The 270,728-nt window shown below is 42.4% G+C and overlaps 1 protein-coding gene across 3 annotated transcripts; it reads left to right on the top strand.

The window, feature by feature from the left end:
- The first annotated feature begins 30,787 nt into the window (after positions 1–30,787).
- vipr2 (vasoactive intestinal peptide receptor 2) lies at positions 30,788–179,418 on the top strand. 3 transcript variants are annotated; one of them, XM_072576200.1, is made up of 13 exons: positions 30,788–31,079; positions 32,705–32,810; positions 57,240–57,344; positions 65,313–65,410; positions 104,109–104,206; positions 112,873–113,002; positions 122,693–122,843; positions 122,948–123,008; positions 135,777–135,846; positions 160,288–160,379; positions 162,283–162,412; positions 162,497–162,538; positions 178,817–179,418. In XM_072576200.1, exons 1-13 carry the CDS (start codon positions 31,029–31,031, stop codon positions 178,868–178,870), a joined length of 1,188 nt encoding a protein of 395 aa, XP_072432301.1. In that variant the 5' UTR covers positions 30,788–31,028; the 3' UTR covers positions 178,871–179,418. The 3 variants fall into 3 exon arrangements, with proteins under 3 accessions (XP_072432301.1, XP_072432300.1, XP_072432299.1); XM_072576199.1 differs by lacking the exon at positions 178,817–179,418 and adding an exon at positions 164,670–166,534; XM_072576198.1 differs by lacking the exon at positions 178,817–179,418 and adding an exon at positions 163,359–164,770.
- The last annotated feature ends 91,310 nt before the right edge of the window (positions 179,419–270,728 follow it).

Here is a 270,728-nt window from a genome sequence, read left to right on the forward strand (position 1 = left end):
TCCAGCTCAGACAGTCAAAGAGGACAAGGTAGAAGACTAGTCAGCTGAATGTACCTCACTCTCGAACTGGTTTTCAGTTCTGAACATATGAAGTTGATACTTCCTGCTTGGGAGGAGGCCCAGCCAGAATCAAGTCCACAAAAGCACAGCAGGCTGTAGAAACAGAAAGGTCTGGAAAACATGACTGATAGGAGCATCAACAGTTGGGAAACCAGATAGACATTACTGTGGCTGCAGCAGTGAACCTAGGATTTTGTTACATTCCTAGTGCCAGGGTCAAGGGTGTCACTGAGTGAGTGGCTGCTGCACAGCACCAAATAGACAATGGTGGGGTGGGGTTTTGGTTAGTGGTCGAGGTCCATGTTAGAACAAGGCTGACAGAGGAATGTGGTCCTGTGGGGCAAATTTTAGGGAGCCAGCCAGGAAACCAGTGAGTAGGGCATCAAAGGTACTGATCTCCTGCAGTCAGCAGGAACAAAAGGACAGAACTGATCAGTGGATGTGAATGCATTTGACAGTGCAGAAGCGAAAGGTTCCAGGGATGGCGATCTTCATTTATGTTGTCCTCGGAGACAAGGCAGCTGAGGGAAGATCTGATGGGGTTTTCAAAATCATGAACTATCTGGATAGAGTAGACATAGAGGCGCTTCTGATCATAAAAGAATCAGGAAGGAGATGGCATAGATTTAAAATGACCTGCAAAATCAGCAAATGGAAGATGGGAAAAATATTTTTCACACAGTGAGTGGAATGCACTGCCTGGAAGCAGGTTCCATTGAGGCATTCAAGAAGTCACTGGATAATTACCTGGATAAAAAAAATGTGCAGAGAAAGGGAGGAAAGGGGAGCAGAGTGGCACTAGCTAATGATGGTTGTTTGAAGAACATGATGGGCCCAGTGGCCTTCTGCGCCATAACACTTCTGCAATTCTGCGACTGTGTGGCTGGGGAGATGGTGGAATAGGGAAAGTTTTGATTGCTGAGACACTTAGATCAGTTCCAGTGGAGATGAGGCCTGTACACATTGGGTAGGCTGTACATGAATGGAATCAGGACAAACGCCGTTGAGGGGCAATTTGCAAGCAACGTAAGGGAAGGTTAGCAAGGAGGCACATAGTGTCCAAAGTCTGGGAGAGACAGATAGCACTCACATAAGAAATATCACAGAATTGGGTGAGGTCTGAGGAAATGGAATAAAGCTTAAATTGGACTGACTATACATGTACGTAATTTTGGTTAAATAAGATTGGTGAGCTGCAGGCACAGCTAGCAATTAGAGAATATGTTGCTGTGGCAATAACAGAGACCTGGCTTCAAAAACAGGACAGGGTTGGTACAAACAATGCCTGCATATGAGGTGCCAAATTTTTGTCTGGGCTCAGGTAAACCCAACTGTGCATTTTTGTGGCTTGTGAAGTGCACAACAAACTCACATTATGACATTACAAGCGATTCTTTCTTTCTTGAGATTAGGTTTGCAGTGCATTTTGTCAGACGTGATGGGTTGTGTAAGGGGTTGAGCCAGTTAGAAGGCTTGCCTCAGCTTTCCAACATGGCAGCCCACCTCTAGACACTATTTAAAGGCCCCTTGATACTCTCACTTTACCTCCTCATCACCAACTGTACCCCCTCTCTCCAAAATACATAAGCCTGTACAGCACCAGGGCCAAATTCTCTTGGGCGAAATCAGCACCCCCGATGCCACCCATCCAGATTCACCCACACCATTTCACATTCCCCAAATCACTCTATTGTCCCTTACCTACCTCCATACCACCCTAGATCCTCTCAAATCCTTAGGCAAAAGTGAGGACTGCAGATGCTGGAAATCAGAGTCTAGATTAGAGTGGTGCTGGAAAAGCACAGCAGGTCAGGCAGCATCCGAGGAGCAGGAAAATTGACATTTCGGGCAAAAGACCATCAGGAATGAAGGCTGGGAGCCTCCAGGGTGGAGAGATAAATGGGAGGGGGCGGGGCCAAGGAGAAGGTAGCAAAGAGTACAATAGTTGGATGGGGTGGGGATGAAAGTGATAGGTCAGAGAGGAGAGTGGAGTGGATAGATGGGAAGGAAGATTTGCAGGTAGGACAGGTCATGAGGGTTGTGCTGACCTGGAAGATTGGAACTGGGGTAAGGTGGGGGGATGGGAAATGAGGAAACTGGTGAAGTCTACATTGATGCCCTGGGATTGAAGTGTTCCGAGGTGGAAGATAAGGCGTTCTTCCTCCAGGCGTCTGGTGGTGAGGGAGTGGCGGTGGAGGAGGGCCAGGACCTCCATGTCTTCAGCAGAGTGGGAGGCGGAGTTGAAATGTTGGGCCACAGGGCGGTGGGGTTGATTGGTGCAGGTGTCCTGGAGATGTTCCCTAAAGCACTTTGTGAGGAGGTATCCAGTCTCCCCAATGTAAAGGAGACCGCATCGGGAGCAATGGATACAAAAAAATGACATTGGTGGATGTGCAGGTAAAACCTTGACAGATGTAGAAGGCTCCTTTTGTGCCTTGGATGGAGGTGAGGGAGGAGGTGTGGGCGCAGGTTTTGTAATTCCTGCAGTGGCAGGTGAAGGTGCCAGGATTGGAGGGTGGGTTGTTGGAGGGCATGGACCTGACCACATAGTCACAGAGGGAACAGTCTTTGCGGAAAGCAGAAAGGGGTGGGGAGGGAAATATATCCCTGGTGGTGTGGTCCGTTTGGAGGTGACGGAAATGTCGGCGGATGATGCGGTTTATGCAATGGTTGGTAGGGTGGAAGGTGAGCACCAGGGGCGTTCTGTCCTTGTTACAGTTGGAGGGGTGGGGTTTGAGGACAGAGGTGCGGGACGTGGATGAGATGCGTTGGAGGGCATCTTCAACCATGTGAGAAGGGAAATTGCGGTCTCTAAAGAAGGAGGCCATCTGGTGTGTTCGGTGGTGGAACTGGTCCTCCTGGGAGCAGACTGGGTGGAGGAGGAGGAATTAGGAATACGGGATGACATTTTTGCAGGAGGTAGGGTGGGAAGAGGTGTAATCCAGGTAGCTGTGGGAGTCAGTGGGTTTGTAAAAAATGTCAGTGTCAAGTCGGTCGTCATTGATGGAGATGGAGAGGTCCAGAAAGGGGAGGGAGGTGTCCAGGATGGTCCAGGTAAATTGAAGGTCAGGGTGGAATGTGTTGGTGAAGTTGATGAATTGCTCAACCTCCTTGCAGGAGCACAAGGCGGCGCCGATGCAGTCATCAATGTAGCGGAGGAAGAGGTGGGGAGTGGTACCGGTGTAACTACGGAAGATCAACTGCTCTACATAGCCAACAAAGAGACAGACATAGCTGGGGCCCATACGTGTGCCCATGGCTACTCCTTTGGTCTGGAGGAAGTGGAAGGATTCGAAGGAGAAATTGTTAAGGGTGAGGACCAGTTTGGCCAAACGAATGAGAATGTCGGTGGAAGGGTACCGTTTGGGATGTCGGGAGAGGAAGAAACTGAGGGCTTGGAGGTCCTGGTCATAGCGGAAGGTGGTGTAGAGGGATTGGATATCCATGGCGAAGATGAGGCGTTGGGGGCCGGGGAAACGGAAGTCTTGGAGGAGGTGGAGGGCGTGGGTCGTGTCTCGAACGTATGTGGGGAGTTCCAGGACTAGAGGGGATAGCACAGTGTCAAAGTATGTAGAAATGAGTTCAGTGGGGCAGGAGCATGCTGAGACAATGGGTTGGCCAGGGTGGTCAGGCTTGTGGATCTTGGGAAGGACGTAGAATCGGGCGGTGCGGGGTTCCAGGACTACGAGGTTGGAAGCTGTGGGTGGGAGATCTCCTGAGGTGACGAGGTTCTGTATGGTCTTGGAGATGATGGTTTGGTGATGGGGGGTGGGGTCATGGTCGAGGGGGCAGTAGGAGGAGATGTCTTCAAGTTGGCGTTGGGCCCTCTCAAATCCTTCCACTCTACAGTATGCCCCCTCACAGTGCTCAATACCCTCACTAACAATATCCACGTCCTTTCCATGTATTTTCTAATAACCCTCACCCAGTTTGCACTCAGTACAACTCTCCACAGTAATTCAATAACAATAGGAATTCTGTTAAATCCACTGGAAAAATAATAAGGCTCTAACCATTGTTTGTGCCATCCTCTGTCATTTACATAAATGATTTGGATGTGAGCATAAGAGGTACAGTTAGTAAGTTTGCAGATGACACCAAAATTAGAGGTGTAGTGGACAGCGAAGAGGGTTACCTCAGATTACAACAGGATCTGGACCAGATGGGCCAATGGGCTGAGAAGTGGCAGATGAAGTTTAATTCAGATAAATGTGAGGTGCTGCATTTTGGGAAAGCAAATCTTAGCAGGACATATACACTTAATGGTAAGGTCCTAGGAAGTGTTGCTGAACAAAGAGACCTTGGAGTGCAGGTTCATAGTTCCTTAAAAGTGGAGTCGCAGGTAGATGGGATAGTGAAGGAGGCATTTGGTATGCTTTCCTTTATTGGTCAGAGTATTGAGTACAGGAGTTGGAAGGTCATGTTGCAGTTGTACAGGACATTGGTTAGGCCACTATTGGAATATTGCGTGCAATGCTGGTCTCCTTCCTCCTTTAAGGGCGGCATGGTGGCACAGTGGTTAGCACTGCTGCCTCACTGCTGCCAGAGACCTGGGTTCAATTCCCGCCTCAGGCGACTGACTGTGTGGAGTTTGCACATTCTCTCCGTGTCTGTGTGGGTTTCCTTCGGGTGCTCCAGTTTCCTCCCACAGTCCAAAGATGTGCAGGTCAGGTGAATTGGCCATGCTAAATTGCCCGTAGTGTTAGGTAAGGGGTAAATGTAGGGGTATGGGTGGGTTGTGCTTCGGCGGGGTGGTGTGGACTTGTTGGGCCAAAGGGCCTGTTTCCACACTGTAAAGATCTAATCTATTGGAAAGATGTTGTGAAACTTGAAAGGGTTCAGAAAAGGTTTACAAGGATGTTTCCAGGGTTGGAGGATCTGAGCTACAGGAAGAGGTTGAACAGGCTGGGACTGTTTTCCCTGGAGCATCGGAGGCTGAGGGGTGACCTTATAGAGGTTTGCAAAATTATGAGGGGCATGTATAGGATAAATAGACAAAGTCTTTTCCCTGGGGTTGGGGAGTCCAGAACTAGAGGGCATAGGTTTAGAGTGAGAGGGGAAAGATATAAAAGAGACCTAAGGGACAACTTTTTCACACAGAGGATGGTACGTGTATAGAATGAGCTACCAGAGGATATGGTGGAGGCTGGTAGAATTGCAACATTTAAGAGGCATTTGGATGGGTATATGAATAGGAAGGGTTTGGAGGGTTATGGGCTGGGGGTGCTGGCAGGTGGGACTAGATTGGGTTGGGATATCTGGGCGGCATGGACGGGTTGGACCGAAGAGTCTGTTTCCATGCTGTACATCTCTATGACTCTATGACTCAGGTTCAAATCATAGAATCCCTACAGTGTGGAAGCAGGCCATTCAGTGCATTGAGTCCACACTGACCTTTCAAAGAGCATCCCACCCAGACCCACCCCCATCTATCCCTATTACCCTGCATTTTCCATTGCTAATCCACCTAACCTGCGCATCTTTGGACTGTGGGAGGGAACCAAGGGAAAAGTTGCAATCATTTAAGTACCTATTGAATTCAAATAAGGAACAACATCAAATAAATATGTAATGACTATAGGCATGCACACATTTCAATTGTTCTTGGAGTTATAAGATCATCTACTGAGCTGAAGATTTTGAAACCCAGCCAAGCATTCCTAATGGAACTTGTTATAACTGCAGCTGAATTTAGACAGGGTTGTAAAATGGGATAATAAAACACAAATACTGTCAGTTTATACGCATTTAAACTGACATTTTCCTCAATTCTGAGGAAGGGTCACCAGACCTGAATATCTGATTTATCTTCACAGATGCTGTCAGATCTGTCCAGCTTTTCCAGCATCTTCTGGTTTTGTACATAAGAACAAAGAAAAAAGAACAAAGAAAATTACAGCATAGGAACAGGCCCTTTGGCCCTCCAAGCCTGTGCTGATACAAATCCTCTATATAAACCTGTCACCTGTTTTCTAAGGATCTGTATCTCTTTGTTCCGTGCCCATTTATGTATCTGTCTGGATACATCTTAAATGATGCTCTTGCACTCACCTCTACCGCCTCCGTTGGCAACATGTTCCAGGCACCCACCACCCTCTGCATAAAGAACTTTCCATGCATATCTCCTTTAAACCTTTCCCCTCTCACATTGAAATTGTGATCCCTAGTAATTGACTCACCCACTCTGGGAAAAAGCTTCTTGCTATCCACCCCGTCTATTCCTCTCATGAATTTGCAGACCTCATTCTGGTCCCCCCCCTCAATCTCCAACTTTTGAATGAAAATAAGCCTAATCTAATCAATCTCTCTTCATAGCTAACACCCTCCATACGAGGCAACATCCAGGTGAACTTCCTCTGCACCCTCTCCAAGGCATTCACATCCTTTTGGTAATGATGTGACCAGAATGGTACGCAGTATTCCAAATGTGGCTGAACCAAAGTCTTGTACAGCTGTAACATGACCTGCCAACTCTTGAACTCAGTACCCTGGCTGAAAGCTTGTCATTTGCCTTCTTGACCACTTTATTGACTTGTGTTGCCGCCTTCAGGATACAATGGACCTGAACTCCCAGATCTCTCTGTATATCAATTTTCCCCACGGTATTTCCATTTACCGTATAGTTCGCTCTTGAATTGGATCTTCCAAAATGCATCACCTTGCACTTGCCTGGATTGAACTCCAGCTGCCATTTCTCCACCCAGCTCTCCAAACTATCTATATTCTGCTGCATTTTCTGACAGTCCCCTTCAGGATCTGCTGCCCTACCTATCTTAGTGCCATTTGCAAACTTACTAATCAGACAACCTGTACCTTCCTCCAGACCATTTATGTGTATCACAACCAACCATGGTCCCAACACAGATCCCTGTGGAACATCACTGGTCACATGTCTCCATTTTGAGAAACTCTCTTCCCCTACTACTCACCGTCTCCTGCTGCTCAGCCAGTTTTCTGTCCATTTTGCTAGTACAGAGGAACCTCAATTATCCAATGGCGATGGTTTTTGTTTGGATAATTGATTATTCGTATAATTGATTTGACCTTAAACAAAGGAAGCCAAATGAGCACAATTGCATTAAAAAGCATGTTTATGGACTTGGCAAGATGGCAGCGATTCTGTAGAACTGATATGGACAGCACTGCCTAACAGCCAAGGCATACTGGTGTTTCTTGCCATCCCTGGCCAACTTATGTGGTGGAATTATTATTTTAAAACCTTACAGGACACATATTTGTTAATATTTGAGAGCGGGAAGGATGCCAAAGGGAAAAGGAACAACCAAACAGCAGCAGGGAGGACACTCCCCTGTAGCACCTACAACACCAGAGACTGCAGCAGCAGCAGCCTCTCCTTAACCCCCCGGGGATCTGACAGACTCACAGGAATTGGCTGCGACGATGGACAGACTTACCTTGAAAGTTGGGGCTGCAATTGAGGAGATCCGTGGGGATGTTCGTGCCCAGGTCCAACCTATCGCATCCATGCTGCAGAAGCATGAGCAGGAGATCCAGGGCCTCAGGGAGAGGCTGGAGGAGGTGGAGGGTCGGACTAAGGCCTCGGAAGCTGTGATGGAGTCCTCATCCAGTCGGATCCAGGTGCTGGAGTGAGAGGTGCGGGCCTTGCAAGACCATATCGACGACCTCAAAAATCGAGGTCAGAGGGATAAATCTCCAAATTGTCGGGCTCCCTGAAGGTGAGGAAGGTGAGCAGCCAGTGAGCTTCTTTGAAAACTGGCTGCTGAAGTTTTTGGACCTTCATATCGAGTCCAGCAGGCTACAGATTGAAAGGGCTTATTGGGTTACAGTGCACAGGTCAGGGCTGGCGCAGCATCCCTGCTCGGTCCTAGTGCACGTCCATTCATATAAGGACAAGCCAAAAGTCACAGAAGCTTCCAGATCCCTGGGAAAAGATCCACAGGCGCTGCTGTACAAGGGGTCAAAAATCATGTTTTTCCAGGATTTTTCAGCAGCTTTAATTCGAAAGAGGAAGTCCTTCGATGAAGTTAAAAAGAGGCTGAGGAACCTGGGCATCCAGTACTCCTTGAGATACCCCACAGTACTCCATTTCAGCAACGAGGACTCAGTTTATAAATTTGACTCAGCGGATAAAGCTAAAAACTTTGTAGACACTTTAAAATAGACAGACTGGCCTGAAGAATAGTGTTAATGTTTGTTCTCTTTTCTATCTTTCCCCATGTTTTCCCTTCCTTTTTTTTAAATTCCTTTCTTTCTCCCTAATAATTTCCTTTTTGGAAAAAGTGGAAAAGACCTTGGAATAAGTTGTTCCTTTTTTTTAACAACTGGATTTTCTGATGGGAAATTTTGTGGATGTTGTTTGTTGTCTCTCCCCTTTTTTTGTTTCTTCTGTTCCTCTTTTATTCACAAGTAGGGGTGACTTGAAGCCAGTGATGGGTGGAGTGCTCATCCTGACTTGGTCTTTTTTCTGTTGATTTAAGGATCATCTCCTTGTTTTTTTTCTGGCCTAAGACTGGGGCACAGTCTGGGTTTAAAGGAGCTGTGAAGGAGCGGATGGGTAGGGTGAGTGCCCCCCTATGGGCAGGTGGAAGAGTCTTCCATTCAAGGTTATATAGTTGGGTTTTTTTGTAGTGTTTTTGGTAGTAATAGTTGTTTATAGTTATGATAGAGTAGTTTTTGTATATATAGTTCTTCGACTCTATGAGTCTTTATTTACTTATGCCCAGTGCTTTGTAAGCAGGTTTCTCCCTTCCAGGGGTTCAAGGGCCTCTGAAAGGGGATATGGCTACGTGTCTTATTAAATGGTGCACCTGGAACATTAAGGGAAGTCATTCACCTGTTAAAAGGAAAAAAGTGCTTTCTAGCCTTAAGAGGAAAAGGATTGATATCGCTTTGTCGCAGGAAACCCATCTTGATGATGGGGAAAACCTGAAATTACAACAGGGGAGTTATGACCGGGTATTCTTTTCATCCCTTACTACTAAAAGTAGGAGAGTGGCAGTATGTATCAGAAAAATCTTCCGTTTACATTATTAGAGCAGGGGCGGTTTTTAATACTTAAAGCCCTGATACATGGGGAGGAATATGGCATTTTAAATGTCTACTGTCTTCCAGCACATCCCCTCAAATTTTTGATTAGTCCTTTCTCTAAGTTGAGTGCTTTTGGAACATGGCACATTATTATAGGGAGGGGATTTTAATTGTCTTTTGGATCTGACAATGGACAGGATACCTTGTGGGTCCCCAACTATTTCTTCGCAGGCCAAGCAGGTGGTTGACTTATGCGAGGAGTTGGGGCTGGTGGATGTTTGGAGATGTCTTCACCCTACTGGCAGGGACTTTACCTTTTTTTCAAATCCACATAAATGTCACACAAGGATCGACTTCTTTCTGGCTCCCTTGGCCATTCTGGATTCTATTATGGGTTGTAAAATTGGGAATATAGCTATCTCTGATTATGCGGCAGTATATTTGGAGGTTATGGCCAAGAGTGAGGGGCTAGGTTTGCAACACTGGTGTTTGGACCCTTTTCTCCTTAAGGATTCCAAATTTGTGGAATACTATTCAAAGGAGTTTCAGGAATTCTTGACTATCAATTCAGGCACGGCTAATAGTCCATCTATGCTATGGGAGACTGCTAAGGCCTTTGCTAGGGGATTAGCTATTTCCTATTCTGCTAGCCAAAAACGACAGAAGAATGAACAGCAGCGTCTACTTGAGACATGGTTGAAAGTCGCCAAGGCGGCACGTTTTGCACAGCCTTCAGTGACTAAGCTACAGTGGATCACGGCCCTCCGGGCTGCCGTGAATTCAATACAGACACAAAACACAAAGAAAGAATTTGCTTTTGCTAGACAAAGGCTGTTCGAATATGGGGATAAGCCAGGGAAGTATTTAGCGTACTTGACTAGGGAAAAGCGTGCTCCCCAATCCATTACTGCAATCAAAGACAGCGCAGGGTCCTTACATACGATGTTAAAAAAATTAATGAGACTTTTCAGAGCTTTTACTCTGAATTGTATTGGTCTGACAGTTGCGAGGACAGGACAGGAGGGCTAAAATGGAGACCTTTTTTAAGAACCTAGGCCTCCCAAGGGTAACCTTGGAACAGGCCTCTCTCCTTAATACTCCCTTGACAGTTCAGGAAATACAGGAGGCAGCTAGGCAACTTCAGAGTGGGAAAACGCCTGGCCCTGATGGTTTCCCAGGTGAGTTTTATAAGGAATTTATAGGGATTCTGTCAGGGCCGATGTTGGAGATGAACAGTCACTCCTATATGCATGAATGCCTACCACCATCTTTGAGAGAAGTTAATATTTCCCAAATTCTTAAGAAGGGGAATGTTCCTGAGGATTGTGCCTCATACAGGCCCATCCCTCTATCAAATTCAGATTTCAAGATTCTGTCCAAGATCCTGGCACTGAGATTGGAAAGGGTGTTGCCCCATATTATTAAAGAGAACCAGACAGGCTTTATAAGGGGCCTTAGGTCCTCTAATAATATTAGAAGGTTACTAAATATGATCCAAGTTTGTCAGCAATGATTTCCTTAGATGCAGAGAAAGCATTTGGCCAGGTGAATGGCCATATATGTTTAATGTCTGAGAACAGTTTGGGTTGGGTGGGGTCTTTGCTAGGTGAGTAGAGGTTTTATATTGCCACCCTCTGGCCGTGGTCATCACCAATGGGGTGAAACCTGGGTAGTCAGCAAGGCTGCCCCCTCTCACTGCTGTTGTTTATGTTGGTGATAGAATGTCCACATAACCGCTCCGGAAGTGGGATCGAGGGCACACAAGATTACACTGTATGCGGATGATGTCCTTCTGTTTTTATGGAACCTGATGACCTCCGTACCCCATTTGGTACAATGTATCAATTCATTTGGGGCTATCTCAGGATATAAGGTTAACTTTGCAAAATCGGAGGCTATGTCTTTGGGGAACCTTAAGGATGTGCCAGACGTTGAATGTAGCCCTAAGTTCCCTTTTAAGTGGTCACGGGCAGGGTTCCGATACCTAGGCATTTTTATTACCCCCAAGTTTGACCTGTTATTTCGGACTAACTTTGCTCACTTACTCGACAATATTAGGCAAGATCTCCAGAGATGAGAGGCTCTTCCAATTTCATGGCTGGGCTGACTTTTCTCTCATTAAGATGAATGTTCTTCCACGTTTAATTTATCCCATGTGTATGCTCCCTCTAATGTTTCCCAGGTCAACACTGCAGAAGCTTATGGGGTGGTTTGGTTCCTTTGTCTGGCATCGTGGGCGACCCCTCATCAAACTTACTAAATTGCAGTTGCCTCATGGAGGGGGAGGAGTTGATTTCCCAGACATCAGGAGGTATCAATTGAGTTCCCTGCTGTCCTTTGTCTGTGATTGGGCAGGTAACGATCCAAACTCAATATGGCTGGATATCGAGGCCTCCCAAGCAAAGTGCCCTCTTATTAACCTGTTGTTCATGGATAAGAGGAGTTTCTAGTTTGGGAGACTTGTTTGAGGGAGAGGTTATGATGTCTTTTGAGCAACTGAGCCGCAAATATGGGTTGCTCAGCAGAGATCTTTTCCATTTTTTTCAGGTTAGGGATTTCATCCAGAAGAAGACTACACTTCTCACTAAACCTTATAAGCCCAATACAGAGAGGTTGTTGCTATGTTCTACAAGTACCCTTTCAGTTATTGCCCTCTATTGCCTGCTGATGGGCAGGGCCTGGCAGGATATTAACCAGTTATGTGAGGTCTGGGACCAAGAGCTGGGAGTGGAGTTCTCTTCTGAAACATGGGAGAACATATGGGAGAATACTTGAAAGATCTCAATCTGTAATAGGACATGCGCTACACAGTTAAAAGTTCTGCACAGGGCTCATCTGGCACCAGACCTCCTGGCGAAGTTTAAAACAGGGGCATCTTCACTGTGCCCCAAATGTAAATAAGTGTAGGTACTCTTACCCATTGCTTCTGGACATGCCACAGGCTCCATGTTTATTGGAGCACTGTGACGGGAGCGATAGGGAGGGTATTGAGGACTGAAGTCAAGGTAGACCCGATATCTCTCCTCTTAGGTCTACTGAATTTACCATCTTTAGGCGGGCATGGGAAGAAACTATTTAATATTCTTGCATACTGTGCACAGAAGAATGTTCTGATGAATTGAGTGTCTGAGAACCCTCCAGGCTTGCTGGGATGACAGAAATTAATTACAGAGCACATTCCCTTGGGCCTTTTTACAAATATGGTGCACCACACAACAGACCATTTTTATAAGATATGGCAGCCCTACTTCAGTTTTTTGGATATAAATTTGTCAGTTATCTTAACTAGGGTGTTTGTTTAACCAGGATGATTAGATTTGTCGAGCCCTGGGCCCTGGAAGGGGTCTCCCGAGTTAATATGGGTATATATACAATGCTCCTGTTCCTTTGTTTGGGAGCTTTGCATCGAGCATAGCTGTTCTGTATTTTGTGTTTTTTTTGGTTTTTCTTTGCATTTTTTTGGTGCTGCTTTGCACAGTGTTAGGGTTTGCTTTGTATTATAGGGTAGGTTAGTAGTTAGTAGATAGTAGTTGTATTGTCATTTGTGGTTTTTTTTAATTATACTGATATTTGCTATTGATTGTTTTTTCAATAATTTTATATGTTTGTAAAGTTAAAAAAAATTGCGAATAAATATATTTACAAAAAAAAAGCATGTTTACACTGTTTTTATTTCATTTAATTGCTAAAATTTGTACAAACACTGGGTATTGCCTCGAAATTCATAATATTTTACAAATCAAAGCACTTTTTGTCTAAAATAAATTCATTGAGGTGGCGGTTGGTTTTTATTTTTCGAAAAAATAAATCCAACCGCGGTTGCTTGAGGTGCTGTTGCCTCTTTTCTTTTGCGGATGATAACATTTGGCGAAGACACATCAACTTAACAGCAGTGACTGCATCTTGTGCTTCATATCACCCCATGAAAAGTTGCAAACTGTCGATAGCTTCATTAATGGGGACTGCAGGCGATGTCGGTTTCTGATTTTCCTTACCATCCACAGCATCCGTACTTTCCTGCTGTTCTTCTGTTACTACATTGATCATCTGACCATCGCCGAATGTCTCTGTTCCAATGTCGTTGTCACAGTTTACCCAAACATCAATCTCAGCCTCTACGAAGTCTCCTAATCCCAGCTGTCTGCAGTTCTCGGTGATGTCAGTGGTTAGCCTTGGATCTGGATGGGTGTCCTCTTCATTGTCACAGCTACCAATCATACCAATACTCTGTGACTGTCAATGGCTTAATGTAGTCCCAAGCTTCAGCAATCATGAACAAAGCATCCTTGACCGTGAATGCTTTCATAACTTCCGGCACTGCTTTGCATTGTCTTCACCGATGACAGCACGCAACATGTTCTGGCGATAATGCTTCTTCCTTATTGCGATGATTCCCTGATCGAGCAACTGTAACTTTGAAATGGCGCTTGGTGGTAAAAACAAACACTTGACAACTCCATCTGGTGATTCTAATTGGCTGCCTTTCATAGTGTGTGCCCCCGCACTGTCAACAAGCAGAAGGTCACGTCGCTTAAATCCAGCGCTTGTTAAATGTAATCTGACAGAAAATGCAAATTCTTCCTGAAACCAGAATGAGAAACATGGATATGTCATCCATGCCTTCTTTTGTGATTTGTACTTCACGGGAAATGAGTTCTTGAGGTAATATGGATTAGCATAACGCCTGATGCAAACAAGCAGTAATTTATGAGTGCTGATAGTGTTGACACAAGGGAAAATCGTAATGGAATCCTTCTGCACTTTATGTCCTGAAACCTGCTTTTCCGCGGTAGACACAAATGTTTCTTTCGGCAGTGCATGCCAAAACAATCCACTTTCATCAGCATTGTACAATTGCTCAGTTCATAGTTTCTTTCATGAATGATGGATTGTAGTTTCTGTCAGTATCCTTCCACAGTGTTGACATCCATGGACTTTTACTATCCAAGAACGCTGAGTTGCCTAACGCTGTGACGATGTTTGAAGTGCTGTAACCAGCCCAATGATACGCTGTGATCGGCCTCACTGGCTTGGAGTCATTCATGGAAACTAGCAGCTTTTTGAATTGAATTGAATTTATTGTCATGTGCACCGAGGCACAGTGAAAAGCTTTGTCTGGTGAGCAATACAGGCAGTTCATAGAGTTAAGTGGCATAGATAAGTAAATAATAGGTAAACAGCAGCAAAAACAAAAACATGGGTACAGGTAAATGTTAAGAGTTTATGAGTCTATTCAGTATTCTAACAACAGTAGGATAGAAACTGTTTCAAAACCAGCTAGTGCGTGTGTCCAGGCTTCTGTACCTTCTTCCCAATGGGAAAGGTTGTAGAAAAATATTGCCAGGGCGAGAATGAATCTTTGAGAATGCTGGCGGCCTTTCCTTGACAACAGGCCTTTTTCTAGTATTATCGGGCCAGATACGGGAATCCCCTTTTCACGCTGCTGTGAAAACCACACAGATACAGCTTGGTCAAGTTGCTCATCTTTTGCTGGCTTCATGGAGTTTCTTTTTCATACATTTGAAGTATCAGTTTGGTCGATGAATTTCTCAATCATTGCTCTTGCTTTCCTGTTGTCGGACACTGTTGCTATTTCAATGTTGTACTCTTGTGCAATCTTTGATACCTTTTCACCACAATCCAGACACTGTAAAATCTCCCTTTTCTGTTCAATCGTCACTGCTGTCTGCTTTCTCTTCACAGACATGGTAAGTACAACAAACTCGATCACTTATAACAGACGCCTACTCGGAGCAAAGTCGTAGAGGGAATGAAGACACGACTGACTTTGTCATGCATTTTAAGCAGAGGAACCTCGATTATCCGAATACCAGTTATCCGAAAATTGGATTATCCGAAGGAGATCTCGAGGTCCCAATAGAAACATTACATCAAAGATGCATTTCCGACAGTGATCCTGTCTTTTGTTTACAGCAATTAAACAGGCACTGTCTCCAAATGACTGACCTCCCACCCCTCTCTCCCCACACTTTCCCTGGAGTTCTACAGAGGGGTGTATCCTAAAACCCTCTCCCCCCCCAACTTCCCCAGATAATCTGACCAACATTGTCCTGCACAGGGCAGAGGTGGAATCTGTCAAAGTTGCAGTAAAAAATTGTGTGTGTCTTTGTGGCTGTGTGTGTGTGGCTGTGTGCGTGGCTGTGTGTGTCTGTGACTGTGTGTGTGTGTGTGTGCGTGTGTGTGCATGTGTGTGTCTGTAGCGGTGTGTGTCTGTGGCTGTGTGTGTCTGTGGCTGTGTTTGTGGGTCTGTACCTGTGTGTGTGTGTGTGTGAGTTGTGTGTGTGTGTGTGTGTGTGTATATGTCTGTGCTTGTGTGTGTGAGTGTGTCTGTGGCTGTGTGTGTGTGTGTGTGTGTATGTATGTGTGTCTGTGGCTCTGTGTGTGTGTGTCTGTGTCTGTGGCTCTGTGTGTGTGTGTGTCTGTGCCCGTGTGTGAGTGTGTGTGTCTGTGTCTGTGGCTTTGTGTGAGAGTGTGTGTGTGTGTCTGTGGCTGTGTGTGTGTCTGTGGCTGTGTATGTGTGTGTGTGTGTGTGTGTGTCTCTGTGGCTCTGTGTGTGTATGTGTGTGTGTGTCTGTGGTTGTGTGTGTGTGCGTGTCTGTGTGTCTGTGTGTGTGGCTGTGTGTGTGTGCGCGCGTGTCTGTGGCTGTGTGTGTGTCTGTGTGTCTGTGTGTGTGGCTGTGTGTCTGTGTGTGTGGCTGTGTGTGTGTGCGCGCGTGTCTGTGGCTGTGTGTGTGTGTGTGCGCATGTCTGTGGCTCTGTGTGTGTGTGTGTGTGTGTGTGTGTCTGTGGCTGTATGTAATTACCTGGGTTATCCCTGATACTCTTCTTAAACAAGGGACAACATTAGCAATTCTCCAGTCCTCTGGGACCTCACCCATGTTCAAGGCACTTGTCAGATCACAGCTGGAAAGATGTGAACTGTTTTGGGCTACAAATCTATAGAAAAGTACATTGGCGTAGGAGGCAGTCTGGAGAAGGCTCACTAGGTTAATCCTGAACATGGAAGGGTTTTATTATGAGGACAAGTTGAGTAGATTGGGTTTGGAGTTTAGAAGAATGAGAGGAACCCTTAAAGGAACAAACAAGTTCCTCAGGGAACTTCACAGGGTAGATGCAAAGAGGTTGTTTCCTCTTGTGGGAGAGAAGAGCAGGGAAAATAGTTTCAGAATAAGGAGACACCCATTTAAAACAATGATGAGCAGGATTTCTTTCTTAATAACTCAGCCCTCTGCAGTAAATGATTCCAGAACCCTCTGAATCTGCAGAATCATTTACCATAGAGGACTGTAGAGGCTAGGCCATTAAGTATACTTAATTGAAGTAGACAGGTTTCCAATTATTAAGGTTGATGGGAGTAAAGCTACAAAGTGGAATTGAAGATTATCAGATTAGTTTGATCTCATTGGATGGCACAGTGGTTCCAATGGGCAAATGGCCTATGTCTACTCCTACATCTTATGGTCTTATGATCTATCCCCAGAATTTGGGGCAGCATGGTGGCTCAGTGGTTAGCACTGCTGCCTCACAGCACTAGGGACCTGGGTTTGATTCCCGCTTCAGGTGACTGTGTGGAGTTTGCACATTCTCCCCGTATCTGTGTGGGTTTGCTCCGGTTTCCTCCCATAGTCCAAAGATGTGCAGGTCAGGTGAATTGGCCATGCTAAATTGACCATAGTGTTTGGTGCATTAGTCAGAGGGAATGGGTCTGGGTGGATTACTCTTTGGAGGGTTGGTGTAGACTTGTTGGGTCAAAGGGCCTGTTTCCAGACTGTAGAGAATCTAATCTCATTTGCTCTCTGAACCTTCCTTCTCTCTCCTCAACATTTACCTTTTGAACAAGGTTTTAATCTCATTCTATAGCTGTTTTCTGCCTCTCAGTCTAATAATTTGTTTTTTATAGTGAACGGTCCTGTGAAGTATTTTGGGATGATTTGCTGCATTAAAGGAGCTATATAAATGCAAGTTGTAAACTGTAAACTCTAGCTTTCAAGAAGGCAATGAATGACTGCTGATGGTTATCCTGATGGCATGCCCAACCCGAGGCTGTCATGAAAGTACAAGCTGCAATCTAAACACCACCCATAACGATTTCTCCAGTCTGTCAGCTCGCGCGATTACATTACCTCATCTGTCACATACCCTCATTTTTGTAACAAAGTTGTGAAAAATAATACCGAATGCCTTCTGAAATTCCATGTGCAAAATATTAGTCCCTTTATCTGTCCAGCTCACTGCTTCTTCAAAATAAATCAACTCAAACCCAAAATGTTAACTCCATTTCATTCTCCACAGATGATGCCAGAATTTTCTGCTTCCAGATTTCCAGCGTCTGTAATGATTTGCATTTACAGTAATAGTTATTCACAAGTGGATTAGGTGGTCAAAAAGGCATATGACATGCTTCCTTCATTGGTTGGGGCACAGGGTATAAAAATTGGCAAGTCATTTTGCAGCTGTGTAAAATTTTCATTAGGCCACATTTGGAATATTGTGTACAGTTCCTATCTCCATGCTGCCAGAAGGATGTGGAGGTTTTGTAGAGGGTACAGAAATGGTTTACCAGGATGTTGCCTGGTTTGGAGGGTATTAGCTACGAGGACAGACTGGATGAACTTAGCTTGTTTTTGTTTGAGTGTTGAACTACGGGATTGGGGGGGGGGGGGGGGTGGGGGGGGGGGGGGTGGCGCGACCTGATAGATGTTTTCAAAATAATGGAAAGAATGGATAGTATTTTTCCCAGGATACAAATGTCAATTATTAGCAAACATAGACTTAAGATAAAAGGGAGTAAGTTTAAAGGAGATGAGAGAGGCAGTTTTTTTACACAGAGAGTAGTAGATGCCTGGAACGCACTGCTACAGAAGCTGATGGAGACAGATACAATAGCAATGTTTAAGAGGCATCTTGACAGAAATATGAATATGGGATATGGACAGTGTTTTTAGTCCAGAAAGGCGTCATCTACTGGCACAGTCTTTCTGAGCCAAAGGGCTTGTTCCTGCGCTGTTCTGTTCTTTGTTAAAATAGTACAATTGGAACTATAATTAGTTTAAGTACAACCTGCCCCTGTTCTTTGCAAGCGAGATCTGTATTTGTCATTCTTCTCCTCCCCTCCATCCACCCTACAAAACAATTGTTGACATGGATTAAATATTTTATTTCCTGGTTGTATTCCCAGAATTTTCTGTTTGCACACCTCCAATTCCTCATAAATTGTTCACCTCTGTAACAAAGGACAGGAAGGAATGGTGGAGGCACACACATTAGTATCTGATAACCAAAGAGTAATTACGTATTGTATTCAGGTGAAGAAGCTGTATTCGGTGGTGAAGGAGGCCCAGGACCTCCATGTCATCGGCAGAGTGGGAGGGGGAGTTGAAATGTTGAGCCACAGGGCGGTGTGGTTGATTGGTGAGGGTGTCCCGGTGATGTTCCCTAAAGCGCTCTGCTAGGAGGCGTCCAGTCTCCCCAATGTAGAGGAGACCGCATCGGGAGCAACGGATACAATAAATGATATTGGTGGATGTGCAGGTAAAACTTAGATGGATGTGGAAGGCTCCTTTAGGGCCTTGGATGGAGGTGTGGGAGGAGGTGTGGGCACAGGTTTTGCAATTCCTGCTGTGGCAGGGGAAGGCGTTTGACCAACTGTATGACCATCAAGCCAGCAGATAAAGGGGGCGCAGTGGTAGTCTGGCGCACTGACTTCTACACCGCTGAAGCTAAATGCCAACTCGAGGACACCTCTTCCTACCGCCCCCTCGACCATGACCCCACCCCCCATCATCAAACCATCATCTCCAAGACCATACAGAACCTCATCACCTCAGAAGATCTCCCACCCACAGCTTCCAACCTCATAGTCCGGGAACCCCGCACTGCCCGGTTCTACCTTCTTCCCAAGATCCACAAGCCTGACCACCCTGGCCGACCCATTGTCTCAGCATGCTCCTGCCCCACTGAACTCATCTCTACCTACCTCGACACTGTTTTATCCCCCCTAGTCCAGGAACTCCCCACATACGTTCGAGACACCACCCACGCCCTCCACCTCCTCCAAGACTTCCGTTTCCCAGGCCCCCAATGCCTCATCTTCACCATGGATATCCAATCTCTCTACACCTCCATCCGCCATGACCAGGGCCTCCAAGCCCTCCATTTTTTCCTCTCCAGACGTCCCCAACAGTACCCTTCCACCGACACTCTCATTTATTTGGCCGAACTGGTCCTCACCCTTAACAATTTCTCCTTTGAATCCTCCCATTTCCTCCAGACTAAAGGGGTAGCCCTGGGCACACGTAGGGGCCCCAGCTATGCCTGTCTCTTTGTTGGCTATGTAGAACAGTTGATCTTCCGTAATTTCACCGGCACCACTCCCCACCTCTTCCTCCGCTACATTGATGACTGCATTGGCGCCACTTCGTGCTCCCGCGAGGAGGTTGAGCAATTCATCAATTTCACCAACACATTCCACCCTGGCCTTAAATTCCCTGGACCATCTCTGACACCTCCCTCCCCTTCCTGGACATTTCCATCTCCATTAATGACAACCGACTTGACACTAACATTTTTTACAAACCCACCGACTCCCACAGCTACCTGGATTACACCTTTCCCACCCTACCTCTTGCAAAAATGCCATCCCATATTCCCAATTCCTCCGCCACCGCCGTATCTGCTCCCAGGAGGACCAGCTCCACCACAGAACACACCAGATGGCCTCCTTCTTTAGAGATCGCAATTTCCCTTCCCACGTGGTTAAATATGCCCTCCAATGCATCTCGTCCACATCCCGCACGTCCGCCCTCAGACCCTATTCCTCCAACCGTTACAAGGACAGAACACCCCTGGTGCTCACCTTCCACCCTACCAACCTTCGCATAAACCAAATCATCCGCCGACATTTCCGCCACCTCCAAAAAGACCCAGGGATATATTCCCCTCCCCACCCTTTCCGCCTTCTGCAAAGACTGTTCCCTCCATGACTACCTAGTCAGGTCCACGCCCCCCTACAACCCACCCTCCCATCCTGGCACCTTCTCCTGCCATCACAGGAATTGCAAAACCTGCGCCCACACCTCCTCCTTCACCTCCATCCAAGGCCCTAAAGGAGCCTTCCACATCCATCAAAGTTTTACCTGCTCATTTATTGTATCCGTTGCTCCCGATGCGGTCTCCTCTACATTGGGGAGACTGGACGCCTCCTAGCAGAGCGCTTTAGGGAACATCTCTGGGACACCCGCACCAATCAACCACACCGCCTTGTGGCCCAACATTTCAACTCCCCCTCCCACTCTGCTGAGGACATGGAGGTCCTGGCCCTCCTCCACCGCCACGCCCTCACCACCAGACGCCTGGAGGAAGAACGCCTCATCTTCCGCCTCAGAACACTTCAACCCCAGGGCATCAATGTGGACTTCAACAGTTTCCTCATTTCCCCTTCCCCCACCTCATCCTAATTCCAAACTTCCAGCTCAGCACTGTCCCCATGCCTTGTCCTACCTGCCTATCTTCTTTTCCACCTATCCACTCCACCTTCCTCCTTGACCTATCACCTTCATCCCCTCCCCCACTCACCTATTGTACTCTATGCTGCTTTCTCCCCACCCCCAACCTCCTCTAGCTTATCTCTCCACCCTTCAGGCTCTCTGCCTTTATGCCTGATGAAGGGCTTTTGCCCGAAATGTCAATTTTACTGCTCCTCGGATGCTGCCTGAACTGCTGAGCTTTTCCAGCACCACTCTAATCCAGACAATGGTGATAAGCAGAGAATGAGAGTCAGCCACAATTCTATGTGTATGAAGTCACTATGGTGTTTGATTAAGCTATCAGACCACAGATCCTTATACAGTGACTTGACTGCTTTCGTCTTTGGAACTAGTGAGTCAATCAACTGAGTGCCCACTCTAAGAGAAAATTCTAGAACTGTGGCAAACTGCACCTAGCTATAATGACACAAATATAGAAAATTCTGTAAAGCTCTGAATTGTGTAAAGAAATAGAAGATAGAAACATCTCGACATGAAACAAAACATTCAGCAACTTGATCCAAACATTAGTATAAGTTCCTGAAGAAGGGCTTCTGCCCGAAACGTCGATTCTCCTGTCCCTTGGATGCTGCCTGACCTGCTGCGCTTTTCCAGCAACACATTTTCAGCCCCAAACATAAGTTATGTCCAGGTAACACCAGGGAATCACAGATTAGTATGGTTCAGAAGAAGGCCATTCAGGCCATGATACCTGGCCTGGCTCTACCATCAAGTGCCGACTTCCAGTTGTGTCTTTTTTCTGTTTATCCCTGCAGACCAATAGCATACAAAAAACACATCTAATGTCCACCTTGAAAGTATCAATTAAACCTGCCTGCTTTACATTTCCAGACAGTACACTCCATAGCCTTACTATTCTCTCTGTGAAAACATTTTTTTTCACATCATTATTGGTTCATTTGTACATCACTTTAAATTTGTGTTTTCTTGTCGTTGTTTCTTTTCGAAGCATACTCAGCTTCTCCCTGTCTATTCTGTCAGACCAGCTCATGATTTTGAAAACCTCAATCAGATCTCCTCTCAGCAAGGAGAACAATCCCAACTTTTTCAATCTATCCTTGTTGCTAACATTTCCCATCCCCAGAACCATTGTAGTAAATCACTTCTGCGCTCTCTCCAATGCACTCACATCTTTCCAATAATGTGGCATCCACAACTGGACACAATGCTGCACCAGAGGTCAGAGTCGAAAAGTGTGGCACTGGAAAAGCACAGTTGAACAGGCAACACTGAGGAGCTGGAGAGTCGATGTTTCAGGCATAAACTCTGCTGCCTCATTGGCTGGGCTTTTCTGGTGCCACACTTTTCGACTCTGATCTACAGCATCAGCAGTCCTCATTTTCTCCTGGATCTGAGGTCAAACAAGTGTCGAGTACAAGTTCAACATCACTTCTTGCTCTTGTACTCTATGCCCCTTTTAAAAAAGGTGAGAACACTGCATGTTTTATTTACTGCTCTCTCCGAATGTACTATACCTTCAATGGTCTGTGCACATGTGCACCCAGGTCCCTCAGATCTTGCACTCCCCTTTAGAATTGTACCCCCCATTTTATGTTGTCCTTCAGTGTTCTTCTGACCAAAGTGCATGACCTTACACTTCTCGGCATGGATGAGAAAGTGAGGACTGCAGATGCTGGAGATCAGAGTCGAAATGTGTGGCATTGGAAAGGCACATGTTATAAACGTGTAGAGGTGTACCTTTAAGAGTGTGAAGGACTTAGAGAGACTCAGAGTGCTGGAGAATTTACAATATAACATGTGCTCCAACAGCTAGAATAGCTGGTTGCCTGGAAAAAAAAACAAATTTGAATGCGGCCAATCAGTTTAAATTATACCCCAAAAAACCAAACTATAGTCAAGTTTGATTTCGTATATTGACAATGTTAAAAGCCAATGACACAATCTGATGCTTTGGGTATCAGACTGGGGAAACTTGAACAGTTGGGATCAGAACTGCTAAGCCACCAGACTGCCAGGAAAATGAGCTCTCTTAAAGGTACATTTATCTATCAATGACCGGTGAAAGAGAAATCCTAAGAAGAAGAAAATCTAGAGGAAGGTACAAAGGGATGATTCGACAGCTGCCTGGTTTGGAAATTTGAATTTTGGTAAATCTTAATCAGAGGCTTTTATTGGACTAGTATTATATAAGGGAAAATAAACAATAGGTTAGAGGAAGGAGTTGTAAATAATTGTTAGTTAATTAATCTTTGCTAGACTTTAAGAAGTAAAGTTGTTCCTTTTTACTTTAAATAGTTCTTGAACTCTCAAATCTTCATAGATTACTGTACGGAATAAATATTTCTGTGCTGCTGGTTTAAATTAACAAGAATGACTTACCCAATGTTGTAACAGGTTTGGAGGCTCATTGTCGGGAATTGAATGGTTTGGGGGCTTTTGTCCACGATTTGAACAGTTTGGGCCTTGGATTTCTGATTTGAACTACTTTAGACAGATTTGAATAGATTTGGGGGTATGAAAAGTCCAAGCAGTTTTAAACACTTGCAAGTTAGTGTCCTAGATCTTCAAATAATATGTAGGTGAGACAATTTGTTTAATTTCAGTGACTTATGGTTAACTAAAAGTGAGAGAAGTGGCCCTCAAAATTGCTAAGGAGATTCTGGGATTTGAAGATGATTCTCAAATTTGCCAAGAAAGTTCAGAAAGACTGAAAAAGGCCATACTTTTAGAATTAGAAAATAAATTAGATTTGGGTTTAACCAAGGACAAAAGTAAAGCTGAAATTGTAAGGGAATTACTCAAACACGTAGGTGTGTCAGAGAAACAAGACAAGTGCAGTGGTGGTAGAAAAACAAATTACAATTGAGGAAAATGGAGTTAGAAGATAAACAAAGAGAGAGAGGAAAGAGAGAAAGAGAGAGAGAAGAGATAGAGGAAAGAGAAAGAGAGAGAAGGTTCTTAGCTGAGCAGAAAGAGAGAGAATTTGAACCTGAGAGGTTGTGAATTAGTCAGCAAAGTGAAGTTAACAGGATGGAGATTAAAAGAGAAGATAGTGATATATACAAATATGTCAAAACTCTGCCACATTTTAATGAGAAAGATATTGATGCCTTCTTTATTTTATTGAAAAATTGGCTAGGCAGATGGAGTGGTCCAAGGATTTATGGGTCATGATAGTCCAGACTAAACTAGTTGGCAGACCTAGTGAGGTATTTGCCGCACTGTCAGATGAGGGGTCAAGAGATTATGTAGTTAAACAAGCTAGTTTAAATGCTTGTAAATTAGTACAATAAGCGTAAAGACAATGGTTCAGAAACAAAAAGAAGGAACCAGGTCAGACTTAAGTTGAGCTCAAAAGAAATAAACATAGTCATTTTGAAAGATGGGTGCATGCTTTAAAAGTAGATAGGACCTTTAAAGCACCAAGAGAAATTATTCTGCTGGAGAAGTTTAAAAACTCACTTCCAGAGATGGTAAAAATTCACGTGGAGGAACAGAAAGTTCAGGAAGTGAGATTTGGCAGCAGAATTAGCAGATGAATATATGCTGATGCATAAGACAAGCACCTGGCCAGAATTTTGACCTATGAGGGATAGAAGTTGGGAGAAGGGGAGATCCTACACTACAAAAGAGAGTACGTAACATGGAAAAGACGTGGTAAAAGAAGCTAAGCCAGTGGCATTAGTGCAGGAGAATGTACAGTCTAAGCAGGGGCTTGGGTATGGAATTAGTACCTGATCTCTACAGAAGAATTTGCCTCTGTGCGTAAAGTTTACTTAGAAAGAACAGGGGGAGAAAGACAAGAAGTTATAATTTTGAGAGATACAGGGTCTAACCAGTCACTGATAGTGAGAGATAAGCAGATATGCACACTTTCTGATCTACTACCCGAGAGTGTGATAATTTGTGGGATAGATGGACAGAAATTTAGTGCTCTCCTATGTAAGATCCGATTGGGGTGCTAACTCAAGACTGGGGAAGTTACAGTGGGAGTGATTGACAGAGTGTCAGTTCCAGGAATTCAGTTTGTTCTTGAGAATGATTTGGCAGGATCCAAGGTGGGAGCAACATCCCTTGTTGTGGAGAAGCGCAAGGAAGACCAAGAAACTGAGGAGTTAAAACAGAAATATCCTGGTATTTTCCCAGACTGTGTGGTACCCAGATCCCACTATCATAAGTCACTGGACAAAGCGAAAAGTAAAGAGAAAGGTGAAGGAGTTGAGGTTCAGTTAACGGACACCCTGTTTGATGTAATGGTGCAGGAAAAATCTGAACAGGCAGAGGGTCAGACACAAGTGTTTAGTCCTGTAAAGCTAAGAGACTTGCAACAGCAAGACAAGATGATAGAAGATATTTATGTGGATGCATACTCCAAAAAAGGAGGCAGAGAATTCCAGAGTGTTATGATCTGAAAGCTAGAATCCTAAGATGGCAATGGAAACCACGGCAGGTTAGTGCAGAGGACAAATGGGCTGAAGTGCACCAGATTATGTTGCCAGTAGCATACAGACAGGAAATGTTATGGGTAGCACATGAACTACCTGTAAGAGGTCACCAAGGGGTACGAAAGACTCAGGCTAAGGGTCAAAACATTTTTATTGGCCTGGAATGCACAAGTGGTTAACTTTTGACATACATGTCAAACATGCCAAATGGTAGGTAAGCCACAGACGGTAATAAAACCAGCACCTCTGATGCCAATTCTGGCATTTGAAGAACCTTTCACACGGGTTATTATTGATTTTGTAGGTCCCTTCCTGAGAACTGGAAGTGGGAACCAGTACTTGTTAATCGTAATGGATGTGTCTACTAGATGTCTGGAGGCAATTCCATTATAGAGCATTAAGGCAAAAAAGGTGGTAGAGGAGTTAGTAGCTTTCTTTACACAGTATGGGCTATGCAGACAGATTCATTCGGACCAAGGGTCAAACTTTACTGCTAGGCTGTTTAAGGAGGTTATGGATAGCTTAGGGATACAGCACTTTAAATCCAATGAAAATCATCCTGAATCCTGAGAGCTTTAGAAAGGTAGAATCAGACCTCAAAGACCATGTCAGAATTAGCCGAATGATTGGGATAAAGGTATCCCATTCATATTGTTTGCCATTAGAGATGCCCCAAATGAATCTATTCAGTTCACTCCCTTCAAGTTAATATTTGGGCATGAAGTGAGAGGCCCTTTGAAATTAATTAAAGAAAAATTGACAGGATCAAAGTTGGAGATTTCACACTTAGAATATGGATCGGAGATGAGGGAGAGATTAAATTGAGTAGGTGAGTTAGCTAAACAGCACCTAAAAAGGGCAGAGCTTAGAATGAAGTAGGTGGCAGATAAAAGCTCTAAGAATGACATTTTCCCAAGGGGATGACATGTTAGTACTGCTACCAGCGATAGGAGATCCCTTCAAAGCTAGATTTAGTGGTCCCGATCAAATTAAGACAATGTTGAGTCAGGTGAACTATCTAGTAAAGATCTGGATTAGTGGTGCTGGAAGAGCACAGCAGTTCAGGCAGCATCCAATGAGCAGCGAAATCGATGTTTCGGGCAAAAGCCCTTCATCAGGAATAAAGGCTGTGAGCCTGAAACGTGGAGAGATAAACTAGAGGAGGGTGGGGGTGGGGAGAGAGTAGCACAGAGTACAATGGGGGAGTGGGGGAGGAGATGAAGGTGATAGGTCAAGGAGGAGAGGGTGGAGTGGATAGGTGGAAAAGGAGATAGGCAGGTTCGACAAGTCCGGACAAGTCAAGGAGACAGTTACTGAGCTGGAAGTTTGAAACTAGGATGAGGTTGGGGAAGGGGAAATGAGGAAGCTGTTGAAGTCCACATTGATGCCCTGGGGTTGAAGTGTTCTGAGGTGGAAGATGAGGCGTTCTTCCTCCAGGCGTCTGGTGGTGAGGGAGCGGCGGTGAAGGAGGCCCAGGACCTCCATGTCCTCGGCAGAGTGGGAGGGGGAGGTGAAATGTTGGGCCACGGGGCGGTTTGGTTGATTGGTGCAGGTGTCTCTGAGATGTTCCCTAAAGCGCTCTGCTAGGAGGCGCCCAGTGTCCCCAATGTAGAGGAGACCGCATCGGGAGCAACGGATACAATAAATGATATTAGTGGATGTGCAGGTGAAACTTTGATGGATGTGGAAGGCTCCTTTAGGGCCTTGGATAGAGGTGAGGGAGGAGGTGTGGGCACAGGTTTTACAGTTCCTGCGGTGGCAGGGGAAAGTGCCAGAATGGGAGGGTGGGTCGTAGGGGGTGTGGACCTGACCTTACCTGATAAAGTTTAGATGATTTAACTGATAAAGTTTAGATGAGATTGGTATTTATTTAATGTTTTACATATGTGTGGGAAGATGTTAAGGTTGGAAGACATGGAAAGACATCCACAAACGAAGCTGCATCAGAGCATTATTTCAATGAGCAAACACACACTGCAGCACAGAGGGACTACGCAGAGCAGAGGAAAATCACCTGTACAGTATATTCAAAAAGAATGGGTACCCAGTGAACACAGTCTACCAAGCAAGCAGACATAATGCATCCAGAAACCCTGCCACTCTCCTCTACATCAAAGACATCTCGGAAATGACTGCCAGACTACTCAGACCCCTTGGCATCATGGTAGCCCACAAACCCACCAACACACCAAAACAGCAGCTAATGAACTTGAAAGACCCTATACAGACAACAAACAAAACTAATGTCATTTACAAAATACCATGCAAGAACTGTAATAAACACTACACTGGAAAAACAGGCTGAAAACTAGCCACAAGATGACATGACCTCTCTCATTAGTATCCTTACATACAGATAAGGAAGGTCACCACTTCAACTGGGACAACACATCCATCCTATGACAAGCAAAACAGAGTCACAGATGAGAATTCTTAAAAGCATGGCATTCCAACTGGAACTCTATCAACAAACACATTGACTTGGACCCCATTTACCACCCCCTGAGAAACGTAACAGGAAATTACATCACCACAGGAATTGACATCACCAACCCAAAGAAACGCAATCATAAATAGAAGGCAGGAATCATCAGTAGTTCTCCATCCGGAGGCTCACTGAAGATGTTACCTAGTATGGTGATGAAACGTCTGAAAATGAACCTTCCAGTTCAGCAAGCAAACCTACATCTAGAACCTCAAACCCAGCTACAAATCTTCTCAAAACTTGATAACATTAAGGTGAACTTAAATTAAAGGTATCTGTATCTTCGGGTAATGTTTTTAAAGAGTGAAAAAAATCTTTTCATTATGATGGTTCATTTTTTTTCTTAAGGGTGGAGGTGTTATGAAGGTGTAGAAGTGTACTATACCTTTTAGAGTATAAAGGACTTAGAGAGACTCACAGACTGCTGGAGAATTCTCAATGTAACATGGGCTCCAGCAGCTAGAGTAGCTGGTTGCCTAGATACAAAAACAAATTTGAATGCCACCAATCAGTTTAAATTATACCCCAAAAAATACCAAACTCCAGCAAGTTTGAATATAGTACATTGACAATATTAAAGCCAATGACACAATCCGATGCTTTAGGGTATAAGACTGGGAAGACTTGAACAGTTGAGAGAGGACTGCCAAGCCACCAACATTTGCAGACTGCCTGGAAAATTAGCTCTCTTAATTTATCTATCAATGACCAATGAAAGAGAAATCCTAAGAAGAAGAAAATCTACAGAGGAAGATACAAAAGGAAGATTTAACAGCTGCCTGGTTTTGAAATTTGAATTTTGGTTAATCTTAATTGGGGTGTTTTATCGGAATAATATTATATAAGGTAAAATAAATGATAAGTTACAGGAAGGAGTTGTAAATAGTTGTTAGTTAATTAATCTCTGTTATACTTTAAGAAATAAAGTTATTACATTTTACTTTAAATAGTTCTTGGCCTCTCGCATTTTCACAGATTACCGCAAGGGGTAAATCTTTTCTATGTTGCTGGTTTAAAATTAGCAAGAAGGTTTTATCCATGTCATAACACGCAGCAGGTCAGGCAGCTCCTCAGATGCTGCCTGAGTTGCTGTGCCTTTCCAATGCTACACTTTTCGACTTCTCAGCATTGAATTTCATCCATCATCTATCTACCCATTTCACTAACTTGTCAATGTCCTTTTTGAGTTCCACACTGTGCTTGTCACAATTTACAATCATTATAAGTTTAGTGTCATTTGCAAACTTGGAAATTATCCCATGCACACCAAGATTCAGATCAAATCAAAGTGAGGGTCCCATACTGATCCCTGGGGAACACCACTACTAATTCCCCTCCCCCCCACCCCCCATCGCCACTTGAAAATAATCCATTGACCATTATTCTGTTTTACAGAATAAACCAAATTTGTATCCATGTTTTATACCATGACCTACAACTGTCCTCACAAGTCTGTTGTGTTGCATTGTGTTAAACACATTTTAGAAATCCATGTTTATCACATCAACAGCATTATCCTCACCAACCCTCACCATTATCTCTTAAAAAAACTCTAACAAGTTAGTTATGATTTGCACTTCAAAAACCCATGCTGACTTTTCCTAATCAAGCCTAAGGTGCACAATGGCTAGCATTACTGCCTTACACTATTAGGGATTCAGGTTCAATTCTCAGCCTTGGGTGACCGTGTGTGTGGAGTTTGCACATTCTCTCTGTGTCTGCATGGGTTTCTACCAGGTGCTTTGGTTTCCTCCCACAGTCCAAAGATATGCAGAGTCGGTGGATTAGCCATGGGAAATGCAGGAATAAGGTGGGAAAGTTAGTGTTAACCCGATGGGCTGAATAGCCTCTTTCCACACTGTCGAACTATGAACCCACATTTTCAATGTGATCACTAATTTTATCTCAAACAATTGCTTCCAAAAGCTTCCCCATTATTGAAGTTGCACAAACTGCTCTGTCATTACTGGGATTAGTCTGACAACCTTTTTGGATAAGGCACATTGTTGGCAATTCTCCAGACTCTGGCCCCTGCCCAGCATCCAGGGAAGATTGAAAGATTCTGACCAGTGCCTCTGCAAGCTTTACCCTCATTCCCTTCAATACTCTTAGATACATTTCATCCGTTCCCAGTGCCTTGTCAACTTTAAGTGTCAGAATGCTGGCAGATTTCCTCATTATTGAACCAGACAATACTTTTTAAATGGAAATCTGATTGTTTCAAATCGACCTCGATATTCATGTTGTAAATCTGACAAAACAACAGAAAACTCTGAAAATGCTCAGCAGGTCACACTGCATCTGTGGAGTGCAAACAAGATTTCCTTTCAAATCAGAGACCTGTCCTCAACCCAAATGAAGTCAAATCAGAAACGGAAAACATGTCAGTCTGACTCTGAAAAAGGAGGTGACAGTTCCTTCACTAAATAATGTTGCCAGATCTGTTGGGCATTTCCAGTCTTTATTTAATATCAATGGTACATTTTTTTGTTGATTGAAATAGGGAAGGAGGACAGAGAGAAAGGAGGAGGGGAGGGGAGGGAAGGGAAGAAGAGGGGAAAGAGAGAGAGAGAATGTAAAGGGGTGCTGAAGGAAGGAGATGGAGTGGGAGGAGAACAAGAGAGATAGATGGCGTGAAAGACGAGTCTGATGAAAGAGAAAGGGAGAGGCAGGAAGAAGTGCGAGTGGAGGAAGGAGTAGCAGAAAAAGGGACAAGGAGTGGCAGAGAAAGAAGAGTAAGAGAGGGAGGAGAAGGAGGCAAGGGAGGGGAAGGAGTGGGAGAGGGATGAAGAAGTCGAGGAGAGCGAGAGATGAAAGAGTGGGAGAGAGAAAGCTGAAGGAATCGGGGAGATAGGCGAAGCAGTGGGACAAAGAGGAACAGAGGGGGTGGAGGAGTGGGAGAGTGAGACAGGGAGAGAGGGAGGAGTGGGAGGGAGGAGTGAAGGAGCAAGAGAGGGAGGAGGGGTGGGGAGAGGGGGTGAAGGAGTGAGGAGGAGAGAGAGTGGTGACTGAGGACAAGTGGGAGAGAGAAAGGAGAAATGGACAGAGAAATAGGAGACTAAGAGAGAGGGGAGGAGAAAAGGGAATGGAGAGAGAGGGGGAGGGAGAGAGTGGTGAAGGAGGGGACTGAGGGTGAAGGAGAGGGAGGGAGGGTGAAGGAGAAAAGGGGGGGATGAGAATTGGGAGAGTGGGAGGAGGTTTGAGAGAGTGGGAGGAGGAGAGGGGGAGAGTGAGAGGTGGAGTGGAGGAGGGAGAAAAAACGGGAAGGAGTGAGAGAGTTGAATAACATTTTCCTGAGGAATCTCTGGGAAGTGAAGTCGCAGTCAGTGCCAGTTAGTGGGAGAGCGTGTCTGAGTAGAGGTGGATGTGAACGGGCAGCCTGTACACTTTGCTCATTCCCATCTGGAAGGATCGGGGTGGGGAGGTGTGTGTGAGTGAGCTGATGGTGTTACCGACTGGAAGGAATAGCCCTCATTGGAAAGAACCGAAGAAGGCGTCGCCATGAGGGAGATCCTGTTCAAAATCTCCTTCACCTTCTGCTCCTTGTTTTCGGTAAGTGCTCGGGGCAAGTCTCTCATGTTCAAAACAAAGCCGGGAGTTTGCAAAGGGAGAGAATCCTGACCAGGAGTGTCAGGCAACTCCGCCAGAAAGAAATGAGATTCTCTCACCTTAGCGCGAATCAATTTACATTTGGACACGACCTGAAGCCTGTGTCAGGGGCTTCTTGGGGAGGGAAATCACTGGGAAAAAGAGGATTAGGAAAATTACCACCTTTAACTGTTTAAAAATTGTTTCATACCTTGGTGCTTTGTGTGATTGTGATCGAAATGACAGTTTATTCTTAGTGCACTTTTGTTGCACAGATTCAGGGCAGTGTCCCTGCAGGCTTCAGAGGTAAGATAGACCCCCAGCTTTGTTACAGAAGCCGCATGGATTCTGAGGCTGTCACCTTTTTGTTTTTTTTTAACTGCAGCTGCTGGGTCCCTGGACCATAAATCAGAAAAAAAAAGGCAGAGGCTGCGTTTACATAGCGCCGCCGCCTTCCCGCTCGCGAATTACTTGCGTTGGAGATAAACAGATGGGCTACTGACGGCTGCCAACCAGCCATGCAGTTTTAGCAACCACAGAGTGTGAGGCTTTCCGGGAGAAGGGAGGGAAATATTGGGGATTTTTCTCAGGGAGGACCGTTCTTTGGAGATCGTTCAAATTGTGTGCCCCGATATGTGTGAAATCCGACTCCCAGAGATAAATTTACAGGGCAGGGAGCCACTGAGCTAAATTATCCCTGTTGTATAATAATATTTATACCATCCTGAACAAAGCAGCCATTTTTTTGGCACCACATCCACAAACATTAAGTCACTCCACTACCTAAGTGTGCACTATCTGCTCGATGCACTGCCAGTAATTCACCAAAGGGTCTTCAGACAGCACCTTCCAAACCCACGACCACTTCCATCTTGAGCGACAAGAGCAGCAGATGCATGGGAACGCCACCATCCGCAAGCTCCCCGCCAAGCTCCCCGCCACCCTAACTTGGAAATTTATTGCTGTTCCTTCAGTGTCATTGGAGCAAAATCCTGGAATTCTTTCCCTCACAACATGTGAGTCCACCTACAGCAGGTGGACTGCAGTGATTCAAGAAGACAGCTCACCACCCCCTTCTCAAGGGCAACTAGAGATGGGTAATAAATTCTGTCCCTGCCAGCGGTGCTCATGTCTCATGAGTGAAGAGTGAGAATAAAACTTGACATATCGGACATTTATGATGGTTCCCATTGGTTCACAGTGAGCTTACTGTACTGTTTCATTGTTAGTCAAAAAGTGGGGCACTGGAAAAGCATAACAATCAGGCAGCATCCGAGGAGCAGGAAAGTCGACGTTTTGCGCAGGAGCCCTTCATCAGGAGTGCGCCTCGGATGCTGCTTGACCTGCTGTGCTTTTCCACGGACACAGTTTTCAACTCTGACCTGCAGCATCTGCAGTCCTCACTTTCTCCTGATTCACTGTTAGCCAATGGCACTCTGTGTGTCTGCGAGTGAGTGCATGTGTGTGTGTGTGCGCACTGTGCATGTGTATTTGTGTGGTGTGTGTGTGTGTGTTCACATAGTAGACAGTATGTGTTGTGGCTGTAAAATGAATTATATTAACTTATTGCTCCCTGTCATGGCTTTTAGGTAAATGGCATCCACCCCAACTGCCGTCTGTATCTGGAAATACAGCGGGAGGAACTCCGCTGCTTGACTCGGTTGAACAAACCCAACAACACAGGACTGTCAAAAGGTGAGGACATTGTGTGTCTGGCACTGGAGGCGAGCGTAGGGGAGGACCATGATGGTGGCAGTGGTGGTGGTGGGAACAGAGTTGATCAATGTATTTATCAAATCAAACTTGAGGGTGCTGCTAACGTGGACTTACCAAACATTGTTCCTTTAAAGTTGTCAGCCATCTTAAGCATTCAGTTCGAAGGAGCCACTGCAATGTTCCAAAAGAGTACACCATGATATATAGTGAGTACACCTACAATAGGAGAAGGAAGAGATCGTACAGAACTTTGAACCTGTTCCATCACTCATTATCATTGTGGCTGATCCTGGAGTTTAGCTCCACTTTCTCAGCTGCTCCCCCATATCCCTTGAGAGATCATAAATCTTTCTATCCTAGCCTTAAATGTAATCAACAATGAAGCATTGCTACCTTCTGATTGGAGTATTCTAAAGATTCACAATCCTTTCAACATAGGACAACTCTTTCCTCCCCGGAACCAATTTAGTGAACCTCCACTATCCTCCCTCCAATGTAACTGTAGCTGTTTTGATTCATTTTGACGAAGTTGGTTAGCTACCTCTGGAGCAGATCGGACTTGAACCACGGCTTTCCAGCCCAGGGTGGTCACAAGAGCCCTGTATTCATTGGCAAGATTTTTTAATGAACCTGTTCAAAAATTTGTTATGATACATCTTTGGAGGAAGTGGGACTGGAACCTACGGCTTTTTAAACATATCATTGATGGGATGTGAGGTGTCCGAAGCTGAACCAGCATTAATTTTAATTATTTATCTCCTTCCTAATATAAGGAGACCAAAAGTGCACACAATCCTCAGAGTGTGTTATCATCTTTATCATCTTTCTGAAATTTAAGAATTTCAGAAGACATTTCTGTTCTTATACTACAGTCTCCTTGCAATAAAGACCAACATATCATTTATCTTCCTAATTGTTCTCTGTAACTGCGGGCTAGCTTTGTCTAATAAAAGTAAAATATTGCAGATCTTGAAGAGCTGAAGTAAATACAGAAATTGCTAAAAGGTTCAATAGATCTGGTAGTATCTGTGGAGAGAGAAACAGAGTTCATGTTTTAAGTCCCATAACCCTGCTTCAGAACTTAAACGTTCCAAAACAGTTTCATATTGTACTTGGAACATTAATTCTCTTTCCACAGATGCTGCCAGGGCTGCTGATTTCTCCAGCACTTTCTGTTTTCATTGCTAACTGTTTGTGTTCCTTGTATGATCTTACTTAAGTCTCTCTGCACATCAACATTTCAAGTTCCACACTTTTTAGAAAACATTCTGTTTTTTTGACCTTATAGCCAAAGTAAATAACTTCACCTGACCCATTTTATACCTCATCTGCTACTTCACTTGTTTATATCCTTTTATAGCCTCTCTGTGTCCTCCTCAAAACTTACATGCCCAATTTCCTAACCAAACTGCTCAGAGCCATCATTACATACCTGTGGAGCGAGGAGAGATTTGAGCCCAGGCCCAGACACTAACACTGCCCACTGTGCCAGAAATGCCCCTCAATGTGCCGGGTTTTCTCAGCAAATTTAGATCGTGCTACTCTCAAAATCTTTGTCCAAGCCATTAATGTCGATTGCAAAAGAGCTGAGGCCCCAGCACTGACCCTTACAGCATGTGACCCTTACAGTCACATCTGCCAACTTCAGAATGTCCCAGCTTCTGTCCCATTCTTTACTTTCTGTCCAAGAAGCAATCCATTATCTGGGCTCATATATTACTTCCTAGTCCATAGGGCCTTATCTGGCTGATGCACCTTTTGTGTGGCATCTCATTGAATGACTTTTGGAATGCCAGGTGTACAAACACGTACTGCTTCCCCTATATTTACCTGACCAACTACATCCTCAACAAAAACTTTTAATAAGTTTGTCAAACACAATTTTTCTTTCATAAAAACCATGTTGACTCGACCTGATCAAGCTATAATTTTCTAAGTGCATTGTTATCACTTCCTTAATAATAAATTCCATCATTTTCCCAACAACACTATCAGGCTAATTGCCCTGTATTCCATTTTCTCACCTTCCTCTCTTGAACACTAGTGCTATTGTTTTCCAATCTGTGGGGATGATTCCTGAATTTAGGAAGTTTTAGAGAGTTATTGCCAGAGCATCCATTATCCCTTTCTGACAATCTCATTGACAACACTAAGATGTAGGCCATTAGGTCCTTGGGACCTGCTGGATTGTAATTCTGCTAATATTTAATATTTTTACTCTTTTAATACCTAGCTTTCCCTTTGTTACTAGTGCAACTTCTGTCTTCTACTGTGAAGACAAATACATAATACAGAAAACAGAAAGATAACTAAATGTTGACGAATAAAGTATGTGGCAATGAAAGAATGACATGTATTTATATAAAACACCTCACAATCACAGCAGGTCCCAAAGTGCTTTCCAGGAATGAATTACTTTTGTAATCACTGTTTCAATGTTGGAAAAATGTTTTGCTTTTAAAAAGTTAACTTGACAGCTTTAGTTCAAATTGTTTTAATTAAATCAAACAAAAAAGATGATTATCTCAATCCCGTCATTAAATGAAGGCTTAGCCCATACCTTTGTGCACTTTTGAAACTTTACCATGTTTATGATGACGTCTGTGATTGACTCAGTTTACGAAGCAAAAACACCAAGAACCTTCAATGGCAGTTACAGTCTGCAGGCAACTGATGACAATTTAGCAAATGATGGAATTGTTACAGTCACGCATTTTCCTTCAGTATATATTGCTTTGCTAACTACTTTAAAATGATATCTGTTTGGGTGGAGTTTTCATGAAGACTTTGTGTGCATCTAACTAATACATGTGTGAGGGGCACGCAAAGTGTCTTCTTGACACCTGGTGGGTAAAGAGGTGACCAAGTTTCATTTGTAAGAAATGCAAGCAGATGCAGCTTCTATTCTTGGTAAAGATTTCCACTTCACTGTGTGGAATTCTTCTGGCACTGTAGTTACAATGCAGATGCTTTTTTAGAAAGGTATCTTCTGTTTCGCATTTTGACAAAAAGTAAACTAACTAGAAATACCAAACTGTAGCTGGCTCATGTTCCTGGAACTCCCTCCCCAGACAACATTGTGGGTCTACCCACACCTGTAGTCATTCAAGGGGGCAGCTCCCAACTGCCTTCTCCAGTGAAACCCTGAATGAATTGAAAATTAAACGCATGTCTAGAAGTTCAATTGTGCAGCTTTTAATTCTCTGTGGCGTGGACAGTGAAAGTCCAGTATGATCTGTATAGCCTGACGGACAGGAATTGCATTCAGGGCAGCTGTAGATCTGATGTGGGCATGCACTGTGCAGTTTATGGGCGTTTTTTTGGGAGGATAGCATCTAAACCGAGACTACCACCAAAAGGTTAACCATAATCATTTATCTACTGTGGAATATTCTCCCTGACTCCACAATCCGACTGGGAATTACGGGCCGGCATTGACACTCATCCCCTTCTGCACACATTGTTGAGAAGTTGAAATTGCTCCCAGGGTGTTGTGAGTGAAGGAGAAAAGGACATTATTACATTGTTACTATCTGAACATTCTAAAATAAATAACCTTGAATAATTCCTAAAGATGGATTTCTTAAAAATTTTTTCCTAAGATGTAGGCATCATTGCCTAGGCCAGCATTTTTTACCCATTCTTAATTGTCCAGATGGCAGTTAAGATTGCAGTAGGTCTAGAGTTACATGTAGGCCAGACCAGTTAAGGACAACAGATTTCCCTCCGTAAAGGAAATTAGTGAATCAGATGAGTTTTACTTCACCAGATGTGATGAAGAGTCAATAAACTCAAAATATCAACTCTGTTTTCTTCCCACAGATGGTGCCAGACCTGATGAGTTTCTCTAGAAATTTTTGTTTTTGTTTTTGTTTCAGATCTTCAGCATCTACAATTCTTTGCCTTACTATACTTTAGTAGATTGCTCTAGACTGCTGTGATTAGTCATCTGCTTCTGTAGTATTAAATTAAGGCCATAAGACCATAAGACATAGGAGTGGAAGTAAGGCCATTCGGCCCATCGAGTCCACTCCGCCATTCAATCATGGCTGATGGGCACTTCAACTCCACTTACCCGCATTCTCCCCGTAGCCCTTAATTCCCCGAGACAACAAGAATCTATCAATCTCTGCCTTGAAGACATTTAGCGTCCCGGCCTCCACTGCACTCTGCAGCAATGAATTCCACAGGCCCACCACTCTCTGGCTGAAGAAATGTCTCCGCATTTCTGTTCTGAATTTACCCCCTCTAATTCTAAGGCTGTGTCCACGGGTCCTAGTCTCCTCACCTAATGGAAACAATTTCCTAGCATCCACCCTTTCCAAGCCATGTATTATCTTGTACGTCTCTATTAAGTCTCCCCTTAATCTTCTAAACTCCAATGAATACAATCCCAAGATCCTCAGCCGTTCCTCATATGTTAGACCTACCATTCCAGGGATCATACGTGTGAATCTCCGCTGGACATGTTCCAGTGCCAGTATGTCCTTCCTGAGGTGTGGGAACCAAAACTGGACACAGTACTCCAAATGGGGCCTAACCAGAGCTTTATAAAGTCTCAGTAGCACAATGGTGTTTTTATATTCCAAACCTCTTGAGATAAGTGACAACATTGCATTCGCTTTCTTAATCACAGACTCAACCTGCATGTTGACCTTTAGAGAATCCTCGACTAGCACTCCCATTAAATTCATTATGTACTTGTTCATACGCCTGAGTCTACAATGAAAGTCTATCTATAATTTAGAAGTTGTTTTGCAGCTATATATTTAGTTTGATGGAGATATATCAGTGCTGGCAGTGGAAGATTGCAATGTTTGATTCAGCTAAGTAAGAGCTTGGACTAAGATAAGGAAATAAGTAAGTGAAATAACACGAAAGGGCAAACAAGGGAGCTTCCATATAGGACTGAGTGAACCAAAGACACAAGAGGGAAGCAATAGGCCAAGGTAACTAAAAACAGCACAGAAGTGAATGAGTGGGCTTAAGGATTAGAATACACTTTTAATAATCAAATTGAGAAAGGCAGAAAATATGAAAGTTCTTTCAATCTAAAGTGAGATGGCCAAGCTGCTTTCCAAATTACTTTACAACTCATTAATTTAAAGGTCTTTACTTTCCATCAAGTTTTGTGAGTAGAAGAGTTCAAGTTCAGTAAATCTTTACAAATGTTTTAATTAATCTATCATTCCATAAGACCATGTCCAATGTTAATATTTGGAAAGGTAATTGTGTGTTCTATACGGTAAAAGAGGTGAATTCATATTTGAAAATATTAACAGATTATTTAATTAATAAATGACAATGAACATCCTTAAAAAGTCTCCAGCCCTTAGATTTTTTTGCACTTATTAACTGTTTGAGTCCATGCATTATTTTCACATTTTCAGAAAGTCTATACTCTTATCAGACTGCTGCCTCTATTTCCCTTTACCACTACGCACTAATTGATTTCCCCTTCATTACAGACGTCAGCTTTTGGAAATAGTGCATGCAAATGTATGCAATAGGAGCAGATGTGGACCATTCAGCACCTGGAACCTCCTCTGCATGCAATAAGATTAAGACCAATAAGATAAGAGCAATAATATGCTCTACAGAATCGTAGCCTGAATGAGCTGTTAACCGTTGAAAATGCTTCTTAAATATTCATCCAAAAAGGACCCTGTCAGTCCATGTACAATTCCTGAGCCCCCTTGATTAAGTAAGAAATGGCATTCTAGGCAAGGAGGCCTTTTTCTTGGATTCCTGTCCATTCTTCTCCTCAATAAACTTCGAACCCCCTTATCCAACATGTGCTTCTTCTGAACATGTTGAAAGTAACATTTGGGATGATGCATGCAAGCGTTGCTGTATATACATAAAATTCTAACACTTACCTTGCTGCATTGTTTGCATCAAATGGAATAAATGACGAACCTGTCCTAATTCTGTGTCATTGGGGCCAAAAGCAACTTTTTGATCCTAAATATAGTATCACCTCACATCTTTAAGACTTGGCTGAGTTTCAAACTTCAAAGTTTCCTTCAGGTTTGACATCATTGGTAATAAACTGTCTATAACAATATATCATCCTGAAAATACCAAAGTAATTCTACATTCAGTAACTGAGTGTAAACATTGCTGTTTTCACTTGATTCCCTTCATTTCATGTCTGGTTTCTCTGAAAGAACATTCAAATCCAGGGCATATAACTCTCAGCAACGCACATTGTCTTCTTCAGTACATTCTTGCTGGAACTCACAAAACCTGATTCCCAGCAGCCAAGAAGTGACAAAGCAAGCCCAGGCTCCAGTCTGATGTTGATTTGACATTAGACTTCAATATTCTCAAACGTAAATGCAGCTATCGCAATGACTAATCACATAGTGTGAGATAATGTTGTGACCATGGAAATCATGATGTAAAATGTTATATTTAGTCAACATAGGCACCCACAAGTATGTCGCAATGTGGCGGCATGCTAACCTTCTCCTTCAATTAAAAGACAAATTTAACATTGATTTCCTTGGTAGCTTTTCTTAAAAGAGCAAGTGAGGTGTAAACCTTTTAAAGATATGTCTCCATCAGTGAATAAAAGTATAAAGAAATTAATGAGTAAGTATTGAAAGATGTGAATATTGGATATTTGAAATTCTGATAATCATGAAGCTATCATGCCTAAGCCTGGGGAGTGATAGGTTGTGCCACTTTGTAAATCTAAAGAATACCAGTTGGAAATATGGGCCAGACTTTAATACTCAATGTTTGTGCAATCTTGAGTTCCAGCAAGAATGTACTGAAGAAGACAATGTGCGTTGCTGAGAGTTATATGCCCTGGATTGGAATGTTCTTTCAGAGAATCCAGACATGAAATGAAGGGAATCAAGTGAAAACAGCAATGTTTACACTCAGTTACTGAATGTAGAATTACTTTGGTATTTTCAGGATGATATATTGTTATAGACAGTTTATTACCAATGATGTCAAACCTGAAGGAAACTTTGAGGTTTGAAACTCAGCCAAGTCTTAAAGATGTGAGGTGATACTATATTTAGGATCAAAAAGTTGCTTTTGGCCCCAATGACACAGAATTAGGACAGGTTAATCATTTACTCCATTTGAGATATAAAGCCATTTACTTAAATACTCTTAAGTTCAAAATTCTTAATTTATAACAATATGATCTTCAGCTGTACCTGTCCTAGCCAGGTATAAATAGTGAGAATTTCTGATTAAATGTTTATATAAATGATTTGGATATGAACATAAAGGTATGGTTAGTAATTTTGCAGATGACACCAAAATAGGTGATGTAGTTGTCAGCGAAGAAGGTTACCTCAGATTACAATGTGACCGTAATCAGATGGGCCAATGGGACAAGGAGTGGCAAATGGAGTTTAATTTAAATAAATGCAAGCTGTGGCATTTTCGTAAGACAAACCATGGCGGGTCTTGTATAGTTAAGGGTAAGGTCCTGAGGAGTGTTGCTGAATAAAGAGATCTAGGAATGCGGGTGCATAGTTCCTTGAAAGTGGAGTTGCAGGGGATAGGATGGTGAAGAAGGCGTTTGGTATGCTTGCCTTTGTCAGTCAGAGCATTGAGTATTGGAGTTGGGACTTCATGTTGTGGCCTTATATGATTTTGGTTAGGCCACTTTTCATACCCTGCAATCAATTCTGGTCTCACTGCTATAGGAAGGATGTTGTTAAACTTGAAAGGATTCAGAACAGATTTACAAGGCTGTTGCTGGGATTGGAAAGTTTAAGCTATAGGGAAAGGCGAATAGGCTGGGGTTATTTCCCTGGAGCATCGGAGATTGAGGGATGTCCTTATAGCTATTTATAAAGTCATGATGGGCATGGATAGGCTGAATAGCCAAGGTCTTTTCCCCAAGGTAGGGAAGTCCCAAACCAGAGGGCACAGGTTTACGTTGAGAAGGGTAAGATTTAAAAGGGATCTAAGGGGCAACTTTTTCACGCTGAAGGTGGTGCATATACGGAACAAGTTGTCAGAAGAGGCAATAGAGGCTGGTAAAGTTACAACATTTAAACGTCATCTGGATGGGTACATGAATAGGAAGGATTTAGAGGGATATGCTGGCAAATGGGACTAGATGAGGTTAGGATATCTGGTCAGCATGGACTGATGTTTCTGAGCTGTACAACTGTGACTCTATGACTCTCTATAAATAAGAGTTTGTCAATACTTAACTAAAAGCTATGAAGACAACAGAAATATCTTATCCTTCAAGATCCTTCAGGACTGTTTGAGTGCTGACACTACAGGCAATGCCTTTCTTGCTCTGTCTTTGAAGTGATGTTACGTTGAGCTGTGTCTCAGAAGAATTAAACCACAGAAGTCATTGTAAACTGTGCCAAAAGATACTCTTGGAGTTTCTAACTTTTATTCCTAATTCCAAATGTTCCTCATCCCTTATTAGGAAATATTTTGAATTCAGTCCTCCCGTGGACTGAAGGTAATGACCATCAGGTGTCTCCCCATCTCTGTAATTGGGACCATGTTGGCTGAGAAACATGTCCAGTTCATATTTTCTTCGCCCACAGCAGTTATATTCCGCTGTGATAGAGATGGTACATCTTTGTAGATACACAGAACTTGTCCAAACAATGTTGCATTTGCTTATCAATAATATCAGATATTGTTAACAATTTGCGTAAACAATCCCATGAGTACTAAGGCAACTAGGAACAATAGTTCCTTGCAGAATATGAGGCAAGAATGTATTATTTTCAAAAAAGACAAATTTCTGTCAATCACATGTAGTTAATGGATTAAGATAATAAACTAAAACCTAGATTAGATTACTTACAGTGTAGAAACAGGCCCTTCGGCCCAACAAGTCCACACCGACCCGCCGAAGCGCAACCCACCCATTCCCCTACATTTACCCAACACTACGGGCAATTTAGCATGGCCAATTCACCTGACCTGCACGTCTTTGGACTGTGGGAGGAAACCGGAGCACCCGGAGGAAACCCACGCAGACACAGGGAGAACGTGCAAACTCCACACAGTCAGTCACCCGAGTCGGGAATTGAACCCGGGTCTCTGGCGCTGTGAGGCAGCAGTGCTAACCACTGTGCCACCGTGCCGCCCTCTGCACAAACGAGAGGAGTATAGTACATGAACTTGAACATGTACTTGAAGTACATGGTTCATTTTAAAATAAGTTCATACTAAGTTCAAGCTAACGAAGACATCAAATTGTGATGACTTTAAAAGCAAAGAAAATGCTGAAGCTTCCCAGCTAGCAAACCCCAAACCCTTATCTGGGCAATTAAAACAAATGCGCTTTGAAGTAGACAAACTGACGCCGAGACAGTGGCTGTGACTGTTGTCAGCGCGCTCTGAACTGTTTAATTACCTCACTTAGCAATAATCTGAACTGAAGTGTTTAAAAAAAATAGGAATGGCAAATCATAAAATGTTGCTCCAAACCAACAAAGAATCCTAAAAACAAAGCAGTAGTATCAAAATCTTACACCTGTAGTGGTAGGGACCGTTCAATCAGATGCTAGAGTAGCAGTTGGGGATCCCATCATCTTCCACCTCTGCCCTGATTAAGTCTATGCTGGGTAGGCCCGCGAACCAGCCGAGAGAGAGAAATGGATGAGGAAGTCCTGCATTTGGATTAGAAGGGCATCCTGATCCTTGGGATTCCCAGTATTCTGCGTAGTGTGACTATGCTCTGGCTTAGCAGCCTACTCCTTGTAAATTCTGAGGCCTCTTTTCTCTACTTTCCATTTCTAATTCTGTCTGGATATCTTTTATCAACCTGTTCAGGAATGATACGTTGAAAGGAGGTGGGACTTGAACCCAGGCCGTCTGGCCTAAAGGTAGGGATCCCTAATAACCTGCTTCATGAAGATTCCTGCCAGTGACACAGCCATGGCTCAGGAGAGCTCAGCAGAAAGCCTTCCCCATCTTGTTCAGATCTCTGAAAGGAATATCAGGCTCACATTTTTGTGGAATGTTAAAAGTACATGTTCTTTTGTGAAAAGTTGTTCTGACAGGTTCTATGATTCTATGACAAGAGCGTTTGCGTTTTCTTCTCTGCAGAACAACATCCCTCTGTGAATCAACATTACCAACTAAGCCTGTTGGGATGTCATGTTGCGGCTGTACAGGCCACTTCTGGAACATTCTGGTCAATTCTGGTCACCCTACTATAGGAAAGATGCGAAAATTGAAAGGGCTCAGAAAAGATTTACAAGGATGTTGCCAAGGTTTGAGTTGGGAGAGGTTGAATAGGCTGGGGCTATTTTCCCTGGAACATCAGAGGCTGAGGGGTAACTTATAGAGGTTTATAAAATCATGAGGACATGGATAGGGTAAATAGACACAGTCTTCTTTCCCAAGGGTAGGGGAGTCCAAAACTAGAGGAAATATGTTTAAGGTGAGAGAGGAAAGATCTTAAAGGGACTGGAGGGGCAGGTTTTTCAAACAGAGGGTGGTGCATGTATGGAATGAGCTGCCAGAGGATGTGGTGGAGGCTGGTACAATTACAACGATTAAAAAGCTTCTGGATGGGTATATGAATAAGAAAGGTTTAGAAGGATGTAGCCAAATGCTGGCCAATTGGACTAGATCAGTTTAGAATATCTGGTCAGCACAGATGAGTTGAACTGTTTGTTTTGGTGAGATTTGTAGTTGTCAGCGCCTGTGTAAAATTCTTGTTGATGTCTATCTTAAAACTGCCATTTACAACCTTGAACATTTTCCCACTGGCCTTTTTGAACCGACGTACTCGGTTCCAGGGTATTATGCTTTGAGCTGTTAATGAATATTCAGAGCTCTTATCAAATGACAGCATTAAATCAGAGTCACTCCCTGAGTACTAAAGATTATTTTCAGCACTGAAACAGCAAACGCACACAATATGTGCCAGAAATACACTGATATGCATCACAATAAACCCACACACATCAAATACACCCAAATGCACAAGCTACAAGTGTACACCTATAAACACACCCAAATGCATGCAGATACACACACACACACAATTATCGGATGGAGCTTTTAAAGTTAGGGCACTGTGCCTTTAAAGCAGTTAATTGACATTATGGCATGTGATATTCTGGTATAAAGACTCACACTTCCCCTTTAATCGTCTCAATAGAATAGAGTCCATGCAATGCATTGTCAGCTAGCCATGTATAGTGTCACCATCAGATAACATAGCTGGAACATCAATAAGCACAGAAATCAAATTATATATAAATCTGAGATCTTACAACAGTGCTAATAATGTTGTTAATCAACTTCAAGACATCTGCCTCAATAAGAGCCCAGTCTTCATGGTGTATGTTACATGGACTAACATATAGGGAAGCACGAGTCAATAAAGTGTCATGCTGGAAAAAGCACAGCAGATCAGACAGCTTTTGAAGAGCAAGAGAGTCAATGTTTCAGGCAAAACCCTTCCTCAGGACTGGGGAGGGGGAAGGGGCTGAGAAATAAATAAGGGGAGGGGGGTGGGGCTAGGGGAAAGGTATGTGGGATGCACTAGCTATTACTGGTCTACAAGTGCACACAGAGCTACATATTGTTATGACCAGCAAGGTAAGATATTAATCAATTATAATGCCAAAGATTCCAGAATACAAATCAGTTCCGCTCACAAATATCCACTCCCTCCTACCGCTAACATTTAGTAGCCGGTGTGCACAAGATACATTGCAAAAATTCACCAAAGATCCTCAGACAGCATGTTCCAAACCTACAACAGCTTCCATGTATAAGGACAAAAATCAGCAGATGCATGGAAACACCACCACCTGCAAGTGCCTCTCCAAGACACTCACCATCCTGACTTGGAAATATATCGCTAATCCTTCACTGTTGCTGGGTCAAAATCCTGGAACTCCTCCCGAACAGCATTCTGGATCTCCCTACACCACATGGACTGAAGTGGTTCAAGAAACAGCTCACCACAGCCTTCTCCAGGGCAATTAGGAATGGGCAGTAAATGCTGACCTGGCCAATATTCTGTGATTGAATATGAATAGCGACCAACATGTACACAGATAGGTTTGATTCTATCGTTAATGTGAAAGGTGATGCAGTATTGACCCTCCTGGTCAATGCAGCCTTCACATTCAGCATCAACTCAAACTAGAATTGGACTTTATCACACAAAACAACACTATCTGCAAAGTTAAACATAATGCTGATTGATGCGTCCCCTTTTACCTATGTTTTGAAGAAATGTGGCACTATACGTGTCTATTAAGGTTTAATATGTTTAAATTTCACACAAAAGAAATGTTAACATAAGATTCCTAATCCAGAAGACCTTAACCCCAAGTTTTTAGTGTCAAGCACTTTTCAAGTCAAGGGTAGATGTTGATCCATACATCTTTCCTTAGAATGTAAAGAATGGACAACTTTTAGAACATCGTCAGGTAGAGAACTAGTGTACTGGCATACACTGAATGCTGTCCATGCCTTTTGAGACTTATCTCTTGAATACAGGAAAGGCTTCAGCTTTTCTGACTATAAGATATAAGAACAGAGTTAGGCCATTCGGCCTATCAAGTCTGCTTGGCTGTTTGATATGTTTCTCAACCTTAGTCCCCTGCCTTCTCTCCATAACCCTTGATCCCCTTGCCAATCAAGAACCTGATGGTGTTTATGTGATGTCTCAGACTGACCACACATACTGCCTGACTGTAAGTTATAACATTGCAATTATCTCTTGAACTTTGTTGACGTAAGTGCGTGCCACGGATGGGATTGGGAAATGTTTTTGATGTAATTGCTTGGTTGGCTCCTCTTCACATGTTGTGGAACATTGTGTTGCAGTTCAGGTTTCTCCCAAAGCACTTGCATTTTCTGCCCATTTTTGGTCAATATCCTCTTGTAGAACATAGCTCTCACCTGTCTCAAAGTACAACCTCAGTAGATCACACCATGCACGTCCTGTTGAAAATTTGGATATTCCATTCACCATGTTGATGACTGCAATCCTTGTTGCAAACTCATGTAAATACTGCCATAATTCTTCTGAGCTTGCATTCTTCACCTAGTAGTGCAATGATGGTACATTCTTTAGGTTCGTCTCGAAGTGCCTTTACGAAGGATTTGATGAGTTTAGATGCTTTTCAATAAGTAAGCTTTGTGAAACCATATTTTGTACCTGTGGACCAACTTCCATCTATGAATTGATCAACTGTTTCACCTGGCTGTTAGAAAGCTGACATGAACTTGAGCCTGCGCGTCGTGAAGTTGGATTGAACCTTAAGCTTGCTTACTAAACACTGCAACATTCTGTCAGCATCTATGCAGGCATCAAAAGGGAAACAGGGGAAGATTTTATTCTTTGCAATGTTCTGTTTCCCAAAGCAGTAAGAAGGTAGACTGCCTGTCTTTCTTTATCAGCCATTTGTTGATCAATAAAATAACGATTCATTCTTTCTTTCAATTACTGAAATTCTGCCGGAATGTCAATGTAGTTCCAGTCCATGATCAGATGTTTGTTTTCCATCATTACTGTGTAGGTTTGTACTGCCTGAAAATGCCATTTTACAGAACCTGTATTGTGGTGTAATTCTTCCCTTGTTTTTGTGGCCTCTCTTTGTTGCTGCTTCACATGTTGCTGCTGTTTCACTTTTATAAATAAAGTTGAGCAATGCTACCATGTGCTGTTCATGCCAAAAGATGTTTTGGAGTGATATTAAGCAACATTTGTTTATGCTTTTGCGTTTTTTTATTGAAGTGAACAAAATAGCAGAGTAAGACTGATGGCTGTGCACATATAAGGCCTTAACCATATGCAGAATGATTTTCTCCAGTGGTCGGACTGTACTTAGTTTTAGTATCACACTAAAAAAAATCAGGGCTGTTTTGGGCCTCTTTACATTGAAAAAAAAAATCAGCTACACCATGGCCTATCTTTTAAAGAGTGAGTTTACTAATACGCCTTCCTCCTTTGTGATTCAGTGTTTCTGTGCTGGTTGTTAGATGTGAACTTCAGCTCAAAATCAGGTGAGTGATGACAGACAGTGAAGAAAAGAACTCTTCACAAACTCCACTGCTGTTATCACCTGTACAACCTTTAGCACCAATCTGTTATGACAAACTCTCAGTATCAACTTACTGGCACCAGTTTCTAGTGCCCATTTTCTGCCACCGTGATATGATTTTGTCAGTGTGGTATGGTCTGAGTGCTTTCCTATATGTCAGCCCATGTCACATGTACCAAAAGAACTAGATCCTTGTTGAGACAAGAGACTTGAAGTTTATTACTAACCCTAACCAAGTACATTGACGTGATATTGAAAATTTATATACAGTCTAGTTTCGATGCTTACTTAGACTTCTGTTGTATTATAGACAGAGCTAACTGGTTGATGGTACTAAACTGATTGTATTGCTCTGGACTGTATATACTAAAGTATCAAATGCCATGATATGACCTAGCTGTCTTAAGGTACCTTTCTGAGATCTGTGTAGTACATATAAAGGGTGGACTGCAGCAGTTCAGGAAAACAGTTTGCCACCATCTTCTCCAGGGCAGTTAGGACTTGGATAATAAATGCCACTTTTGGGCAGTGTCATCCATATCCCATTAATGACTAAGAACAAAAATCATAAATGCATCTGAATGCACTTCTTATACACACCACAAACACACTCCATATCTCTTTTCTATTTCACAGAGGTGACTAAATAATTGACACTATGCATGAATCTGTAGCCTGAGCTGTTACATTATAGAATTGTTGAAATTAATGGAATCCAACCAAGGATGTGACCATACAAATACTATCCAAAATAAGGAAACTGAAGCCTACTTCTCCTTTATTATTGTTGGAGCAGATGCTGCTGTAAAAGCAGTGATGCTTGAGGCTGGTTTTACCATTTGCTTCCATTCGTAGCGGAGCCCTCTCAGGGCTGAATTATTTCTTTCTGCACATAGATTCTTCGCATTGGACCTTGGCAAATGCGTTGCACAGAAATTGCGATTGTTCATTTTGTCTGTAGAAGTCAGTAGTGACATGAATACAGCACTCCATTAAAATTAGGCTTTGTTTGTGTTCGATGTAAGAGAACATGTCATCCATTTCTTTCCCTCCAAAACAGGAATTTGGAGCTATTGAGTGTATCTTGTTTGCAGTCAAACATCATCTCGTATACTTGTTAGATAATAGTCTGAATGATCACAAACAGACAATTGCCATGTCTATGCCCCCATTATACTCATAGCTTCCAGTCACTGTGAAGGAGCTTCAGATGTTCATCAAGGAATTGACCAACAGATTTAGACAGTACTTTTGGATCGGCTCAGGCTTGGAGGGCCGAAGGGCCTGTTCCTGGGCTGTAAATTTTCTTTATTCTTTGTTCTAAGATGGCGTTGTGACCTGAGAGCCAGGCTGCTGATAAAGTAAGAATCATAAGTAGTTTCTCATCTCTTGACTACATTTGGACAGGGTGCAATACATTTTGAGCTGCCAGCAACACCATATTCCAAAGCTCATGGACCCTCCTGTGTTCTCATTGCTGAGTAGTTCTCACCCCTGTAGTGTCCCGGAAGTTAGATCTGTCTGTTTAGAACACCAGTGTTATTTGTCAACATTGGGGTAAAAACAATGACTGCAGATACTGGAAACCAGATTCTGGATTAGTGGTGCTGGAAGAGCACAGCAGTTCAGGCAGCATCCAACGAGCAGCGAAATCGACGTTTCGGGCAAAAGCTCTTCATCAGGAACAAAGCTTGTTTGCAGATCATCCCGACTTCAGTGCCACTTGTCCAATTTGTAGATAAATTAAATTGAGAAAGTATTCCACGTTGTGTTCAAAGCATATGCTGGAGCAAATTATCATGAGGTAAAAGTGCCTCATTTATGATTTGGAATACATTGATCTAGAAGTCATTTCAACTGTTTCAAGAAAGAATTTGATATTTTATTTAAAAGAAACCTGTTGTAGCAGAGAGGGACACATTGGGCTGTGGCGCATTGGCCACTAAGATCTAACCAACCTCTTCTAGCCAAGCTTGATGTCTAAATTAGTGCTGTTCTCTTCAGAGTTTATCCATTATCATATGACCATGACATCATCATTGTCACAGCTTTGTATGTACATGTACAAGAGTTAACCCTTTACCCTACATAAGAGACAGGACTTCAGTTGAATATGTTAGAAGGGGACAAAAGAAAACCTTGTTGGCTTCAGTAAATCACTTCAATATTGATTTAAATTCACACTGGGGACAAGGTACTGTGCGTTATTTGAAAGCTACTCAGTGAGCAGGACTTACTCCTCCCTGGAAAGGCTGAGGATGTTGTGGGAACGGCAAATAATAGGACAAGTGGTCATCAGAGAGATACCTGCCCCCTTCACACTGCCCCAGGAGTTAGGTTCTATACTGGAAGGTCCACAAGTGATCCTCCTTACTTGCCACTAATTAATGCCTTAAGTTATCAATTCAACCACTGAGAGCCATCCTGGCAGCTGAGAGAAATAGCTGGTTTCCGACAGAAAATGGGCAGTGTGCCTGCTGCATTGGGGGATCCAAGACTCCATTTTGCCCATCTGCCATCAATACAGGTAAGGCACGGGTCTCTTCCGCTGATCTCAGTCATCATGGCTATGGCCCAAGCCTCTGACCAAACACTACAGCTCCCAATGGCTTCCAGCCTGTGTGATGGGATTTCTTGCCCATGGCTCTCAATAGGCTGAGAAACCTGTCAGGTCATTAGCAATGATTAGCATTTGGTTTGGCAAGATAAGAGTTCCTCACTTTTAAAGGCACCAGTCCCAGCTCATGTCTGTGGAAACTGAAGCCCTAAGTGCTAACCATCCCTCTCCAAAATGTTTTTAACCTCTCTCCTATTTTCTCCTCCTTTAATGCATTTTTTGATTCCAAGGTCTTGTCTATTCCAATGTCTTTTACATTGGTCTGTCAAATTTATTTGAAAACTTTTGATTAAAGCAATTGGGGCATTTCTCGACATTAAAGACTTGTAAACGATCGAAGGTGAAGAAAATGGAAAGTTACATCCCTATTTTCCTAAAGCGTCTAGCAGTTTCCTATTTCAATCCCAGTGCCCAGGAATTACAAACATCAACTAAACAGTCAGAGAAAGATATTGAAACAATAAATCCCCATAACAATGTTCATTATGCAACACTGCCTATCAAAATATTTATTGGAAGTCGTTAGCTATTCATAATATAATAATAGTTCTGAGTAATCATCTTCAAAAGATTGTTAACATTATGATTACCAACTACAAGTATAGATAATTCCAAGTATTTTGATTACCTATTTATAAACATGCATGTTTATCTCTGCTTTTGAGTGTACATTAATGCATGTTCAATTTATTCACAAACTTTTTGACCTCACTCCACTGTCTGATCTTTATTTGATTACTGCTGTCGTTTAATATTCTGCCCTTATATAATCACTGACTGGAAGTGCTTTGGAAGTGTCTTACACACAAGCCTGCATAGCTATGTCATTTTGTCAGATGGTTTTACATCTCAGATCACTCTGTGTCACAGATGTGTGTCACACACCAGGCTCTGAAATGTGTTGGATTTTCTAAATATTTCCATCAGTATCTCTTTGTGCGTAGTACATTTTCATGACAGCAAACAAAAGCGAAATATTTTCTTCAAAGTTAAATGGAACAAAATTCTTCCTTTAGGCGTGGTGTGACTTTGGGAACTCCAAAATCAATTCAACGGATTTATTGGTTCTGTAATTTTTCCACTCCACTCACGGTTGCATGTATGTTAGACCAGAGGTCAGAACTTCATCAGCATGGAAAGTTCAGAAGACCGAAAGGAGGAAAAAAGCGGCAAATTGGTGAATTACTCGTGTGTCAGAGGCTGATTCTTCCTCAGTTTCTCAAAATGATGCTCGTAGCTCACTGAGAAATGTAAATAATTTTAAAATGGAGCTCAGTCTTCCCTATTGATTGTGTGCTGAAGAGGAATTGGAAAGTGAGAAACATAGATAACAGGAGCAGGAGTAGGCCGTTCAGCCCTTTGAGCTTGCTCTGTTATTCATCATGCTCATGGCAGATCATCCAACTCAATAGCCCTGAACATGCTTTAACCCCATACCCTTTGATCCTTTTATCCTCAAAGTGCTTGCTATATCCAACTCTTTCCAAAAATTGAGGGAAGAAGGATTAGGTATGAGGATATTGTGATGTTCAATGGTTACAGCCCATTGCTCACCAGAATTGGGGATTCCAGTAGTTGGCCAGCACCATCTCGTCCATTGAGGTCAAGATTTGGAAACACTACCCTTGCCCTTGAGCAAACTCCCATTGCCTTCTGGGGTGAGGCACCTTGTTGTGCACAAGAGAGCAAAGTGAGTGAGTGTGATTCAGTGTCTCACATCAAGGAGGCAGCCTGGAGAATGTTCCGACAATCATGTCCCAGGATGAGATCAACATCTTTTCAAGAGGATACAAGGAGCAATTTATTCTGGGCTGAGGGGTTGTACAGTAAATAAATTGAAGGGTAAAGCAAGTGCACTTTGAATAATGAACAACCTCTGCATCTTTTAAACTGCTATTACTTTTCAATTGAAAGTTTACCATCCGCATTTAATATATTTCCTTGGCAAAACCAGCTATAGGAAGGATGTTGTAAAACCTGAAAGGGTTCAAAAAAGATTTACAAGGATGTTGCCAGGGTTGGAGGGTTTGAACAAAGAGAGATGCGGAACAGACTGGGGCTATTTTCCCTGGAGCATCAGAGGCTGAGGAGTGACCTTATAGAGGTTTATAAAATCATGAGGGGCATGGATAGGGTAAATAGACAAGGTCTTTTCCCCAGGGTCGGGGAGTCCAAAACTAGAGAACATAGGTTTAGGGTGAGAGGGGAAAGACTTAAACGGACCTAAGGGGCAACCTTTACACGCAGAGGGTGGTGCGTGTATGGAATGAGGTGCCAGAGGAAGTGGTGGATGCTGGTACAATTACAACATTTAAACAGCTTCTGGATGGGTACATGAATAGGAAGGATTTAGAGGAATGTGGGCCAAATGCTGGCAAATGGGATTAGATTAATTTAGGATATCTGGTCGGTATGGGCAAGTTGGACCAAAGGGTTGGTTTCTGTGTTATACATCTCTATGACTCTATCATTAGGGCAACATGCACATTTACGAAAGATTACTTTATAATATTCTCTCTTTCAACGTAAATTAGTGGTGCCTGGAGTTAGGTTTTTGTTTTGTAAGTTTCCGCAGATGTGAGATTTTTCTTTGCATGATGAAAGTCAAATGCTGGATCCCGGTGCGAAGGTTAAGTATGAATTGTTGGGGTCAGTTGCCTTTGTCCAAAGCAAGTGGTGGGGAACAGACTCCAAGTGACAGCCTTGCTGCTGTGCTAACGGACTTGGGCAGAGTAAACAGGGAGAAACGCATGAAAGAATCGCAAACAAGAGGTTAAAAGTAATTGACAAAATTAGGAGAAGTGATATGAGGGGAAAAGATCCTTTCTCATGCAGCAAGTGGGTAGGATTTGGAATGTATTGCCTGAAAGTGTGGTAGAGGCAGATTCAATTGAGCCATTCAAAAGGGACATTAAAATTAAACAAAGAATCGTAGATGCTACACATCTGAGAGAAAAAGCCAAAACTGCTGCTGACACACAGCATTTCTGGGGTAATGGCAAAGTTGGTGTTTTAAAATATTAACCCTGAGTTTTCAGCACAACTGCTACCAGACCTGCTGAGATTCTCCAGCAATTTCTGTTTTTGAGTCCAAGGGAGTTATTCTGGTACTTGAAAAGGAACAATGTACAGAGTTGCAAGGTGGCACGGTGGCTGAGTGGCTAGCACTACTGCCTCACACCACCAGGGACCTGGGTTCAGTTCCAGCCTTGAGCTACCATCTGTATGAAATTTGAGGAAAGACATTCTGGCTATTGTGGGAGTGCAGCGTAGGTTCACGAGGTCAATTCCTGGAATGGCGGGACTATCTTACGTTGAAAGATTGGAGCGACTGGGCTTGTATACCCTTGAGTTTAGAAGACTGAGAGGGGATCTGATTGAGACATAAGATTATTAAAGGATTGGACACTCTGGAGGCAGGAAACATGTTTCCGCTGATGTGTGAGTCCCGAACCAGAGGACACAGCTTAAAAATAAGGGGTAGGCCATTTAGGACAGAGATGAGGAGGAGAAACTTCTTCACCCAGAGAATGGTGGGTGTGTGGAATGATCTGCCTCAGAAGGCAGTGGAGGTCCAGTCTCTGGATTCGTTTAAGAAAGAGTTGGACAGAGCTCTCAAGGATAGTGGAATCAAGTGTTATGGAAATAAGGCAGGAACAGGATACTGATTGAGGATGATCAGCCATGATCATAATGAATGGTGGTGCAGGCTCGAAGGGCAGAATGGCCTACTCCTGCACCTATTGTCTATTGTCTATTGTCATTCTCCCTGTGTCTGTAGGGCTTTGTCCAGCTGCTCTGATGGCTTCCCATAGTCCAAGGCTGTAGGTGGATTGACCATGGGAAATGCAGGGTTACAAGGATGTGGTAAGAGGGGTGGGTCTGGATGGGATGTTTTTTGGAGAGCCAGCTTGGATAGATTGCTTCTACACTGTAGGGATCCTATACAGGAGAATGGCATTAAGTGAATTGTTTATTTGGAGAGCTAGTATGAAACATGAAGGAACAAGGGGTCATCTTCTATACTGTGATATTTCTGTGATTTTGTATTCACTGCCTTAATATGTAAGTTGAGCTCCCATAGCATGAAAAGGACCCTCATTGTTTTTCAGGTTAAGTCACAAAACTGGCAACGTCAGGATATGGAATCAGTTTTCCAGGAATTACAAGTTCGGAGCAAGCAGGGAGAGTCCTTGGAGATCAGATATTCAATTATACAGATTATTTCTTTGGAGAAGTCATTGGAATATGTGAACTTTTAATCCACCTCTTCTCCCTTCTTTGGATTTTTGGGGCAAAGCTACTTTCTAATTATTCCACACCTCTGGAGAAGGTGAGATTTGAACCCAGATCTCCCAGCTCAGTGGGATGACACTACCACTAAAGCCTTGAAATAAGTGCAACGAAAGCATTTCCCTTTCACAGATTTCAACATTTAAGCTTTTTAAAATCTTTCTCTCAGTCGTTGCTTGGACCGTTGGTGGAGTGAGTAGCTGACTGGCCCTTTCATTATCAATATGATAAAGATAAGTGGAAAAAGGGTGGAACCAATGTTCATCTCAAGTTGCAATCAACCTGCTCAGAGATGTTATGATATTTTTCAGTGACAGTTAGGACTTGACCCCAGGCCTTCTGGCTTAGAGGTGGATACATTGCCACTGTTCCATGAGAGCTCTTTCCAATTAGCTTAATGTTTTAGTTTAAATGTCTAATACCTGGACAAGGTATCCTTTTTTTGCGAAAAATAACATTTTCTTTGTATTTGTCAAAATGTGGAGGTGCAGGTGTTGGACTGGGCTGGACAAGGTCAGAAGTCCAGGTTATAGTCCAACAGGTTTATTTGAAACCACATGCTTTCGAAGCGCTGCTCCCTCTTCAGGGTAAAGTGTTCACCCGACGAAGGAGCAGCACTCAGAACGCTTGGACTATAACCTGGTGTCGTGTGACTTCTGACTTCATATTTGTCAAATTCCACTGAAGGTTTTGAATGGCTGGCTTGCAAACTGAGACCATAAACCTTATTAAAGTCAGCAGATCAGTAACTGAAATATATATAAATGAAGCAATGCTGAACTGAAATAATGAACTTTGACAAGCCCTTTAAAGTTAGAACTATCATTGTGAGTTAGGTTTTCAAGTTTTTGATAAACTTGTAATACATTAGAAATGTACATGAAGCCATCATCTGATTAAAAACATCTTGAAGCCTCCACAACCCAATCAATCAACTGATGCGTGAGATGCCACCAAGCCATGAATGTTAAGTCTTGTCAAACTAATTATCCCCTCAGTATGTCCTGTGGTGTGCTCTTGTTGCCATGTGCTGTGCATCCTAGAATTACATAAAGCACAAAAACAGGCTGTTGTGCCACATGGTTCATTCTAGCATTGTGCTCCACATGAATGGGGATATGACAGTCTATTATTGCTAGACTACTAATCCAGAGATCCAGGTACTCTGGTGCAACAGTGGATATTCAATTCAATAAAAATCTGGAATCAAGAGCCAAAATGATGACCATAAGACTGATTGTTTGTACAAAGTCCCATCTGGTTCACTTATGGGAAGGAAATCTGCCACCTTTACCTGATCTGGCTAATATGTGACTCCAGACCTATAGCAATGTGGTTGACTCTGAACTGTCCTCTGTGCATTTGGGATGGGCAATAAATGCTGGCTTGGCCAGTGATGCCCACATGAAATGAATGAATTTTAAAAACATGAATCTTTTCAAATCCTTGTGTACACCACACCATCAGTTTGATAATAAACCTGCTGGCGACCTCTTTAAAGTTTGCAAACATCAGTGATAAGGTTCATGGTTCTTCCAGCAGAAATTTGAAGATCACTTGATGCCAGTTGTATAACTGAAGACTGATCAAACTAGCAAAACCACAAACAAAATTCATATGATTCAAAAATATAAGAGGAGCTGAAAGAAGTGGATCTCAGGAACCCAGTAATAAATGCTTTAAGTGATTTTTTTAAAGGGGAATACTGCTGGTAGGAGGTGATATGTCAGCAAGTGAATACAAACAATAAAGTTTTACCATCGGCATCGACGCGTCAGACCAATACAGATCTCACCCACTGGTCAGCAAACTGGGGAGAAGCCTTTGTCAGTTCCAATGTAAGATCCAACAGAATGTGACAAAGTAGTGGAATGGGGGCATGGAGCTTGGGGAGGGCGGGGGTGTAGTTGAGAAAGATGTGTGAGAGACCTCACAAGCAGTGGTGGAGGTGAAGAGAGCGCTTACAGAAACCATACCCTGCCCAATGCCACTCCCCTTCAACCAGACGCAGGAGAACCCCTCCCCTCAACTCCCCAGGTAGTAACAGTCCCACTTCATCCCTGAGCCTCCATAAAATTACATTGGGTTCAGTATAATGAGGCCAGTCAATGTTCTGCAGGCAGCAGCTAGGAATCCTGGGTCAGCTCCTCTGCCCTAGATCTTAATCAGGGGAGGTTTTTGCCTGCAGCAGGAGGCTAATGTAGGCTCTCTCTACCATGTTGGCATCTGAGAGTGGCTGCATTAAACCTATCCCTGATGTTGTCTTCTGTCTCACAGTCTATATCGCAGTAAGCCTCTAAGAGACGTGCTCATGCTATTATCACTGTATCACAACACGCGAACTAAGGAGACAAAGGTCTCATATTCCAGCTTCCCTTAGCTCACTAGAACCATGACACTTTACCGGGACCTTGCTACTCTGTTACAAGCTTGTAGCTTAAAATAGTCCACGCACCTGCGTGCCTGAGAAATTTGCACATAACAGTTATTTGTAATAAATACTTTTGCATAGTTAAAAATCACACAATGTTGGGTTATAGTCCAACAGGTTTATTTGGAAGCACTTATTTTTGGAGCACTGCTCCTTCATCAGGTGGTTGGAGCAGTGCTCTGAAAGCTAGTGCTTCCAAATGCACCTGTTGGACTATAACTTGGTGTTGTGTGATTTTTAACTTTGTACACCCCAGTCCAACACCGGCATCTCCAAATTGTTCTTATACATAAGCCAATTGCAGTAAATGTCTGTTGGATTCTGCAAGCTCACAATATCCCTATCCAATTTCTTATGTTACGAGAGATGTCAAAACATGAGGCAAAACGCTCAGATGGGGGTAAACTCATTCTGATTTATAACCCAACTGTGTCCCAGATTAATCTCAAGTTCTTGTTGTGTGGTGCTTAATAATGCTGTAGAGGTGGGTTCAATCCCCATTTGGGTTTTGGGCTTGCCTCTTCTACTTGGCCCTTGTGACACCGCAGTGTAGAGATGTGTGGGGAGCCATTATTAACAACATTCACTTACTGTGGGTGTTAGATGAAGAGACAAAGCTAACATTGAGGTTGTGGTAGTGATGATACATCAGCATTGTTGATGGAGGGACAGAGAGAAACATGAACCATTTCTGCTAATTAGTGCAATGATCAACTCTGGACAGAATTCGACTTGTGAGGGTGAAGCCAACCAATTGATCTCCCAACTTACTATTAGCAATTCTTTGTTCATTCCTTCGCTGCCTTCCAAACTGCACCTCTCCCTCACTTCTGCCATGGAGTACAGCGGTTCAAGAAGGCACATTCAGCAGATGCATTTGGGAAAAGAAAAGCAATGAACTGAATCCATTAGTAAAAAAAACTTAAGTAAAGGCCCTTGCTTTTGTGAATTACAATGAATGATTATTGAAATGATTGAGGAGTTTGAAGTAAAAATGATGAATCTGAAGGTGTGTTTGTTTCTCTTCTTGTTGCCAGGATGCCCTGGGGTTTGGGATAATGTTACCTGCTGGATGCCAGCCGAGGTTGGAGAAACAGTCAGCATGCCCTGTCCAAGATCGCTTGGTTTCATCAATAAACCAGGTCTTTATTCTTTCCACATTGTTTGTTGATTTGATTTATTATTGTCACATTTCCTGAAGGTACAGTGAAAAGCTTTGTTTTGCATCCAGTACAGGCAGATTATAACACACCAAGCTAATAGTGTGATTGAACAGAGCGAGGCATTCAATGTTATGTCTGCAGAGAAATTGCACAAAAAGCAAGATCAACATTAGATTTGAAATTTGAGAGGGTCATTCAGAAGTCTAATAATAACAGGGAAGAAGTGTGGTACATGTGATTAAGCATGTGTATCTTCTGCCTGATGGAAGAGGTTGGAAGGTCTTAAAACGGGCTGGGAGGGGTCTTTGATGATGTTGGCTGATTTTCCACGGCAACGAGAAGTATAGATGGAGTCAATGAACAGAAGGTTGGCTTGAGGGATGTCCTGGGCTGTGGACATACCCTTCTGCAGTTTCTTACAGTCCCGGGCAGAGCAGCTGCTATACCAGGCTATGATAATCCAGATAGAATGCTTTCTATGGTGCAACCAAAGAAGTTACAGTGAAAAGTGCCAGAAGACTGGAGGATAGCAAATGTGGTTCCCTTGTTCAAGAAGGGGAGCAGGGACAGCCCGAGTAACTATAGGCCGGTGAGCCTCACTTCTATTGTGGGCAAAGTCTTAGAGAGAATTGTAAGGGATAGGATTTATGAACATTTGGATAGGAATAATGTGATCAAGGATGGTCAGCATGGTTTTGTGAAGGGCAGGTCGTGCCTCACAAACGTTATTGAATTCTTTGAGAAGGTGACTAAGGAGGTGGACGAGGGTAAAGCGGTAGATGTGGTGTATATGGATTTTAGTAAGGCGTTTGATAAGGTTCTCCATGGTAGGCTACTGCAAAAAATACGGAGGTATGGCATTAAGCGTGAGTTGGAGGTTTGGATTAGGAATTGGCTGGCTGGAAGAAGACAGAGGGTAGTAGTTGATGGTAAAGGTTCATCTTGGAGTGCAGTTACTAGCGGTGTTCTGCAAGGATCTGTTTTGGGACCATTGCTGTTTGCCATTTTTATAAATGACCTGGAGGAGGGGCTAGAAGGTTGGATGAGCATGTTTGTGGATGATACGAAAGTCGGTGGAGTTGTTGACAGTGAGGAAGGATGTGGCAGGTTACAGCGGAATATAGATAAGCTGCAGAGCTGGGCAGAAAGGTGGCAAATGGAGTTCAATGTAGGTGAGTGTGAGGTGATTCACTTTGGTATGAGTAACAAAAAGATGGATTACTGGGCTAATGGTTGGATACTTGGTAGTGTAGATAAGCAGAGGGATCTTGGTGTCCATGTACACAGATCTCTGAAACTTGCCACCCAGGTAAATAGTGCGGTGAAGAAGGCATATGGTGTACTGGCTTTTATTGGTAGAGGAATTGAGTTCCGGAGTCCTGAGGTCATGTTGCAGTTGTATAAGACTCTGGTGCGGCCGCATCTGGAGTATTGTGTGCAGTTTTGGTCACCATACTATAGGAAGGATGTGGAGGCACTGGAACGGGTGCAGAAGAGGTTTACCAGGATGTTGCCTGGTATGGTAGGAAGATCGTATGAGGAAAGGCTGAGGCACTTGGGGTTGTTTTCATTGGAGAAAAGAAGGTTTAGGGGTGACTTGATAGAGGTGTACAAGATGATTAGGGGTTTAGATAGGGTTGACCATGAGAACCTTTTTCCACGTATGGAGTCAGCTATTATGAGGGGGCATAGCTTTAAATTAAGGGGTGGTAGGTATAGGACAGATGTTAGAGGTAGATTCTTTACTCAGCGAGTCGTGAGTTCATGGAATGCCCTGCCAGTAGCAGTGGTGGACTCTCCCTCTTTATGGGCATTTAAACGGGCATTGGATAGGCATATGGAGGATAGTGGGCTAGTGTAGGTTAGGTGGGCTTGGATCGGCACAACATCGAGGGCCAAAGGGCCTGTACTGTGCTGTATTTTCCTATGTTCTATGTTCTAAGTTGGTCCTAGTTGGCTAAATTTCCTTAGCCACCTGAGAAAGACGAGGTGGTGAAAGATCTGGTGTTGTCAGGGCTGAGATCCTTAAGAATTTGATTGTGGTTGGGGTAAGGAATTCTCTATGGGTTGTACAAGGCATTTTTTGAGTGTTGAAAATGTGTTGCTGGAAAAGCGCAGCAGGTCAGGCAGCATCCAAGGAGCAGGAAAATCGACGTTTCGGGCATGAGCCCTTCCTGAAGAAGGGCTCATGCCCAAAATGTCGATTCTCCTGCTCCTTGGATGTTGCCTAACCTGCTGCGCTTTTCCAGCAACACATTTTCAGCTCTGATCTCCAGCATCTGCAGTCCTCACTTTCTCCTAGAAGATTTTTTGAGTGTTCATAGAATCCCTACAATGTGGAAAGAGGGTGTTCGGTCCATCGGGTCTGCACTGACCCTCCAAAGAGCATCCCACCTAACCTCTACCCTACCCCCACATTTAGTATGGCCAATCCATCTGACCTGCACAGCTTTGGACAGTGGGAGGAAACCTGAGCACCCGGAGGAAACCCACGCAGACACGGGGAGAATGTGCAAACTCCACACAGATAGTCACCTGAGGGTGGAATCAAACCTGGGTCAGTGGCGCTGTGAGGCCGCAGTACTAACCACTGAGCCACTATGCCACCCTTCAAAGTGAGAGACCCCAACTGCCCAGCCGCCCTGGTTTGCAGGGCAGCTGCCAGTTTTTACAATGGCCTCCTCACCTGGGGAACTGCAACCTGCCCATACCAGCCTTGGTTCAAATATGGAAAAAAAGAGCTGAATTACAGAGGTGAGGTGAGAGTGAACAGCCATTGATATCAAGGCTGCACTTGACTGGGTGTGGCATCAAGCAGCCCAGGAAAAACTGGAATCAATGGGTATGCTGGTTGGAGTCATACCTGACACATCGGAAGATGGTTGTGGTTGTTGGAGGTCAGTCATTTCAGCTCGAGGACATCTCTGCAGGAGTTCCTCAGGGTAGTATCATTGGTTCAACCATCTTCAGCTACTTCATCAATGACCTTCCCTCCATCATAAGGTCAAAAGTGGGGATGTTCACCAATGATTGCACATTGTTCAGAACTACTTGCGATTCCTCAGACACTGAAGCAGTCCATGTCCAAATACAACAAGATCTGGACAATATTCAGCCTTGGGCTGACAAGTGGCAAGTAACATTTGCACCACACAAATGCCAGGCAATGACCATCACCAATAAGAAATAATCTAACCACAGTTCCTTGGCATTCAGTGGTGTTACCATCACTGAATCCCCACTGTCAACATTGTGGGGATGTTGATAACAAATTGAGGTATTGATTTGGTGATTGATTACGGTCTCATGGAAGAGATTGAGAAAGATATCCTAGAACAAATTGGACTCATGGACTCAGTGTGTCAAAGAGCTACTGACGTATGAAGTGATCTTCACAGGGCAACCAAGTTTACAGGTACTAAGTACAAACTCAGTAGTTGACATAGTCACTAGAATATCCAAACTCAGCAATGAATTTTGAAAGGGGTGTGGCAGAAAAGTGTACTGGGGCAAAGGCTGAGGCAGCTACAAAGATATGCACTGATCCAAATGGACCTTGGACAATCATATCTTCCACTTATTATAAAAGATTGTCCGTTATCCCAGCAGAGGCCTATCGATGAAGCGACTGGCAAGCCAGATTCTGATGATGTATACTACAAGGTACATGTCCACGAATGTAAAACAATCAGTCTACAATGGGTTCACCAATTCCATGACAAGGATCAATAGTACTGGAATACAAGTACAGACCCTCTACCTGGATGAGGTAGATGCTTTAGATCATGGATACTGCTGGACCTGCATTCACGGGTATAGCACCATGTAGTGACCAAAGATAGCAATAAAATCTGAAACCGACAAGTGGATGATCCCTGTCAGCCTCCTCCCGGGATCCTCAGCATGGTAGATGTCTTCATCCATTTTTCTTTCCTTTCATTCATTCACAGAATGTGGATGTTGCTGGCTCAGCCAACATTTGTTGCCTGTCCTTACTTGCCTAGAGGGCGGTGAAGAGTTAACCACTTGATATCATAGCATTTGGTTGGCACCACATCCACAAACATTCACTTTCTCCAACAATGATGCTCAGTATCAATAGTGTGGACTATCTACAAGATGTATTGCAGAAATTCACCAGGTTTCCTTGGTAGCATCTTTCTGACCCACCGGCTCTGTCATCTCAAAGGACAAGGGCAGCAGATACCTTGGAACACAGTCACCTGCAATTTCTTTACTAAGCCACTCATCCTGACTTGGATATATCTTGCGGTTCCTTCACAGGATTTTGTATTTGTCAAAATCCTGGAATTCCCTCCCTAACAGCATTGCAGCAATGGACTACAATGATTTAAGAAAGCAAGTCACTACAACTTTCTCAAGGGCAATTAGGGACAGGCAAGAAATGTTGGCATGACCAGCCAAGCCAATATCCCATAAGTGAACAAAAAAGGCCATTCAAGAAACACATTCAAAACTGAATATCAAAGAAGAACAAGCCACCTCACTTTCCCCTGATTTAGTTGAGCTAACATCCTCAACTGTCTGGCATAGAGGGAAAAACTAAATGTTAAGAGAAAAATGCTAAACATCTAGATCAGGAAAACCAAATGTTAAAAAAAAGCATGAGATGTTGAAGTCTTTAGAAGATGCCTCCACTCACCTCACAAAGAGGAACAAAGAGGTGAACGAGAAAGAAATGAAGCTGGCAGTGTGTCATCAATCCAATGAAAAGAGTGTCCTTTTACGGACAGATCTGGACCATGCCACACATGAAACAGATCAAGCTCAGCCGGGACAGCTACAGAAACATTGGCCTGAGCTGAAAGCCATGCTGGAGAAAGTGACAGACCTACAAAAACAGGGGGAGATATGTCATACATACAACAAGGAGCTGCAAATCACTCAAGACTTTCAGAAATAAATGCCAACACTGATTCTGCCAGTCAGGACATAGGTAAAACTAAACAACCACTGAAGCAGCCATTGGGCTAGGCTTCAAAGTGAACAAAACAAAACTAAAGAGAAAATCTGAAGCACACAGAGAAACTATATTGTGCCAATAGAAGGCTAATACTTTGTTGGAATTAGAAGAATCCAGCATTTATAACTAGAAGCTTCAAAATGTTCTGGAAGCTCTTCAGGAACAAAACATTAAATGTTAAGTAGAGTTAAGTAGAGTTGAACCACAGCTTGAGGAGTGAGAGGAGTCAGGGGCTAATCTGGAGCAAAACCTGACTGAAGAACACCAGGAAAAGCAAATTCTGGCAAAACAAAACACCGTGCAGTCCATGAACTATAAACGTGACAACACAAAGAGTAATGACAGAAAATATCGTTGGTGATTATGGAAATCAACAGCACTTTGAGACAAATTCAGTAGATTTGGATTTCAGCAGGTTACTTACATGTAATAGAGACTCACAAGCAGACCATTCATTTATTGGTTTTTTAAAATTCATTCACTGGATGTGGATGTTGCTGGCTGGGCCAGGATTTATTGCCTGTCTCTAATTGCCCAGAGAGCAGTTAAGAGTTAATCATACTGCTGTGGGTCTGGAGTCACATGTAAACCGGACCAGTTAATGATGGCAGTTTCCTTCCCTCAAGGACATTATTGAACCAGATGGGTTTTTCCAACCTCGACAATGGATTCATGATTTCATTAAACTCTTAATTCCAGATTTTTATTGAATTCAAATTTCTATCATCTGCTGTGGCGGGATTCGAACTCAAGTACAAAAATATTACTGAGGTCGTGAATTAATAGTTGACTGATAAAACCTCTAGGTCATTGCCTGTCCGAAATACTTAAACTAAAAGGAAGGTATGCTGTATAGGTACATTACCTTTAGGCAAATTTAAAACAAAACCAACCCACAGAGTGAACAAGCAATTATTAGATCATTACCGTGAAAATGGCAGTCTTTACGTCTTCCTTCAAGCTTCTTACTATGACAGCAACAGCCATTACTTCTTTCTAGAAACCAACTTAGATTCATCAATAGATCTCTCAAGTGGGAATTCCTGTCCCTGATGGTGGTAGAAGTCCAAGTTTGCAATAACCCAATTTCTGGTCAAAGGACAGGGAATGTGAGTCCTACTATCCACCTGACCAATTTGCCTATTCAATTTCTTTGAGCTAGTCTTGCCAGAGCAATCATTCAGATTCAGTATGAATTGTGAAATTTCAAGAATAGCTTAATGCGTTGCCTGCTGGCTACTTAAGGGGAACCTGTCATTATTGAAATAACTGGGGCAGTTCATGCTGTTTTCAACCTTCACATGAATGTAGTAAGTTTGCAAGGAGTTATGAAAATATAATTGTACCCTAATCCATTGGAAAACTCATAGTTTACTGCTAAAAAATGTTTTCTTTTAGATTAGGCGATGATTGGAATTGTGTAAAGTAAACGTTATGGTCATAGGTCCTCAGAGTAAAACCAGGCTCATCACTGGAATGAGCAATTCTATCTAAAATGTTCTTGGACTATACTAAACCAAATCCTATAACACAGAAGTAATCAAGATTCAGCTGAATTCATAATTGAATTCTTAGCTACTGAAGGAAAGGGAAATAGAATCATTTTATTTATTCAGTAACGATGCATCCTATTAGGGAGGCAAGATCTTTGTGAAATTTGGAGGTATTTTGAATTCTCCAGTGAAGTGAAGAGGGAGGAGAAGCTATTCAGCTTTTAGTTGTAATACAGTCTTATGAAACAAGCTTAATGTGGCTTAATGCATGCTGTAAACATTGGGCTAAGCTTAAAGGTACTGGCACCTTAACTTACTTGATCTTCATATGAGATTATTTGTCACTGATACTGTAGGGTCAATGTTATGATGTGAGTCTTCCAGTCTAGATCTTCACCCCTGGGAAAGCACAGATTGGAGAATTGGACTTAGGAGGAGGAGAAAGGTTGCACGTACTTTGTTATGAAAAGCGTACACAATCCCATATCCAAGTTTAACTAAATAGTTAAATAATATAAAGAAAATTGGAAGAGAATAATGTTAGTTGTATTCACCATGGATGTAGGTTTGCTCGTTGAGCTGCAAGGTTCATTTCCAGACGTTTTGTCACCTTACTAGTAACGTCAGGTGAAGCAATGCTGAAAATTCCTACTTTTAATTTATATGTTTGGGTTTCTTTGGATTGGTAATGTCATTTCCTGTGGTGAAGTCACTTCCTGTTCGTTTTCTCAGGGGTTGGTAGATAGGGTCTAACTCGATGTGTTTGTTGACAGAGTTCCGGTTGGAATGCCATGCTTCTAGGAATTCTCGTGCATGTCTTTGTTTGGCTTGTCCTAGGAGGAATTTATTGTCCCAGTCGAAGTGGTGTCCTTCCTCATCCATATGTGAGGATACTAGTGAGAGAGGGTTATGTCTTTTTGTGGCTAGTTGGTGTTCATGTATCCTGGTGGCTAGTTTTCTGCCTGTTTGTCTAATGTAGTGTTTGTTACAGTCCTGGCACGGCACTTTGTAAATGATGCTAGTTTTGCTGATTGTCTGTATAGGGTCTTTCAAGTTCATTAGCTGCTGTCTTAGTGTATTGATGAGTTTGTGGGCTACCATGATGCCTAGGGGTCTGAGTAGTCTGGCAGTCATTTCCAAGATGTCTTTGATGCAGGGGAGAGTGGCTAGGGTTTATGGACGTGTTTTGTCTGCTTGCTTGGGTTTGTTGCTGAGAAATCAGCGGACTGTGTTCATTGGGTACCCATTCTTTTTGAATGAGGCCCACTGAAGATGTTACCTAGTGGGGTAAGGAAATGTCTGGAAATGAACCTTGCAGCTCAGTGAGCAAACCTACATCCAGAACCTCAGCCTGAGCTACAAATCTTCTCAAAACTCTTTGTATTCACCAGGTTTAAAGTAGCATTCTTTTGAAATTGAAGTGGCAATCAATATGATCTTTATTAAATTCCATTAATTTTTTTCTTGTAGCAAATGTCAGCAAGAATTGCACAGTTGAAGGTTGGACAGACACCTTTCCAGCATATACTAATGCCTGTCTATACTCCACCAATGAAGCTGATAAAAATGTGAGTACACAAGAACGGATGTCTTTTTGCAGCTATGTTTGAGCACCATGCTATTTCCATCACTTCACAATGTTTCATAGAGTCGTAGAGTCAAACAGCATGGAAACAGATCTTTTGATCCAACCAGTCCATGCCAAACATGATCCCAAACTAAACTAGTCCCATCTTCCTGCTCCTGGCCTATATCCCTCCAAATGTTTCCTATTCATGTACATATCCAAATATCTTTTGAACATTATAATGGTGCCCACATCTACACTTCATCAGGAAGTTCATTCCACACATGAACCATCCTCTGTGTAAAAGCATCCCCCCCGGCTTATTTATATCTTTCTCCTCTCACCTTAAAATTATGCCCCCAGTTTTGAAATCCCACATCCTACGGAAAAGATAACTACCATGAACTCTATCTATACCTCTCATTATTTTATGAACTTCTATCAAATCACCTACTAATCTCCTACGTCTCCTACAACTCAAAGCTTCCATACCCAGCAACATCTTGGTAAATCCAATTAATAATATCATTCCTATAACTGGGTGACCAGAACTGGACACAATATTCCCGAAGAGGCCTCACCAATGTCCTGTACAACCTCAACATGACATCCCAACTCCTATTCTTAAAGGACTGAGCAATGAATGTTGTAATAATGTAGGATTAATTAATGACCTCAGTCTAGAGGATCCTGCAGGTGAGATCATAAGGCAAACTTTCAGTGTGAAAATTGTGCGTCAAAAGCCAGTGTCTGAACCCTGAAAATAGTTATGATGGTACAAGTTTGTAAAGATGCTATGAAAATGCAAGATTTATTTCCTTAAATATAGAATCAAGTATAGAACAGTATGGCACAGGAGCAGGCCCTTCGGCCCACTGTGGCTGTGCCATTCATGATGCCAATCTACACTAATCCCATCTGTCTCCACATGTTTTATATTGCTGTAGACTGCATCTGCAGTGTACTGGGTAAATGCAGCTCCGATAGAGCTAGACTGTGTCACAGAGTAATTTCCAGTGTAAGCAATTCCCTTATTTCTAGGGATATCCATTTGGAATTGAAATACTAGAAAAAAGATTTGAGAAGTGAATCAGCGATGAAAATGACCACCACACAAATGGTTCCTCACTCAGAAGAATGTAGGGATGGCTTACAGGTTCCTTGTTGTGAGGTATCCATGGCCTAATCAAAGGTTCTGGAGTTGGGAAGAGTTGGGATGGGGGTGGGAATTGGCAATGAACCTCCCCTATCTCACTCTCCTTTCTGAAACATTGCACCCCTCAGCAAGTGACTGCCCCCCTTCTCTTCACTGTGACCCCAATCCTGCCCTCACACGCTTGTGGCCCGGCTCTTCACCGATCCAGGGCCTCAGGTGAGTAAATTACTTACAACTACCACCATGTGCCGTTGATCCTGATGGCAAAGAGGAGTTTCCTGACTTCAATTGGCTGGGGGGGGGGGGGGTGGAGGCAGGGGGATGTGGGAAAGGGGGAAGGATTTCCAATGCCAACCCTTCCCCCACCTTCCCCAAATACTTTGAAATGCTGGTGCCTAAGCTAGGAGCTAATATAGTGGACCTTCCCCAAAAGGGAGGAAGCAAGGCACTCGCAGAATCTCTGGTCAGCAAACGAGGCCTTTGTCACTTGGATTAAATTCCACCCTCTCAAATTAAAACAAAACTAATGAGAAATAAAGCAGAGATATACATTTGAAATTAGTCATGCACTGGTAAATGCAGTGCGAAGTGTTGCTTTGAGGTACAGCCATCGAGGTTGTAATGTCAGAGCTTTATTATCATACTGGCTGATGCCTTGCTCAAATCACCAGAAGGTTGGCAAAAAGCAGCAGAGGGTTCCTGGGTGTCTCTGAGGCTGAGGGTGAGGGTGGGAGCCCCAGGATAAGAAGGCTTTTGTAAATTAAGAAGTGGGTTTCTAGGCAGGGAAGCTCAGACATTCTTTGTTGGGCCTTTAGTCCTGAAGGGGGCGATATTCACTTCCTTCACTAGGCCCCTCCTCTCAAGGCTTAGCTTGTTCCAGTGCACTTGGGTAAAGGATCACCCTCTTCAGGACAGTCACAGCCTGGGACCTAGTCTCAGGGTGAAAGATTGATCATTTCGGATTGAGATAGGAGAAATGTCTTCAATCAGCAGGTTGCCATTCTTAAGAATTCTCTGTCGTGAGTTTGCCTCCAAATGTTTGCCTTTACCTAATGCGGGAAAACGTATATCATTTCCTGTAATGAGAGATAGTGTGAGGATACTGAGGCATCAAACAGACCACTGATTGTTATTTACAAACATTACATTCTTCAGTCGTGTAAATGTCTGTGCTAATGTTGCCATAGAGACAATTCATTAGGCAGACTGTCCTATGAGGAGAGATTGGTTCAACTGGGCATATATTCGCTCGTATTTAGAAAGATGAAAGGGATCTGATTGAAATGTATAAAATTCTAAAAGGACTAGACAGTCTAGATGCAGGGAAAGTTTCTCCTGGTTCTGAGTCTAGGACCATGGATATAGTTTCAGGATTCAGGATAGACTATTTAGGGCCGAGATGAGGAAATATTTCCTCAGAGGTAGTGAGCCTTAAATTCTGTACCACAGAAGGCCATAGAGGCCAAATCACTGAAAAACTCGAGAAGGAGGTAGAAAATTAGATTTTAAAGGTGCTGAGAGGTTTGGGGAGAAGCAATATTGGGACAAAGGATAAACCATGATCATATTGAATGGCACAGCAGGCCTGAAGGGCCGAATGACCTACGCCTGGATTCTGGATGGATTCCAACAGATTAGAAAACCACTGATGTGATACTACTGTTCAAGAAGGAAGGGAGAGAAAAAAACAGGACACTATAAGCCAAATCGCCTAATATCTTTCATTGGGAAAATGCTAAAGTCCATGATTAAGGAAGAAATAGCAGGACATTTACAGAAGCTTAACACAAAGCCCACAAACCTACCAACACACTTATACAGTGACTAATGAACCTAAAGGATCCATTAGATACAACCAGCAAAATTAATATCATTTACAAGATACCTTGCAAGAACTGTAAAAACGCTATATCGGACAAGCTAGCAGGAAACTTGCCACCAGGATACAGGTACACCAACTGGCCACCAAACAACACGACTCGCTATCACTAGTTTCTATACATACAGACAAAGAAAGATACCACTTTGACTGGGACAACACACACATCCTAGGACAGGCGAAACAAAGACACGCATGAGAATTCTTAGAGGCATGGCATTCTAACCGGAACTCCATTAATAAACACATTGATTTAGACTGTATCTGCCTTCCCTTGAAAAGAAAAGAACCAGAAATGACATCACCGACCTTAAGAAATTAAGACCTATAAGTAGAGAGGAGGGGCATACCACCAGCGCTTCACCAGAAACACTCATGGGTTACCAGGTATGGTGACGAAACGTATGAAACAAATCTTCCAGCTCAGCAAGCTAACTTACTTACTTACAGCCAAAAAGAGTCAACATGGTTCTGTGAAAAGTAAATTAAGTTTGACAAATTTGTTTGAGTTCTTTGAGGATATAAAAACAGATTTGATAAAGATGTAGTGTACTTGAACTTTCTAAAGACCTTCTGTAAGGTGCCATGTAAAATCTTAAAACTGTATTACAAAAGATGGGAGTTCATGATATTGGGGGCAATATGTTCGCATGGATTAAGATTAGTTAACATACAGAAGGCAGAGCGTTGGGATAAATGGCTCTTCTTCAGCTTGAAAAGCTATAACTAATGGATTACCAGAAGGATCAGTCTTAGGACCTCAATGATATACTAACCATATTAAGGAGAGGGCCGAGTGAAATGTATGCAAATTTGCTGATGATATAAAATAGATAGGAGGGCATGCTTTGATAAAGACATAAAGAATTTTCAAGTGGGATAGATTGGGTGAGTGGGCAAAAACTTAACAGATGGAGTTAAATGTAGGAAAATGTGAGGCTCTGCACTTTCATAAGAAGAGTAAAAGGCAGACTATTTAAGTGGAGAGAAACACCAAAAAGTGCAGGGACCTTGGTGTTTTTGTATATGAAACACAGAAAGTTAGCATATTGGTACAGTAAGTAATTAAGAAGGCGAGTGGAATTTTGTTCTTAATTCCTCAGAGTTTAAAAATGGGGAAGTCTTGTTATATTTGTAAACAATGGTGAGACTGCACCAGGAGTACTATGTACAAGTTTAGTCACTGTATTTAAAGGAGACATTGATAGTGGAGGGTGTTCAAAGGAGGTTCACCAGTCTGATTCCTGGCATAAAGGGGTTGACATTGAGAATGGCTAGGCAGCTTGGGCATCTATTTGTTAAGAGTTTAGAAGGATGATGGGTATCACATTTAATCAGGCGACTTGACAGGTTAGTTGTTAAGAAGATGTTTCCACTTGTGGGGGAATCTCGAACTCGGGAGTCATAATTGCAGAATTATATCATTTTAAACTGAGATGCGAAGGATTTTTTTTCTTTGAGAATAGCACATGCGTGAATTCTCTAACCCTCAGAGAGTTGTAGAGGCTAGATCACTGAAAGTGTAACGATTGGAGCAAGGTCATTCAGGTGGACCTCATAGAATATGAATTCCCTGATTGGGGCTGTTAATCTGGCTCAGTCAGGGAGACCTGGTTAATGAACAGGAGTGTCAAGGGTTTTGCTCACTTTAGGAGCCAGCTCTGAGCTATCTGGGTCAGTGTTAAGGACTATGCAGATGTAAATAAAGAGTGACTTGGTGATGGAGTACCAACCTTTGTGGAGTTGTTTCGGAAAGTATTTAAAGAGGAGCTCAGTAGATTTTAGAAATATTGAGACATGGAGGGGTATAAAGAGCTGACATGAACCAGGAGTTTAGCAGGGGGCAGATCAGCCTTGTTCTTTAGGCTTGAATGGCCTACTCCTGCTGACATTTATTCTCTTGTGTTCTTAAGGGAGATGGCTTTCAGTCAAGGGGTTCCCTGCAGCATAAGTCAGGGGCACCCTCCGATACCAGCCCAGAGGCTCGAACATGGTCAGACAGTCACTCGGGAAGGTCAGAGTCAGGATCCCCTCCTCGTAATGGGTGAGGGCCTGAATATCAGAACAACCCATCTTGCCTGTTGACTCTTTTCACCATATTGTGGGCCAGGTATCCCCTGTCTGTCATATCCGGGGCAAAAGTCAGGAACCATGCAGGACAGTTCCAGACTAACAGTGCTCACCTCGATACACAACAATCTCTTAAAGCTAATGCCAGGGATTTCGGTTAACACTGGGATATGCAGCAGTGGCAATTTGTTCTGGGAATGATGACCTGGTAAGATGGGGCTAGAATTGGGCAAGAGGGCCACCATAGGGATCGGGTAGACATTTAATGAGACACATTTCATAAAATACAATGTGATCTCCTACGAGGTCTCAGAACAAGAAACCCTCCAAGAAACCTGACAAAATTGAAGCTTAGCCAAAAATAAACCCATATGATTTAGCTGTTTCTCCACCAGAACAGCAGAAGTGCTGATATGGTTGTCAGTTTTATTTGATAAAAGATGCAATAATGATGGTAAGGTTGTATTCAACATCAGAGGACAATATTTTATTTTCGTAATAAAATTTATTGATGCTTTAGGAGCATAGCAGAATTTAGGGACCACTGCATGAACTCAAATGAACAACTTAGAATCATACACTCATACAAATGTACAGCATGGAAACAAATCCTGGAGTCCAACTCATCCATGCCAACCAGAATTCCTAAATTAAGCTAGTTCCATTTGCCAGCACTTGGCCCATATCCCTCTAAACCCTCCCTTTACATGTTCCCATCCAGATCATTTTTAAATGCTCTGGCAGCTCATTCCATACAGGCTCTGTGTGTTAAAGTTGCCCCTTAGGTCGCTTTTAAATCTTTCCCCTCTCACCTTAGACCTATGCCCTCTAGTTTTGGACTCCCCTACCCTAGGGAAAAGACCTTGACAATTCACCCTATCTATGCCCCTCATGATTTTATAAACTTTTGAGGTCACCCTGATGCTCCAGGGAAAACAGCCTCAGCCTATTCAGCCTCTCCCAGCAGCACAAACCTTGGCAAAGTCCTTGTAAATCTTTTCTGAACCCTTTCAAGTTTCACAACATCCTTCCAATGGCAGGGAGACCAGAATTGCATGCAATATTCCAAAAGTGACCTAAACATTGTCCTTTACAGCCACAACATGACCTCCCAACTCCTGGACTCGGTGCACTGACCGATAAATTAAACATACTAATTAGCGCTGGCAATAAAACTCAGAGCAAATTAACCTGTGGTTTCATCTAAATGCTTGGGTTAAAAGTCCATTCATGGAGAAAAAGCCACGATCCAAGATGTTGAAGAGACTTTTATTTTAAAGTGATGAAGCAAACAGATGTAGTTCCTGGTCATTATAATGGACCTCCAAATGGGAGCCTGTCTTTTCCAGTGCTTCTAAAAGCTTGACAACTAAGCACAGAACAAAAAAAGGCTGCAGGCAGTCTGTGTCATTCCAGTTAAAATTAGCAGCTACTAAGTATGGACATGAAGCCAATGCTGCTTAAGAGAAAATTAAAGCCTGCTTTGTATAATAAAGTGTGTTAATGGGATCTTACTATAAACAAAATTGACAAAACAAATTTGACAGAATGTAAGAGAGAACAGGAATCACCCAACTGAAAATGATGTGTGTAATGGGATGGGGGTTATCTTCACTGTAAAAATCTTTCATCTGCTGCACAACTTATTGAAAATGTCTTACACCAGACTTTCATTCCTCATTCTCAAACCGAATGGCAATCCAGAGTTATGTTGCATGTAATTTGTAATTGGCTGAAGCACTGTCATTAAAAGTGCTCTCCTCAAACAAGCAGAAGCTCTAGCCAGTGATGAATTGATGGTGAGGAGGTCCCAGATGTCACTCCCCTTATCTCCAGGCAGACATCGCTGGCTAATTTTGACCCCACTGTGAGGCTGGTGAATACAGGTGTATCCTGAAAAGGCTTTTTTATTCTGTCGCCACTTAAGCATGAGCAATTCTTGATCTTCTATTTCTGAGATGTAAGCCTCACTCGCAAGGCCAGTACTTACTGCACATCCCAGTTTGCTTCTGAGAAGGGGCTAGGAAGCCCCTTTCCTGAACTGACACAGTCCATCTGGTGTAGGGCCCACCCACTGTGCTGTTAGGGAGGAAATTCAGGATTTCGACCGAGCAACGGTGAAGGAAAATCGATATAGTTTCAAATTAGATGGTGTGTCTTATTCACAGGTTCATAGAAAAGCCCCTTCGGCCCATCGATTCTGCACTGACATAACTACCATTAAAGGTGTGCTAATCCCAATTTCCTGCACTTGTCCCATATCCTTCAATGTTATGATATTTGAAGAACCCATCCATGTATCTTTTAAAGGTTGTAAGGTTTCCAGTCTCCACTACCTTCCCAAGCAGTGCATTCTGGATCCCCAGCACCCACTGAGTGAAAAGGTTTCTCCCCAATCCATTCTGAATCTCCTACCCCTTTCCGAAAACTGAACCCTCTTCAGTGTCTTGGAGTGACACGTTCTCGAACTTCTGCTGTCCTAACCCTGTTAACTCTTAGATGTTGCATGTTTGAAAGGTGCTGCCGAAGGAGTGTTGGTGAATTGCTGTGGTTCATGTTGTATATAGTGCACACCATACCCTGGATAAAGTACCGGCCAGATATTCTTCATCCACACATCTGAAAACCGAAAAACTGAAGGTCTTTTTGAAAGCAGACTTGTAGATACAGTGAGATTGAGCCCTTTGGGAAAAACATTGCTTTTTAGGTCCATTCGCCTGAGCAAAGTGTTTTTTCCAAAGAGCTGACATAGACTTAAATGGAGTCAAGATTAGAGTGGTGCTGGAAAAGCACAGCAGGTCAGGCAGCATCTGAGGAGCAGGAAAATCGATGTTTTGGGCAAAAGCCCTTCATCAGGAAAGAGACCTAAATGGACCCTAATGATAATTCCAGCATCAAATAGGGACAAAGATAATGAAAAAAAAGAGTTTATGGATACCAACAGATTTTTTATAAAGATTGAACCTATCTCTCAATAGTCTAGGGTATAATGAGTTCCCAAGTTAAATGAATATTTTGCTTTTAGTTGTGAAATAATTAGTAAACGATCTTAAAGGGTCAGGCAGGCGCACCTGAAAAATCAAAATATCCCTTCATCTGAAAAGCAGTCGGTCTTGAGATTTATACATAAAGGAGTCCCACCCTGCATAAACTGCTGCCATTGTGTATGATTTAACGTGGTGAAAAGGTGGATTACCAACCAAATAGGCTGTTTCTCCTCAATAACTTGAGGAGTTTTGTTAAAACTGCACTCATCCAGTCAAGTAGAAAGTACTCCATCAGACTTCCACCCTGTTGACTAGAGAGTCAGGAGGTATGTTACTCACTGCAGAACTCTGAGTCTGGGCTACTCTTGCCGTCATTGTATTTATGTGGCTAGACTAGTTTCTGATCAGTGATTACCTCAAGATGTTCATGTTAGTGCTTCAGCAATGTCATTGAATGTCAAGAGAAGATGGTTAGATTCTCTCCTGTTGGACATAGTCATTGCCTAGTGCTCGTGTGGCATGAATGTTGCTTTCCACTTTAGCAGGCTAATCCTGAATATCGTCTAAATGATGCTGCATATTGGCACAGACTGCTCCTGTGGCTTAGGAGTTGCAAATGATATTGAACACTGTGTTGACATCAGTGAACATCCCCATTTCTGACTTGATGTTGGAGGGAAGGTCATTGATGAGGTAGCTGTAAATGGTTGGGCCTAGGACACTCCCCTGAGAAACTTGTCCTAGGACTGAAATGATTGATCTCCTCCAACTGCAACCATTTTCTTTTGTGTTAGTGGAGAGCTTTCCCCCAGTTCTTGCAAGGGCTTCTTCATGGTGCTGTAGGGCAAATGCAGCCTTGATGTCAAGGATAGTCTCTCTCACCTCACCATCAGAACTCAGCTCCTTTGTCCGCACTTGAACTAAGTCTGCAGTGAGGTGTGAAACTGAAACCCAAACTGAGCATGGTTGAGCAGGTTATTGCTGTTTCAGTGTCATTTAATGGCACTGTCAATGACACCTTCGATCAGTTTGCCGATGATTGAAAGCAGACTGATGACGTTAATCCATTTTGTCATTATTGTTTGCAGCATGTTTGTACTCTGAACAGGATAAACACTTGGCTTTCAAATCTGGCAGGAAGTTTAAGCTCATTACTTTCTCGGACTGGCCAACACTAAAGTCCTGGCTCTGGTTGCACCTTTGTTCAACAGCTGGTGAATTTCTTTGCTCATTCGTTGTTAGAGCCCAGTTAGTACAGAGACAGAAAACCCAGCTCCAAGCCTGTTGCTTTTATGTTTCTGTCACTTCCACCATAACATATCAAAATATCCAAAGTTGAAAATTTGTCTCTTCTCTGATCTTCAAGTTAGGTTTTTTTTATGAACAGTTCAGTCATTCCATTCATCTGCTTGTTACTGGTACCAACAAAATATCAGAGAACACAGTTACATTTCTGATGAAGGGCTTTTGCCTGAAACGTTAATTCTCCTGCTCCTTGGATGCTGCCTGACCTGCTGCGCTTTTCCAGCAACACACTCTTGACAGTTACATTGGCATTTCAGTGTAGTGGTACGATGAATGGCCTTGTAATGGAGGCTGTGTTGCAAGTGAAACAGCATCAGACAGAATGAGGGGCTCAGGCTTGAGTTTGACCATTACAATTAAACTCCATTCAATATCAGCAGCTGAGTGACTGTACTCACTGTTGACTATTAACTGTAAGAACCTTTTTGGGACCTGCAACTGAGATTTTCTCAGATAGGAATCCACAGGTCACACCATGACTTGGGACAAAGTGCTGAGCCAGCAAGTAAAGAGATGGAATGAATGCAGATCGCACATTGTTATATCATGTTAACAAAAGCAAAATACCACAAACACTGGAAATCTCAAATAGAAACAGCAGGGGCTGGGAATGCTTAGTGGCCTAGGAAGTATCGATGGAGACAAGGAGAGTTAATATTTTAGGTCTGTGACCATCAGAACACTTTTGATGAAAGGTCACGATCCTGCAATATTAGCTCTATTTTATTTCCACCACTGTAGGAAGGATGTTATTAAACTGGAGAGGGTTCGGAAAAGATTTCCCAGGATGTTTCCATGCTATATGACTCAGGAAGAAAATGCTTCCTGATCTGCTGGATATTTCCAGCATGTTTGTTTGCTTCCCTAATATGTATTGGCTGAACCTTTAATACACGTAGCTAACTCACCCAGTCTCCTTGGCGCCACGTAGGGTCAACCACTTCAACAATTTAAGAACATTTATAATATTTTAATTTCCAGATGTGTTTAGTAGAAGTTGGTGGTGATCTTTTGGGTAAATGTAATTACCCAATTGCTGTGCGATTTTATAGAACCCCTGGAAATGTCCTTTCTTTATCCTTTACTCAGCAAATTAGACACGTATTTACTACCTCCCAATCACCACAAGTGCCAATGAACATACACTGTGAAGATTCATGTCCAGGTCTTTTTCTCCTCCAGTCTACATAGATCACCAAATAGGTTTATAAATAATTCAATGTCCTTAAGGGAAGGAAAGCTGCCTTCCTTACCTGGTCTGGCCTACACATAACTCCAGACCATAGCAATGTGGCTGACTGTTAACTGTCCTCTGAAATGGCTGAGCATGCCACCCAGTCCAATCAATGACCACCTCATATGAAAAAGTAAACAATATAAATAAATGCCATTGAAACATCATTAATGCCCACCTTCATGAGCATGAAGATTATCAAAACAAGTGGAAAGAAATATATCCTTCTCCTTTGAAGAATGATAGTGCCACCCCTGTATTTTGGACTCTTTAGGCTTGGGGTTTCCAACCCTTGGCAGCCTGACCTAGCCATCACAGGCAACATTTACCCATTTCCCTAGGTTTTATAATTCTTTTTCTCTGGTTTGTCTTTTATTGAATGATGTGTGTCTATACGTTATTCTTGGCACTATTGTGAAGATCCTGATCTGAAGCATCAATTCTGCTGCTTGACCTGCTGTGCTTTTCCAGCTCCACACTTTATTGACTCAGCTACATCTTAATATCTCCTTGTCAGTCGCAACTCATGCGGTGCTGGTGCCTCTGAATCACAAGGTCATGGTTTCCAGTCTCACTCTGAGCTTGAGTACAAACATCAAGGCTGACAGATTAGTGCAGTACTGAGGAAGAGCTGCGCTGATGGAGCAGTGACTACACTTCCAAAGTACTGCATTGGCTGTAAAGCATTCCTGGGATGTTCCAAGGTTGTGAAAGGTGCGATGGAAGTGCAAGTTTCTTCTGTCTTCCAGCTTCAGTTGCACTTTCTGACTTATGGCCAGTAATTATATTAAAATGCCAAAGGCTTTCTCCTCCAATGTGATGTTGACTTTATTCAAGAATGTGTTAAGTAATCTCAGTTAAAAGCATTTACTGAGACTGAGCAGCTGACAGGAAGTGAAGGGCTGTTCTCCCAGCTGGCTGCTCCCAGTCAGGCACCAAACTGCAGCAATGAGGAATATAAAGTCGGAGCAGCAAAGGGAAAGGCCCCTTTTCCATACAATACAATCTCAGATATCCTTCTGTCTCTACTCTATGTTCCCACCTGCTCCCTGCATCCCTTCACCCCCAGAGAGGCCAGAATCTATCTCAGCCTTAAATATATACCATGGTGGAGTATCCATAATCCTCTGGGATAGACAGTCCCAAAGATATATAAGCCTTTGAATGAAAGTTTTCTCAGTCCTAACTTATTGTCTCTTTCACTGAGACCATGCCCTGTGTTCTACATTCCCCAACAGGGTGACAGTAGCCACCCGACAAGTCTTTGCTGAGCAGTGTGAGCTGAATCGAGCTACGCTCGTCCTTGTGTCCATTGTTCCCTTTAACACATCCTTGACCATGATTAAACCACATCATCCCTCTCATAGATACCAACCTACCTCCATAAAGCAGAAGGTACCTCAACTAAATTGAAAGACTTACTGCCAAAATATTTCCCTGACTTAAGTAACTACTTACACAGATGCCAAAGATTACATTGTAATATTTGAAAGTGATCTCTAACATAAACGACATGAGCACTTTTGTTCAGCCTCAACACTTGATCGAACCATATATAGATGTGACTTTTTTTAATAGTTCTGACATACAGACTATGTAAGCAAGGGGTGGGTGTAATACTTTTCAAATGAAGTTGGGAAAGCCAATGAGTCAATGTAGGACATAACTCTGTAAAGTTCAATAAGTTTATTTTACTAACTGTTGTTAGCTTAAATAGCGAGTTCAACAAAAAGATGTTTCTATATGGATAAAGGAAAGTGTGTCCCTATAAAAGCTGTGACTGAGTTTATTTTGAAGGTGTAGCAAGAATCTATAATCTTGCATTGGGTTCAGTTTATTTCACAATAATTTAATGTTCAGGAAGTGCATATGGGAGCATTCATACACTCTTAAACATTTAAACGGGTACTGGGTAGGTCTCCAAAACTACCAGAGACCCAACAAGTCAAAGTCTTCTGAAAAATGCTACAGTGACAAGACTGTGGAGGAGTTGTCTCCTCATGGGAGCTCAGTACCACTTGTCTTGGAGTCAGGTCAAGTCTAAATCCTGGATTTGTACTGAATGTTCACACCACCTTGAACAATGGAGCACTCGGTGGCAGCAGCACTAATGCTGCAGCGTGAACATGATCCTAATTTTAGTAGCTTTGGTCAGATGCTGCCCTTATTATCTCTATACTTCAAAGTCTGTATTAGACTAAGTGGACATATCTGGACTATCTCAGAGGCTCATTCAAGTTGGCAGCTTGAGTCTAATTTGCCTGCATCAGCAGATTTAAACATACACGCACAGCGCTGTTCTCACTGGCCTCGAGCTGCGGCAGAAATTTCTAACGTTCAGGAAAAGCTGTCGATGGAAGAGTTACTTCGTTTCAATCCTGGAAGTGAGGAGGGCTCAACGTGAAACCCCTCACACTCAATTCAACTTCACAGCAGTTGGATGAAGAAAGCGGGGCAGACTGCAGAAGGCATGTTGTAACACAAAGCTCTCGATAAAATGTTCATTACAGTACATATTAGATAAGGTGTAACATATTGCACAGTCTAGCTGTGAGATGTGCAGCGCTACTGAGTCATTGACTGCAACTAACGCAATGATTTTGTTAAATAAAAACATTGACAAATCTGGAGAGCTGAAATAGAAACAAAAATGCACAAAGACCAAGTTGTTCCACTGTGGGTTATAGATCTGTGATGGTCACGTCACTGGACTTGTAGTCTAGATATATAGAAATACAGGAAAAGCAGAAGACCATTCAGGTCTGTTCCACCCTTCAGATAGATCATGATTTAGTTTGTGCACTGAATCCACCTAAAGTTCTCACTTGTGCAACTTTTAATAATGCAGTTAGAATGTGTCATTCATGTAAGTCTTTAAGTCAGAGCAATTTTTCATGGTATGTCATTAGTTTGTATGTTTCTGAAGAAGTTTGTGGACCAGATTTTTGCTACTGAGGTGGATGCTCAGAACAACTCCTCGACCTCCTCATCCAGCTGCCCACTGTTGGTTAAAAGCCAGATTTCTAGTCTGACACCCAATACTGGCTGAACAGAAACTCCCCCAAATTAAATATGGAGAAGATCAAACCTACTGAAATATCAGCCCCTTGCAACCAACTCCATCTCTCTTAGTCAAGACAAAGGTACGGATTTTTCATCAGGATGGAGATCAGAGGTTACGGGGACAACTCAAGAAAGTAGACTTGAGGAGTAACAAATCAGCCATGATCTCATTAAATTGTGGAGCTGACTCAATGGGCCAAATGACCTGTTACTGCGCCTATGTCTTACTGTGTATAATCAGTAAATTTTACAAATGAAGTTTACTGATGCAACCAAGACCTTCCCTTTATTTTTTCAACTTTGAAATCCATAAAACCATCTCTTTTCAAGTTGAAAACAATTTTGAATCTTTCCAGAATTCAGACGTATCTTCACACACACAGAGAACAACAAACTACAATTGGAAATAAAGTCAGACTAACGATATGAATCTGAGGGATTATATGCATTTCCTCAACTAAACCACAAACTAGAAAGCTGCTTGCTTTTATTAAGTAGGACCATAAACATATCTTAGTGTGGAATCTTATCCAGGTCTGAGTGATGAGGGCTATTGTGAGATGTATGACAGCGAGGCCTATTTCAACTTCAGCCATTGCATCAGCAGGTGCCTTGGCTGTTCAGTCTCCAGGATTGAGGCCTGCAAGCTCTGAGCAATTATAAAGGAGGGCAGCAAGATTTGCAAGGTGGGTGGATGCTATAAAGAATGGCTGGGGAGAGGGTCATCCACATCAGGAGCACCCTGGCTTCCAGGAGGGAGGGAGAGGGGGCCAGCGTATAACCACACTAGGCATGGTCACCTGATTTCCAAGGATCTAGGTGGGAAGGGTAGACACATGTAAACAAAAAGGTTTGGATTTGGGGAGGTCTGAAGCCTGTGGGATTAATGGGACAGGCTACAAGGAAGGGATTGTGGATATTTGGGGCCTGCTCACTGACAGGTTCAGACTGAGGCTGGAAACTGCCGCAAGAGGAGCACTCACTGTCACCTTCCATTGCCATGCAAATGGAGAGTGTGCAACGGAGAGGAAAGTGGCTGTGAGTGCACTCGGAATGGGTGCGACAATTGACCTGCCTTGTGAGGGAGGGGCCTGCAGCAACCACCAATCAGAGGGCGTTTAAAAGATAAGGGCTTTGGTCACAGGCCCATGCAATGGACAGCTCACAGGCTGCTTACTCCCTGGCCATCCCAGAGCATTGGTCCTCTCTGTGTGTTGTCCATTGCTGGACAGCCCTGACAGCTCCAGCTTTGTGCACAGAGGGAACCAATCCATTTGGGGTATGATCAAGAAGGGGGGTCTCCAGTCCCCTTGTGAGGAAAGGAGCACCTGCATTGGGGAAGATATATACACTCATTTGACAGCACATGAATGGCTTGGCATCCCCACAAGGCAAGAGAGATCCCGGTCTTCTCCTGCAAGAACCGGGATTTTTTGCTCATCAGGAGTGAGGTCATGGATGTTGGGCATCCTTCGCCCATACAGATTCTCTCTGCCCTGGTAGGGGGTTGCCATGCCCAGAAACAAGGGAAAGGGAATGAGTGGGCTCACGTTAGTGCTGGTGGTTGTAGGGCCAAGAAGATCTAAGGAGGCAGAGTAGAGGGCATGCAGGGTTCACGGTCTCAGAGGGCAAGAGTGGGTGAGTTAGTCATGGGAGTAGTGGGGCAAGAGCCGAGGTGGGAGGTGTGCGTGGTGGCATTGAGAGATTGAGTGCAAAGTGGCAGGGAGACGTCTGTGGCATTTATGTTAGCAGAGCAGAGAGAATCATTGATCTTCCTGGATAGCTGGCCTTTCCTCTGCACCCTGGGGTTAGCACTGACCCAGGTGGTGACCTCAGACTAAGCTGGCATGGTCTGGTGCCACAGCCTGACTTTGACAGTCCTGCGGGAAGAGGGCATCTCTACTGCACCATCTCCCCTCAACCAGCACCTCCTGGTCCCTGTCAAGAGAAATGTGGTACCCCTCCCCCAACATCTTGTGCAAACACCCTCAAGTGAGCAGGGCAGCTTCAGAATGCCAGTGCTCATCCAGATGCTTTGATAACTTTTAAAGGTGGCATTAGCACAGGGGGATGCTGGTCTTTTGGTGGATATCTGCTCAGTAATGAGTTGTTTGGGAAGGGTCTCCAGTAAGATGGGGCGGATTTCAGATGTGAGAGAAACCATGGCGTGGGGGGTGTAATTAATGCAGTGAGTTTGGTAAAGAAATGGTAAGAAAACTCGCTAGGTCTCCAGGCTTCCAAAAAACTCAATGCAAATTGGGCTTAGCCAAAAAGAAGATTCAACCCTTAATTACGGTTCAACTATCAAAATCCATTTCACACTCTACACAATAAAGATAAATTATCGGTCAGGCTCAAAGGCGGTATAAAAGCAAAAGGTTGCAATGGGTCCCTTATGATATAAAAATGATCAGCTCTTAATGAGTTAGAGTTAGGTTTTATTGTTCTGTGTACTCAGTTACTGACGTACAGTGAAACGTATAAAGTCACCATTCCCGGTGCCATCTTAGGACAAAGTTACCTTGATACAAAAATAGAAAAATAAAGAAATAAGTTGAAAAGTTCATTACTACTTAATATAAAATAGAAATATAAAGAAATAAAGTTAAAAGTTAAACATTACAGTCCTTTCTTAAGCAACGGGCCTACAGACACTCCACACTGGGCTTTCCTCATGAGGGCTTGCTCTATCCCACGCTTGGCACACTTTCACCCGCGCTGGGCTCACCAACCACTACACTGTTGAGAGTGGTACTCAAATGAGACAGCACTGAGGGAGCGCCGCAATGTCAGAGGGTCAGCGCTGAGGGAACGCCACACTGTCAGAGGGTCAGGTGCCACACTATGGGAAGGTCAGCACTGAGGGAACGCCACTGTGGGAAGGTCAGCGCTGAGGGAGCACTGCACTGTCAGAACACCAGCACTGAGAGAGAGTTGCACTGTCGGAGGGTCAATGCTGATGGAGTGCCACACTGTCGGACGGTCAGTGCTGAGGGAACGCTGCACTATCGGAGGGTGAGGTGCCGCACTGTCAGAGGATCAGTGCTGAGGGAACGCTGCACTGTCGGAGAGTTAGGTGCCACACTGTCAGAGGGTCAGTGCTGAGGGAACGCTGCACTGTCGGAGGGTGGGATGCCGCACTGTCGGAGGGTCAGTGCTGAGGGAGTGGGCACTCTTGGACGGTCAGTGCTGTTCAAAATTCAGTGTAATTTAAGTTATTCAGTTCATCTGGAAGGATACCAGGAGGACATTTCCTCTTGGAGGAGAGACTAGAACTAGGGGATACTTTAAAGAATAAAAGGTTTTTAAGACAGTTAGCAAGATATTAAAATAAAGCTGACGCTGAAAATCTGAAACAAAATCAGAAATTGCGGGAGAAACTCAACAAGTCTGGCAGCATGTGTGGAGAGAAAGCAGAGTTAACATTTCAATTTCAGTGATTGATGTCTAGTTCTGAAGAATGGTAACTAGACCTGAAATGTTAACTCTGCTTTCTCTTCTCAGATGCTGCCAGAACTGCTGGGTTTTCCCAGCAATTTCTGTAGTGATCAGGAGAAATTGTTTTCTGTCAGATGATTGTTAGCCTGTGGAACTCTCTTGACCAGAAAATAGCTGAAGCTGTGTCATTGAATTAATTCAAGACAATTTTGATGAATTTTTGGTAGACTAAGGAGAGACGGGATTTGAGGGTGGTGGAGGAGGGGATGGTGCAGTTCAGACTACACTCAGATCAGTCATGTATCAATGAGGGGCAGAATATGGGCAGCACGGTAGCACAGTGGTTAGCACTGCTGCCTCACAGCACCTGAGACCCGGGTTCAATTCCCGCCTCAGGCGATTGACTGTGTGGAGTTTGCACATTCTCCCTGTGTCTGCGTGGGTTTCCTCCGGGTGCTCCAGTTTCCTCCCACAGTCCAAAGATGTGCAGGTTAGGTGAATTGGCCATGCTAAATTGCCCGTAGTGTAAGGTAAGGGGTAAAATGTAGGGGTATGGGTGGGTTGCGCTTCGGTGGGTCGGTGTGGACTTGTTGGGCCGAAGGGCCAGTTTCCACACTGTAATCTAATCTAACAGGACCATATGGCCTAAATCCAATGTGTCTACGTTAAGCTAAATGTCAGTATTTGCATGTGAACCTGCAATGGAAAAACTGAGGTTATCTAAGCTTCTTCTGGTGAGCTGTAAACAAAGAGATTGTATCTGTGGTAGTATTGTATAAATATTTGTGTTCTTTACTGTAAAACACAATTAATTACTTCAGCTAGCATCTTTTTTACTACTGGAGAGTCCAATTTATCTGTCAGAGATTAAGCTCAGGTCAAACGATACATGCATCACTCTCAACACGAAAGCTGCATCTTCTCAGCTGAAATGATTTCACTGGCACATTCCTAGTTGGAGTAAAGTGTTAATATTTACAAAATCTTATCTGAAAACCATGAATCACCCCTTTCAATCAACTACCACCACAATAAATGGTTGCACATTACGGACTCAAATCACAAATTTAGGGCAAAAGCTCTAAACATTTTAAATTCATAGTGTTCAAAGAACATCCAGAAGGCTGTTTTTGAACACTTGAAGGCAATGTAATGTCGTGGAATGCAGGCAGAAATGAATTTCTTCTCACAGAAAGTGGACAGAATGATGCTTGCAATCACATCGATTTTAAAGCCAGGAGCACTCCATTCTTGCCTTTCTGACTGTTATCATTTCGGCCCCACTTTATCAAACTTTTGCCCTGTAATTCACTCATAATCATCTGTTACTGTCCACTGTTATGCTCCCAAATAATGTTACTAATTTCCAACTCAGATCCCAGTCTGAAAGCTGACTTGATTCATTGAGTCATACAGCACAGAAACAGGCCCTTCAGTCCAACTCGTCTTTGCTGACCAAGTTTCCCAAACTAGTCCCATTTGGCCCATATCCCTCTAAACTTCTCCTATTCACGTACCTGTCCAAATGTCTTTTAAATGTTGTAACTGTACTTGCTTCTACCACATCCTCTGGCAGTTCGTTCCACACATGAACCACACTCTATGTGAAAAAGTTGCCCTTTGGGTCCCTTTTATGTCTTTCTCTTCTTACCTTAAAATTATGCCTTTTAGCTTTGAACTTTCCAACCCTAGGGAAAAGACCTTTGCTTTTCATCTGATTTTATCATGATTTTATAAACCTTTATAAGTCACCCTCAACCTCCTAAACTCCAGTGAAAAGAGTCTCATATTATCCAACAGCTCCCTATAACTCAAACACTCTAGTTCTGCTAACATCCTTATAAATCTTTTCTGTGCCTTCTCCAATTTAATAATAGACATCCTCTAACAGGGTGACCAGAACTGTACACCGTACTCGAAAAGTGACCTCATCAATGTCATGTAGAATTACAAGATGACATCCCAACTCCTATCTGAGCAATAAAGACAAGCATTTCAACCACCTTCTTTATCACTCTGTCTAGATGTGAAGCAACTTTCAATGAACTATGTAACTGAACTCCTAGATTTCTCTGTTTGACAACACTATCCCGGGCCCTACCATTAACTGTGTAAATCCTGTCCTTGTTTGTTTTACCAAAATGCGTCACCTTACATTTATCCAAATTAAAATCCATTGGCCACTCCTCATCCCATTGGCCCTATTGATCAAGATCCCGATGTAGTCGTGAGATAAACTTCTTCACTGTTGACTATACCACCAACTTTGGTGTCATCCACAAACTTAGTAACAATGTTTCCAATATTCTCATCCATATCATTTATATAAATGACAAACGACAGTGTCTGATTCTACCTTCATCATGCCACAGCCCATGCCACTCTCAGCCAGGTAAGATTCCACCTGATAACTTTTTTTTTATTTGACAAAGTGGTCTTTCACTGAAACACAGGCAATTAGTGATCTTAGCAACACAACAGATGTTTATTACATAGAATCATGAGATCATAAACTTATACAGTGCAGAAGGAGGTTATTCAACCAGCTCCCGAAAGATCTAACCAGCTAGGCTCATTTTCTGCCCTTTCTCTATTGTTCTCTAAATTCATCACCTTTGAATATACATCCAGCTCTCTTTTCTAACCTTGTATGAAATCCACTTCCACCACTCTCCCAGACAGGTCATTCCAAATCCTAATAGCCCTTGAGGAAAAATGTTTCTACTCATCTCACTCCTAGCTCTCTTCCTGACAATCTTGAAAGTGTGACCCCTACACAAAAGAAATGAAGATAGAATGGAACAAATCAAACAACTTATATTGAATACGAATTGGAAATATTTCAAAATATGCAGTCAAATAAAATCAAGCCTATTCCTAATGCCATCACTTCACAGTATTTAAACAGCAGAGAGTGGTCTTTTCTATCACATTTATAGATTTGACTCAATGGCTTATTTTAATTCATGGCTTTGTGGGCTTTTCCTTGATTACTCATACAATTGTGCTTAAACTTTCTTAGATTAAAAAAAACCCATTCAGGCTTCTAACCAAACCACTTCTGGTCTAGAATTTTCAAACTAAAACCCGTATACTGCTTCTGAATTATTCTGAATTAACTTCCTTTTTCACAAGAAATTATTCTCATATGTAATCTCAAGCAGATCTTTTGCCCTAATCAAAAATACAAAATGAATTCCTGATTCTCTGAAACCAAAGGCAAACAAATGCAATTCAATGTTGACTCTCATCAATCATAAAACTCTCACAATGCAAACAAATTCGTATTATGACTCCACAAGCTGCCCTGAAACACACACTGATTTAATAATCTCATTTCAGGAAAGACTGACAAGTTAATTACTAAATCCCTCATGTACATGGACCAAAACCCACATGCCACTAGTTCAAAATCCAAACTCTAAAATAAATATTAACTTATTTAAATCACACTGCATATTGCAGCTGGTATGCCTAATGAGTGTGCAGTTTTGCTATGACCATTATTGGTGTGGATTATTAACTCCAGTTCGGTCAACTCTTAGACAACCCAATATGAGTAAGTATTTGTACAATGTTAATGTAACCAAATGGCATTGGAACGATAAAGACTGAAATACCACCAGACAATGGTAGTGCACAGGCAATTAGTACAATGTGCATTTTCTTAGTCCACGATCTTAAAAAGGAAATAACCTGTTCAAAGTAAACATTAAATATCTTTATTAAAGTAATGAAGAAAGGAATGTCACCCATACACACATTGTCATAACCCCACTGCAGTAGTATATTAAAAATCATGTCCCATTATTGCCAGAGTCATCACAAGTATGAAGATATTCAGTCAAGTTACCAAAATCCCCAATTTACCTAATTGCCAAACTCAGATTCAAAACAAGTATTCACTGGCTTTCTGTACTTAACAAAGAAATAACTACCCATTGTGAACAATTTGACTTAAACAATGACAAAAAGGAAATATAAATTGCAAACTTGTATCTCCATAACTCTACCCTTTCCTAAACTCCTCCTTCATAAGCAGATGGACATGCACAGAGAGACAAGGCTTGGACATTTGGGATAGAAAAGGGAAAAACTAAGGTCAGGGAACACAGTTCAATAGCACCAGTCTGGACCATAGGATTCAATGACCTATTTACTTCCAGTTCCTTTCAATCTTTGATGTTGACACAAGGTTATTTAGGATCATAGAGATGTATGGCACAGAAATAGACTCTTCGATCCAACTCATCCATGCTGACCAGATATCCTAAATTAATCTAGACCTATTTGCCAGCATTTGGCCCATATCCCTTTAAACCCTTCCTATTCTTCCTAAAGATATATATACCCCCCCCATGCCTCTTAAATGTTGTAATTGTACCAGCCTTCACCACAAATCGTTTCTCTCTCATCTTAAACCTATGCCCTGTAGTTTTGGACACCCCTACCCTGGGAAAAAGACCTTGTCTATTTACCATGTCCATGCTCCTCATGATTTTATAACCCTCGATAAGGTCACCCATCAGCCTCTGACAATCCACAGTAAACAGCTCCAGCATATTCAGCCACTCCCTACTGTTCTAACCCTCCAACTCTGGCAACATCCTTGTAAATCTTTTCTGAATCCTTTCAAATTTCACAACATCTTTCTGATAGCAGAGAGACCAGAATTGAACACAGTATTCCAAAAGTGGACTAACCAATGTCCTGTCCAGCCACAATATGACCTCCCAACTCCTTTACTCAATGCACTGATCAATAAAGGAAAGCATACTAAACACTTACTTCACTATACTATCTGCCTGTGACTCCACTTTCAAGGAGCAATGAACCTGCACTCCAAGGTCTCTTTGTTCAGCAACACTCCTCAGGACCTTACCATTAAGCGTATAAGTCCTGTCCTGCTTTGCCTTTCCAAATTGCAATACCTCACATTTATCTAAATTAAACTCCATCTGACACTCCTCAGTCCATTGGCCCATCTAATCAAGATCCCATTATACTCTGAGATAACCTTCTTCACTGTCCACTACACCTCCAATTTTGGGGCCCTTTGCAAACTTACTAACTATACCTTCTATGTTCACATCCAAATCATTTATTTGGCACATCAATGTTCACTTTTTCACTCAGTGGTTGAGAATTCATCCTTTCAACATCTCTGATTTGTCCTTCAACAGAAGATTAGCAGAGAAAATGAGTGGGAGCCAGCCAGCTGTTACCTGTGACTTTCTGGAACCTTCACACTGGAGAGAGAGACAGAGTGTGAGAGAGAGAGAGAGAGATTTTTGATGCTTTCTGTTTGCAGGCGAGATGTTTCTCCTGTATTAGCCCCACACAAGCAAAGATCACTGGGTCACAAGCCAATAAAAATGTTGTTGTAACATTAATGTCTTCTAGTTCAAAGACTTCAGCTCTGTCCTGTCTGCCTCATTCTCACTGTTCCAGGAGAAGGCAACCAATCTATACAACTCACAACGTGGTCCACTCGCATGATTTCCAAAACTGCAGCCATCTCTTTCTACAGTTTCCTTCATTTAAAGCAGTCTCTTCCTTTTTTAACCAATAGTCCAATAAAAAAAAGGAACATAGAATATATGCTATGTTCTATATAATAAAAGGAATAAAGAAATAAAATGGTGATCTTTCATTAATTACAGATTTTGTGCACTGTGCTATCAATGTGAAAAGTTTCAAAACCATCATCAGTAACAAATAAAGTTGACATTGACAAAATCCTCTGGCTGAGATGCTGAATGGAAACTTTGTGATTTGTTGGACTTGATCCCAGGAACAGGAAGCCACTACTTAATGAGCAATGTTTGGTAAAATTTCACAAGAGCAATCATTCATCAAAAGATGAACGATCGTAAAGCTTGTTTGTCTGTCAGGCTAGCAAACAAAACCATACCTAGATCTAGGGGCAAGAATAGACTCTTTCCACGTGTCCTCAATGACTCACACTTAGCGTGAGCAAGAACCAAAATAATCTCAGATGAAAAGGTTGAAAATTGTTGATAAATCTAAACCTGATTTGTAGTTTAGTAACTGGCAGTTTACTGTTTAGATATTTTACCACATTGCATACTGCAAGCAGGAATGAAAGAAATAGGAAACAATTTTAATATGGGGTAATTATAGAATCATGCACAGGAATGCAACCAGCATGTCAAATGTTTTAGTTTGAATCATTTGCTTCAGTTGTTAAAGTATGTCAACAAAGTTACTTGAGCAACAAAGTAACACCCTATATCAGAACTATTAAATAGTCAGTGCTTTGCAAAATCTGCCTGGTTTTGTTAAATACTTTACATAGGGAGTCTGTTCGGTGGTTTCTGAGCTCATCAGAATTACCCATGTCTTATAGACTTGTGCCAGCCTTCAACCTCAGTGTAACTTCAGACCACAAACTTGGAACTGTCTTGGAATTATATCACTGCTCTTTTACTGCCACAGGGTCAAACTCATGGAATTCTCTTCCTCACCACATATGGGTGTACCTACACTGAGGTGATTGAAAAAAAGCAGCTCACCACCACCTTCTCAAGGGCAATTGACTGAATGACAATATATGCCAGTCAGGGGACAAAACGGGAGAATGGTGTTGAAAAATGCTGCCATGATTGAATGGCGGAGCACAATTGATGGGCTGAATCGCTTAATTTCTGCTCCTATGTCTTATGGTCTCATGGGCTTGGTGAAGCACACTTCCCGTCAATGAATAAAAAAAACTCTCTGTACTTCCAGTAAAAGGCAGGAAGGGGATAATATGTACTTATAACAGGAAAACAGTACTTTTCACTATGTTGGTACATGTGACAATAATAAATTGAAACAATAAGTGCAGCTAATCTCAATCTGAACGCAAGGTATTTGGATTGGGAGAGAGAAACATTGGGGAGAAGTATTATTCAACTGGACATAACGTTTAGGTCATTTCTAGGGATTGTCAGGCAGAGTCCAATGGAGAAAGCACAATGTTAAGATTAGAGCTGAGCCATTCAATGTTCAGAAAGTCTTGTTCACACGAACGATATTTTCCCGAATTGTTGAAGCAGAGACAATTGAAAATCTCAGAACTGGAGTTGTTGAGATATTAGTTAGGCAATAGTATTAAAGATTATGGAATCAGAGCAGGTGCATGAAGACACAAAGCAGCCATGATTGATTTGAATGGTGGGGCACGCTCCAGGGCTGAATGGCCTGCCTCTGCTGTGGTCCTGTTCTTCTCACAGATCATTCAGAATTTTGTGCTGTCGTTAGGGAAACTGGGGAGGGAGTGTTTTAGACAGCAAGAGAATAGGCTTTGTTTGGTCTGTAACTGTATAGAAAGTGAAGTGTTTCGAGATGTTCCTGAGAACTGCAACAGAATTGTAAGGCAGACTTGTAAAACAAGAAAATAGGTAGCAAGGTTTTAAGGCATAGTCTGTATGGAATTAAATCATGTTTACATCAACAAATCATTCCAATTGTATACATCAGCAGCTGGGCACATTTCATAAGAACAAAAGTAGGTTGGATCACATGCAGCTTTCCTTCTCTCAGAGAGCAATTAACCTTATCAAACACATCTGCAGGTGTACAGTAAATGCCAATTCAATAGTCACTGTCCAAAGCCAAATTCAGGGGTTGAGGATCATATTGCTTTGACGGCTGTTGTGGTGCAGTGGTAGTGTCCGTGTCCCTGAGCCAGAACGTCTGGTTTCAATTCCCAATTGCTTTGGAGATGTGTAGTTACATCTCTGAGCAGATTGATTAGAAAGCCTAGCTGTTGAAGATATGCAAAAGGTTAGGGTCCAAGTGACTTCTTAACTAGTTTGGACGACAGAAAGGGCCTCGTGAGAAACTTTGTAGATTTTACGTCCTCAATGATTCTGTAGTGTTATCTGTTTGTTTTGACTCTTCCAGAGGGTTGCATGGTTTTCTGGTGTGACTGTCTCTATCATGGTATATTCTAGCTGTTCAGGACAAAGCTGAATGGTCTGTCAGACCGTGAGCTGCCCCCAGCATTGTCGTGTTTACACATGAACATCCTCTAACTTTGTTCACCTTTGGGGATAGTTCGTTTACCAAAATATTAGGCATAAAGCATTGTCATGATGTCCTAGAAGTGAACAAGTTCATCACAAGGGCTATTATCTTTCTTTTCTAAATGAATTGCTCCAATAATAAAGATGCAAGAAGATTAATTTGATTCCTATAGAATATGAATGAAATCAGTAATTTGCATGTTGTACATCTTCCACTTAGTAGTTAATTAAGGCTAATGTCAATTCCACAGGGGGTGATAACCTCATGTCAATATCATTAATTCAGCAAATCAGGTCATGTTCTGACTAGAGTCCTCAGAACACCATGGCAGGTGGTGGAATTTGAATTCAATAAAAATCTGAAAGTAAAGGTCTAGTGGTGATCATGAAATCGTTGTTGATTGTTGGGGGTCAGGGAAGGCCCCTCTGATTCACCAATGCCTTTAGGGAAGGAAACTGGTCTACATGTGACTCCAGAACCATAGCAATGTGGTTGGCTCTTAATGGCTCTCTGGGCAAATTATTGATGGACAATAAATACTGGCCTGACCAATGATAACCGAATCTGTAAATGAAGAAAAAGCACTGCTGCCTCACAGCGCCAGAGACCCGGGTTCAATTCCCACCTCAGGCGACTGACTGTGTGGAGTTTGCACGTTCTCCCCGTGTCTGCGTGGGTTTCCTCCGGGTGCTCCGGTTTCCTCCCACAGTCCAAAGATGTGCAGGTTAGGTGAATTGGCCATGCTAAATTGCCCGTAGTGTTAGGTAAGGGGTAGATGTAGGGGTATGGGTGGGTTGCGCTTCAGCGGGGCGGTGTGGACTTGTTGGGCCGAAGGGCCTGTTTCCATACTGTAAGTAATCTAATCTAATCTAATCTAATCTAATCTAATCAAACACTGTTAACAGAGTTTCTTATGGTATTTCTTTCATAAGTCAGATGATTTTCTTTGTGTTCGGTGTATCAAACCGGGACTATACTCATTGGAGTTTAGAAGAATGAGAGGGAATCGTATGAAAACATAAAAAATCATGAAGAGAATAGAAAAGTTGGAGGTTATTTCCAATGGTGGGTGAAACTTGACCTAGGGGGCGTAGCCTCACAATAAGGGGGAGCAGATTTAGGACTGAGTTGAGGGGGAACTTCTTCAGCAACAGAGTTGTGAATCTGTGGAATTCCCTGCCCAGTGAAATAGTTCAGGCTACCTCACTGAATGTTTTTAAGGTAAAGATAGATAGATTTTTGAACAGTAAAGAAATTATGGGTTTTGGTGAGCTGGCCGGTAAGTGGAGCTGAGTCCATGAATAGATCAGCCATGGTCTTATTGAATGGCAGAGCAGGTTCAGTGGGCCTGATGGCCTACTCCTGCCCCTATTCCTGTGTTCTTATGTTCTTCCTCTGCTACTTAGGCATTGCTGTTTTATACTTGGCCTTTTCCTTTAAGTTTACAAATCCACCCATCCAGACAAACAGAGACTATTCCAGTATATTGTTGTCATGCCTTGTAGACAGTGGGCAAGATTGGTAGAGTCAGGAAATAAGTTACTGCAGAATTTCTATCCTCTAACCTGCTTTTTTCACATCTGTAATTATCAATAGGTCTGGTCCAGTTAGGTTTCTGGTCAGTGGTAACACCTAAGATGTTGATAGTGGGAGATTCAACTATGGTAATACCATTGAATGTCAACAGGTTGGTCTTTTTAAAATGGAGTTGTTACTTGTGTGGCATAAATACTATTTGCCACTTATTCGTCAGAGCCTGAACATTGACCAGATTTTGCTGTATGTGGACTTGGACTGCCTCAGTGTCGGTTCTGCTACAATTGATGCTGATCATTGTGCAATCGGTAATGAGCACCCCCATTTCTGACCTCATGTGGTGTTACAATTAGGTGAGGTAAAGTATTTGGCTCTCTTCTATTAACTCGCTTGATCACAACAAATACTTTTTTAACACACCGATCCCAGGTTCATTAAAACTTAATTAAATAGATCAAAACAGAGCGGGGAGATCTGGGAGTGCAGGTCCATTGTACCCTGAATGTTGCTGCACTGGTGTGGTCAAGAAGGCATATAGTATGCTTGCCTTCATTGGATGGGGTATTGAGTATAAGTGAGGGCAGGTCATGTTAAAATTGTATAAGACATTGGTTCGGCCGCATTTAGAATACTGTGTACAGTTCTGGTCGCCACATTACCAAAAGGTTCTGGATGCTTTGGAGAGGGTGCAGAGAAGGATTACAAGGATGTTGCCTGGTATGGAAGGTACTAGCTATGAAGAGAGGTTGAGTAGGTTAGGTTTATTTTCACTAGAAAAAGGAAGATTGAGGGGGGTCCTGACTGAGGTTTACAAAATCATGAAGGGTATAGACAGGGTGGATAGAGACAAGCTTTTTCCTAGGGTGAAGGGTTCAATAATGAGAGGTCACGCTTTCAAGGTGAGAGGTGGAAAGTTTAAGGGGGATACACGCAGTAAGTACTTCACAGAGAGGGTGGTTAGCGTTTGGAACACGTTGCCAGCAGAGGTGGGAGAGGCAGGCACAGTAGATTCATTTAAGATGCGTCTGGATAAATGCATGAGTAGGTGGGGAGTAGAGAGATACAGATGCTGAATTGACCGACAGGTTTAGACAGTACATTTGGATCGGCTCAGGCTTGGAGGGCCAAAGGGCCTGTTCCTGGGCTGTAAATTTTCTTTGTTCTTTGTTCTAGATCACAGTCAAAAAGTGTGGTGGTAGAAAAGCACTGCAGGTCAGGCAGCAACCAAGGAGCAGGAGAGTCGACATTTCGGCCGTAATCTCTTCATCAGGACACATTCCTGATGAAGGGCTTATGCCTGAAACGTCAACTCTCCTGCTGTTCGGATGCTGCCTGACCTGCTGTGCTTTTCCACCACCACACTTTTCAACAAAGTAAAGGAGAGCTGATTCCAAACTTTGGGCTCCTCCATGATTCAGATTCGAGCAGAATACCTGGCTTGATCTGAGTTAGTTAATACTGTAGTTCATCTGTGTGACATATTCACACAAGGATACAGATTTTCTCTAACAATAGAACAGAAGAAGTAAATAAACAAGTAAGCTATCTAAATGCAGAGAGTGTAAGAAAAATCTCTAAAATCACAGAAACACACAGTTCCAGTGTCTTTACTCAGTACTCGACCAATGAAGGCAAGCATGCCGATTGCCTTCTTTAACACTTTATCCACCTGTGTTGCTGCTTTCAGGAAGATGTGGGCTTGGACCCCAATGCTCCTATGAATACTGCCACTTATTGAATACTTTCCTTTTATATTTGACCTCCCAAAATGCACCACCTCACACTTGTCCATAGAGTCATAGAGATGTACAGCATGGAAACAGACCCTTCGGTCCAACCGTCCATGCTGACCAGATATCCCAACCCAATCTAGTCCCACCTGCCAGCACCCGGCCCATATCCCTCCAAACCCTTCCTATTCATATACCCGTCCAAATGCCTTTTAAATGTTGCAATTGTATCAGCCTCCACCACTTTCTCTTGCAGCTCATTTCATACACATACCACCCTCTGTGTGAAAAAGTTGCCCCTTAGCTCTCTTTTATATCTTTCCCCTCTCACCCTAAACCTATGCCCTCTAGTTCTGGACTCCCCAACACCAGGGAAAAAAACTTTGTCTATTCATCCTACCCATGCCCCTCATAATTTTGTAAACCTCTATAAGGTCACCCCTCAGCCTCTGACGCTCCAGGGAAAACAGCCCCAGCCTGTTCAGCCTCTCCCTATAGCTCAAATCTTCCAACCCTGGCAACATCCTTGTATATCTTTTCTGAACCCTTTCAAGTTTCACAACATCTTTCCGATAGGAAGGAGACCAGAATTGCACGCAATATTTAGGTTAAACTCCATTTGCCACTTTTCCACCGAACTTTCCAAATGATCTGTATCCTACTGTATCATTTGACAAGCTTTCTCACTATTCATAAACACTATTAATATCCTCTAGTTTCTTAAGCAAACTCTTCTGGTTTGGGAATATGCACAAATTAACCTCTTTTGCGGGGATGACTGATTCCCTGAACTACCTTGAAAAGTTCCTTTCAAGGAGAGAAACAATACTGTTATGAAGACGTGGGTGTACTTTATCTTTAAGAGAGTTAAAAACTAGCAGTGATAGCACCAAGTGTTCTCAATAAGATACAATATAACCTATACTCCTGTTACTGGGGTAGTTAGGGTAGCTGGTTGCCTGGAAACAACAAAACAGATTTAAATTAGGCCAATCAGTTTAAATTATAACCCGAAAAATACCAAACTCAAGTCCAGTTTGAATTTAGTATATTGCCAATCTTAAAAGCCAATGACACAATCTGATGTTTTGGGGTTATAAGACTGGGGAAAATTGAACAGTTGGGAGGAGAACTGCCAAGCCACTAGCATGTAAAGACTTCCTGAAAAAATACCTCTCTCAAAAGTCCCTTATCGATCAGTAACCTGTGAAACAGAATCCCCAAGAAGAAAAGAAGACAAGAATACAGAGAAAACAGAAAGTTCTGGTTTTGAGATAAAAAGTTTTGTTCTGTGAATCTTAATCGGTGGTTTTATTGGACTAGTGTGGTAGAAAGGGAAGATAAAAGATAGGTTCGAGGAAAGAGTTGTAAATAGTTGTTAGTTAATCATTCTCTGTTATACTTTAAGAAATAGAGTTGTTTATTTTTACTTTAAATTGTTCTTGGCCTCTCGAATTTTCACAGATTACTGCACGGGATAAATCTTTTCTGTGTTGCTGGTTTGCATTAAGCAGGAAAGTTTACCCCATGTCATAACTGTTTGGGGGCTCGGGTCTGTGATTTGAACTGTTTTAGACAGATTTAATAGATTTGGGGGTACGAAAAATCCCAGCAGATTTAAACACTTACAGGTTAGTGTCCTAGATCTTTCAATAAAACATAGGTGTGACAAGGACTGTAACAAACACTACATTGGACAAACAGGCAGAAAACTAGCCACCAGGATACATGAACACCAACTATCCACAAAAGGATATGACCCTCTCTCACTCGTATCCTCACATACGGATGAGGAAGGACACCACTTCGACTGGGACAATACATCCATCCTAGAACAAGCCAAACAAAGACATGCACGAGAATTCTTAGAAGCATGGCATTCCAACCGAAACTCTACCAACAAACACATCGAGTTAGACCCCATCTACCACCCCCTGAGAAAAGGAACAGGAAGTGACTTCACCACAGGAAATAAAATCACCACAGGACGTGACATCACCAACCCAAAGAAACCCAAACATATAAATAGAAAGCAGGAATTTTCAGTATTGCTTTGCATGGGGTCCACTGAAGATGTTACCTAGTAAGGTAATGAAATGTCTGGAGATGAACCTTTCAGCTCAGTGAGCAAACCTATATACAATAGGTGTGGCAATTTGTTTAATTTCAGTGACTTGTGGTTGATTAAATTAAAAGTGAGAGAAATGGCTCTTCAAATTGCTAAAGAGGTTCTGGGATTTGAAGATGATTCTCAAATTTGCCAAGGAAATTTAGAAGGAAAGAAAAAGGCCATACTTTTAGAATTAGTAAATAAGTTAGATTTGGGTTTAACCAAGGACAAAAGTAAAGCAGAAATTGTAAGGGAATTATTCAAACGCTTAGGTGTATCAGGGAAACAGAAAAATGCAGTAGAGGTAGAAAAAGTTAAATTACAACTGAGGAAAATGGATTTAGAAGATAAACAAAGAGAGAGAGAGGAAGCGAGAAAGAGAAAGAGAGAGGAGAGAAAGAGAGGGGAAAAAGAGAGACAGAGAAGGTTCTTGGCTGAGCAAAGAGAGAGAGAAGAAAGGGAGAGAGAAAGAGAGAGAGGAAAAAGAGAGAAAGTTCTTAGCTGAGCAAAAAGAGAGAGAATTTGAACTTGAGAAGTTGTGAATTAATCAGCAAAGTCAAGTTAATAGGATGGACATTAAATGAGAAAGATATTCAAGCCTTCTTTATTTCATTTGAAAAATTGGCTTGGCAGATGGAGTGGTCCAAGGATTTATGGGTAATGTTAGTTCAGACTAAACGAGTTGGCAGAGCTAGTGAGGTATTTGCTGCACTGTCAGGTGAGGTGTCAAGAGATTATGAAGAGGTTAAACAGGCTATTTTAAGTGCTTATGAATTGGTACCAGAAGCATATAGACGGTGGTTCGGTAACTCAAAGAAGGAACCAGGACAGACTTATGTTGGGTTCGAAAGAATTAAAAGTAGTCATTTTGATACATGGGTGCATGATTTGAAAATAGATAAGACATTTGAGGCTCTAAGAGAGATTATTCTGCTGGAGAAGTTTGAAAACTCGCTTCCAGAGATGGTAAGAATTTACGTGGAGAATCAGAAAGTTCAGTAAGTGAGAAGGGTAGCAGAATTAGCCGATGAATATATTTTGATGCATAAGACAAGCTTCCACCCAGAATTTCATCCCGTGAGGGACAGAAGTTGGGAGAAGGGGTGATCCTACTTTACTAAACGAAGAGTAGAGAGCACTGGTAAGAATCTACCACAGGAAAAAAAAGAATCCCAAGAGGGTGGACAGGAGGCGAAAGGCCTTCGGAGTTTTGACTGTAATGGAGTGGGAGAAAATTACAGTGCCGATGATTTCAGGAGGGCACTGGGAAAAGGTGTTTCCACTGTGGTAAATTGGGACAGGTAAAGTCACGGTGCTGGTCGTTAAAGAAAGCCGCTGTGGGAAAAGATGTGGTAAAAGAAGCTAAGCCAGTGGCATTACTGAAGGTAGTAAAGGAGACCCAAAGAAGAGCCGAGGAGCTGCAGGAGAGAGCACAGTCTAGGCAGGGGCTGGCTATGGAGTTAGTGCCTGATCTCTACAAAGAATTCGCCTCTGTGGGTAAAGTTTACTCAGAAAGACCAGGGAGAGAAGGACAAGAAGTTATACTTTTGAGAGATGCAGGATCTAACCAGTCGCTGATAGTAAAGATGAGTGAAAATGCTCTCTTTCTGATCTGTTACCCGACACTGTGATAATTTATGGGATGGATGGACAGAAATTTAGCGTTCCCCTATGTAAGAGCCGGTTGGAGTGCCAACAAAAGACCGAGGATGTTAGAGTGGAAGTGATTGACAGAGTGTCAGTTCCAGGAATTCAGTTTGTTCTTGGGAATGATTTGACAGGATTCAAGGTGAGAGTGACACCCCTTGTTGTGGAGAAGCCCTGAGGAAGACCAAGAAACTGAGGAGTTAAAACAGAAATATCCTGGTATTTTCCCAGTGTGGCAACCAGATCCCACTATCATATGTCACAGCACAAAGCAAAAAGTAAAGAGAAAGATGAAGGAGTTGAGGTTTAATTAGCAGACACCCTGTTTGACGTAATGGTGCAGTAAAACCCTGAACAGGCAGAGGGTCAGACAGAAGTGTTTAGTCCTGAAAGGCTAAGGGACTTGCAACAGCAAGACAAGACAACAGAGGAGAAATGGGCCAAAGTGCAGCAGATTGTGTTACCGAGAGCATACAGACAGGAGGTGTTGTGTAGTACATGAATACCAGTAGGAGGTCACCTAGGGGTACAAAAGACTCAGGCTAAGGTTCAAAAACATTTTTATTGGCCTGGAAGGCACAAGGATGTGGTTAACATTTGCTGGACTTGTCATGCGTGCCTAATGGCAGGTAACCCACAGGCGATAATAAAACCAGTACTTTTGTTGCCAACTCCCGCAATTGAAGAACCTTTCATGCAGGTTATAATTGATTGTGTAGGTCCCCTCCCGAGAACTAAAAGTGGGAACCAGTACTTGTTAATCATAATGGATGTGTCTACCAGATTTCCGGAGGCAACTCTATAACAGAGTTTCAAGGCAAAATAAGGTAATAGAGGAGTTAGTAGCTTTCTTCACACAGTATGGGCTACCCAGACAGATTCAGTCGGACCAAGGGTCAAATTTTACTGCTGGATTGTTTAAGGAGGTTATGGATAGGTTAGATATACAGCACTTTAAATCCAGTGCATGTCATCCTGAATCCCAGGGAGGTTTAGCAAGGTGGCATCAGACTTTGAAGACCATGTCGAGAGTATACAGTCAGGATTAGCCAAATGATTGGGATAAAGGTATCCCATTTGTATTGTTTGCCCTTAGAGATGCCCCAAACAAATCTACGCAGTTCACTCCCTCCAAGTTAATATTCGGTCATGAAGTGAGAGACCCTTTGAAATTAATGAAAGAAAAATTGACAGGACCAAAGTTGGAGATCTCACACTTGGATTCTGTATTGGAGATGAGGGAGAGATTAAATAGAGTAGGTGAGTTAGCTAAACAGCATCTAAAAAGGGCACAGTATAGAATGAAGCAGGTGGCAGATAAAAGCCCCGAGAGGATAATATGTTAGTATTGTTACCAGTGACAGGAGATCCTTCAAAGCCAGGTTTAGTAGTCCCGATCAAATTGAGAAAAAGTTGAGAAACTATCTAGTAAAGAAGCCAGATAGAAGAAAAAGGTATCAAAAGGTATTGGGTATATCATGTGAGCATGTTGAAACCATATTATACTAGAGAGAAAGAACTGGAGAAACAGGTGTTACTTACTGCCCTGCAGAGTGAATAATCAAATCCAGATGATATGGATTTTGATGTCCCTCAAAATAGATTAAAGATGAAGAAGTCCTTGAGGAGTGGGTTGGTTCGTAAATGATCTGTCTCAGGAGCATAGAATGCAATTGAAAGATTTGTCACTGTAGTATACGAACATATGTATGAATCAGTTAGAGAGGAGTAATGCTATTGTACATGAAGTAGATGTTGGGAATGCTACTGTGATAAAACAACAGTCCTATCGCCTTAATCCTTTCAAAGCCAGACAGGTCTATGTGGAGGTGGAGGAGGCCATGCTTAACCAGGACATCGTCGAACCAAGCCAGAGCGAGTGGAGTTCGCCGATTGTCTTAATTCCCAAACCATACAGGACTCAATGATTCTTCATGGATTATCGGAAGGTCAATGCCATTACAAAATCGGACTCATATCCAATTCCTAGATTGGAGGACTATATCGAGAAAGTTGGACAAGCCAGTTAAACATCAAGTTGTGGTTACCTTTATCAGAGACGGCGAAATGATTTATGTGTTTGTAACCCCAAGTGGGCTATATCAGTTTAAAGTGTTGCCCTTTGGAATGAAGGATGCACTTGCAATATTCCAAAGATTCATGAACAGAGTTGTAGCTGGGTTAACAAACTGCACAGTCTATTTGGATGATGGAGTGATCTTTAGTATGTCCTGTAAAGATCACATGGTACAGTGGGTAGAGCACTTTGAATGACTATGAGAAGCAAAACTGGTGATAAACTTAAATAAAACTCTTGCAGAGGTGACATTCTTGGGACATAACATCAGTTCCAGAAGGTTGACCCCATGGAATGCAAAGAAGAAGGCCATCGAGAAATTTCCACGACCAATCTTGAAGAAAGAGGTGCTTTGATTCTTCGGACTCAGCAGATTCTATCGGAAATTTGTTCCAAACTACAGCAATATAGTAGCACCGTTAACCAATTTGCTGAAGAAGAACATCAAAGTTTCGGTGGACAGAACAATACCAGGAGGCATTCGACCATTTGAAAGCAATACTAACCACCAAAGCAATTTTAGCTACACCAACTTTTCAAAACTTTTAAAGTCACCATTGATGCTAGTGACGTAGGAGTTGGAGCTATACTCCTAACGGAAGATGCGAATGAGATTGAACTGCCAGTTGGTTACTTTGCAAAAAAGATCAACATTCACTAGAGGAAATACTCCAGAATTGAAAAAGAATTTGAGTTTGGTATTGGCCTTACAACATTTTAATGTGTATGTCACGAACAATGTGTCGGAGATGGTTGTGCAAACGGATCACAATCCACTTACACTCTGAGAATGCTTGAAAGACAAGAATATGAGACTATTTCTTTGGAGTCTTATGCTGCAGACGTTTAATTTACAAATCCTACATGTTGTGGGTCATAAGAATGTAATCGCAGATGTGTTATCGCAGATTTAACAGATAGAGTTTAGATGAGATTTGTATATATTTAATGTTTTATATATATACAAGTATATGGGAAGAAGTTAAGGTGAACTTATATTAAAGTTATCTGCATGTTACGCTAATGTGCTTAAAAATAGAAAAAGAAATGAAGCCATCTTTTCATTATGATGGTTTAATTTTTCTTAATGGGAGAGGTGTTATGAAGATGTGGGTGTACTGTACCTTTTAGAGAGTTAAAGGATAATAGTGACAGCACCAAGTGTTCTCAATATGATACAATATAACATGTGCTCCAGCTGGTTGCATGGAGACAAAACAGATTCAAATTAAGCCAATCGGTTTAAATTGTACCCCGAAAAATACCAAACTCCAGTCCAGTTTGAATTGACAATGTTAAACACCAATGACACAATCTAATGCTTTGGGAGTATAAGACAGGGGAAAATTGAACAGTTGAGGGGAGAACTGCCAATCTACCAGCATGTAGACTGCCTAAAAAACAGCTCTCTCAAAAGGTACCTTCATCAATCAGTAACCTGTGAAGCAGAATCCCCAAGAAGAAGAAAAGAAGACAGGAATACAGAGAAAACTGAAAACTGCCTGGTTTTGAGATAAGAAGTTTTTTGTTTTGTAAATCTTGGGGGTTTTATTGGACAAATATGGTAGAAGGGGAAGGTAAACGACAGGTTAGAGGAAAGAGTTGTAAATAGTTGTTAGTTCAATATTCTCTGTTATACTTAAAGTAAAAATTAACAACTTTATTTCTTAAAGTTGTCCTTGAATTTTCACAGATTACTGCACGGGATAAATCTCTTCTGTGTTGCTGGTTTACATTAAGCGGGAGAGTTTACCCCCGTGTCGTAACAGTACATGCTTCTGACTATCACTTAATGTTTTCTGAACTGACCTGAAAACAAAGCATTCTTATGAGCTGAATACAAAGTGCATGGCCATATATCTTTACGTGTCATAAAACCACGCAATATAAACATCTTTTTCCATTAACAATTTGGCAATTCCCAATGACTTGATTTCAGTCATTTGCTGTCTTAACACATATTGAATAAGATTACCATTCTGGTAGGACTGCGTGACCTTTTCTATAAAGGGAACCCTTCGCAAAAGTTATCAATATTCATCTACCACTATATTGAGGTCCAACTTCCAAAATTGATAATGTGTATATAAGTTAAACACAAGGTTTTCTTGAATGAAATGGAATGGAGTTTCATCATTTATTAAACCCAAAACAATAACAAAAGTGACATCACTTGTAACAGTTAAGAAAGTTTTAAAAAGAAGTGAGGGTGGGTGGCTATACAGACAGGAAGGTAAAGGCAATTACAGTTTAAAATTTTAATGTCCTTCAGTTTTGAGAGTGAAATCTGACTCCCAGCAGTTTAACTGTTCTCCTGTTGCCTCAGAAGTGGCAAGAAACCAGTGCTATCGAAAAAAGTAACATCACCATCAACTTAGGAAACAAGGTTAGCTGTAAACCTTGCCAGTTCTGAGGAAATGAGAGATCAGTTACACTGTTCAGAGTCAGATTTCACTCTCAAAACTGAAGGGCACTAGAATTTTAAACTGTAATTGCCTCTGCCTTCCCAACGGTATAGCCACCCACCCTCACTTCTTTTTAAAATTGAATAAAAGAAAGAGAGCAAGCGAGAGAGAGAGAGAGAGAGAGAAGAGCTTTCAGTACACTTGGTGTTATCAGTCCATGTTGCTTTCTCTCTGTTATTGCTCTAAGGCAGGTGTTGACATTCAGTTTCTGAGCAGATTTTGATATCTGTGTCATTCCAAATGGGCTAGTTGTAGACATTCTTTCATCTCTCAATATGTGAATTTACAATGCAAATGTGAGTAAAAGAAGTGATGCATATTTCTTGAAGCTTCAGTAATTCTTAATTAAAATGGTAATTCTGATCCAGTTAGTTTTTTATATTTGGTCTGCGTTGCCTAGGCTTGACAGTTGAGCACAGCAGCCATATTAGGTCAGTAGTCTTCTTTTGAAAAGCTGCTTTTAGTCTGTGAATGTCTTGATATGGAGTGAATTGCAATGACTGAAGACTGGATCTGTGATGTTGGGAATTCAGGAGGAGGCTGAGATAGATCATCCACTCTGCTGGCTAAAGATAAATACAAATTCCGCAACTTTGCATTCCTCCATTGTTGAGTATGGGAATGTTCTACAGCCTCCTCCTCTTCCTGTTAGTTGTCAACAATCATTCACGGCTGGATGTGGCAGAACTGCAGAGTTTAGGTCCAATCAGTTGATTGTGGGATAAATTAGCTCTGTCATGTGTTGTAGCTTCACTGGATTAGATTAGATTAGATTACTTATAGTGTGGAAACAGGCCCTTCGGCCCAACAAGTCCACAACAACCCTCCGCCGAGGACATGGAGGTCCTGGGCCTCCTTCACCGCCGCTCCCTCACCACCAGACGCCTGGAGGAAGAACGCCTCATCTTCCGCCTCGGAACACTTCAACCCCAGGGCATCAATGTGGACTTCAACAGTTTCCTCATTTCCCCTTCCCCCACCTCACCCTAGTTCTAAATTTCCAGCTCAGTAACTGTCCCCTTGACTTGTCCGGACTTGTCCTACCTGCCTATCTTCTTTTCCACCTATCCACTCCACCCTCTCCTCCTTGACCTATCACCTTCATCCCCTCCCACTCACCCATTGTACTCTATGCTACTTTCTCCCCACCCCCACCCTCCTCTAGCTTATCTCTCCACGCTTCAGGCTCACTGCCTTTATTCCTGATGAAGGGCTTTTGCCCGAAACGTCTAAAAGATTTCGAAGCTACTTGGATGCTGCCTGAACTGCTGTGCTCTTCCAGCACCACTAATCCAGAATCTGGTTTCCAGCATCTGCAGTCATTGTTTTTACCTCCAAAAAGCAACCCACCCGGACCCATACTCCTACATTTACTCCTTCACCTAACACTACGGGCAATTTAGCATGGCCAATTCACCTAACTTGCACATCTTTGGACTGTGGGAGGAAACAGAAGCAGACATGGGGAAAATGTGCAAACTCCACACAGACGGTTGTCATCTTATTTTCAGTCTTTGCTCCTGGCCTGTCCTCCTGCACTTTGTACTGAAACAGAGTTAATCTCCTAGCTTGATGGTGATCATACAGTGGGGTTTGCCTGGAGCATATTAACGCTGTGTGACTGGCAGTCACCCGTTAAGTTGCCGGCCCTTAGGCTGCAAAATGGAAATTCTTGGCTTCAATAGAGGGAATAGTGTGGAGACGATTTGAAGTGATTCAGTGACACAAGAGAAACAAGTTGGTTTACATTCAATGTTTTGATGTACAATAGGGCTAAGTAAACCTAGTAATGATATTGCACTGAGATCAAACGGACAGTTGCAGCAGTGGGAACTGGTCATTTTGCACATAATCTCATGGTAAGACTAGAGTATCTAGTGTTCAATTCTACTGAATTACTTTTGTTGTCTGTGCAGAATAATTGATGCTACTTTGTTTGGCTAACTGCTATGTTATGTTGTCTCCAAGGTTGCCTTTTTCGTGCTGGTGAAGGCTATTTATACGCTGGGACACAGTATCTCCTTAGTTGCTCTCACGACTGGATCAGCGATGCTTTGCTTCTTTAGGTGAGAAACAATAATATAAATAAAAGCAGAAGTACCTCAGACGCTAGAAATCTGAACAATAAACAGAAAGTGCTGGCAGCATCTGTGGGAAGTGGAACAAAGTCGGTATTTCGAGTCTGATATGATTTTTCCTCGAAAGCGGAAAAGGACTCAAAACATTGACTTTGCTTCTTCTCCCCAGATGCTGCCAGACTTGCTGAGTTTCTCCATCAATTTCTCTTTGTACTTGATCTTTACATTCACTGTGATTGTCTTTCATGGTTCTTGGGTGGAGACGGATAGAGGCCGATATATATGGCTGATGGGAGTCCTGCTTGGTGAATCAATTGACCTTTTCAGCTTACTGACATTTACACTGAAACACTCCCGACTGCTTCATATAAAAATTCCTGCTGCGTCTCAACATTTTTTAGGTCTAGCATGTAGGAAGGTGCATCCATACTTTGAATAATTTTAAATGATTCCAAGAACATTGTAAGTATAGGTCAGATTAGTTGGCCATTTATTGTCAACAGGTAAGAGATGCCGACCATAAGACTATCGGCAACTCAATGCCAAAGGCTTTAATGTCCTGACTTCAGACAAAGGTTGCTTTTTTTTTCATTTTATTAGAAAACTGTAAGGAAATGAGAAGCTATAATTAGACTGAATAGGAAAAACCCACATTCCCATGTCTAGCATCTCAAAAGATAAATGCTTAGATATGTGCCAGATGCACATTTGCATGTGGAATGTATGGCTATTATACAAGGTAGTGTTCAAAATCCTCATAATGCTCAAGGAGTACATGGATATAAACCTGAAGAGATATAGCTGACAATGTCAAACTACTCAAAACCAGGAAGTGGGATTAGGCTGGATGGCTACCTGTTGAGTAGCACATGTACAATAGGTCAAAAGGCCTCCTTCCATGCTATAGTTGTATAAGATTCAGTGATACGCTAGACTGTGGTGGAAGTGTGGTTCAGGATTGTATGAGGCGTATAATTGCTGTTAAGTATTCTTGGAGCCCCACCCCATTAGAGAGGCTCAGGCAGGGTGGAGGTGGAGGCCACTACTGTCTTTACAGTGTCCTGAGTGGAGGCTTCTGAGGGGCTTGCGTGTGGTTTCTCCTCCGACTGGGATCTTCTTAACTTTGCCCTGTCTCCTCATGAGGAAGAGGCACCTGGAGTGTTTGCAGGTTCCCTATTCCCCAAGGCTTTGGTCCTGAAGCTGAATGGGGGATTGAGGTGCTGTTTTCACCTTCCCAGCAGCCCGTGAGACTGCAGTTTCTGGAGCAATGAGGGCCATTCTTCCTCACATCCATGTCCACAGGTCCTATCTCTCCTTGTGCATTTGGACAAAGACCCCGATGTCTGACACCACTGTGTCCTCGCCCATCCAGGGCTGATAAAGGGCCTGGTCTCTGGTGGCCTCCCGTGTGCCAGCATTCTGGGTTATTGTTTTCACCTTGGCCAGCTGCAGAGCTGTCCTGATAAGCTGCCCACCAGATTATGCTCGCACACTCTCAAAAGCCTGATGTTCCCACCGGGATGCCATCATCAGAGCTGGTGCAGGGTGCAGGAGGCAGTATTGTCAATGGGTCACCTGAAGCCTCAGTACTCCTGTTCTCAAGGAGGTGGCCTGGAGATATTGGCAAGCGAAACAAGAGAGTGGGACTTTGCAACCAATGGTTAGAAGTGATGTGTAATGAACATGACTGACAGTGCTGTTATTGGGAGACGTACATTGGAATGAAGAATGGTACTTTCTCAGTTGGTGGGATATGAATCTTTCAGTATCCCCACAGGAGCAGTCTGGCTCTTCTCCCATACATATGAGGATTCTCTCCTTGAAAGGGGTGAGGACCCAGATGTCAGACACCCATTTGCCTGGGTGCAGTGGAAGGAAAGTGAGAGGCTCTTGTATCACAGGGTGCTGGTAAGGCCACACCTGAAGTACTGTGTACAGTTTTGGTCTCCTTAATTTAGAAAGTACGTACTAGCCACTGGAGGGGGTGCAGAGGAGGTTCAATGGGTTGAGTCTGGAGTTGAGGGGGTTAGTTTATGAGGAGAGAATAAGTAGACTGGGACTATGCTCATTGGAATTTAGAAGAATGGGGGAGGGAATCTTGTAGAAACTTATGAAGAGAATAGATAAGTTAGAATCAGGGAGATTGTTCCCACTGGTGGGTGAAACTAGAATTAGGGGGCATTGTCTCAAAATAAGGGGGAGTGGATTTAGGACTAAGTTGAGGAGGAACTTTGTCACTCAAAAGGTTTGTGAATCTGTGGAATTCCATGCCCATTAAAGCAGTTGAGGCTACCTCACTGAATATTTTTACAAGAAAGTTAGATTTTTCAACAGTAAAGGAATTCAGGTTTATGGTGAATAGGCAGGTAAGTGGTGCTGAGTCCATGAAAAGAGCAGCCATGATCTTATTGAATGGCGGAGCAGGCTCCATGGGCCAGATGGCCTACTCCTGCTCCTAGTTCTTATGTTGTTATTCCTGGGGCTTAGTTTACCAAGACACTCAGTGATACGCGAGACTATGAGCTCGCATTGAACTCTAACCCAGTGGAGAATCATCACCTTCAGACTTACATCAATAAACCTGGATAGTTTTCTTCCCAATTTTAAAAGGAATCTGCTGGGATTCTGAGGGCAGACTGATGACAGACAAAGATGCTTTTTTTCATGCCTAGTTTGCCAATCCTGCAAAACCCTTTGAGATAAACTGGGCCTTATGTTATTTATTTTCAGTGAGCAATCTCCCAGACACCAATAATACTACCCCAAGTCTGGGACAAACCACCTGGAGCTGCCAACCCAGAGGTATATCGTCAGGTAGGGAGATCCCACTTTGTGAGACCCCACAAAGTCTCATCAGCCCTCAGCAAGGGAACCCACGCTTATTACAACCACCATCCAGTTTCGGCTGATCAGTAAGTGCTCATCCATGTTGAACATCACTTGGAATCCGCAGTGCAGAAAGAGGCCATTCAACCCATGAATCTGGACCAACCCTCCAAAGGGCATCCAGCCCAGATATACCTACCTCACCATATTCCTCTAACCCCACATTTCCCATGGTTAATCCACCAACCCTGCACATCCCTGGACACTATGGGCAATATAACTTGGCCAATCCACCTAACCTGCATATCTTTGGACTATGGGAGGAAACTGGAGTAACCATTGGATACCCACACAGACATAGGGAGAATATGCAAACTTTGCACAGACACCCAAGGCTGCAATTGAACCCAGGTCCCTGGTGCTGTGGGGCTAACCACTGAGCCACTGTCCTAATAAAGGAAGCATTGAGGATGGAAAGGGCACATAATTTACTCTGGGTGGGGGACTTCAATATCCATCTTTAAGAGTGGCTTGGCAGTAGCACCACCAATGATGGGTCTTACAGGGTATAGCTGCTAGATTGAGTCTGCAGTAGACAGTGAGGGAACCAACAAGAGGGAAAGACATTCTTGATCTCATCCTTACCAATCTACCTTTTGCAGTTGAAATCTATAACAGTATCAGTAAGAGCGACCATCACACGGTCCCTGTGGAGACCAAGACTCATCTTTACATTGAGAATAAGCCCCATTGTGTTGTGCGGCACTATCACCATGCTAAATGAGATAGACTTCAAACAGATGTAACAACTCAAGACTGGGGATCCATGAGGCACTATGGGCCATCAACAGCAGCAGCATTGTACTCCAGCACAATCTGTAACCTCATGGCTCAGTATATCCCCCACTCTACCATTACCATCAAGCCAGCGGATCAACCCTGGTTCAATGGTGAGTACAGGAGGGCATGCCAGGGGCAGCACCAGGCATACCTGAAAATGAGGTGTCAACTTTGCAAAGCAGCCAAATGGTAATTGCAGGAAGTGATAGATAGGAGAGTTAAATGCTTCCACAGCCGATGGGTCAGATCTAAGCTCTGCAGTCCTACCACATCCAGTTATATTGGTAGTGGACAATTAAAAAACTGACTGGAGGAGCAGGCTACACAAATATCTCCATCCTCAATGATGCAAGAGCCCAGTACATCAGGGCAAAGGATAAAGCTGAAGCTTTTGCAGTAATCTTCAGCGAGAACTGCCAGTTGGTGATCCACCTCAGCCTCCAGTGGTCCCCGGTATTGCAGTTACCAGTCTTCAGCCAATTTGATTCACTCTATTTGATATTTAAAAAACAATTACTGCGAAGTCATAGGCCCCAGACAGCATTCCGGCAATAGTACTAAAGACCTGTGCTCCAGACCTTGCCGCTCCTCTAGCCAAGCTCTTCCAGTACAGTTGCAACACTGATTCTCATTGATCCCAGTTTGCCCAGGGCTCCTTGATGCACCACTTGTCGAATGCTGCCTTGATGTCAAGGGCTGTCACACTCACCTCACCTCTGGAATTCTGCTCTTTTGTCCATGTTTGAACCAAAGCTGTAATGAGGTCAGGAGCTGAGTGGCCCTGGCAGAACCCAAACTGGGTGTCACTGAGCAGGGTTATAACTGAGCAGGTGCTGCTTGATAGCGCTGTCGATGACACCTTCCATCAGTTTACTCATGATCGAGAGAAAACTGATGGGGCAGTAATTGGCTGGATTGGATTTGTCTTGTTTTTTTAATGTACAGGACATACCTGGATAAATTTCCACATTGTTTGGTAGACCCTAGTGTTGTAACAGTACTGGAAGAGCCTGGCTGGGGTAGGGTCACTTCTGGAGCACAAGTCTTCAATACTATTGCGGGAATGTTGTCAGGGCCCATAGCCTTTGCAGTATCTAGTGTCTCTAACAGTTTCTTGATATCACATGGAGTGAATCAAATTGGCAAAGACTGGCATCTATGATGCTGGGGACCACTGGATGAGGCTGAGATGGATCATCTACTCAGCACTTCTGAATGAAGATTGCTGTGAAAGTTTCAGCTTTATCTTTTGCACTAATGTGCAGGGCTTTTCCATCATTGAGGACGGAGATATTTGTGGAGTCTCCTCCTCCAGTGAGTTATTTAATTGTTCACCACCATTCACGACTGGATGTGGCAGGAATGCAGAGCTTAGATTTGATCCATTGGTTGTGGGATCTCTTAGCTCTCTCACTTGCTGCTTATGTTGTTTGGCATGCAACTGGTCCTCTTTGGTGGCTTCACCAGGTTAACACCTTGTTTTTAGGTATGCCTGCTGCTGTGCCTGGCATGCCCTCCTGCATTCTCCATTGAACCAGAATTTTCTTTTTGTCCCTTCATTTTTTTACTGGGATCTGGGCATTGTTGGCTGGGCCAGTATTTATTCCCAGTCCCTAGTTGCCCTTGCGAAGGTGGTGGTGAGCTGCCTCCTTGAACCGCTGCAGTCCACCTGCTATGGGTTGACCCAAATGCCATTAGGAAGGGATTTCCAGGATTTTGAACCAGCGACAGTGAAGGAACGGTGATATATTTCCAAGTCAGGGTGGTGAGTGGCTTGGAGGGGAATTTGAATGTGGTGGTGTTCCCATATATCTGCTGCCCTTGTCCTTCAAGATGGAAGTGGTCATGGGTTTGGAAGGCGCTGAATGAGGATCTTTGATGAATTTCTCCAGAGCATCTTGTAAATAGTACATACTGCTGTTACTGAGTGTCAGTGCTGGAGGGAGTGGATGTTTGTGGATGCAGTGCCAATTAAGCGGACTGCTTTATCCTGGATGGTTTCAAGCTTTTTGAGTGTTGTTGGGGCTGCACTCATCCAGGCAAGTGGGAAGTATTCCATCACACTGCTGACTTGTGCCTTGTAGATCCCCTAACAATGGTCATGGTTGAGAGAGGGATATCCCTGGCCAAGAGATTACAGATTGTGCTGGAGTACAATTCTGCTGTTGTTGATGGGCCACAGAATCTCATGGAATCCCAGTCTTGAGTTACTAGATCTGTTCAAAGTATGTCCCATTTAGCACAGTGATCGTGCCACACAGCATATGTTCTCAATATGAAGGCGGGACTTTGATTGTGGAGACAATGTGTGGTGGTCTCTCTTATCCATACTGTCGTGGTCAGACGTATCTGCAGCTGGCAGATTGGTAAAGATGAGGTCAAGAATGATTTTCCCTCTAGTTGGTTCCCTCACCATCTGCCGCAGAGCCAGTCTAGCAGCTATATCCTTTGGGACCCAACTGGCTCAATTAATATTACTGCTGCTTAGTCATTCTTGGTGGCGGACATTGAAATCCCACCACCCAGAGTATATTGTGTGCCTGTGTCACTCTCAGTGCGTTGTTAAACATGGAAGAGTATCAATTCATCAGCAAAGGCACATGATAATTACCAGGATGTTGCTTTCCCATGTTCAACATGAAGCCATGAGACTTCATGGGGTCAGGAGTCAATGTTGAGGACTTCCAGAGCAACTCCCTTCTGACTGTATACCACTGTGCTGCCACTTCTACTGGTGAGACAAGACATATCCAGGGATGGTGATGATGGTGTCTGGGATATTGTCTGTAAGGCATGCTTCTGTGAGTATGACTATGTCAGGGTGTGGCTTGACAGGTCTGTGAGACAGTTCTCCCAATTTTGGCATTACCCCCCAGATGTTAGTGAGGAGGACTTTTCAGGGTCAACAGGACTGTTTCTGTCTTTACTGGTGCCTGGGTTGATGCCAGGTGATCCGTCCAGTTTCATTTCTTTTTTGAGACTTTAAAGCCACTGTTACAACGAAGTAGCTTGCTAAGCCATTTCAGAGAGCGGTTGAGAGTCATCCACATGGATTGGGTCACATGTAGGCCAGACCAGTCATGTTGAGGTTCTATGGGACATTGGTGAGCCCTCTTCTGGAGTACTGTGTGCAGTTCTGGTCACGTTGCTATAACAAGGATATTATTAAATTGGAGAGGGTTCAGAAAAGATTTACTGGGATGTTGCTTGGAATGGAGGGTTTTGGTTATATAGATAGGTTGGATAGGTGGAGACATTTTTTACTGGGGTGTAGGAGGTTGAGGGGTTAGCTCATAGAGTTTTAAAAAATCGTGACTGGTATAGACAAGGTGAATAGCAAGGATCTTTTCCCTAGAGTGGGGGTGTTTAAAACTAGGGGTTTTTTTTAAGGAGAGAGGAGAAAGATTTAAAAAGTATGAGGGGCAACATTTTACATAGAGTGGTTAGTATGTGGAATGAACTGCCAGAGGAAGTGGTGGATGAATGTACAGTTATAACATTTAAAAGACATGTGGTTAAGTACATGAATAGGAAAGGCTTGGAGGGATATGGGCCAAATGCAGACAGGTGGAAAATGTTTAGTTAGGGAACATGGTTGACATGGACTAGTTGAACTGAAGGGTCTGTTTCCATGCTGAATGACCATATGACAATGATTCTTTCAGGACATTACTGAACCAGATGGTTTTTTCTGACAATCGACAGTGGTTTCATGGTCATCATTACACTCTTTACTTCAGATGTTTATTAAATTCAAAGTCTACCATCCGCTGTGGCAGGATTTTAATTTGGGTCTTCAAACCTGAGTTTCTGATTAATTGTCTGGGGATATACCATGGCCTTAATGTCAAAGGGAATAGTGTATAACAATAGGGAGTTCTTGCTAAAGCAAGGCATTGGTTAGACCATGGCTGAAATAATCTGAGGGATTCTAATTGATGGTGTCAGAGGTCATGTTTTTGATGGATTGAGGATTGGCTCATGAGTAGAAGACAGAGTCACAAGAGGCTAGCATCTTAGTTCAGAAGGCAATAAAGAAGGCAAAGGGAATAGAAAATAAAAGCATGGAGGTTTTGCCAAAGCTATACAAGGACCTAGTCAGACCACAGGTGAACTATAGTGAACAGTTTTGGGCTACACTGTGCTGATACTGGGTATGGAGGGACTGTCTCATGAGGAGAAGTTGAGTCAGTTGGGCCTGGACTCTTTGGAATTTAGAAGAGTGAAAAGTGAAAGATTCATAAAGGAGAGCCTTAGAACAAAGGGCATGATCTCAGAATAAGGGACCACTCTCTAAAACGGAGATGAGGAGAATTCTTTTTCACTCTGAGAGTAATGAATCCATGGAATTCTTTGCGGCAGAGGGCTGTTGAGGCTGAGTCATTTAGTCTATTGAAACCTGAGGCAGACAGATTTTTAATTAGCAAGGAAATCAAAGGAGCAGGGGTAAAATAGTGTTGAGGATGATCAGATCAGCCATGATCTTATTGAACAGACTCAGTGGACTGACTGGCCTAATTCTGTTCCTGCGTGTTATGGTCTAATCAAACATACAATATTCTTAGCAGGCTTGACAGGGTAGATGTGGAAGGATAGTTTTCCTTTGGCTACTGTGTTGCTTACGTTAAAGGAACAACTACATATCAAAAGTGCCTAACTGGTTATAAACTGCTTTGGCAAATCCTAAAGTCCAGGTTACTTTGTAACATTCGATTTGAAAAATTACTGAAGCAATTTTGTTTCTTAATGCTCAAATTAAATACTAACACAAAGCAAGAAGAATTCTTATTGTGGGCAAGAGTTCATCAAGAAATGCAAAAGATGACAGTTTAGTTCTTATCGTGTTTTAAGGAACATAAGCAGTTTTAGTAAAGCTAGCTTTAGTACTGATAGGAATCAATATAAAATTGATGATAGGAAATGCTAGGTTTAAACCGATATTATTCAGACAGACTAATTTCTGTTGTTATTTTTTTTCCTGCGCACAGAAAACTTCATTGCACGCGGAACTACATCCACCTGAACCTGTTTTTCTCTTTCATTTTGCGTGCAATATCTGTTTTACTGAAAGATGACATTTTGTATTCAGAACATCATCAGTGTACTGAAGCAGCACAGGTGAGTCACTGTTACATTCTTCCTAGTGCAATGAAGTAATACAGTCCACTGATTACTAACAAATAGAATGATCAGAGAATTATTGCTGTTAATAAAATTTGTATTGATAAAGCACTTCAGCATATCCATCTTAATTTAAAATGAGAGGTCCCCGTGTAAACATGACCTGTACTGAGAAATAAGCCTCCTGCACTGAATTGGAGCCCATGTCTCACAACCAAGGTGGAATTTAAGCCCTCCTGTGGGCAGGTTTGGATGTGCGGAGAGGGTTGCTGGCTGACCGATGGAGGTGCTGCTCCCTCTGATTATGATGCAGGCAGTCGTGCCCATCCCGTTGCCCTGGAGGCTAGCTGAGGCTCTGTAAGAGGTGCCTGCAACCTACTGCAATGATGATTGGACGAGAGAGACCCTCATTCATAATCATTCTTCTCCTAATCAAGAGATCCGTCATCAATAGAGGAGCCCCTTTGTTTCTGACTTGTTAACTCTACTCACCAACCTCAGTGGCAACCACGCCCCAAAGACCATCTCCTTCTTCACGTTCACCTCTCCCTCGGGATCCATGCATAATCCCTGGTGATAGTCCCACTGTAATAGCAACAGCGACCCCTGGTGGTAGAGAGCCAATGGTCTGTTCCCAGAGCTGCAAATTGCTCAGGGTTTAATTGGAAAAAAGACCCAAATCTGACCAGGTAAGTGTCTGATTCTCCTATGATAAGTTTCTAAAATTTTCTTGAGAGTATTTCCAGATAGGATCTAGCATTTTTTCTTAAATCATCTTGAACATTCAGGAAATTGTGTCTCAGACTGTGAGCTGTGCTGCGATAGCTCTTTAGCTCGGTGAGGTTGTGTTTTAAGGCTGCTACCCTTAGCCAGCTCAGTCAGCCCACTGTGATGTTGTGGGTAAATCATCACAAGTTACCTTTAATTTGGCCAATTATTAAGAAATCTCACAGACCATCAAATACTGAAACAATGATTTAAATGTTATTGCATGTCACAACCAAAATAAGCCCCCTCAACTAAGCAAGTTAAGGCCCACAACTCAACTTGGCTATCACCCAGTTAGTGGTGGAATTTAGCTCTGATTCTAATCTATCTGTGGAAGTGTTCCAGGGTTTGATCCTTGTGCAGTGTTGTTCTTCGAAGTTCTGCTGCTGAAGTGTTGTGGAGTTGGATTCTTATACAATTTTCTCTCTTTCATGTGTGTGGTGAGGAATTATTGATGATCCTTTAGATTCTTTCATCCCCAACACTGATGACACTTCTAGAGTCCTCAAGTCTTTCTTTTCAGAAGTAGCTCCCCAGTTCCTTGTTACATTCAGGGTTAGCTGTCTGTTTGAAACAGCCCATCTTGCTTTTATCCTTTAACCTCAGGACATCCTTCTGTAGACAGGTCTTAAATACTCACTTGTCAGGAGGCAGCAGATTAATGTGCAGTGTTATTTCTTCTGTCCCAGGGAACAGCTTGTCCATGTTGCTTCAAATCCTTCTTTCCAGGGATAACTAATGAGCATGTTGCTTTTAATTCCTTTATCAGTGTTTCTCCATATCCCTTTCATCTTGGGAAACGGTTTATTCCAGAAAGATTTATTGCTGCTTCTTTCCCTGGGTAACCGTTTATCTTTGTTGATTGTTTCAATCCATGAAGCTATTAAAGTTCTGAAGTCTAGGGGTATCACATTCTCGATTGTTGACAAAAGATAGTGCACACCCACCTCAGTGATCACAGCACCCTTTAATCACAGTAACTTCATGCAAGAGATAGAAAGAGAGAGAATATCTCTGGAAGCCTACTCTGGGGTTCCAGTGACTTATGATCTGATGTCTTATTACAGCTATTATTACAGTAAAGTATGGTTAACCCTTTAATCCACAACTTGCCCCCAAGTTCAATCTTCCCACAAAGTATTAACCTCATTAAATGTTTATAGTTTTCAACCGTTCTTACGTCCATCCCTCCCATCATTTCCCTCAAGCCTTTTCTGTCCAAGGCATCAATTTCCAAATGTATTTCCTGGTTCTCTTGGAGGACGCAGAGGAGATGTGGGCTTCCTTATTGTCTCTGTGGGAGGTGAGCATATTGGTGGAGTGGGATGACAGCTTCCCTAGACTGCTGGTTCCTGGGCTGTGACACTTGTGAATGTAACAGCCATGAAAAGCACTCAAGGAAGCATTAAATCAGGAGAGAACACCACAGTCCCTCAGAAAGGAAGACAGGGAACTGAAGATCACCCTGTCAGCTCCTAATCCATTGGACTTTCATCCAGGGTTGAAGCTGGCAGATGAATGGAAGAGTAAAGAGCACACTGACGGAGATTCTGGAGATAAAGAGATGAAGACTTTTTGTTTTGCCTCAGGCAGAGATTTATCTTTGTGTGAACCGTGATATCGTTTCTGTACCAGGTTCAACATGAGGTTGCTTTGCTAATGGTAATCACACCTCAGGAGCTTCTTCAAAAAGTAGGAGTGCACTATCATCTGCAACAGAACCAACTTCTGGACCAGGATCCATCAGAAGCTCCTATCCTCCAAGTATAGTACATCCACTATTCCCTTATATCCACAGGACTTTTACTTCCTCAAAGAACTCCAATATATGCAATTTCTTGTTCATACTGTGTTGGCTCTATCTGATTCCCTTACATTTTTCTAACCACGCTGCTATAACATCTCTAATAGTAAGTTCGATCATCACCCTGACAACAGATGCTAAATATCCGAAACGTCAACTCCCCTGCTTGTCAGATGCTGCCTGACCTGCTGTGCTTTTCCAGCACCGCACTTTTTGACCAGCATCTGCGGTCCTCACTTTTTCCCGGTAGCCTCCTGTTTCTTTTTGAACAAAGGAGTTACAACTGCTGTTTCTCAATCTAGTGGAATCTTCCCAAATCTAGGGAATTTAGATAAGTTAGAATTGATGAGTGAACATGTATGAGCTTATGAATTAGGAGCAAGAGTAAGCCACCCACCTTCAATCTGTTGCATGTTCAATAAGATCATTTCTGATCTGAGTACTCCACACTCCTGCTCGGTCTCAGTAACCTTTATGCCCTTCCTTATCAAGAGTCCAACTGTCTGTGGCTTAAAAATGTTTAAAGAATGCTTCTACCAGCTTTTCAGGGAGAGTTCCAAAAACTCATGAATTTCAATGAGAAACAATATCCTCATCATCTCAGCCTTAAATAGGAGACCCTTTATTTTTAAACATTAACTCCTCCTTCTAGGTTCTCCCACAAGAGGAAACATCCTTTCTACATTCATCCTGTCAAGGCCCTCAGGATTTTTTATGTTTCAATCAAGTTACCTCTTGGTCTTCTAAGCCAGCCTCTCCAAACCTTCCTCACAAGAGAACTCGTCGTTCCAGGATTCAGTCTAACAAACCTTCTGTGAATTTCTTCCAATGTATTTGCATCTTAAATAGTGAGACTTACACCTGTCATCTAGTCCAGAGGCTCCAGTAAAGGCAAAGGCTGTTCCATCATGGGCTTTTTGTTTCTTAGAGCTATGGCATCTTGGAGATTTTATTTCCCCCTCACTGTGAAGACCTCTAATCCGCAGTAATCTCTTACTCACTGTGGTCAACTGATCCATTCAACTTCCCATGTTCCCTACTTTGATCGTTTGCTGAGTTTTGTCAATGTCGCATGAGGCTATGTGCTTCGTTGCTGTAGTGGTCCTTGCATTCCTTTGTCTGTTGCTCCCTGTTGCTGCTGGACTTGTCTTTGGGCTTTTTCTCTTCTTCTACAATTGTTTTGCTGAGCAGGCCACTGTACAGCGCTGATTGGGGTGAGGTTTCACTTTTGTGGCTCTCTTGCTGCTTGTTGTATGGGTCCAGCCATAGCTTAACAGCTAATGGCCTGAGCTGTCAGTATGTGCAGTTCACCCCCATGACAGTGAATGCCAAGAACCTTTACTCACTTCAATGATGCACAATGCACGATATGACAGGATACCACTGGAAACATACACACTCAGGTTCTAGTTTCATGTCATCTCACATCACATTGACATTGCTCCTTACGCACATGCTCAGTCACTGTCATTTGGGAACCTCTGCTATTGGCAAACACAGCCATTCAACTTATGCACAGCAAGATCCTGTGAACAGCAGAAATCCTGAGGTACAGGGTGTACATGCATTTGGAAAGGCAAGGACTGATTAGTGATAGTAAACATGGCTTTGTGCATGGGATATCATGTCTCTCAAACTTGATTGAGTTTTTTGAAGAAGTAATGAAGAGGATTGATGAGGGAAGAGTAGTGGATGTGATCTATATGGACTTCAATAAGGCGTGCAACAAGGTTCCCCATGGGAGACTGGTTAGCAAGGTTGGATCTCATGGAATTCAAGAAGAACTAACCATTTGGATACAGAACTAGCTCAAAAGTAGAAGGGTGGTGGTGGAGGGTTATTTTTCAGACTGGAGGCCTGTGACCAGTGGAGTGCCACAAGGATCAGTGCTGGGTCCACTACTTTACAACATTTATAGGAATGATTTGAATGTGAGCATAAGAGGTACAGTTAGTAAGTTTGCAGATGACACCAAAATTGGAGGTGTAGTGGATAGTGAAGAGGGTTACCTCAGATTACAATGGGATTTTGATCAGATGCGCCAAAGGGCTGAGAAGTGGCAGATGGAGTTTAATTTAGATAAATGCGAGGTGCTGCATTTTGGAAAAGCAAATCTTAGCAGGACTTATACACTTAATGGTAAGGTCTCAGGGAGTGTTGCTGAACAAAGAGACCTTGGAGTGCAGGTTCATAGCTCCTTGAAAGTAGAGTTGCAGGCAGATAGGATAGTGAAGAAGAAGTTTGGTATGCTTTCCTTTATTGGTCAGAGTATTGAGTACAGAAGTTGGGAGGTCATGTTGCGGCTGTACAGGACATTGGTTAGGCCACTGTTGGAATATTGCATGCAATTCTGATCTCCTTCCTATCAGAAAGATATTGTGAAACTTGAAAGGGTTCAGAAAAGACTTAAAGGGATGTTGCCACGGTTGGAGGATTTGAGCTACAAGGAGAGGTTGAACAGGCTGGGGCTGTTTTCTCTGGAGCATCAGAGGCTGAGGAGTGACCTTATAGAGGTTAATAAAATTATGAGGGGCATGGATAGGGTAAATAGACAGTCTCTTCCCTGGGGTGGGAGAGTACTGAACTAGAGGGCATAGGATTAGGGTGAGAGGGGAAAGATATAAAAGAGAGCTAAGGGGCAACTTTTTCACACAGAGGGTGGTACGGGTATAGAATGAGCTGCCAGAAGAAGTGGTGGAGGCTGGTACAATTACAACATTTAAAAGGCATTTGGATGGGTATATGAAGAGGAAGGGTTTGGAGGGATACTGGCCTGGTGGTGGCAAGTGGATCTAGATTGGTTGGGATATCTGGTCGGCATGAAGCATCTGGTTCCATGCTGTACATCTCTGTGACTCTCTGATTGTATAGCGCGGTTGAACAGTTCATCTGTTGTCGTGGTGGTGGTGTTTGAAGGAGAAATGCGAGGGAACTAGCAGCAAATCACCTCAGAAAATCAACAGAAGAGGCGCCCATGGTTTATCAACTCATCTGGAAGGCAGAAGGCTACGGCCAAACCAGATGGAAACAGTGTTGTCACTTCATTATACAGAGCACAGATTGTAAAAACAATAAAGTCTGCGCCAATGCTCTGAATAGGCAGTTCACTTAATGTCATTCTCCCTGTAACCCTGCACATGTTCCTTTTCAAATAACAGTCTAAATCCCTTTGAAAGACTTGAGTTGAACTGGCCTCCACCAGAGTCTGCATTCCAGATTTCAGTCAGCTATTGTGTGTAGAAGTTTTCTCTCATCTCACTTGTGCCAATTACTTTAAATCAGAACCCTCTCGTTCTTGATTCTTTCATGAGTTGGAGCAGTTTTTTTTCCTAACCTAATCTGTCCAGACCACTCGTGGTCAAACACCCCCGTCAAATCTCTCCCCACTTTTTTGTTTCTCCAAGGGAAATAGTCCCCACTTTTCCAATCTATCTTCACGACTGATGTTCCTTATGCCTTGTGCAATTCCCATGAACCTTTTTGAACCTTAGTGCTCCTAAAATGTGGCATCCAGAACGACACATAATACCCCACCTGAGGGCAAACTAGTGTTTTATACAAGTCCAACATGACCTCCTTGTTCTTGTATTCTATGCCCCATTAACATGCCAAGGATGTTTTATTAACAGTAGTCTCAAGCTGTAGTGCCACCTTCAATGCTTTATGCACATGTGGGCCCTGCGGGCTCTGCTCCTTCATACTGATGAGAATGCTTTTTTTTGTAGTGCCTCTCCATATTATAGTCATAGAGATGTACAGCACAGAAGCAGACCCTTCGGTGCAACTCATTCATGCTGACCAGAAATCCTAAATTAATCTAGTCCCATTTTCCAGCACTTGGCCCATATCCCTCTAAACCTTCCTAATCATCACTTTCCTGATGAAGGGCTTTTGCCCGAAATGTCGATTTTCCTGCTGCCTGACCTGCTGTGCTTTTCCAGCATTATTTCAATCTTGACTCTTCCCGATCATGTCCCCATCCGGATGCCTTTTAAATGGTGTAATTGTACCAGCCTCCAGCACTTCCTCTAGCAGCTCATTCCATACATGCACCACACCCTGTGTGAAAAAGTTGCCCCTTTAAATCTTTGCCCTCACACCTTAAACCTATGCCCTCTTGTTTTGGATTCCCCTACCCTCGGAAAAAGACCTTGACTATTCACCGTATCCATGCCCCTCATGATTTTTTTAAAGCTCTACAAGGTCACCCCTCAGCCTCTACTCTGCAGGGAAAATAGCCCCAGCCTATTCAGCCTCTCCTTTATAGCTCAAACCTGCTAACCCTGGCACCATCCTTGTAAATCTTTTCTGAATCATTTCAAGTTTCACAACATCTTCCTGCCAAAATGTATCATTTTTCATAGAATCCTACAGTGTGAAATCAGGCCCTTCAGCCCAACAAGTCCACACCGACCCTCCAAAGAGTAACCCACCTAGACCCATTCCCCTATTACTCTACATTTTATTCCTGACCAATGCACCTAACCATACATCCCTGAACACTGTGGGCAATTTAGCATGGCCAGTTTACCTAACCTGCACGTCATCTCCATTTAATTTGTCCACCAACTTGTCCATATACTTTTAAACTTTGAAACTACCCTCCTGATGGTTCATCATGCATCCCAGCTTTGTATCATCCATAAACTTTGAACTCATCCCCTGTGCACAAGATTTAGATGATTAATATATATTAGAAAAAGCAAGGATACTAACAATGACACCCAGTTATGAAAGCTGGAGACACAAGAGCTTTTTCATTCAAAGTAAGCACGTGAAAGGCTATGACAATATAAGTTATGATCATTTGCATTGACGGTAACAAGGGACACCCTGGGAGAATTAAAAAGAACCTGTGATCAAGGGGAGCCAGAAAAATCAAGCTTCCCGAAAAAGCAATTAAACCTACACGAGTTAATTAATATAAATGAGACAGTGCCAAGAAACATGGGTGGTACATCTACACTGCCAAATAACTGACCATTGGCTGCAAATTTAGGAATTTGAAGAGAGAAGTTTACATTTACATAAAATCTTTTGGGTATATTTGCTAGCAAGCAAATATCACATACTAACTGGCTTAACCGGGAATGTAGTATTCCATTATACAACATCCTCTCATCCTATTTCTTATTTATTTATATAGAGTCATGGCCTGAGTTAATGTCATTTGATTACACTGGGCTTAGAAATCCAAATGAATTCTTACTTTCTGGTCCCCTGTCCTTTAATGTGCACAAACTACTTGGGGATTAAGATATGCACCAGGCGTTTGAGATGGATTTATGCAACATTCAATTCAAAGCCAAATTGAGCACTAACCTAACTGAATGAAAATTAAAAAGTCACTGCACTTGGATACAATGTTCATAAAGAAATATATAAACAGTTTTTTGTGATTAATTATTGTTTAAGTGGAACAGTATACACTCCACATAAAGGATGCTGATTGCCCTAAAGATTACCACTCTATCTTTAAATAGTTTGAATAGTTCCCACGTGCCCGCCTACGTTAACCTCTGTATCACAGATGGTTTATTAGCTATGCCACATGAATAATAGCCAATTACAGCAGATGCTGGAAATCCAAAACAAACACAGAAAGATGCTCGAGGAACTCAGCAGGTCTGGGAACATGTGTGGAGAGCAAAATGCAGTTAATGTTTCAAGTCTGATATGACTTCTTCAGAACTGAAAGGTGTTGAAAATATTTTCTTTTTATACTTTTGATAGAGGCAGAGGCCTAATGCAGAAGGCAAAGGGGTTGTTAATAATGGAGGAAGAGGAAAGGTGATGATAAAATGGGTGTAAATTATTTTGTGAAGGGGAGAGAATGGGGTCCTAAGTATATAAAAATATTTTGAACACTTTTCAATTTTGAAGCTGTGTCATACCAGATGCAAAACACTAATTTTGTTTCTCTCGACAGATTGGGTCAGACCTGCTGAATTTCTCCAGCATTTTCTTTACTTGTTTGTGTCAGTTACATCATTTTCTCCCTTTTATGCATGTTTTAAACTGAATTTTCGCCACGTGCCAGGATGAAAACAACCTTTCACTAAAACATCAATGAGTCACCCACGATGCATGTCTCAACCATGCCCTTGTTATCTCTAAACTTCACTTTTCTAATGTTCCCATGAATGGCCTTCGATTTTCCATCCAAGCTCAGTTTCTGTGTCTTATTTCATACTATTACACCCATATGCTGTCTGATGGTTTCCAGTCTGCTAATATCTTGGTTTTAAAATTCTCATCCTTGTTTTCAGATTTCTCCATGGTCTCTTTCTTTCCCTATTTCTGTAATTTTATCGGGTCCTACACCCCTCTGAGATCTCTATGCTTGCCAGTCATGGCCTCAACCTTTTGGTCGTCTGTCCCAAGTTCTCCTGTTATGACGCAATGTAAAGTCATACTTGCTATGTCCCTGTGAATGGCTTGAGATAGTACCCAACTTAAAGATATTATATAAGTGAAAGTTGTCATTTGTAACCTTTCATGGCCCAACTCAAAAATATAATGAATTTTGATGTGGTACAGATATAAGCAACAAAGCGGTTCCCAAACACTGTATTAAGTATCATGATCACGAGAAAAGTTAAGAGATCAAACTTATATTTAAAATACAAACATCACAGTGACGCAAGTAGCTAAGCTCAAGATTATAAAGAAAAGTGAAATTATTTACGATCCAGATAATTTATTTATGTGGTAAAGTGAGAACATCAAGGATCCATCTAACAAGTTGGGTTGTGATGTGTTAAATATGATAGACATGTCTACGTAACCTATTCCTATATAAACACTGATGTCTTCACTTCATAAATTACGTCAGCGTCACTGAATTGATGAACAGGGTACCAGACAGATTTCTTAATGTCATGTAAAGGAGTTGCAAGATGGTTGTAGGTCTTCCTGTAAGATTGCTTTCTGCTGAGATGAATATTTGGAGTGGCAGTTATTGTGCGGATGAGGTTCATTATCTTTGGTGACGGAAATAACGTTGGAAAATACACACTCTTCTGCATTTTCCATGCTATTTTTAGCCAATTTGTTTACACAGTCTCTTCTTTTGATCACAGTCGAACTCTATTCCTCTCATTGTTTCTCTCTAGATTGCCTGTAAAACGATTTTGGTCTTCTTCCAGTATTTCATCATTGCCAACTTCTACTGGCTGTTGGTGGAAGGTTTGTACCTGCACACCCTCCTTATGATCTTTTTCTCGGAAAATAAATACTTTGTCCTCTACATGCTGATTGGCTGGGGTAAGCCCTTTTTTTTGATGATCAGAAAATGTTCTTAACAGATTCCAGATGAAATCCAGCCAACTTCCTTATGATTTGAATTAACCTGCTAAAATTTCCTACAGGAATTCCAGCAATCATTGCAATTGTCTGGACTATTACAAGAATCTATTTTGAAGATATCGAGTGAGTATGAGCAATATTAGCAATAATTGTAATGTCTTTTTCATGGCAGTTTTCTGGTTGGGTCTCAAACCCTCCCTTTGATTGGAGTAAAATGAGTAATATTAGATGAATACAAACACAGCTATTAATTCCCCTTCTTCTTTGACCTCTTTATTTTGTGGTGCTATTAACGAGTTCTGTTTTCAATTATCAATACTGACACACACCTGGGTAGCTGGGGAGAGTAAATACTGGATTAGTGGTGCTGGAAACAGGGAGGAGAGGTTAGAGTAAATGCCCTTAGACCTTTTGACAGGATTCCCAAGTGGAGAAGGGAACACTTTGTGTTTATATACCACCTTTCCTGAGCAGGGGACATCGCAAAATGTTTTGCAGTAAGTTGAAGTGGGTTTGAAATAAAGCCATTGTTCCAATGTAGGAAATAAAGCAGCAAATTTGCAAACATAAATTTCCCACTGACAGCGATGCGATAATACAAATAGTTCTGCTTACAAGGCCATCGACCTGGTAAATTATGTCTGCTTTTCTCCCCACATATATTGCCAGATCTGCAAGATATTTCCAACTTTTCATTACAGCAATGTGATAATGTTCAGATAATCTGGTTTCATGGCGTTGGCTGAGGAATGGTTATTGGTCAGGACACCCAGGAGAATATGCCTGCACCTGTTTCATTAAGGACTTTGGGATCATTTATGTCCATCAGGCAGGATGGATGGGCCTCAGCTTAACAGCTCAATGGAAAGAGTCAACACGTCTCACAGTGCAGTATTCCTTCAGTACTCAGATCTCTTAAGTTGGTTGCACACAATGAACTCATACCCTTCTCACTCATAGTCTAGTATTCTACCGCTGAGACAGTTGTCCTGTTGCAACATTATCGGGTAGCTATAAAGCTATCTTGGTGTTGTACCAGCTCTTTATCATGGTCCTCTATTCCCTAGAGGCACCAGAGATTTAACAAGCAACTTTTCTATTAAGGTCTTTGTTCGCTCATAGAGTCATAGAGATGTACAGCATGGAAACAGACCCTTCGGTCCAACCCATCCATGCTGACCAGATATCCCAACCCAATCTAGTCCCACCTGCCAGCACCCGGTCCATATCCCTCCAAAGTCTTCCTATTCATATACCCATCCAAATGCCTCTTAAATGTTGCAATTGTACCAGCCTCCACCACTTCCTCTGGCAGCTCATTCTATACACGTACCATCCTCTGTGTGAAAAAGTTGCCCCTTAGGTCTCTTTTATATCTTTCCCTTCTCACCCTAAACCTATGCCCTCTAGTTCCGACTACCCGACCCCAGGGAAAAGACTTTGTCTATTTATTATATCCATGCCCCTCATAATTTTGTAAACCTCTATTAGGTCACCCCTCAGCCTCTGACACTCCAGGGAATACAGCCCCAGCCTGTTCAGCCTTTCCCTATAAAGTTCAAATCCTCCAACCCTGGCAACATCCTTGTAAATCTTTTCTGAACCGTTTCAAGTTTCACAGCATCTTTCCGATAGGAAGGAGACCAGAATTGCATGCAATATTCCAACAGTGGCCTAACCAATGTCCTGTACAGCTGCAACATGACCTCCCAACCCCTGGAGGAGAATGTGAGGACTGCAGATGCTGGAGATCAGAGCTGAAAATGAGTTGCTGGAAAAGCGCAGCAGGTCAGGCAGCATCCAAGGAGCAGGAGAATCAACGTTTCGGGCATAAGCCCTTCTTCAGGAACCCTTATGCCCGAAACATCAATTCTCTTGTTCCTTGGATGCTGCCTGACCTGCTGCGCTTTTCCAGCAACACATTTTCAGCTCCCAACCCCTGTACTCCATACTCTGACCAATAAAGGAAAGCATACCAAATGCCTTCTTCACTATCCTATCCACCTGCGACTCCACTTTCAAGGAGCTATGAACCTGCACTCCAAGGTCTCTTTGTTCAGCAACACTCCCTAGGACCTTACCATTAAGTGTATAAATCCTGCTAAGATTTGCTTTCCCAAAATGCAGCACCTCACATTTATCTGAGTTAAACTCCATCTGCCACTTCTCAGCCCATTGGCCCATCTGGTCAAGATCCTGTTGTAAACTGAGGTAACCCTCTTTGCTGTCCACTAGACCTCTAATTTTGGTGTCATCTGCAAATTTACTAACTATACCTCTTATGCTCACATCCAAATAATTTATGTAAATGACAAAAAATGACACTCCTCATTCAGTGGTGCCCACATGGTGAGAATGTTAGAGAAAGAGACCCAAAATGTAGACAAATGCAAGGATCACTTTAGCCCAAAAAGAATAAAACAGGGTGACTTCAAGTTGCATACAGACTGGGTTGATTAAATCAGCACTAATGCTGTGGAGAGTGAATTCTTGGAGTGTGTACAAGGTGGATTTGTAGAACAATATGCTGAGAAGCTAACCTGAAGCGGGCTATTTTGGATCTGGTAATGTATAATGAGACAGATAATAGTCTTGCTACAAAAGAGTGTTTGGGAAATAGCGATCATAATATGATAACATTTTACAAGCAGTTTGAATGTCACATTGTTCATTTTGATGCTAAGGTCTTAAATCTCGAATAAAGGAAGCTAAGAATGTCACGTGGGTATTGTAGCTTGGGAAAATGCAGGAAAGATTTGACAGTAAACAGGCAATGGCTTTATCCAAAGAAATACCCCAAGGTTTGCGATAGATACCTATTTCTTTAAGATACATCCAAAAGAGGAGGTGAGTCAGCCATGGTTAATGACAGGTGTTAAAGATCACAATTAAATCAAAGCAAGTAGCTTACTAGAATGCCAAAAATAGTGGTAAGCCTAAGGATTGGGAGTAATTTAGGACCCAGCAATGGAGGGCCAAGAAATAGATAAGGAAAGTCAAAAGAAGATATGAGTGCAAGCTATTGAGGAATATGCAGACTGGCTGTAACAGCTTCCATCAATATGTGAAAGGAAAAGGATTATCAAGGCCCATTACAGAAAGAAATAGAAGAATTTATTGTGAGAAGAGGGAAATGGCAGAGAAACTAAACAATTACTTTTTGTCAGTCTTCACAGAAAATGATGCTGAAAATCTCCCATATATACCCACAAGTTTGAGTAACAGAAGAACAAAAAGAAATTGTTCTAATAAGGAGATAGCACTTGAAAAATTAACACTTGATTGAAGTGAGATAAACTTCCTAGACATGAACACCTTCATCTTAAGGTGTTGGAGGATGTAACAGTAGAGACAATGCATGCATTAGTGGTTACCTTTCATAATTCTACAACCTCCTGCCAATTGGAAGGTAGTAAATATAAGAACGTTATTTAAGAAGGCAGGAAGGAGGAGAGTGGACAATTACGGCCAATTAGACTGACATGAGTAATAGCAAAAATGTCAGAATCTGTAATGAAGGACCAAACAACTGAACATTTAAAAAAGAGTTGGGAAGTCAACATAGATTTATGAAAGGGAACTCATGGTTGTTAAAACATTTGGAGATATTTTTAGGATGTTATTTGAAGCATAACCAAAGGACAGTCAGTGGGTGTGGTGTATTTGGATCTTCAGAAGGCTTTTGACAGGGTCCCACACGGGAGGTTAGTCAGTAAGATTAAAGCACATGGGACTGGCAGCTACCACCTGCATTGACAATTGGCATTGAGACAGAAAGTAGACACTAAGATTAAATTGATCATTCTCAAACAACAAGCTGTTATTTATGGAGGTTCACAAGAATCAATGCTAAATCCATAACTGTTCAGTAGCTGCATAAATGATTTAGATGTGGGGACCAATTGTAATATTTCCAAACTTGCTGATGGCACTAAACTAGGTGGGAATATAAATTGTGAAAGAGGTTTCACTGGGACTTGGACAGGTTAAGTAAATGGCCTTGAACATGGCTGATGGAGTATCATCCTGTAGATTCTACCTTGTACAATCTGCCTCTGCCTCATATCTCCCTTTGTCACTTATGTGCTGTCCACTATCCCCGAAGTGCAATTACACCATACCATTCAATCATTCCCTGTTGCAGCAGGTATGGCATTATTAGCACTTTGAAACTTTTTTGCATATTCAACAACTGATGGTAGATTATTTGTTAATTTTAAAACTGAGGAAACCCAACTGAAAAGGAACATCGTTTAACGTTGAATACCAAAACAGATTCACGACTAATAGTATACATAAGCTAGTGCAAACCTGCGAAAGACTGCAGCTCCATGCCTGGGTCTGTTTTATATATTTTGTGTTTAAATCAACCTGTTCAGAGGTGTGATTACGCACCACTGGAGCAGGTGGGATTTGAACCCAGACCCCCTCTGACTCACTACCATAGTGCCACAAGAGCCCACAATGTCTGCTTTACAGATATTTTTTAACGGTCAGCTTTTTAATATAAATTTGTTAAATGTATCCTTATAACTTAGTATCATTCTATATTTTCCCTAATCAAACTGTTGAGATATGTTATGACAGAATTGTAGTGCAAGTGGGACTTTAATCCAAGTCTCCTCAGAGGTACGGACACTACCACTGTCCACAAGTCTCCTCCAAACTCTGCTTTTTGTTTTACACCCAGCCTGCTGAGAGATGTTAGTACAATCCTCTGGAGCAGCTGGGACTTGAACCCAGGCTTCTACAGTCCAGGGATAGGTTTGTAGGAAGTACAGAGACAAGGAAAGTGGGAATGGGGGGAACAAATGAATGGGAAAGTCAGATATATACTGGAAAATGGGCTAATGGAAGGCAAAAGGTGGAGATAATGGACAGCCGATGAAAATAAAGTGAGACCAGAGGAATTGAAAATGACTGAGGAAAACCCAATTCTAGAAACTGCTGTCAGAAAAATAAAAGCTATGGTTGTGAGCTGAAATTGCAGAACTCAAAACTGGGGCCAGAAAGCAGTAAATTGGAAAGATGAATTGGTGTCACTGAAATGTGAACTTTTTCTGGCTTGTGAGTTGTTACAAGTTGTCTATAAACCAGAAAATCATCAGTGACTGAGTCAATTATGTTGAACTATTATGTTCCCTCCTTTGTACATAAAACCTTGAAACAGTTTGGCTTTAGATTTAACACTGCAAAGTGTCTAAGTCAGAAAGAGAGAGATGTCAGGAATTTCACCCAGACGTCAGTGACAGGTTGTTAGAACTTGAAGAGGGAAATGTAGTGATTGTCTTGTGCCTGGACATTAATAGGGTCTTGGCACATGGTAAGCTGCCCTTGCCACACTGATGTAAGTCTGTATTGGTCGCGTGCTTGTGGTTATTCACAGCTGTTTACGACCAGTTTCAACATAGCTGTATCTCAGCCATGGAATAATATGTTGTGCGTGCCTGATTATAATGGCTCCTGTCATTGTAAAATTGCGTTAAATCCAACTGACTGCATGCAATATAATGGCAAGTCTGTAGGTCAGAAAAAAAAATTTGAAAAAACAAATCAGTTGGCAGTGTCACTCCAAAAAATGTCCTGTAGCTAAGTGGGTGCCATGGTTGGTCACTCTGTCTGTCAAGTTAGGAATGTTCCCTTTATAAAATTTTACTGCAGGTTCCCATCACGATGCAGGAAGGCAATCTAACAATGTTTCTATTCTGACTATGAGCTAGAAAATCCCCTGACAGCTGGATTCTTTTGTACTTCCATTTACTGGTCAAAGGTCATCAATGTAAGTGGCATCGTTCCCAACTGCAAATAAATATGAATGTGGAAGATAAACAATAACATGCAATGTATGGGGCTAAGCCGGTTCAGACCCCATTAAGTACAGTTAGCAACACCCACCCACTGTCAGCATATCATGGGGACTTGGTCAGAGGAATGATGGGATTTATAAGGAACAGACTTGGGGTTGGTGTTCTTACAATGGCATCTGCAGTAATGGACTGCAGCGTCATCGCCAAGAAGACAGCTCATCGCCAACTTCTCAAGGGCTACTAGGCACAAGCAATAAATGCTGGCCAGCCAGCAATGCCCATATCCCACGAGTGAATAAAAAATATGGAGCCTGTATATAGTTGCAGCCATGCCATACATGTAATGCAATTTGCTTAACAGTGCTCTTCAAGTTGGACCAGAAAGGTGGGATACCTTAATCCAAATGAGATCATTTCATTTGAAGGAACCCACATTCAAGTTTCAATATTAAAAAACGATTTCGCAAAACCCTATGATTTCACACATCAATTAATAAACCAATTATAGAGTGACAAACTGGGATTTTATTGCCAAAACCTAAAACTGGGTCTAAAGATACCTTTGTCTCCTGTCTTAGGGTGATTCAAGCAAAGCTCCTTTCGATAAAATTGCAGCTTAATAGTGTTGGGACAGGGTTTGGGAATAATCTTCACCTTCACTGGGGTCTGTAACCTACTGTTGCCTTTTCAGTATATCTGCCAAGAATCTGCCCAGTTTTTATTCTGTGTTTTTTCTATGATTGAACTTTTTTATAGCTTGGTTCAGGCATGAGAAAGTTTAAAATTGAAAGCCTGGGAGCTGTGGTTGTTCATCAGAAAATCATTTTGGGGAAAGGAGAAGCTCATAAGCGGCTTGTGCCCAAATTAGAAAGGAAGTTGGCAGAACATTTACAATTGTTGCCTATTCCAGCATCAGAGGCTGATAGTCAGTAAGCTACAGGCAGTAAGTAGCCCCTTCACCACAGCTTACCACTTGTAGGTGTTTAGGAAAGCAGCTAGCTCCCGTCATGAGGCAACCAGTAACTCAGGAAGATGATGATAGGGCAGCCCAGTCATAGAGAGAAATGAGGGTGCATGCAGTACTTTTTAAATCTCCATCCTTCTCCCCAGCCACAGTCTGAAATAAAGTCAGTGGATTTTTACCTTCATTCCACCATTGTAATGTTGCCCCTCCCTTTTAGTTCTCTGCATGCTGAAACCTTTACTCATGCCTTTGTTACCTCTGGACTCAAATATTCTAATGCACTCTTGTCTAGTCTCCCACTTTCTATCTCCAAGCTTTGGTATCATCTAAATCTCAGTTGCCAATGTCTTAAGTCACAACAAGTCCTGTTCCCTAATCATCCCAAAGAAGAACAAAGAAACTTTACAGGAACAGGCCCTTCGGCCCTCCAAGCCTGAACCGATCCAAATCAACTGTCTACACCTTTCGGTCAATTCCTAAGCATTGTATCCCTCTGCTCCCCACCTACTCGTGCATCTGTCCAGACGCATCTTAAATGAATCTACCGTGCCTGCCTTTACCATCTCTGCTGGCAACGCGTTCCAAATGCCCACCACCTTCTGTGTGAAGTACTTGCCACATATATCCCCCTTAAACTTTCCACCTCTCACCTTGAAAGCGTGACCTCTCGTTATTGAATCCTTCATCCTGGGAAAAAGCTTGTCTCTATCCACCCTTCGTGATTTTGTAAACCTCAATAAGGTTCCCTCCTCAATCTCCTTTTTTCTAATGAAAATAAACCTAACCTACTCAACCTCTTTTCATAGCTAGCACCTTCCATACCAGGCAACATCCTCGTAAACCTTCTCTGCACCCTCTCCAAAGCGTCCACATCCCTGTGCACACTGACCTACATTGCCAATCCGAACAAGCGAAGTCTTGTTTTAAAAGTTTTTATCCTTGTTTTCAAATCCTTCCATTGCCTTGCTGTCACTATCTCTGTAATCTCTTTCAATCTCACACCCTCCAAGACATCAGCACATCTCTAACTCTACCCTCTTGTATATTCCCAATGATAAATGCTCTACCACTGGTGGCCGTGCAAGCCTCTGGAGTTCACTCTCAGTGCCTCTCCACCTCACTATTTTCCCTTTAATTCTTTAAGATACTTGTTAAAACCTATCCTTTCACCAAACATTTGGTATCTGACCTAATATCTCCTAATATTGTTCAATGTCATGCTTTGTATTATATATTCCTATGTAGTACCTTCAGATGTTCCTCTATGTTAAGGTTATCAGTGTAAGTTGCTGTTGACTAGCCTCACAGAACCTTTGGTCTTTCTTTGAATGACCGTGACGTTTGGCCACTCATTAGTTTGTACCAATTAGTGGAGTGTGAATGTTGAGTTATCCTTCCAGTAATACTTCAAAGTAGTGACTGGGTGTTCTATGGTGCTATAGGGTAATGATTGGCTTATCTAACTAGCCTTCTTTCTGGAAGAAGTGGGCATGCTGCTTGCCTACTTCAAAACTTACATTTAAGGTGCCACCTGCACCCACAATGGGTTCTGGACGTAAGTTTGTTCACTGAGCTGGAAGGTTCATTTCTAGACGTTTTGTCATCCTACTAGGTAACATCTTCAGTGGGCCTGCTGATAATTCCTGCTTTCTATTTATATGTTTGGGTTTCTTTGGGTTGCTGATATCATTTCCTGTGATGATGTCTTTTCCTGCGGTGATGTAATTTCCTGTTCTTTTTCTCGCAGTGGTAGATGGGGTCTAACTAGATGTGTTTGTTGATAGAGTTCCGGGTGGAATACCATGCTTCTAGGAATTCTAGTGCGTGTCTCTGTTTGGCCTATCCTAGGATGGATGTGTTGTCCCAGTCCAAGTGGTGTCCTTCCTCATCTGTATGTAAGGATAAGCACACCTAATGCCATTTACAACATACTGTGCAAGAACTGTAACAAACACTACATTGGACAAACTGGCAGAAGACTAGCTACCAGGATACATAAACACAAACGAGCCACAAAACGACATAACCCTCTCTGACTAGTATCCTCACATATAGATAAGGAAGGACACCACTTCGACTGGGACAACACATCCATTTTAGGACAAGCCAAACAGAGACACTCACGAGAATTTCTAGAAGCATGGCATTCCAACCAGAACTCTATCAACAAACACATCGAGTTAGAACCCATCTACCACCCCTTGAGAAAAAGAACAGGAAATGACATCACCGCTGGAAATGACATCATCTCAGGAAATGACATCAGCAACCCAAAGAAACCCAAACATATAAATAGAAAGCAGGAATTATCAGCAGTGCTTCGCACAGAGGCCCACTGAAGATGTTACCTCATAGGATGACAAAACGTCTGGAAATGAACCTTCCAGCTCAGTGAGCAAACCTACATCCAGAACCTCAACCTAGTTAAAAATCTTCTCTAAACTTGCCCACAATGGGTGTCCAATTTACAGGCGAGATGCTGGCAGCCTACAATAATGGCCTTTCTCAATGTGGCACATGTTCATGACAAACCTGTAATGGCCTTGCTGGCTGAAAAGAGGCTATTGGCTTACTGTATTGGCTGAGGCAGATACAAAGTGGCATTTTGTGTAATTGTCATGAATGGAAAATATTCCACTTCTTCCTTCATGACAGGTATTCAGCTTGTGACACCTTTGACCACACGGTTGTCCTCCAACACCACCCTGCTATCATCCAGCTGGGCAGCTCTCCAATCACCGCACTACATTTTTTACAGACTTAGTCATTGCCGGAAACACCCATTATGGTGTCTCTTCCCACTTCCAAATCACCATTTCTGGGATGCCCTAAGAATCTATCCTTGGATGTCTCCCCTACTTCTCATCTACATTCCGCCCTTGGCAACATCATCCAAAGACATAGCTTTGGTTTCCACAGGACCATTGACAATAAACAACATAAACTGCCACCATTTATAACCTTTCCTGTCTTAAAATTGTCACATTTACTGATCAACATCCAATATTAGAGTGGGAATATCCTCCAGTTAAACATTGGAAGCTTCTTGGTTTTGTATAGAAAAGGTATTCCTGTGTTTTGCTTTTGGATTCACCTCCATATCGAGCCTATCAAATCCTTTTATCATTTGTAGCACATCCATTCGTACACTCCTCAAATGCCTGAACCCTGTAAATCCTGGTAACATACTACTGAATATTCATTGTACTTCCTCCCATCCCAACATGCCTTTGCTGTGATTCACTGCCCAGAATTAACCAAAGCTCTTTGTAAATGATGCATCACCTCCTCATGTTGTACAGGATGTTGATGAGGCCTGTTCCAGAGCACAGCGTGGCAGTTGTGGTCACTCTGTTATAAGAAGGATATTATTAAATTAGAGAGGGTTCAGTAAGCTTTACTAGGATATCGCTAGGAATGAAGGATTTGAGTTCTAAAAATAGGTTGGATAAGCTGGGACCTTTTTCACTGGAGGGTAGGTAGTTGAGGGGTGATTAAAAAAGAGGTTCATAAAATCATGAGGGGCATAGATAGATAAGATGAATAGCAAGTGTCTTTTCCCTAGGGTGGGGGAGTTCAAAATTAAGGAGTATATTTTTAAGGTGAGAGGAGAAAGATTTAAAAAGGACATGAGGGGCAACATTTTTACACTGAGCGTGGTTAGTAGGTGGAATGAACTGTCGGAGGAAGTGATGGACGCACATATAGTTACACCATTTAAAATACATTTGAACAGGTACATGAATAGGAAATTAGAGGGATATGGGCCAAGTGGACTAGTTTGGTTTGAGAACATGGTCAACATGAACCAGTTGGACTGAAGGGTCTGTTTTTGTCCTGTGTGACTTTCTAACTTCATATGTTTGTATTCTAGTTCCCTTGAGTAAAGAATCACATCCCATCAGTCTTTTTCATATTAGTGCACTAGCTGCCTCCAAATTCTCCACAGCTCCCACTGTCACCATCAAGAAGATATTTCAATTTACCTTTGTCTCAGATCCACACACACATATGCACAAATTGAAGTCCTAATTCAAGTTTTACCCATTTATTAAGTGTGCCCATATCCCTTTGTAACTTCCCATCCTCAGGATATACTGTACCTTTGTACACGAGCCCATCAGCAATATATATGCAATCGATTTTTCCTTCTTCCCAGTTTTTAAGTTATATTTAGGGAGAAACTGAGGCCTGGTAAGCCAATAGAATGGAAAGCATGAAACCTTGCAAAATAAAGCAGGCTCTAGTGACCTAAGAGTCTACTCAAAGGAAAAGGCAGTTCAATACCTTTCAGTTCTGCTCAGTGTGGGCCCAAACTTTTCTAGTGTTCCCAAACTGCATTGTCAGCATTTCTACCCCGCAACAGAATGGGGAATAAAAACAGAAAATGCTGGGGAAACTCGGCAGGTCTGGAAGCATCCATAGAGGGAGAAAAACAGAGTTAATTTTTCACATCTAATCTGAGCCTTCTTCATAATCTTCCAGCACTTTCTGTTTTTATTTCAGATCTCCAGCATCCACAGAAAGAGAATGGGAAATGTATTTATGTTGGGAACTTCTTCATTCTGCAGTGTATCTGGCAGGAGGACATGGTGTTGTTCCATACGCTTGTGTTCAATTCCAGTGGAGCATTGTAGAGGGAATTTGATAGGACATTCTTTTCTTAGAACATAGAACATGACAGCACAGTACAGGCCCTTTGGCCCTCGATGTTGCGCCGACCTGTAGACTTCTTATCCCACATTCTTGTTTGTTTTTCTCCCTCTTGCTTCTGTTCCAAATTAAATGCCCACTCTGCTATAATTCCTGCTGGCAAACCCTAGGTGGCAGAACAGTTAAAATGAAGTGATGGATTTTTATTCCAGTCGGACTGATACCAATTATGTTGGAGACACTGAGGGCACCCAGTTAATCCAGCCAGGTCTTTGTTTGAATCCAAAGACAGCTTCAGTCATTGGCACCCAACTGCAGTGTGAAACCCACATATATGTTGGGAACCCTCCCTTCCAGCTCTCTCTCCACCCTCCCAGGAAAAAGTGACTCATAAAAATAAATATCAAATTTGAGTTTTCTTTGACGTGGTACCGAAGAAGCAGGAAGACTTCATATAATGTCTACAGCGGGGAAACAGGCCATTTAGGCCCAATAAGTCTACACCAACCCGCTGAAGAATTTCCCACCTAGACCCATTCCCCTACCCTGTTACTCTACATTTACCCCTGACTAATGCACCTAACCTACACATCCCTGAACATTATGGCCAATCCACCTAACCTGCACATCTTTGGACTGTGGGAGGAAACCAGAGCACCCTGAACAAACCCACGCAGATATGGGGAGAATGTGCAAACTCCACACAGACAGTCGTCTAAGGCTGGAATTGAACCCGGATCCCTGGCCCTGTGAGGCAGCAGAGCTAACTACTTCTGTCCTGCAAAAGAAGGACTTATTATATTTGTTCAAGACATGAGCACAACATGATGTCCTATTTTGGAATAAACTGAGGTTCAACATATTTACCCAACACAAAGCCAACTCACTCAGTTCTCCTTCTCTTCCCTTCTCATGTTCTCAATCCTATTGGCATCTGGTCTTTTATTAAGATAAATAAATAGGTATCCTCAATAATATTCAGCACAACGTTGTGGATCAAAGGGCCTATTCCTGTGCTGTACTGTTCTATATTCTATGTTCTAATATCTTAAGATACTGATAATTAACATTTTTTCTGGTGGCTTGGGTAAGGCATGGCTGAGTAAGACTCTGGAAGGTTTTCAGGAGGTTAGCTCTGGTTGATGGGATCGCGCCATCAGTAACAGATCCTTCCCACCTTACCATCCTTTCACATTAGCATTATGAAGGTTCTATAGTGGACGAGGGATGCTCTATGTGCACAAGCTCCCAGCACAGTGCACATTCAAAATATTAAGATCGGGGTGATTTCCTTTTAATGAATGACCTTTCAAAATACCTATACATTGAGACTGTGAGAGCTGACTGTGTGTTGATGAGTGAATGTTAATTATCAATGTAAACTAAATATTATGATCTAAATGTTAATTTTGCAGGTTTGAGCTGTTGTTAATTCTATATAACATGCATGTTCTTCTTTGATTGTAGGTGCTGGGACAAGAATCTCCACAGCATTCCTTGGTGGACACTCAAAGGACCAATCTTAGCATCTATCATTGTGAGTGACAAATAAGTGTCTGCATCTCTTCAAACAGGAATGGCTTTAGCAGATTCCTGCCTCAAAAATGTGTGCTTCTAATGATTCTGTTTACTTGCAAATCAGTATGAGTACTCACCTTTATATTACCGTGTTATTGTTACCAACTATCTCAGACATTGTAGCATTATGTGCAATGATCAAGATTTGCTCATTAGCACCATCTTCCCACCAGGTAGAATTTGCAAAACAAGGGCTAAAAACAGATTGGTCCTGCTAATGACCAAAACAGAAGAGCACTGCATTGGGGTTTTGAACAGTCAGTGCTGTCGTTTGTACAATTTATTGAATTAAATCTAAAATTTTATATAGATTCGTCACCTCTGCAGAGAATCTTCTGCAAAATTTCTTCCAAATTTCCAAAGACAACCAAGTGAGACTCAAAGGCGAACCTGACAGCCTCCAATACTCAGCTTTCCACAGATGGCATTGCCACCACAGACAGAAAAAACAAATAAAACAAAAAAAAAGTTGGAAACGAATATCCTGGTCATATTGGAGCTTCATTTGAGGTATTCAAGAACAGTCAGACCAATATGTGCCATTCACAGGTTTTACTGGCTTTTCCTTAAATGGTCACAACAACTCTCGAGCCATCAAGTTCCATGGGATAATTGGATCAAGAATGTTTATGTTAATCCTGTATACCCTACAATTGCACTCCTCCTCTTTAATTTTAAGGAGCTTAACCATAATATGAATTGCTTTTTGTGGACAATCTGTTTAAAGTATCCACAAATCTTATTATTGTTGCTGAGCTTGCTGTTTTTTATTTCGACTTTGTTCATTCCACACAATTGACAGAATTGATGTTGAATGTGTGAAGTATGTGGCTCTTGTTATTTTATGGACCTGCACCGTAGCCATTAACGACCTATTTTGTAAAATCAATGAAGTTGGTCTGTGAGTATTTCCAGATGGAAAGAGTGGAAATCATGTGTTCGATTTAGGAAATAAGAGGATTGAAATCAGCTGTGGTCTCACCCATGAGTCAGAAAGTTATGGGTCAATTCCAGGAGGATTTATGCACATAATCTCAGTTGACAGAAAGCAGAACGAGAGCTGCACTCCCATGTGAGTGTCAAACATCCTCGGCCAACACTTCCTTTGTTGTGTGAGAATTGTTTGTCACACTGCGCAGTCCCTTTACAATTGCTGTATGACTGCTCACACATGCATCTTGAAGAACATTACTTGTTGCATTGAACGCTGCATGGCCTCCTGCCTGCAGATTTAGAGAAATAGAGTCATAGAGACGTGCAGCACGGAAATAGACTCTTTGGTCCAACTCATCCACTCCAACCAGATATCCTAACCCAATCTAGTCCCATTTGTCAGCATTTGGGCCATATCCCTCTAAACCCTACCTATTCATATACTCATCCAAATGCCTTTTAAGTGTTGCAATTATACTAGCCTCCACCGCTTCCTCTGGCAGCTCATTCCATACATGCGCCACCCTTTGCATGAAAACGTTACCCCTTGGGTCCCTTTTAAATTTTTCCACTCTCACCCTAAACCTTTACTTCTAGACTCCCTCACCTCAGGGGAGAAAACCTTGTTTATTTACCCTATCCACGCTCCTCATGATTTTATAAACCTGTAAAAGGTCACCCCTCAGCCACCAATGCTCCAGGGAAAGCAGCTGTAGCCTATTCAGCCCCTCCCTGTAGCTCAAACCCTCCAACCCTGGCAACATGCTTGTAAATCTTTTCTGAACCCTTTCAAGTTTCACAACATCCTTCCAATAGGAGGGAGTCCAGAACTGCACACTTAGAGGAAGCAATGCACTTGGCATAATTTGCAAAAAGGTGGGAATTCAGCCGACCTCCTGACTACTGTTTATTCATCAACAAACATCTAGGATTAGCAATTTGTTGTGGTCAAGAGGTCAGAACAGTTGCTAAGTGGATGCTGTGGTGATAAGATACACATCTGTCTTTAGTACTCTATCTGATTTGATCCTAAATCCTGATTCCCAGAAGTTGAAATTATCTGGATATACTGAAACAGAGACATCTTTCAGTTTAATACATAAGTGCAGATTAAGGACAATGTTTGTTGAGCAGTATACAGAGGAATCTCGATTATCTGAAGGACACGGGTGGGGAGTATTTTGTTCAGTTAATCGAATTCCGGATAATCAAATGCCGGAGAACATAGTTTAGCCAAGCATCAGAACCTTGCAACCTTGCCGGATAATCCAACAATCGGATAATCGAATGCTGGACAATTGAGTTTACTCTGTATGTAGTGTTCCACAAAAAGAATAGAGTGGGAAGACTGACCCAGAGCAGCTGTTTCCAGACAGTTCAGCGACCGAGTAAGAAGGTAACACTGGGAGGAGATCTGGAGCAGGCAGGATAGATATCCAAGCCCCGACAGTGGGAAAAGGAGTCCATAATGGTCTCCTCACCTCTGCTCTGCCTGGCCTCATGTCCTTCTCCAGAAGAATGGGGGAAGCTCCCACAAACACAGAGAATGCTGGAGAAACTCAGCAGACTTGGCAGCTTCTGTGGAGAGAGAAAAGAAGAGGTTCGAGTCCGGTCTGACCCTTCATCAGCTTTGGGAGATGAAGCAGGTAGGGGAAGGAGTGATGGTAGGAGAGCATTCTGATGAGAACAATCATAATTCAGTTAGTTGTTCTGTTCTGTTTTTATGTTTAAACTGGTGTAAGACTGTTTCTCCTGGAGTCTCAGGAATGAACTTAACAATAAGTAAGGGGAGGATGCTTACAGACAGTGATATAGAAACGTAGAAATAGAGAAAATAGGTGCAGGAGTAGGCCATTCGGCCTTTCAATCCTGCACCATCATTCAATATGACCATGGCTGATCATGTTATCCCAGTATCCCATTCCATGCTTTCTGCCCATATCCCTTGATCCCTTCAGCTGCAAGGACCATGTCCAGCACCAACAGCTTCCTGTGGGAGAGAATTCCACAGGTTTACACCTCTGAGTGAAGAAATTCTTCCTCATCTCAGTCCTGAATGGCTTACTCCATATTCTTAGACTGTGACGCCTAGTTCCGAACGTCCCTAACGTCGGGAACATTCTTCCTGTGGTTAGTCCAATCAGGATTTTAAATGTTTTTATGATATCCACTGTCATTCATCCAAATTCCAGGGAGTATAAGCCTAGTTGATCTAGTCTTTCCTCCTATGGCAGTCCTGCCATCCCGGGAATCAGTCTGGTGAACTTTCGCTGAGCAAGTTCAGAGCAAGAGCAAGAATGTATGTGCCAAACTGTAGTGCTGTATCTCTTTCAAGTTACGTTTTGTCTCATTCTGCTGACTTGTGGGCAGCCTAAATCATGAATATTTAAATCATTTAAAGAATCCATAAGCACAGCTTTAGATCAATTTTTAAGGCCACAACCTGTTTACTTTCTATTAAGTTGTACCATGATATGTTCTGCTTCGGAGGTGCTGGTGTTAGAACATAGAACAATACAGCACAGAACAGGCCCTTTGGCCCGCAATGTTGTGCCGAACTTCTATCCTAGATTAAGCACCCATCCATGTACCTATCCAAATGCCGCTTAAAGGTCATCAATGATTCTGGCTCTACCACTCCCATGGGCAGCGCATTCCATGTCCCCACCACTCTCTGGGTAAAGAACCCACCCCTGACATCTCCCCTATACCTTCCACCCTTCACCTTAAATTTATGTCCCCTTGTAATACTCTGTTGTACCCGGGGGAAAAGTTTCTGACTGTCTACTCTATCTATTCCTCTGATCATCTTATAAACCTCTATCAAGTCACCCCTCATCCTTCGCCGTTCCAACGAGAAAAGGCCGAGAACTCTCAACCTCTCGTCGTACGACCTATTCTCCATTCCAGGCAACATCCTGGTAAATCTTCTCTGCACCCTCCCCAAAGCTTCCACATCTTTCCTAAAGTGAGGCGACCAGAACTGCACACAGTACTCCAAATGTGGCCTAACCAAAGTCCTGTACAGCTGCAACATCACTTCACGACTCTTGAATTCAATCCCTCTGCTAATGAACGATAATACTCCATAGGCCTTCTTACAAGCTCTATCCACCTGAGTGGCAACTTTCAAAGAGCTATGTACATAGACCCCAAGATCCCTCTGTTCCTCCACCTGACTAAGAACCCTACCATTAACCCTGTATTCCGCATTCTTATTTGTTCTTCCAAAATGGACAACCTCACACTTGGCAGAGTTGAACTCCATCTGCCACTCCTCAACCCAGCTCTGCATCATATCTAAGTCCCTTTGCAAACGACAAATGCCCTCCTCACTGTCCACAACTCCACCTATCTTCGTATCATCTGCGAATTTACTGACCCACCCTTCAACTCCCTCATCCAAGTCATTAATAAAAATTACAAACAGTGTTGGACTGGGGTGTGCAAAGTTAAAATTCACACAACACCATGTTATAGTCCAACAGATTTATTCAGAGGCACTAGCTTTCGAGGGCTGCTCCTGCATCAGGTGGCTGTGGTATGTTCATTTGCTTTCTAATTCAATTTATTACTTTAAGCAGAATGGTTTACATTACTCCTGCCAAAATAAACTGTTCTGAAGCTGGTCAGGAATGACTACAGGAAAGGTTGTTGGCCAAATGATAATGGGTGGAAGAAATCTCTAAAGAAGGGAAACAGCTTGCTTTCCGTGTTCCCTTCACCAAATGAAAGCAGCTCTCCAATAGGTCTGGGTAGTTTAGTCTCATTGAGAGAAAAGTGCTTCCCAGAATATTTGCTACTGTGATCACATTTTGATTTCAGACAGTTGTCAAGACACCAGGCCAGCGTGGGAGCCCAATGGGGGGATTGGCTATGGGGGAGGTAGGGACTGGATGGGGAGGCTGGTCTCAGCAGACACCTGAGAGTGGAGGCACTGTACCTTTAACAGACTGTTAAAGTTATGAGAGCACTGCCTTCCTGGATTTTCCCACACAGCATTCAGGCCTGGAGTTCAGCCATCTTCACTTATAAAAAGAACTCCAATTTAAAGGAGTGTGCAATCTTTTAGGACTCACTTGGAGCTCCACAGCAGCCTGCTCCTAGTCCTATTTCTTACAATCTTCTGGTCTTTACTGGCTCAGAGTTCATGACTGCAGTATTTTGGCTCATGACCCCGTTGAGGGAGTCACATCCCGATAGAATTGCTGTGTCTGAGAGTATTGCTGTAACCAGGAAGACCCAGTGGATATTTAATGCAGCAAGATGGGGTGAGACAGTGGCTGGGAACAGACCTAGAAGCTCGATGAGAACCTTCCGTTATAGTTGATGAGAAGCCTATATTATATTTAGAGTCATAGAGATGCACAGCATGGAAACAGACCCTTCGGTCCAACTTGTCCAAGCCGACCAGATATCCCAACCAATTTGGTCCCACCTGCTAGCACCCGGCCCATATCCCTCCAAACCCTTCCTATTCATATACCCATCCAAATGCCTCTTAAATGTTGCAAGTGTACCAGCTTCCACCACTTCCTCTGGCAGCTCATTCCATACACGTATCACCCTCTACGTGAAAAGGTTGCCCCTTAGGTCTCTTTTATATCTTTCCCCTCTCACCCGAAACATATGCCCTCTCGTTCTGGACTCCCCCACTCCAGGGAAAAGACTTTGTCTATTTTTCCTATCCATGCCCCTCATAATTTTATAAACGTCTATGAGTTCACCCCTCAGCCTTGATGAGAACCCTCTGCGATATTTGATGAGAACCCTCTATGTTATTTGATGAGAACCTTCTGTGATATTTGACGAGAACCCTCTATGTTATTTGATGAGAACCTTCTGTGATATTTGACGAGAACCCTCTATGATATTTAGTGAGAGCCATCTGCGATATTTGATGAGAATCCTCTGCGATATTTGATGAGAACACTCTGATATTTGATGAGAACCCTCTGCGATATTTGATGAGAACCCTCTGTGATATTTGACGAGAACCTCTGCAATATTTGACAAGAACCCTCTATGATATTTGATGAGAATCCTCTGTTATATTTGAAGCAGAGTGAGCAAAGAAGCAAGGTCCAATCCAATAGCAGGTACAGATGTGAGAGGTGGGACTTGGTCAGCAACAGGAATACACTGGGAAACTAAACCAGTCTATTACACTATTAAGGGAAACGAATGGAGGTTGTTAACATATATCCTTTATTTCAGATTTACAGCACATGCAGGCATTTATGTATTCCTTCATCTCATAAATCGAAAACCACGCATTTAAAAAGATTATAAATTCTGAATTTGAATGGAATGAAGCTTGCTTTTCAAGTGTTTTGGAAATGATCAGAAATGCAGAATGCTCAGTTTTGGAAAAGCAAATCAGGGCAGGACTTATACACTTAATGGTAAGGTCCTGGGGTGTGTTGCTGAACAAAGAGACCTTGGAGTGCAGGTTCATAATTCCTTGAAAGTGGAGTTTCAGATAGATAGATAAAAAAGTGAAGAAGGCATTTAGTATGCTTTTCTTTATTGGGCAGAGCATTGAGTATACAAGTTGGGAGGTCATGCTGCAGCTGCATTGGTTAGGCCACTTTTGGAATGTTGCGTGCAATTCTGGTCTCCCTCCTATTGGAATAGTGTTGTGAAACTTGTAAAGGCTCAGAAAGATTTACAAGGAAGTTACCAGGATTGGAGGATTTGAGCTACAGAGAGAGGCTGGATAGGCTGGGGCTGTTTTCCCTGGAGCGTCAGAGGCTGAGGGGTGACCTTATAGAGGTTTATAAAATCATGAGAAACATGGATAGTATAAGTAGTCAAGGTCTTTTCCCTGGGGTGGGGGAGTCCAGAACTAAAGGGCTTAGATTTAGGGTGAGAGGGGAAAAATTTAAAAGGGACCTAAGGGGCAACTTTTTCACGCAGAGGGTGGTGCGTGTATGGAATGAGATGCCAGAGGAAGTGGTGGAGGCTGGTGCAATTACACCATTTAAAAGGCATTGGGATGGCTATATGATTAGGAAGGGTTTAGAGGGATATGGGCCGGGTGCTGGAAAATGGGACCAGATTGGGTTGGGATATCTGGTGAGCATGGGCAAGTTGGATCAAAGGGTCTGTTTACGTGCTGTACGTCTCTATGACTGTGACTCTGAAACATCGCTGTAGTGTTCTATGTTCATTTTTGTCGTAAATGTGTGCCTCCTCACCCTGAGAATAGGCCCTCTGGTTGTGTGGGTGGTGACAGTGGTGTAGTCTATTCAATGGTGTTAAATGGGGGATATCTTGTAGGTTAGAGTACTTTTACCCATTGAATAATGTTCGGTACATGGTGCTTTTGGCTCTTTTGTTACAGTTATAGTCCAAAACCTTGAAATCTTGTTGCATTATCCTTCAGTCACTCACTGGGAATTGGTATCACTTATTTAAGGTTAAAGTTATTGTATGTATTTATTTTATAAACCTCTATAAAGTCACCCCTCAGCCTCCTACACATGAGGGAAAACAGCCCCAGTCTATTCAATCTCTCCAACCCTGGCAACATCCTTGTAAATCTTTTCTGAACCCTTTCAAGTTTCACAACTTGTAGGAAGGAGACCAGTAGGAAGGAGACCAGAATTGCATGCAATATTCCAAAAGTGGTCTAAGCAATGTCCTGTACAGCTGCAACTTGACCTCCTAACTCTTATACTCAATAGTCTGACCAATAAAGGAAAGCATACAGAATGCCTTCTTCTCCATCCTATCTACCTGTGACTCCACTTTCTAGGAGCTATGAACCTGCACTCCAAGGTCCCTTTGTTCAGCAACACTCCCTATGACATTACCATTAAGTGTATAAGTCCTGTTAAGATTTGCTTTCCCAAAATACAGCACTTCACATTTATCTAAATTAAACTCCATTTGCCATTCCTCAGCCCATTAACCCATCTGATCAAGATCCCGTTGTAATCTGCTACACCTCCAATGTTGGTGTCATCTGCAAACTTACTAACTATACCTCTTATGCTCACATCCAAATAATTTATATAAAGGATGAAAAGTAGTGGACCCCTAGCACCGATCCTTGTGGCACTCCACTAGTCACAGGCCTCCAGTCTGAAAAACAACCCTCCACCACCATCTTCTGTCTTCTATCTTTGAGCCAGTTCTGTTTCCGAATGGCTAGCTCTCCCTGTATTCTGTGAGATCTAGCCTTGCTAACCAGTCTCCCATGGGGAACCTTGTCGAATGCCTGACTGAAGTTCATATAGATCACGTCCACCACTCTGCCCTCATCAATCCTCTTTGTTACTTCTTCAAAAAACTCAATCAAGTTTGTGGGACATGATTTCCCACACACAAAGCCAAGTTGACTATCACTAATCAGTCCTTGACTCTCCAAATACATGTACGTCCTGTGTCTCCGGATGTTGCACCAACCAGTGAAGCCAATCTAAAGCCCTTCAAACCTACACTATTCCATTATCATCCATATGTTTATCTAATGACCATTTAAATTCCTTAATGTTGGAGATTCCACTATTGTTGCATGCAGGACATTCCATGCCCTTACTACTCTCTGAAAAAAGAACCTACCTCTGACATCTGTCCTATATCTATCACCTTTCAATTTAAAGCTATATCCCCTCATGCTAGCCATCACCATCTGAGGAAAAAGGTTCTCACTGTCCACCCTATCTAATCCTCTGATCATCTTGTATGCTTCAATTAAGTCACCTCTTGTCTCTAACGAAAACAGCCCAAGTGCATCAGTCTTTCCTCGTAAGACCTTCCCTCCATACTAGGTAACATCCTGATAAATCTCCTCTGCACCCTTTCCAATGCTTCCACATCCTCGAATGCGGTGACCAGAACTGTACACAATACTCCAAGTGCAGCCACTCCAGAGTTTTGTACAACTGCAACATGATCTCATGGCTCCAAAACTCAATCCCTCTACCAGTAAAAGCTAACAGACCGTACGCCTTCTTAGCAACCCTATCCACCTGGGTGGCAACTTTCAGGTATCTATGCACATGGACATCAGGATTTCTGCTTATCCACACTACCAAGAGTCTTAATATTAGCCCAGAACTCAGTATTCCTGTTACTCCTTCCAAAGTGAATCACTTCACACTTTTCTGCATTAAACTCCATTTGCCACCTCTCTACAACTTACCTATGTCCTTCTGTAACCTGCAACATCATTCTGCACTGTCCACAACTCCACTGAATTCAGTCTCATCGACAAGTTTACTAACCCATCCTTCTACACATTCATCCAGATCATTTATAAAAATGACATACATCAGTGACCCCAAAACAGATCCTTGCCATATACCATTAGTAACTGAACTCTAGGATAAGCATTTCCTATCAACCATCACCCTCTGTCTTATTACAGCTAGCCAATTTCTGATCCAAACCATTAAATCACCCTTAATCCCATGCCTCCATATTTTCTGCAATAGCCTACTATGGGGAACCTTTTCAACTGAAATCCATATACACCACATCAACTGCTTTATGCTCATCCACCTGTTTGGCCACCTCCTCAAAGAACTCAATACAGTTTGTGAGGCACAACCTATCCTTCACAAAACTGTGTTGACTATCCCTAATCAAATTATTCCTTTCTAGATGATTATAAACCCTCTCTCTTATAATCCTTTCCAAAACTTTACCCACAAAAGAATTAAGGCTCACTGGTTTATAATTACAAGGGTTGTCTCTACTCCCCTTCTTGAACAAGGGGACAACATGTGCTATCCTCCAGTCTTCTGGCACTATTCCCAAAGACAATAGTGACATAAAGACCAAAACTAAAGGCTTTGCAATCTCCTCCCTAACTTCCCAAAAAATCCTAGAATAAATCTCATCAGGCCCAGGTAGATTTATCTATTTTCACACTTTCCAGAATTGCTAACACCTCCTCCTTGTGAACCTCAATTCCATTTAGTCTAATAGCTTGTATCTCAGTATTCTCCTCAACAACATTGTCTTTTTCCTGTGTGAATACTGACGAAAAATATTCAGTTAGCACCTTTCCTATCTCTTTGGACTCCACACACAATTTCCCACTACTGTCCTTGACTGGCCCTAATCTTACTCTAGTCATTCTTTTTTTCCTGACATACCTATAGAAAGCTTTAGGGTTTTCCTTGATCCTACCTGCCAAAGACTTATCGTGTTCCTTCCCATCTCTTCTTAGCTCTCTCTTTAGGCCTTTCCTGGCTAAGGTGTAACTCTCAAGCGCCCTAATTGAGCCTTCACATCTCATCCTCACATAAGCCTCCTTCTTCCTCTTGACAAGCGATTCAACTTCTTTAATAAGCCACGAGTCCCACACTCGGAGGAGGAATTTCTTCTCTCAGAAGAGGGCTGTCGAGGCAGGATTAGTAAGTATATTTAAGGCTGAGATAGACAGATTTTTAATAAATAAGGGAATCAAGAGTTAAGAGAAAAGACAGGAAAATGGAATTGAGGATTATCAGACCAGTCATAATCGCAATGAATGGAAGAATAATGTTGATGGACCAAATGACCTACTCCAGCTCCTGTGTCTTATGGTCTTGTAATGAGATAGATTAGTCCTTCGATGATGCATCAATGTCATCTGCACAGTAATGGTCACTGTGTAGTTTAGTGTTTGCTTGATTGTCTTGGTAATCTTGTTGTCTTTGATTTTTAGAATTATTCCTTTCAGCATTTTTATATATAGCTTTTCTGCTGTTTCAACAGAAAATTCTGGAATGCAGCTGCACAGAGAAAGAGAGAGAGCAAGATCATTCAGCCAATTTCTAAGGTCTCCTTGCCCCTCTCTCTCTCGCTCTCTCTCTCGCTGTCTCTCACGATGTCTCTCTCGCTCTCGCTCTCTCTCTCACTCTCTGTTTCACTCCACTCAGAGTCTGTGTTAACTTGCACCTGGCCAATCAGAGACTTGTTTCTATGCTAAACTCTTCAAAATCTATAATAACGAGTATTACATAATGTAGATTCAGTGTCCCCAAAAGATTAACATTGTTTTGTCTGCACCAATAAGTTTTACATTTTTTTCCCAAAATTGCAAAGAAATCAGCATGAAGGCCACATTTGACCGAGTATGGCATCAAGGAGCCCTAGCAGAACTGGGATCAATGGGTATTCAGGGGGCAACTTCTCCATTGGTTGGAGTCATACCTGGCACATAGGAAGCTTGCTGTGGTTGTTGGAGGCCAGCCATCTCAGCTCCAGAACATCTCTGCAGGAGCTCCTCGGGGTAGTGTCCATGGCCCAACCATCTTCAGCTGCTTCATCAATGACCTTCCCTCCATCATAAGGTCAGAAGTGTGGATGTTCACCAATGATTACACAATGTTTAGCACTATTTATGACTCCTTATATCCTGAATAAATGCAAGTCTGTACAATATACAGGCTTGAGCTGACAAGTAACAAATAACATTGGCACCACACAAGTGTCAAGCAATGACCGCCCCCAATAAGAAACAATTTAACCTCTGCCCATCGACATTCAATGGTGCTACCATTACTGAATCCCCCACTATCAACGTCCTTGGGGTTACCATTGACCAGAAACTCAACTGGACTCACCAGATAAACCATAAGACCAGGTCAGAAGCTAAGAATATTGCAATGAGTAACTCACCTACTGATTCTCCAAATCCTGTCCACCATTTACAAGGAACAAGTCAAGAGTGTGATGGAATACTCTCCAATTGCCGACTCCAACAACACTCAATCAGCCCACTTGAATTGCACTACATCCACACCCTCCTCCACCAATGCTCAGTAATAGCAGTGTATACTATTTACAAGATGCACTGAAGAAATTCACCAAAGATCCTCAGACAGCACCTTCCAAACCCACGAGCATTTCCATCTAGAAGGACAAGGGTAGCAGATACATGGGAACACCACCTGCAACTTCCCCTCCATGCCACTCACCATCCTGACTTGGATCTATATTGCTTTTCCTTTACTGTTGCTGGGTCAAAATCCTGAAATTTCCTCACTAAGGACATTTTGTGTCAACCCGCAGCAGGTGGACTGGAATGGTTCAAGAAAGCAGATCATTACCACCTTCTCAAGGGCAGCTAGGGACGGGTAATAAATGCTGGCCCAGCCAGTAATGCCCATGTCCCACAAGCTATTTTAAAAAGTCCTAATTCTCTCCTTTTTAAAGTGTTGTGCATTTTTCTAAATTACAGACCATTGTCCAAAAATAAAACAGTGTGCTCTCTTACAGCGAGAGAAATATTTAAGGAGATTGGGAGTTCTTGAGTACCATGATGAATGAAGTCATGATTTGGAGATGCCAGTGTTGGACTGGGGTGTACAAAGTTAAAAATCACACAACACCAATTGAACCTGTTGGACTATAACCTGGTGTTGTGTGCTTTTTAACATGGTGAATGAAGGGCCAGTTGAACTTTACATAGTGCATTTGTGGCTGAACTGGGAGAGATTTTTCTTCAGGAACACACACAGAAGGAAGACGGATTTGTTGAGAGAGAGGGACTTGAATAGGGACCAAGACAAAGAAATTATCTGAAATGTTCTTATCTGAGAATAAGTGACTAGACTGTAATTTAATAGAATAGCTGTTTTAATAGGGCAGGCACAGCTAAGGGAGGTCAAATGGTCTCTTTCAATGCTATATGACTGATTCTAAGATATGAGAGCTCAAAATGGAAATCTTACCTTTGCCTCCAATATCTACTGAAGTAAGACTTCTTGCGATACATCTTTGTTAATTTATACTATTGGTACGCAGTTACTGACTACTTAGATCCACTGAATCACAGAATGGAGGCCATTCAGCCTGTTGAGTGTGTGTTAACTCTCTGAAGGACACCTTGTGCTATTTCCCCTGCCTTTTCCCCATCACCCTGCAAATTCTGAATTCAGGAGAGTAAGGATGATACTGATGGAAATGGTTGGGGGAAAACAATTACACCAATGTAGTGAAAAGAAATCATCATATTCGATGCTTTGAAGAATTTCTAAGCAATGAGTTCAAAAGTGGCAAACAGTGCATTAGCAAAGTCAATTCCCAATCTGTTAATAATATCAGAAATAAATTAAAAGAATATTCAGTTAAAAGCAGAATAATGATCCAATAATAAAAAAAAGTTTTGCAATTAAACTGGAAGATTGAAATAAGCCTAATACAAACTCACAAGCCTTGAGTTAGCCCAGGCCTATCCTAAACATGGAGGGGATTCACCAGGATGTTGTCTGGGATGAAAAATCTCAGTTATGAGGAGAGACTCAGACTGGGTTTGCTTTCTTTGGAGCAGAAGAAGCAGAGAGGGGAAGCTGATGGAGGTATACAAAACTGAGGGAGGCATTGTCAAAGTATTGAGAATCTATTCCGTATGGCAGATATGTCGAAGACCAGTGACTATAAGTTTAAGGTGAGAAGTAAATGGTTTAGAAGTGATCTGAGAAAAAAGCATTTCACCCAGAGAGTGGGTGAAATATGGAACATGCCAAATGAAAGGGTGATTTAGATTTAGATTCCTAACAGTGTGAATGCAGATACTCTTGCAACATTTAAGAAGATTCTGGATGAGCACTTAAAATGCCAGGGTACAGTAGACCATGGAGCAAGTGCAGGTAAATGGGATTGGTGAAGTTTGGTGTTTGTCAGTCACAGACATGGTGGGCCAAAGGGCCTGTATGGTTCTGTAATCGAGGAAACTGGGAGCCCTCAATAATGAATTGGGGCATGGGTTTAGAGTCCCATCCTTCCTTCTGAAAAGATTCTCACTGAAGATTGGACAGATTTCTTTGTCATGAAGTCAAAAGTGCTTGAATTGCTATCTAGAAGAGAGACAGACTTGTTTATGATGTCTCTCAGAAACGTCCCAAAACACTTCACAAACTGCAAATTATTGATGTAGACAGTCACCCAGCAATTTCCAATTTCTCCCAGTTAGTGCATTTGTTCTTTGGCAAAGTTAAAAATCACACAGTGCAGTGCAGTTCAGGCCTGACACTTTGAGAATTCCCTGACCTCCTTCATATCGAGCTAAAGATTGTTTAACATTCTCACGTATCACCAGGACAGAGAGAGAGAGAGAGAGAGAGACAGGGACTCAGAAAGAAACAGCTTACATTTAATGGACCTTTGTGCAGTTTCAGGGCACTCTGAATCTCTTTCCATCCAATGAAATGTAATCATTGTTGTTATGTAGGAAATACAACAATTTGAGCACAAGGTCCCACAAATGACAGTGAAGTACATGACAGGGTCATGTTTTAGCAATGTTGGTTGAGGGGTCAAGATTGATCCAGACACCAAGAGAGTTCACGAGTTCTTCATCAAAGTTGTTGCTCAAATATGGCCAGAGGAGTTGCCACAATGCAACACTCCGTCAAGAGTTCACTGGAGTGTCAGCATAAATTACACTCAGGAGTGACATTTCCCAGCCCATTGAAAAGAGCGTGAGTGGTGAACAAGTTTGGCAGTGTGGGGAGTCTGATGCCTTTCTGCCATTGTGGCATATTGCTTTTGGCAGGAACCCACACACCAGGAGCCAAATGTACCACATCATGGCTCCAGTTAAGAACCATGCCCTGTCCCAGTGACTTGCCAGCTGGCTCCTGTGGGGTAGGCATGTCCTTCATGTTTGGCATTCTCTGGTCCATCCTATGTGTGCCAATGGAATGAGCCTCTCCACCGTACCCCAGCCACCACGACCATCATCCCCACCAGCTCCTCATTCACCAGTGCCAATGTGCCAGTTGTCAGCTTCATCAAAAACTGATCTTTGAAGTTGTCTCAGCGTCAGTGATGGTGTCAAGTTAGATAACAAGGTCAGCCTCAGAGATAATCAAAAGCCCTCGAACTTTGTATTTACAAGCTGAGTTCTGGGGTGGGGGTGGGGGGGGGGTGGTGAAGCTGGGAGGGAGCTGTTATGACACAGCAGTAATGTCCCTATCTTTGGGGCAGAAGATGCAGGTTCAAGTCCCACCTACTCCAGCGGTTTGTTATAGTAAGTCAGAGCAGGTTGATTTAAAAAAGAGAGCTGGGTATTTTATCTCGCTACCAATACTATTTTGGGTTAGTCCCTTCCTTGTTTCCCTCTACTTCTGGATTGTTGTTATTGTTATTGTTACCTTGCTCAGTTGGGTGTGCTGTTCATTTGATGGTGGGTCTGTTTTCTCAAAGAAAGAGTTGAGCTCTTCTGTAGTGACTACTTGACCTCTGGACCGGAAAAGGGCCTGCAAAGGGAAAGGTGGAACCAATATGTTTGTAAATCTCTGAAAATCTTTCAACACGGATAACTTACATAAGTGAGTGAACTACCTGCACCCACCGTCACAGCCCACCACAAGCCGAGGTCACCTGGCAGGTCTTGTGGATGGCCTGCCATTCTCAGCTGAATAAAGGCTCTCCCTGATGGAGGTCCAACTGTAGGCTGGTGATTGCGATTCCGACACCTTCCAGAAACAATTTGGGTGGGTTCATTTGCTCTTCGACGATCCCAGTGATAGGAAATTCAACTCCACAGAAATATTCCGTCCACATGTCAAGCCTGACACCTTAATACCAAGCCACCTGAGAGAGGTTATTTCAATTAAACAAAAATTTCCAATCCTGTGTGTGTCAATAAAGTTCTTGCTGCTGATTTTCTCTAGTGTTTCATAGAACCGTTAATCACTCCCCACTGGTCCCTTGTCACTCCTGATCCAAATAAAATAATTCCGCTAACCCATAATTACATTCCTTGGACATGAGACAGTGTCTCACTGGGGTGACATTTTTCTTTGATTAAAATTCAGCAATAGATAAAGTAATGCTTTTGCACATTTTTAATGCTGCTTTTGACCTACTCCAGCTGTTCTCTTGCTTTGAAGCAGCTTGGGAACAGCTTACAAATCTTTGCTCCTAAAGTGCTCCTGATATGAGAACATAAATAAATAGTATTATTCATACAAATCCCATATCGTCACCGATTTGACTTCAAGTGATGACACTGAAGTGAAAATTTAACAAGGCAGGAATTTCCCTTCCTGTCACACCAGCTGTGACAGAACCTGACAGCATAGGAGGCCAAATTAATTCCACAGGTCAATCAGTTTAACTTCGGTGGTGGAGAAATTTCTAGAAATAATAGCGCAGGACTCTTTTTAATATAAATTCAGGGGTGTGTTCTTCACTAGCTGGGCCAACACTTATTCCCTGTCTTTAATTGCCCTTGAGAAGAGGATAGTGAGCCGCCATCTTGAACCGCTGCAGTCCACGAGCTGTAGGTTGGCCCACAATGCCCCTGGGGAGGGAATTCCAGGATTTTGACCCAGTAACAGTGAAGGAACAGCAATATACTTCAAAGTCAGGGTGGTGAGTGGCTTAGAGGAGAACTTGCAGATACTCATGTTCCCAGCCACATTAATAGCTATGTGGGCAAACACAGGTTAATTAAGGAAAGTCAGCATGGATTTCTCAAGGGAAAATCATGTTTAACTATCAATCATGCAATCACAGAGAATCACAGAATTGGCACGCACAGAAGGAGGCCATTCAGCCCATTGTGCCTGCATTAGTTCTATTCTCTAGTGCCAATTTCCTGCCTGTCCTTTATATCTCTGCACGTTATTTCAATCCCAATAAGCATCCATGCTCTTTTGAATGCTTCAATTGAACTCCATCACATTTCCAGGCAGTACACTTCACACCCTAACTACTCTCTGTGTGAATATGTTTTTCTCATATCGTTCTTGCTTTGTTTGCACATTATTTTAAATAAATACCCTTTCATTTCTATTATGAGCAGGAACAACTTCTCCCTATCTACTGTGTCCAGTTCACTAATGCTCTTGAAAACCTTGATTAAATCCACCCTCAATTTTAATCATAGAGTCATAGAGATGTACAGCACGGAAACAGATGCTTCGGTCCAAACCGTCCATGCCAACCAGATATCCCAACCCAGTCTAGTCCCACCTGCCAGCACCCGGCCCATATCCCTCCTAACCCTTCCTATTCATATACCCATCCAAATGCCTTTTAAATGTTGCAATTGTACTAGCTTCCACCACTTCCTCTGGCAGCTCATTCCATACATGTACCACTCTGTGTGAAAAGGTTGCCCCTTAGGTCTCTTTTATATCTCTCCCCTCTCACCCTAAACCTATGCCCTCTCATTCTGGACTCGCCCACTCCAGGGAAAAGACTTTGTCTATTTACCCTATCCATGCCCCTCATGATTTTGTAAACCTCTAAGGTCACCCCTCAGCCTCTGACGCTCCAGGGAAAACAGCCCCAGCCTGTTCAGCTCTCCCTATAGCTCAAATCTTCTTCTCTCCAAGGAGTGTAGTCGCAACTTCTTCAATCTATCTAGCTGGAGATTTTTTGATGAAATAATTGAAAGGATTGATGCTGTTGAAGTGGTGTACCTAGGCTTCGAAAAGGCTTTTGACACAATGCTACACAACAGACTTGTAAGCAAGGATTGTAGAATCATAAGAACAGTAGAAATATGAATGCAAAATTGATTTTCTGACAGGAAACAGAGAAAAGTGGTTCATGGATGTTTCTCGAACTGGAGAAAGCCTTGTGGTGGCATTCCCCAGTGGTTAGTATTGGGACCCTTACCCCGACTCCAAACTAATGATCTAGGACTTGGTGCATTGGCTACAATCTGAAGCTTTGCAGTTGATATGAATCTTGGATACATTGCAAACTTTGTAAGGAAGATAATGTAGATCTTCAAAAGGAAGCAGGCAAGTTGGATGGAGAATTTCAAGGTGGAGAACTGTGAAATAATTTGTTTTGGTAGAAACAGCAAAATGAAAGAAATATAAAACAAAGGGTAAATGCGAAAAGGTGAACAGGAGCAGACAGCTCCTGATTTCAGATAGTTGGTAAAAGGAACAAAAATGATATGAGAAAAGACTATTCACATACATGTGGCCAAAATCTGGAATACACTGCCTAAGAATATGGTGGAGGAAGGTTCATACAAAGCATTCCGTAAGACCGTAAGACATAGGAGCAGAATTAAGCCATTGAGCCCATTGAGTCTGCTCTACTACTCGATCATTCCTGAAATTCTCCTGCCTTCTCCTCATAATTTTGATACTTTACAAGAACCTATCTATCTCTGTCTTAAATACATTCGATAACTTGGCCTCCATCGCCCCCTGGGACAATGAGTCCCATAGATTCACCAACCTCTGGCATAAAAAATTCCCCTTCATCACAATTCTAAAGGGTCATCCCTTCACTCTGAGGGTGTGCCCTCAGATCCTAATCTCTCCTACTCATGGAAACGTCTTCTCCAAATCCACTCTATCCAGGCCTCTCAGTATTAGACAATAGACAATAGATGCAGGAGTAGGCCATTCTGCCCTTCGAGCCTGCACCGCCATTCAATATGATCATGGCTGATCATTCCTAATCAGTATCCTGTTCCAGCCTTATCTCCATACCCCTTGACTCCACTATCTTTAAGAGCTCTATCCAATTCTTTCTTAAAAGAATCCAGAGACTGGGCCTCCACTGCCCTCTGGGGCAGAGCATTCCACACAGCCACCCACTCTCTGGGTGAAGTAGTTTCTCCTCATCTCTGTCCTAAATGGTCTACCCCGTATTTTTAAGTTGTGTCCTCTGGTTCGGCACTCCCCCATCAACGGAAATATGTTCCCTCCTGCCAGAGTGTCCAGTCCTTTCATAAGCCTATACGTTTCAATCAGATCCCCTCTCAGTCTTCTAAACTCAAGGGTATACAAGCCCAGTCGCTTCAGTCTTTCCGTGTAAGGCAATCCTGCCATTCCAGGAATTGACCTCGTGAACCTACGCTGCACTCCCTCAATAGCCAGAATTCTGGCATTTCAGTCAGATCCATCCCTCATCCTTCTAAACTCCATCGAGTACAGACCCAGAATCCTCCACTGCTCCTCATATGACAAACCCTCCAACCTTGGAAACATTCTAGTCAACCTCCTATGTGCTCGCAGTATTATAAGTGCAGTCTGACCAGAGCCATATGCAGCCTCAGCAGTACATCTCTGTTCTTGTATTTTAGCCCTCTCGAAATGAATACTAACGTTGCATTTACCTTCCTAATTGTCACTGTACCTGCATATTAACATTAAGAGAATCCTCAACTAGGACTCCCAAGTTCCTTTGCGCCTCAGATTTCTGAAGCCTTTTGCCATTTAAAAATTAGTCTACACCTCTATTATTTCAATAAAAATACATAATATCACACTTTCCCATGTTATATTCTATGTGCCAATTCTTTGCCCACTCTGCTAGCCTTTCCAAGTCCTTCTCCACATTTTCTCAACACTACCTGTCCCTCCACCTAGCTTTGTATCATCTACAAACATAGCAACAATGCCCTCAGACTCTTCCTCCAGATTGTTACTATATAATGTGAATACTTGTGGTCCCAGTAGAACTTCATTTTCACCAATTGCCATTCTGAAAAGACCCCTTTATCCCCATTCTCTGCCTTCTGCCTGTCAGCCAATCCTCTATCCATGCCAGTATCTTGCCCCTAACACTATGGGCTCTTACCTTATTCAGCAGCCTCCTGTGTGGCACCTTGCCAAAGGTCTTCTGGAAATCAAATAGGTCACGTCCTCTGGCTTGCCTTTGCCTAACTGGCTCATTACCTCCTCAAAGAATTCTAACAGATTTGTCAGGTATGACATCCCCTTGACAAAGCTGTGCTGACCTCAGCCCTATTTTATCATGTACTTCCAAGTACTCGGCAATCTCATCCTTAATAACGGACTCTAAGATCTTACCAATGACTGAGGCCAGGCTCACCAAGGCAGTGACCATAATATTCTAGAGTCAGAAGTCACACAACACCAGGTTATAGTCCAACAGGTTTATTTGAAATCACAAGCTTTCGGAGCACTACTCCTTCATCAGGTGAAATAGCTGAGTAGGTTGTAGAGATATTGATGATGATCTTTCTGGAATCATAGAGGGTCCCAGAGGACAGGGTAAGTGGCTAGTGTAACACCCCTGTTTAAGAAGAGGGTGAGGCAGAACATAGGAAACTATAGGCTGTGTTTTGTGTTTTAAGAAGAGGCTCAATAGGCTGGGACTTTTTCCGGAGGAGACTGAGGGGTGACCTTATAGAGATCCATAAAATCATGAGAGGCATAGATGATAGCTGTTAGATAGAGGCTGAACAGGCTGGAGCTATTTTCTCTGGAGCGTCGGAGGCTGAGGGGTGACCTTATTGAGGTTTACAAAATTATGAGGGGCATGGATAGGGTAAATAGATAAAGTCTTTTCCCTGGGATTAGGGAGTCCAGAACTAGAGGGCATTGGATTAGAGTGAGAGGGGAAAGATATAAAAGAGACCTAAGGGACAACTTTTTCACGCAGAGAGTGGTACGTGTATGGAATTAGCTGCTCGAGGAAGTGGTAGAGGCTGGTACAATTGCAACATTTAAAGGGCATTTAGATGGGTATATAAATAGGAAGGGTTTGGAGGGATATGGGCTGAGTGCTGGCAGGTGGAACGAGATTGGGTTGGGATATCTAGTCGGCATGGACAGGTTGGACCGAAGGGTCTGTTTCCATGCTGTACATCTCTATGACTCTATGATAGGGGAGTCTAAAACTATAGGGCATAGGTTTAAGGAGAGAGATACAAAAGGGTCTGTGAGGTAATTTTTCTCACACAGAGGGTGGTGAGTGTCTGGAATAGGCTGCCAGAGGTAGTGATGGAGGCGAGTACAACTTCGTCATTTAAGAAACATTTGGAGAGGTAGATGGATGAAATAGGTATGGAGGGATATGGACTAAACACAGGCAAATGGAACTAGATTAATTGTGAAAAGTGGATGGCATAGACAGATTGGGCCGAAGGGCCTGTTTCCATGCTGTAACTTCTATGACTCTATGACATACTGATGACTGCTAGGAGGCCTGTACACAATTCCCATCAGGGTCTTTTCCCCTTTGTGCTTTCTCAACTCTACCAAATAGATTCTATGCCTTCTGACTCTGTATCACTTCTTGCTATCAATGTAATTTCATTTTTTTCACTGACAAGCCATCCCCACCCCCTCTGCCCATCTGCCTGTCCTTTCAATAGGATGCATATCCTTGGATAGTGCCCAGTTCTGACCGATCAAAACAATCAGGTCAAAAGCCTTCTTCACCACCCTGTCGATCTGTGACTCCACTTTCAAGGAGCTATGAACCTGCACCCTTAGGTATGTCTGTTCGACAACCCTCCCCAGGGTCCAACCATTAGCTGATCGAGTCCTGTCCTGGTTTGCTTTTCGAAAAGACAATTCCTTGCATTTATCTAAATTAACTCCATCTGCCATTCCTCTAGCCCTGATCCCCTTGCAGCCACATCCCTGTGATATCCAGGAAGGAGCTTATGAAGGGCTTATGCCCGAAATGTCGATCCTCCTGCTGCTCGGATGCTGCCTAACCTGCTGGGCTTTTCCAGCACCACACTCTGGACTCTGTGATATCCACAACATTGTACCTGCCAATTTCAATCTGCGCTACAACATCATTGTCCTTGTTTTATATACTGTGTGCATTTAAGTACAATAGCCTCAGCCTTTCTCATGCCTGTCCATTTATTTGCTGTGCCTGAAGTTAGACTCTTCACTTTTTCCCTACTCTCTGCCCTATGACTTGTTCTGGAAACGCTGGTAACCTTTGTTGAGCCCTCCTGCCACTTTAACTTTTTCCGTACTTTTTCACGCACCTGAACACACACACACAACCCCTCCCCACTGTACAATTTGCCAAGGCTCTGGTCTCAACATGATTCAGGTAGAGTCCATCCCATAAGAACAGCTTCCTTCTTCCCATAGTCCTAGTGTGAAGGAAGAGGCCTCTGGGCAGATTACTAAAAGTTGTTACGGTGGATACTGCATGTGAGGAGAGGAAAGGGGAGCAGAGAATGGGCCCAGAGGTATGATTATAGAGGGTAATACTAAGACAATTTTAAAAAGCAAGAGGCAGAAGTGCTCAAGGAAAAGAAACCAACTCCATTCAAAGGGTGGTGGTGGAAGGTTGCTTTTCAGACTGGAGGCCTGTGACCAGCAGCGTACCAGAGGGATCCACTGCATTTTGGCATTTATATAAATGCTTTGGATGTGAATATAGGAAGAATAGTTAGTAAGTTTGCAGCTGACACCAAAATTGGTGGTATAATGGACAGTGAAGAGGGTAACAGAGTAGAATGGGACTGTGATCAGATGGTTCGATAGGCTGAGGAGTGGCAGGTGGAGTTTAATTTAAATAAATATGAGATGCTGCATTTTGGAAAGGCAAATCAGTACAGGACTGAAACACTTAATGGGAGGATCCTGCGTAGTGTTGCTGAACAAAGAAACCTTGGCGGAGCAGGTTCCTAGTTCCTTGAAGGTGGAGTTGCAGGTAGACAAGGTAGTGAACAGAACGTTTGGTACACTGGCCTTTATTGGTCAGAGTATTGAGTACAGGAGTGGGGAAGTCATGTTGCAGCTGTACATGACATTGTTTAGGCCACTTTTGGGATACTGTGCTCACTAATGGTTTCCCTGCTATAGGAATGATGTTGAGGTCAAAAAGTGTACAGCTGGAAAAGCACAGCTGGTCAGACAGCATCCGAGGAGTAGGAAAGATTTTAACTTGAAAGGGTGCAGAAAAGATTTACAAGGATGCTGTTGGGGTTGGAGGTTTAGAGCTTTCGGGAGAGGCTGAAAAAGCTGGGGCTATTTTCCCTGGAGTGTCAGAGGCTGAGGGGTGACCTTATAGAGATTTAATAGATCATGATAGGCATGGATAGGGTGAACAGCCAAGGTCTTTTTCCCCAGGTAGGGGATTCCAAAATTAGAGGGCATAGGTTTACGGTGAGAGGAAAGAATAAAAAAAAGAGGAGACCTTTTCACAGAGGGTGGTGTGTGTATGGAATGAGCTGCCAGAGAAAGTGGTTGAGGCTAGTACAATTACACCATTTAAAAGGCATTTGGATGGGTACATGAATAGGAAGGGTTTAGAAGGATATGGACCGAATACTGGCAAATAGGACTAGATTATTTTAGGATATCTGGTTGGCATGGACGAGTTGGACCAAAGAATCTGTTTCTGTGCTGTGTAACACTATAACTATGACTATGACTCCATACATGCATTCTCATGACTGAACAAGAAACTGTCAGTGGAAAAAGCTGAGAGAGGGCAAGGAGAAGAGAGTGGGAACTCATTTCAGGGTGTTGAGAGGAGGAAATCACGACAGTCAAGTGGCTTGGGACAATGAGCGACCAGACAGCAAAGATAGACACTGTCACTATAGGCTTGAATCTGAATTATTTCAGGGAGATTTCAAATGACGTGTTCTGTGAAGACACAAAAGCACAGTATTCATTTAGCTTCCCTACTGTTTCTGTATTCCTATTATAAACTGAGTATAGACATAGGGTGGCCTCGCTAAAACTGTACAAGAAACTAGACAGACCTCGAAGAATGTTGGAAACAGTTTTGGGCCCATTAGGTTCAACGCTATCCATGTATGGTTCACAAAGTTGATCCCAAGTATGAAGAAACCATCTTATGAGGAAAAGTTGAGTAGTTTGAGTGCAGTAGTCCTGTATTCATTGGAGCTTAAAAGAATGGAAGGCCATCTTATTGAAATTCCTTAAGGGAGTTGACAGGATTCATGCTCAGAGGTTGTTTGCCCTTGCAATAGAGTCTAGTCTAGGACCAGAGGGCATTATCTCTGAGTAAGGAGTCACCCATTTAAGACAGTGATGGAGAGGAATTTGTTCTTTCAGAGGTTAGTGAATGTGTGGAATTCTTTATTGCAGAGAGCTGGTGAGCCTGGATCATAACATACTTGGAGGCTGAGAAAGATTTTTAATCAGTAAGGGAATCAAAGGTTATGGGGATAAGACAGCAAAACGAAGTTGAGGATTATCAAGCATGATCTCATTGAATGGTGTAGCAGACTCAACGGGCCGAATGGCTTACTTTCTGCTCTTAAATCTTATGATTTTAAGGTCTACTCTCCTATCTCTGCATGTAAAGGACCCCCATTTGTTTTTTACTGTCCATCTCAAGTTAATCTTACTCTAACACAAAAACATTGGAGATGCTGTTGCTGTCCTCTTCAGTCGGCATGGAGAGCTGGTCTGGGCTTTAGCACCTACAGGGTTATACAGTGGAGTGACAAGAATGGGTGGAATCATTGGTCACTAGGTCCACCTTACACAAGTGAGAGGTGGGCCTGACATACGATGGTCAATACTCCCACCCTGATTCAGACAGAAGTCTTTTTAAAGATGCAGATCGAGGTTTTTGTGGTGATGGGTGACACAACCTGCGATTTTGAAACACAAGTGATCTTGTTATGTACCATGCTTGCAAATACAAAAGGCGCATGTCTGAAGGCAGTGAAACTATCAAATAAAATGTGTTCAATGTATCTTCAGGAATAACAGGTAAGGTATCTTTGTATTCTCAGGAGTGCATGCAGCTCATCCAGACATTTCTGTTTAATTTACAGCTAAACTTTCTCCTGTTTATTAGTATTGTACGAATACTGATGCAGAAACTAAAATCACCAGATATTCAGGGCAACAACGACTCACAGTACAAGTAAGCAATTTATTTATTGTCTCAAACTATGAGCATAAGCGAAAATATTGGGTCTTGCTCACATTGCGCACAGACTCAAATACAAAACATTTGTGTGTAATCGGTCCCAATTCAGAAGTTTTGGGAAGGTATATTAAATCTCAAATAGCAAAATCCACCAAATAATGAGGCATATATTCACTTTATCAATAATTATTCATCAAAATCAGTTTTTAAGATTATTGTGAATGAAAAATATATTGGATTATTGTACCATTCTGGCATTTAACTAATTTGTCTCTTGACGTGCCTCATTCATTCCATTGTAGAGGTTGACAGGATTGTTGAAGTCTCTTTGTGCTTTTACTTGCACTGTTGTCCCTTATTCTCACTAAGGCAGCTTTATCCTTTTTTTAACCTGGATTAGATTACCTACAGAATGGAAACAGGCCCTTCAGCCCAACAGGTCCACACTGCCCCTCCGAAGATTAACCCACCCAGACCCATTCCTCGACTGTACATTTTTCCCTGACTAATGCATCTAACACAATGGGCAATTTAGCATGGCCAATTCACCTAACCTGCACATCTTTGTACTGTGGGAGAAAATAACAGAACACCTAATCCTTAGTGAGATGGGAAAGGGACTCTCAATCCCTTCATCCAGCAGAAAGCAGGCAATTTCAGGAGAGTTCAAGTCTAAGCACTCCATTCACCCTCCTTTCCCCTCCCCTGACCAGCATAACAGATATATGGAAACACAGAAAATAAGAGCAGAAGGAGGCCATTCGGTCCTTCGAGCCTACTCCTCCATTCACCACAGTCATGGCTGATCATCCAACTCAATAGACTAATCGTGCTTTCTCTCTATAACCTTTGATCCCATTCACCCCTAGTGCTATATCTAGCCACTTCATGAATACATTCAATATTTTGGCATCAACTACTTCCTGTGGTAATCAATTCCCCAAGCTCACCACTGTTTGGGTGAAGAAATGTCTCCTCATCTCTGTCCTAAATGGTCCATCCCGAATCCTCAGATTGTGACCCCTGGTTCTGGATGCAATCCCCATCAGGAACATCTTCTCTGCATCTATCTGTCTAGTCCTGTTAAAATTTTATGAGTCTCTATGAGATTCCCCCTCACTGAACCCCTGCGAAAGCAATCCTAACATAGTCAATCTTTCCTCATACGTTAGTCCCGCCATCCCCAGAATCAGCCTGGTAAACCTTCGCTACACTCCCTCGAGAGCAAGAGCACCAATCTTTAGAAAAGGAGACCAAAACTGCACAGAATAATGCTGGTGTCTGCTTGATACCATTATAGGTATAATGATTGTACAATAGAAAGACAGAGGATATTACCCATTATTCTTTCTGATCTAATCATAAACATTAATGATCTTTTTAATGTAGAGATCAGTCTGGAAGCTTCTGATTAGGAACCCCTCAGTAAAATAACATGATTGAGGGGATAGGTTAGGCAAGAAGTCTCCACTAGACTCCACAGAATAGCTTTAACCATGACACCATTGGATCTTAGCCCCTCTCTCTTCCTGAACCCCTTCCTGAGCCATCTCCTCCCTTCCGTACCTACCGTACATTGGCAGGATGGTGAGCAAGCTGCCTACTGCTGAACCCAGGGAACTGCCTGTTCAAGACAGGCTCCTCACCTCCAACATTTGAATGAAACCCATTGATTAAAATGAACTAGTCCTCCCACAGCCTCTGGCATGGTTATACCCCTTGCAAGTTAATAGTCCTGCTGTAGTGTTTGATTATAAACACGGTGGGTATTGTTTGGTCCAACTGGTATACAATTCGAATTGACCTTTCCTGTGCACGCTGTAATGAGACATTTGTGCAATGGAGCTGCTGGATTTATATGTCACACTGATTGTTCCTGTTCTTTCTAATTAACCAGGAGACTCGCCAAGTCCACATTGTTCCTCATCCCATTGCTTGGAATACATTACATCGTGTTTGCTATTTTCCAGGACAATGTTTTCAATAAATTTCAGGTTGCGTTTGAATTATGTTTCGGATCTTTTCAGGTAAAAAAAAATTCCTACCTCTCCCAATTTCTTACACCAAATGATTTTATGATGAATTCACATATTGTTTTGTTCCTTGTGCAGGGGCTTATTGTTTCAGTCCTGTACTGCTTTTTAAATAGTGAGGTAAGTTAACTTCTGATTTTGTCAAAGTTGTCAGTTCACCACTTTACTTGTATTGAGTTACTTTAATCAACCCATTGCAGACATGCAGTGATACACATTCAAGGCAGGTGAGACTTGAACCTGGACCTTCCTGCCCAGAGGTAAAGACACAACTGCTGTATCATAAGCAGCATGGTGGTTCAGTGGCTAGCACTGCTGCCAAGGACTTGGGTTTGATTCCAGCCTCAGGCAACTGTCTGTGTGGAGTTTGCACGTTCTCCCTGTGTCTGTGTGTGTTTCCTCAAAGTCCAGAGATGTGCAGGTTGGTTGGATTGGCCATGCTGAATTGCCCCTAGTGTCCAGGGGATGTGGAGGCTCGATGGATTAGCCATGGGAAATGCAAGTCTGGGTGGTATGCTCTTCAGAGTGTCAGTGTGGACTCAATGGGCTGAATGGTCTGCTTCCACACTGGAGGGTTTCTGTGATAGGAACCTTGTGAACTTGTTTGCAATGAATCAAGATAACTACTGCCAGCAGCTCAAAGGGCAATTACGTTTTTAAGTATATCATCTTCTTAAGTATACATTAAAATGGTAGCTATGTCAAGTCATTACTTTTTCTTATTAAATCAGTAAGATTGATGGTCTCTGACTTTCTATTGTGCAATGATTGTTGTTCATACACAACATCAGGAAAATGTCAGGAATAAGACAAATCATTAGAAATGAGTGGGAGAATTCAAATGTGTCTCTTACATATTTATGTGGCTTGATATTAGAACCAAACTGTATGAAATTAAATGTATTAAAAATCATTGACATTCTTCATTCTTAAAATATAGGTTCAAGTTGAACTGAAAAAGAAATGGCGGAGCCTGGTTTCAGGTTGTCACTTGAAGCCTGATTACAATAAGCACAGAACATCATTTTCAGGGAATGGCTATTCTCGCCGCTGTACACGATCTCAGTCCTTCTTGCAGACGGAAACATCTCTGGTCTAAATGTGGTTCCAAGATCAGTAGTTTTCTCCTTAACAAAAATCCAGCAGAATCAAGTGACCTCCGTACATTCCGTGATCGAGATCTGGGAGAAGCTGATGGAAATGTCGGGCACAGATAGTTCCTTTCCAAACTCGAGCATTTGCGTTTTGAGATGTGTACGCTTAAAACTTTCAACAGTAAGAACAGGCCAACACCATTTAAAGAGTTTCTTGAATTTTTAAAATCTATAATATCTCCTTCTGCACCAATTAAGTAACAGCTTGAACATTCATTTACCAAACTTTCTGAAGTCAACATTTTCACCTAGTTCACATTCAACTCTTTGCAATACGGATAAGCCATATCATCAATCCCTGGAATGCATTGAGTTCCTGATATCTGAGGTCCTTGAAGATATTTGGGCATTCGTACACTTTCACAGAAATCTGTCAGCAGTATTTATTGAAATTCTATCATATCACAACTTGGACTGTGTCATCACAAGAGATAGATTTGTGAGGTTATTTTGTATATTGTTTAAACATTCCAGGATTTTAAGTTGTATGACTCGTGTTCTAATCGTTTCATAACTTGTATTTCATTAGATGGGAGATGATGGCATAATTGTAATGGTTCCGAGGCAGAGGCTAATTTTGTGGGGAGAATCAGTTCCGATCCCACAGCTAATGGATTTTAAATTCAATGAATGAAATCTGGAATTGAAAGCTAAACTCAATAATGGTGACCATGATAACTATCACTCATTGTCAAAAAGACTCATCAGGTTTCCTAATGTCCTATAGATCAGAAATCTGCTGTCCTTGCCCTGTCTGCCTGACATGTGAGTCCAGATCGGCAGCAGTGTGATCAACTCTGAACTGCGCTCTAAAATGGCACAGCAACCCATTTACCTCAAGGAAGGGCAATATATGGCCTTGTGAGAGATGCCTATCACCCAGGAAAGATTAAAGAAGGCGATTTTGTGCCACAAAGTGTACTTTGAGCGATTACTCTGGGGCTGTGTTGTGAATAAGTATGTGACAATTAGAAACTAACACCACTGCTCTGTGGGACCGTGGTACTCAAGAAACAATTGAGGCCTGGATATTACTGAGACCTAGCTGGAATAATTGGTGGGTTTGAATGATGTTTTTCTCTCTGCTTTTTCCTTAGAATTATGGAATGGTACAACAAAGCAGGAGAACTTTAAACCATCTTAGAAAATTCATCCCTTATTGGAAAACTCTCCAATTTAAGAACGTATCCATTTTTTTGGAAAGACTATTTTTAAAATTATTTCCACCAGCCTTTTAGGTTGTGCATTCCAGATCATCATAACTCAGTTTGAATAAAATTCTCTTCATTTCACTTTCTCTTCATTACCAATTCATTTAGGCACTTCTGCTATTGAAAACTATTCCCTCTGTTCACTTTATCAAAGATATTAAAGCTCCTTAGTGTTCTCCAACAAGAACTTCACAGCTCCTGGAATACATAGGGGAAAAAATTAGGCCATTCAACCCATTGAGTCTGTTCTGAGGTGAAGTGCCTCAATGTGACTGATGTCTCACACCCTTGGTACCAGTTCAATAACTCCCTCTGCATCCTCTCTTGACATTAGCATAAGTCAAATTAGTTTAAATAGATCAAAGGCTCCATGCAACAATCCCTAGCTTCACAACTGCATTCAAATAATATCAACTATAAGTTGAATAAAATATAATGAATGGACATCAGAACCAAAACCCTTAACAAAAAACTATGAATTGGTGATGTAAAGAATTAGTAGTAACTACCATCTGCTAAATATTTCAAAATAGCTAATTCCTCCATTTGGTCAGCATCGAACATGCAATTGCATTTCTATTTGCACTGCAGATAGTGCAGAATTGGATAATGCAGAAAAAAAACCTGGATTTCAATAAAATTAAGTGGTTTCAGCATCAGTGAAAGAGTTAATGCAGTGAAATGGTCATCTGGAAACCTCAATTTGGTTCAGATGTTTCAATGAATGATTATAATAACACAAGCAGCAACAAGGGGAGAACGTTTGCATTCTCCAGTCAACAGCTGCAGTGCCCTGAAATACCCTGGAAGGCCATCTGTTCCCCTCCCCACCCCCACCCCCACTCACACCTTATCTCATGGCCCAGGAGGTGACTGTATACACCGTGTTAATAATCACTCAGGCTTTCAGGAGAGGTCTGCACTCAGACCACACCTCCTCACTCTGTGGTCAATCCAAATAAACTATCCCCATACATGAGAGAGACAATTGGTGATGACCTGATCCTCCAGTCAAAATGGTGCGTGTTTCTCTCTCTGAAATGTTACGCCAATCCAAGAACAGTCATTTTAAAAAAATATATTCATTTACGAGATGTAGGTGTTGCTGTCTAAGCTAGAATTCATTGTTCATCCTGAATTGCCCAGAGTGGAGAGAAGATTGCTGACAGAATGATACAGGCCAGAACAGGTGAGGTAGGCAGTTCCCTTCCCTAAAGGAGCATAATAGAGTCATAGAGATGTACAGCCAGGAAACAGACACTTCGGTCCAACCCGTCCTTGCCGACCAGATATCCCAACCCAATCTAGTCCCACCTGCCAGCACCCAGCCCATATCCCTCCAAACCCTTCCTATTTATACACCCATCCAAATGCCTCTTAAATGTTGCAATTGTACCAGCCTCCACCACTTCCTCTGGCAGCTCATTCCATACACGTATCACCCTCTGTGTGAAAAAGTTGCCCCTCAGGTCTCTTTTATATTTTTCCCCTCTCATCCTAAACCTATGCCCTCTATTTCTGGACTCCCCAACTCCAGGGAAAAGAGTTTGTCTATTTGTCCTATCCATGCCCCTCATAATTTTGTAAACCTCTATAAGGTCACCCCTCAGCCTCCAACGCTCCAGGGAAAACAGCCCCAGCCTGTTCAGCCTCTCCCTGTAACTCAGATCTTCCAACCCTGGCAACATCCTTGTAAATCTTTTCTGAGCCCTTTCAAGTTCCGTCCTGCCCCGCCCCCCCCCCCCCACCCCCCCGACGTTTGATGATAATTTTGTGGTTATCACAGATTAGAATCCTTATAGTGGGGACACAGGCCATTCGGCCCATTGAATCCAAATTGACCCTCCAAAGAACATCCCAGCCAGACCCACCCCCTTATCCTATCCATGTAACCCCACATTTCCCATAGTTAATCTACCTAGCCTGCACATCCCTGGCTGCTATGGGCAATTTGACATGGCCAATTCACCTAACCTGCACATCTTTGGATTGTGGGAAAAGCCAGAACATCCGGAGGAAATCCACGCAGGCACCTGGAAAATGTGCAAACTTCACACAGATGGTAACCTGAGAGTGGAATCGAACTTGGGTCCCTGGCACTGTGAGGCACCAATGCTAACCACTGAGCTACTGTGTCACCATCATTATATTTCTATTTCCAGGTTTTTTTTCAAATTGCACCGTCTGCCATGGTGGACCTCTATATTAATAGCCTGGCAACAATATTGTTAGGCCATCACCTCCCCAATGTTGTCATTGCACCAGAACTCTAAGTGTTAACTGTTTCTCTGTCTACAGATGCTGCTAGACTTCTTACATTTCTGCACAGTCCCTCTGTCTTCATTACAGGCTGAAACTCTCCTGTATTTGCTGCTGACTGGCTCATTAGTGTTTCCAGTATCCACACTAGGGAACAATTTAAACTTCTAAGAGTGATTTAACAATCTCTAAGCTATTTACACAACAACAATGTTAGCAACAAGCAAGTTAAAGATTTTTTTCCCAGCCATGAAGTAAATTGGTTAAAAGAAATCAAGAATAAAAATTGTTTATTGGGATTCAAAGTTTCAGACCCCTAATAATGATGTTAATTAAATCGTTAATGTTTCGATGGTTTGAGCCTTTTTATTCAGCAGCTAGGTTGTTTTATTAATTTTAGTGACTAAAACAAAGTAAATGAGATAAGGAAAAAGCATATGAATATGATGATGATTCAAACTTGACATGAAAATATTTCACCAACAGAAAAAAATTGTGTGATTGATGTCATAGTAGTCTTTTTTGATACTGTCAAAAAAATTATTGACTCTTACTTATTGACACCACTTAGAGAAAGACTCTCCCCACCCCATAAATCTTTTAGAAATACTTCAGCCATCTTGGGAAAAAACAAAATCTTCATTCATCTGTATGAAGACGCCATATTGGTAAAGGAAACCCGAACATTGAAAACAGCATTTAAAATAGCAGGAATATTAACAGCTTTCAGTTTTAGTACGATCTTTACAACAAAGATTCAACAACTACTTCAATAAACTAGGAATGCAGCAAGTTGACAAAATGAGTGTAGTACGAGGAGATCAGAAACTTAACAATGGTCATCCAAATACAGAAAGCAATTTCAAACGCATTTCAACAATTGGCAATGCAAAAAACAAAATCGCCTGTACCAAATCTTTCCATCAGAGAAATACAAGATATTTGGTAGATCAGCAAATTGGCAAATATGGAAGGCCCAATTCCCAAAATTTCAAGCAGCTTCAGGATTGGACGCCAAATCAACAGCAGAGCAGGCCAATACACTTCTCAACAATATGGGGAGAACTTCAGATCAGGTATTCCATAGACACAGATTGATGAAAAACAAGCTACAAGTGACAATCTTCTAACAGCTTTTAATCAATATTTCACCTCAAGAACAAATATAACACTGGTGAGAACAAGCTTCAGCAGCAGATAGAAGCTCACAGACAATGTAGATAACTTTATTAATTACCCCTGTGTACTATCTGAACTATGCATTTATGAAAACTTACAGCAAGAGCTCATTTTTGATATTATCATTGTTGGTGTCTCAGATTAATCGATCACTGAACCTCTTCACGTAAAAGCTGATCTAGCTCTAGAATCAGCAGATTGAATAATACTGACTACAGAGCTAAGGAAATTGTTCAAGAAGCATTACATAGCGAAAGTTCCATTAATGAAAAACCTTCTACAGAGAATGTTGGCTACTTAAAGGAGTAATCAGAGAGAACAGCCTTCTCATCTGAAAAAATAAACCACATGTGACAACATCACCACAAAACATAAAGCAATCTAATGCTTCATTGTCTTATTACTGACATGGTTCCAAACACCCACATCAGCAAAAACAAAATGTTCCATCCTTAAACCAACGTCTTCATTGTAGGAAATGGTGTGCAACAATCTAAAGAACACACCAAGCATCAAGATAAAACATTCCCAAGCCAACATATATGTTCATGCCTTGGAAGAGAACTTTGAAGAACAATCAGCACTGCAGTGGAACAAGTTTCTTTATGTGGCTACCTAAGGATGAACAATATTGCTCTCTTTCTCAGAATTAATACTATCACCTCATCCAAATGCTACTGATGGAGAAGGAACAACCAAATTTCCATGTACATTCCTGCATCAATACAAAACCCTTCAGCAAACTCTGCTGATCTAACAGAGGCCAGCAGGGAAAACTGAAAACTCACCAACCTTACCTCCAGGGTTTCTATCCCTTGTTCCAGACTTTCCTGACCCACCTATCAGTGAGATGAATCAAGTGAAGGACTCGGGGAGGGGTGGGGGATAAAGAAAAACAAATGTACAGTAAAATGTTGTAAAATGTAATCATCTAGGTAATTCATTTAAGGATGTATATAAGTGTTAATGAGTGTTAATGACAGGGAAGGAAAACTTGTGGAGGAGTGATGTTTAAGAGCTTTAGGACCTCCAAGCAAGCTTGTGATGATGTCAAGGAGTTGCTCCTCACTGGGCAGAAATAACACAGTATGGGCAGAGTTAAGAAAAGAACAAGAAGACATTCACAGAGAACTCTGTGGAGCAGAGGGCTTAGCATTAGGTAGTAGAGTTTGTGGAATAGTCTTTCAACAATGTAACAGTGAGCTTAGAGTCTGCTATAGTGTGAATATATAATAAACAGTGTTATAAAGCAGGCCAAGCCAGAAGACAGTTCTTGATCTTGTCCTTTCCTCACCCAGTCTGTCTTTGGATGTGGGCGTGAAACCACACAGCACGAGTGAGGCAAGTCTATCTGCATTCACCCCAAATATTGGCAGTTAAAGGCATCCTTCCTACCCCAGCCTGGCAGGAGGAGTTCAGGGCTGCTTGGCATGAAGCAGGGGACTCGAATAGAGGGGTACTGGAAAAGCACAGCAGTTCAGGCAGCATCCGAAGAGCAGGAAAATCAACGCTTCAGGCAAAAGCCCTTCATCAGGAATAGAGGCAGAGTGCCTGCAGGGTGGAGAGATAAATGAGAGGGGGGTGGGGATGGGGAGAAAGTAGCATAGAGTACAAAATGTGAATGGAGGTGGGGATGGAAGTGATAGGTCAGAGAGGAGGGTGGAGTGGATAGGTGGAAAGGAAGATAGGCAGGTAGGTCAGGTCATGGGGACAGTACTGAGTTGGAAGGTTGGAACTGGCGTAAGGTGCGGGGAGGGGAAATGAGGAAACTGGTGAAGTTCTCATTGATGCCCTGGGGTTGAAGTGTACCAAGGTGGAAGATGAGGCATTCTTCCTTCAGGCGTCAAGTGGTGAGGGAGCGGCGGTGGAGGGGGCCCAGGACACCTCCCTCAATGGCTCTCTTTCTACACCCCAACAGGGTCTGCTCCATGGGTGCTCCCTCCACCTCCAGCCTCTCTGTGAGGACCTCACCCACCCTTCCCATCCCCTCAGGCCTCCCGTCCACTGTGCAAGAGCCATTGTATTTGGTTTGTCCTGGACTCCAGAATGTAGAACCTGGGACACATTGTACATAGAACATAGAACATAGAACAATACAGCGCAGTACAGGCCCTTCGGCCCTCGATGTTGCGCCGATCAAAGCCCACCTAACCTACACTAACCCACTATCCTCCATATACCTATCCAATGCCCGCTTAAATACCCATAAAGAGGGAGAGTCCACTACTGCTACTGGCAGGGCATTCCATGATCTTACGACTCGCTGAGTGAAGAACCTACCCCTAACATCAGTCCTATATCTACCCCCCCTTAATTTAAAGCTATGCCCCCTTGTAATAGCTGACTCCATACGTGGAAAAAGGTTCTCACTGTCAACCCTATCTAACCCCCTAATCATCTTGTACACATTGTAGTCCCAGTACTGGTCAGTGCTGCTGAGAATAAGGTAGCCATAATCCCAGAGGGCCAAAGAGTTGCTTTCTCAACAGAGAGAGAGAGATGACTGATAGTGGTTTAACGTGAGGGTTGCGTTTCCTCAGGTGAGGGGCGAGGTTGAGAAGGAAAGCCTTTCATGGTAATGGGAGCCAGTTAGCTTGGATGGCTGGTTTGCAATACAGACCGACACCAAGAGTACAGGCTTAATTCCTGTCCCCATGCTGCTGAGTGTATAGAGTTGCTGGCCTTTATTAAAATATCCCACAATGCTCCACAAAGGCTGTTGACACCAAACCACAAAAGGAGATATTAGATCAGTCCACCAAAGGTCTGGTCAAGGAATTGTTATTAAGGAGTGTTTTAAAGCAAGACATTGAGGTTGAAAACTAGCGTGGTACAGAGAAGGAATTGCAGAGCTTGGGGCTCAGATTGCTGAAGACAGAGCCACTCATGGTGAAGTGATTAAAACTGGGGGAGGTACAAGAGTCAAAATTAGAAGTAAGCACATTTCTTGTGGGGCCAGGAGGTGTCACAGAGAAACCGAATGCAGAGGTCATGAAGAGGTTGGGGGAAGTTTTAAAATCGAGATGTTGCTCGACAAGGATATAGTTAACAGGGTGAGTGGATGAATAGGACTTGATGTGAGTTAGAGTACACAGTTCGGCCTGGTTTGAATCACTGAAATTGAACTGCCACTTCACCTTAAAAAATGTGTTGTAGGTGAATGGAATGGGAAGGTGATACTGGACTTCAGTGTGTCATAGCTTCCAAACAGTTTATTCAAGCTTAATAACCATGAATACTCAGCTAGAAATATTATACATGATTTGGAGATGCCGGTGTTGGACTGGGGTGTACAAAGTTAAAAATCACACAACACCAGGTTATAGTCCAGAAATATTATAGGTAGCCTTGTGATCATTATAAACCAAACCCATGCAATCAATAATTATGACCCCACAAGGGAACACAATTGCTCATTGTTACAGATGATTATCATGAATATTTTAAACAACCTGCCATGCAGTAACTTTCAGGTGAGAGAATTAAGTTAAAGATGCTAAGTTGTATTAATTGCAGCAACCAAAAGGTATAGATCAATTTCATAGTCAGCAATGATGTATTTCCTGTAATATCTACCACTGCTTTTTATGAACAGCGAAACAATAACAGCTCCAAAGATTTTATAAAATTGGCATTAGTTCAGAGTCAGTAAAGGATGTTATAAGACACTCAACCCAAAACGTTAACTCCGATTTCTCTTCTCAGATGCTGCCAGACTTGCTGAGCTTTTCCAGCAATTTCTGTTTTTGTTTCTGATTTAGACCATCTGCATTTCTTTCAGTTTTTATTAAGAATTTTATAAGGATCTTTGCTAAGTTCTAGCTGTGACTGTTCATTAACTTCACATTGTAACAAATTGGATGTTTTTTTTACATGGATTTGGAAACATGCAGTCTCAAAACCCGGAATCAAACAAACCTAACACAAATTGGGTTTTGTTGTTTGATTACGATGGCTGTGATTAATGTGGATCATTATCTAATGACAACAATGTGCCAGGCTAAAGGGAAAAGGCCAGGCAGTGGCACAAGATACATTGTTCATATTGAGGGTCAGCATGAATATTGACAGGCTGAACAGCCTCTTTATGAGCTGTAACTATTTTATAATGTCAACAGGGGACAAACATGACACAGCTCACAGGCCCTGTTTTGTGGTGAGCCACAGCAGATGCTGTTTGGTGAAGGTGCCAGGGTGTACTGCAGCACCATTGCAGGGAGACTCAACAAGCTGATCATGATATCATGATGCGAATGGTACCACTTTGAAACTGAGAGAGGATGTTAACATCACACGGCCCGCCACACACTCAAAAAGATCAGACCGCTCCTTTTCCCGCCCAACTTTCTCAAGCAATCAACTGTTAATAGTTTCCTTCTGGTTTCCTTCTGGCTACATCTTTGCTTATGCAATGAAGTGCATTCTGTTGTTGAAAAGATCAACAGCGGGTAGCGTGGTGTTCAAAGAGTGTTTGATCATTTTACTCATTGATCATTGATCTCCTGTAAGGGCCATTCTCCCAGATTTTCTGTCTCTGTCACCTCTGTTCCAACAATGTCACCTTCCTCAGGGAAGCCTCAAAAATGTCCATCAACTGAGGATTCCCTAACACTGTAGCCGACAAGATCTTCAGCTGTGTTTGACCAACCTTCCACAATTTGGCCCTTAACACTTCCCAACCGTCCCACAACAAGGATAGGGTTTCCCTGGCCCTCACCAACCTCCACATGCAAAGGTGTGTAAGCCAACACTTCTGTCACACTGCATCAGGAGGTGGAGAAATCAACATTTCAGGCAGAACTGGGGGTGAATAAGTAATAGTGAGGGCTAAGACTAGGAGAAAATGGGTCAGTTATCCTGAATACAGGCAATGCAATGTGATAATGGGCTTAAGGAGGATGTGAGAATGGGTAACTGTACTAAAAGCAACCCATGTCCGAACAGGGCAGGGTGTGGAGGTGGGTAAAAAACATGGAAGATTGGAGTCAGGCTCTAAAGTTATTGAACTCAATGTTGCATCCCCGAGGCTGCAGGGTTTCCTGTTGGAAAATGCGATGTTGCTCTTCCAGCTTGCACTGACCCTTGCTGGAACATTACAGCAGGCCTTAGACAGGAATATTGGTCTGGGGTGGCGACTGGGGGTGAGTGTAGGGGGAGCTGCAGGTAAAGGGGGTGGAGGGGGCAGGGTGGTGAAGTGGGGATAGGTGGAGACAGATAGAGGGTACAACCTGGTTACACCTGAAACGTCGACTTCTCCACCTCCTGATGCTGCCTGGAATTGCTGTGTTCTTCCAGCGTCCTGTTGGTCTATTTTGGATTCCAACATCTGCAGTTTTTTTTGTCTCTAATCAAGTTTATTCCATTGTGAAATCTCTTCAAAGGATGCCCATTTTGAAGAAGTTCTCTGCTAACCAGGTTGCGCCCTCTACCTGTCTTCACCTATCCCCACTTCACCTCCCTGTCCCCCCACACCCCTTTTATCTGCAGCTCCCCTTACACCCACCCCCATTCCTGAAAAAGTGAACATCAACTTCTCCATCTCCTGATGCTGCCCGAGCTTGCTGTGTTCTTCCAGCCTCCTGCCTGACTATTTTGGATTCCAGCATCTGCGTTTTTTTTGGCTCTAACACTTCTATTACCTCCAATGGGATGCCACTACCAGACGCATATTGCCCTCCCCTCCTTCATCAGCATTCCACAGGGACCATTCCCTCGGAGATATTCTGGTTTACTCCTCCTCCATTTTGTATCTTCCCCCCCCCCTCCCCCACGCATTCGCAGAAGCTATAAGACCTGCCCATTTATCTGCTCACTCCTCACTACCCAAGGGTTCAGACACATCTTCCAGGTAAAGCAGCGATTTCCCTTTACTTCATTCAATCTAAGCACAGATCAAACTGTGGTCTTCTCTCTACACTGGGGAAGCAGAATGCATGCTAGACAAAAGCCTTACAGAACACATTCTGTCTGTAAAAATGACCATGAGCTTCCAGTTGCCTGCCACGTCAGTACACCACCATGTTTCCTGACCAATATTCCTGTCTAAGGCCTGCTGTAATGTTCCAGCAAGGGTCAGTGCAAGATGGAAGAGCAACATCGCATTTTCCAACAGGAAACCCTGCAGCTTCGGGGATGCAACATTGAGTTCAATAACTTTAGAGCCTGACTCCAATCTTCCATGTTTTTTACCCACCTCCACACCCTGCCCTGTTCGGACATGGGTTGCTTTTAGTACAGTTACCCATTCTCACATACTCGTTAGGCTCATTATCACATTGCATTGCCTGCATTCAGGATAACTGACCCATTTTCTCCTAGTCTTAGCTCTCACTATTACTTATTCAGTATCTCCCCTGCCCTGGCCTGCTACCCACAATTTCCTTATTCACCTATCCTTTCGTATCTCTCTCTCTCTCTCTCTCTGTACTCCATCTCTACCTATCCGCTCACCACCACCACCCCCATCCCCTGCCCCCACTTGAGCACTTTTTCCTAGCTATTAACCGTTTTGAGAAAGGATCATTGGATCCTAAGCATTAACCCTATTTCTTCCCACAGATGCTGCCAGACCTGCAGCAAATTCTGTTGTTGTTTCAGATCTTCTGCATTGGCAGTTCTTTGTTTGATTTATTTGATAATTTCAAGGTTTCTGATCCCTGATGCAAATGCACAAGGATCCATTCCTCTTGCAATATAGCCTGAATGGAGGAATGAACCGAAGTCACACAGAGCTTCCAGATTAGTTGCTGGAAGATAGAAGAGGAGAGGGACTGAGCAGAAGGTCAGATATGTCCAAGGCTTTCAGGAGCAGCTCTCTATGCTTTAGGAGGAGCACCCTCAGTGCAGGCAAAGAAATAAATGTGAGGAATTTGTGGTTCACTACGAAGTCCACATCCATTATTGGAAGCTAATGTTGGGGAGGTGACAGCCTAGTGGTATTAGTATGACCTCTTAATCCAGAGACCCAGATAATGTTCTGGATACCTAAGTTCAAATCCTGCCATGGCAGATTGTGGAATTTGAGTTACATAAATAAATCTGGAATTAAGAGTCTAATAGTGACTGGCCATGAATCCACTGTTGATTGTCAGTTCACTAATGTCCTTTAGGGAGCTGCCACCTTTACCTGATCTGGCCTACCTGTGACTCCAGATCCACAGCAATGCGGTTGACTCTTAACTGCCCTCTGGCCAATTAAGAACGGGCAATAAATGCTGACTTAGCCAGTGATGCCCTCATCCTGTGAATGAAATTTGTAAATAATAACTAATTTGTTTTGCAGCCACTTGTACCCAATACATATACTTTCAGCAAATCGTACAGGAAGAATTTCTACACATTCTTCTGAAGGCTTATCCTAGTTCCCATGAAATTTTCACAAATACCCTTGGGAAACATCACAAGTGGCTGTTTTTACCATCTTGGTCTTCCACTAATCTTCATCTCAGGTTATAGGCACAGTGCAGGAAACCCTGTACAGATATTCTAGTGCAATGAGATGTAGGTATCACTGAGAAATAAAAACGCAAGTCAGCCATATCCATGGACATTAAAGGGAACATGGAACTTTCAACCCTACATTCAGGAACTCGTTCAGCTTTGACCCGGCCTTGAATAGGAGTATGATCATAAATCAAATAAGCGCTGCTGGCTAATCTGATCTGTACTGAGAAGTTTTACATATTCATGCACAGATAAGATACAACATTCTATAGACTGCACAACAAATATGTTCTGTTCTGTTCCTTGCTGGCACCTTCAATATTCCAACTTCTAGGCACCAGATTTAGAAAGCACGCCAAGAGCACTTCACTGTCTATATCCCAAAAAGTCCAGGCCCAGGAGATTCTGCCCAGTGATGGGAAAACAGTCAGTATGGTTAAATCTGGACAAGATTGTACTGCCACCATTCATCCATTGCCAGGCAAACATTACATTAACTTGCCTGTGTACTAAACCATCAGTGGGTCACACATTGTGTACCTAAATTTTACTGCACCAAATTATCTCCACGCCAAACCCTCATTGTGTCAGACTACCACTGAATGAAAAATCACTGTTCTAAAGTACAAACATAATTGGACCAAATTGTCTTTGCACCAATCCTTCCATAATGGCATTGTGGGTCTACCTACTGCAGCAGTTCAGGAAGGCAGCTCACCACCATCTTCTCAAGGGCATTTTGGATCAGCAATAAATGCAGGCCCAGCCAACGATACTCACATCCTACAGGTGAATGAAAACAAAAACTATTTTCCCAATGGACATGTTTATTGCATGTATACTGCAGGGGAGGTGGTGGTGTAATGGTAATGTCACTGGAATAGTAATCATGACACCAGGTTACTGCTCAGGATTATGGGCTCAAATCCTTCCATAGCAGGATTCAGTACAAAACCATATTGAATGGAAAGTTAGTCTAATGCCATGGAACATGTGTTAATTGTTGTTAAAAATCCATCTCGTTCACTAATGTTCTTTAGAGAAGGAAATCTGCTATCCTTGGCTGAGCATCTGGTTTGTGATGCAGAGAGACGCCAACAGCATGGGTTCAATTCCTGCACTTGCCAAACTTACCATGGAGGACTATCCTTCTCAATGCCTCCCTTTGTCTGAGGTGTCGTGACACTCAGGTTAAACTATCACCAGCGTGTCTCTCTAAAGACATAACTTTACCTTCCATCTTTACATGTGAATCCAGACCCACAGCAATGTGGTTAACTCTAAACTGCCCACTGCAGCAATTAAGGCTGGTCAATAAATACTGACTTAAAAGCAATGCCCACATTCAATGAACAAATAAGACCAGCAAGTTTCAAAATATCAGTGGCAGATAGAATTTAATGTAGATCAATGCAAGCTGTTACATTTTGGTAAGGCAAACCAGAGCAGGACTTACACAGCCAATGGTAGGGCCCTGGGGGGGGGGGGAGTTGTTGAACAAAGGGACATAGGGGTGCACATTCATAGTTCCTTGAAAGTGGTATTGCAGGTAGACAGGGTGGTGAATAAGGCGCTTGGCATACTTGTCTTCATTGGTCAGTGCATTGAGTTTCGCAATTGGGATGTCATGTTGCAGCTGTACAAGACAGTGGTGAGGCCACTTTTAGAATACTGCATACAACTCTGGTCTCCCTGCTGTAGGAAGAATGTTGCTAAACTAGAAAAGGCACAGAAAAAAATTATAAGGATATGGTCTGGGACTGGCAAGTTTCACTTATAAGGAGAGACCAGATAGGCTGGGACTGTTTTCCCTTGAGTATTGGAGTCTGAGGGATGACCTTGTAGAAGTTTATAAAATCATGAGGCGTATAGATAAGATGAATAGCCAAGATATTTTCTTCAAGGGCAAGGGAGTCAAAAATTAGAAGACATAGGTTTAAGGTGAGATGAGAAAGATTTAAAAGGGACTTGAGGGCCATTTTTTTTCCACACAGAAGGTGGTGCGTGTATGCAATGAGCTGCCAAAGGAAGTGATAGAGGCGGGTAAAATTACAACATTTAGAAGATACTTGGACAAGTACATGAATAAGAAAGGCTTAAAGCATATGAGCCAAACACAGACAAATGGGACCAGTTCAGTTTAGGATACCTGGTTGGCATGGGTGAGTTGGACCCAAGGGTCTGTTTATATGCTATATAACTTTATGACCAACCTTCCCTGTCTAATAGATCACTACAAGCTGTAGCTACATCAGACTGTTTCCGGTTGATATGTTACCACACACAAAATAAATGAATAGTCCTCTTGCAATATTCTTCCAATAATATAAAATGCAGTAAACTTCAACATGTTGTGTTTCCATATCCAAATCATACCATGCTAAATATCATTGTAATAATGCATTATCCATCATTGTGCCTAATATATTGAATGCCAAACCACCATTGTAACGTAATGCTATAATGCAAAATGTCTCTCTGTCAAACTATCAGAGTATGGGTGATAATACCATTCCTCAAACCTATTCCTGGTTTAAAGTGGTGCTGGAAAAGCACAGCAGTTCAGGCAGCATCCGAGGAGCAGCAGAATCGATGTTTCGGGCAAAAGTCCTTTTACCTCAAACCTATTCCTCCAATCTCAAATACCTGGCTGATATTTCAGTTCAACTTCACTTTCCTGTCCCCTACACTCACACTCTTTTAGTTTCCAGCAATCTATTGATCTCTATCTTGCATGTATTCAGTGACTGAACATTCATAGTTGGAGAATTCCAAAGATTCACAATCCTTTGAGTAAACAAATTGCTCCTCTTCTCAGTCCTAAATAGCTGACCACTTATTCTAAGACCTAGACCTCTAGTTCTAGTCTCTGTAGCCAGGAAAAAAAACTTCTCCCATCTAACCTGCCAAAGCTACTCAACCCATGTGCAAATGCTTTATGGCCTTCCCCAAAACATAATTAACATCCATGTCCAACATAAGAACCAAACAATGGTCTATAAGGTGTTTCCTTTGTGTCAGTGTATTTTCTATTTCATTAGAAAAGCATCCCCTGAAGTGGCCAACCCATCTAGGCCATTCCAGTAACATGTCACTAGAGATTGTAATTTGAAATCATGGTACACTTATAATTCGATTTTCTTTCACTCCAGCCAGTTCAACTACTCCTGACGAAAAAAAACTCAGAATGCATCAAAACGTACTGAAAGACCAATGTTTAAGAGAACATTCATGCACAAGAAGACTTTTACTGAACTCAGTGGTGCAATCAAACTGCATAAAAACTGCATTAGATCTGTCTCAAATACAATTCCTTGTACATAATGAGTTGTTCAAATTAAAATAATTTGATGCTGGGATTTCATGGTATTGAGACAGGAAAAGAATCACTGATGGAGGAACTTATGTTGTATTTGTATATTGTACAAAATATTGCGAATATCTGTTTGCTGTCCTTCTGAAGTATAACCATAAACAGAAGAAATATCTTAGTGCAATGTTCTAAGAATAAAATGGAGTGCAGGTGTCATACTTCTAAACAAAACTTTTGTTAGACTATTCGTGGTTTGAAATTATTATTTTTGGAAACAATGTAAAAATGATGGTGTAATGAGTTTGTTTAGAAATGGAAACACTATTTTCATTTGCTGTGCTATCCACTTATGTTTCTGAGCTATGTTTTATTGTCTTCACATTTGTGGCTCCTCGATTGTCAAGTTCATTATAACCTAATAAAATGTTCCATTTAATGTCATTTCTGTCAGTTAGCTATAAGAGTCCTTATTGGAAATGAGTTAGGATGGTTTCAAATTAGTGCTTAGTCAACACAAGTTCACTGCTTCAGATTTGCCACCAATCAACCTGTTCCTTTCTCAGTCATGTTCACCAACATACGGCCCTCTAGGATCTAAATACTCCTCCCATTCTGGCCACTTGTGTATCCCCAGTTTTCATTTCTTCTGCAGTGTGACCAAACATGCAGCTTTATAAATCTTAAGTAGTGGCATTTTCTCTGAAACCTCTCTCCATCTTCCTCGTTTAAGACATTCCTTGCACCACACCTCTTTAAGCAAATTTGAAATTACTTGGCCTCCTATCACCTTTAATGGTCCACTGTCAAGTTGCAAATAAACATGAAGTAAAAGGAGTTAGAGTTTGGCTCTTCATTAAGATAATGACAGAACTTTTACACCGACTCCAATCTCACACGTTATCTGGCTTAATTTCCTTAGTACCCAAAACTCTATAGACTCTTACCTTAAATATATTCAACAGCTGAACATTCTCAGTTATCTGCATAGAGATTCTAAAGATTCACAGCTATTTAATTCAAGAATATTCACCTTATCTCAACCCTAAATGGTTGACCGTTAATTCTAAGACTGTGGCATGTGTTCAAGCAGGAAAATGTTTTGCCACAATTAACCTGCCAAGCCTCTTAAGAACTTTATATGTTTCAATTAGATCATCCTTCATTCTTTGAAATTCCAAGGAATATAAGTCCAGTCTGCTCAAGCTGACCTCACAGATAATTATTTCATTTCAGTAATCTGTCGAATAAACCTCAAGCCCTCCTTCTACAGCAATGACATCTTTTCTTAGTGAAAGAAACCAAACTGCACATAGCCCTCCAGTGTGTCCTCACCGATGTCCTAAACTAAACTTAACCTGAGGCTTGAATTTTTCACTTTCAAGTCAGGAGCACCATCAAGGCAATTGTCACCATTCCAAACTCTGCCTCTCTAACTGCAATCCTTTGACCGTATATCTCCCTGAGTCTCGTGGGGCAGAGAGTGGATTCCTACTTACTTTTTTTGGGCACGCACAGGACCTAGCATTGTAATCACTTGTAAACATTGATGAAGGCGAAGGCAGTGAGGTAGGCCCAGCGGTGAAAGGTGGCACTTGAGGATCAGCAACTTGTCATTGGTTGGGTCTGGTACTGGCAGTGGCAGAAGGGCATTACAGTGACATCGCCAAGGTGGGCCCAACAGAAAGAAACCCTGGTATTTATTGGTCTAGCAAAGCCGGTGGCGAGGCAGTGGTGGGGGAGAATAGGCCCAGTGGTGAAAAATAACACCTGAAGTGCGGCAACTTGGGTCTGGTGTAGGTGGCTGTGAGGCGGTGGAGGGGAGATGGCTGTGCAGACCATTGTTAATGAGCTGGTTCAGCACTGACAGGCTGTCTTTAAGCTCTATCTTTCTATTTCTCTTATTCCTAAACTACTCAAAATGGTGCTGGATCCTGGGAACAGTGGAAAAGCTTTTCACAAAAAATGACTTTTTTTCTCTGTAAAATACACGCAACAATAAAATCGTTAATTCAATCATTCATTCATACTAACAAGTCTAGTATCTCCCCTGGACAAAACACGGGATCCTGTTGAGATGGAATGGAATAAAGTTCCATGTGTCTATTGATGACTTCACTATCAAAAAAACTCATTGACCAAAAAAAAATCACAAAATCTAAATTTCTACAATAACTTGTCCTTTATGGAAGCAAGTATTTGTATTCATAAAAGGAATGTAACCAGACTCTGGGCGATGTGGGCTATCGTGGGATGACTGTAGGATCACGCAAGATGGTCATCTCAATGTTGAGACAATCTCGCTGCAACTTTGTCAGTTTGCTCAGGAGGCATGTCAAGATTCTCGCCACGGGGCCGGGGGGGGAGGGCGCTGGGTTCTTGATTGACAGGCATTATTGTTTGTTAATTGCCTTGTGAGCAGTCCAACTCACCACAGGTTGTAACCTTACCACACATGCCACACAAAGTAGCCATCATGAGAAAATGAGACAGAAACCAGAGCAGGTTCTTCATGCGTTCACTTGTTCCAAACGACTTCCAATTTGGAATCCAGGCACTGCCATTTCAGACATGCTTTATGGACACTGACCACACACACCCACATCCACAGATATTGGCATCTAACATGCACCTACCTCGAGGAACCTTAATAGCGCATCTCCGCCTCGCTTGTAGGGTGCTTCTGCATGTTAAATGCTGCTCTGAGAGCTACCCCAGCAATAATCATGATAACATTGTGTCCTCAGCGATACCCATGGACTGGACCAAGCTACATCTCTGGACTTGATGCCCACTGTCATAGCACTCACCCACCGTGTGCCTGGAGGCTTGCAGCATCGCTATCTCGCCTTGGTCCACCTTTTTGCACTTTACCTCCTCAGCCAGAAATCTGGGTCATATTTCTACTGTCTTGCTGTGCTATTTGACCAGACACATTTCAGAGATATGAGCACTTTACCCATTGTGCCAATGACTAGGATATGGAGTCAGGTCACAGGTCAATCACTGTATCAATTGCAGAGGTATTCCAATGTGAAGATTGTTGTGTCGCAATGTAACCTGAAATCAAATACCAGGACTATGAAGATATCCCCAGTGCAGCTGACTTCAGTAAACATTGTCTGGGAAACTCATAGGGAACTCCTGTGCATCTGGAACTCTTCAAGAAAGTTTCTTAAAATCAGGGAATTCTGAGGCTTTCAAATAGTACAAGCTTAATGTTGAAGCATTAAAATCTGCACAAACTCTTCGCTAACTATAAAGCTCACCATTGATTCCTCCTCTGACCCTTTCACCCTTCTGGACCTACAACCAATGGCCAAACTACAGACTCTCCTTAACCCTCAAAAGCCTTGAGACCTGAGGCACCCCTCTGCTCCCATCAACTTGACCTTGATTTGCCTCAACAATCCTGAACCCCCCAGCTGGACCTCTCACAATACACACAACAACCCCCCCCCCCCCCACTCCTCCTGCCACGTTTTCCTGCCAGTGAATACAATCCAATACCCCTGACCCAACTCAACTCAACTCTGAACTAACCGGATCTCAACATGCCCTCGGACCTTACCCACCCCAATCTACTGAAGGCATTCATCCATTTATCAAGCATGGTGCCATCTTGGTACCATACCCACCTCAACCACCTGGCATGCTACACTTGCAACCCACTCATTAACGTTACACTCTAGCCCTATCACAGCAGCTATTGGGGAAGCAATAGCAGAGAGGTAATAAGAGTAGATGTATACTGAATCATGGGTTAACCTTCTGGGTTCAAAGCCAGATTGTGAAATTGGAGTTCAATAATAAGAGTAATCTGGAATTAAACAATTCCTTAATGGTAAAAGTGTGACCATTATTGAATGTAATGAAAGGCCTGCCTTGTACTCGAGCCCCTTGAAAGTAAGAAATCTGCCATCCTTACCTGGTACAGTCATGTGACTCTAGAATTATACATTGTGATTGACTGTTAACTGCTATAAGGGCCTTACCAGCAATGCCCACATCAGATAAACAAACAAAAATAAAAATCAATGTCATCTACAGAGGGCACATTTTAATCCAAATCAGGTTTCCAAACGTGGTAGAAATTTCCAAGCCCTTCAATCTCAGAAAAGAATTGAGGAACTAAATAACCAATCCTTGTTTCTATTTTCCGAACACAGCCTCTGGGGACAAAAGTATTTTTTTTTTCCCCTGTCATATGCCAAGCCATATTGGGATACAATATTGGAGCTGATGTTTAAAGTATCAAAGTTTTGCAATATTTGGCTTGTTCAGAGAGAGGAGCTGAGATCCTACAGCTGAACTGCATTTACAAAGAACAGGTTTTCATAAATAACGCAACAGGATAACATCTGCAGCCATAAAGTCACAACTTTATTTTAAAAGATCATAAAAGAACCATATGCTTGTTTTCACTTGTTAAAATGTTTCTGGAACCACAGCCAACACTTTGGGATCCTGAAATCAAAATGGAAACTTGTCTCTGTTTTTGTCAGGACAGGATATTCTCTGACACAGGCTGAGTGGTTGTGGTGTAAAAGATAACAGTAGAAAGTATTCCATCTCATTTTAGGATGCCTCAAAGATAATTCTAATTCCTTCCTTCTTTGTTTTTCCACGTCATTCTTTCTTTTCCCTTTTTTTGGTCCTGATTTCTTACCCTTTCTATTTCTATTGTATCATGTACACCTTTCAACTTAACTCATCTTTGACCTTGTTCTTTCACTTTTGCTTTAACTCTCCCCTTGGGCCTCCATCGCTTTAACCCTCTGGCACGGTGATAGTCCATTTAGTGTGTAAACCCCGGACTGTTTTATGTATGGATATCCTTGGCAAGAACATTTACAGTGGCCTATGTTGAAATAAGCTGCAACAGAGAAGGTGGGCGGCACATAAATGCCAGGAGAACAGCCATATTATGTGATAATGCAGTACGCCATTGCCCTATATTTCTGGCACACTTACTGTTTGTTGGTAACTATCTTTTGCAGTACGTAGGGAAAATACATAAGACAGAGGAGCAGAAGTCAAGCCATTTAGCCCATCAAGTCTGCTCCACCATTCACTCATGGCTGTTAGGTTTGTCAACCCCATTCTCCCATTTTCTCCCTGTAATCCTTGATCCCCTTTACAATCAAGAGTCTCTCGATCTCTGTCTCAAATATACTCAATGGCCTGGCCTCCACAGTCTTCTGTAGCAGTGAATTCCATAGATTCACCTCTCTCTAACTGAAGAAGTTTCTCCTTACCTATGTTCTAAACGGCCTTCCCTTTCCTCTAAGGATGTGCCCTCGTGTCCTAGTCTCTCCTATTAATGGAAACATCTTCCCACCATCTACTCTGTTCAGGCATTGCTGTTTTCTGTAAATTTCAATTAGATCCATTTGGATACTGTTGGGGGAGATGGCTCACCAGGGGAGGGCAGCAGTTGCCAGGATCATGGCACCGTGGTGGGCCCTGCTGTTCAAAAGGGTGAGAAAAAGACTCGTAGAGCCACAGTCATAGGGGATTCTATTGTGAGGGGAGTAGATAGGCGGTTCTGTGTCCGAAAACAGGACTCCCGGATGGTATATTGTCTCCCAGGTGCTTGGGTCAGGGATGTCACCGATTGGCTGCAGAGCATTCTAAAAGGGGGGGGGGGGGTGAACAGCCAGTTGTCATGGTGTATATAGGCACCAACGATGTAAGTAGAAAATGAAATGAGGTCCTAAAAGAAGAATTCAGGGAGCTAGGAGAGAAGTTAAAGAGGAGGATGTCAAAGGTAGTGATCTCGGGATTACTACCAGCGCCACGTGCTAGCCAGCGTAGAGATGAATATATGGGCAGGATGAACACGTAGCTTGAGAGATGGTGTAGGAGGGAGGGCTTCAGATTTGTTAGACATTGGGACTGGTTCTGGGGAAGGTGGGTCTAATACAAAATGGACAGTCTACAGCAGAACCAGACCGGAACCAATGTTCCTTGGTGGGGTTTTTGCTACTACTGTTGGGGATGTTTTAAACTAATGTGGCAGGGGGCTGGGAACCAGAAGAGAAAACAAGTAGGCAGTGAGGTGGAGGCTGGAGACTGTAAGAATTATGAAGATAGCATTAGTAAAGGGAAGAGTAGGCAGAGAGCAGATGAGCGCAAAAAAACTGGTGGCCTGAAATGGGTAAGGCAGATGAACTTAGGGCTTGGATTGGTGCCTGGGAGTACGACATTATTGCAATCACAGAGACTTGGTTGAAGGAAGGGCATGATGATTGGCAATTAAATGTTCCGGGATTTAGATGCTTCAGACAGGACAGGAAGGGAAGTAAAAGGGGGATGGAGTTGCATTGCTGGTCAGGAACGATATCACAGCTATACTAAAGGAGCACACTATGGAGGGGTTGGGTAGTGAGGCATGATGGGTGGAGCTGAGAAATAAGAAGGGTGCAGTCACATTGTTGTATTACAGGCCTCCCACCAGTGAGCGTGAGGTAGAAGAACAAATAGGGAAACAATTATGGAAAGATGTAGAGGCAATAGGGTAGTGGTGATGGGAGATTTTAATTTTCCCAACATTGACTGGGATATACTTAATGTCAGAGGTCTGGATGGGGTAGAATTTGTAAGAAGCGTCCAGGAGGGTTTTCTAGAGCAGTATGTCAATAGTCCGACGAGGGAAGGGACCATATTGGACCTGGTACTGGGGAACGAGCCAGACCAGGGGGTTGAAGTTGCATTGGGGGATTTCTTTGGGAACAGTGACCACAATTTTGTAAGTTTTAGAATACTCGTAGATAAAGAAGAGAGTGGTCCTAAGGGAAGAGTACTAAACTGGGCCAAGGCCAATTATATCAAAATTAGGCAGGAGTTCGGAAATGTGGATTGGACACAGCTACTTGAAGGGAAGTCCACATTTAAGAGGTGGGAGGCTTTCAAAGATAGGTTAAAGAAAGTGCAGGATAGGCATGTCCCGTTGAAGGCAAAGGATAGGAGGGGCTAGATTCATGAACCGTGGATGACAGGAGAAATCATACGACTAGCCAAGAGGAAAAGGGAAGCGTACATAAGGTCTAGGCAGCTAAGAATAGAATGGGCCCTGGAGGAATATCGGAAGAGAAGGACAAGTCTTAAACAAGGAATCAAGCGGGCTAAAAGGGGTCATGAAATAGCTTTAGCGAGCAGAATTAAGGAGAATCCCAAAACATTTTATTCTTATATAAGAAGCAAGCAGATAACTAGAGAAAGGATTGGTTCACTAAAGGATAATGGAGGAAGGCTGTGTGTCGAACATGAGAGAATGGGTTAGATTCTGAATGATTACTTTACATCAGTGTTCACTGAGGAGAGGAACATGATGAATGTTGAGATTAGAGATAGAAGTTTGATAAGTCTGGATCACGTTGACATAAGTAGGGAAGATATGTTGGGTAGGCTGGAGGTTATTAAGGTGGACAAATCCCCAGGACCGGATGGGATCTATCCCAGGTTGCTGAGGGAGGCGAGAGAGGAAATAGTTGGGGCCCTGACAGGTATCTTTGTAACATCCTTAAACACAGGTGAGGTGTGGAGGACTGGAAGATTGCTAATGTTGTCCCCCTGTACAAGAAGAGTAGTAGGGATATTCCAGGTAACTACATACCAGTGAGCCTGATGTCAATGGTGGGAAAGTTGCTGAAGAAGGTACTGAGGGATAGGATCTATTTATACTTAGAAAAGAATGGGCTTATCAGTGATAGGCAACATGGTTTTGTGTGGGGGAGATCGTGCCTTACCAACTTAATAAAATTTTTTCGAGGAAGTGACCAAGTTGATAGATGAAGGAAGGGCTGTAGATGTCAAATACATGGACTTTAGTAATGCATTTGATAAGGTTCCCCATAGTAAATTAATAGAGAAAGTGAAGTCATATGGTGTGTAGGGTTTTCTAGCTAGGTGGGTAAAGAACTGGTTGAGCAACAGGAGACAGAGAGTAGTAGCTGAAGGGAGCTTCTCGAAATGGAGAAAGGTGACCAGTGGTGTTCCACAAGGATCAATGCTGGGGCCACTGTTGTTTCTAATATACATAAATGACCTGGAAGAGGGCACTGTTGGTATGATCAGCAAGTTTGCAGATGACACGAAGATTGGTGGAGTAGCAGAAGGCATAAGGGACTGTCAGAGAATACAGGAAACTATAGATAGACTGGAGAGTTGGGCAGAAAAGTGGCAGATGGTTTTCAGTCCAGACAAATGTGAGGTGATGCATTTAGACAAGACTAATTCTAGAGCAAATTATACAATGAATGGAAGAGCCTTGGGAAAAGTTGATGGGCAGAGAGATCTGGGAGTGCAGGTCCATTGTACCCTGAAGGTTGCTGCACAGGTGGATAGAGTGGTCAAGAAGGCATATAGTATGCTTGCCTTTATTGTATGGGGTGTTGAGTATAAGAGCTGGCAAGTCATGTTAAAATTGTACAGGACATTGGTTCAGCCACATTTGGAATGCTGTGTACAGTTCTGGTCACCACATTACCAAAAGGATGTGGACGCTTTGGAGAGGGTGCAGAGAAGGTTTACGAGGATGTTGCCTGGTATGGAAGGTGCTAGCTATGAAGAGAGGTTGAGTAGGCTAGGTTTATTTTCATTAGAAAAAAGGAGATTGAGGGGGGACCTTTTTGAGATTTACAAAATCATGAAGGGTATAGACAGGGTGGATAGAGACAAGCTTTTTCCCAGGGTGAAGGATTTAATAACGAGAGGTCATGCTTTCAAGGTGAGAGGTGATAAGTTTAAGGGGGATACATGCGGCAAGTACTTCACACAGAGGGTGGGGGGCATTTGGAACACATTGCCAACAGAGGTGGTACAGGCAGGCACGGTAGAGTCATTTAAGTTGGTATATGAATAGGAAGGGTTTGGAGGGATATGGGCTGGGTGCTGGCAGGTGGGACGAGATTGAGTTGAGATATTTGATCAGCATGGACGGGTTGGACCAAAGGGTTGTTTCCATGCTGTACATCTCTATGACTCTATGACTCTAAGATGCGTCTGGACAAATGCATGGGTAGGTGGGGAGCAGAGGGATACAGATACTTAGGAATTGACCAACAGGTTTAGACAGTAGATTTGGATTGGCTCAGTCTTGAAGGGCCAAAGGGCCTTTTCCTGGGCTGTAAATTTTCTTTGTTCTTTGTTCTTTGTAGATCCCCCCCTCATCCTTCTAAATTCCAGCGAATATAGACCCAGAGTCCTCAAACATTCCTCATATGTTAAGCTGTTCATTCTTGCAAACATTCTTGTGAGCCTTCTCTGAACATGCGCCAGGGCCAGTACATCCTTCTTGAGATATGGGGCCCAAGACTGCACACAATACTCCAAATGTGACCTGACCAGAACCTTATAGAGCCTCAGAAGTACATCCCTGCTTTTACATTCAAGACCTCTAAAAATAAATGCCATCATTGCATTTGCCTTCCTAACTACTGATTCAACCTATAGGTTTACCTTGAAGAATCCTGGACTGGAACTCTCAAGTCTCTTTGAACGTCAGACTTCTGAATTTTCTCCCCATTTCAAAAATAGTCCATGCCTTTATTCTTCTGACCAAAGTGCATGATCTCACAGTTTCCCACATTGTACTCCATCTGTCACTTCTTTGCCCACTCTCCCAACCTGTCCAAGTCCTTCTGCAACCTCCTCACCTCCTCAATGCTATATATCCCTCTACCTATCACTATATCATCTGCAAACTTAGCCAGAATGCCCTCAGTTCCTTCATCTAGATCATTAATGCACAATGTGAAAAGTTGAGGTCCCAACACTAAACCTTGTGGAAGACCATATGTCACTGGCTGCCATCCTGAGAAGGACCCTTTAATCCTCACTCTCTGCTTTCTGCCTGACTCCCAAGTTTCTATCCGTGCTAGCACCTTGCCCCTGACACCATGGACCCTCATCCTACTCAGTGGCATCTTTACAAATTCCAGGTAGATAATATCCATGGGCTTTCCTTGAAATAATTTGCTCGTTACTTTCTCAAAGAATTCTACTAGATTTGTCAGGCATGACCTCCCCTTGATAAAACCATGATGACTTTGCCCTATTTTACCATACATTTTTCAAGTATTCAGAAATCTCATTCTTCACAATGGATTCCAGGATCTTAGCTGAAAATGTGTTGCAGGAAAAGCGCAGGAGGTCAGGCAGCATCCAAGGAGTAGGAGAATCGACATTTCGGGCATGAGCCCTTCTTCAGGAATGAGGAAAGTGTGTCCAGCATGCTAAGATAAAAGGTAGGGAAGAGGGACTTGTGGGAGGGGCATTGGAAATGCGATAGGTGGAAGGAGGTCAAGGTGAGGGTGATAGGCCGGAGTGGGGGTGGGGGCGGAGAGGTCAGGAAGAAGATTGCAGGTTAGGAAGGTGGTGCTGAGTTCGAGGGATTTGACTGAGACAAGGTGGGGGGAGGGGAAATGAGGAAACTGGAGAAATCCGAGTTCATCCCTTGTGGTTGGAGGGTTCCTAGGCGGAAGATGAGGCGCTCTTCCTCCAATTGTCGTGTTGCTATGGTCTGGCAATGGAGGAGTCCAAGGACCTGCATGTCCTTGGTGGAATGGGAGGGGAGTTGAAATGTTGAGCCACGAGGTGGTTGGGTTGGTTGGTCATTCTCCCCATTCCAGGATCTTACCCATGACCGAGGTTAGGCTAATCGTTTGGCATTACTCCCTTTTTAAAAAAGGATGTCACATTAACAATTTTCCAGTCCTCTGGAACCCTCGCCAATCCTAGCGATTCCTGAAAGATTATCACTAATGCCTCCATTATCTCTTCAGCTTTCTCCTTCAGAACTGTGGGATGTCGTCCATCTGGTCTAGGTTATTTATCCACCTCAGGCCATTCAGTTTTTCTAGCACCTTCTCCCTGGTGATGGCCACCATATTCAGCTCTGCCCCTCACTCTCTTGAATTTTTGGAAATTACTCCTGTCTTTCACCATGAAGGCTAACGCAAAGTAATTATTCAGTTCCTCAGCCATTTTCTTGCTTCTCACTACTGTCTTTCCAGCATCATTTTCCAACAGCCCAATGACCACTTTTGCCTCTCTTTTGACCTTTATATATTGAAAGAAATTCTTACAGTCTTCCTTTATATTACTAGCTAGCTTCTCCCTCTTTATTCCTTTTTTTGTTGCCCTCTGTTGGTCTTTGTAAGATTTCCAATCCTGTGGTTTCCCACTGTTCTTCGCTACTTTTTATGCTTTCTCTTTTGCTTTTAGGCTATCCCTGACTTCCCTGGTCAGCCATGGTTGTCTCATCTTCCCTGTACCATACTTCTTTTTCCTCAGGATGAATCTCTGCTGCGTCTCCTGAATTACTCCCAGAAACTCCTGCCATTGCTGTTCCACTGTCTTTCCTGCTCGACTCCTCTCCCAGGCAAATGTGGGTACTGCAGATGCTGGAGATCAGAGTCAAGATTAGAGTGGTGTTGGAAAAGCACAGCAGGTCAGGCAGCATCTGAGAAGCAGGAAAATCGACGTTCTGGGCAAAAGCCCTTCATCAGGATTGAGGCACAGAGCCTCCGGGGTGGAGAGATAAATGGGAGGGGAGTGGGGCTGGGAGGAAGTTCGCTGAGAGTACAATAGGTGGGTGGAGGTGGGGATGAAGGTGATAGGTCAGGGAGGACGGTGGAGTGGATAGGTGGGAAGGAAGATAGGCAGGTAGGACAGGTCATGAGGATGGTGCTGAGCTGGAAGGTTGGATCAGGGGTAATGTGGGGGGAGGGGAAATGAGGAAACTAGTGAAATCCACACTGGGGTTGAAGTGTTCCGAGGCAGAAGATGAGGCGTTCTTCCTCCAGGCGTCTGGTGGTGAGGGAGCGGCGGTGAAGGAGGCCCAGGGCCTCCATGTCCTCGGCAGAGTGGGAGGGGGGACTTGAAATGTTGGGCCATGGGGCATTGGGTTGATTGGTGTGGGTCCCCTGGAGATGTTCCCTGAAGCACTCTGCAAGAAGGCGTCCAGTATTCCCAATGTAAAGGCAACTGCATCGGGAGCAAGGATACAATAAATGACATTGGTGGGTGTGCAGGTGAAACCTTAATGGATATGGAAGGCTCCTTTGGGGCCCTGGATGGTGGTGAGGGGGAAGGTGTGGGCGCAGGTTTTGCAATTCCTGCGGTGGCAGGGGAAGCTCCTCTCTCATGCCTCTGTCGATGCCTTTATTGAGCTGTAATACAATTACTTCTGATTCTATCTTGTCTCTCTCAAATTGCAGAGTAAATTCAATCATGTGACAATCACTGCTTCCTAAGGGGTTCTATCACCTTAAGCTCCCTTATCAAGTCTGGTTCCACCACAAGCTGCTGCAAAAAGCCATCTTGTAGACATTTCACAAATTCCTTTTCTTGCAAACCACTACCAATCTGATTTTCCCAGTCCACCTGTATATTGAAATCTCCCATGATCACTGTAACATTGCCTTTCCTATGCATCTTTTCTATATGCTGGTATATCATGCAGCCCAGCTCCTAACTCCAATTTGGAGGCTTGTACATAATTCCAACAATTTTTTTAACTTTGTGGTTCTTCAATTCTACCAATACAGATTCTACACCATCTGACCCTACTTCGTTTCTTACTCAAAAGTTAATTTTGGATACTGCATTAAGTTCAACCCAATCACAAGTTATCATGTCTTGGCTAGGGAACTCAGGATTTGGAAATCTTAGTCTTGTTAATAACATCTTGTTAGGTTAGGAGCCTCTTCGTGTTAAGGTTCATTAGAGATTGTTCCCCTACCACCATAGAGTAAATAAATCTATCAACCCAGTCAAGAATATAGGAATGGTGGCAAACGCTTTCTACCTATAAATACCACCATGTATTACTTCAACTTTTGCAACTTCAAATGGCTCCCTTAGATTGGAATCCAACTCATGTGGCTCCAGTTTTCAAAAAGGGACAGAACAGATCCAGAAAACTGTAGGCCCACCAACCAGATGCCCAGTATCAGGAAGGCGCTTGGAGGGTCTGAAGAGATACCTCAAACATTCAGTAGGAAGAGAAGCCTGAGCTTCCAGATTGGGACACTTGAAGAAGTTACTAGGTTAAGGGATGGGAGTTATTTGTTTGATATTGTCTACCTGATCTTTTCAAAAAGCCTTTGATAAAATTCCTGATACCAGGTTACTTCACAAGATATAGCCTTAAGGTGTCAGTGGGAATTTGATCACTAACTGGCTGCAATCCCACAACCAAAACATACAGTCAATAGCAGCAAACAACACTAAGCAGGTTATTTTGGTGCACCCAGGAATCAGTGTTTGATCGGCTAACACACATTGTTTTAGTAATGACCTAGTGGTCTGGGGGCTGTAATAAACAAATTTGACAATGGCTTGTTCAAGAATAGTATAGGAATCCAATCTTTTACCAAGAGGTTCAACTGTATTTGATGAATAGGCCAAACAATGGCAAATTGCATTAATTTGTGAAAAATGCCATGGAGATTTACGCAAATAGGATCAACAAAGAATACATATACACAGAATGGTAATGAAAGCAGGCACAAATGAAAAAGATTTAGATGTTAATTTGCATGTATCACTGATAACTCATGATTAATGTATAAAAAGATTTAGCTGGTGCAAATAGTGAATTGGATTGCATTTATAAAATTACTAAGAACAAACCAAAATATTAAAAATATCTGTTATAACCGTTTGTTGGTTATACTTACTCAGAAGAAGTGCATCCAGTTTCAGGCCCCTCCCATCCTGGATGATGTGGTGCAGCCTTTCCTACTGTGACCCCATATTGAAAATAGTTGAGAGTGGGATCGAGGGCTCTGTAAGAGTAGGGGCTTGTTAGAACAGATGCATAGTTGTTATAGAATCACAGAATCCCTACAGAGTGGAAAGAGGAAATTCAGCATATCAAGTCTACATCGATCCTCAGAAGAGCATTCCACCCAGAACCAATTACTGATCCTATCCCTGTAATCCTGCATTTACCATGGCCAATCCTATCCTGCACATCCCTACATACTACAGAGCAATTTAGCATGGTCAATCCAACTAACATGTACATCTTTGGACTGTGAGAGGACACGGAGAGAATATGCAAACTTCCAGAATAACTTAGCCAGAACTCCACATCTTACCTATGCTTTGGGAAGTCCTGCTATAGTGGCCTTGAGGAGAGTTCAGTTGTGAGCCAAAGATTAATTCCTGGCTTTAAAAGCCTCAATTAGGCTTAAGTAGAGTTGCAGAGTTGAATTTATTTACTTTGCAACAGCTCAGTCTTGAAAACAATCTCTGATAGAGGTCTATAAAATTAATGAATAGGCTGAATCACACACCTTTTGGTACATGGCTTCAGTTTGATAGACTGGCAAGCAAGTGTTCCAACTACACTAAATTAGGAACAGGTTTGATATTCATTGGTTTTGCAAAAAAAAATCAAACTGCAGTTCAAGCTTTAAAAATTGGCTGTGAGTACACCTGTGCACTTTAAAATACTAAACGTCAGCTCATACTCAGTTATTACTTTCTCTGTACTGGAATGATTTATTGATGCAATCAAACACTGAGTTCTTCAAATTGCACATGAAGCATAGTGCAATTTCTTGTAGTTCTTAATCAATCTGTCTCCAGTGCCTGTGAATGGATTGCTGTTTGCTGACTGAAAATGCTAATGTGTGTGCAGAGTTGTGGAACTGCATAAAGAGTGAACATGAATTGGTGCTCTTCGACACCGTTACAATGTGTTGCTTCACCCTGTCCCGCGGTCCCGAAATTAGACCAATATCCATATGGAGGCAATACTTTACCACTGTAAAGTATTATCATTGAATAAATGTGGCTTGGCAAGTCAACTCACTAGTGATTTTAATTACCCTCAAGGGAGAGAACTGTCATATTGATCCAAATGGTCATTATCTCTGGATTTTTTTTGCACTATTAATGTTTGTTCTTTAATTCAAAGGAACAAAATGGAGAGTACTGCATCTTGTAAGAGACAGTAGATCCCATCACTGCTCGCCATCTTTTAGGAGGCAAAGTCCTCACTGTTGTTGCCACCATACAATGTTGGATATGGTCTGGGATATTGTGGCTCAATTTGCTGCCTTGTCTTGCAGATATTCACATAGATACGCGGGGGAGGGACACCCAAACATCACAGGCAGAAGATGGATACATCTTGATGAATAGTCAATAATTTTATTGCACATTGCCTAATAGCTAGTAATGCCTAAGATGCATAATGATCTATTCTGAGGCACCAGGCTCAACGTAAGAGTAAATTGTCTACTACTCTGGCTACATGCTGTTAACAGCACCAGAGAACTATACACATACTGGTTACCACATGGAGAACTTACTGTAATTCTGGTTAGCTCCTCCAAGGAAGAGTCCTCTATATCCCAATGGCAGAAGTTTACTTCACAATGTTAATGAACACTTTCAGGTACTTACTGCCTTATACAATAGTACACACGGTCAAAAACCTTGGAGGATTCATCATAGCTCCTAACCTTATTATTGAAGAAGCTTTTGACACTGAATGAAACTTGGATTATTTGTCACTTACTTTATTCAAAGATTGCAAGTAATATTGTTAAAAATGGCACAGCATTTATCACGGAATAGCATGGCTCCATGGGTTGGATGAATCCTTGGTACAGCACGAAAGTATCCTTCTGAAATCTCAGACTCTGAACGGTGATGCAAATCCTTTTCTGTTCTCAGTCTAAGGATAGCAATGCTGGATCCCATGACTATCAAAGGTGAGACCTTGTCACCAAAGTCCTCGAAAGGAACCCTAATGAGGTTTCTGCCACTTTTTATGCCCAACACGATGACCTTGAAATATTCAGTTTGGGTCAGAGATGGACATTCATGCCGTCAAAGCACTTATTGGTAAGTTAGTGCTGATAAACTTAAATAAAACAGGATTGGAAGAGGCTAGTGTGGGACATAAACATCAGCAAAGGCTAGTCAGGCTGAATGGATAAAATGAAGTCATTGGTTATGAGCATCGATTATGGTGCAGTGGTTCAGTAGTTAGCATTGCTGTCTCACAGCGCAAGGGTCATGGTTTCAATTCCACCCTCAGGTGACTGTCTGTGTGCAGTTTGCACATTATCCCCATGTCTATGTGGGTTTGCTCTGGTTTCATCCCACGGTCTAAAGATGTGCAGGTTCAATGGATTGGCCATGCTAAATTACCAATAGTATCCAGGGATGTGCAGGTTAGGGCTGTTTGGCCATGCGAAATTATCCATAATATCCAGGAATGGGCAGGTTAGGGTGGATTGGTGATGCTAAAATTACCCGTGATATCCAGGGATGGGCAGGCTATGTGGATGAATCATGGGAAATTTGGGGTGGGTCTGGACGGGATGCTCTTCAGAGACTCCATGCAGATTCGATGGACCGAATGGCCTGCTTCCACACTGTAGGGATTCTGTGAAATGCTAACATCATCAATCTACTTCAGTGTTCACTCCATCATGGGAACAGGAGGAATCCACTGAAACGGCTGTTTCCATAGGATACGAATTTCTTTGTCACTTTCAACACGTCCTGGAACCTAAAAGAACTCCTCTGTTTGTAAGGCCACAGGTGATCAGGAATGAAAAGGCAATTCTACCAAGTTTGGAAAATATTAAAGTTAACCTTCAAACCTTAGCTTCGTTCTGAAGGAATGATCTCCCTTCTGAAGAGAGTGGAAGGGGAAACTTTAAAAATAAGGGGAATTCTATTTAAGCTGGAGATGAGGCTGTTTTTATTCTCACACGTGGATGGCAGTATGTGGAATTCCTTTTCTCAGCGAGCACTGCAGGAATTGGAATGAGTGACTTTCAGAGCAAAGTTCCAATTGTTTGGGGTACAGCAGGTTGAGAACAGATGCTACCCAGCTCCATCTCTGCCTTTTTGAGAAAATCCTATCGGAGGTTCTAATGCAGTGCCTGAAACACCAACCCGACTTTCCTCCTGAAAATCTGCTGAAGGAGTTATTTCTTGATGATTCCTCCTGACCTCTTTGGAATAGACTGCATGTGAAAATGCCAGTAACTGCTTCCTTTGTTTAAGGAGACATGGCTGTGCTCATAGGAAGCTGGCTAACAGCATCTATGGGGAGATGATGGCCTAGTGGTATTATCACTGGACTGTTAATCCAGAGACCCAGATAATGCTCTGGGAGCTAGGATTCGCTTCACAGCAGATGGTGGAATTTGAATTGAATGTTTTTTTAGTTTGAAATGAAAGAGTCTAACGATGACCATGAACCTATTACCAATAGGGAAAAAACATCTGCCTGATTCGTTAATGCCCTTTAGGGAAGGAAGCTGCCAAACATTACTTGGTCTGGCCTACATATGGCTCCAGACTCACTACAATGTTGTTGACTATTGAATGCCCTCTGGGCAATTAGGGATGGGCATAAATGCTGGCTTAGCCAGCAATGCCCTTATCCTGTGAATGAATAATGAAAACAAATCTTGAATGTTTTACACCTTATCTTTTTGTTCTTCAAGAACTGAGTTCCGCTAAAAGAATTTGAACAGTTAGGAGTAAAATTGAAAGGGAGGACCTTGAAACAGAATCTTGCGATCACACCTGAACCTTGGGCAAACAGGCATGGGATTAATAAAGTCAAGGAGTGAAATGAGTGACTCTCGGGTTAGTGTGGGTGGGAGTGATTCTCCATTCATGGGGGTCTAGCGCCAGTTGTGGAGTAGGAGGGAACTGTTCCACTGAAACAGGCTTCACTTGAACAATGCTGGGACCAGTATCCTGTCAAATCAAGGAACTAGAGCTTTAAACCAAACAGAGCAGGGAGGGGATACATAGGCTTAGAAGGCAAAAGGATATAGCAGCATTATAGAGCAGCCATTTAGGTCATTATAGACAGGGTGGGACAGGACGGAAGTTAATTTACAAAGATTTTTAAAAGTAGCAAAGAGGTCAAAGCAGGAAAAAGCAGTAAAGAGGCAAAACTAATGGCTCTTTATTAAATGCACATAGTATTCAGAATAAATGTCTCAAAGAGAGGTCAATGGATACAGTCTTCTTGCCATTACATGGACAAAGGTTTTGCTAGAGTATTCAAAGCACTAATTAAGCCACATTTAGAATACTGAGAATAGTTTCTGTCCTTTTACTTAAAGAAAGATCTACAGGGACTGCAGACAGTCCAGAGAAGGATCACTCAGACTGGTCCCCTGGCATGGTGGGACTGTCATACAAAGAGAGTTTGAATAGATTGGGCTGAACTTATTGGAGGTTAGAAGAATGAGATGATCTGACCAAAGCAAACAAGATTGTTAAGAACCTTGACAAGGTAAATGCTGAGGCTGTTTCCCTTTGTGGGAGGGTCTAGGATCAGAGAGCATCATCTCAGAATAAGGAGTTGCACCTTATCATTAACTGGGTAAAACATTTACATTTATACTCCACAGCCAGTGGCATAGTGGGACTAGAGTGAGTCAGTGTACTTCTCTGAACCTAGTGGTGACAAGTTCTAGTCTCTCCTACAAGAGATGGCAACCTGTTGGAATCCATCCTGTCAGAAGTCCTCAGAATTTTATATATTTTAATAAGACAACCGTTATGTGTTGCAAACATTTATAAACAACAAACTGTTGCTTGTGAAATATACTTACTTTTGTCATGTGGGTAACCGTATGAAACCAGGCAGCGACAAATGTTTATTGTTCGGCCATGGGTCAATATACCACCAATGCGATCGGAAAATCCGGCTGCCTCCCTCCCCACATTAAAGTATGCAACTTCCACCAAGTTAACATTTCCTTATATGGTGTTGTGTCAAATTCCGAGGAAGCTCTTAATCACTGTGGGCTGTTTCATTAAAGTTAAAGAAGTTAAAGATTTTCTGGACGGGTTAAGGTGAATCTATGTGATTATCAATAATTCTGATTGTCACTTCAGGTTTAACAGTGTCATTTACTGACTTCACATTTACTTAGTTGTACGATTACCACAATTGCCTCAGATGCAGGCTTCAATCTAATTCTTCATATTTGATATGTTATATACTTCAGAAGTATTCTATCTGATGGCCATTCATTGCAGTGTCCAGTTGCTAGTGCGTCCATTTGTACATGTGCACATTGTGTCCACTTATTTTTCTATGATGCTTTTATCGAACGCTGTGGATGGACCCACAGAATGTCCTTCGGAGAGCTTCTCCAAACTAAGACTTGTGTACTCATGGTTCATAGCTTCTGTTATAGTCAACCCCATTTGGAGATGTGCCAATGGACTAATGGATAAAATTTAGCGAACAACACCAATGGAATTCCCTCTCAAAGGGCATTGTGGGTTAAACTATAGCAGGTGGACTGCAGCTCACTATCACCTTGTCATGAGCAACTCTGGACAGGCAATAAATGCTAGCCAGCCAGCAATGTTCACATCCCATCAGTGAATAATTAGAATAAATGGCAATTTTCATTCAGCAACTTTAATCTCATTCATTTTATAACTCATTCTTGTAACATAAAAGGTCACAATTCATTCAATGTTGATCAATTTTTTAAATTCAGTTTATAGGCATTAATCAAGTATTTGTTGCTTTACCATTTCCAAAGCCATAGTATAATAATGACAGTGCATCTGGTAAATTTTCCAAAAATTAATCGTCAGATTTCTTCCATTTTTCTTGGCTTCTATTTCGACCTCCTTAACCTCCGTCGGCATAACATAATTGAAGAATTGTCACACTTGATGATGGAAGTGGGAGAAAGTGAGGACTGCAGATGCTGGAGATCAGAGTCGAGAGTGTGGTGCTGGGAAAGCACAGCAGGTCAGGCAGCATCAGAGGAGCAGGGCGATCGACGTTTTGGGCATGATCCCTTCATCAGGAATGAGGCTTGTGGGTCAGAGCTGAGAGATAAATGGGGGTGGGGGGGGGGGGGTGGGGGGTGTGGAATTGGTAGCTGAGAAAGCAATAGGTGGATGAAGGTGAGGTCAGAAGAGGGAGTGATGGACAGGTCCATGGGGTGGTGATGGCTTGGGACTGGGATAGTGTGGGGGGAGGTCAAATGAGGAAGCTGTTGAAATCCACATTTATCCCGTGTGGTTGCAGGTCCCAAAGTGGAATATGAGGCGTTCTTCCTCCAGCTGTTGGGTGGTAACAGTTTGATGGTGGAGGAGAGCCAAGGCCTGCATGTCCTTGACGGAGTGGGAGCGGGAGTTGAAGCATTCAGCCACAGGGCAGTGGGGTTGATGAGCGCGGTTGTCCTAGAGATGTTCTCTGAAATGATCCGCAAGTAAACGTCCTGATGCCCCACTGTAGGGGAGACCACACCGAGTGCAACAGATGCAGTAGATGACATTGGTTGAGGTACAGGTAAATTTCTGACGGATGTGGAAGGATCCTTTGGGGCCTTGGATGGAGGTGAGGGGATGCTGTGGGCACAGGGTTTGCACTTCCTGCAGTGGCAGGGAAAGGTGACAGGAGTGGGATGTGGACTGGTGGGGGGCGTGGACCTGACAAGGAAGTCGTGGAGGGAACGGTCTTTCTAGAATGCTGATAGGGGTAGAGAGGGAAATATATCTCTGGTGGTGAGGTCAATTTGGAGGTGGTGGAAGTGGTAGAGGATGATGGCGTGGAAGGTGAGGACCAGGGGTATCTGTCCTTGTTGCGTTGGGAGGGGTGGGGTTCAAGAATGGTGGTGCGTGAAGTGGAGGAGATGCATTGGAGGGCATTGTCAACCACGTGGGAAGGGAAGTTGCGATGGTGGAAGAAGGAGGCCATCTGGGACTTTTTGAGGTAGAATTGGTCATCCTGGGAACAGATGCCACGGACTTAAAGGAATTGGGAAAAAGGGATGGCATTTTTACAGGAGGTAGAGTGGGAGGAGGTGTAGTCCTAGGTATCTGTGGGATTTGGTGGACTTGTAGTAGATGTCCATGGTTAGTCGGTCACCAGAGACGGTGATGGAGAGGTCCATGAAGGGGAGGGATGTGTCTGAAATGGTCCAGGTGAATTTGAGGTTGAAGTGGAAGGTGTTGGTACAGTTGATGAACTGTTCAACCTCCTCGTCAGAGCACGTGGCGGCGCCGATACAGTCATCGATGGAGGAACAGGTGGGGTGTGGTGCCGGTGTAACTGCGGAAGATGGACTGTTCCACATATCCAACAAACAGGCAGGCATAGCTGCGGCCCCTGCGGGTGCCCATGGCTCCCCCTTTGGTCTGGAGGAAGTGGGAGAATTGGAAAGAGAAGCTGTTGAGGGTGACGACCAGTTCGGCCAGGTGGATGAGGGTGTCGGTGGAAGGGCACGAGTTGGGACAGTGTGAGTGGAAGAAACTGTGAGCCTGGAGACCTTCATCGTGGTGGATCGATATGTACAGGGACTGGATGCCCATGTGTAGGAGACTCGGGAAACGAAAATCTTGGAGAAGGTGAAGGGTATGGGTGGTATCACGAACGTAGGTGGGGAATTCCTAGACTAAGGGGGACAGGACGGTGTTGAGGCAGGAAGAGATGAGTTCAGTGGGACAGGCGCAGGCTGAGATAATGGTTTGACTGGGACAGTCAGGTTTGTGAAGCTTTGTGATGGAAGAGTCATCTTCACCAGCGCCTTCTTCCAGAAGCTAAATTACAATGCAGACGGGCAGACTTGAATGTTCAAATGACTTTGCTCCATCCACTAATTTCAAATGCATTTAAAATAGGTGGCTTAATACACGTATTAAAATGTGGTCAGTTAAAATACCAGGGGGGATGAAGGCTATCACAACTGCTGGGAGAGACACATGAAGGAGGATGTGCTCAGCTTTGAAAGCATCACTATGTTCTTGACCCTTAAATCAGCAGCATGTGTTCAGTGCAGCGTATTATCATTGCCATTCAGAGTTTACTTATCACAAGTATCAATTCAGAATAATTCAAAATGTGAATTAAAGGAGTACAGCTGCCAATAATTACTTGTAAAATTAGCCATTGTCAGAGTAAACATGGTTATTATGAGCATGAAGTGATAATTCATTGCTAGAAAACTACTCCCCTTTATGTGTTAAGTTTCTGCTTTAATGTGGACATTTGAGACAGAACCATTTCCCACCAGAGGGGAGAGGTTCATCGTTGTTGTTTATAAACAGTGCAGTAGATTTCTATTTTCACTGCTTTGTGATAATCCAGAGGGACATATCATCTCCTCTTTTCACAACTAGCCCTACATGCACTTCATTCATTTGACAGGCACCCAGCATTAAAACATAGATAAATGCTATGATCAAACCCCACTGCACATGACAAATAGCAAATAGTTAACTTTAAATCTGAGATAGATAAATTTTTGTTTAGTAAAGATATTCAGGGATATGGGCCAAATGTGGGTATATGGAATTAGGCCACAGGTCAACCGGGATCTCATTGAATAGCAGATAAGGCCTGAGGGGCTGAATGGCCTACTCCTGTTCCTATGATCAAATGTGTTCAGGACAGATCTCGTGGATTTCTCACGCACACAATGCACCACATACCTAGTGTTGTGATTGAGCTTTCAGTGAAAACATGTGAAAAGTAACCTTTTGCAAAAGAGCGAGCTGACATTTTGCCACTCTTTGCACGTGCTTGGAATGCTAGGCATTCTGGGAGCTGTAATACATAGCCCCAAAAACACAGTACACAAACTCAAGATTACAGGTTCTCCCACGGATGGAAAATCCGAGAGGTGGCAGTGACAAAGCAGTTAGAGATCTAAGAGCAAGTCCAACAGGTAGCAGTGAGATAGTGACGAGGTTCTAAGGAGCTTTGGACATGTTTCTGAGTTCAGAAGCACCTGTCTGCATTCTAAGGAATATAGAAGTGCAGTATAACTAGACATAAGACAAGTGATTGATTGGTGATTATTTTATTTTTGCTCTCTATAAACTATCGCGCTCATTCAGTAGCTGGAACATTCAAATTATTTGGAACTTAATTCATAATATATAGTATAATAATTTGGGCAGGTGAGTTGATGTGTTGCAGCTGTAACGTGTTGGAGCTGTTGGGTAACAGTGTGATCAATGGTGATGACATCTGTAGGAAGTGTCTCCATTTCTAGGCATGATATTTCTTCGATTGGCTATTCCATGGGATAGCAAGTTCCATATTCTCACCAGTCTCTGAATAAAGTGATTCTTTTGAATTCTCTATTTGATACATTGGTGACTATCTTATTTGATACCATTTACTTTTGGTCATTTGTATCCTAGCCTCTGACTTGCTTTTGTAGCCATTGTGTTTATATGGGAGTCCAGTTCAGTTTCTCATCAATGGTAGGCCCAAGACTGTTGATATTGGGGGATTGCAGTGATGGAAATGACAGTCAAGGACTGTTAAGATGTAGTAGTTAGATTGTCTCTTATTGGAGGTGGTCATTCCCTGACATTTGTATGATGGGAAAGTTATTTGCCACTGGTTAACTCAAGCTTGGATAGTGACCAGGTTCTTGATGCTGGACTGCTTCAGTATCTGAGGAGTTGTGCTCCCAATGTCTACTTTATGGAAACGTTGTTGGCAGAAAGGAAACTTTCTGGATGGAAAACAGAAAAAGGATTTAAGAAAAAGCAGATGACACAAAGATAGGTGGAGGGACAGGCAGTGTTGAGGAGGCAGGGAGGTTGCAGAACGACGAGAACTACGAAGACCAGGCTACGAAAGTGGGCAAAGAAATGGCAGATGTAATGCAATGTGGGAAATTTTGAGGTTACGCACTTTGGTGTGAAGAGTAAAGGCATAGACTAGTTATTTATCCATGGGAAGCTTTGGAAATCTGAAGCACAAAAGGAATTATGATAGATCTTCCCTCTATCATAAGATCAGAAGTGGAGATCTTTGCTAATGATTGTTCAATGTTCAGAACCATTCACAACTCCTCAGATACTGAAGCAGTCCAGCATCAAGAACCTGGTCACTATCCAAGAATGAGTTAACCAGTGGCAAATAACTTTCCCATCATACAAATGTCAGGGAATGACCACCTCCAATAAGAGACAATCTAACTACTACATCGTGACAGTCCTTGACTGTCAATTCCATCACTGCATCCCCCCAATATCAACATTCTTGGGCCTACCATTGATGAGAAACTGAGCTGGACTCCCATATAAACACAATGGCTACAAAAGCAAGTCAGAGGCTAGGATACTGCAGTGTATAACTCACTTCCTGACTCCCCAAAGTCTGTCCATATTCTAAAAGACCCAAGGGGGGAGTGTGGTGGAATACTTCCCACTTGCGTGGATGAGTACAGCTCCAGTCTCTGCTGTCAATGCTCAAGCAGTGATGCACACCACCTACAAGATGTACTGCAAAAATTCATCAAAGATCTTTACACATACCCAAATCACAACTACTATCATTGAAAGGACTAAAGCAGCAGATATGTCAGAACATCACCACTTATAAGTTTCCCTCTAAGCCACTCACTATCCTGACTTGGAAATATATGACCTTTTCTCCAGTGATGCTGGTTCAAAACCTTGGGACTCTCTTCCTAACAGCATTGTGGGTCTACCTACACCAAATTGACCAATGCGATTCAAGAAGGCAGCTCACCACCATCTTCTCAAGAGCCATTAGGGACGGGCAACAAATTGCTCCTTCCAGCCCCTCTGAATATGAACATTTGCTTCTGTCGAACCTTTTACACTGCTTGTCCAATTTTCTTACTAATTTCCCAAATGGTGTGATCTGTTCGAGAAGAACTAGCTCAACAGTTGAAAGAAAAATACCAGCCTAAAAGCTAATACTCAGATTGTGAGCATACACTTCTGTTATACAACAGCTCTTTGATAATAAATATTGCATCCAATCAGCTCATAAGCCTATTTTTACTTACATATTCTAAAACAATTTAATTAATTTTGGATATAAACCATCTGAGGTCTGAGCTTTCTAAAATAAAAGTAAGTATTTGCATAGAACATAGAACATAGAAGAATACAGCGCAGTACAGGCCCTTTGGCCCTCGATGTTGCACCGATCCAAGCCCACCTAACCTACAGTAGCCCACTATCCTCCATATGTCTATCCAATGCCTGTTTAAATGCCCATAAAGAGGGAGAGTCCACCACTGCTACTGGCAGGGCATTCCATGAACTCACGACTCACTGAGTAAAGAATCTACCCCTAACATCTGTCCTATACCTACCACCCCTTAATTTAAAGCTGTGTCCCCTAGTAACAGCTGACTCCATACGTGGAAAAAGGTTCTCATGGTCAACCCTATCTAAACCCCTAATCATCTTGTACACCTCTATCAAGTCACCCCTAAACCTTCTTTTCTCCAATGAAAACAGCCCCAAGTGCCTCAGCCTTTCCTCATACGATCTTCCTACCATACCAGGCAACATCCTGGTAAACCTCCTCTGCACCCGTTCCAGTGCCTCCACATCCTTCCTATAGTATGGCGACCAAAACTGCACACAACACTCCAGATGCGGCCGCACCAGAGTCTTATACAACTGCAACATGACCTCAGGACTCCAGAACTCAATTCCTCTACCAATAAAAGCCAATACGCCATATGCCTTCTTCACAGCACTATTTACCTGGGTGGCAACTTTCAAAGATCTGTGTACATGGACACCAAGATCCCTCTGCTCATCCACACTACCAAGTATCCGACCATTAGCCCAGTACCCCATCTTTTTGTTACTCTTACCAAAGTGAATCACCTTACACTTAGCTACATTGAACTCCATTTGCCACCTTTCTGCCCAGCTCTGCAGCTTATCTATATTTGAACAGACAGGAAATGGAGAGACACAGACAGCGTACAGACAAAATATTTTTAGTTTAGAAAGGTATCATTGTCAGTGCAGTCTTGGTGGGCTGAAGGGCCTGATCCTGTGCTGTACTGTTCATTATTCTTCATTCCTGGAGCTCAAGTGAAATACATTTGGTATTTTCAGAGTTCTGTACAGTGTTTACACATTCTGAACATATTTTTCAATCTTGTTGAGTTTGATCCAGTGCCTGATCTGAGTGGGAAGCAGAAATCCCATTGCTTCACACCAGTCATTATTTAAAGGTCACTTGGTATCCAAAGTTAATTATATCTACTGCTTCCCTTCCCTCCTGCCTGGAAATCAATAGCTACCCTGGTATTTCAAAGGGACAGATTTATCACCATGTGAATTCAATGTTGGAAATCACGGACATCTATTCCTGCTTCCAATGATGACTTCATACCTTAATGCCATTTCTGATTAGCAGTAAAATCAAGATTTAAAGTTGCCACTGATTCAGTAATCCATCACTGGTCATTTATTGAGAGACGTTGCTGGCGGAAACGGTTATTCAAGTTCAGTATTGAATCTAACACTTTGTTCTTCACCATCAATCAGAATCAGCTCCATAAGTATTTACTGAAAGTTGAGAAAGTGAAATGGATTATGAAGTAATTATGAGATACTGTCCACAACTTTGTCACTTCTCAAAAAAAAAATCTCGAATGTATTTCACCTGAGTTCCAGGATTACTTTGTTCAAGCAAAATGATTCCTTGGACGCTGCATGGTTTCTGTCCCAAACTAATGAAAAAGGAAGAAGACATGTCATATGAATGTATTCAGGTTTTATACACCAATGTAGCAATTCACTCTCAATCATCAGCACCGTGGGATCTTGGGAATTCACAATGATCAGCCTCACTTTCCTTAATTTGAAATTGGATGAGAAGCCACAAGGATGTGACTGAATCCTTCTGAAACGCTCATGGACCTCAGCAGCTGGAGCACGAACAATGAAAGTAACTTAAAGGCTCCAAGCCTATCAATAGCTATAAAACTAAAATAAAACCTGCAAAGGCATGAAATACTGGAGATGCATTTCAGCAGCTCAACAATGAAGTCAGATTAGCACTTGATTACACACGCACACACAGTTCTGAGGAAGGGTCACTGGAACCAAAACGTTAACTCTGATTTATCTGTACAGCTGCTGCCAGACCTGCTGAGCTTTTCCAGCAACTTATGTTTTTATTTCTGATTTACATTACCCACAGTTCTGCTGTTATTTTTGTTCATATTTAGATTAACCTTGTCTTTTCTCCTTGCACATGTTAAACGTTCATGTCTTTCCAGCCATGTCTCTTTATTTTCTTTAAAGACCATTTGACCTCCGAAGACATTGAACACAAGTACCCTCTGACTGTCTGTAGTGTCCAGGTGAAATCCGGTTTGCAGGATGGTGGACCGGGCCACGCTGTCACATTTCAGCTGTTGGAGTTCAGTTGTGACTCAGTTGTTTACATACTTGCCTCAGTATCACATCCAGCAACTCAATCCCAAAATCCAAACTGCTACTCTCAGTACAGAGCTAAGAAAGTGCTGCATCTTTACACATGTTCTAAGATGATAAACTAGTTTGACCTTTCATGGAGGATGTAGAAGGTCCTATGTCCTAATTTTAAAGAAGAGCATGGAGTTATCCTTAGCATCCAAATAATATTTATCTCTCACCCAACACCACTGAAACAGCGTAGGTAGTCACTATCTCGTTGAACGTATTGGGAGAAATTGTTTCTTCAACAACAAATAATGTGCGTTTACCATTATATAAGATTCCAAGATGCTTCACAGGAACATTAACAATATTAAACAACCTAAGAACTGTTAGATTGGATAGCTAAACATTTTGTCAAAGAGTACGATTAAGTGTCTTGAAGGAGGTAAGTATGGCAGAGAGATTTAAGAAGGGTATGCTGGAGCTTGGGAACTGAAAGTAATGACCACCAGTGGTGGAATGATTAAAATCAAAAACACTCCAAAAAGCTCAAATTCAAGGTTTTCAGATATGTTGGAGGATTGTGGGACTGTAGGTATTTGCAGGGATGTGAGGGCTGAAACCTTAGAGGGATTTGAAAACAGGATTAGAATCAATGTGGGTCAATGAACACAGGAGCAACAGGGAAACAAGTCTTGGTGTGAGTTAAGTCTTGGCATCAGAATTTTGGATGACCTCAACAACTTCCTCTCATGCAGTATAAATTGTTGTTCCCCTTGAAATTTGGTATTCTTGCGATTTAGTCCTGATAAGTGCAATAAGATAAATTATGAAACCATGTCTTTTTTTAGTTGTACTCAATTTCTGTATTATCAAGTGACTAATAAGAAATATATCTGTTGAGCTGCATAACTAAGTCTTATATGGATAAAATAATTATGTCACAGTTGCATTTGGGATCCACGGCATATTTATAAGATGGGAGGAACTCTCCAAAGCAAAAGAATTGTGTACTACTGCTCTGGAAGGCAAGGGAGATTATGGAGTAAACCCCTCTCAAGGATATCATGATTTTAAAAGTTTGCCGAACAAGTCAACAGCAAGATCTTAAGGAAAAGATAGGATGTGGAAAGATTCCTTCCACAAACATTGAACTAGCAATTTGTTTTTAAATGCATTCAATTCAAGTGTATACTGTGAGATCAATCCCACTGTCTGTGTTGATTGATTGGATATAATAAGTGTAATCAATTACAGCCTGCAGATTCAGCATTAATACCAATATTTGTCCGTGTGGCCAAGCAGAACAAATTACTACACAGCTTCCATATAATTCTGCTGTATATCAGCTGCAAATGAGACTACAGATGGTCACAGTGCTTTGGCAGAGGAGCCTGTGGAATTGTTGTATGTCTTTTTAATATCCCCAAATGGCCTACTGTGGGTTTTTACGTTTCTGACAACAATTATTCCGCTGAAATGAATGACATCTTTTAACTTTATGCCAATTTACTCCCACTTGTGGGCAGATTATTCTGGTGAGTGCACTGAGACAGTCCAAACTCATTGCAGATATTCACAGCAGAGATGCAGAACAGACTGACTTTCCAACAGGTTGGACTGGACACAGAGACAGATGTCAGGGATTACCGTGCTGCCAGACTGATCGCCAAGACACCAAGATAGTTCTCCTCCTGCTCTTCACTTACAAATCTTTGAACCATTAGACAACTCGAATTAAGGATCTTTGGATAAAGAGGAGCTCGTAACTGCAAGGATCACTAAATGTTATGTTTCAGCAAAGTTTGAATTTCATTTTCATCAGGTTGTGATTTTGTGCTTCAAAATGTGTATCAAGAGAAATATGTGTAATTGTCCCTCTGAAACCTTGGAGATTGAATCATTCAGAACAGGGTAACAATTACAGTTTATCAATAATGATATTACCTTATTATTTGTGGGCTAATCCTACAGCACTTCAGAAATTTCAGCACTGGCTTGTCACATGTCAGCGATGAGACCAAAACTCAGACCTCACTGTAGGCTAAACAACTCTGAGTGGAGCTCTGTTAGTCTGGATTAAAAACTATCCAGAATGCAAAGCGTACTATATGAATGTGGACTATTGTCAAGATGCATTGCAGAAATTCAACCAAGTTTCTTAGATAGCACATTCCAGACCACTGTCATCTGGAAGGACAAAGGCAGCAGATACAAGGGAATACAACCATTGCAAGTCCCCCCTCCAAGCCACTCATCATCCTGACTTGGAAATATGTTTCTTCAATGTCACTGGGTCAAAATCCTCCAACTCTGTCCCCAGTGGTTTTGTGAGTCTACCTTCACCAAATGGATTGCAATTGTTCAAGAAGGTAGTTCTCCACCACCACCTTAGAACATAGAACATAGAAAAATACAGCGCAGTACAGGCCCTTCGGCCCTCGATGTTGCGCTGACCGAAGCCTACCTAACCTACACTAGCCCAATAACCTCCATATGCTTATCCAATGCCCGCTTGAATGACCATCAAGAGGGAGAGTCCACCACTGCTACTGGTAGGGCATTCCATGAACTCACAACCCGCTGAGTAAAAAATCTACCCCTAACATCTGTCCTATACCAACCACCCCTTAATTTAAAGCTGTGTCCCCTAGTAACAGCTGACTCCATACGCGGAAAAAGGTTCTCACTGTCAACCCTATCTAAACCCCTAATCATCTTGTACACCTCCATCAAATCTCCCCTAAACTTTCTTTTCTCCAATGAGAAAAGCCCCAAGTGCCTCAGCCTTTCCTCATACGATCTTCCTACCATACCAGGCAACATCCTGGTAAACCTCCTCTGCACTCGTTCCAATGCCTCCACATCCTTCCTATAGTATGGCGACCAAAACTGCACACAACACTCCAGATACGGCCGCACCAGAGTCTTATACAACTGCAACATGACCTCAGGACTCCGGTACTCAATTCCTCTACCAATAAAGCCCAGTACACCATATGCCTTCTTCACAGCACTATTTACCTGGGTGGCAACTTTCAGAGATCTGTGTACATGGACACCAAGATCCCTCTGCTCATCCACACTACCAAGTAGCCTACCATTAGCCCAGTAATCCATCTTCTTGTTACTCCTACCAAAGTGAATGACTTCACACTTAGCTACATTGAATTCCATTTGCCACCTTACTGCCCAGCTCTGCAACTTATCTATATCGCGCTGTAACCTGCCACATCCTTCTTCGCTGTCCACAACTCCACCGACTTTCGTGTCATCCGCAAGCTTGCTCACCCAGCCTTCAAGCCCCTACTCCAGGTCATTTATAAAAATATCAAACAGCAATGATCCCAAAACAGATCCTTGTGGAACACCGCTAGTAACTGCGCTCCAAGATGAACCTATACCATCAACTACTACCCTCTGTCTCCTTCCAGCCAGCCAATTCCTAATCCAACCCTCTAATGCACCCTCAATGCCATACCTCCGTAGTTTTTGCATTAGCCTGCCATGGGGTACCTTATCGAATGCCTTGCTAAAATCCATATACACCACATCTACTGCTTTACCCTCGTCCACTTCCTTGGTCACCTTCTCAAAGAATTCAATAAGGTTTGTGAGGCACGACCTGCCCTTCACCTTAAGGGCAACTAGGATTTGAGCAACAAATGCTAGCCCAGCCAACAATGCCCATATCCCAGGAATGAGTACATGAAGAAAAGCATGCCTGCAGTCGAATGGACCAAACTATGGAATGAAGGTTTTGTAACCTCTAAAAGCAGAGCTTGACCTCAGCTTCAAATCCTACATCCTCTCCAGCACAAAGACTATCTACTTTCATCTCTGAAATGGTGTCATCGGTTGCTGAAACTCCTCATCCATACCTTCACCAACACCACAATGAACCGTCACAATTCTCTGCTGGGTGACCTCCCATCCTCCATCAAATTTAAATCATTCAAAGCTCTGCCTTCCGGCATCCAATGCTTCAGATGCCTCATCACCTCTCTCTCTCTCTCTCTCTAGGTCTGTCAGTCTCTCTCCCCTCTTAATTCTCCCAAAGTCAGCCTTGAGATTCACAATACCCTTCCTAAAGTTCCTCCATTTTGGTCTTCCTCTTACGTTCTGCCTTAGAAAGAACTGCAGATGCTGTAAGTCAGAAATGAAAATAGAAATGGCTGAATTACCATCAGTTCTGAGGAAGAGTCACTCAACCCGAAAAGCAAACTCTGTCAGACCTGCTGAGCTTTTCCAGCAATTTCTGTTTTTGTTCCTTTTGTGTATCCTAACATTGCAAACATTCGCTAATATTCATTTTTGTCTGATTACATTATTGCTTATACATTTGCAATGAATTCAAGGTCTGCTGTTGTGGTTGAGACTTGATCTCCAAATGCTCATCTGATCATGCACTTTGGTCAGAAGAACATTGAAAGACAAAATTTAGTAGGGGGAACATTTCTAAAGGAGGTGCAAGACAGAACAATAAGCAAAGCACATGTATTAATAGGAACCTAGAGTACAAGAACAACACATCACTATTGTACTCCCACAAGATACATGTTAGACCTCAGCTGGAGTATTGTGTACAGTTGTGGACACCACATTATAGGAAAGATGCGAACATTTCGGAGACAGCGCAGGAGCAACTTACACGAATAGTTCCAGTGATGACAAAGTTCGGTCATGAGGAAAGATCAAAGAAATTGGGACTGTTCTCCTTGGAGAGAAGGAGGCTAACAGGACATCTGATAGAGGATTTCAAAATCATGAGTTGTTTCAATGGAGTAAATAAAGAGAAACCATTCCCGCTTGTAAAAGGAACAAGAATAAGAGGGCAAACGTTTTAAATAACCTGAAAAAGAAGCAAGAGTGAATTTCACTGAGTAAGGGTGTGGAATCACTGCCTGAAGTGATGTGGAGCAAGGTTCAGTTGGGGGCGGTTCAGTTAAGAGGGCTCTGAATGAATATTTGGATAAAAATAATGAACAAAGGAATGGGGAAAAGGCAGGAGATTGACCCTTGGTATCGACATTTGTTTAACAAGCTGATGAAAATGTGATGGGCTGAATGGCCTCTACTTCTAATGTAATAATCCTGTGATCTCCACCAGATAGTTTGAAAAATTAGTCATGATTTCTTTCACATCTGGACAGTGATTTCAATTTGCAACAATTTTGAGGCAGAGAGGCAAGGGGTCAGAAAGTATATGTCACACTCAGTTGTTATCAACTTAAATACTGTATTTATAAAGATCAGTAATTATTTTGCATTCATGGGATGCACATATCAATATTAATTGCCCATTCCTAGTTGCCCTTGAGAAGGTGGTGGTGAGCTGCCATCTTGAACTGGGCAGCACAGTGGCACAGTGGTTAGCACTGCTGCCTCACAGCGCCAGAGACCCGGGTACACCAGCCAGATGGTGGTGTTTTAGAATACTCGTAAACAAAGAAGAGAGTGGTCCTAAGGGAAGAGTACTAAACTGGGCCAAGGCCAATTATATCAAAATTAGGCAGGAGCTCGGAAGTGTAGATTGGACACAACTATTTGAAGGGAAGTCCACATTTGGTATGTGGGAAGCTTTCAAAGATAGGGTTCACTTCCCGCCTCAGGCGACTGACTGTGGAGTTTGCACATTCTCCCCATGTCTGCGTGGGTTTCCTCCGGGTGCTCCGGTTTCCTCCCACAGTCCAAAAATGTGCAGGTTAGGTGAATTGTCCATGCTAAATTGCCCGTAATGTTTGGTGAAGGGGTAAATGAAGGGGAGTGGATTTGGGTGGGTTGTGCTTCGGCGGGTCGGTGTGGACTTGTTGGGCCGAAGAGCCTGTTTCCACACTGTAAGTAATCTAATCTAAACATCTGCAGTCCATGTGCTGTCGATAGACATACAATGCCCTTAGGGAGGGAATTCCAGGATTTTGACCCAACAACAGTTCAAGGAATGGCGATATGTGTCCAAGCCAGGCTGGTGAGTGACTTGATGAGGAACTTGCAGATGGTGGTGTTTTAGAATACTCATAAACAAAGAAGAGAGTGGTCCTAAGGGAAGAGTACTAAACTGGGCCAAGGCCAATTATATCAAAATTAGGCAGGAGTTCGGAAATGTGGATTGGAAACAACTATTTGAAGGGAAGTCCACATTTAAGATGTGGGATGCTTTCAAAGATAGGTTAAAGATAGTGCAGGTTTGGCATGTCCCGTTGAAGGCATAGGATAGGAAAGGCAAGATTCGTGAATCGTGGATGACAGGAGAAATCGTACGACTAGCCAAGAGGAAAAGGGAAGCATACATAAGGTCCAGGCAGCTAAGAACAGAATGGGCCCTGGAGGAATATCAGAAGAGTAGGACCAGTCTTAAATGAGGAATCAAGTGAGCTAAAAGGGGTCATGAAATAGCTTTTGCGAGCAGAATTAAGGAGAATCCCAAAGCATTTTATTCTTATATAAGAAGTAAGTGGGTAACTCGAGAAAGAATTGGTCCACTAAAGGATAATGAAGGAAGGCTGTGTGTCGAACCTGAGAGAATGAGTGAGATTCTGAATGATTACTTTACATCAGTGTTCACTGAGGAGAGGAACATGATAAATGTTGAGATTAGAGATAGTAGTTTGATTAGTCTGGATCACGTTGACATAAGTAGGGAAGATGTGTTGGTTGGTTAGAGGTTATTAAGGTGGACAAATCCCCAGGACCAGATGGGATCTATCCCAGATTGCTGAGGGAGGCAAGAGAGGAAATAACTGGGGCCCTGATAGATATCTTTGTAGCATCCTTAAACACAGGTGAGGTGCCGGAGGACTGGAAGGTTGCTCATGTTGTCCCCCTGTACAAGAAGAGTAGTAGGGATATTCCAGGTTACTACATACCAGTGAGCCTAACGTCGGTGGTGGGAAAGTTGCTGGAGAAGGTACTGAGGGATAGGATCTATTTATATTTAGAAAAGAATGGGCTTATCAGTGATAGGCAACATGGTTTTGTGTGGGAGAGATCGTGCCTTACCAACTTAGTAGAGTTCTTCGAGGAAGTGACCAAGTGGATAGATGAAGGAAAGGCTGTAGATGTCAAATACATGGACTTTAGTAAGGCATTTGATAAGGTTTCCCATAGTAAATTAATAGAGAAAGTGAAGTCATATGGTGTGCAGGGTGTTCTAGCTAGGTGGATAAAGAACTGGTTGAGCAACAGGAGACAGAGAGTAGTAGCTGAAGGGAGCTTCTCGAAATGGAGAAAGGTGACCAGTGGTGTTCCACAAGGATCAATGCTGGGGCCACTGTTGTTTCTAATATACATAAATGACCTGGAAGAGGGCACTGTTGGTATGATCAGCAAGTTTGCAGATGACACAAAGATTGGTGGAGTAGCAGTAAGCATAAGGGATTATAAGAGAATACAGGAGGATATAGATAGACTGGAGAGTTGGGTGGAAAATAGAACATAGAACAAAGAAGAATACAGCGCAATACAGGCCCTTTGGCCCTCGATGTTGCGCCGATCCAAGCCCACCTAACCTACTCTAGCCCACTATCCTTCATATGCCTATCCAATTCCCCTTTTAAATGCCCATAAAGAGGGAGAGTCCACCACTGCTACTGGAAAAGTGGCAGATGGTTTTCAATCCAGACAAATGTGAGGTGATGCATTTAGGCAAGACTAATTCTAGAGGGAATTATACAGTGACTGGAAGCGCCTTGGGAAAAGTTGATGAACAGAGAGATCTGGGAGTACAGGTCCATTGTACCCTGAAGGTTGCTGCACAGGTGGATAGAGTTGTCAAGAAGGCAGATAGTATGCTTGCCTTCATCAGATGGGGTATTGAGTATAAGAGTTGGCAGGTCATGTTAAATTGTACAGGATGTTAGTTTGGCCGCATTTAGAATTCTGTGTACAATTCTGGTGGCCACATTACCAAAAGGATGTGGATGCTTTGGAGAGGGTGAAGAGAAGGTTAACGAGGATGTTGCCTGGTATGGAAGGTACTAGCTATGAAGAGAGGTTGAGTAGGTTAGGTTTGTTTTCACTAGAAAAAAGGAGATTGAGGGGGGGACCTTTTTGAGGTTTACAAAATCATGAAGGGTATAGACACAGTAGACGGAGATAACCTTTTTCACAGGGTGAAGGATTTAATAATAAGAGGTCATAATAAGAGGTCACGCCTTCAAGGTGAGAGTTGAAAAGTTTAAGGGGGATACACATGGCAAGTACTTTGCACAGAGGGTGGTGGGCATTTGGAATGCGTTGCCAGCACAGGTGGTAGAGGTAGGCACGGTAGATTCATTTAAAATGCGTCTGGATAAGTGCATGAGTAGGTGGGGAGCAGAGGGATACAGATCCTTAGGGATTGACCGACTGGTTTAGACAGTACATTTGGATTGGCTCAGGCTTGGAGGGTCAAAGGGCCTGTTCCTGGGCTGTAAATTTTCATTCTGCAGAGCATCTTGTAAAGAATACACACTGCTGCCACTGAGAATTGGTGGTGGAGGAAGTGAATGTTTTTGGATGTGGTACAATCAATCAGGCTACGTGCCTTGGATGATATCAACGTTTTTGATTGTTGTTGGAACTGTACCCATCCAGGGAAGTGGGAAGTATTCTATCATACTCCTAATTTGTGCCTTGTAGATGTGGATGGCCTTTGAGGAGTAGGGTGTAGATTACTTGATGTGGGATTCTTACCCTCTGGCCTGCTCTTGTAGCCAATGTATTTATGGTAACAGGATGTTGATGATGGGGAATTCAATGATGGTAACTTCATTAAATGTTTAGGAACAATGGTTAGATTCTCTCTTATTAGAGATGATCATTGCATGCCATTTGTATGGTGTGAATATTACTTGCCACTTGTCAGTCCAAGCCTGATCATTGTCCAAGTCTTGTTTTTGGACATGGGCTGCTTCAGTATGTTAGGATATTGTGCAAATATCGAGAAACATCCCCAGTTCTGATCTTATGATAGAGAGAGGGTTATTGATGGAGCAGCTGAAGATGGTTGGGCCTAAGAGACAGAAAATAGGATCTCACTTTGCGAAAATTGGCTGCCACATTTCAGATGCCAACACTTTAAAAAGACTTCAGCTGGGATTGACTGTGGGACACATTGGGGGGCCTGCAGGTTATACAGTATAAGATCATTTTGATACAATATTGGAAAACAGGTGACGAAGAGTCAGCAGTCCATCTTATATCTCCCCTGATTTTTACCGCCATGGAGGTCACCAAAATCAAATCAGCAAAGATGGAAACCAGGTTGCTATTTGACTATTGCATGTTTTAAATTTTCATACAAAATTGAAATATCTCTTTCTGAATGCTGCATGGCTTCACATTTATCATAATTCATAAGCATATGTTAAATCTGTGCATCTAGTAGTGTGTGTGTAGCTGTTTGTGTGTTGCAGTGTGTATGCCTGTATATGTCTCAGTGATGTGTGCCTGCATATTTGTATAACAGTTTGTATGTGCATGTGCAGCAGTATGTAATTGTGTGTACAGAGAGTGTCTGTTTGTGTATATCAGTATGTCTCTATATGTGTTTATATGTGTAGCTGTGTGTGTGTGTGTGTGTGCATGCAGCATTGCATATGTGTAGCAATGTGTGTTTGCATGTATTGTGTGTAGATGTGTGTCACCCAAATGGCAATTATTGATGTGTGAGTGAGACAGTGAGAGTTCACTGGACATTAATCCATAGATGAGCATCACCAAGTTTGCTATTTTTATTGGTTGCCTTTCAGCTGCTTTCTGACTCCTACACACCTAGTACACCATAGTCTGATAGTCTCTTGTTTTAGAAAGTCTTCACCTTTCTAAGGGGCATTCAGAAAGTCACATTTGCAAGATTTTACCACAGTTGGATCAGACATCGAAAGTTGAAAACGTAGAGTCCAGATTTGTTCTCATCTGATTTTGGTGTCAAGGCAACAGAAGGTAAATGTCCCGAACATTGGGCAGGCTCAGATACAACAATCTGGTGCTGCCCTGCTCATCATTCATGTGTGTTCCCTTAAATAATCCATTGCACCAAACATTACAGAGGAAAATCTATCCCAAAAATATCCCGTAAATGCTTACTCTCACATTAACCAGTGTCGAATTTGAATAAGATGCCCTCTATTAGATAATCTGAGAAATTCATATAATGGAGGGAATAATGATCATTACATTACTTAGGTATTCATAAGGTGATTCACAAAGGAAAATATATTAATTAAAATTAATATTAAAAATAATTGAAAGCTCCTTTAATTGGTCATCAATGGACACTTCCTCATTTTCAATGTTCATTGCATCAATTAAATTTGTGAAGTAAAACTACAGGTATTTTGTCAGGATACTACAAACACTCAGAAGCTACTACAGTTGTAGTTTTAATGTCAGAAGGTTTCCAATTATGAATTGCTTAATTAAATAATCCCCTGCAAATATTCAATTTGTATAACCCTTCTCCCCTTACTCCATTGTGAAATCATTGATGGAAAACTACAACATTTTGAAACTCCATCATTCTTTTACCTTCTGGGCAACTTTCCTTAAATTTACTGTGCAGTAAAGCTGGGGTAGTCGTGAAAATGCCAGTGATTTCAGTATTTATGTTACACAGTCAATTATTACCCTGTCTGCATTCTAGTAATACATATATATAGATTCCACTTTATACCAGCTGCTTATATAACAGATATAAATAGATATTTCAAATCAATTAAACAACAAGATTTCTTACTTCATTTGCTTTGAAATAAACATAGAATTAAAGATTACAAGAAGTAGGTGTAATCAATTCCCTTCAGAAATAACTTAAAATCTATTTGAGGCTTTTGGGCACTTGTCCTGAAAGGGTTAATGCTCAAGTGCATATTATGGTCCACATGATATAATGATATCTAAGGTCTTTGGATCTTAAGGAAGACAGCCAAATTGTCTCAAACTCCCATTTTCTGATATTTCCATCAGACCAATGCAAATTGTACCTGAATGCTGCCAAGGAACAAGTTACATCCTGTTTAAGATGAGAGCTCCCTCTCTTTCCACTGCCAAATGGTTACCCTCTTACAAACTGGACAAAGCAGGCCATGTATATCCCAACCTAAAAGGAGTGCTGAGGCAGCCGATCTACTTTCTGGTGACCAATAATCCAGATAGCTCATACAACATGATGGACAGTGGTGAGCACCTCTCATACAATACATGCAACTATTTGTTTTCTCTAGATGGCACATTCACACATAATTCCTTTGTCAGCTACTTCAACGGAGTTGTTAACTCAAAACAAGGCAGTGATTTGTTCAAAGTAGACCAAAAAAGAATTTTACAATAAAATGCGTTAATTTGTGCACTGACAATAAAAATTAGTTCTTCCAACTGTTTGCCACATACACCTTTTAAGTGTAATGCAACTGAATATTTTTACATATTCAGATCTTGCAATGGAAGGAGCAAACCCAGACTCTACCACAAAACATGGCAATGTGGTCCTTTGACATTCTCTCACTATGAGAACATGTAAGCTGTTTTTAACAGCTCCAGGCTGAGGACTGTAAGACTTTAGTAGGACTGACACTAAATGGTTGTATATATTTTATAGTTCGCTTGTAATATTTTTTCAACGTGGGGGTCCACAACTACTAAAGCACAGCTGCATATATTATGGTTGATGTGATGTCCAAATATTTACCTGATAGATACAAATTCATAAACTTTTCTAACTCCATGTTGATTGCTTTCTTTGCCAGACTATTTTGGCTAATGGGTACGCTGACCATGTAGGGATTACTGGTGGCATTTCACTGCTCCCATCGCACGAGAGCAATCTGCGCATTGGTCACACTGAGCTGTTACCAGCAACTCTTATTGATCTCTCTATACAAAATCTTGGAACAGAGAAAAGCTAGGTTTTTGACCTGTGTCCTCATGTCCATTTAAATGGGCAGAAAATGATGGCTCACAGCGCAAAGGCAATTTGAGATGATCAGGTGTGTCCCTACAAAAATCCACAGCTTACACATTATTATCACTGTGGATAGGTCTGTGCATTGATATGGAAACGAAATTTCAATAAAAGCCAACAAGGATGTATCTGAAGTCTCAGTTTCTCACCTGCAAAGTGAAGCTAGAAGAGCAGAGAAATGGAATAGGGGCATGATCAACATTTTGTAGGCTTCAAGGTGTAAGTGATGTAGAATTTAACCAATCACCTGGTAGGCATGAGAGGGAAGCTGAGTCTCCAATACTCATTAATCATTATTTGGAAGAGAATGAGGTGCCAAGATTTACATCCAGTGCAAATATTGCAATCTATAAGCTAATGTTTAGGACATGATTTTTCATCAGATGTGTTCATGTTTGGCAGGAGATACCTGCCTAAACACCAACTTAGTTTCCTTTTTCAGAAACCAAATGCTGTTACGTCTTGCATTTTTTTCATTTCCTTCAGATTCCCAGTGTTCATGGCTTCTCTCTTCATTACAATATAATAAAAGCCTATTCTCCAGTATAGTGTAGCAAAATCAATCAGTAATGGGCGTCTGTTTGAGTGGCAATACGAGATCACTACATAACTCACAAATGAGGCTACTGTAAAACTTCGTAGAGACTATTCAACATTAGTCAATCTCAGTTTACTGGAAGGAAGTTCATGACTTCATCCTCATCTATGTAATATTTACAATCATTGTGTTATGTTTATCCCTGAAGAAAAATGTGGTTAAGCTCATGCATGGATGTAAAGCATCTGGCAACATAACAGCTTTGCTATAACAGCAACAATTAGTACATAAAATTTATTTTCACAATTATGTAATCATTTAAATTCTCTCCACAGGTTAATCAGTTAAGCATAGAGTTTCAACAATACATACCTCAGCTGATTCTCAGAAATACCTGCACACTGCAGCTAACCTGGATGTTACTACTGACGTTTTAAAACATTTTCTGCCAATACTTTGCAGTGTAAAAATCTTTCTTAACCATTTAAAAACCCTTTATTTACTTATTGCTTGTTTGAGAGAAGTGTGTAAGTAAGAAAATGTAAACATAAGTTGGAGAAGAGAGAAGTAAGCTTTTACATTTAACTTCTCTTTCATAACAGCAGGTTATTGAAGGGGAGAAAAGTCATTTTCCATGTTTCTCAGGTTTCTTATTTAAAGTATTCCTGAATTTTGGGCTCCCATTTTTCTGAGTGAAGGCATGTTTACAGCATATGCTTACACTCCATCACTGCACACAACAGTGCACACTAGGATCAACTGGCGTTTCTTAGGTAGTAGGTGAAACCTTTTATAGGTTTTTCCATTTGCTCACCAGCTTAACACCACCATAACACTGTCGCAAAGTAAGTTAAAAACCTGTTCCTGAATAATGTGGAAATGTATACTATTATGGCTGCATGCTGCTTGATTAGCATCACTTGATGTGTTTTTCGTTCACTTAATTTACTTGTCCAAATTCTGCTTATCATTCTACACCTCATAATTTTCCTGAAAATATCTTCATTTGCAAGTCCAAGCCAGCCAATCACTCCATTCTTGTTCATCAGCAAAGTGATGAAAGGAGTTGTCAACATTCTCAATAATCACCTCAACAGCTTTGAAGAAGAGTTATACTGGACTTGAAAATATTAACTCCATTTCTCTTGCCACAGCTGCTGTCAGACCTGCTGAGTTTCTCCAGAACTTTCGGTCTCTTTTCATGTCTCCAGCATTCACTATACTTTGCTTTAATTCAACAATAAACTACTCATTTTCAGTTCTGCCAGGGCCACTCAGCTCCTGACCCCATTATTGCCTTGGTTCAAACATGAACAAAAGAGTTGAATTCCAGAGGTGAGGTGAGAGTAACAGCCCTTGACATCAAGGCCACATTTGACCAAGGATCCCTAGCAAAACTGGAATCAATGAGAAAACTCTCCACTGGCTTCAGTCATACCTGGCACATAGGAAGATATTTGACACAGGTCAGTCATCTCCGCTCCAGAACATCTCTGCAGGAGTTCCTCAGAGTATTGTCCAAGTCCCAACCATCTTCAGCTGTGTCAATGACCTTCCCTCCAACATGAGGTCAAAAGTAGGGATGTTCACCAATGATTGCACAATGTTCAGCAACATTCTCAGCTCCTCAGATACTGAAGCAGTCCACAGTTTTCTGCGTCAAGACCTGACAATTTTCAGGCTGTGACAAATAATAATTGCAGCACACAAATGTCAAACAGTGACCATCTCCAGCGAATGAAAATCAACCTCTTGACATTTATGGCATTGCTTCCTCTGAATCCTCCACTGTTCACGATCCTTTGGATTACTTTAGAACAAAAACTGAATTTGATCTGCCATATAAATATTATGGTCACAATGGCAGGTTAGAAACTAGAAATCCTGCAGCAAGTCATATATCTCCTAACCTTCAAAAGCCTGTCTACCATCTACAAGACACAAGTCAAGATTGGATAGAATTCTCTCTAGTTGTCTGGAATAATGCAAATCCAACAACACTTAAGAAGATTGACACTATCCAAGATAAAGTAGCCTGCTTGATGAAAATCACATCCATTACAATCAGTTCCTCTGCCACCAATACACAGTGACAGTAATGTGTACTAAATACAAGACTTACTGCAAACACTCACCAAGGCTTCATTGACAGCATCTTCCACACCATGACCTCTGCCACCTAGTGGACTTCCTAATTTAGAGTCATAGAGTCCTAGAGCTCTATGCTGACCCCTCAGTCCAACTCATACGTGCCGACCAGATATCCTAAATTAATCAAGTCCCATTTTCCAGCACTTGGCTCATATCCCTCTAAGCCCTTCCTATTCATATACCCATTTAGATATCTTTTATATGTTTTAATTGTACTAGCCTCCACCACTTCCTCTGGCAGCTCAGTCCATATACGCATCACCCTCTGTGTGAAAAAGTTGCCTCTTAGGTCCCTTTTAAATCCTTTCCCTCTAACCTTAAACCTATGCCCTCTGGCTTTGGACTTCCCTAACCTAGGAATAAGACCTTGACTATTCACCCTATCCATGTTCCTCATGATTTTATAAACCTTTATAAGGTCACCCCTCAGCCTCAAACCCTCTGGGAAAATTGCCCCAGTCTATTCAACCTCTCCTGAGATCTCAAACCCTCCAACCCTGGCAACATCCTTGTAAATCTTTTCTGCACTCTTTCAAGTTTAACAACATCTTTCCTGCAGCAGGGAGACCAGAACTGAATCCAGTATTTCACTTGAAATCTATCACTGTTCCCTCAGTGGTGGCTGGGTCAAAATCCTGGAGCTCCCTTCCAAACAGCACAGTGAGTTTAGCTAGACCAAGTGGGCTGTAGCGATTAAAGAAGACAGCTCATTACCACCTGCTCATCGACAATGATATATGAGTATTAAATGCTGGCTTAGCCAGTGGTTGCTCACATCCTATAAATAAATAAGTAAATAACAAAAACTCCTAATAGTTTTTGCTGATTCATTTCATCCTATTTCATATTGTGTTGGATTATTTCACGATATTACTAATCAAGCATATTAATTGAAACTTTGTCTTGATTAAACCAATGTGAATATATGGAGATTGAGGTTGTGTTGATTTCTGGCTGGGCAATTCTACTCTAATCAACATGAATATATTCAAGGGCATCAATAAAAGCCTCAGATACAACATTCTAACGTATCTTGGTCTTGAAGGTGAAGTGAAGTGTATATCTCTTGAGTTCTTCATAGTTGGAAGAAAAGTGCAAACTTGAAAATTATACCTGAAGTTAATGTTATTTTCTCTTGAACAGTTATTATCACTTATGAATACCATTTCATATTACTAAGACTTGGGCCTGGTCCTGAACAATAAATTTACAGTCAACTAATGGAAAGAGTAGAAAAGGCAGTTTGCTGGAATGTCATTGTGGTTTTAAGCTTGGCTCAGGTAAAATGTGCCCTCTACAGGTTGGGTGTGGCACACACAGCCCGAAAACAGTGCGTAACATTCTGATGTAGCACAGCAGAGCTGTTAACCACTAGAAAGCGAAAATACAGAATTAGAATTAGGTTTATTGTCATGTGTACTCAAGTATAGGAATACAGTGAAAAGTGTACAATGTCTCCAACACACAGCACCATCTTAGTCCAAAAAAATAGAGAAAATAAAGAAAAAAGTTACACTAGATTACACAGAATAGGGTCAAATCTTGTGAGACAGATCCCCAGGGAACAATCAAAGACTGCTCATTTGATATGATCGATACTCAGGCGACAGACTAGGAGGTTAAAAAAAACTACATAAAGTACCAGGAACAGGCATCAGTAAATTCTACTCCACTGAAACTTTCAGTTCGCACCTACATTTGGAACTTTAAGCTGTGTAACAGAAAAAGGTTGCAAGTGAGCGCAGTGTCTCAGGAAACATACTTCAGCCTTCTTGATGGAGGCAGTAGATCTACAAAAGGATATTTTTTCTAGGAGGATTTCTCATGCAAACACTTCACATGCATCTAGTACACCAGCAACTTAGTGCAAAATACTCTACACATGACCCATCAGAGGCTGCTGGTTTGGAAAATGCAGTTGAAAGAGCCATAGTGAAAAATGGCTTCGTATCTTGTAGATGGTACTCACTTCTTTCACCATGCACTTGTGAGATGAGTGAATTTTTAAGGTGGAAGATGGGTTGGTAATCAAGCAGGCTCTTTGTCTTTGTAAATGGCATTGTAAAAGCTGCACCCCAGTTACTCGGTTGGTCCAATTCAATTTCTGATCAACCCTCCAGCTGTGAATGAGTCGGGGGGGATTCAGTTTTAATAATACTGTTTAATGTCAGAGGGCAATGGCTAGATTCAGTCTTTTTGCAGATCGTAATTGAGCAGAAACAGCCCATCTACATATGTCATAAGATGGAGGCTACATTCAGTCTTGGGCTGGCAAATGGCAAATAACATTCGTGCCACACATGTCCTTTAATAGACTGAATACATTGCAATATGACAGGTTTTTAAAAAATGAATAGAGCTCTTTGATAAGCCAAATAGTGTCATTCATCTTGGACCTATCTGGCACAAATTGAAGCAGATTTATTTGGAGCTTGCTGTGATTCTGACTGGAGAATGTGTTCCCATTTCTTGGAGGATCACAAATTACAATTTGGTAACGTCATGTTAATGGAGCTATGTTGTGAGGACTGATTATTACAGCTTGACAACACCTTGATGTAGCCAGCTCTTGTGATCTAAAATTTTAGCTTTCACATCACTTGCCCTTCTCTATTTTGCTTTTCCGCTCATTTAGCCTCAATGGTGATGTAACTTTTCCAGATGTTTCACAGATATTTTCTTATTACCGCTATTACAGAATTGACATGACTTTCAATGATAAATGGACAGAAGAATTACAAAAATATTTTCATTTGATGAATGCTTTTCAGCAATGAGAAGGAACATATTCCTTCTTTGGTTTATGATTCAAGTGGAAATTATTTTTAGGATTCGTGGCAGCACACATGACTAACACAGAAAGAGGAAAGATACAGTCCATAAATATTCCATGTGACTAGAAGTGCCAAAATGGCAGCTGGGAGCAAATGTTTTTAATTGCAAAAATATATTTTATTCATAACAAATTATCTTTATATCCATACACAGGTACTAAAGCAGTTCTGTAGAGTCTTATCATAGAAATAAAAAACAAATATTGGAACTTAACATTCCCTGCAGTTGGAAAACCAAACTCATATCCTACTCATGCAGGACACTACTCACATTCATTTTGAAGCAAAGAGAGAGTCTGGCAACTGAACGAACCCCTGTTATACTTTGGCAAAAAGACCTTACATAGTGACCTTTTCCCCACTGTGTCTTGGCGGCAGCTGCCCCAATCTTTAGTGTGTCCCTCAGCATGTAGCCTGGACGTTGGATTGTGCCAGACTACAACACTCAGTTGAAGTCAACACTTTGCAAACCAAAGAATGTCTTTCACTGAGTTGAAGGTCCTTCACATGGAGTTGATACGGCCCATAGAGCAGAGTCACGGAGCTGATGGGATGAACCGTGACAATAACCATGGTGTGTCTGCACAGACCATCTTCGCAAAGGCACATTCCAGAAGGAAATGTGTGATAGTCTCTTCACTGATGCAGGCACTTCAAGGGCAGCTTACAGTGGCACATAGAGACTGGGCCAGTGTGAAGCATAGGACAGGCAGTGCCCTTCTCACTGCCTGTCAAACACAATGTCTTGGTGCTTGTTGGAAAGTTCTGGTGAGGAGGCAGTCTGTCAAATGACTTTGACAGTCGGCTCGGGGCATGGGGTTTCAGTGGTTAGGACTGCGGCCTCACAGCATCTGGGTTTGATTTCACCCTCCACACCTTCCACACTGTCTGTGTGGAGTTCCCGCATTCTCCTTGTGTCTGCGTGGTTTTCCTCCCACAGTCGAAAGGGGTGGGGGAGTCCAGAACTAGAGGGCATAGGTTTAGGGTGAGAGGGGAAAGGTATAAAAGGGACCGAAGGGGCAACTTTTTCACACAGAGGGTGGTACAAGTATCAAATGAGCTGCCAGAGGAAATTGTGAAGGCTGGTACAATTTCAGCATTTAAAAGACATCTGGATGGGTATATGAATAGGAAGGGTTTAGAGGGATATGGGCCAAATGCAGGCAAATGGGACTAGATTAGGTTAGGATATCTGGTCAGCATGGACAAGTTGGATTGATGGGTCTGTTTCCGTGCTGTACATCTCTATGACTTGATTACTCTATAACATCCCAGAATCCCAGTATGCCCAGGCTATTATTGCTCTTGGATCTTTGTATGATAGGGGTTAAAGTGGAGAATATCAGGTCGCTGACTTTATATCAGAGGAAATTGGATATGCACTTAAGAAGTAAAAATGTGCAGGACTACGGAGAATGAGCAAAGGCGTGGGACTGCCTAGAAGGCACTTTCAAAGATCCAACACATCTCCAACCACCCAAAATGTTGTGTCTATGCAGGAAAATTCAATGATTGTCTCACCCTGAACAATTCCAGTATTATTTGTTATGTGTGTTAGATTTCCAGTGTCTGCAATCTTTTACCACAGAGAAGGAACCGTTCTTGAATCACCTGCCTATTTTTTCAAAAATCCTGCATTTCACTCAGTTGAGAAGTGCATTAGGATTCATTGGATTTTTCAACCCAAAAGTAGCCAATTGCCTTATTTGTGTGCTGGTTCCTTGCTCTTATCCATGCAAATCATTCCTTTCAAACAATGCTTCCCTTTTGTAAATTACCATTGAATCTACCCTTTCAATCCGAGCACAGCAAAGAACCTGTAAAACTGATGGGGCTTTTCTCCCTGCAGTCACACAGAACGATTACTCTGTGCTAAATTTTGAAGGATTTCATCATGCAAACGGTATCACTGAGAAAGATGATACTTCAATTTCTGACTAAAGTCAATCAACTGATTGCCTATTTAGATCAGTTCAGAGATGGAGTCACGAGATATAGAATTAGAATTTGGTTTTATTGACATGTGTGATCAAGCACAGGGATATAGGGGTACAGTGAAAAGTTTAACATGTCAATATTCATGGCATCATCTGAAGCAAGATTTGATCGATATAGTTACTCCTTGTTTCATAAAATGACAAGTTATCAAAGTTGTATTGAAAACAAAAATGCTAGAAATCACAATAGGTGAAGCAGTGTCCGTGGAGACAGAACAATGTTTCAAATCTGGATGACTTTTCGTCAGCGCTAACATGAAATGGGGGGGGAGGGGCAGTACTTATGTAATAGTGGGGGAGTGGAGTGCTGGGGGAGAAAAGGTTCTCACTGGGTCAGCATTTATTACCCATCCCTAATTAAGAATCTGGAGTCACATGTAGGTCTGACCAGGATAACGATAGCAGTTAAAGGACATTCGTGAACCAGATTGGTTTTTTCAACAATTCATGTGCAGCATTAAATTTTTTCTTAAATTTAATGCAAATTCCACCATCAGCTGTGGTGGGATTCAAACATAGATCCCCAGAACATTACCTGGGTCTCTGGAGTAACAGTGCAGTGATACCATTAAGCTATCACCTCCCTCAATGACAAAGCATGTTTTCTATCTTTCTGAGATAGTCTCTGACTAGAAAGATAAAAAACAAACCACAGATGCCTAAGAAGGGAATATTATAAATTGTGATTCCAGACTGTGACATCTGAGAAACATATGGAAACAGAAGCTGATCCAGAAGGGATGAAAACACAAAGCTGATAGATTAACGTTCAGCCAGTTGTCAGAATGGATGGAGGGTTCTTTGAATTGGGTTTTATAGTGAAAACGACAGAATTGGATCATGGAATGGGTACAGCACAAGGAGACTCTTCAATTCTGTCCCAAACCTCACCATGAAGGAGCATTAACAAAAGAGCATTGCCTGGAGCAATTTATCCACTGCCATTCCCACACCTTCTCCTCAATGTCCTGCACAGTCTCTCTTTTCAGATTACAATCCACTTCCCTCAGAAATGCCTTGATTGAACCTGCCTCCACCATGCTCTGAAGGAGTGCATTCTTTAACCTAACCACTCACTGCCTGGAATAGTTTATCCTCATGTCCCTATTGTTTCTTTCACCGACTACATTAAAGCAAGGCCCTCACGGTCTTGATACTTCCACCAATGAGAAAACCATTTCACCATGTGCTCTCTCCAGATTCTCAATCATTCCCTCTCAAATTTCTTCCCAATCATTTCATCTCCACGGAAAACAGTTTCTATGTCTCCAATCTATCCTCCGAACTGACGTTCCACATGTTCAGAACTATGCCCACAAATTTGCTCAACATCTAGAACTAGATGGAATACTCTAGTTGTGACCAAACCTGTTTAACAGCAATACTGTTTTCTCTACATTGGTGAAACCAAAGACAGATTGGATGACTGCTTTGAGGAACATCTCTGCTTTGTCCATTAGAATAGCCCGACCTTCTAATCACTTGCCAAATCAACCATCCATCTAGTTTTCACATTAACACTTCCATCCTTGGCTTGCTGCTACGTTCCAGCGAAGTCCAACACAAGTTGAAGGTGCAGCAGCTCATTTTCTGCTTTGGCATATTACACCCTTCAGGACTGAACACTGAGTTCAACAACTTCAAAGAACACTGCCCTCTATTTTAATCACACTTGCCTTCTTACCTCCTCCCACCCCCATTGGCTCAATGGCATGGATTTGGTCTCAGCAGTGCTGACCTATGTTTTACCATTCACACCTATCATTAACACTACTTTGCATATCCAGATTTGAAACATTAACTCCATTTCTCTCACCATATTTGCTTGGTGATGCCAGTATTTTCTGTTTTTATTATTTCTGGAGGTTCACCATGTTTGCCTGGCCTAGCTCACCTATACTCTTCTTCCAAACCGTTTGCTTGCCTGCCACAGTCTTCATCAAAGGGGATTAGAAAATATCGGCTGCTTGAGAGCAGAATTGCAAGCCATAGTTAGCCTCCTGCTCTCCCTCCCCATCCATTTGTAAAGACACCAGCAAACCCAGTTACTGTCATACTGTTCCCCTTGTCTATTATTCCTCGAGGTTTAGCCCCAGCCTCCTGCCTGAGTGCAATGCCCCAAATCGTGTGTCAACCTCTGCTCTGCGCATATTGGTGGCTGCCGCTTTGTAAATTCCTGACTTTGGAATTAGGCTCAGTATTACTCTGGGGCATCAGGTTCCAGGCCCCAGAAAGAAACTTCACCGCATAATATCCAGATCATAATGCTAATGCAATAGCAGGCTACCCAACCCAATCAGCTGACTGGTTTCATTAATAATGTACAGTAACTAAAATATCAAATAAATCTAAAAAATATAGGATTGATAAATGAAAAAGAAAAAGAAAAATTTAACAATTTAAGAGCAAAGCATTTTGACTGATTTAGAATGGGATCACAATTAAAATGGAAGTCGATCACTTCACTCCTTGTGTCTGTTCCATTGGCATTCAATGGGATCATGGCTGGTTTGCAATATATGCTAAGTACAATGTGCTGAAAATAACTCAACATATTTCAAAGTGTGGGAGTGTTTCGCATTACAAGTACATTCTTTGACCGGGATAACCAGACACTTTCCCCTCCCCACTCTCAAAACCAGCAAGCTCCTGGTCTCCCCTGAGAGAGAGAGACCAGGTAGCTCATGTCCTCCCATATGTGTTAATGAGGCATTGCCCAGGATATTCAATGGGATCAACATAGCACTTCCCTGATTTGAGCAGGACTGAAGAAATGTCGCTCAATAACTGAAAATTCTATTGTTATAATTTCAGTTATACAGCTCACATTTCATTAAAGTCAGCTTTGAAGCCTCATGTGCATTCCTGAAAGATAATTAATGTTGCACATCCAATGTTTTTAAGTACTTGGCAGTCAGTTCCCATTACTTCAGTAGCAAATAAATCACCTATGCTCTTTGTAGATTATATTGTATTGGAAATTTATAATAGGTCATTGACTGCTCCAAGGGATCAGATGATGCATCAACAGTTTGTGTACTGCTCAGATACTCAAAATGAGGTACTGAAATATAACTCATTGAACTTACAATCACACAATTAACAGTGGGCAATAGAACGTAAACATAGAACATTACAGCGCAGTATAGGCCCTTTGGCCCTCGATGTTGCGCCGACCTGTGAAACCAATCTGAAGCCTTTCTATCCTACACTATTCCATTTTCATCCATATGTTTATCCAATGACCATTTAAATGTTTTTAACATTGACAAGTCTACTACTGTTGCATGCAGTGCATTCCCCTGCTACTCTCTGAGTAAAGAAACTACCTCTGGTACCTGTCCTATATCTATCACCCCTCAATTTAAAGCCACGTCCCCTCGTGCTAGCCACCAACTTCCGAGGAAAAAGGCTCTCACTGTTCATCCTATCTAACCCATTGTTTTATCTCTGGCAAATATATTTAGCATAAAATAATGTTTTGCACATTTTACGTGCAAGGGGTGGATGCTAGTGCAACTACAACATTTGGAAGGCATCTGGATAGGTATATAAACAGGAAGGGGTCAGAGCGATATGGGTCAAACGCTGGTAAATGGGGATAGATTAATGTAGGATATTATGGACGAGTTGGACCGAAGTGTCTGTTTCCATGTTGTACAACTCTATGACTCTATAAGTTCATGCAGAAGACTTTAACTCTTGCATAAACCTTTGTGTTCTCAGTGACCCAGATCAATGCTCAATTCCTGACAAGTGGCAGCATTTTAAGTGAGAACTAATTCTAAAATAACTTTTTTTTAAATGCCACTGCATGATCTATTAAATGTACAAAAACATTGAAACATTCCATTAAGGGATATATTATAGAGCTCTCTTTCTGGGTTCAAGCTCCCAATGGTGAGCCATCAACAGCACCAATTGGAAGCAGACTGTGTTGAGATTTGTCTGTCAGTTTGTTGCAACTAATTTAGCATTTAATGATGGAAGCTCATAACAGGAAAGACCATTGATCAGTTTCCGAGCTGGTGAAATGTCAACTATATCCATGATGGCCCATCTGCGTTGTAAGGCCAAAGTGAGCTGAGCAATGCTCTGAAAGAGGATTAATTGGTTTCCTGATTAGAATGTCAATAGGCTCCATGAAATGCACGGGTGACCTGGGATTTCCGTAGTGATCAAATACTAAAATGCAAAGGTAAATAGAAAGCAGATTGCTTTGTTGGATAATTCTAGATTTTCTGCTTGGCAGTTCAGAAAACACTGAGAATTCACATAAAGAAGAAACAAGCAATCGCTCTCTTTCTCTCTGTTTGATTATCTATGAACAGACCTTGGGATTGAAGCAGGTCTTTGAGAACAGAGCAGAGACTGTGTTACCATAGAGTACTATAGATGGGTCAGTTTTTGTCCAGTGTGCGCAGGAGGGCTTCCTGACGCAGTATGTAGACAGGCCAAGAAGGGGCGAAGCCACTTTAGATTTTGTACTGGGTAACGAGCCTGGCCAGGTGTTAGAGTTGGAAGTAGGTGAGCACTTTGGAGACAGCGATCACAATTCTGTCAGGTTTACTTTAGTGATGGAAAGGGATAGGTGTACTCCACCGAGCAAGAGTTACAGCTGGGGGAAGGGAAATTACGATGCAATTAGGAAAGATTTAGGAAGTGTAGAATGGAGAAGGAAACTGCAGGGGATGAGCACATTAAAAATGTGGAGCTTATTCAAGGAAAAGCTCCTGTGTGTCCTAGATAAGTATGTACCTGTCAGGCAGGGAGGAAGATATAGAACCCGTGAGCTGTTGTTTACTAAGAAAGTGGAATCCCTGGTCAAGAAGAAGAAGAAGGCTTATGTTAGGACAAAATGTGAAAACTCAGTTAGGATGCTTGAGGGTTACAAGAAAGTCAGGAAAACCTAAAAAGAGAGCTCAGAAGAGCCAGGAGAAGACATGAGAAGTTGTTGGCAGATAGGATCAGGGTTAACCCTAAGGCTTTCCATAGGTATGTCAGGAATAAAAGAATTATGAGAGTTCAATTAGGGCCAATCAAGGATAATAGTGGGAAGTTGTGTGTGGAGTCAGAGGAGATAGGGGAAGCACTAAATAAATATTTTTCAACAGTGTTCACTATAGAAAATGAAAATGTTGGCAAGGAAGATACAGAGATACTTGCATCTAGATTAGAAGAGATTGAGGTTCACAAGGAAGAGGTATTAGAAATACTGCAGAGTGTGAAAATAGACAAGTCCCCTGGGCCGAATGGGATCTATCCTAGGATCCTCTGGGAAACAAGGGAAGAGATTGCCGAGCCTTTGGCATTGATCTTCAAATCATCATTGCCTGACGGCTGGAGGATAGCAAACGTGGTTCCCTTGTTCAAAAAGGGTAGTAGAGACAACCCTGGTAATTACAGACCCGTGAGTCTCACTTCAGTTGTTGGCAAAGTGTTGGAAAAGGTTATAAGAGGTAGGATTTATAACCATCTAGAAAAGAATAATCTGATCAGGGACAGTCAGCACGGTTTTGTGAAGGGTAGGTCCTGCCTAACGAATCTTATTGAGTTTTTTGACAAAGTGACCAACCAGGTAGATGAGAGTAAACTGGTTGATGTGGTGTATATGGATTTCAGCGAGACATTTGATAAGGTTCCCCACAGTAGGCTATTATACAAAATGCGGAGGAATGGGATTGTGGGAGCCATAGCAGTTTGGATCAGTAATTGGCTTGCTGAAAGAAAACAGAGGGTTGTAGTTGATGGAACATGTTGATCTTGGTGTCCAGTTCCTAGCGGCGTACCGCAAGGGTCGGTGTTGGGTCCACTGCTGTTCGTCATTTTTATAAATGACCTGGATGAGGGCTTAGAAGGGTGGGTCAGTAGGTTTGTGGACAACACTAAGGTCAGTGGAGCTGTGGATAGTGACAAGGGATGTAGTAGGTTGCAGAGAGACATAGATAGGATGCAGAGCTGGGCTGAGAGGTGGCAAATGGAGTTTAATGTGGACAAGTGTGAGGTGAGACACTTTGGACGGAGTAATCGGAATGCAAAGTACTGGGATAATGGTAAGATTCTTGGGAGTGCAGATGAGCAGAGAGATCTCGGTATCCAGGTACACAGATCCCTGAAAGTTGCCACCCAGGTTGACAGGGTTGTTAAGAAGGCATACAGTGTTTTAGCTTTTATTAATAGAGGGATCGAGTTCCGGAACCATGAGGTAATGCTGCAGCTGTGCAAAGCTCTGGTATGGCCACACTTGGAGTATTGTGTACAGTTCTGGTCACCGCATTATAAGAAGGATGTGGAAGCTTTGGAAAGGGTGCAGAGGAGAGTTACTAGGATGTTGCCTGGTATGAAAGGAATGTCTTACGAGGAAAGGCTGAGGGCCTTGAGGCTGTTCTGGTTAGAGAGAAGAAGGTTGAGAGGTGACTTAATAGAGACATACAAGATAATGAGGGGGTTAGATAAGGTGGACAGGGAGAGCCTTTTTCCAAGTATGGGAACGGCAAACACAAGGGGACACAACTTTAAAGTGAGGGGAGATAGGTATAAGACAGATGTCAGAGATAGTTTATTTACTCAGAGAGTAGTAAGGATATGGAATGCTTTGGTAGTAGATTCGCCAAGTTTAAGTGCATTTAAGTCTCATTGGACAGGCATATGGACATACATGGAATAGTGTAGGTGGGATGGGCTTCAGATTGGTATGACAGGGCTGCGCACCATCGAGGGCCGAAGGGCCTGTACTGCGCTATAATGTTCTATGTTCTATATGTTACTCAGTTAGAAACAGTAGACAGTGGAGGACAGGAAGGGAAATGGATTGGGGATTAAACAAGACCCATTGCCACAGCCTGATGGAACCCTTAATTGAATATCTGGGGACTTTTTGTCATCAGAATTGTTGTGACCTGAGTGAGAGAGGATTCATAAAGTGTGCTTCAGTCCATCTCAGATCTGTATCCTTTGAAAGTCAACTTCCTCTCCGCCCCAGCACAGTGATGCAGAATAAACCCGGCTCTCAGTAAGAAATGGTAACTTTCGAAACGTGCTCTGAGTACTCCTCCTGAGGTCTGATGAAGGGAATATGTTGACCTGTCTTCAAATCGTGCCTCAGCTGTCTGTGTTTAATCCAGCAGTTGCTTTTTTTAGCATATTTATTGCTGTGTTACAAGTCAATTGCTCAAACACAAAACTTACTAGGCACTGTATTGAAATGCCATTCTAATTAGGAAATGGAGTCGGAGACAGAAACACACTCAAGTGTAAGGAACAGACCTTATAGGCTGGTGTTGTGAGAAAGAGTACGTTGAGAACAATAGACTTGTTTCCAACCCCACAACGGCTGAACTAAACTTTACATGTGAATGGAAATTTGTCAGACTTCACTGTAGCAGATCCCCTTAACAGTGAGTTAACTGAAACATAAGTTTACAACCATTTACAATGATTCAGTTTGCACTGAATAATTTGCCAACTCAAACAGGTGTTGTCTAAATATTTTTCACCCATTTTATGTCCCTTTCTAGCTTCTTATGTTAGCATTCCTCTTCTAATATTCAGATTGAAAGAAGTCAGTTATGAAATATTAACAAAAGCCCAGGGTCATACAATGGAAATAAAGGGTGTGCAGGAACAGAAAAATCCACTGAGACAAGTGATACCAGGGAACAATGATTGATAATATGTAAATGGCTGTAAATCAGAAACTATGTTCTCAAACAGGATTCCTGAGTTCAAAATAGAGATCTGATTGACACTTGCATGGGTTGGTCAGAAAGAGGCTCCCATTGGCAAAGATCCGGCTCAGTTACCACACCTAAAAGGATCAGTATTTACTGAGCATGATCTGCCTGACTATTGTGTGCTTTGACCACGGAGGCCTCGCTGGAAACAATCAAGTGTACACATGCCCACAGTTCATCATCACGAAAGCTTTGAGCCTGCAGCTGTTAGCAATGGACATCAAGTTCAGTTTGACCCAAATATATGTGCGAACACGCTGGACCGGCCACCAGATGCATGTCATCACATATCAGCAAGTATAAGTGCAGCCAAATGCTCCTTGGAGCATTCGTCCTGTTACTGGAGCAATATTGTCAAAATAAAACGCTCATACACACAGCAGGACAAAACGAACAGATGTATCGAAGTGGAAGCTGACAACTTAAGTCTGGAATGTTCCAGTTATTGCTCAAAGTTTCTTAAGGAAGTCTGAGAGAGTTAATGGCGACAATTGGTGTTTGTAAAGATTTGCCAATTTGCAAACTCGGTGCAAACCATTGAAGCTGAAAATGTGTTGCTGGAAAAGCGCAGCAGGTCAGGCAGCATCCAAGGAGCAGGAGAATCGACATTTCGGGCATGAGCCCTTCTTCAGGAATGAGGAGGGTGTGCCAAGCAGGCTAAGATAAAAGGTAGGGAAGAGGGACTTGGGGGAGCGATGTTGGAAATGTGATAGGTGGAAGGAGGTTAAGGTGAGGGTGATAGGCCGGAGTGGGGGTGGGGGCAGAGAGGTCAGGAAGAAGATTGCAGGTTAGGAAGGTGGTACTGAGTTCGAGGGTTGGGACTGAGACAAGGTGGGGGAAGGGGAAATGAGGAAACTGGAGAAATCTGAGTTCATCCCTTGTGGTTGGAGGGTTCCTAGGCGGAAGATGAGGCGTTCTTCCTCCAACCGTCGTGTTGCTATGGTCTGGCGATGGAGGAGTCCACATGATGGCTGGAGGAAGAGCACCTCATCTTCTGCCTACGAACCCTCCAACCACAAGGGATGAACTCAGATTTCTCCGGTTTCCTCATTTCCCCTCCGCCCACCTTGTCTCAGTCCCAACCCTCGAACTCAGCACCACCTTCCTAACCTGCAATCTTCTTCCTGACCTCTCTGCCCCCGCCCCCACTCCGGCCTATCACCCTCACCTTAACCTCCTTCCACCTATCACATTTCCAACACCCCTCCCCCAAGTCCCTCCTCCCTACCTTTTATCTTAGCCTGCTGGACACACTTTCCTCATTCCTGAAGAAGGGCTCATGCCCGAAACATCGATTCTCCTGCTCCTTGGATGCTGTCTGACCTGCTGTGCTTTTCCAGCAACACATTTTCAGCTCTGATCTCCAGCATCTGCAGTCCTTACTTTCTCCTAGCAAACCATTGATGACCAGGACTGAGGGTTGGATATCAAAAATAGCAGCTGCCACAGAATTCCCCATTCCACTCATTTAGGTGTCAGTACAGTAAGACCTGCTCCCTTCAATGCTCAAATTACTATTGGTCATAATTACAGCATGGAAATTATTGCACAAACTCTATGTCAGTTCTCTTTATTTGCTATCTTAACACAGACATCTAATTGTTCAAAATGAATAAATGCCTCCATTAAAGAGGCAGATAAATCACTTTGCTAAGAACACAGTAAGTTTTCACAGAATTATATTTCACAAATTGCGTAACTCCCAATAGGGATTGCTTAGCTCATTGACTATATGGCTGCTGCATTGTGCAAAATGAGGCCAAATGTGTAGGTTCAATTGGTACATCAGCTGCAATAGTTGACAGTGGCTGCTGCCTTGCTTTGCACCATGGGAGATATTGCATGGTGCCCTCAATCATTTGTCTAACTACAACAGAAAAAGGTGGCATGAGCATACCCTCTCCATTTGTTCAACTTGCACTTCCTCCCACATTGTCAACCTCAGAAAATTTTACCCCTTTCATTTCTGAAGAAGAGTTATATTGTTCCTGAATTATCTCTCTCCACAAGTGCTGCCAGACCTGCTGAGTGTCTCCAGCACTTTCGGTTTCTATTATCGTTAGATCTATTTGTTTCTCACAAGCATTTCCTCTACCATTGTAACCTGAGGTAGACTGGGCATTGCCCAGGGCCAAAAGTGACCACCGTCATACTTTTAATGATCTGATCAGAGTAACAATCACCTGGCAGGCTGGCATTAATGTGTCCTTTTTCACCTTCAACTTGATAAGGTGAACAGCTCATTTTTTTGTTCTTATTTCAGATTTCCAGCACTTGCAATGTTTTAATTTTCACAGATTGTAATTAAACCAGCCAATATTTGCAAGACCCATAGCACAGTGTCCAATATTAGATGTGATTATTCAGTTGGACAACATTTGCTGGATAAGCATTAAACTGACAATTAATGTAGGATTGCCAGTTGGGCTCACAGTGTGGTGCACATCCATACACTGGGAAGTATGCATATGAATACGTCAGATTCTGGATTAGTGGTGCTGGAAGAGCACAGCAGTTCAGGCAGCATCCAAGTCGCTTTGAAATCGAAGTTTCGGGGCCTGCCCTTGCAGAAAGAATGTGTACACGCATTGCGCCTGTTTCAACACAACAAAATAAGATTTAGCCTTTTGTTGGTTCACTTTTCAGCTCAGTTCCTGAGTAATCAGAGTCAACCTGCCTGGTTTGAAATCTTTGCAGTTAATAGTCAATCATTATTAATTGCTGCATTCTCCATGCCAGCACTTCTACCAATCAGAATCCACTTGTTGGATAATCAATATTTTTCTTTCATACAGCATAGGGTAAATAGGCAAAGTCTTTTCCCTGGAGTCAGGGAGTCCAGAACTAGAGGGCACAGGTTTAGGGTGAGAGGGCAAAGATATAAAAGAGACCTACGGGGCAACTTTTTCACACACAGAGGGTGGTACGTGTATGGAATGAGCTGCCAGAGGAAGTGGTGGAGGCTGGTAAAATTGCAACATTTAAGAGGCATTTGGATAGATATATGAATAGGAAGGGTTTGGAGGGATATGGGTCGGATGCTGGCAGGTGGAACTAGATTGGGTTGGGATATCTGGTCAGCATGGACGGGTCTGTTTCCATGCTGTACATCTCTATGACTCTATGACTCAATAAATGTTAGTTTTCCCCTTGATTGGTATTCTAGCAAATTGTCCTGACAAGTCCAAAACAAAAAAGCTTTGACAAAATGGGTCCTTTTTCAGTGATACTCAAGTTCTGTACACACTGCCCAATGTCATTTTGCAAAGAAAGAATTTGTTGAAAAAAATTAGTTTCAACTTCAAAATCGCAATTATCGATTCAGATAGAAATTTTCAAAGAATGATTGTGCCGAATAGAATCTTCCATTTTTCAAGAATTTACAGAGATGCCATTTATCTTTTTGCTTCTCCGTCCAAGATGCATTTGCCCAGATAGCAATTTGTCTCAGCTTTGAAATTGTTTAATAAATACTCAAGGAAAGAGGATTCATCATCTGCACAAGTGTGTTTTCATAATGGGGTGCATTGAACAATTAATGTGTTTGATGTACATGATTAATGTAGATACCATTTCCAATGGAGATATCAATCCCTAGTCCAGCTAGTCACTGTCAGCACTGTGCATAGCACAGAATGTAGCGTAATGAATTGAACTGAATTAGCTTCATTGTCACATGTACTCACATGAGTGCAGTGAAAACTTTACAAGTCAACACTTACAGCACCATCTCAAGTACAAAGGTACCTAGTACAGACTCTTAAACACAAGTTCTTAGGAAAAAGAATAGAAAAATAAAGAAATAAAAAGTCCACCATTACAGACCTTCAAACCTAGAAAATCATAGTAATAAATTAGAAATAAAATGTTCAGAACAACATTCCTCCTAAAATAATACAATGAAAAAAGGAAGACATGTTTTAAAAATAAATATTTTAAAAATAATTTTCTTTTCAAGGGGGAGAAATTATCTCAAATTAAAATACGCATCTCATGCACAATGTTAGTCTGTTCCAAATTCGGGTGGCACAATAGTTCAGAGGTTAGCGCTGCTGCCTCACAGCCAGGGACCTGGGTTCAATTCCAGCCTCAAGCGAGTGTCTGCGTGGAGTTTGTACATTCTCACCGTGTCTGTGTGGGTTTCCTCCAGGTGCTCTGGTTTCCTCCCACAGTCCAAAGATGTGCAGGTCAGGTGAACTGGCCATGCTAAACTTCCCAAAGTGTTAGATGCATTAGTCAGGGGTAAATATAGGGGAGGGGAATGGGTCTGGGTGGGTTACTCTTCAGAGGATCAGTGTGGACTTGTTAGGTTGAAGGGCCTGTAGAGACTGTAATCAAAGGCTAGAATTACTATCAATTATCAGCCTGATTGAAAAAATGGAAGTTATCCAGGAGATAAAATTATAAGGATGATGTGAAATGTTAACTCATCAGTAATAAGAGACCAATATTAGTAAAAGCACATAGATAGAAAATGACTAATGACATGATAAAGATAAATATAATACCGAGCAAAGGTTGACTACGTTACAGTTATGTTATAATCAATTTCACAAGTAATCAGTGGTAATTATTTATGTTAAATATTTAATTATTTACAACCTCCATAATTGATGGAGTAAATATGATTGTCTCAGTCTTATTTTACAGAACAACATTTACATTGAATTTAGTTTGAAAGTATAAATGGTGAACTTAAGATGGAACCAAAATTAAAAATACAATGACAGTGCAGTTCTGTCCGTGGTTTAAATGGAAAAGGACTCTGTCAGACCACAAATGCAGAATTACATGCATTTAGACTTTGCTTGTATATGCAGTGGCTTGATGGTGTTTCTAGTACTGATATTAAACAAAGAAACCAACTTTGTACTTCCATGAAGGCTTGCACAGTAACAATCATTGCCTTTGAGAACTGGACTGAACCAGTCAGGCCTGAAATTTATACCTGCCATTTACCAAGTTTCACAATGCCTTGTTTTCAGTTTCGAGTTTATCGATAATGTAGGTCACCAGCACCTGGGACACAATAGGAAAGATGAGCGGGAGATAAACCAAATGGGTTGGGACATCGGAAATGGCTGTTTTTGATGCTTGTATATTTTAATTCTTCTCACAAGTTCTTTTTGGCACTATTCGAATACATTTCAATGGTGGCATGAGACTAACACAGAGAGGAATGCCACATGAACATAATGAAGCGTTGGCTATAAACTCACACTGCCGACAGCTGACCTGCTGAGTATTTCCAGGTTTTTCTGTTTAACTTACCTCCCTCAAATGAGTAAGTTGTTAGAATGCCAGTCCTGAGAAAACTGAGCATAGAGGGGTGATTGGTAAAAGAATCAATGGCAACGTGAGGAAAATTTGAACTCAACGATGCAATGCTCTCTGTCTGTGTTGTGATAAGGTTCAATTGAGGCTTTCAATAGGGGATAGGATAATTAGCCGAAGGGAAAACATTTGCAGAGCCATAGGAGAACTTGGCGAGTTGTTCTTCCGGACAGCCTGTGTGGACAAGATCAGCCGAATGGACTCCTTCAATGTCATAACCAGTCAATGCTTCCACATTAAGGGTTAATACCTACAACGCAGGAGTACAAAGAATATTCTTGAGTTTCAATTGTTTTCTCCAGAATCAAAGTTAGGTGATTGAAAAATGTGGCACTGGAAAAGCATCCAAGGAGCAGGAGAGTTTACGTTTTGGGCATAAGCCTTTCATTATGCCCAATACGCCAACACTCCTGTTCCTCGAATGCTGCCTGACCTGCTGTACTTTTCCAGCTCCACCCTTTTCAATTCTGACCGTCTAACATCTGTAGTCCTCATTTTTTCCTGATTGAAAAATGTGTCAAAATTTTCATAAGACATCGGAGTCTGCTCTTCCATTCAAACATGGCTGATGGGTTTCTCAACCCCATTCTCCTGCCTTCTCCCTGGAACCCTTGATCCCCTTGAAGATCTACATCCCCCCAAGAGGGGCCTCTTGGTTCGAGACCAGTCAAAGGAATCGACAAATGCGGTCTATTCAAAAAGGAAGGTTCATTAGTTTATTGAATTAAGGTACCTTGACACAATTCTATCCAGTAACACAGAGATTGAAGCTTCCGTGTTCCAGGGTGAATTTGCGCAATTCCATTTGAAAATTACACATTATTTATATGTTTTTTTTAAGAAATAGCACAGCCTTAATTACAAGAAAGACCAATCACATATAATAAGGTGACATGATTTACAGCAAGTTAGTCCAATGATATTTCCTGGGAAAGGGTTCTTAATTACAAGAAAGGTCCAATCAACCATAATAAGGTGACATGATTGAAGACAGGCTAATCCAATAGTATTCTATGCTAAAATGTATCTTATTTACATAAATTGTCATGCCATGTACTGGTTCAAGGTTCATTCAAATGGTCATTTAATGTGTCTGTATTCAGCTTTTGAAAACTCTATTGTCCTCTTATCTTTGAACTGCAACTTAATTCTGCAAATCAACAGTAATGTTCACAGGCCATTTTATAGTATTCTTTTAAATCGAGAAACCATTTTGTTATAATAAAAATCTACAAATTGTGTTGCCTAAATTCAAATGTTAGATCCTCACCCTGACCAATCAAGAATCTATCTACGTCTTAAATACACTCAATGACTTGGCCTCCACATTCCTTCTGCAGCAATGAGTTCTACAGATTTACCCCTTGAAGAAATTCCTCCTCACTGCAGTTTGAAAGGATCATTCCTTCCCTCTGTGGCTGTGCCCTCAGGTCCTAATCTCTCCTACTATTGGAAACATCCTCTCCAAGTCCACTCTATCCAGGACTCTCAGTATCCCATAAATTTCAATCAGATCCCTCCCCCCCCCCCCCCCCCCACCCCCCCACATCCTTCAAAACTCCATTGAGTACAGTCCCCAATGACATGCCCTTCATCCCCGGGATCATCCCCGAGGCTGGGAGAGGCCTTCATGTTAAGAGGAGCAGCAGCTTCAACAGAAGGGAAATGTGAGCAGATGCTTCAAGAAAGAGCCATTCCAACATTTCAACATTTTAAATTTCAATTTAAGAAGCAGTTTTTGAAGTCAGCCACTGTTGATGGAGTGGAGGGATGGTAATACAAATGGTAAATGGTGGAAATACTCTGCAGGTCTGGCAGCTGACAGCCTCTGTGATACTTTGCCTTTGGACTGTGGAGCAGTAAGGCCCCGTGTAGTGACTGCAACACCCAGGTAGGAAGGGAGCAGCCATGGACCTGCTGAGAACACTGCCCACCTGATTTTCCCCCTCCTGCCACAAGGAGGCAGCCCCCAGACCCAGTTAAAGCACAACCAACCTTCCCGCCCCCGCTTGCAGGAACCTGGGATCCGACTGGAAAATCCCACAGGTCGCTAGTGGCCCTTGAGATATGCAACACATGCTGACAAAGTCACCTTGTCACGTCCACCCTGCTCTCACCACCGACTTCCAAGAAAATGGCCCGGGATTCGTTAGAGCCAGAGAACTAGCTTGCCAATCCCCAGTGATTCATAGATTCATACAGCGCAGAAAAGGGTATTCAGCCCAGCCAGTCTGCACTGACATAGTGGTACCACTACTAATCATAACTACCACTAATCCCAATTTCCTGCACTTGTCCCATATCCCGTAACTCCATTGCTAAAGCCAATAATCTACCTGTGGAGTTGTTTGAACTCTTAACCTTTTAAACATACTCCTAATGGAGTTACATCTATCAGCAGCTCATTACAAATTCCCTTAATTATCATCATAACAAGTCTGCCCCATCCATAATGTCACATACCCCATAGCATCACATATCCCCATAAACATTACATAGCCCCATAAACATTACAGAGCCCCACAAACATTATAGAGCCCCACACCGTTACATATCCTCAATAAATATTACATAGCCTCATAACATCACATATCCCCATAAACATTACATAGCCCCATAACATCACATAGCCCCATAAACATTACATAGCCCCATAACATCACATAGCCCCATAAACATTACATAGCCTATTAAGGGCGGCACAGTGGCTAGCACTGCTACCTCACAACACAAGGCTCCCAGGTTCAATTCCAGCCTCAGGTGACTGTGTGGAGTTTGCACATTCTCCCTGTGTCTGCGTGGGTTTCCTCCTACAGTCCAAAGATGTGCAATTCAGGTGAATTGGCCATGATAAGTTGCCCATAGTGTTAGCTGTACGAGTCAGAGGGAAATGGGTCTGGGTAGGTTACATTTTGGAGGGTCAGGTTGGCCTGAAGGGCCTGTTTCCATACTGTAGGGAATCTAATCTAAACATTACATAGCCTCACAAACACTATTCTTTAACCAACAGATTCAGACAGACCTCCAGGGTAGTTGGGATTTAAACTCAGACCTGCATAGCCCAGTCATAACAAACACAATTCGGCTGTAATTTGATGACAAAATCCTTTTTATCTTTTCCATTTATCATTCTACTCCCTCCCTCCCTCCCTCCCCAAGTAACCCAGCAGAAACCCTGCAAGGAAAAAGCCTCTGGATAAGTGCGAGTAAAGGGGTACCATGCTTAGGGATTGGAGCTGTGTTCTAGTATAAACTAAGTGTTAAACTATTTAAGTTCCTGAGTCAGGCTGTGCTTGGGAGTTGAGGGAAGGTGCATTCGCAAACCTGTATCCCAGTTGTAGGTAAGCTGAGCCAACTCTGCGCAAATTCTTCATGTCACTGCACAGCCCTGATCTGTAACAAAAATTATCTGCAGATATACTACCTGAACATCTCCACAAAACAACATCAATCCAGCAGGACTGTGCTGAGGACATTCTCCTCCCTATTACCCAGCGCGCCACTGCACACTGACATGGCACTGATCAAGTCAAACTTCGAATGCATGAGGTAATAAAATGAACATTTGCTTTTCAACCCATACTCTGAGGACATAATGTCAAACTCATTGCTAATCCAAGTTTCATGGAGATGGTGACAAAGCTAATAACACAAGCTACTAAGAGATCTTAGAAGACTACTTGTCTAAAATTTGGAGTTATTTCAAATAGTGGTTACTATGAAGAGAAATTTGCTCTGATTATTTGAAATACTGGAAATTGAAAAGCTATAACCTATAGAGTATACCGGATTACTGTTTCATTCTTAGATATACCAATAGTATGACTCTATGAGTCAATCCTAGGCATAAAAGGAAAAACACTTTCTCCTCTTTCCTAGAATCTCATAGTTGGCAACCAAGTGAATTTCACTACGAATTTACTTTCTAGAAATAGTACTGGGAAACTCCGAAACAGCATTCCTTATCCAGTAAACATGGACGTAAATGTACACACTCCACAATGAAATGAATTAAGGAATTAGACCACCATGTCACTCCTTCCAGTTAGACTTAGGGAAAGAAAGAACTTGTTTTTGACGTAGTATCTTTCATAACCACAGGATGATCCAAAGCATTTGGAATTGCTTAAATACTTTTAGAAAATACTCTATAATCATGTTGAAAATGCAGCAGTCAGTTTGCACACAGCAAGGTCCCAGAAACATAAGAATTACAGGGATGTTGTTGCAATTGCAAGTAGTTCTCATGGTAAAATGAACTTCTCATAGAGTTATAGAGTCAAACAGCATGTAAATAGACCCTTCAGTCCAACTAATCCATGCTGACTATGTTCCCAAACTAAACTAGTCACTTCTGCCTGAGTTTGATCCATATCACCCCAAACCTTTTCTGGTCATGTACTTAACCAAATGTCTATTAAACATTGTAACTGCACCTGTATCCATCACTCCCTCTGTGTAACTAACCATTCTCTGTGTAAAATGTTGCCCCTCGTGTGGTTCTAAATCTTTCTCCTTTCACTGTAAACATATACCCCATCAGTTTTGAACTCCCCACCCTCAGGAAAAGACCCTTGTCATTCACCTTATCTGTGCCCTTCATGATTTTATAAACCTCTATAAGGTCACCCCTTAACCTCCTACACTGCTGTGAAATAAAAAACCCCAGCCTATCCAGCCTCTCCTTATAAGTCAAAACTTCCATTTCAAGCAACATCCTGGTAAACCTTTTCTGAATGCTCTCTAGTTAAATAATATCCTTCCTATCACAGGGTGACCAGAACAGCACACAGTACTCCGAAGAGGCCTCCCCAACATGACATCCCAACTCCGATACTCAAAGGTTTGAGCAATGACCTTCTTAACCACGCAAAACACCTTCTTAACCACGCTGGAGAAAGTGAGGACTGCAGATGCTGGAGAGCAGAGTTGACAGTGTAGTGCTGGAAAAACACGAAGGTCAAGCAGCATCCAAGGGAGCATGAGAATCGATGTTTCAGGCAAAGGCTCTTCAGCAGGAATGGGCTGATGAAGGGCTTTTGTCCAAAATGTTGATTCTCCTGCTCCTCAGATACTGTCTGACTGTCAGCACCACACTCTCACTTCTTCACCATCCTGTCTGCCTGTGATGCAAATTTCAAAGAATTATGTCCCTGAACCCTAGGTCTCTCTGTTCTACAACACTACCCAGGGCCCTACATTGTTTTTTTTTTGTTGCTGTTACTGAGTAAAAATGAATGTTTTGAAGTGTTTGAAGGCTTTGCAGTATGTGCAGGCCCCACACTGAACAATACTAAGATGCTGAGCTACAGTGAGCATTGAGGAAAATGTAACACTGATGTAAGAAAACTTATAACTGGAATGTGGCTTGGTGCTCAAACAGTGATAGATGTACAAATGTGGATTTGCAACAGCAATAAATTCTTAGCCATGCCACCAATGTAGCCCAAGAACAATGTTTGCTCAAAAGCCCAAATGCAGCTGCAAAATGTTCACTCAAAAGCCCAAATGTCCTACACACAGCTGCAACCAATAAGAAAATTAAAAGGAATATCACCTGAGAACACTGATTTGGGATTATTGTACCATTATGTATACAATGAAGGGCAACTCTGAACTGCCAACACTTGATTGGGTGCACAGCGGTCATGGTAAAATATCATACTAGTGCTGGAGAACCCAGGGTATCCCAACAGTAGCAAGAACTTCTGCCTATGGCAAATTGGATAATAGGATGAATAGGGCATCATAGGGGTGTGGTGTAAATTTAATAAAGCAAGTGAGACGATAGCAGCAGAAAACTCAACAGGCCTCACAAAGAGGCAACTTGCCAGATATTGCTCCCCACCCCCACGCTCCTCTAGCTTATCTCTCCATGCTTCAGGCTCTCTGCCTTTATTCCTGATGAAGGGCTTTTGCCCAAAACGTCGATTTTACTGCTCCTTGGATGCTGCCTGAACTGCTGTGTTCTTCCAGCACCACCAATCCAGAATCTGGTTTCCAGCATCTGCAGTCATTGTTTTTACCTAGATATTGCACTTAGCTAATTTCCGGTAAGATTCAGTCCAAAACTTTGGAACAAAAGTTGCTGGAAAGTTGATTATGAAAACATACATCAACGTATCTAGTGCTCAGTGAAAACCGTCACTGAGTTGCACTACTCTGTTTGCCACAGCCAATTTATCTCCATAATTCAACAGGATCCTCACCGCTCCCTCAGTACACCAGTACAAGTCGTTTACAAGGCAAGGTGCCAAAGCTGGACGGAAATCATTGCTCACATGCTTTATTAGCATCCTGTGTTGGGCTACATTTCCATTAAGTATATCCCCAAACACCAAGAGTAAGTTCTCCCATTTGTAAAATGAAGTAATGTAGTATGTTATTACAAACTATGCATTTTTTAGTCAGAGAGTCATAGAGATGTACAGCATGGAAACAGACCCTTCAGTCCAACCCATCCATGCTGATCAGATATCCTAAACCAATCTAGTCCCACCCTGCGAGCACCCAGCCCATATCCCTCCAAACCCTTCCTATTCATATATCCATCCAAATGCCTCTTAAATGTTGTAATTGTACCAGCCTCCACCACATCCTCTGGCAGCTTATTCCATACACGTACCACCCTCTGCATGAAAATGTTTCCCCTTAGGTCTCTTTTATATAGAACATAGAACATAGAACATAGAACAATACAGCACAGAACAGGCCCTTCGGCCCACAATGTTGTGCCGAACTTCTATCCTAGATTAAGCACCCATCCATGTACCTATCCAAATGCCGCTTAAAGGTCGCCAATGAATCTGACTCTACCACTCCCTCGGGCAGCGCATTCCATGCCCCCACCACTCTCTGGGTAAAGAACCCACCCCTGACATCTCCCCTATACCTTCCACCCTTCACCTTAAATTTATGTCCCCTTGTAACACTCTGTTGTACCCGGGGAAAAAGTTTCTGACTGTCTACTCTATCTATTCCTCTGATCATCTTATAAACCTCTATCAAGTCACCCCTCATCCTTCGCCGTTCCAACGAGAAAAGGCCGAGAACTCTCAACCTATCCTCGTACGACCTACTCTCCATTCCAGGCAACATCCTGGTAAATCTTCTCTGCACCCTCTCCAAAGCTTCCACATCTTTCCTAAAGTGAGGCGACCAGAACTGCACACAGTACTCCAAATGTGGCCTAACCAAAGTCCTGTACAGCTGCAACATCACCTCACGACTCTTGAATTCAATCCCTCTGCTAATGAACGATAATACTCCATAGGCCTTCTTACAAACTCTATCCACCTGAGTGGCAACCTTCAAAGATCTATGTACATAGACCCCAAGATCCCTCTGTTCCTCCACCTGACCAAGAACCCTACCATTAACCCTGTATTCCGCATTCTTATTTGTTCTTCCAAAATGGACAACCTCACACTTGGCAGGGTTGAACTCCATCTGCCACTCCTCAGCCCAGCTCTGCATCATATCTAAGTCCCTCTGCAGCCGAAAACAGCCCTCCTCACTGTCCACAACTCCACCTATCTTTGTATCATCTGCAAATTTACTGACCCACCCTTCGACTCCCTCCTCTAAGTCATTAATAAAAATTACAAACAGCAGAGGACCCAGAACTGATCCCTGCGGAACTCCACTTGTAACTGGACTCCATGCTGAATATTTACCATCTACCACCACTCTCTGACTTCGACCGGTTAGCCAGTTTTCTATCCAATTGGCCAAATTTCCCTCTATCCCATGCCTCCTGACTTTCCGCATAAGCCTACCATGGGGAACCTTATCAAATGCCTTACTAAAATCCATGTACACTACATCCACTGCTCTACCCTCATCCACATGCTTGGTCACCTCCTCGAAGAATTCAATAAGACTTGTAAGGCAAGACCTACCCTTCACAAATCCGTGCTGGCTGTCCCTAATCAAGCAGGTGTCTTTCCAGATACTCGTAAATCCTATCCCTCAGTACCCTTTCCATTACTTTGCCTACCACAGAAGTAAGACTAACTGGCCTGTAATTCCCGGGGTTATCCCTATTCCCTTTTTTGAACAGGGGCACAACATTCGCTACTCTCCAGTCCCCTGGTACCACCCCTGTTGCCAGTGAAGACGAGAAGATCATTGCCAACGGTACTGCAATTTCCTCTCTTGCTTCCCACATAATCCTAGGATATATCCCGTCAGGCCCGGGGGACTATCTTTCCCCTCTCACCCTAAACCTATGTCCTCTAGTTCTGGACTCCCCGACCCCAGGAAAAAGACTTTGTCTATTTATCCTATCTATGCCCCTCATAATTTTGTAAACCTCTATAAGGTCACCCCTCAGCCTCTGACGCTCCAGGGAAAACAGCCCCAGCCTGTTCAGCCTCACCCTGTAGCTCAGATCCTCCAACTCTGGCAACATCCCTGTAAATCTTTTCTGAACCCTTTCAAGTTTCACAACATCTTTCCGATAGGAAGGAGACCAAAATTGCACGCAATATTCCAACAGTGGCCTAACCAATGTCCTGTACAGCCGCAACATGACCTCTCAACTCCTGTACTCAATACTCTGACCAATAAAAGAAAGCATACCAAATGCCTTCTTTACTATCCTACTAAATAGGATAGTAAACGGTTAAGTACAAACATTTTTGTATTCCAGTATGTCATTTATTCTTCGTTCTAGAATTTATAACACTGATAAACTAACAAACTAACTTTCTGTAGCCATGTTAGTGTCAATTTCTCAAAAACAAAATTCTTCAGCTTTCAGTTTTTAGAGTATCAGAACAGAATTTTCAATGAAGATAATATGTTTACAGTCTTCTGTTAATAGAACTGTAGTCAATAACAAAACCAGATAAAAAATAGGCAACTACTTTGCAGCTTCACATGAATTTAGAAATGATTTTTATGTGTTTATCCCATGTTTATAACCAGTCTCAAAAGTAAATGCATTTGAATTATCATCTAGATGTAGATCCCCAGTCATGCCAAAATCAACAAGGGCATCTGCAAATTGAAAAAGATCAAATAACAGTAGTCTGGACATTGAAGAGCAATGACGATTTTTTCAATTATTTATTGTATAGTTTTGTCAGGCATGGGAACCTCCTTAATCTAGTTTCTGCTAATAAATCAGACATATTATCCGCATCACACTCTGGTATCATCTGTCGCAGACTATACTTTGAAACAATCATAGTTTGTTTCAAGTAAAAATTTATTTTAAAATCTTTGATTAAATTATGTGTCTAAGTATTGAAAATGTGAATCCATGTTAGAGGGATATACCTTCTACGAATGTAGAACTTCTGGTTACTCAGTGTTTATTAACACCTAGGAAACTGAATGAATCTTAAAAACATGAACTGATTAAAGTTCCTTTGGAATTCATATCACTTGAGAGGATCTACCTAATCCAACAAAGTAGAAGGTCAGCTATGATCATATTGAAATGGACAGCAGATGTGTAGAGCCAAATGGTATTGCTGGCTAGGTCAGCATTGATTGTCCATCCCTAATTGCCCAGATGCCCAGTTAAGAGTCAACCACATTGCTGTGGGTCTGGAGTCACATGTAGGCCAGACCATGTAAGGACGGCCTATTTCCTTCCCTAAAGGACATTAGTGAACCAGATGGGTTTCATGGTTATCATTAGACTCTTAAACCTAGATTTTTTAAAACATTTAACTCACATTCTGCCATGGTGGGATTTGAACCCAGGTCACCAAAACACTTCTTGGATTAATAGCCTAATGGAAGGACCACTGGACCATCACCTCCCTTATATAATACTGAAAAAACCTAACCCAAGGAGTGTTAATATTGGCTACAAAAACAGACAACATTGAAAATCATCAGCAAGCTATGCAGCATAGTCAGAGATGGATTTACATTTTGACATTTGGGAATTTTATACAGAATGAAGGTATTTTTCAAATTAATTCCAGTCTCTATTTAGGGGGTTGTGGAATTTCCTGTTGGGGTACAAAGTGGGAGTTGACCCCTTTCCCAACTTCTAAAAGGCATACCTAATTCACGACTGACCTGAGCTGGGGTTTTCATTGTTTGGATTGTGAGCTGTGGTGGAGTGCAGGAGGAGAGTTAGTGTGGGGGACAGAGATAGTTAGAAGACCTTCTTCAGTTCATAGAAACTGCACCCCAGCTCCCAATATCGTTTATGTTCCCACAAACCTCACCCGTCAACTCCCTGACCCATCCCACAGGCCCCTTTATATTCCCCACTTTTCCGCCATTTGCCCTCAGATACCCTCATTCTACTCTATATACCTTCCACATTCTGCATGTATCACTAAATGCACTTGTCCAGCACGCACAATTAAAAAAAACCCCTAAAGATACCCAATAGCAACAGATGTTTTTAAAAACCAAAACTGTAAAAAGTCTGATAAAACTGTTAAGTATTGCTGGTTCAAATAAAAGCTGTGCTCCAACCCTAAGTGACCCTTAATGCCCTAAGTGACCCTTACATTGTGGCAAGAAAGCACTTTGTCAGTAGACACCACTTCAGAAGAAGATTATACTATTGTGACCTTTCTGAACTGTCAGTATTCCCTGAATAGCTGTGTCAATCAACTACCTTCGGTGCTAAGGATTCCAGTAGGCTTTTGAAACTCTACCAAACATTCATAATAGTCTCAGCTATCAAAATATTACAGCATTACTACACGACACTGAAACTGAAGGAACATTTGGTATTACATCTCCATTTCAAAGCAAACTACATATGAATGAATGGCATGAAACAAGTATTAACCAGTGACATTTGCTGGGGTCAGAATATACTCTGTCCCTCAGCAATCATGCGGCTTCCAAGGAGGTGAGGTCCTTTCGACCTTCTATAACCCACTCCAGCACATAAAGATAGCTTATGGAATGAAATATAATTGTCTTGTGCCACACACAGTGGGGACCCTGCCCTCAGAAGTGGTATTCATCTGAGGATAGATGTCCTGGCTATGGAGGGAGTGCAACAAAGGTTTACAAGTCTGCTTCCTTCAGTACGACTGTCTGAAGAGAAACTGGATCAGTGAGAAATGTAATTCCTGCAGTTTAGAAGAATGAGGAGGGGATATTACAGGAACCCTATAAATTCCCTCCAGGACAGAGTAAACACAGGAAGGATGTTCACCAGTTACCCATGTGCTGCATCGAGCATCCGTTATCTCATGAACTGTCTGGGCCGGAGCGATTCACCTATGAAGAGAAACCAGTTACGCTAGGGCTGTTTTCCTTAGAACAGAGAAGGCCGAGGGAGGATTGAGGTGTAGAAAGTTCTGAGTCAGAGTGGATAGGGAGAAACCTTTCCCCTTAGTAAAGGGGTCAGTATCCAAGGGGCACACTTTTATGGTAAGGAGCAGAAGCCTTTAAGTAGATTTGAGGAAAACATTTTCTCACCCGGTTGTTATGGGCATCTGGAATTCATTGTGGTGGAGGCAGGAATCTTTAAGACATTTAAGAAGTGTTTAGATGGGCACTTGAAATGCCTTGGTTTACAAGGCTACAGTCTAAGTGCTGGAAAATGGGATTGGAATAGATAAGATGCTTGATGACCAGCCTGGACACAAGGGGCTGAAGGATCTTTATCATGCCATAGCACCTCAATGATTCTCTATCTTTCTCTCCATCCAATGATCCTGTCCAACACTGACCCTGTCAGAAATCACAGGCTCCGATTATTTGAACAAACACCAGTGCTGACAGGCCACAGGCTGTGTGTAATAGAAGAACACAACACTGAGTGCATAGAGATTGCAGTTGCTGGCAGCTAAACAGAGGATAAGAGATGAAAATCTAAGCAGCAAACAACGCAACCTTGTGAAGTGAACATTCTTCTCAACTGATGTCACCATCAGGGTATTTAATTTGATAGGTGATTGAGTTTTTGAGGCTCTCTGTCAAATGCAGACGCCCAATGAAGACAGCAGGAAGGAGACTGGAAAACGGAACATAATTCTTTTGGTGAGGGCAGATTGGCTTTCCCCTTGGTTAAAAAGCAGCAAAAGAAAAACCTGTGAAGTGTCCAAGAAAAAACATTAAAAACAAAAGTCTTATGCTACCCTGAAAGGATGTTTTTTACCTCATGAAAGAGTCTAGGATATAGTCTCAGAATAAAAGGGGACCAATTGATGAGGAGGAATTTCTTCGCTCAGAGGGTTGTGCGTTTTTGGAACCTCTTCCCACAGAAAGCTGTGGAGCAGAGTTCTTGAGTGTATTTAAGGCTGAGATTGATAGATACTTGATAGTAAAGGAATCAAACATTACGGGGAAAGGCAGAAATGTCGGATGAGCCATGATTATATCAAAGAATGGAGCGGCTCGAGGGGACGAGCAGTTTACTCCTGCTTCTAATTTTTTGTTCTTATTGTATTGAGGAAAATGGCAGCAGAATGCAATAGGTATTTTCCCATTTCAGTCATTACTCCAGAACCTTAAAATGGTTCCCTATTGCAAACAGGACATAGAGCTCGGACATGCCAAGAGCAATGTGACAGTCCAGGAGGTAAGGTCATGGTTCACACTCAGTCTCCGTGACGTAACTGTGAAGCAGCAGACAGCGAGAACTTCCGTATCTTTCACTGCTATCTTAAACTCAGGTTCTGTTTACCTATTCCTGGACTATCACTTCACAGATCCATTGTAAATTCAGAGGAGATGAAGGTCTAGCGTATTATCACTGGACTGGTAATCCGGAAACCCAGTTTGGGGTAATGTTCTGGGGACATGAGTTTGAATCGAGCACAGCAGACGGCAGAATTTGAATTCAAATCAAAAATAGATCTGGAATTAAGAGTTTAATGATGAACTAATTGTTAGGGAAAACCCATTTGGTTCACTAATTCCCATTTAGAGAAGGAAACCAGCTGACAATTAATTCCCGAACCTCAGCAATGTGGTTGACTCTTAACTGCCCACTGGGCAATTAGGGATGGGCAATAAATGCTGGCCTGGCCAGTGATGCCCTGATCCTGTCAATGAATTTTCAAAAAACTTTTGTGAGCAGAAGCAAAACAAATGAAAATTATCAGGAGGAGGAGGAGGGTTCAATTCCTGTGAGGATGATTTTAACATTGGGGAACAAGGAATATCTAGAAATGCTTCCTCAAATGTATTCTGATGAATGGTCTGCATCTGAAATGTTACCGTTTTCTCAGACAGTCCCGAGTCTTGTTTCTGTCTCTTGCTCAAATGGTACAGTCACTGAATACACTTAAGGCAGAGGTGGATAGATTCTTGATACGGGAGGGGGGGTGGTGAGTGGCCATTGTGGATTAATCTGATTAACCATGATCTTATTGAGTAGTGGATCAGGCTTAAGAAGCCTATTCTGGCTCCTAATGTGTGTGCTTACATGTTAACTTGGAGTTTCTCTTCAGACACTGATGAACTGTATGTGCCCAGGATTGTCCTGTGCTTGTGTTTCTTTTGCAATGCTCCTTTGCTTTGTCCCATTTGCTGATTCTTAGAATCCTTTACTGCAAGTGGAGATAAAATAATCAAGCAGAGGTGGGTACTGCAGATGCTGGAGATTTGAGTCAAGATGAGAGTGGTGTTGGAAAAGCACAGTAGGTCAGACAGAGGAGCAGGAAAATCGATATTTCGGGCAAAAGCCCTTCATCAGGAATCCTCAAAAGCTATCAAAAGTTTCTTAAGGTGATAGACTCCAAAGTAATTCATTTCTGACAGTTTTAGTGAAATAGGTACATAATATAGTGATATAAATGCTATGACATAGCTAAAAATAGAGATTGTGCAAAGTTAGATAAAGTGCAAGGAGACTTGGGAGTTCAAGTGCTTAGAGCTTAAAATGTCACAGACAGGTGCAAAAAATAATCAAGAAAGATAATTGTTTTTTCTATCTAAAGGACTGGATGCAGAAGGTTGCAGAAGTTATGCTGCATTATGCAAAACCCTGGTTGGACTCCGTTTGGAGTACTGTGAGCATATCTGGGCACCACACTTCAGGAGGATATGTTGGCCTTGGAGGGAGTACAACACAGACCTACAAGAATGATTCCTGGACTTCAGGGGTTCTTATAGGAGAGATTATGCAAATTAGGTCTGTTTGCTTTAAGATTTAGAAGGTAAAGGGGTGATCTGATCAAAGTCTTCAAGATATTAACAGCTAAAGACAAGGTAGATGAAGATAAACTATTTTCACTGTTGGGGATTCAAGAACTAGCGGCATAGTCTGACAACAAAGCTCTGAATGTTCAGGAGTGATGTTAGGAAGCAATTCTATACACAAAGAGTGAGAGAGTTTGGGACTCTCTTTCACAAAAGGCATTGGATACAGAATCAGTTGTTAATGTTAAATCTGAGAAAGGTAGTTTTTTATTAAACAAAAGTATTAAGGGGTATGGGTCAAAGACAGGTATGTGGATTTAGGCCAGAGATCACTATGATCATGTTGAATGGATGGAACAGGTTTGAGGGGCTGAATAGGCTACACCTAATCCTATTTTGCCTTATTCCTATAAAATAACAAACTAAGACAACTAACCTGAGGGGGCAGGGTAAATTAAAAAAAAATGTGAATTAATATTTCAAAAATCCTGAGACAAATCGCTGCCTTCAGGAGATGAGCCTTCAGGAGATGATTGGCACAAATTGGAGAAGAAAATTGCTGGCAACAAGTTTGCAAGTAAACAGCTGAAAATATCAATCAATTGCAGAGTTCATTTCCAGAATGTAATCTAGATAATAGGATCAATTGAATATACTCATTAAAATTCAGATTGCCTCAATAAATTAAAGAGGCATGAAATAAATAGAAATAAACTCACATGAAATAGTCTTGTCATTTGAATTTCACATGCAGATTTATGCATGTATGATAAAGTCTATAATAATTATGTGAAGCTAGCTCTGAGGCTGTGGTTCATCAGATGATTTCAGTGCAAATTATAACATTAGCAGTGGGGTTTAAAAAATAAGATCTTAATCATACTTCCAGTGAAGAGTGAATGATGAAGATCCAGATATTGCTGTAGTGGGTAACACTTTAACATTCATACTTGCTATTTGAATGCCTTTCTCTGATTATCCAGCCTTTAATGTCACTTCATCTAATGACAACATTTGGCCTTAATTCCCCATGTGAAATGCCACAGGAAATCAACTTGTCAAATACATTCACCATAATCAACCTCCTGCAGCAATGCTTACCATAAGTAGAACATGTTCTGTCTTATCCATTGCTGTTTTCCTTTCTGTTATATTTCTCTGACTTGCCGCTTCCGTCTTTATTTTTCTTATTCTCCCTGCCTCTCTCTCCTTCTGTCTCCTTTTATTCATTGTTCCTTTTGGGTAGGAAATGGTGTCTTGAAGTGCCCTATGGAGGAAACAGCTACCAATTCCTTTGGTTTGAGCTTTGTTGGTGGCTTGGTGGTTCAGTGGTTAGCACTGATGCCTCATGGCACCAGGAGACTTAGGTTCAATCCCACTCTCATGTGTCTGTGCGGAGTTTGCACATTCTCCTGTGACTGTGGGTTTCCTCTCACAGTCCAAAGAAGTGCAGGTTAGGTGGATTGACCATACTAAATTACCCATAGTGTTCAGGCATGTGCAGGCTGGATGGATTAGCCCTGGGAAATGTAGTGTTATGGGGATAATGTGGGTCTGGGTGGGATGCCCTTTGGAGGGGTTGAATGGCCTGCTTCCCCTTCCACGTTGTAGGGATTCTATGATCTTGCTCCCTCATTACACACTCTCCATTTGTTACCAGAATTGCCCCATCCTTTTCTCTTAAGGCAGTGCTTAAAGTCCCATCCTGTTTCACTCTCACTCTGACTGATCCCATTTGTTGGTACCACTGGATACTGGAGCTTCATGAAGGGAAAGATTATCAAAGATAGAGGTTAGGCACCTTACAGTCTGAAATGGGATAGGGCAATAAAACAACTACATTTATCCTGTCTTCACAGCAAAAGACAGGGAAAAAAACTTTCCAGAAGTACTAGAGAGATGGGGATCTTTAGAGAAGGAGGAATTAAAGGAAATTGGTATTACCTAATAAAAAAATGTAGTGCTAGAATAATTAATGAGAATTAAAGGTGGTAAATTCCCAGTGCCTGATAATCTTTATCGAAGGGTACTAAAAAATGGTGCTCATGGAAATAGTAGACTCATTCTCTGTCATCTTCTAACATTTTGTACACTTTGGAACAGACCTTGCTGCTTAGATTGTGGCAAATGTCATGTTACTGTTTAAAAAAAAGAGGGAAGGACTAAACCAAAAATTAAGACCAATTTGCTGAACAGTAGTAGGAGGGAAAACGCTGGAGTTTGTTATAAAGGATGTGATGACAGGATACTTCAAAAACCAATGGATCACACAAAGTCAATATGGATTTATGAAAGAGAAATCATATTTGACAGGCTTACTGCAGTTTTTTTTCTGAATACACAAAGAAGAACAAAGAAAAATTACAGCAAAGGGACAGGTCCTTCGGCCCTGCAAGTCTGTGCCAATCCAAATCCACTGTCTAAACCTATCACCCAATTCCTAAGGATCTGGATCCCACTGCTCCCCAACTACTCATGCATCTGTCCAGATGCACCTTAAATGAATCTAATGTGCCTGCCATTACTACCTCTGATGTAAATAAGTTCCAGGCACCTACCACCTGCTGCGTAAAACACTTTCTGCTTGTACCCCCTTAAACTTTTCTGGCGGATCTCACTAACACTAAAAAATTCTGAAAGAAACTGGATGCAGGGATGATGGTTCTGCTGGCCATGGGATTGTACAGCAGGTATCAGGATACATGGTAGGCCATTTTGGACTGAGATGAGGAGAAACGTCTTAACAAAGAGGATGATGGAACTAGAGGATTCACTACCATAGTTGGCTATGAAAGTGAAGTTACTGAATATATTTTAGAAAGGAAGAACTAGGTTTCTCAAAGGTGTGAAAGGGTTTAAGGAAAGAGCAGGAGTATGGCATTGAGATAGACGATCAGCCATGATCATGTTGAATGGTGGAGTATGCACAATGGGCTGAACAGCCTACTTCTGCTATTTCTAAATTTCCATGTGAGATGTCAATCTGAAATCTAGCTTAACAAGTTTTCTTTTGTTTGATTGTCACAATTACTCATTGAAACATAATCACACAAAGTTGTAGATTTCCTTTAAACCAAAATGGAGATTTATTGCACGGAAGATGCAGCTTTAAAAAGCCAAGCTATCTTAAAAATGGATGAGTTAAGAAGATCTTAAAATGTGCAGCAAAACAAAGTTCTGTTTGCCAACTTGAGCTACCACAGAGACTTAACTTCAGAGAAATTACACCCCTACCTCAACTCGTTGATGTTCTACGTAACTGACCCCTCACAGATTCTTGCTGTGGACTGCAGAGATATGTTGATAAATTCTTTCCAAATCTGCTGACATCAGTTTGTTGTAAACCTGAGAGTCTAAATATTGTTTTATCAAATGGCCTGTAAATTTCAAATCAAATTCTCCTGGTTTTAAAATTTTGCAAACTAAACCCTTCTGCAGAGGAGACCCGTTCCCCGAACCACCCTGAATTTCTTCCAGAAGAGAAACTAATCTGGCTTCTCTACTCAAACCTAGCGTCTTCTCATCTGACTTGCTCAATCTTTGATGCTTCTAAACTGAAAGAAAGCTAATTACATTAAAAACTTATCTGAGCTCTTTTAAATTCAACAGTATAAAGGAGATGATGGTCTAATGGTATTAGTATAATCCAGAAACCAGATAATGTTCTGGGGACCTGGGTTTGAATCCTGCCACAGCAGATAGTGGAACTTCAATTCAGTAAATATCTGGAATTAAGATTCTAACAATGATCATGAAACCACTGCAGAAAAACCCACCTGATTCAATGTCCATTAAAGAAGGAAATGTGCCATCATCACCTAGTCTGGCCTAAATGTGACTCCAGACCCACAGCAACATGGTAGACTCTCAACTGAAATAGCCTAGCAAGCCATTCAATTTATCAGTCACTATGAAGTATCAAACCGGCACTGGAAAAGACAATGGCAGAAGGCAATAAGCGCATACAATATTAGGCTATTCAGCTCATCGAATCTGCTCCATCATCCAATCACAGCTGATCATGTTTCTCAACCCCATACTCTTCTATCCATAACCCTTGATCCCCTGACCAATCAAGAACCTATCTATCGCTGTATAAAATGCACTCAATAACATGGCCTCCAATGGACCCCTGGAGCAATGAGTTCTGCAGAGTCATCACTCTCTGGCTGAAGAAATTCCTTCGCATCTCAGCTCGAAAGGGTCATCTCTTCATTCCAAGGCTGTGCCTTTAGGTCCTAGTCTCTCCTACTAGTGGAAACATCTTCTCCATGTCCATTCTAAACTTTCATCTTCTCCCACCCTTATTGTCCTCTGCTGGTTTTTAAAAGCTTCTTAATCCTCTGGCTTCCCACTAATCGTCATCACATTGTATGCTTTTTCTTTTGCTTTTATGTTTTCCCTGACATCCCCTTTCAGCCTCATCCTCCCCTTAGTTTTCTCTTCTTCCTTGGATGAGTTTCTGCTGTGCCTCCCCAGGAAGTCCTGCCATTGCTGTTCCACAGTCTTCCCTGCTAGGCTCCCCTTCCAATCAACACTTGCCAGCTCCTCCCTCATGTCTTTGTAGTTACCTTTCCTTAATTGTAATACCGTTACATCTGCTCAAACTGCCAGGTGAATTCTAACACTATTATGGTCACTGCCCCCTTGGGGTTCTTTCACATTCAGTTCCCTAATCAAGTCTACTTCATTTCACATCAGCAAATCCAGTATCACCTGTTCCCTAGTGGACTCTGCCACAAGCTGCTCCAAAAACAAATCTCATAGATAGTTTGCAAATCGCTTTCCTTGGGATCCACTGCCAAACCTGATTTTCCCAGTCCACCCACACACTGAAGTCCCCCAGGATTATTGTAATAGTGCCTTTCTTGCACGCCTTTTCTAGCTCCTGACTTATTTTCTTCCCCACATCTTGATTAGTGCTAGGAAACCTGGATATAACTCTTGTCAAGGTCTCTTTTCCTTTACACTCTCCTCAATTCTATCCACACAGAATCTGCACCTTCTGACTCATAATCACTTTTTGCTGTCATTTTCATTTCATTTCTTACTAACAAGGCAACTCCACCCTCTCTGCCCGTCTGCCTGCGTTTTGAATAGGATGCAGTTCCTTGAATGTTCCCAACCCTGACACCTCTGCGGCCACCTCTCAGTGATACCCTAAACATTGTACCCGTCAATTTCAATCTGTGCTACAAGCTCGTTTACCTTTGTAATCAGCCCTGTCGACTCTGCAAAGTCCTCCTTGCTGATATGTGGAGCTAGTTCCAAAATTGGGAGAACTATCTCGCGGACTACACAAGCAACAACCAGACTCAGTCATACATCTACAGACAAATGTTTTACACACAGTATCCACCATCACCTTACTTGGATGAGTCCTGTCCTGCCCAGCCCAGCAAAAATGGCGGCACAATCAGAAGGAAGTTGCCCTGAGAGTCCTCAGCATTGACTCTGGACACCATGATGTGTCTCTAAGCATCAGGTCAAACCTGGGCAAGGAAACCACCTGCTGATTACCATGTACCTAGCCGTCCCCAGCTGATGACTCTGTCATTCTCAATGTTGAACTACACTTGGAGGAAGCACTGAGAGGGTCGAGGCTGCAGAATGTACTGTGGATAGGGGATTTTAATGTCCAAGGCCAAGAGTGGAAAAGCAGCATAAAAATAAAACTCAAAGTAAAAAACAGTTTCTGAATTTTTGTTTTGCTGTATCCTTTTTTCTGTAGGCCTTTATGCTAGCAACCCTGATAAAAATCTCCAACATCAAGACTTACTGGTCTCTCACTGAATGGATATTGGAATTATATTGCTTGAGAAACAACCTGGTCATAATTAAGACTACATTAGGTACCGATTGCATAAGATGAATTCAAATTAAAAAGGACAGTCTGCAGCATTGATGTTGAAGGAAATAAATAATTCATTTAAATGAACTGAAACTTTGTAATTCCTTTAACATTTATGTTAAACTGTACCACGGAGCAAAGCTGCCCTCTCCTGTTAGAAATTGCAAAATGTAAACTGTCGACACAGAAAATCTTCTCTAGTCAGACACAAATCATCACATATTCAGAAGCCATATACTTTGATGTCAGTGATCCACAAGTTCTTTGATTTTGGTTGTTTAGCTGAAGCATATTAGCCATGAAGTGTGATTGATATTGTGGAGGCTCAGTGGTTAGCACTGCTCCCTCCAGTGCCACGGACCCAGGTTCAATTCATCTTGGGTGACCGTGTGTGTGCAGTTTGCACATTCTCCTTGCGCCTGTGAGGATTTCCTCTCAGTTCTCTGATTTCCGCTAAATTGTCCTTTGTGCCCAGGGATGTGCAGATTAGGTGGATTGGCTGTGGGAAATGCAGGGTTACAGGGTTGGGGTGGTCTGGGTGAGATGGTCTTGGAGGGTCAGTGTGGGCTGAATGGCCTGCTTCCACACTGTAGGGATTCTATGATATAAAGCGTATGATTTAAAATAGGGAATCTGCATTTGGAAAGGGAATATTTCAGGCTCTGGGCTCAGCCCTTTTTAAAAAAGAATCTACCCCATCCTTTTTTTTTGCCCCGTTCATTATCTTTCTCACAGTTTATCTTCAAAAGCATATCTTGAGAACATTCACTGTTTGTTTCAATAAGATGCATTTCCCTGCTTCCCAAGGTGATGATGCTCTTCACAGATAAATCTCACTGACTTCCCTTCAGGTGTCAAACTGGCTAAGTTCCTTGCACCTTTCACCTAGGGTTAGAAGGCTAGATATAATTTGCTTAGAGACAAAAAATGCAGATGACCGGAAGAACACAGCAAGCCAGGCAACATCAGGAGGTGGAAAAGTCAATGTTTCGGGTTCCTGAAGAAGGGTTATGCCAGAAACATTCACTTCTCCACCTCCTGACGCTGCCTGGTTAGATATGATTTGCTGGCTATAATCTTTCAAAATTACCTAAATTATGGAATGGCCACAGCAGATTGGGAAGTTGATAAATGTAACACTGCTATTCAAAAAGGGAGGAAATGATAAAACAGGAAACTACAGGCTAGTTAGCTTGACAGTGTTCATCAGGGAATGTAATACTAAGAAAATCTTAATGCACTCCATAAATTATTACATGATCAGACAAAGTAAAATTTTTATTTACCACAAAGAAAATCTTGTTTGACAAATTTGTGCATGTAACTAGTACGGTTAAGTTGCAACAGTAAACATAGTACCTTGAGATTTTCATAAGATGCCACACAAAAAGGTTACTACCTAAAAGAAAAGCTTGTGTAATAGCATAATTAGAGGATCGATGATGAGAAAGGAGCAAAGAGTAGACATGAATGAACAGTTTCAAATGAACAGGCTCCGATAAATGAAGAGTTGTCAGGATAAATGCAGGGGGTCTTTTCTTCGGCTTTGATTGGATGGTGATGTTCATAGTCAAGGCCAGAATTTGTTGTTCATTCCTTGAACTGGTATTGAATGGAGAGAAAATGGAGAAAGCAGTTCAATGGTGCATAGGGTTTGTGAAGATGATATTTCTGGTTTGCCAGGTCTTGTTGCTTCATGATCCTTTCTCACTTGCTAACATGAGGCACAGAGCACCTGTTCATAATTTATAAGGTCTCAGATTTACAAGTTAAAGGCCATGGCTTACAGCAGTTGATGAGGAAAAATAACGGGCTTTCTTCAGGTTTAGATATTTTTCACTGCAAAGGATTAAGTCCCACCTCCAACTCCAGAAATCTAAAGGATTCCGGCCATACTGTTCACACGCAGAAGTGGTTCAACTATGAGAGCTTATTGGCAGGCAGAAAGCCTTTGTCATCGACAATGCGTCACCATTCCACAGACCAATTGACTAAGTATGTAAGTTAGCTTGCTGAGCTGGAAGGTTGGTTTTCACATGTTTCGTCACCATGACTAGGTAACATCATCAGTGAGAGTCTCCGGTGAAGCGCTAGTGGTATGTCCTGCCTCTCTACTTATACGTCTTGGTTTCTTAAGGTGGGTAACGTCATTTCCGGTAGTTCCCTTCAAGGGAAGGTAGATGGGCTCTAAGTCGATGTGTTTATTGGTTTGTTGCCAGCTGATTTTCCCTTTATGCACACCCCTGGTTCCAGCACATCTGCAGTAACCTCACCCCACTGTTCAATCAACCAGTGGTACCAACAGCACACACAACATGAGTTGTCTTGCTTTTAAGCAATACAGCAATTCCTTCCTCAATCCTGGATTTCAAAACAGTCCCCTTTCCCATCCCAGTCCACAAGCAGAAAAAGAGAAAAACAAATATTTGGTATTTACAAATTGGATTGTAGGTCTACAGGCAATCTATTTGGAGGTCACCTGTAATTAATATGTCAAGTATATTGAACTGTATCAAATGAGAGCCTGGGACTTGTCTTATATCCTGATGTCAGGATCCTGATTCTCCCCTGAAACAACTCCAATGATGTGGAGATGTCAGTGTTGGACTGGGTGGACAAAGTTAGAAGTCATACCAATACCAGGTTATAGTCCAACAGGTTTATTTAAAATCACAAACTTTCAGAGCACTGCTACTTTGTCAGGTGAAATGACTTCACCCGACGAAGTAGCAGTGCTCTGAAAGCTTGTGATTAAAAATAAACCTGTTGGATTATAACCTGGAGTCATGTGACTTCCAACCTTGAAACAACTACAAGTGTGTGGGGTCTTGGTATGTGCAAATGCCAGAGTGGCGCACAAAAAGCTACACATAGATAGAAAATAGATGCAGGAATAGGCCATTCAGCCCTTTGAGCCTGCACCATCATTCAACATATAACATTAAAGCGCAGTACAGGCCCTTTGGCCCTCGATGTTGCGCCGCCCTGTCATACTAATCTGAAGCCCATCCCACCTACATTATTCCATGTTCGTCCACATGCCTATCCAATGACGACTTAAGTGCACTTAAATTTGGCGAATCTACTACCGTTGCAGGCAAAGCATTCCATACCCTTACTACTCTCTGAGTTTTAAACTACCTCTGACATCTGTCTTATACATATCTCCCTGCACTTTAAAGTTGTGTCCCCTCGTGTTTGCCGTCCCCATACTTGGAAAAAGGCTCTCCCTGTCCACCCTATCTAACCCTCTGATTATCTTGTATGTCTCTATTAAGTCACCTCTCAAACTTCTTCTCTCTAACAAGAACAGCCTCAAGGCCCTCAGTCTTTCCTCGTAAGACATCCCTTCCATACCAGGCAACATCCTAGTAAATCTCCTCTGCACCCTTTCCAAAACTTCCATATCCTTCTTATAATGCGGTGACCAGACTATACACAATACTCCAAGTTTGGCCGCACCAGAGCTTTGTACAGCTGCAACACAACCTCATGGTTACGGAACTCGATCCCTCTATTAATAAATGCCAAAACACTGTATACCTTCTTAACAACACTGTCAATCTGGGTGGCAACTTTCAGGGATCTGTGTACATGGACACCGAGATCTCACTGCTCATCTGCATTCCCAAGAATCTTACCATTAGCCCAGTATTTTGCATTCCGATTACTCTGTCCAAAGTGTATCACCTCACACTTGTCCACATTAAACTCCATTTGCCACCTCTCAGCCCAGCTCTGCATCCTCTCTATGTCTCTCTGAAACCTACTACATTCCTCGTCACTATCCACAACTCCACTATTATCCAAGAAATTGCTGTTGAAACCAAAGATGTGACTGTTTTTCATGATTGATTGGACTCAAACAGCCATGTTGTGATTTAATTTCTTGTTTTCTTATGAATGTTTGCTTTACTGGCATATTTCTAAATAATCCTTTCTGTAGTTTGTATATAATTACCATAAATAACGGCTTTTGCATCCATATTCTTATTGCAGTTTTTATTCCATTACTGTCAACTCTAGCATGAAACTGTCTTAGTATTATGTAGTTTAGGTATTCTAATTTCAATTATGTTAAAGTTTAAAACAGAAACTTCAGGGGAAACATAATAGGTTTGGCAGCATCTATGAAGACAGAAATAAAGTTAACATTTAGAGTTCAATATAAGTCTTCTTCACTTCCAAAAAATGCATTTACACAATAGCCTACGATGATCTGGACTGGTTCAAGCTATGAGCAGAATGTTGTCACATGAATACTGAGGTCAGATACACAATGGCATACTTCACAGGCACACCTACAAATTCATTAAACCCCATCTCTACATTTCAGTTACTTAAGAAGTGTGGAAAAATGTTCCTGATGTTAGGGAAGTCCAGAACGAGAGCTCACAATCTAAGAATAAAGTGTAAACCATTCAGGACTGAGATGAGGAATAATTTCTTCACTCAGAGTTGTGAACCTGCAGAATTCTGTCCCACAGGAAGCTATTGGACCCAGTTCATTAGATGCAGTCAAGAGGGAGCTAGGCTGAGCCCTTGTGGTGAAAGGGATCAAGGAGTATGCTGAGAAAGCGGGAATGGGATACTGGGATTGCATGATCAGCCATGATCATATTGTCAGGAATAAAAGAATGATGAGAGTTCAATTAGGGCCAATCAAGGATAATAGTGGGAAGTTGTGTGTGGAGTCAGAGGAGATAGGGGAAGCACTAAATAAATATTTTTCGACAGTGTTCACTATAGAAAATGAAAATGTTGGCGAGGAAGATACAGAGATACTTGCATCTAGATTAGAAGAGATTGAGGTTCACAAGGAAGAGGTATTAGAAATACTGCAGAGTGTGAAAATAGACAAGTCCCCTGGGCCGGATGGGATCTATCCTAGGATCCTCTGGGAAGCAAGGGAAGAGATTGCCGAGCCTTTGGCATTGATCTTCAAATCATCATTGTCTATAGGAATAATGCCTGATGACTGGAGGATAGCAAATGTGGTTCCCTTGTTCAAAAAGGGTAGTAGAGACAACCCTGGTAATTACAGACCCGTGAGTCTCACTTCAGTTGTTGGTAAAGTGTTGGAAAAGATTATAAGAGATAGGATTGATAACCATCTAGAAAAGAATAATCTGATCAGGGACAGTCAGCACGGTTTTGTGAAGGGTAGGTCCTGCCTAACGAATCTTATTGAGTTTTTTGACAAAGTGATCAACCAGGTAGATGAGAGTAAACCGGTTGATGTGGTGTATATGGATTTCAGCAAGGCGTTTGATAAGGTTCCCCACAGTAGGCTATTGTACAAAATGCGGAGGAATGGGATTGTGGGAGCCATAGCAGTCTGGATCAGTAACTGGCTTGCTGAAAGAAAACAGAGGGTTGTAGTTGATGGAACATGTTGATCTTGGTGTCCAGTTCCTAGGGTCGGTGTTGGGTCCACTGCTGTTCATCATTTTTATAAATGACCTGGATGAGGGCTTAGAAGGGTGGGTTAGTAGGTTTGTGGACAACATTAAGGTCGGTGGAGCTGTGGATAGTGACGAGGGATGTAGTAGGTTGCAGAGAGACATAGATAGGATGCAGAGCTGGGCTGAGAGGTGGCAAATGGAGTTTAATGTGGACAAGTGTGAGGTGATTCAATTTGGACGGAGTAATCGGAATGCAAAATACTGGGCTAATAGTAAGATTCTTGGAAGTGCAGATGCGCAGTGAGATCTCAGTGTCCATGTACACAGATCCCTGAAAGTTGCCACCCAGATTGACAGGGTTGTTAAGAAGGTATACAGTGTTTTGGCCTTTATTAATAGAGGGATTGAGTTCCAGAACCAGGAGGTTATGCTGCAGCTGTACAAAGCTCTGGTGCGGCCACACTTGGAGGATTGTGTATAGTTCTGGTCACCGCATTATAAGAAGGATGTGGAAGTTTTGGAAAGGGTGCAGAGGAGATTTAGACAATAGACAATAGATGCAGGAGTAGGCCATTCTGCCCTTCGAGCCTGCACCGCCATTCAATATGATCATGGCTGATCATTCCTAATCAGTATCCTGTTCCAGCCTTATCTCCATACCCCTTGACTCCACTATCTTTAAGAGCTCTATCCAATTCTTTCTTAAAAGAATCCAGAGACTGGGCCTCCACTGCCCTCTGGGGCAGAGCATTCCACACAGCCACCACTCTCTGGGTGAAGTAGTTTCTCCTCATCTCTGTCCTAAATGGTCTACCCCGTATTTTTAAGTTGTGTCCTCTGGTTCGGCACTCCCCCATCAACGGAAATATGTTCCCTCCTGCCAGAGTGTCCAGTCCTTTCATAAGCCTATACGTTTCAATCAGATCCCCTCTCAGTCTTCTAAACTCAAGGGTATACAAGCCCAGTCGCTTCAGTCTTTCCGTGTAAGGCAATCCTGCCATTCCAGGAATTGACCTCGTGAACCTACGCTGCACTCCCTCAATAGCCAGAATGTCTTTCCTCAAATTTGGAGACCAGAACTGTACACAGTACTCCAGGTGTGGTCTCACCAGGGCCCTGTACAGCTGCAGAAGCACCTCTTTGCTTCTATACTCAATCCCTCTTGTTATGAAGGCCAGCATGCTATTAGCCTTCTTCACGACCTGCTGTACCTGCATGCTTGCCTTCATTGACTGGTGGACAAGAACACCCAGATCTCTCTGAACAGCCCCTTTACCTAATTTGATACCATTGAGGTAGTAATCTGCCTTCCTTTACTAGGATGTTGCCTGGTATGGAAGGAATGTCTTACGAGGAAAGGCTGAGGGCCTTGAGGCTATTCTTGTTAGAGAGAAGAAGTTTGAGAGGTGACTTAATAGAGACATACAAGATAATCAGAGGATTAGATAGGTGGACAGGGAGAGCCTTTTTCCAAGTATGGGGACAGCAAACACGAGGGGACACAACTTTAAAGTGCAAGGAGATCGGTATAAGACAGATGTCAGAGGTTGTTTCTTTACTCAGAGAGTAGTAAGGGTATGGAATACTTTGCCTGCAACGGTAGTAGATTCACCAAATTTAAGTGCATTTAAGTCGTCATTGGACAGGCATATGGACATACATGGAATAGTGTAGGTGGAATGGGCTTCAGATTAGTATGACAGGGCGGCGCAACATCAAGGTCCAAAGGGCCTGTACTGCGCTGTACTGTTCTATGATCTAAACCATTACCCTTGATCACCCAAGACCCCAAATATCTGTTATACCAATGTCAAATATATTCAACATTTGAACATCCAAACCTCTCTGGGCTAAATAGAGTCACAGAGTCATACTGCACAGAAACAGACCTAATTCTGCTCTTATGATCTTAAATTTCTTGAAAGTACAGTTCTGAACACACAAGGTGGATTGCATTACAAACTGAGTTCTGAAGAGCAGTCACTGGATCTGGAATATTAATTCTAGTTTCTCTCCACAGATGCTGCCAGACCTGTTGAGTTTCTCCAGCAATTATCATTTCTGATTTTTGGTTGTTTGTTTGGTGTTTAATCTGTCACATCTATTTCAGGTACATCCACCTTGAAGAAGTGACAGGATTTCTGTTCCAATCCTTTTTTCTTGTTTAGCGTCATTAATTTCATTATCGCTCTTGGTGTTTGACAAGGTAATTGCCAAACTCATTTCCATAGCCACATCACTTTCCTCAGTGAATGGCTCCAACTCACTCATCCCACATGAATTCCAATTCAAGTTTCATCCTTAATGTTTTGGATCCACCCAAGATCACAGGCATCTCCATGTGCAACATTTTGAAATTTGTTGATTTGTTTTTCAGCATTTGGTCCAAGCCGTACTCCAAGATTTGGGCTGAAAAATCTCAGCTAACACTTTTGCTGTTTCAAAGACAGAGACCACAAAAACACAAGTGCCTCATCAGGCACAGGCAAAAGATCCTATTGCACTCTACCAAAGAGGAACAGACAAGTTATTCCCAGTATCCTGCCAATGTGATCTCCAATCAACATCAAAAGCAGATTTACTAACTATTATCGCTTTGCTAAAATTGATGGGACCTTATTGTACAAAACTTAATCCTGTTATTCCTGCATGACAACAATGACTATATGCTACAGTTTTTCTGGAAATGTGACATTCCATGCAGGAACTTGACAAGAAATATTTGGCTGAGTTAATGCAACAGCGTTAACGGATGGCACAGTGGCTCAGTGTTTAGCACTGCTGGTTCACAGTGCCATGGAGCCAGGTTTGATTGCAGCCTTGGGTAACTGTCTGTGTGGAGTTTGCACATTCTCAGTGTCTGTATGCGTGTGCTCTGGTTTCTTCCCACAAAGATGTTCAGGTTAGGTGAATTGGCCATTCTAACTTGCTCATAGTGTTAGGTGCATTAGTCAGACGGAAATGGGTCTAGGTGGGTTACTCTTTGGAGGGTCAGTGTGGACTTGTTTGGCCTGTTTCCACACTTAGGGAATCTAATCTCATCTTATCTTTCCTTTGGTTTGATGCACGGTTTACCTGATTATTTATGCTTAATTTATATAACCTGTGCTTCTTGTAAGCAGTTACAAAAATACAGTAATCTTTCTCTGATAATTTCATTGGGGAGATGTTCATTAAATTTGGTTATTTTGGTTTACGGATTCGAAAGGGACTGCAAAGTTGATGTAACAATCAATATTAAAAAAAACTGTCTAGTCTTTGTTGCATTTTTGTTTGAGGGGGTAATTGTTGTGTGCAAATGGGCTACCATGCTTTTGACAAGTGACTTCCAACTAAAAGTACTTAATCGGTTGATTTTTTGATCCTGAAAAGTGCTGTGTAAATATAGGTCTTACCTACTTTCAAACTTGCAGCAAAATACATTAGAAAGTGCTAATTATTTTGAAAAATATTTGTATAACATATGCAGTCCAGAAAAGCACAAGGCTTGCATTTGTTGTATAGATTAAATTATTGTATCCCAGACTCATAATTTTTCAATGAGCCAGTACCAGTTTGAAAGTAACAGTCTGCAACTTATTTTAAAGTAACCAACTGCAATGATTGGTTTCCCCAAAATGCATAGTGAAAGCAGAAGCAGTGTTGTAGCCCCCAAGGGCCCTTAATACAACTTGGGAAAGTGTGAGGTCATGCACTTTGGGAAGATGAATAGAGGCATTTTCTAAATGCGGAGAAAATTCAGAAATCAACTAATTCAGCAGGGAGATGGGAACCTAAATTGTAGTTCAAGTATAGAGTAGGTTGAGAGTAGGGAGGTCCGTAATAAGGTTTCAGGGTCGCAAGAGGGCACCAGCAAGCAAGAAGTAGATTTGAAGCGTGTCTATTTCAACGTCAGGAGTATCCAGAATAAGGTGGGTGAACTTGCAGCATGGGTCGGTACCTGTGACCATTTCAGAGAAATGGATAGAGTAGGGACAGGAATGGCTGTTGCAAGTTCTGGGATTTAGACATTGTAGTAAGAACAGAGAAGATGGTAAAAGAGGTGGGGGTGTGGTATTCTTAGTCAAGGACAGTTTCATGGCTGCAGAAAGGACATTTGAGGATCCGTCAACTGAGGTAGTATGGGCTGAGGTTAGAACCAGGAAAGGAAAGGTCACCATGTTGGGAGTTTTCCACAGGTCTCTGAATAGTTTCAGAGATGTAGGGGAAAGGATAGCAAAGATGATTATCGATAGGAGCGAGAGTGACAGGGTAGTTGTTATGGGGAGCTTCAACTTTCCAAATATTGACTGGGAATACTATAGTTCAAGTACTTTAGATGGGTCAGTTTTTGCCCATGGCGTGCAGAAGGGTTTTCTGACACAGTATGTAAACAAGGGACAAGGCCACATTAGATTTGGTATTGGGTAACGAACACAGCCAGGTGTTCTCTTTGGAGGTAGGTGAGCACCTTGATGATAGTGACCACAATTCAGTTATGTTTACTTCAGCGATGGAAAAGGATAGGTATACACACAGAGGGCAACAGCCACAGCTAGGGGAAAGGCAATTATGAAGCAATTAGACAAGATTTAGGATGGGGAAGGAAACTGCAAGGTATGGGCACAACAGAAATGTGCAGCATATTCAAGGAACAGCTACTGTGTGTACCTGTCAGACAGGGAGGAAGCTGTCGAACACAGGGTCCATGGTTTACTAAGGAAGTTGAATGTCTTGTCAAGAGGGAGAAGAAGGCTTATGTTAGGATGAGATGAGAAGATTCAGTAAAGGCAACTAAGAGCTACAAGGTAGCTAGGAAAGACCTAAAGAGAGAGCCAAGACATGCGAGGAGGGAACATGAGAAGTTGTTAGCAGATAGGATCAGGTAAAACACTAAAGCTTTCTGTAGGTATATAAGGGATAAAAGAATGATTAGAGTAAGATTAGGTAAAAACAATGATAAGGGTCAATCAAGGACAGTAGTGGGAAGTTGTGCATGGGGTCAGAGGAGATAGGGGAAGCAGTAAAATAATATTTTTTGTCAGTATTCACACTGGAAAAAGACAATGTTGTTGAGGAGAATACTGAGAAACAGGCTACTAGACTAGATAGGATTGAGGTTCACAAAGAGGAGGTGATAGAAATTCTGAAAAGTGTGAAAATAGATCGATCCCCTGGACCAGATGGGATTTATCCTAGGATTCTCTGGGAAGCCAGGGAGGAGATTGCCATGCCTTTGGCTTTGATCTTTATGTCATCATTATGTACAGGAATAGTACCAGAAGACGGAGGATAGCAAATGTTGCTCCCTTGTTTAAGAAGGGGAATAGAGACAACCCTGGCAATTATTGACGAGTAAGCCTTACTTTGGACGTGGGTAAAGTGTTGGAAAAGGTGACAAGAGAAAGGACTCATAATTATCTAGAGAAGAATAAGTTGATCATGAATAGTCAACACGGTTTTGTGAAGGGTAGGTTGTTCCTCACAATCCTTATTGAGTTCTTTGAGAAGATGACCAAACAGGTGGATGAAGGTAAAGCAGTTGATGAGGTGTATATGGATTTCAGTAAAATGTTTGATAAGGTTCTCCACAGTAGGCTATTGCTCGAAATATGGAGGCATGGGATTGAGGGCAATTTAGCAATTTGTATCAGAAATTTGGTAGCTGAAAGAAGACAGCGGGTGTTGGTTGATGGGAAATGTTCATCCTGGAGTTCAGTTAATAGTAGTGTACTGCAAGGATCTGTTTTGGTTCCACTGCTGTTTGTCATTTTTATAAACAACCTGGATGAAGGCATAGAAGGATGTGTTAGTAAATTTGCGGACGACACAAAGGTCGTTACAGTTGTGGATAGTGCCAAAGGATGGTTGTAGGTTACAGAGGGACATAGATAAGCTGCAGAGTTGGACTGAGAGGTGGCAAATGGAGCTTAATGCAGTAAAAGTGTGAGGTGATTCACTTTGGAAGGAGTAACAGGAATGCAGAGTAGTGGGCGAATGGTAAGATTCTTGGTATGTAGATGAGCAGAGAGATCTGTGTCCTAGAATTCCTACAGTGTGGAAACAGGCCCTTTGGCCCAACAAATCCACACTGACCCTCCGAAGATTAACCCACCCAGAGCCATTCTCCTACTCTATTTCTATACATCTACCTCTGACTAATATACCTCATCTACAAATCGATGAACACTATGGGCACTTTAGCTTGGCCAATTCACTTGACCTGCACATCTTTGAACTGTGGGAGGAAACCAGAGCAACCAGAGAAAACCCACGAAGAAATGGGGAGAATATGCAAACGCCACACAGACTTGGCTCCCTGCCGCTGTGAGGGAGCAGTGCTAACCACTGAGCAACCGTGCCACCCCATGTTAGGTGGCTAGCCAACTCTCCATTCACTACTTAAGCTCACGGATGAAGAAGAGTTACTTCAGTGTGACTCCATGTACATAGATCCCTCAAAGTTGCCACCCAGATTGATAGGGCTGTTAAGAAGGCATATGGTGCGTTAGCTTTTATTAGTCGAGGGATCGAGTTTTGGAACCACGAGGTCATGCTGCAACTGTACAAAACTCTGGTGTGGCCACACTTAAGAATATTATGTGCAGTTCTGGTCACCGCATTATAGGAAGGATATGGAAGCTTTGGAAACGGTTCACGGGAGATTTACTAGGATGTTGCCCTAATATGGAGGGAAGGTCTTAT

This window comes from Chiloscyllium punctatum, chromosome 8 (assembly GCF_047496795.1).
Source record: "Chiloscyllium punctatum isolate Juve2018m chromosome 8, sChiPun1.3, whole genome shotgun sequence".
Taxonomy (NCBI): domain Eukaryota; kingdom Metazoa; phylum Chordata; class Chondrichthyes; order Orectolobiformes; family Hemiscylliidae; genus Chiloscyllium; species Chiloscyllium punctatum.

Excerpts from the sequence above, each read along its gene's own strand:
- vipr2 (XM_072576198.1), top strand. The coding sequence starts at position 31,029 with ATGAGGGAGATCCTGTTCAAAATCTCCTTCACCTTCTGCTCCTTGTTT. Across the intron at positions 135,847-160,287 it reads CAATCTTAGCATCTATCATT|CTAAACTTTCTCCTGTTTAT; the intron begins GTGAGTGACAAA and ends TTTAATTTACAG. Across the intron at positions 160,380-162,282 it reads AACAACGACTCACAGTACAA|GAGACTCGCCAAGTCCACAT; the intron begins GTAAGCAATTTA and ends CTAATTAACCAG.